The sequence below is a fragment of the Heteronotia binoei genome, chromosome 1 (assembly GCF_032191835.1).
Source record: "Heteronotia binoei isolate CCM8104 ecotype False Entrance Well chromosome 1, APGP_CSIRO_Hbin_v1, whole genome shotgun sequence".
Lineage (NCBI taxonomy): Eukaryota > Metazoa > Chordata > Lepidosauria > Squamata > Gekkonidae > Heteronotia > Heteronotia binoei.
In genome coordinates this window covers 232,483,218-232,763,485 of record NC_083223.1, presented here as the reverse complement: position 1 = coordinate 232,763,485, position 280,268 = coordinate 232,483,218, and the positions used below count along the sequence as shown (strand labels likewise).

Sequence of the window (280,268 nt, the reverse complement as noted above, 5' to 3'; positions counted from 1 at the left end):
ACTCTGTCCTGTTGCCACCGGGGGAGGGGTTCCCCGCAAGTAGCGAGGGGCATCAGGGTGAGACTCTGTGTCCATGCAGGAGAAGGTTTCCCTGTGGGACTTGGTGGCATGCTGAGACTCTGTCTGCTCTTTCCAATATGCACATTTTGCCTGGTTTCCTTGATTGCAGACTCCTACACTATGTTTTTCCTGTTTGTTTATGGCTCGTGGGGGGCACATCACTCCCCTCGCCTGCTTACCATTGGCACGAGTCTCTGACAGTGAGTGGGCACAGCCACAGGAATGGCCAATCCTGCAGCTCCACACTTCCCCTTCCCTCCCCCCGCCCCCACCTTAGCAGCAAGCCAGGCTTCTCTCGCGCGTTTGCACACACCCAGTCTCACTCCTGTCCCCTCCCCATGCTGGTGGGACTTCTCTCCTTTGCCTTTGACCGTCTGCCCATGATCGGTTCAGTTCTCTGTTGGAGAGCGGGGTGGGAAAGGTGATCAGCCTCTCTGGGGCTGCCTCTTCCCATCACTGACTGTCATCTGGCATGGTGCCTGCGTCAGCACTGGCCAATCTGGGGGGCCCGGGCTGGCCCTCCCCTCCTGCTGCATCCACCTCACCTGCGTGCCGGGAGTCCACACTCCAGCGGAGTTATCATGGCGATGGCTTGACATGAGATGACCTACACTTCCTCTCTCCCCCCACCCCTACGCCTGAGCGTGCCATAGCCCTTTGGGAGTTGACGAGTGGCGCCTTAGTTACGCCATGGCCAGCCGCCACGGAAGTCAGGATTGGGCTCCCCTACAGTTAAATGGCTTTCAAACTACTTTAGATGTGTAATACATATCTTTATATTCAGGGTCATGCAGGAGACAGAAATTATGGGGATTCTTTTCTTTTTTAATTATGGGGATTCTGAAACCATATGAGTGATTTCCTTGGTTGTTCAAGTGTATGTTCTTTTGTGTTCCATACCCTTTCATTTTTGTTCTCTCCCATGAATTTGCTTTCCATGCTGTACTCAGCAAGTGTTTGCCTGTGGTATTTAAAAAACCCGCCAAACCTATCCAATCAGAGGTGACACCACCAAATATCACACCATTTTCAGCTCTTTAAAAAAAATCTGTCTTGCAGCACGAGATTATAATGGAGGAAGATTCTTGTCTTTATTGGGAGTATTTTCAGAATGCAAAACAAACTTTAGAAAAAAATCAAATCATGATAAAATTCTTGCTTTGATCAGGAGTGCAATTAAAACTTGGGAAAACTTTGAGCATTCTACAGATTGTATTTTCACAGACTCAACAACTTAAGTTATTTTTAAGACACTGGAATTGGTATGCTATACAACTGTTGTTTCCTAGGAAATGGATGGTGGTAATTGTTGCCCTTTTGTGCAATAATGGCAAATCATACCAGGGCACTGGGCCACATGAAAGAACTTAAGGAACAGGGAAGTGTGTGGGCTTCCCAAGTCATGGCTTTCAATGAAAGTGGGTTCCCAGTAATTACACTCAGTAGAAGTGCGAAGCTGTTTAATGCACGTTCATTAAAGATGTGAACCCACGGTTTCTGCCTGGAAACAAAAGAAATACTTATTAACAATTCAGGATTTTGAAGCATTAGACTCTTTTTAGCAGGTGTTTCAACCAGATTGTGCCACACAGATTCCAAATTGCCACTCGATAGAAAACTTAAGCAATTCTCAGCACCAACTGGAGATTCGCTTAATTTTTGTATAGGGCAGCAGTTCCAAAGGTTGAATAATCATGAAAAACAAATTAAATTATCTTCAGGGACAATTTGTTCTTAAACAAAATTTATTCAATTTAGTATTAGAAATGCCTATTCTTATGGCTAAGACTCATCCAGTTATTCCGTGGTTGGTTGGCTGCATGTTACTTGTATTCGGAGATCAGGTGGCAAGCTAATGAGGAGATGGAGCTTAGCTCATCAGATTTCTGCAGACCGATCACTGATGTCTGCCTGTCAAGTTGAAGGAATGCATTCATACAGCTCTTTTACAGCATTTAAGTCCAGATGCAGATGGGCAGCCCACACTGATACATATAGTAGAAAATGACCATTGTTAAGATTTGTTCAGACTACAAGTATATGCCTCTCTACAGAACACTCACAGAATTATCTGTTTACAGCTAAAGCACTGAACTAAGGGCGATGGCATGTAAATGCACTAACACTGCAGTTCTAAGCTCAGTCACACCTTTTAATGGACCTCAGTCAACTTAGAGGTAACTGCTCTGGATTGCACAATAACAGACGACTACATGCAAATCTGAGTGGTTGACTAGTGGAAAATATGGGCTCTCTGCCGTGTTTGCCAAGGAGCTGATGCATTCAGATATTAAATTGGCCCAGAGCATCTCCAGATTTAATCACACACAGCTCACCTGTGATGTGTAAAGTTGTTTTTCTTTCCTGGGGTTAGAAAAATAGTATTTGGGAGGCTTGCCAAAGTTAAGAGCATGTGAAATTGTGTCTTTTCTTCTTTCTTTAAAGGAAAGCCTTCTGAGAAAAAAATGTGCAAGAAATACCTAAGCAGAGACTAGCATAGCTAAACTAGTAGTCTTATCGTGGAACAACATGGACAGCATGACTGTTGGAGTAGAGAGGGCAATGTGTGGGGGAGGGAGAGAGAATGTGTGAGCACTCTGTGTTTGTAAAGCATTATTTCTACATGTGCCATAAAGACAGGAGTAAGCAGAGACTAACAATAGAAACTTTCAACCCTTCCATAAATAGTATGTGTGTATTGGGGGGTGGAGAGGCCAGAATAACCTTTTCCTCCCTCACAAACTTCCAGCAATATCTCTAGCAGCAAAGAACTAACTCTGAGCCTATGAAAGGCGGGTAGGTTGAGTGTGTGATGACAGAGAAATTCAGGATACTTTGATTATCACTCAGGTCCTGCTCTCAGATAAAACATTCTTTATTGGGAACAAAGCAATAAATGCCTCAGATTTCAGGGTGAGAGGAGACAAGTTTCCTGTACAGGGACAAATAGGTAGGACAGAGATGACCATTTGTCTACCTGCCAGGGAGGGGGTAAGATAGATAGATATCCAGAGTTCTGCCATAAATCTTTTGGGATGTGCACTTTGTTTTGATTTGGAGAAATTGTGCAAGGCAATACATATGGAGACCCAAACCCAGTTTTATGACAGGTCAAATGGGAACAGGAAGTATTAAAAGGTCTAGAGTCTAGATGCTTTGAGACGGTAATGAACGGGTTAACAAGAAAACTAAGGACGCATAGAGCCTGCGTCAGGTGACCTGAGGGTGGGGGCCAGAGTGCTCGGAACTCTCAGGCGATTGACAGCTAACAGCTGAGGGCAGTTAGTGTCTGACAGAGTCTGAGGGAGACTGCTGAAGAGGGCAGTTGGTCTGAGAAGGAGCTGAGACAGGAGCTGAGGAGAGTCTTCGAGAGAAGCAAAGCTCACTGTTCACTCTATTCAGACAGCCACGGGGCTGTGTGTGACTAGAGAAGAGTCACAGTAAAAGACCTGAGAAATCACAGACACAGAGACACTTCTCTTAAGAGCTAAAGAGGTGGTTGAGGGAAAGATGTGGATCTAGAAGTCTGAAGGGCTGGGAGAAGAGACACCAGTCGACTTAAGAGACTTGGCACATTATACCCAAGAGGCCAACCTAGAATAGTGTTGGAGAGTGAAATCTGTATGATCTGTGAAACCTGAGAGACATAAGTGAAATTGATATTATAAAGCCTGAACTACGAAGAAACTGTTAACTGCTTGAGATACAATATAACCCATGTATATAATTCCCATTCCCCAGTTGAAGACGGTGTGTGTACGTTAATAAATTTCTGTGGTTTAAAGTTCTCTGGTGCCAGTATATTGGGAAAACTATCAAAGCTGCTGTTTATATCCATCTGAAAGCAAAACAAAACCCTCGAAGAGACTAGTATTGAGAAATCCATATTATACCCACCCCTTGAGTTCCATAGCCATGAGGTAAAATTAAAGAGGAAGAACTGAGGCTGAAGAGGGGCTGGGATAGCCATAAGCCGCATATAGAAGTGATCCAGTGAGACTGCGAGGTGCGCTGTTATAAGTGCACAAGCAAAGGACAGGAGGGAGGGAGTGGAGTGAAGTATGTCTTGACCAGCCTCTGTTTTTACATTTTCTTAGTTCTGTAATTGAGAGTTCCTGTAGTTGAGAGCCAGCAGTGGTGTAAAGAATGGTGGACTCTAATCTGGAGAACCAGGTTTTAGTCCCCATTTCTCCACATGCAGCTAGCTACGTGACCCTAGGTCAGTCACAGTTCTCTCAACTCTCTCAGCCCCACCTACCTAACAGGGTGTTGGTTGTGGGGAGAGGAAGGGAAGGTGATTGTAAGCTGCTCTGAGATTCCTTCAGGTATTGAAGGGTGGAATGTAAAACCAACTCTTCTCTTCCTCCTCCTCCTTCTCCAGTGTAGTGTTTTGGTAAAGTATTTCCAGTGCTTTTGTGCTCTAATGAATTGAAATTCAGTTTTAGTAAATAGACTTTTTACTTTCTAAAGATCCCAGACTGTGTTCAAAAGATCTCACTCAGAGCATATGGTTGCTTGTTCACACACAGACTCGAAACTCCTGACTGGTCTATGGACAGTTAGCTGGCCATGTGTGTGTGTGTGTGAAGCAGCACATATATACACACCTGTAGCCTGTATCTGTGCCTCTAGCCATGGATAGCGAGAGAGAAAGCAGAGCTTGAGTGGTGGCATGACCCTGTACCACAGGAAGGGAAGAGGCAGGTCCCTTCTCTCACAAACACAGCCTTCCCCATCTTCCTTTCGAGTGTTCTCTGGAGAGATGAGGAAGAACAGGGGTGAAGTATCAAGTTATTACAGAGTGGGTAGAGGGGAACTGAATAGCACCTGCTTCTTTTTTAGCTTATGCTTGAAAAAAGGATTCTTGCAGTGGAAACAGCATCTGTCCTTTTACCACCTGTCAGGCAGTGCATTCAGACTCCTTTCCAACAGTCCAATGCTCTGTACAGCTGGTCACTTACGTGCTCTTTTTTTAACACCCCAGCTGTGGAAAGGAAAGGAGATTCTAAATTCACTCCATCTTCCTGCTCCTCCTCTTCATTGGCTGGCTCATCTATTGCCTGGAGCCCAGACTGGTCTCTTCTCATTGGCCTCTCCCTGACTTTTCATGTAACTTTAATTGAGGCATATAGAGGACTGGAGAACAAATGGGCTTATCAAGAGCTTCAAATAATATCTGAAGTATTTTCTGCTTCAAAGTTTATTAAATGATGCCACAGGAGACAGATGTGCAGTAAAGACAACTTCACTTCAACTCTTCCAGCAACTAAATAAAAATGTCTACTGCTGTAGGCTGTAGTTCTTTGGTTGTACTTTTCAGAACTGCTTCCTTCTGTACACACCCTCATGGAAAATGTGGATTCCTGCTGTCAGACTGTCCCTCTGTGGATCTTGCATTTTACTTCAGTATCAGAACTTTGACAACACAGGAAATAGACAGATTTTATATTTTTGCTATACATATTCCATATGGTTTTTATTGTAAGAATAAACTTTTCATTCTGAGAACTCAGCTTCTGGATTCCAAGTTCAAATGCATGCCTAGAGAACAAAAGCTTGTTTCAAAAAGAAAGTCTTGCAACCCTTTTGAAAACTCAACAAAGGGGCTGCCTTCCTTACTTCTATAGGAAACAAATTATAGAAGCTGGAAGCTGCCATCAAGAACATCCTGTTGTACATGTAAACTGATGGTAAAACAGCACTAACAGAAAGAGCTCAATCTTTATCTCCATAGAATTCAATACTTTAAGTACTGGGTGGGGTAACTTACTCATGCAGAGTCCCAGGCTCCTAGTATTGCATCTGATTTGGGATACCTTGCCTGTTTATGCAGGGTTGGCATGCCCTACCCTGGATGGCCCAGCCTCGCCTAACCTGATCTCATCTGATTCCAGAAGCTAAGCCCTGATTCGTACTTGGATGGGAAGACCACCAAGGAAGTTCAGGGTTTCTACACAAAAGTGGGCAACGGCAAACCACTTCTGTTCATCCCTTGCCTTAACCTCATGAGGGGTCACCATGAGTCAGTTACAGCGCTTTCTACAACCACCAGTGTGCCACTGATTTGTGGCCCAGGAAGGTGCTGGTATTCTAATGCTGCGCACTCAGAAGCCTGCAATCTGGTTTAGAAGTGATGCCAGATTGCAGGGCTCTGCCCAGATACATTTTTTACATGAACCCAGAATCATGTTTTAATCAAGCTTCACAGCAAGTTGAGATTTCTACACAGAAGGGAATGACTGAAGGGTTCCCCCTTATCTTTTGTGTAGCCTCAGAATTCAAAAGATTATGCTGACAACAGATGATAGGAAACTCAGCATGATTGTGGGGCTACAGAAGAGTGTAACCTGCTGATAAGGTCTTCACTTTTTTCATGGAAAGAAAAAGTTGCAGCTCACATTCATAGGGTGGGTGGAAAACACCCTAAATGGAGGGAAGGCGTCGCTGGTGTTGGTGTTAGTTGATCTAAAGCAGCAAGCTGCCCAACAGGGAAATGTGTGAACAGTTTGCAGTGCTGATAAATCTCCATTGGTGGAGATTCTCTTCAATGGAAGGACTGCATTTCCTTCACAGCTTTATAACTCCGTTCCCTCAATTTGTTCTCCAGATTGGATGCCAGGAAATGACAGGTGGTAGTGCTATTTTGAATACTATCAATTGGTGTTCCTCCCACTTAACAAGAAGGAAGAAGTTGTTGCAAGCTGTGCAGATGGGATTTTCAGCTCAGGATGTTAAGCTCCCCATTATATGAGTCAAGAACCAACTGTATCTTTTTTTATGCCAATGGCAACCAAGACGAAGTGAAAACTTTACAGATGGATTTAATTCTGACTCATAGCCTGTAAAATATTTATCCCAAATGTATAATCCTAATGGTTTAGTAAAAGCTTGCTAACCAAGAAGGGGGGGGGATGTTTCGGTCATTTCCTTTTTTAGAAAAAAAAATAAATGCCCATGTCAATGATAGGTTGTTGGAACTTTTAAGCATCAGTTTAGTCAGCTCAGAAACTGTTCTCAGACATTTCAGAGCTCCACGTGATTACTAATGGAGTCAGAGGATCCTTCCATAAACCCTTGTTTTCTGTTTATAGTGTCAGAAAATAGGAAGCACATTTCTGAATGCCAAGAAACAAACAAGTGCACGATTCTACTAAGAAGGAGGGCAATAGCCATATGCCTTGGAAAGCATACATCTCTGGCACATAGCTCCATGATGCCCAGCATCAGAGAATAAGTTGATATTGCTAGGGGGGTCCATGCCATATGAACCTGTGTAGGTTAATCTCCGGCAGCTCTCAATGATAAGCTTTAGCCTTAGATGATGAGGTTCCTCATTCAGACTCCAGGATCCCTGCCTATATAGGTATTCACTATATATGTGAAGAACTCTAGAAGAAACTTTCCAGAATGGGTATCTGGGCAACAAACTAGCAGATAATGATTCTGTGGATCTGCAAAGTAATATGTGATAGGCACACATCACAGTGAATAATTCAGCTTTGTGTTTTGAAACAGCAAGTTCACTTTTTCAAATTACGAATAAAGGGAATGAAAATAAGTAGCAAGTATAATCATGCCAGCACAGTTCTCCCCTCCTCAATCTCAGCCCATCTCATCATTCATAAAAGAAAATTATTTATTTTATTTCTAAAAAGTTATAAATAGATTATATCATGATAATGGGCTTCCTTGGGATTCCTACACTCTGATGAAATGTACCTGTGCCCCACTCTTAGCCCATGCCTGGGCTGTGGGAACAGTCAGTATTAGGGGGGAAATAATTAAACTCTTTAAAAAACTATTGGGCATTGCTCTAAATAAGCAAGCAGTTTTCCATTTTTAAAAGTCAGCATGATGGACAGTAAATATACATGCCTTTTTTCTCTACAAAAAAATTTCTTTAAACAGATACTTTTAAAATGCCACAAGGACTGGATGAAGGTGGTGGGAGCCTGGTGTCACTGGGGTCATTTTTTCTGCTTTTAAACAAACTACATAGTAGCAGATAGAACAAAGTTGGAGTCCAGTGGCGCCATTAAATCCTACAAAATTTTATTCATAGCATACCATGAATAAAACGTTGGTCTTAAAGGTGCTACTGTACTCAAACTTTGTTCTGGTGCTTCAGACCAACACGACTACCTCGCCTGAATCTATAGTGGTGGATAGGCATGTGATAATAACAATAATAATAATTTTTTATTTATATCCCGCCCTCCCCGCCAAGGCAGGCTCAGCTTCTGCCCAGCTTCCTAACGGGATATGCCCACTCAAGCAAATGCCTTTGAGCAATGATAGAAATGACAGACATCCTCTTTTCAGAAGGAAGATCTGGTCATCTCAGCAGAAATCACTTCTGCTCCCCAACTCTTAATTAAGCAGGATTTGGGGGCCTTCCTTTAGGTGAGGGGTGACAAACTCATTTCTTATGAGAGTCAGATCTGACATAAATGAGACCTTGTGGGGCCAGGCCATGTGTGTCATAAAACATAATGCCAGGTAGCAGAGATTCAAACATTATAAAGGACACTGAGATGCTTTCTTTGTATCTCTCTCATGAGATTGAGAGAACTGGGTAAAGAAAGCTCTGGCTCTTTCCCTTCTTCCCCAGGGGCTGAGGAGGGGGGAAAGCTTTAGCCAATAGAAGGAAGAGAGACTTGGCTCAATAGCTCTGCTGTGTGATTGAGATAGCAACCCTGGATTGCTCCCCCCCCCCTTCCTTCCCAATGGAGAAGCCTCAGCCAAAGGAGAAAGGAGGCTTTTCTCTGCAGCTCCTGTGCAATTGAGTAAGTCTTGCAAAGCAAGCTGTGATGCAGAAGGAAACAAGAGAAAGGGAGAAGGAAACAGACTTGCTTGGGGGCCTGATTCGGCCTCTGGGCCACATGTTTGACACCCCTGCTTTAGGCAGTTTGCTACCCGCTCCTGACAGGGGAGTAAACTGTGGGTGTGTGGGAGGGGGGTAGAGTCAGGTTCAAGCCCTTCCCTAGATTTGCCAGGGGATCAATGTCACCTCTAGGCTGTCAGGCCCTCCTGGTCTTCCCAGGAAGGGCAACATTCCCACCCCCATGCTGCCAGATAGAATAATGAAGCTGCTTAGGCTCTCAGGTTTAGCCAGCCCTGTTCACCTTTGTAGCAACTTAACAAATTCTTAGGAGGCACAGGGCTGGTTTTAAGTGGATAGCCATGTTGGTCTGAAGCAATGCGACAAAATTAGAGTCCAATAGCACCTTTAAGACCAACAAAGTTTTATTCAGGCTGTGAGCTTTCATGTGCATGCACACTTCGTTGGCTTTTGTAAAGATAAGAGGGAGAGGGTACCATAAATTGATAATACTGTCTGTGAAAAAACAACAGAGAGAGAGAGAATGGAAGGGAGAAGGGAAAGATCAATCCATCTAGCAATCAGGAGGCCTCAGTAGTTGAAAGTAGGAATATCAGCCTCTTGGTGGGGCCTGGGGATCCTCTAGAATTACATCTTATCTCTAGATGACAGAAACCAGTCCCTCTGGAGAAAATGGATGCTTTGGAGGGTGGACACTATGGCATAGTACCCCACTAAGGTCCCTGTCCTCCCCAGGCTCCATCCCCAAATCTCCAGACATTTCTCTACCTAGATCTGGCAACCCTATCCCTCACCCCATGTCAGAATAATGTATTTCCTGTAGCTTGCAACACAAACTCTGATGTAAGTACAGCTAGATTCAAGCCCAGCAGCACCCATTAGAGATCAGCAAGTTTTTTGGGGGTGGGGGGTGGGTGGGTATAAGCTTACAAGAATCAAAGGTCCCTTTTTGATATCTATGGCCCAAACGGTGGAAATTGTTGACTTTGGTATTGTGGGACTTGTAGATTTAGAGAAAAATAAACAGAGATAGGAATATTTCTGTCTTTAGTTATGTGTGCTTAGGTGTGTGTGCAGAGGCCTATGGCTCAAATGCTGAAAGTTAAGGTGATTTTGGTATCCTGGGACTTGCAGTGTTAGAGAAAAAGAAATGGAAGAGATGGGACTATTTCTCTCTTTAGCCATTTTTTGTCTCTGTGTGGAGAGGAGATAAAGCTGGTTCCTCAAATAGGGAAAGTGAAGTGATTCTGCTGTCTTGGACGCTACTTCAGCCAAACAAGTGCTCCCATATTTTCAGGTCAGAGTATCTGAGAAGCAATGATTTACTGGGGATTCTGAGATGCATTTTGAGAGTCGTACTGAGTATCCAGTATGTGACTAGTGTAGTTGTTACAATGTTGGTCTAAGGCTGGGGAAACCAGAGCTCAAATCCTCACTTAGCCATGAATCACACTATGTGACCTTGAGCCAGTCACACACTCAGCCTAAAAAGTGAAGAAAACACAGAGGTGGAAGTACTTCCATGATCCTTTTGTGCACAAATGAAATTGTCTCAGTGAAGGAGGTCATTACATTTTTCCTCTCCTCTTACAAAGTCCACTTTTAGTGAGATCCAGACTATAAGGAGTGAAATTTTCTTAAACCATATGATTAATTGTTGATGGCATATAGTTTTTGGAAATATAATTTTATGTTGAATAATTTAACATAGATTATTAAAATGGGTATTAGTCTTTCAGTAGCAGTAGAAAAGAACAGGAGTCCAGTAGCACCTTATAGACCAGGGCTGTCAATCTCCCAGCTGCCCAGGGCTTCAATCAGGCCTCCCCCCTGGCAATTTCTCCTCATCTCCTGTCCTCAATCTTCGAAGCCCAGAGGCTGCCAATAAGGTTCCCATCTCTTTCTGCCTTGTCTTTGCTGGCTTCTGAGCTTACAAAGCTGCAAGGAAAACATGGAATGGATTTTCCATTAAGGTCTGTGCAACCAGAGACCAGAATGGAAAATCCGTTCTGTGTTTTCCTTGCAACTTTGTGCTGCAGTGTATTTAAATGGAGTGGAGCTAACGCGGTGTTTTGCAGCTTTCCACAGCATTTATGGCCAGTCGAAGCACATTGCAAATAAAGGGTTGATGCTTTGAACCAGCTTGTCTGTACTGAATGAACTGGTGCCTAGTGAGTAATCTAACCTGGGAACCCACTGCCAAAGGGGGATATTACACTGGAGAGCCATTGTCAATCTGAGTAGATGGAGGTAGGGGGAGAAGCTTGCAATGCCCAGCCATTTCATGTTTTCCTACTAGATTCAGAGTATGTTATATTTTTAGTTTATATTTTTCGTTCCTGCTGTGATCCTTGTGCTTTTTCTTCATATTTTATTTTAAAAATTGCATTGCCAAATCCCACTATTTCCCCAACTTTCCATTAAAAAAATATCACAAGTGTTTTAAGTATGTTTGTATTGCATCATGCTAATGGAGGAGCTTACCTGAGGGGGTTCTTTTGTATATGGATTGGCTATTGAAATTCTGTTAGCATGTCACAGCCCAGGAAGCTCCCACTCAGCCCTACCCCACCTGCCTGAGTAGATATAAATTACCTGCCTACCAACTTCTTGTCAAATTGACCCAGAGAGAACTCCAGTTTTCTGGGTTACACTTCTGAGGATGCCAGTCACAGTTGCTAGTGAAACGTCAGGTCTTACAATACCATGACCACAGCCAGGAAAATCTACAACAACCAATGCAATGTGTCTTAACTAAATCAACTTTATTAATACAATACACAGTTCTAGAGTCAATATAGTTTTCAAGATTGGAATACAGACTAAAGACAAAAAAAGAAACAAAGAAAGGTTGCTAACATGCTTGAACATCTGATCTCCCTCTTTGCTAGGAGATTCCAGTGGGTGTATGTGTAAGTGGATATTATGGGTGTGTATGTTGGTATGTGTATGTGTAAGTAGGTGTATGTGTAAGTGGGTGGAGATAACAACTATAATTATTATCATACATGGAACACTGGAATTGCTCTGAAGATGTTGGCATTTTAAACAGATGTTTCTCAAAAGAGACAAATTTGGCAAGTTTAATTATTGAGCATTTTCGCACTAGCGTTTACTCCGGCGTAGCACCCCATTTACCTCCGGATCTTTTCCTGGTTTTCGCACCTGTTGCTCCGGCGCTGCGGTTTGCTCCAGCGCTTCAGGGGTTTCACGCCGGAGTATGTTTTTCAACATGCTTCCGGAGTTTTTGAAAACCTCCGGATCCACACCGGATCCACTCCTCGGAGTTTGCTGTGGGAAATCCATCCACACCGGATCGACTGCTTTGTGGGCGTCACCCTCTCTCTTTCCGTCCTCCCACCCCATCCACCCCCTTGGCCAATCATCAGCCGTTCGCGGCGCTTCCCAAAAGTGCCCGCACGGCCATTTTTTTTTTAAACTTCATATTTCTTGCGTAATAGCGATATTTCGAAATTAACAAATAGAAAAAAAAAAACCCCTCCTGGAATAGCCTCAATTGCCACTTCAATTGGTTTCGTTAGAATTTTTTTTATTATTATTGACTTTAGTTGCGTTATTTCGCTGTTGCGTTATCTCGCAACTACATTATACATTGTTGGGGGGGGGAAATCTAGTGCCGGCGCGGGCCAAAGCGTTCATGTGTGTGTGTTTTAAAAAGGCAATGCCTCCCTCAGCTGTGCCACCAGGATTTCTGGACCTGCACAAAATCGCCATGTATAAAATGGGAAGTTGGAGTCCTGCATTCTTCTCCCTGGCTACATTCCGCTCGGTTAGAAAATAGACGCGAGCTCGCTCTTCACACGCGCCACAGAAGGGGAAGGAGAGAATGGGGCGGGGGGGGAGCTCTGGCGGCAGGAATCAGTCAGGTCCCCGTTGCAAGCGGCAGCCGGGGAGGGGGAAGAGCGCGGAGGAAATCCCAGCTTCGCCACCCGGGAGGGAGCGAGGCTGGGAAAGGAAGAAGCTGCCACACACACACACAAACCCCTCGATTTCTCTCTCTTCGTTATTGCGATATTTCGCAACTTCAGAATTTGGGGGAGGGGGAATCTAGTGCTAGGATTCTCCACTGTGAATGCTTCTGTTAATACATAAAGGGCTGTGGAGGATACTACAGCTGCAGCCAATCCATAAGCAGAAGCAGCACACGTGATGCGGTTTGTCCACGAAAAGAAGGGGAAGGAACAGCTGTGACTGCTCGATGTTACGTTATTACATCCTTACGCAACCAGACTTGCGCTTAAAAAAAAAATGATTGACAGGGCATCGAACTCAAGTCGATGCCAGTGGGAAAACGATTTGAGCCGGGGCTTCATGGAAAGCGACTCCGCAAATGAGTCCATGTGCGAAAACGAGGAAAATGAGCCGGACATAATTGCGCCGTGGAATAAGGGGAGCAAACGCTAAGTGCGAAAACGACCAATGTCTCTTTAGGATTGTCATGCCTTGTATTCTTGAAGACCAGGAGCAAGCCTCAGACATTCACACATGCTTCCCAGTCTTCCTCTTCCCTTTTTGCCACACATAGTATTAGAGCAGTGTATGTGTAAGTGGGTGTATGTAAAGTGGATCTGATCTCCCTCTCTAGTGGGAGATTCCAGTGGGTGTATGTGTAAGCGGATGCTGTCCTTCTGCATAGTCTCTCTCTCACACACAAATCCATACACAGAATGGACAGCTCATTTTCAGGATTCCCCCCAGGTGTGTCAAAATGGCTTTAACGAAACCACGCCTTCAGTTCTGGAGCCCAGAAGCCTGCCAGGCCCAGCTTGGCCAATAGAGAGGTGTTAACATATCACGGAACTGGCAAATATTGTCTTCTGGCTGTTAAATTCAGCTTATCTGGCTGGATAAGACTTTCCCAAGCCATGGATGTCCCCCTAGAGCTGGTCAACCATCAGTACTGTCATGTTGTACCTGCCTCCTCTTCCACCACAATGCACACATCTTTTTGTGTAGTTTTAGTTAAGACTATTCTAGGCTATATTGTGAGGTTAGGACACTCATCAACCACAGATGTCACAAGCACTATTTAACAGGTATCTGCAACTTTCTGTACATACAGCCACTGCAGCAGTGACACTCGCATGAAATTTGTGCATTGATTAACAGGTAGTGCTTGTATAAAAACTTGCTGTTTGATCAGAGAGCATCACAGGATGCGGAGAGGGATTGGAGAAACGTGTACCATGGGGAATCTCAGCTTTCACAATACAGCCTTTACTAATGATTGTTTCTGCAAAACCTGAATGCCACAGCTTTTTTCCGTTATTTAAATTTTACTTAAAATTCTCTCATGCATTTTTCATTCTCAGCAATGGCAGCTTCTGCAATGAGAGTGGGACAGAATCTTTAATGAAATGAACTAAATCAGGAATTGGAATTTATTTTGGGGTGGTAGTTTTAAAACCAGAGCTGCTCTCAGGTGATTTCTGCACAGCAATTTGATTGTAACAATTATATTTAGGAGACAGCTGGAGCTAACAACTATCATTATCATACATGTAACACTGGAATTGCTCTGAAGATTTTGGCATTTTAAACAGATGTTTCTCAAAAGAGACAAATTTGGCAAGTTTTGTTACAATGTCTCTTTAGGACAGTCATGCCTTGCATTCTTTAAGACCAGAAGCAAGCCTCAGGCAATCACACATGCTTCCCAGTCTTCCTCTTCCCTTCTTGCCACGCATAGTATTAGAGCATTGTAATTTTAACAGGAACTTATTTGCATATTAGGCCACACCCTCTGACATCAATGGAAATGACATCACCTGTTCAGGTGGTTACTTTCCACATGTTGACACAGAACAGTACAGTGCCATCAGCTGCATTTCATGGATGTGTGTTCTCACAGAGCCCAATAAGAGACCTTGTTTCCCCCCTCAAAACATGGCTGGAGAGAGAGAGCCACGGGCGGCAGAGTGGGCAGTGGCAGGCCCAGCTTGTCCTGGGAGGGGGCACTTGTGGGCAGCTCCACATCTCTTGCTCTCTTTGCAAGCCTGCTGGAGGCTAGAAGTGGCAGAGGGGATGGAGCACGCAGTCCAGGAGCATGTGGCTGCCTAGTGCCTTCCCTCTGCCAGAGACCTTTTTTAGATCCAGAGCCCTGGCCAAGCCACAGAACTGTGTTGCTGTGTGTTCCTGCTCAAAAAAGCCCTGATTTTAACTATTAGAAAAGAGAACTCACATAACAATGACAATGGCCAACTTCATGGTCTGATTGAAGCTGGAGTTTGGAATGTGAAGGTCATTGAAGCTATTCCTAAGATTGCTCCTTGTGGACCTCTTTTGCCCCTTGTGGATAAGGCCAGGCCTGGGGTTTACTGTGGAGCTGGGTGACTCAAAGAGGGCTGGAAGACATCTTGGAAAGACACTTGTTACTCAAAGGGGTTGTCTCCTAATATTTGGGGGAATATTAGCTCTTAAAGGAGACCCTAAGCTTAGTGAGAGTGAGCAACAGCAAGATCTCTCCACAAAATGTATACCAGGATTGTCCCCTAGAGAATTCTCTGAAATAAAGCCATCAGTTGCTTAACCAAGGGAGGTTGTTTCATTGAGAGAAAATAATAAAACAGTGCACACATACAGAGGATAAACAAACTGGAAACAGACACAAGTTGCAGAAATAGACACAAGTTGCACAAGGTGAGAAGGATTATAGGAAGGGTTTCAGGGGGTGCTGTCCAGGACAGCAGATTCCATGGAGAAAGGCTGTGAAATGAACCAGTATTCCACAGGAGGACCCAGATGAATCTGGGGTGCAATGCCAGTGGACGCTTGAGACAAGACACAGCCACAATGGGAAAGTGCTAGTCCAGATATAGGCAGAACTGCTACCTGGGGGCATGCTGATGCAATTGTCCACTAAAGCCCTGATGGGTTAGCTGGGAGTAAAACAATGTGCTGGGGGAGTGCTGAATGGAGTTGCAGGAAAAGATAAAGATATTGTCATATGTGCATTTGTGTCAATGGAGGTGGGAGCAGGACTGGCTAATGTTTCAGTTGTAATGTGGCTAGGAATGTCAGATCCACTGATGATCCTTGAATGCTGGAAAGAAAAGGCTATCCAGTTGTGTGAATGGCCCATTGATTAGAGGGATTTGATCAGCTCACTACAGAAGCCACTAGGAAATTTATGAAACAGCGGAGATAATGGCAAAGTAATGTTATTCCTCTGTAACCACTGCATCAGATAGCTCACGATTGTTCGGCAGGTGTCATCCTGCACATGGACCAAATCAATAACCATGTGTACTTGTGCATTTTGGCTTATGGAATGGCCAACCTGATGTTTTTAAACGTTTAAATTGCAATTATGTTTTATTGGTTTTTATTGGTTTTAACTTGAGAATATGAATGTTGTCAACCGCCCTGAGTCCGCTTGCGGAGAGGGCGGGATAGAAATTTAAAGTAATAAATAAATAATAAATAAATGTTATGAAGGCTCCCATTCTCCTGGCTTTCCACAAACTACCCAAAATGGAATTATTTAGGAGGGCCCTTTTATTTTATTTTCACAGGTAAACAGAAGAAGAAGAAGAAGATATTGGATTTATATCCTGCCCTATACTCTGAATCTCAGAGCAGTCACAATCTCCTTTACCTCCCCACCCCCCCACAACAGACACCATGTGAGGTAGGTGGGGCTGAGAGAACTCTTACAGCAGCTTCCCTTTCAAGGACAACTCCTACAAAAGCTATGGCTGACCCAAGGCCATTCCAGAAGGTGCAAGTGGAGGAGTGGGGAATCAAACCCAGATAAGAGCCAGATAAGAGTCCCTGCACTTAACAACTACACCAAACTGCCTCTCACCAAACAGGACTGTACTGTAATTAAATGGTTTAGAAACTTTCGAAAACTGCACTGATAAGGGATATGGACTGTAGCCTATACTACTGTATTGTTGCCTATCAATATACGTCTGCTTTGACTATGTAATTTCTACACCATTCAACTTGTCAAGGTTAAATGCTAATGGATTTTAAGTAAATTCTTCCTAGGAGAGCATGAAGTGATAATCACAAAGGAAGCAACTCTTAGCCTGTGTAAAATACATTTCTTTTACTTCTGCAAACTGCAGCCCAACTGTGTGCCCATTTTTTGTACTGGTGTGGCTGGCTGGCTTGTCTGTTTAATCACATGGGACTATCCACCTAACAAAAAGGCTAAGCTGTGATAATTGAGGAAATTGCCAGGTAAGAAAGGGAGAGAGAGCCAGGGGAGACCTACGACCTTTCAAGTGTCTGTTGATTTGTCATGCAGTTGATTTTCTGGGAGGAAGCTCCACTGAATAAACCTGAGCAGGATTCCAAGCAGACTTGCTTAGGCTTGTCTCAGTCAGATAACATAGCTACAAAAAATTAATGCATACATGTACACTGGAGAATAGTCCCTCTTTAGATGTGTGTGGTCCTTTACCACAGCTTAACTGCTAGACTAGAGCTACCCCTGAAAGTGCTGCATCACCTCTAATGCTGACACTTCTACAATAATTCCTTTCTTGCTTTGAATTCTAATTGGGCAATCCAGTAGCACCTCTTACAGGATCAGCATTACAGAGAATATACTGACAGTTCTGAAGCAGCTACTGCTGCCCTTTTGGGCAAAACTAAATCACTAGAACATAATTATGGAAAACAATGCAGTGAGTTAATTGTACCAGTTACTCATTGTGACTCATTGTTCCACGCTTATCTCAGAATATCCAGTGTGTAAAGTATTGCTTTGAATGAAGCACAACTTTCACTGGGCAGTAATAACCTGTAGCCTGAATCCCTTGAACAAAACCAAACTACTGGAATCCAGCCAGCAGAACCACTGTTCAAGCTTCCCTGCTTTTTAGTTCTAAAAAGGAGTAACCTGGTTCAGATCGCATAAAACAGCCCCCTCCCCCATTTTTGTTCTGTACATATAAACTTGGGGAAGAGAGTGAATTTGAAAGTTCATTTTGAGCCATTTACAGCACAATCCAGAGGGGAGGGGGCGGAAAGTCTTTTGGGAGCAGACAAGCTGCTAGGGGGCGCTGGAAGGGTGTGCGCCGACATATGAACGGCGCCGCCACAGTGGAGGGGAGTTAAGTGGGTGGGGAGCCGCCCGAGCACCGTTCCACCTGAGGGCAGCGGCGCCTGAGGGCTGCGCCCAAGCGCGGGCAGAAGTGAGGCGGAGCGCAGTGTTCAGACGGAGGAGGGGGTGGAGTTGGGGGTGCGGCCAGGCTTAGGCAGCTTCCTGAGCAGTTTGGTCCATGACATGCCCCCCCCCCGCCAGAGAGATGCAACGTCACGCTGGCAAAAACAGCAGCGTGTCCCATAGGCACTCGTTGAAACCAAAACCAAAGGTGCCTCCGCCGTTGCGAGAGCTCGCAAACCTCTTAGGGAGCAGCATGATTGCCTTGCCAATCCTCTTGTGCCTCGGCCTGGCAAGCCCCCTCCCCGGTGCCCAATCGCGGCCCCCCCTCCTAGAAATACTTATGCTCTGGCCTCGCACAACTCAGTTGTTAGGGAGAGGAGCACGTGGTGGTAAGTTCTGCCAGCGAGCTCCTGGCCATACAGACTTAGAGTGAGGGACAGGCAGGCATGTTGGTGACGGGTTTTGTGCCATGTGGTTGCTTTGACAGTATCTTTGACTTGCGAGGGGAAGAGAGAGGTCTCTCCCCTGGGGCTAACTGCTCTTGTTTCCAAATCTCCACAGGTTCCGGGCTCCCGGAGGCTCTGCATGCGAGGACTGTCGACCATGGCTAGGTAAGTTCCACGGTCCGTCCCCCCCCCGGCCTCTCCCTCCCCTCACTCTTGACCGCTTGGTGCGCGAGCATCTCTGGCACTTGAATCAGGCAGTGGGCTCCAGTAGAGGACATTTGCTGATCCCGCTCCCCTGTGCTGCTGCCTGCTCCCTTCCCTTGGTCTGCCCTCTGCCACATTCCCAACCCCTGGAAGGGCACGGTGTGTGTGTGTGTGTGGCAGCTGCCCTGATACAGGGAGGTGGGTCAGAGACTGTCCCTTTAAGAGAATGCCCGGCTGAAACGCAGCCCGCTCTTCCAGCTGCCGCCCCTGCAGATGCTCTTGATCTCTTTCTCCGTTTTGCAGGTGGGACTCCAACACAGAGGCTTCCGCGTGTCTCTCCACCGCCCCCCCACTCCCTCAGCTGTTTCTGTCTGCTGCTCGGAATGGAGCCCCGCCCACAGTGAGACTGCCCAGCATGCACCAGGGAGACTGTTGCACTCTGTTCCGGAAAAATAAAGTCTGAGCTGTGCCCTCTGTTGTCTTTCCTGCTTGGCATCTGCTGCACGTTCCCTGGGCAACCCCCCCCCCGCCCCTGTCAGTGGCCTCTCCGAGGAAATGCCTGGGAGGGTGGGCAGACTTGGTTTTGGGGGAGGGAACGGTCTATGAGCCGCCACACTGCCTCCTGCATGGCTGGACAGGGGAGGGGAGTGCCGCCCCTCAGCTTGCCCGGGCTGACAGCCTACCTAACCCCACAAGGCTGTTGTGGGACGTCTCTCCTTTGCCTTTGATGGTCTTCCCATCATTGGCTCCGTTCTGCTGCTGGGCTGCTCACTCACAGACACACATTCCAGCCGTTGTCTATGACAGTGAACTCTTGCACTTGGTACTTCCTGCTTGTCTGCCTGCCATTGGCAGAGTCTCTGACAGCAGCAGGATGTGAGGGGATTGACGGCTTCTCCGTGGTCCTGTGCAGGCCTGTCCCGTCCCCACCCCTGCCTCGCCACCAAGACAGGCTTCTCATATGCACATGCCCAGCCTCACTCCTGTTCCCTCCCCGTGTTGGTGGGACGTCTCTCCTTTGCCTTTGATGGTCTGCCCATCATTGGCTCCATTCTCTGTTTGGGGGATGGCTATCAGCCTCTCTGGGGCCACCTCTCCCCATTCCTGACTGTCATGAGCCACGGCACATGTGCCAGGACTGGCCAATGGGGGTGGGGGGTGGGCTGGCCCTCCCCTCTGGCTGCCTCCGCCTCCCTTGCGTGCCTATGCCGGCGGCATTGCCATGGCGACTGTCTCCCTCATGGCAAGCTACGCCTCTCCCCTCCCCATGCTCCAGCGTGCCGAAGTCCTCAGGAAGTCTAGTAGCGGCGTGGCAGCTATACCACGGCCAGTCGCCACTTATGTCTGGATTGGGTTGCCCAAGACTGATCCATTCAAGGGTATTATCTCACTATCAGTGGTTACCAAATCTATTCCAGTTAGTATAGCATGCTGCAGCTTGGTAACTATTGGCAGCTAGATGTAACAGACATATTACATCCAATGCTCCCTCTAAGCTGTGCAGTCTTGTGAGCAAAAATTCTACTTTATGAGCTACTGGCTGCCATTAAAGTTGTGAGCTACTGCATACATTAGTTTGCTCTGGGGTCATTTTTTCTGAGCTAAGACAAAAACGTATGAACCAGAGGCTAAAAAACTGTGAGCTAGCTCACACTCAGTTTAGAGGAAACAATGATTACATCCATTCTGCAGTCACTCTGTTGGCTACCTATCAGTTACCAAGCTCATCTCAAGATACAGGTTATCACATACAAAGCCCTTCATGGCCTTGGACCATCATATCTGCAGGACTGCCTCTCCACCTATGTCCCACTGTAACAATTTCACTCATTTGAGCAGGGCCTTCTGCAGGTGCAGTGGTAGCACCAGAAGAAAAATTCTGAGGATGAACAGAAGGAGCAAAGTATATTTCTGAGTGAGCAAGCTTAACACAGAGATGATGGGTTGGTTGAAACATTGCTGGCTGAAACTGAATCTTTCTAAGATAGAATTCCTGTGGATGGGGAGGGGGAGACTCAAGTTTGGGGTGCCAAGTGCTAGGACTTGACAACGCACCTTCAAGACTGGCACCAACCATCAGGAGCTTGGGTGTAATCCTGGATGCCTCTTTAACAAGGGAGGCCCAGGTCACAAATGTTGCCAGATTGGTGTTTTCCAACTGCATTAGACAACTGGCCCACTACTTGTCTTGTCCTGACCTAGCCACAGTAATCCATGCAAAGTTAACTTCCAGATTAGACTACGGTAACTTGCTCTACGTGGGCCTACCGTTGAGGCTGACTTGGAAATTCCATCTGGTACAGAATGCAGTGGTGTGGGTCCTTACAGGGACTCCTTGTACAGTACACATCCATCCTGTGCTGCATGAGCTTCACTGGCTCCCAGTGGAGTACTGGATCAGGTTCAAGGTGTTCGCGTTTAAACAATTTATTGGTAGCATATGGTTACAAAACTTAACTTTTTCTTAAAGGTGTTGACCTTTAAGGCCTTTAATGGACCCAAGTATCTTTGGGATCACCTCCCTTGGTATACCCAAGAAGAGCATTGCTCAGTAGATCAGAATCTATTAGTGGTCCCCAGCCTGAGGGATGTCTGGCTGTCCATGACCAGAGCCAGGGCATTCTCTGCTCTGGTTCCAACCTGGTGTTAACATCTGAGCCCTGTGGGACAACAAAGCTAGAATGGTACGCAGAGAAAACTTGTCGCAAAATAGGCCCAAAAGAGACAATAACAGAACTCCACTAGTGGCCACATATAACTCTCAGCTCAAAACAGTTCAATGAATCATCAGTGCACTACAACCTCTACTGGATAATGGCAGTTCTCTTTCACAAGTACTGGGGGGACAAACCATTTTTTGTGCATCCCCCCCACCCCCAGTCTCAAACAGCTCCTCACCCACAATAATACAACATCTGATTTGAACATGGATTCCAGTACCAGAGCTTGCAGATGCCAACTTTGATGCCACATATACCTGGATAATGCAATCACTGGATCTTACAACATCAACTACAGTCCAGAGGTGTCAAACTCATTTGTTACAAGGCCAGATCTGACATAAATGCCAATTTGTTGGGCTGTGCTATGTGTGCCATAAAATGTAATGCCAGGTACTGGAGATACAAACTTTATAAAGGCAGCAACTGGTAAGGTTTGAGTTATGTCCTCACTGCAAGGCCCCATGGGCTGGGGGGATGCAGAGGAAGACCCTCATGGGTGGACTGTCAAGTCAGTGGTTCAGTGCTGGGCAGATGCCCCCACACTGCCTGGAGGGGGGCCAACCCCTTCCCCAGCTTGCTTCTGCCACCAATACTATGAGTCTGGGCCCCAGGGTAAAAATGCAAGGTGGCTGGGTGTTGCAAGCTACCTCCTGCCCCTGAGCCACCATGGAAGGGGCCTGGGAAGACAAGTTGAACTAACCTCTCCCTGCTTGTGGAAGCAGGGTGGTGGTGGCCCAGGAGTGAGGCTACATGCATATGAGGACCCAGGCCACACAAAGCTTGATAAGCTGGAGACACCTGTGCAGCAGTGACCATCTCCAGTCAAGGCTGCCAAGTGATTCAAGGTGAGGCAATGCGGGGGATTCAAGTTGGAGATCATTGGCTATTCTTGTGCAGTGGAAGTTGCCCAGGACAAAGGCTACTGGATCATTTGAGAGGGGAATGGGCACCGTGCATTCAAGGCTTTGTTTGTTTGTAACTCTCCCATGCCATCATACAGTCTTTGTGGACTGCATTTCTATTACAAAGCTTCAGTCCTTAATAATTACCAGTAGCCTTTTCCCAGTTTTTATACTTTCTATGAGTAAATGCATTTTTTCCAGTACAGGGATTGTTTTCAGTTAACTGATGACAAGCAAAGCAAAATGCAGCATTTTCTGTTACACTATATTCCAACCAGGAGTAGAGTTTGTACCATGCTGGACTGAAATGTCTCCATGACTGGCCATGTTTTGTTGTTGGGACTTTTCAGCACTGGATGAATTCCTTCTTTAGACCATGCAATGTCTTTAGGACCAGGTAGTTTCTTTACAAAGGAAGGCACTACATCAGTAACTGAACCAACACCAAAGAGCTCTGAAACACATTCTTCTTTTGAATTATTTAATTCACAGAATTCAGATTTACTACTGCTGGATAATTCCTCCTCCCAGTCAATTTCAGTGTCATATCAACATAGAGTTGGAAGGGACCACCAGGGTCATCTAGTCCAACCCCCTGTACAATGCAGGAAATTCACAACTGCCTCCCCACCACACCCCCAGTTACCCCTTCTTCATGCCCAGAAGATGGCAAAAACCCCCTCCAGGATCCCTGGCCAAACTGGCCTGGAGAAAAATTGTTGCCTGACTCCAAAGCGGTGAACAGCATTCCCTGGACATGGAAGAAAGGACCACAAGAACTAAGTATTGATGCAACCCTTCCTGCCTTTCTTCTCATGATCTGCCTAAGTTCCCAAAATCAGCCTTGCTGTCAGATGGCCATCTAGCCTCCGTTTAAAAATCTCCAAGGAAGGAGAGCCCATCACCTTATGAGGAAGCCTGTTCATTTTCTATTTCTGTGACATCAGGCCTTTTCCTTACTTGATGGTTTTGTCACATAGTATTTTAAAGATCTTTGAAGGTCCAGAAAATGAAGTGGGGTGCTTTTTATTGCAATCCATTGCCTTAATATAAAATAAAAGGAATAAGAGGTATGATTGAAGTGGGATTGACCGATAAGTAAATATTAATAAGCTTTCTCTGTATATATTTCTTCTTTTCCTGCCCTAATGGTCTGAGCAGGTATCCTTGATACTTTTTAAAGAAAGGGGTCAAGAAAATCAGGGAAATCATTATAAATTATAAGCATATCTGCTTATCATTGAGTCAGTAAAGTAAATGCAAAAAAAAAAAAAAGTTACGAGATCTCTTAACAACCACCTCCATTTTCCATTCCTGAGGACTGGAAGGTAGTTAATGCAAACCCCATCATTTAAAAAGGTTCCAGAGGAGGTCTGGGAAATTGCAGGCCAGTCAGTCTAAAGCTGATACTGGGTGGAATCCATTATTAAAGATAGAATTAGTAGGCACATTGATGAACAAAAGCTATTGATGAAGAATCAGCACAAATTCTTAAAGGGTAGATCTTGCCTCACTAACTAGTTAGTGTTCTTTTTTTTGGGGGGGGGGGTGTGAACACACATGGACAAGAGTGAAACAATAGATGTTGTTTACCTAAAGGTAAAGGTAGTCCCCTATGCAAGCACCAGTCATTTCCAACTCTGGGGTGATGTTGTTTTCACAACGGTTTCATGGCAGACTTTTTACGAGGTGTATTGCCATTGCCTTCCCCAGTAATTTACCCTTTCCCCCCAGCAAGCTGGGTACTCATTTTACTGACCTCGGAAGGATAAAAGGCTGAGTCAACCTCGAGCCAGCTACCTGAACCCAGCTTCCGCTGGGATTGAACTCAGGTCGTGAGCAGAGGGTTCCAACTGCAGTACTGCAGCTTTACCACTCTGCGCCACGGGGCTCCTATTGTTTACCTAGACTTCCAGGAAGCTATTGATAAAGTTCCTCAATAAAGGCTCCTAAGTAAATGCAGTGGTCATGGGATAAGATGACAAGTCCTCTTGTGGATTAAAAATTGGTTAATTCACAGGAAACAGAGAGTGAGTATAAATGGGCAGTTTTCACAGCAGAGGGAGGTAAGCAGTGCAGTATCTCGGGCTCATTACTGGGTCTTGTGTTTTTTAACTTGTTCATTAATTATTTGGAGTTGGGAATAAGCAGTGAAGTGGCTAAATTGTTCAGGGTGGTAAGAACCAGGGAAGATTGTGAATCATTGCAGAGGGATCTGTCAAGGCTAGGTGAGTGGGCATTAATGTGGCAAATGAGGTTCAAGTGCAAAGTAATGCCAATATATGGCCAAAAAATCCTAAATTCATATTGATGGGTCCAAACTTGCAGAGCCTGGCCAGAAGAGAGATTTTGGAGTCATGGTAGAAAACTCACTGAAAATGCTGACTCAGTGTGAGATAGCAATAAAAAAAGGCAAGTGCTATGCTGGGATTAGGAAGGGACCTGGAAAAACAAACCAGCCAGTAACAAGATGTAAAGGTCCAGTAGTGGTGATTAGCAGGGGTCATTTCATAGAAAAAGAGGTGCCGGAGTTCATTAGCACAACTTATTTGCATATGCCACACACCCATGACATCACCAGAAGGTGTACTAAATTATGTCAGCTCTGTGTCTACCTTAAAATCCTTCTTGAATTACAGTTGTCATAATAAAACCTGACTCCCATCATACCTTTAAAATTACATTCTTCTACATGGCCACAGTGGCAGGATGAAGATTTCCATCTGTCTGTTTTGGTTATTTTCCCATTTTTTGTGAGGAAAAATATTAGAAAGTTTGTCAAAACTTAAGAGTCCAGCAAAATTCTCACAAGGGGTTTGAACAATGGAGTCCCAACGCAAGTATTGGAGAGAGAGGGGTAAGAAAGAAAGAGCACAATAAAGTTTAGAGGTTCCAGAGCTCTGCTCCTGTGAATTTCTGCCCCGAATGAGGCCTGGCTCTTAGCCACAAGATACAGATGGAAAACTATGTCTGGGGCAGTGATGCTCTGTATTCTTGGTGCATGGCGGGCTACAGTGGGAGGGTTTCTGGAGGTTTGGTCCTGCTGATGGACCTCCTGATGGCACCTGGTTTTTGGGCACTGTGTGACACAGAATGCTGGACTGGATAGCTGCTGACTTGATCCAGCTTGGCTTCTCTTATGTTCTTCTGTTGCCTCCCCATTGTATTTTAATATAATGTCAACATATTCTGGGACATGATATATAATGTGTGGGATATTAAATAGCTAATATAGAATCACAGAGTTGAAAGGGGCCTTACAGGTCATCTAGTCCAACCCCCTGCTCAATGCACGATCAGCCTAGAGCATCCCTGACAAGTGTCTGTCCAGCCACTGCTTAAAGACTGCCAATGAGGGGGAGCTCACCACCTCCGTAGGTAGCTGAACAACTCTTATTGTAAAAAATGTTTTTTCTAATATCTAGCCAGTACATTGCCACTCTTAATTTAAACCCATTCTTGTGAGTCCTATCCTCTACTGCCAACAGGAACAGTTTCCTGCTCTCCTCTAAATGACAGACCTTCAAATGCTTCAAGAGAGTAATCATGTCCCCCCCTCAACCTCCTTTTCTTCAGACTGAACATTCCCAAGTCTCACAGCCTTTCTTTATAGGCTCCCTCATCATCTTCCTCACTCTCTTCTGCACCCACTCCATTTTGTCACATCCTTCTTGAAGTGGGACCTCCAGAAATGTACACAATATTCCAGGTGCAGACTGACCAATGCAGTATACAGAGGTACTATGACATCTTGCAATTTGAATGTTATGCCTCTGTTGATACATCCCAAGATCACATTAGCCTTTTTTGTCACTGCATCACATTGGCTATTCATATTTAACTTACGTCCCCAAGATCTTGTTTATACTGTACAGGCCTCAGATTCAGCAGAAGCTCACAGGAGAACAGCTCCTGAACCTTTCTGAGGGTTCCCGCTCTTCTGCCTCACCTACCTTGTCCATTGAATAGTAGGTCCAGCTGCATAACAATCCCTGGATTAGGAAAGCGGGCAGCCAGTCAGCCATCAGGCGCTTTGTCGTGCCCCCAGAAGCCCTCATTAACCCCTGGAGAAGCCCACACCACCCTTTCTCCACTTCTTATATGATTTTGGGCAGCAGGTGGCTTGCTGGCCTTTTGACTGTGGGGGGGGGGGGAGGCCCAAGAGAGCCCCAGGCGAGCAAGGCCTACTTGGGCTGGCTGGATCTCTAGTCAGACCAAGCAGGCCTTGCTTGCCCAGGGCTCTCCTTTCTTGCATCAGGTTGCTTCTGACTAGGGGGGGGGGCAGCATATGCTAATGAGTTATGCTAATGAGCTCCGCCACCTATTTTTCTACAAAATGACCCCGATTTATACACACTGCTACCCAGAAGTGTATCCCCACATCCAGTATGCATGTTTCTCATTTTTGTTGTCTAGATGTAGAACTCAGCACTTATCCTTGTTAAATTGCATCTGCCCACTTTTCCAGCATGTTCAGATCTTGTTGAATTCTACCTCTATCTTCTGGTGCAGGAGTGGCAAACTGTGGCTTGGGTGCCACATGTGGCTCTTTCATACATATTGTGTGGCTCTTGAAGCCCCCACCACCCCATTGGCCAGCTTGAAGAAGGCATTTCTCTTTTTAAATCACTTTGCCATGCCAAGCCAGCCAAAGGCTTGATGAATGCATTTAAAGTTTTTTCTTTCCACCTCTCCCTCCCTCCTCATTTCCCCCCATCTATTTGCCTGCCTGCCTTCCTGTCCTGCAACTTTCAAACATCTGAAGTTTATCCTATGTGGCTCTTACATTAAGCAAGTTTGGCCACCTCTGTTTCTGGTGTGTTCACTGCTTCCCCCAGCTTGGTGTCATCTGCAAATTTAATGAGTAAGCCCCTCCACACCCTCATCCAGATCACTGATAAAAATATTGAAAAGTACCAGGCTCAGAACTGAGCCCCATTCCCCACTGGATACCTACCTCCATTCAGATGAAATGCCATTAATAACTATTCTTTGAGTGCAGTTCTCCAACCAGCTCCGTATCCACCTAACTAACCTAGAGTCCAGCCCACAGTCCTCTAGTGTACCATCAGAACATCATGGGGAACTCTGTCAAAATCCAGGTAAAAAACATCAACAGCATTACCTCAACCAAGTAAGCTCATCACTTGACCAAAGAAGGAAATGAAGTTGGACTGGCAGGACCTGTTGGGTGACAAATGCATGCTGACTTCCTGGATCACCAAGTTGTAAATGAATTTCTAAAAGTAGGGCTTTTTTGGGTAGAAAAAGCCCAGCAGGAACTCATTTACATATTAGGCCACACCCCATGATGTCACCATTAGTTAACACAGAGCTTTTTTGTAGAGAAAGCCCAGCAGGGACTCATTTACATATTAGGCCATAGCCCCTGACACCAAGCCAGCCATAACTGCGTTCCTGTGCATTCCTGCTGAAAAAAGCCCTGTCCAAACAAATTCTCAAATAGAACTTCCTAACTAAACCACAGAAAAAAAGTAAAGGGGAAGGCAGTTGCAAGGAATTCTTCTTATACTAGCAAAAGACAAAGATTACACAGCAAACTAAAATAGAATCACATATCAGAGCAACAGTTTAGCTGAAACTACACCAATTAGGAGTAGAAGTCACTAAAACTGATTCCGCATTTAGCACTTGCCTCCCTTCTGTGGCTCTTTTCCCTGGATTCTGCACTGGCATCTCTGGAGCAGAGTTACATATTCCCTGCTTGGTCCCTACCCTATGCAAACTTGAGAGCCAAGAATGAGACTGGAACAAAGGCTAATGTGGAATTGGTCTTAGATGAAAATATGAGAAACATGGAGAACAGGAAAATCTCTTGAAGCAGAGATGAGCAGTCTGTCTCAACTAGCAGAGAGAAACAAAATGCCAGCTCTCTGTGAAATCTAAATCTGACTCTAAAGCCAGGCCAGTTTCCCTGCTTTCATCCCATTTTGAGTAACATGGGATCCTTTGAACATTAAAAGAATGGTACTTGACAGAAAAGTGGGAAAACTGTGAAACTGAAAGTTTATTGCTTGAGGAGGAACCCTGAGAGCAGATTTTCATCAGAGATCAAGAGACACAGCTTTGCATTGCAATTCAAACACTATTCCAAAATATTAGTCCAAAAAAGAAATGCATTAAAATACAGAGGATGTATAGCCCTTCTTGACAAGAATGAATTTAGCATATGTAATAGGATAAGAAACCATATCCCTGTTAAGTCTTGGGGGCATGTTTGTTCCAACTGTTGTGGCAAGTGTTGTGGTGCAACCCTACATCAAAGGATGTGGACACAAATCTGACATCAGGAATTACAAGACTGAGAAACTTGTAGGAGAATATTTCAGCCTCCCAGAACATTCAATGGGTGACCTCAAAGTAGCTGTTTTATTGCAAAGGAACTGCAGGAACAGAATGGAAAGGGAAATTACATAAGAACACAAGAGAAGCAATGTTGGATCAGGCTAATGGCCTATCCAGTCCAAGACTCTGTGTCACACAGTGGCGAAAAAACCCAAGTACCATCAAGAGGTCCACCACTGGGGCTAGAAACCCTTCCACTGTGCCCCCCTTCCTTCAAGTAATGTTGAACCTTCCTTCCTGTGTTGACCTTCCTTCAAGTAATGACAAGCATCCAGCAATTGGGGGGGGGGGACTGGAGTGACAAGCTCCTTGTTTGGGGTGGCAGTGGCCCCCTTGCCCCCTCTGTGCATCAATGTTCCTTCTAATCCAGGGGTGGGGAACCTCTGTCCTGAGGGCCATGGCCCTCAAGGTCACTTGGTATGGCCCTCGGGGACTGCTGGGCCGAGCTGAGCCATGTGGCAGCCTCTCTGGGGCCTGGCTAGCCAGCAAGGATCGTGGGGCCCAGCCGCACTGTGCAGCAGCCTCCCCAGGGCCAGGCAAGGATCACAAGGCCCAGATGTACTGTGCAGCAGCCTCCCTGGGGCCTGGCTGGCTGGCCAGAATTGCTGCAGGACCTGGAAAAGTTATTGTCACAGTTCAATTTGCACTTGATTATCCCAGATGGTGTGGCCTAATATGCTAATGAGTGTGTGACCTAATATGCTAATATTAGGGGATGTGGTCTAATATGCTACTGAGTTCTTGCTGGGCTTTTTCTACATCCTATGCATTTGCCTAGGATGGTGGGCCGTGTGTGTGTGTGTGTGTGTGTGTGCACGCGCGCCAGATTAGGCTCTCCCCACATGACTTCAAATAGAAAAACAATTATTTGCATTAATTTTGCTGGCCTGAATCATTCTCCCTCAGTGGAGCACTGTTTTTTAAGTTGATAATTTTTTATGGCCCGCGAATGATGTTATAAACATCCATATGGCCCTTGGCAGAAAAAAGGTTCCCCACCCCTGCTCTAATCTGTGGAGTCTTGTGAGCAAAAAGTCTACTTTGTGAGCTACTGGCATAAAAATTGTGAGCTACTGCATAAATTAGTTTGCTCTAGGGCCATTTTTCCTGAGCTGAGACAAAAATGTGTGAGCTAGAGGCTAAAAAATTGTGAACTAGCTCACACTAACTCAGTTTAGAGGGAACACTGTTGCCCATACATGTACCTTCTCTGTAATGGAGCCCATCCTGTGGAATGGCCTGCCTGAGGACAAAACTATGCAAAACCAAATTATTGAAGAGGGCATTTCTGTAAAAGAAACAGGGCTACATAATAACTGATTGGCCCAGGAAAATGTGTTGTGTATCTACTGATGTACTAATGTCAGGTTTACTATTTTTGTTGTTCAGACAAAAACATGTTTCTAATTACTACAACTCCTAGTCTTAGTATATTGCTTATGAGATGTATCATCCTTCTGATTGCATTGATTTGCTTGTGCAATCTGCTTTGAGTCTCAGTGAGAATAGTGGACTATAACTCATGTTGTGGCAGAATTCAGCTTGATTCAGTAGTGTCCCACAATGCTTTGCAAGTTAGAAGCAGCTATAGTTCTTTCCCTAAGTGCATATGTTGTCTACTAGATGTTACCCTTGTTAACATGTGTAGTATATAGGGTACATCCCTATATTGTGAGAGGGAATTGTTAACCCAATATTCTGGGAAAATACTCTCAGAGAAAAAATAACACCCTTTAATTGCCTTTTTCCTACAAGCACAGATTACATGTTCAGCGATACTGGAACTGGGAGATTCCAGGCTGGGGCTTGGCTCTCTGAATTCCTCAACACACACAAAAAATAAAATAAAAATATCCCAGAATGTTATCACCAGCAGGTTAACACTGTCCCAAGAAGTCAAGAATGAGGCACTGATCTTGATATGCCTACACTCTGTTAGCTGCAGTCTATTGGTTGTAATAGCCCTGCAAAAATAATTGCTAATACTTGCACAAAGAAATAAACTTCCACTTGACTATGATGCTCATGGTAATACTAAGATGTATTAGAACATACAATGAAATAATCAATCTTAATAATAAATTATTAATAAATGTCAGACTTTAATAATTAGTATATAGAAATTACAGAATATTATATACCTTAAATATCTACGTTAAATGTTCTATATTTACTTTGATGTTGTTCATCCTTGTGATGAATAAGCAATAGATCAACATAATACCTGTAACTTCCCTTTGTCCTCTTTTCTGTGCCCCCTATTTTAATTAATATATTTTTAAAAATTATTGTAAAGAAATAAGTTTCTGATCTACTTTCTGACAATAGATCTTTGAACTGAAGATACAAACATAATGTAAACATATGCAACCAAAGAATTATAATAATTAGACCATTCTAACTATCTGGACTTGGATTTCTATTAATCTATAGTGTTTTTAGTTGTCTGAATAGCCCTGATTTCATCAGAGCTTGGAAGCCACAGTCAGTGTTTGGATGGGGACCGCCAAGAAAGACTAAGATTGCAATGCAGAGGAAGGCAGTGATAGGAGTGGGCATGAACTACAGGAATACCAGGGTTGCAATACAGAGGCAGGTAATGGCAAACCATCTCTGAACATCTCTTGCCTTGAAACACCTTTGGACAAAGAAACTGTTTCAGTACTTCAAAATCTGCATCTCCATCTGGATGGCATGTCCCAGGGCAGACATCTGTTCCATGGCCATGTGCCAGAAGACACAGTGGTGGGAGGTGGCAGAGCTGCTCCTGGTGGTGGTAAGGGCAATGTTCTCATGCTCCACCACCAACCTGTATAGCAGTGCCTTCTTGACCTTGGTCCAGTTTGGCTGGCAATGGCTGTTCCTGTCATTAGATGCTGCAGCAGCCTTGCCACCCACATACAGAAAAATGTGGTGGTGGGCTTTCCCACTGTGAGAAGACACTGATCCCTTTGCTGTGCCCTGCCTCCCATGCTCGTGCCGTGGTCATCACGCACCTGGAGGTGGCTGCAGTGGTGGGCAACGAGCTGCTCACAAAGGGGGTAGATTGTGTCCTGAAGGAGAAAAGCATGGAGGTCACCACAGAGGACTGTGGCTCTGGTTGCCTGCCACCTTCCTGAACATCAGGGCGTCATTACTAGACCTTGTGGCCAGGTTCCTGGGCAGCATCCATGATCCCCAGCTTTTTGCTGTATCTGGCCTAAGTTGCCTGTTGGCCGCCTGGCAGGAGGGCAAAAGATGGCTTCTGCATTGGCATGGTTGGATAGGGTTATAGCAGAGGACCCCACCACTACTGTCTCACATGGGGGGGGGGGGTTTCCTAAGTTGAAAACCACCATGCTGCTGCCACATCCCCTGCAACACCCACCTCTACACCTGCTGTGAGGCTTGTGCCATTGCTTCTCCTGTGTGCAGCTGCAGCGCTCCTGCCCTAGTGGGACTCAGCGGTGTAGCACTGCTAGTGCCCAGCACTAACATAAACTGCATTTACGCTGGCATAACTCCGAGTTAACCAGCGTAAGCAAAAGATGTAAGCATTACATTTCAGAGAGTTCTGAGAGAGAGCAGAGAATAACTGATATAAGGGTGAGCAGCTGGAGAAGTTGCTGAGAATTTCTGAGTTTGTGTGACTGCTAAAAATTCTGAGTTTGTGATTGCTGGGGAACTCCTGTTTGTTTGGTTGAGTGGGCTGAAGGTGAAGCTGATTGAAGGTGATTGTTGCTGATTGATTAGGAGTGGCTGTGTTCCCCACCCTCTTTGCATTGTTAAGCTGCGCCTTGCCAGAGGCGCGAGCCGAAGGCCTCTTGGCCTGTGGCTCTTAGCCTGGGGACTGTGTAAGGACCAGGAACCCAGATCCCTAATTTCCTTGTGCTACCAATAAGGTAAGTTGACTCTCCAGAAGGGGAGCCACATAAACAAGCAGGATTTAAAGGGAACTGTATATTTTAAAAAAAAACTATCATGAAGGTAGAATGCCAGCGGGGGGGTGGAGGCTTTCCAGTGTTTTGCACTGAGTGTCACATGTATGACTATCTGCCCGTAGGACAGAAGTCTTGGGTGTGTGCTCGATGCAAGGAGCTCCTGGTCCTCAGGGAACGAGTTCATACCCTTGAGGCCGAGGTGACTGACCTGGAGAAGCAGAGACAGTCAGTTAGGCACTCGGGGAAGACTCTCAGGGGCGTGTTAGATGAGCCCCGCTCTGAACGTGGCAGCCCCGCTGCTGCCAGGGAGCATGAGGGTTGAGAGGGAACAGGGCACCATGCTGAGGATAAGGGGAATGCGCCCTCAGAAGGGACCTCTTCTTCAGTTGGTGAGCGGGAATCCTTTTGTGCCAAGGAACCATCCCTGGGCAGGGAGAGAGGAGGGGTCTTGGTAGTTGGTGATTCGATCCTTAGGCAAGCGGACAGCTGGGTGGCAAAACCGTGTACTGACCGTATGGTGACTTGGCTGCCTGGTGCGAAGGTAGCGGACATTGCACGTGTAGTAGATAGGCTGATAGACAGTGCTGGGGAGGAGCCAGTGGTCGTGGTGCATGTTGGCACCAACAATGTGGGGAAATGCAGTCGTGAGGTCCTGGAGGAAAAATTTAGGCTGCTAGGCGGGAGACTTAAGGCCAGGACCTCCAAGGTAGCCTTCTAAGAAGTGCTACCTGTTCCACGTGCAGGGCAGGAGAGACAGGCACAAATTAGAAGTCTCAATGTGTGGATGAGACAATGGTGTAAGGAGGAAGGGTTTAAGTTTGTTAGGCACTGGGATGCTTTCTGGAACATGTGGGAGCTGTACAAAAGAGACGGTCTCCATTTGTCCTCAGATGGAACCAGGCTGCTGGCGCTTAAAACCAGGCTGCTGGTGGCAGAGCAGTTTTTAAACTAAATCTTGGGGGAAAGCCGACAGGAGATGAAATGTCTCTGGTTCGAGAGGACTCATCTGAAAGAGATGAAGGGTTAGCTGTTACTTTTCTATTGGGTAATGGATCAGAGTTGTCCACTGAGATGGTGACAAACAGTATGGACTGTCTGCCAAAGTCTCAAGGCGGCAGGAGGAAGGTTGCAGGCCTAACTTCCCTAGGAAATTATAGATGTTTGTACGCAAATGCTTGAAGTGTTTGAAGTAAAATTGATGAGTTGGAATGTTTAGTGTTGGGAGAAAACATAGACATTGTGGGAATCTCAGAAACTTGGTGGAATGAGGAGAATCAGTAGGATACGGTGATTCCTGGATATAAGTTATATCGGAAGGATAGGGAGGGAAGGGCTGGAGGTGGTGTGGCTCTGTATCTCAGAGAGGGTATACGGTCCAGTAAGACTGAGGTCAGAGAATTAGATTCCCTTCTAGAAATGCTTTGGGTTGAAAGAGAGGGCCCAAAAGGAAATTTAACTATGGGAGTTTGTTATCACCCACCAAATCAAAAGATAAGAGGACGATTATAATATGATGGAAGGATTAAAGATAGTGGCTAAACGTAAAAAGTGTGTCGTAATAGGTGATTTTAACTACCCGCAGATTGATTGGGTCAATATGTGTTCTGGTAGAGAGAGATTGAGTTTCTTGATGCTCTCAATGACTGTGCTATGGAGCAGATGGTCTCAGAACCTACCAGGGGTGGGGCGATCCTGGATTTGGTCCTAAGTAATGCCCAAGACTTGGTGAGAGATGTAAAAGTGATCGCACCGCTTGGGAGCAGTGACCATAATGTTATTGATTTCACCATTTGTATAAGTAGAGAGTTGCCCCAAAAGACCAGCACAACCATGTTTAACTTTAAAAGGGGTAAATTCTCTGAGATGAGGAGGCAGGTGAAGAGGAAACTGAAAAACAAGGTAAATACAGTCAAAACCCTTGGGGAAGCCTGGAGGCTATTTAAAACTCCTAGAAGCTCAGATAAAATATATACCACAAGTTAGGAAAGGCACAAAGAGGTATAAGAAAAGGCCTGCATGGTTAACAAACAAAGTAATGAAAGCTGTAAAAGGTAAGAAGGACTCCTTTAAGAGGTGGAAAGCTAGTCCAAATAAGATTAATAAAAGGGAACACAGGCTGTGGCAAATCAAATGAAAGACTGTGATCAGGCAGGCAAAAAGGGACTATGAGGAGCATATTGCAAAAAACATAAAGACCAACAATAAAAATTTCTTCAAATATATTAGAAGCAGGAAACTAGCCAGGGAGGCAGTGGGGCTCTTGGATAACCAAGGGGTAAAAGGATTACTGAAGGAGGATAGGGAAATGGCTGAGAAGCTGAATGCATTTTTTCCCTGCATCTTCACTGTGGAAGACGAGAAATGTTTGCCTGCTCCAGAAGCACTAATTTTGGAAGGGGTGTTGAAAGACCTGAGTCAGATTGAGGTGACAAGAGAGGAGGTCCTACAACTAATTGACGAATTAAAAACTAATAAGTCACCAGGTCCGGATGGCATTCATCCAAGAATTCTGAAAGAACTCAAAGTTGAACTTGTGGATCTTCTGACAAAAATATGTAATCTTTCATTGATATCTGCCTCTATTCCTGAGGACTGGAAGGTAGCAAATGTCACCCCCATCTTTAAAAAAGCTTCCAGAAGAGATCCGGGAAATTACAGGCTAGTCAGTCTGACTTCAATACCGGGAAAGTTGGTAGAAACCATTATCAAGGACAGAATGAGTAGGCACATTGATGAACACGGGTTATTGAGGAAGACTCAGCATGGGTTCTGTAAGGGAAGATCTTGCCTCACTAACCTGTTACATTTCTTTGACGGGGTGAACAAAAATGTGGACCAAGGAGATCCAATAGATGTTGTTTACCTTGACTTCCAGAAAGCTTTTGATAAAGTTCCTCATCAAAGGCTCCTTAGAAAGCTTGAGAGTCATGGAGTAAAAGGACAGGTTCTCTTGTGGATCAAAAACTGGCTAATTAATAGGAAGCAGAGAGTGAGTATAAATGGGCAGTCTTTGCAGTGGAGGACGGTAAGCAGTGGGGTGCCGCAGGGCTCAGTACTGGGTCCCATGCTCTTTAACTTGTTCATAAATGATTTGGAGTTAGGAGTGAGCAGTGAAGTGGCCAAGTTTGCAGATGACACTAAATTGTTCAGGGTGGTGAGAACCAGAGAGGATTGTGAGGAACTCCAAAGGGATCTGTTGAGGCTGGGTGAGTGGGCGTCAACGTGGCAGATGTGGTTTAATGTGGCCAAGTGCAAAGTAATGCACATTGGGTCCAAGAATCCCAGCTACAAATACAAGCTGATGGGGTGTGAACTGGCAGAGATTGACCAAGAGAGAGATCTTGGGGTCGTGGTAGATAACTCACTGAAAATGTCAAGACAGTGTGTGATTGCTGGGAATTATTAGGAAGGAAATTGAAAACAAATCAGCAAGTATCATAATGCTCCTGTATACATCAATAGTGTGGTTTCATTTGGAATACTGTGTGCAATTCTGGTCACCGCACCTCAAAAAGGATATTATAGCATTGGAAAAAGGGCAACTAGAATGATTAAAGGGTTGGAACACTTTCCCTATGAAGAAAGGTTAAAACGCTTGGGGCTCTTTAGCTTGGAGAAACATTGACTGCAGGGTGACATGATAGAGGTTTACAAGATAATGCGTGGGATGGAGAAAGCAGAGAAAGAAGTACTTTTCTCCCTTTCTCACAATACAAGAACTCGTGGGCATTCGATGAAATTGCTGAGCAGTCAGGTTAAAACGGATAAAAGGAAGTACTTTTTCACCCAAAGGGTGATTAACATGTGGAATTCACTGCCACAGGAGGTGGTGGCAGCTACAAGCATAGCCAGCTTCAAGAGGGGGTTAGATAAAAATATGGAGCAGAGGTCCATCAGTGGCTATTAGCCACAGTGTGTGTGTGTGTGTGTGTGTGTGTATATATATATATATATATATATATATATATATATAATTTTTTTGGCCACTGTGTGACACCGAGTGTTGGACTGGATGGGCCATTGGCCTCATCCAACATGGCTTCTCTTATGTTCTTATGTAAGGGTCAGTCTGCTTCCTATTCCAATTCACCCTCCTCCCCTTAGAATTGCTCTGTAAAAAAGAGCTAGTCTTTAAGAAGATGATATTGGATTTATATCCCGCCCTCCACTCCGAATTTCAGAGTCTCAGAGTGGCTCACAATCTCTTTTTTCTTCCTCCCCTACAACAGACACCCTGTGAGGTGGGTGGGGCTGGAGAGGGCTCTCACAGCAGCTGCCCTTTCAAGGACAACCTCTGTGAGAGCTATGGCTGACCCAAGGCCATTCCAGCAGGTGCTAGTGGAGTGGGGAATCAAACCCGGTTCTCCCAGATAAGAGTCCGCACACAGCTACTACACTAAACTGGCTCTTTAAGATGTCACCACGCTCCCCCCCCTTTTTTTTTTTGGCTGCAACACACCAACGCCTCTACATTTGTTTTCAGGGCACAGAAATAAATATAATAACCTCGCCTCCTACTATTTTTACCTCAGAAGTACCGGAGGGGAGAAAAAGGCTAGTCAATCAAAAGAAGTTCGGCTACCCTACTGAGGCGCCTAAAGGAGTCGTCTGCGGGGGTCACCGCAAGCTCTTCCTTCTCTCCAGAGCGCCCTGCCCTTTGGGTGTGCGCGCATCTCCCTTTCCACCTCCCGCCAGCCCCCATCTCCTGCCCCCCGTCCCTCCCACTCCCCCACCCGCTCAGCGCCACCTTCCCCTCCGCCTTCTGCTCTCCAAAGCGGAAGTGACCTCCGCGTTGCCCGCCCGTCGGCTTGCCAGCAGTGCCTGGCGGCGGTAGCAGCAGCAGCAGCAGCAGCGGTAGCAACGAGGCCCCCGCTCGTTGGTTCGTTCTCTCAGTTGCTTCGTCACCAGGCGCCGCTGTGTGACAGACGCCCAAGGGAGCTGAGTTCGGCGCCCGGGAAGCAACAGCCAGGTCTAGCGGTGGCCGAGCCGGCCGGAGGAAAAGGGCAAGGGAAGCCTTTGGCAAGGCCGGTCGGTCCGTTGTCGAGCCGGGCGCAAGGAGAGGCGGCCATGGCCGGGGCCCCGGCCGGCGCCGGGCCGCCGCCTGCTCCTCGGCCGCCGCCGCCAGTGCAGAAGGAGCTGGTGTACAACAAGCTGCTGCCCTACGGCGACAAGTTGGAGGCCGAGGCGGACCGTCTTCTCGCCCAAATCAAGATCAATCTTAGTCGAGCTGTTCAGCTTCAGGAACTGTGGCCCGGAGGCCTCTTTTGGACGAGGAAGCTCTTTACGTGAGTGTGGCGGGGGTGGGGGCGAAGGTAGGATGAGGCCCTCGAGGGTATCCCCCTGTTTCCCCCTCTAACCCCCACTTAGCTCCTGGTGGTTGATACTGGAGTATATTTTTTCTCCACCAAACTGCTAGCTAGAGGACAGCGTGGGGGGAGAGTTTATCCCTCTGTAGGCAGTGGAAACGAGAGATCAGTGGCACTTGAAACATTATCAGTTTGTTTCCCTAATAATAAACGGCCAACAATACAAATGAAGGGCTTATATACCCTGATCCTTGACACGTTTACTCGGAAGGAAGCAACGTTTCAGTGAAATATGTTTAGGGTTTCATTTCCATCCATAGTGGTACTTTCAGAGGAGTTGTCTTGCTCTATTGCAGCAAAAATGAGCAGGAGGCTGCAAGCACCGTAAAGACTAGTATGGTTTTTTATTACAGTGTGAGCTTCTTTTGTTCAAGGATTAAAACTAGCTCAAGGTGCCACAGAGTTCCTGCTTAGGCTTGTACTGTGATGTTTTGTAAACTAGCATTGTACTGCTTAGTTTTAAAACTAACTTAAGATGCCACAGGATTTCTGCTCAGGCTTGCACTGTTGTATTTCAGAAACCTGCATTGTACATTCCCTAGTTTAAAGGATTCCTGCTTAGGCTTGTGCTATGGCACTTCGAAAACTAGCATTGTATACGGCCTAGTTTTTAATAGTGTCTTATAAATAGCTTCTGCTTTAGTTTTAACATGCCAGTTTTATACATTTTTATTTGGAAATAAAACCTGTTGCTGTAAAGTAGTATGGGTATCAAAGAGAAAGACAATAGGTATTGGGGGGTATGTATTGTTCCAGTGTAATGAGATGCTGTGTGCCTCCATGTTCTGTCAGGTAATAGCAACATTTTGTGAGTACATATGTGCGTGTGTTTGGATTTTAACCTACTGTAGGCCTGAAGGCTAAGGGCAAGTGGCAACACTTAGAACATTAAGAAACATTCAAAACACTTAAAGAAGACTAATGCCATTAGCAAAATTCTTGGGAGCCTCCAGATAAAACATCTTTAATTGAAGAAGGGAGTTGTGTGGGTGGTGAAACATAGAAAAAACAGTAACCCATCACTGACAGAGAGGTCGAGTTTCCAGAAGTTCTGCTCCTCCAGGCATCCTTTGATTGCTCAAGATAATCTATAGCCCGGAGCAACTCTTGGGTGATTTAAGAGAGATAAATAAAAACTGTGCTACAAACTCCTGCCCAAATGAGCTTTTCAAAAATTTAGCATGTGAGGCAAAGTGGCAGCTTGCCTTTGTTCAGGCAGTGGCTGGTGGTACCCAGATTCCAGAAGTGCCATGGACTAAATTAGACAGATTATTTTGTTGCACTCTTTTTACATGTAGCATTTTAGGTTCATGCCATATGTCCGCTGTTGTCTGCCCCATCTGCATTACTCCAGCTTCTCTAAGCTTTGCCACTATTTATACAAGTGACACCAGTGCCAAGGAACTGGCTTGGGCTTTGTGTAATTGTAAGGTTGTGGATCTGTTTTTGAAGGGGTTTTTTCCTGGACCACGTGCCTCAGGGATCCTTCTCTTAAGGACAAGCTATCGCCTCCTTAGTTTGTGCAATCACCAGCATGAGCTAGAGTTTGAGAAGTTTCATCTTTCAAGGTGCTGATACTTATTTGGCCTTTGAAAAGAACAGGTTTTTGTTTGCTTTAGTGATGATACTCATTCCCTGAGCTTCCTAGTTATGCAGCTAGTAAATCATGCTCAGCTCATTGCTCCTAAAAATAGTTTAGTATTTGTGTTGCTGAGGTTGGTATACAGGTTTTGTTCAGGGACTCTAGAAGTTTTGTGCATCTGCCCAGATCTTTTGACATCAAATTGTGAAATGGCAGTATTTCTAGTCCAAATAAGACAGAGCACACATGGCAAAAATGAATTTAGGGAGTTCAGGCTCCCCCCTTACATCCACCCTTCAAGCCTTGTGCTGGCTGCTAAGTCAGCAAATTTTTATACATTCACAAAAGTTACAAGTGTGTTCTGAAAAACCTGCAAGGGCAAAGGCACATGCTTCTAGTTCAAGGATGTGTTTTGTCTTTTGGGGGGCGCTGATAAAACATTTTTTAGGCCAGTTTGCCTTCTTTCCTGAGCAATACTCAAAGAAGAGCTGTATTAGTTTGTAATGAAAGGAAACCAGCTGCTAAATGTAAGAGTCACATAGAATAAATATTAGATGCTTAAGAGCCATAAGACATGAATGTCAGTTGTTTGAGAGCTACCAAGGAGGGAGGGAGAAAGGCAAATAGATGGAGGGAGGGAGAGGTGGAAAGAAAGCAATTTTAAATGTATTCTCCAAGCCAGCTGACAGAGTGGTGGAGACTTTGAGAGCTACAGAATATGTGTGAAAGAGTCACATGTGGCTCCCGAGCCGCAGTTTGGCTACCCCTGATATAGGGCCTAACTGGCTAATTGTGGCTGACGTAAGCTCTAATGGGTGGCTGTTGTCTTTATTAGAGACATGAGACTCTTACCTACAAGAGGTAATAGGAGCACTGTGGTGCAGAGTGATAAAGCTGCAGTGCTGCAGTCTGAGCTCTCTGCCCACAACCTGAGTTCGATCCTTGTGGAAGTTGGGTTCAGGTAGCCGGCTCAAGGTTCATTCAGCCTTCCATCCTTTTGAGGTCGGTAAAATGAGTACCCAGTTTGCTGGGAGGAAAGTGTAGAAGACTGGGAAAGGCAATGGCAAACCACCCCATTAAAAAGTCTGCCATGAAAATGTCGTGATGCGACGTCACCCCAGAGTTGGAAACAACTGGTGCTTGCACAGGGGTTACCTTTTTTTTTTTTTTTACAAGAGGTAATGTCATAGGGAGCCTGTTAATTTTCAGGGTGATAATGTTTATTTAGTAAGTACCTGAACAGCTGCTAAGAACTGGATGGTCAATAAAAAGTGTACTTTCACCTTGATCTTACAGTCTCATGAAGGTATTTGAGCATTTTATTTTTAAAAAATACTTCATTACTTTTTGGTATTTGATTACTTTATCTAAACTCTGGCTAATAGAGCCTTAAAAGAAATGGATCAAGAGAATCAATGTCATTAACATTTCATATAGATAAAACAAGAAAACTGAGATAAATGATTAATGGAACAGAGTAAAATAGATTGCCTGGTCTGAATTTTGTCTCATTATGCTATGGTGGCATTTTTCAGAAAGAAAAGGACAAGATTACAAAAGGTTGATTTAAGAAGAAGATATTGGATTTATATCCCGCCCTCCACTCCGAAGAGTCTCAGAGCGGCTCACAATCTCCTTTACCTTCCTCCCCCACAACAGACACCCTGTGAGGTGGGTGGGGCTGGAGAGGGCTCTCACAGCAGCTGCCCTTTCAAGGACAACCTCTGCCAGAGCTATGGCTGACCCAAGGCCATGCCAGCAGGTGCAAGTGGAGGAGTGGGGAATCAAACCCGGTTCTCCCAGATAAGAGTCCGCACACTTAACCACTACACCAAACTGGCTCTCCTGTTGGTGCCTCTGTCTTACAAACAAAGTTGGTACCTTTTATAGAATCTTAAAATCCCTTGCCACTACCTAGTCCTGATGCAACAATTTGGTTTGTATCTGAGTACATGGTTTGTGACTTTTTGGGGGTTTAAATATATTTTCCTGTCATTTATTCTGTTTTTTCTGTTAGTTCAGAATGGCTTAGCGGGAGCTCTGAGTGGTTTCTTAGCCACACCCACTTTGTTTTAAAAGGGAGATACAGTAGTTGATGCTCCCAGACCATTCCTTTCCTAACATAGTAATTTGTTGTTGTTGTTGTTCAATCGCACAGTTGAGTCTGACTCTTTGCGACCCCGTGGACAAAGTCACGCCAGCATCCTCCGAAGTCTGCTCAAATTCGTGTTTGTTACATCAGTCCAGTACACTGTCCAGCCATCTCATCTTTTGCCACCCTCTTCTTCTTTTGCCTTCTGTCTTTCCTAGCATCAGGATCTTCTCCAGGGAGTGCTTCCTTCTCATTTGGTGGCCAAAGTATTTGAGCTTCAGCTTCAGCATCTGACCTTCCAAGGAACAGCCAAGGTGTGATGGGGCCAGATGCCATGATCTTAGTTTTTTGATGTTGAGTTTCAAGCCTATTTTTGTGCTCTCCTCTTTCACCCTCAACAAGAGGTTCTTTAGGTCCTCCTCACTTTCTGCCATTAGAGTGGTATCATCTGCATATCTGAGGTTGTTGATGTTTTTCCCAGCAATCTTAATTCCGGCTTCTGCTTTATCCAGGCCAGCATTTTGTATGATGTACTCTGCATATAAATTAAGTAAGCAGGGTGACAATATACATCCTTGTCGAACTCCTTTTCCTGTTCTAAACCAATCTGTTGTTCCATATGCCATTCTGACAATCGCATGACCTTGCCGGCATGTGAAATGAGTGCAATGGTGTGATAGTTTGGACATTCCTTGGCATTACCCTTCTTTGGGATTGGAATATAAACTGATCTTTTCCAGTCCTGTGGCCACTGTTGTGTTTTCCAAATTTGTTGACGTAATGTGTGCATCACTTTAACAGCATCATCTTTTAGGACTTTGAATAGCTCAATTGGGATACTGTCATCTCTGCTCGCTTTGTTGATAGTAATGCTTTCTAAAGCCCTTTTGACTTCACACTCCAGGATTTCTGGCTCAAGGTCATTGATTTCACTGTCATGGTTATCCAGGACATTGAGATCCTTCTTGTATAATTCTTCTGTGTATTCTTGCTACCTCTTCCTTCTCTCTTCTGCTTTTGTTAGGTCCCTACCATTTTTGTCCTTTATCATGGCCATCTTTACACAAGACATTCCCTTGATTTCTCCAATTTTGTTGAAGAGATCTCTTGTCCTTCCCATTCTATTATTTTTCTCTATTGCTTTGCATTGTTCCTTCAGGAAGGCCTCCTTATCTCTCCTTGCTGTTCTCTTGACAAAATTCTATTAGCCTCATTTTATTCTCCAAGGCCAAACTTGTCAGTTGTTCCGGTTACCTTTTGACTTCCCACTTTGACATTCCAGTCCCGTATGATGAGGAGGACATCTTTTTTTGGTGTTAATTCTAGAAGGTGTTGTGGATCTTCATAGAACTGGTCCACTTCAGCCTCTTCTGCATTAGTGGTTGGGGCATAGCTGAGAAGGACAGTTCATGGTTCAAGGATAAGCAACCACATGTTTCTACTTTTATGAATGGACCAAATAATAAATCCATGCTAGCAATGAAAATAAAGCGATGGTGATTAATCTTATTTGTGCTGCTGCTAAAGCTGTAGCTCAGCAGCACAGAACTAGTTTTATTTATATTGTAAGCCATCTTGAGTGTTGCTAGGCTGAAAGGCAGCTAATTAATTCCACAAAGAAGAAATTTCAACTTAATGAAGGCTTGCAGAAACCTTTTAGCTTTAATATATGGTTAGCAAAATGACTGTGAAGTGGAGACTTTGGGGTACACAGTGCATTTCTCTGTGCTCTAAGCACAGAGGAACATTGGATCTTTCATAGGATTCCTGTCAGTGTTTCAGCTTTGGAGGGAAGATTTTTCCATTACTACACATGTCTTGAACAGCAGCATTTCACTTTTCTTGTAGCGCTGAATAGGAATTATTCAATTTTTAAAAAGTCCATCAGGGAAAGAGGAACTCAAGGAGTGGATTCAGGGACATGTTTTTTCTGGTTACTGAGAATCAAGCCTGATCCTGTTGTATGGCTGCATCCTGCTGTCTCTTTCTTGGGCCCTAGTCTGATGGGAAGTTAGAAGCAGGCTTAAATATATATAACTATTATCCACAACTATTAACCTATGTAATTCAAAATAAACACGGCATAACCTTGAAATCTAATATTTATATTTCCTTTTTGTAAATCTGCTGTTGGTAAGTGTCATCAGGGTGTGTGACTTTGTTTACCAAGAAAGATTCTTAGATAGAGTTACAGTGGTAGATATAAAATCACTCACGTGGTTGCCTTATGAAACATTTTGAACTTGACTAGACATAGAGTGACACTGTTTTTCCTCTAGCCATCTGCTGCTAGCTCACACTGTTTACTGGGAGGCCTGTTTTCATTCTAACAGCAGTTACATGGTGATGCTATCAAAACATGCTGAGGCAATGCCCAAGAAAAAGGCCTGGCCTCTGAAAAGTCTTGTAACTTTGGAAGATGGTAGTACCTGCTGGTGTTAGTCCTTTCAAGTGTGTATTGTGATGGCAAGTTATTTCTCATTCTGTGATTAGAAAATTTGCACATAATTGGTTAAGTAATGGGATGATCAGGTGGTGTGGTTTATCATCTTATGCTGGTTGGATCAAGCTAGTTGTCTGGGACACAGGATTCTGGCCTGTGTATATTAGTGGCTGAATCCAGATGATTCATGAGTCAGTATAAATGGGCAGTCTTCGCAGTGGAGGACGGTAAGCAGTGGGGTGCCGCAGGGCTCGGTACTGGGTCCCATGCTCTTTAACTTGTTCATAAATGATTTAGAGTTGGGAGTGAGCAGTGAAGTGGCCAAGTTTGCGGATGACACTAAATTGTTCAGGGTGGTGAGAACCAGAGAGGATTGTGAGGAACTCCAAAGGGATCTGTTGAGGCTGGGTGAGTGGGCGTCAACGTGGCAGATGCGGTTCAATGTGGCCAAGTGCAAAGTAATGCACATTGGGTCCAAGAATCCCAGGTACAAATACAAGCTGATGGGGTGTGAATTGGCAGAGACTGACCAAGAGAGAGATCTTGGGGTCGTGGTAGATAACTCACTGAAAATGTCAAGACAGTGTGCATCTGCAATAAAAAAGGCCAACGCCATGCTGGGAATTATTAGGAAGGGAATTGAAAACAAATCAGCCAGTATCATAATGCCCCTGTATAAATCGATGGTGCGGTCTCATTTGGAGTACTGTGTGCAGTTCTGGTCGCCGCACCTCAAAAAGGATATTATAGCATTGGAGAAAGTCCAGAGAAGGGCAACTAGAATGATTAAAGGGCTGGAGCACTTTCCCTATGAAGAAAGGTTGAAACGCTTGGGGCTCTTTAGCTTGGAGAAACGTTGACTGCGGGGTGACATGATAGAGGTTTACAAGATAATGCATGGGATGGAGAAAGTAGAGAAAGAGGTACTTTTCTTCCTTTCTCACAATACAAGAACTCGTGGGCATTCGTTGAAATTGCTGAGCAGAAAGGTTAAAATGGATAAAAGGAAGTACTTCTTCACCCAAAGGGGGATTAACATGTGGAATTCACTGCCACAGGAGGTGGTGGCGGCCACAAGTATAGCCATCTTCAAGAGGGGTTTAGATAAACATATGGAGCACAGGTCCATCAGTGGCTATTAGCCACAGTGTATGTGTGTATATAAAAATTTTTTTGCCACTGTGTGACACAGAGTGTTGGACTTGATGGGCCGTTGGCCTGATCCAACATGGCTTCTCTTATGTTCTTATGAGGTTCATGCTTCCATTTTCCATTCTGAGATTCTTGTATTTCACACTTTTTGTATGGTGGAAGTTCTGAATAGTGTAGTGATCTGTTCAAAATTCTCTGGCAATATTTCTAGCTAATTTTACTACAACATGAACATGCATAACTTTGAAGAAGAAAAAGAACAGGTTTTTATATCCCACTTTTCTCTACCTTGTAGTGGCCCCGTGGCGCAGAGTGGTAAAGCAGCAGTACTGTGGTCTGAACTCTGCTCACGATCTGAGTTCGATTGTGGCGGAAGCTGGATTCAGGTAGCCGGCCCAAGGTTGACTCAGCTTTCCATCCTTCCGAAGTTGGTAAAATGAGTACCCAGCTTGCTGGGGGGAAAGTGTAAAAGACTGAGGAAGGCAATGGCGAACCACCCCGTAAAAAATGTCTGCTGTGAAAACGTTGTGAAAGCAACGTCACCCCAGAGTCGGAAATGACTGGTGCTTGTACAGGGGACCTTTCCTTCCTTTTCCCTTTCTCTGCCTTAAGGAATCTGACAGCAGCTTACAATCTCCTTCCTTCCTCTCCCTGCAACAGGTACCTTGGAAGGTAGGCAGGGCTAAGAGTTATGAGGGAACTGTGACTGGCTCAAGGTCTCCCATCAGGCTTCATCAGGAGAATTGGGGAATCAAATCTGGTTCTCCAGATCAGAGTCCGCTGCTCCTAAGCACTACACAATATTGGCTGTATTTTTTTTAAAATTTCTATTATGCTGAGTGCCTCAAAAAACCATTGGAATGGCTTAGAAAACAGAACATAATAAAAATTGTAATTTGAAAATTAATACATTAATTCCCTTTAAGGTATCCTAACAGTGCAAAGCCATCAGTCCTCAATAAACTGATGAAACAAATCTGAACAGCAGATAATTTCTTTGTGCTTGTTAGAATAAGATGGTTCTCACACTTCTTTTGAAGATCATAACTGAATGGGCCTGAGGATTCTTTCTGTGGAGAGAGCTCCACAGCATGGGTGTGACTGCTTAAAAGGCCATTTTTAAGTGCCAGCCAGCCTAATGATGCTCAAAACAGGCTCTTACCCAGTGACATGGGATGGAGGTGACTTATACAGCATTTCCTGAGAGAGTCTTCATCCAAACTCTGCTAAGTCTTTAGAAGTCTGAACTAGCACTATAAATTGTGCTGAGAAACTAATTTGAAGCCAGTGTGGTTCATTCAGCACTGTGCATCCTGCCAGTCTTGAAGCTAAACAGGGTTGGCTATGGTTAGTACTTGGATGGGAGACCATCAAGGAAAACTGGGATTGCCATGCTGAGGAAGGCAGAGGCACACCACCTTTCAAGAACCTGAAGGCAACACACACAGTTTTCCCCAGTATAATATTCTCTTGCCTTGAAAACATTTTGGTTCTGGAGTCACCAAGAGTCAGTTGTGACTTGATAGCACACTGTTATTGTTATTTACCTAAACCTATAAACCTGTGCTCTTTGGGTACAGCAGCAAATTGGCATAGCTGTGCTTGTGCAGCCATGAAATGGAAACATTACGAAAAGGCACTTGGTAACAGTGCTTTTCTCACTTGCAAGTGTTGCAGTAATGGGTTAATTTGAAATGTAATGACATTCCCACCTCCCAATAACCATTGCAGATAATGAAATGTAAGACAATCACTTCTGGTGATATCTCTAAAACAATTTCTGCATGGTAAAATATTTTAATGGCTTCAACTGCTTATTGTTTGCAAAAGTAAATGAGTAGGGAAGAAACATGCAGTTGTTCCATGGTCACAGTGATGGGCATTCTAGTTGGTATTCAGTACCTGCTTAGCAGACGGTAAACATAAAAAAGACTCCACTCCAAGGTGCTGACAGCACAGAAATTGCACCTGAGTCCATAGCAACCTTATTGCAATCCATGAATTGATACACCAGGCTAATGATGCCCCTGTGACAGTCAGTGATGGGAACAGCCAATTGGCAACAGCTCACTTTAGCCTGCTATCATCAACATGTGGATCATGACAAGGGAGCAAGCATGACAACCTCCATTGCAAAGAGGGCTGAAGTATGAAATTGTAGAAGCCCTGACATGAACGAACTCTAGAGATATTTTCAGGTATCGATTCAGTTTCTTCCCTGTAGCCATGCTCAGAGACTATAGCAGAATGTTGTGGCTAGACTGCTGGTGGGGCCATTTACTGGGATCATGTGACTTCAATCCTACAGCAATAACTCTGGCTTCTGATCTGCTCCCAAGCCCAATTCAGGTGTTGTTTTTTTACCTTTAAAGCCCTACACGGGTCCTGTTGGGATGGGGGTTTCTGAAGGACCATCTTTTCCTGTATGTTCCTGCTTGTCAACTAAGTTCACAGGGCAAGGCTCTCTTGATTGTTCCATTGATCATAGGAGCTCATCTGGTGGTTATAAGAGATAGGGGCTTTCTCGTGGCAGCCCCATGATTATGGAACAACGTTCCCAGGGAAATACACCTGGCCACAGCACTCTTGATCTTTAGGAGGCAACTGAATACAGTTTTATTCATGATGGCATTTGATTAGTTCTTCTCTCTCTCGGCTTGGCTTCGCGAACGAAGATTTAAGAAGGGTGCAATAGTCCACGTTTACTGCAGGCTCGCTGGTGGCTGACAAGACCAATGTGGGACAGGCAGGTCCGGCCACAGCGGCTGCAGGGAAAAGTCTGATTTAGGGTTGGTCCTGTAGCAGTGCGATTCTTCCTCAATCTCCTTTTGTCCTCAAGACCAGCTATGCGTGCGTTCTCAAAGGAAGAGACAGCCTGGTGGATGGTGTGCCTCCATGCTTTGCGATCTGAGGCTAGGTCAGACCACTGGTGATGGTTGATGTGACAGGTGCTAAGGGATTTCTTCAAGGAGTCCTTGTACCTCTTCTTCGGTGCCCCTCTATTTCGATGACCGGTGGAGAGTTCGCCATACAGGGCAATCTTGGGAAGGCGGTGGTTTTCCATCCTAGAAATATGCCCTGCCCAGCGCAGCTGCGTCTTCAGCAGCAGTGCCTCAATGCTGGTAACCTCCGCCCGCTTGAGGACTTCAGTGTTGGTCACAAAGTCACTCCAGTGGATGTTGAGGATGGTGCGAAGGCAGCGCTGATGAAAGCACTCCTACTGGCAGTTTTACATTGTTGATTTTAATTAGTGATTTTTTTGTATTTAATATTTTATTCATATTTTAAGCTGCTTTGAGTTCTGTAATGAACTCATAAATGCTTTAAATAAAATAGAGAGAAATAAAATGTTGGGATGTATCTGTTGGGGGACATAGTGTATTCATTGAGCCTCTACTTGCTCATTTCTTGTACATTAAGGGACTTGTTTCTGTACATTCTGCTGGCCCTGCTCCATGGAGTAATATGCACTGCATCTGTTTGGCCAGCAGCAGTGATGTTTGGAGTGGGTAGTCGCTTTAAACTCCTTGTTTATGTTCCTTATGCCCCTGAGTTGTAGGAGATGGGGTTGCACCAGCATGACCTGATGCTGACAGCACAGTGCAGATCTACCTCTTTCTGCACTGTGCATTCTTACTTTTAGCAGCTGTTGCAGAGGAAAGGCAGGTAGGAATATAATACACAGAGTAGGCATAGCATGTCAAAGAGACACTTTTGTGTTAGTTTCAGTTTCAGGCGCAGAATCTTTCTCGTGTATCTGTGTGGGGTGCATAGTCCTCATGTTAACCAGTTGAATGACTAGTGGCTCCCCTTTGGTGTTTGACCTTAGATGTAATATTGGGCAGAGCGGTGTTGGAAATAAGCTGAGTGGGGTAGGCTGATGCTTGAATATCAGGACTTGGGAAAGCCCTGAAAAAAGGTGCCAGTACTTAGTACTGGCGAGTATTGTCATGAAAAAAGGCTTTGTCTGTAGGGCTACATGCAGTATGTTTCACTAGAATACAAGTTTTTAAAATGGTAATCAGTTAATATAGAGTCAAGAGCCCCGTGGCACATAGTGTTAAAGCTTCAGTACTGCAGTCCTAAGCTCTGCTCACGACCTGAGTTTGATTGCCAGTGGAAGCTGGGTTTTCAGGTAGCCGGCTTGAGGTTGACTCAGCCTTCCATCCTTCCGAGGTCGGTAAAATGAGTACCCAGCTTGCTGGGGGGAAAGTGTATGACTGGGGAATGCTATGGCAAACCACCTCGTAAAAAGTCTGCCATGAAAACGTTGTGAAAGCAACATCACCCCAGAGTCGGAAACGACTGGTGCTTGCGCAGGGGGCCGTTACTTTCCTCATTTTTCTAATATATAGTAGAAGTAAAGGACAAGTTATCATAATGCAATAGGATAAAATGTGGTTTGTGCTGAAGAACCCAGCGGTGCAGAAGGTAGGATTTGTGCCCACTTGTGGTGTGCTGCAAGGGGATTCTGCCTCAAGCATGCAGTTTAACAATGACATCTCCTCCTATACTATTATTTCTTAAGAGTCAGTTACCCTGTTACAAGTCTTTGTGTAATGCAGTTATCTTCAGGAAGACAGCTATCATGTTATAGCAGAACAAGTGGTATTTAAAAGAGAAACCCAGTTTTAATTATCAGAGCTTTCCCCACCACTATACAGGTGACATCTAGCAATTTAAGGGTGGTAGTTTGAGAATGGTATATTTTATAATTTTAAAAAAGAGAAAACTCTGGCTATGATAAGGAACTGAAATATACCTTGGAGTTTATGAATGTCAAAATAATATTTGGAAACCACTCAGACCTGGCTCCTCCAGTTCAGGCTTTGGTGTGTCATGCTGAAGAGAAGCAAATAACTTTGCCTCCAGGGACCGGCAACTGACAGCATATTTGCACACTGACGCTCCTGTTTCAGAGTGCAAGGGTGCACAACTTGTTCAGCATAGAGGATCTTCAGGGGGAAGAATTAGGTGGAGGTGCAGTTAATCAACAGCTTGCAAATAATAACGTTTTATGAACATGGTGGATACCAAACAACAATAAGCTGAGCCAAAGTGTTTTCATGAAGGAGTTGCTTGTTAAGAATTAGGAATAATGAAGGCTGCAAACACAGAGGAAAGGTCTTTAAAACGATAATCTGCTCCTTTAGTGGTTTTGAAAATCATGCTTTTAACCTTTTAGTGTCTGTGGGGTGTCATAGTTGATCCCACAGGTATGTGAAATGTTCTTTCTTAGCTCCAGATTCCATGCACTACCCTAATATTGGGGTTTGTTGTGTGGAATTTTAACCTTCTGTATTGTGTGTGTTTAATTTTAAACCTTTCTTGAGTGAAACTATATATATGAAATCTTAGACCTTAATTTCTATGGTACAATGTTTTGTATGTGTATGATTGTCAATATGCCAATAAAAGTCCATGAATGAATGAATGAGTAAAACAATATAGATTTTGGAAGCAGAAAACTCTCTATTCCAACTGCATCAGTACCATTTGAAAGAATATTTAGCATTGATAATGGTGTGGACAAATTATGTGCATCTCACACTCTCCCTGAACTAGAAAAGCTGATGTGTTTAAAATCGTGGCTGATGAATGCCTGCTGGTTGATAGAATTGCTGAGTCAGCTTCTGTTGTCTCTCAAATCACTATTGTATTTTGCAAACCTAAGAGGTTCAGAGTATTGGCTGCTTCACAAGTTTTCTTTTCTTTTTTTTAAAGAAAAGAAAATGGTCTCCTTTGTAGAAATTGTTAGTAGAGATGGGAGAGGGGGAAACATTGTGGCCTGTCATTCCACTATTCCCCTCTCCATTTGCTAGAACAGAGTAATTTGAAGTGTGCTTGGTGTTGGAAGAATGAGACAGTTCAAGGATTCTGTTTATGTTCTGCCCACCTTGCAGCCTAACATTCTCCCTAATTAAATCATTAGATGATTTCAGAAGTGATGGTGAGATCCCCAGGAATCTTAATTCTGGGGGGGCTTCAACATTCATGCCGGATTCCCTTTGAATGGTGTACTTTGGGAATTTGTGACTACCTTGATAATGTACTTTGATTTCCTATTCATAAAGAAATAAATGCTGTCTGTTCATTTTTCTCTACTGGTCAAGTTTAGTATGGTGTGTGAATAAAGTCTCTTCAGTTTGTTTGTCGTGGCCTGGCCATTTACCTCCTAGTACATTGAGACTTCAGAGATGATAAATTTTTGTAAGTGTCAGAACTTGAAGAACTTCAAAGGAGGCCCAGTACTTCGTTACAAAGTATAGGTGTTTATTGAGAACTAAGTTCATGAAGGCACAGAATAACTCTGATAACGGGGTTAGTAATGGTTACAACTTTATGCGGTTGTTACAGAAACAATAAAGCCAGTTCTCACACTCCCAGAGACACTTGTCTGTTCCCAGAGTCTGTTATCGGGAAAGGGAGGAAGGAGTCCTGCTGTGATGCCCTGAGCGGCTGTCTTCAAAGGACACCTGCAAATGACTCCCAGAGGCTATCTGTCATTCCTTCAATGGTTACAGTTTTTTTGAAATGCAAAGCGCTTTGATTAGTGGCCTAGCTATGAGTACATAGGGTTAGTATCAGCTTACAAGATGGAGTCAGTTAGGCTAACATTGTCCAGCTTAGCAAGCATGAAAAGCACAAGTTCTGACAGTAAGGGTGGAGTGGGCAGCAACTAAGATGGTTTCTTTATGGAGACAAACAGATTCAGATGGGTTCTTGAAAGCTTGCTGTATGACTGATTGATATTTCTGGTACTCTTATCAATGCTCTGGTCATTATGTGGAATCTGGGGTGATGAGGATGGTAGACATTAATTGCTGCCTTTCTCATAGAACCCATATTATTCCTGGGTTTATTAAACAGTCAGAGTCAATGATGTAGATCAACAGATGAACAAACTAGAGCACAAATGGAGGAATATTCACTTTAAATTATAATCAAACCTAGTCTAGAGAGTTTGGGAGGGGTTTTTTTGCCTGATCTGTGGTGGTGCTGTGAACATGTTTCACATCCATCATTGCATTTGGATAGAGTTGTGCAGTGGAGCTGTTCGAGGTGGTGAATGGATTATTTAATTTAACCCCTATGTTAACTCAGGGCATTCTACAGCCTATTGTAATCTTTTTGCAAAGCAGTTTACAAATCACATTGCTCATATCTTCAGTGACTTGAATTCTAGAATTATAATATATCAGTCCCAGAACATTTTCAGAGCACAGTCCTATTATGGTTGTTGGGATGAAGTTTAGTAGTTGCAGCCTAAGAATGTGACGAGATGCTTGTGGGAGGGATGTCTTAGTGCTTCTGTGTTGTCGCCTTTTGTGGTTCTTAGTTGCCTGCTGGAAGAAACTGCCTGGATGGGTGCTGGGGGCAGTAAATGCTTCATTGAAGGAGTAGACAATTCAATCATCATGAGAGTATTCCTTAAGAAGCCCTCTGTGGACAAAGAAATAAGCCTTCTGTTGATCTTCAAAGCTTTGAATCATTCTTGGCCAGTTGAAATTACACCCCCCCACACACACACGCTTTGCAAGTTGTTCAGCTTCAGGCTTTCTGGATGAAAACTGGCCTTCAGAGTGGTTTGATCTTTTACAGTGGGGCTTGCAGTGGTCAGCTGTTGTATGATACCCATGTGAGGATGGCAGGGCTGCTTAACTCTTAAACCCCCGTTAATTGTACATCTGCACCAGAAACCTGTGTTTGTGGGCTGCCATTCAATGTTTGTACATGCTGAGAATGAACTGATGAGAGCTTGAAGGAATATTGTATTGATTTCTTTGGAGACTTCACCAATGCAGGAACAATGCAAGGTTAACTGATACTTTCAGCGGCATACTTTAGCCTACACCTTTAGCATTGGGTGGGAGTGTGGTTTCTGTGGGTGATAGTAGGTGATGGTCAGAGGTCATTTTGTAGAAAAATAGGTGGTGGAGCTCATCCAGGGATTGTTATGCAGCTGCACATACTATTCAATGGTCAAGGAGGTGGAACTCTCAGAAGGAGGAGAAGGAACTCTCAGAAAGGTTCAGGAGCTGTGCTCCTGTGAGCTTCCACTGAATCTGAGGCCTGGTTATGGTTTTTCGTCTTCTCTTGTATAAATCTTGGCAATTCATTAAGCATTCTAGAAAATATTTTTCTCATAAAAGGTGAATGCAGTTCCTCTTCCTTTTCTGCTGCCTTTGCAACATCCACCTTCCACTCTTCTTATTGCATGCTTTCCTCTTTTATTGAATTGCATTAACTTATGAAATAGGATAACCAGCGCTGGTTGTGCCACTTCAGCTATCTGCGTAGATTCAGAAGCATTACTACTTGGATCTTGGTTACTACATTTTATCCATCCAAATATGCAAGCGTTCAACTTTTTTTCGCTACAGCATCAACATAGAATAGCAAAATAAACTCTAAACTTATCATACATGTCTACTTTGTTAGCCACCTTTGAGTCATAAAAGATAATGTGGGATTTTACATATTTTAAATAAATAAAATGCACATTCAACTTTGAATGCTTTGCAACGGTGGCTGCATACTTTGTCTTGCTGCTGCCATACAGCTATTCTGATTTAAATAAAGGTTTGTGGTGAAGGAGAAGAAACAGTTTGCTTCTCTTAAAAGGGGTAGTCTCTACCCTGCTTTTTCTGTTTGCAGCATTAGCAGGTTTCTGCCAAGGGTACTTCTTCCTGGCTGTAGAAATTACTCTGAAAAATGCCTGTGGAATGTTTCTGACTGTGCCAGTGCCACATACTTTCCATGAAGGGTTCACTGGGGGGGGCTTCTGTGCGTGTCTGACAGAGGTGCCTGCAAAGAAGTCTGACAGAATGCAGTAGCTTTTTCTTGTGTGATATTTTTTTTAGAAGGGGCAAGCCTCTGTGTTGGCATATTTAGCATAAAACCAGATACTAGTCTGCAGCAGAAAATGCAGGCAGCAATGGACTTGATCAGGCATTATTCCCTAGGGAAAAAAGAATGTGGGTTTCCCACTCATACCTGCTTACTACACAATAAAACTAGCAGGGGAGCTGAACTTATATTACTTAGAATTTTGTGTTCAAAGTGCTTTGCTTGTGCTATCTTAATAATCCTTGTGGCAGCACTGTAATGCAGGTCAGTATCATTGGCATATTATCCAGTCATCCATAGCACTCTCAGCAGAGGGCCTTCCTGCTTCAACCTCCCTGTGTGGCCACTGAATCCCATGAAATTCTGTTCCTGCAGTTCAGCGAAGCCCTCAGGAACAGCATAGGTGCTAAGAGAGAGGGTCTGCATTGGGAAGAGGTAATTGGCAGATGTTTTTCATATCTGGAAATGCTGTTTCACTGGAAGAACTGTGTGGTTGGATACACATCTTTAACGCTGTCTTGTTTCAGTTTGGTGGCCATGTTGGTCTTTAGTAGAAGAACATGATTTGTATCCAGTGGCACCTTGAAAGTCCAACAGGGTTTCCAGGGTATAAGCTTTTGAGAGTGAGTGCTTCCTTTTGTATCTGACAAAGGGATCTTGTATCCTGGAAATCCTGTTCATCTTTAAGGTATTACTGGACTTAAAACTTGTCTGGGCCAAAGAGAGAGTGCTGTGACTAAAGCCATTTTAAGAGGTTTATTACAGAGGTGATCTGAGATTTGAACCTGAGACCCCCCAGTTCACAGTTCATGTTCTTCACTTACGAATAGCACTAGTATGCTGATCTGAATGCAGGATTTCTCTTGATTGGAATCCCCCTTTCAATCCAGGGATGGATCTTGGGGTCTGCGAAGTCTTGTTCTCAAACACATTAGATAAAGCTCAGTTCCCTTGATACAATGGTCCTAGGTAGAATGCCCAAATGTCAAGACTTTGAATGATTTTTCTTTCCAGTAAGTGATGTATAACAAGAAGCTGTATTCTTTATCAAGGCAATGCTAAACAGGAAACCTTGTCTCAGATGTTAATTCAGGAATGTGGGATGTCCTAACACTGATCCATATATTTGAATTCTTCTTTCAGGAAACTTGTCTTTATTCTTGTTTCTTATTAAATCATTTATATATATATATTATAAAATCATTATATATATATATATATATTTATATATAAATATAATATATATATATATATATATATATATATATATAAAATCTTATTAAATCATTATATATATATATATATATATATATATATATATATATATATATATATATATATATATATATCTCGGCTTGGCTTCGCGAACGAAGATTTAAGAAGGGTGCTTTGGTTGGCTTTTTTCTTCCTGCATTGGTTTCCACTGAAATATCAGCCTACCTTGGTTCTCTGTATGAACACGTTCAATATATTGATATTCTTGCTTTTATTTTCTTTTAGGTATTTGCGGCTCTATGGGAGAAAGTTTAGCAAGGAAGATCATGTTCTTTTTGTCAAGCTTTTGTACGAGCTAGTAACAATTCCAAAGCTGGAGATAAGCATGATGCAAGGATTTGCACGCCTTTTAACCAATCTGCTAAAGTAAGATACCATTTACATTGTTCTTATTTAATAGAAGTAGTTTCTGTTAGAGCAAAGAGATACTTAGTGGTCTACAATTTTGGTTGCCAGCCAGAACTTGTGCTGACTACCTCTACTGCTCTGTCCCTATCTTCTCTCTGATGTTATTTCTCAAAATCCAGTCAATTCTTCTGTATTGTTTGCCAGCCTTTCACAAACATTCAGCATGACTGAGCTAGGAATGAGTTCAAGAAGCTTGCCCTGTGTCTGGGTTGCCTATCAGGAGTATCTGTTTACCACCCTAGGAAAGACATTTTACTTGGATTTCCTTGTATGAGCTGTGCTTTAATTTAAGATGAATTCCTCCTCTTGTATTGTTGACTATTTGGGCTTTGACTGTGGTGTGTGTATGGGGAGGGGTTCCCTTTTTTTTTCTTTCCCCTGTGTCCTGTGGTGGTATTGGATATCAGAGTCTTTACGGGTTCTGGGGTAACATTATGTTGGGTTTTAGAGCCCCTTGAAGCAGTTAAGCAGTACAATTACAGGGATGAGCCTCTTCACCCTTCCTCTGAGCCTGGATAAATGTGGAGCTTGTACCTGAATTTGTGCCTCAGAAGTCTAATTCAATATCAGAGGCAAGCCCCCATCCTTTGTTCTTTTTGTGCTTGCTATATGTAAACTTGCCAGGTTAAGTGGTATGCTCATCACTGGTGAACAATGTGCTTGCCAATTCTAAAAATAAATTGGCTTGAAAACTGAATGTAAGAAGGCAGCTTGCTGAGTGAGGGTCTATGCAAGGGGCCATCACACATCTAACATTGGCAGTCTTTCAGCCACTGTGAAGAGAATGATAGTGGACTCTATGATTGTATTTTCCTTCCCCTCTACTGTCTGAGTTCTCCCTGCTTTTTCTGAAATCATGACATGGTTAAATTCATATCAGCATAGCTACAGCTTAGCTATGTGCCCACTTGACCAGGATTTTGCTAATTGGCTTCGTATGCAGTTTCAAATCCTACAGTTTCAAAGGGGTGGGGATTGTGTTTAATGCTAGCCTCAATTGTTGGTGTGATAGAATTACATCTGCATCTATCCATCAATTTTTAAACATTGCTTCAACCCTTCAAAGCAAAAACTTGAATGCTTTACATTTCCTAAGAGAAAAAAGCATGAGAAGTTTTCTTGGCATGTTTTAGGCTGTTAGGCCATGTGAAAGAAGCGATGACTAAGCAGGAGATGCAGTCACTTTTTATTTTCTGGGTATGTGTGTAAAGAAATGCATTTTTTTCCTTTGGAGGTTAAAATTAGCAAAACCTTCGCTTTGTGTTTTTAAAAGCCCCTCTCCCTTTTCTCTCTGGACAGAGAACAGGCAGGGAGGAGGAAGTCAGTCAGTGACTTTCTAGGTTCACCTCAGCTACTTCTTAAGAAATGCTAATAGATCTAGCTAGAGAATAGGAAGGTTCTGCCCTCCCTTCTCCCCTTTCAAGCAGGAAACAAAGATTTGGAGGTGTTAAATACTAGAGAGACTTCAGGAAGAAACTCCAGGAAGAATCTCCAGGAAAAGCTTCTCTGACCTGGTTAGTGGTTGGGGAAAGGAGAGGTGATAAAACCCAGGGGAGCAAGGAGTGGACTCTTGAGTGCTGAGTCTATCAGAGCAGGCAAATTTTTGGCTGAGTTTTCGAGGAGGCAGCCATTAACAATGTGCTGGCCTGAAGAGCTGGAGGATGCTGCAAGGTAAAGGATCATCTGTAGTGATCTATAACATCATAAGCTAAAGAGCCTACCCTATATTTTAACATCTGATCAGGCATGTATAGAGAGAGGGATAGAGGAATTGCATTTTACCCTTTTCTTCTTAATCCCTTGCTCAATTTGGTGCTGTGCTAGAAGTATACTTGCGAATATTTTCTCTTTAATAAATACTTTATAACTTTTGATGCTGATCAGGGGTGGAATTCTAGCAGGAGTTTCTTTGCATATTAGGCCACACCCCTTGATGTAGCCAATCTTCCTGAAGCTTACAAAAAAGAGTCTTGTAAGCTCTTGAAGGATTGGCTACATCAGGGGTGTGTGGTCTAATATGCAAAGGATCTTTTGCTAGGATTGCACCCCTGATGCTGGTAGTGGTTCTTTGTAGTATATAGAGCCCCACTGTTCTGGATACAGTGAAGGCAGGCAGTTGGTAAGTGGCTATACCTTCAGTGGTACACAAGGCAATAAATGGTCCCTGTGGTCCAGGTGCTGGACAATGGGAGACACGGAGGCAAGGCCTCAAACTTGGAAGGAAGCTTGGAGTCATGACCATCCCAGCAGGCAATTCCTTAAGAAGGTCAGGTTGTGGCAGTGGTTACCTGAGAGAGAAAGAAAAGCCTCTCCAGGTGTTGGGAAAATCTGGAGGGCAGGGTGGAACAGGGCCTGCAGAGTGGGCCCCTTCCACAGGTGAATGGCACTTGCAAGTATGAGTAATAGTTAATGTTTAACTCTTCTTTTTAATTTAGGAAGAAAGAACTCCTTTCAAGGGATGATTTAGAGTTACCTTGGAGACCTCTTTATGAAATGCTGGAGAGGATATTGTGCTCAAAGACTGAACACCTTGGGTTGAATTGGTTTCCAAAGTAAGTTTTTGAGTTCTTTAAAGGATCCCTTTTGGTCTTTGGGATACTGACAGAGAAGATGCAGACCTTTAAAAATAAAGTAGGCAAAATTAAGTCAAAACTGCTGATAGAATCAACCTATCACTAGTCACCTTTCAGATAGTTAATCTGTAAATCTTGGAAAACTTAAATCGGTTGGCCCAACAAATGTTACTCTGTCTGCTCAGACTTTCAAATTGCTGGTATTTTTCAGATCTAATTAGAATGTGCAGCTTGTCAAATAATATTTTTCTCTAGTTATAACCAAGTTATAACAAGATTATGATTATCTTGCTTGTCCTTTTACAGTGAATGTTTCCCTTTTTTATTACTCATCTGGTTTTCTGATTCACATTCACATAAATGACATGATTACAGTTCATTAGATGATTAATGTATCTGGTCTAAGCTCTTTAAAAATACTACTCGGTGCTTGCAAGCTGTGAATGAAAACTGGTCATTTGCAAGAAGCTAACTGCTCAGTTCGAACCATTTCTAGTTGCAAGTGCTATTGTAGAGAGGAACCACAGCTGAATGGCAGAGCATGTGCTTTGCATGTGTAGTGTTCCAGGTCCAATCCACAGCATCTCTAATAAAAGGGAAAGACCTCTGCATCAGGCCTTGAACTGTTGCCAGTCAGAATAGACAGTACTGGGCTAGCTGGGACATATTCTGATTTGTTTTAAAGTTGTTTATATCAGTTCTCAGAGAGAAAATTGATTTTTTTTGCATTTGTCTCTTGCTGTTCTTCCATCATGAAACTTGTACAGGTTTACAAATGGGATTCCCAAGAAATCTTCCTGCAACTCTCTGACCAGAGCTGTTTAGCTTTGGCAAGCTTACTGTATTCTATCCTGGGACACTTGTTCCTCCTCAAATTATAGGAATGGGATCATACATCAGTAGTAGAGTGTAACCTGTGCATTATACCCCACTGAGGTCCCTCCTTTGCAAGCTCCACCCACCCCAATCTCTAGTATTTCCTAATCTGGAGCTGGCAATCTTGCTCCCTGAGTTTTCTCAAGATGGGGACACCAGTAGATGAATCATGAATTTTTCACTGTAGTCAGTTGTCCTATTGAGGCATGCCTCAGTCTACTCATTTAGGCCATAATCCATTGAGCCCATAATCATGGGTGTACTACGGGGGACTCCTAGCCTTTAAACAAAAGACTCCCATTTAATATTGCAGCACCTGAAACAGGGAAGGGTTTTTTCTCAATACACACATGTTCAAAGCCTTTCTAAGTGTGTGGAGTTCCACAGGTTGGTGGATTGTGGCTTAAGTATGCTATGTTTCATTAAAATGTCTAGGACAGGTTATTTAGTTGAAACTAAAATTTGAAAGAGGCCTGAGGGAGAGGAATGTGTCCCAAAGCAACACTTGTGGCTGTTAAGACTCGCTAGATTAGGAAATGGTGCAGTGCGACTTTTCTCATATGGTATTTTGGCAACATTATTTAAATGATTTAAACAAATCTATGGGTTTGAAAAGGTTGATTTAAAAGGAGGGAAAAATGACATCATTTTACCTTTATATTCTCTGATTCTGTTTACAATTCTATCATTTTTAATTTTTTTTTGTTTTTAAATCTTTCTTGTCCATGTTCAGTTCATGTCGACCAGGCTTGTCTTCATCTAAAACATTTGTGCTTAATGTTTTACATAGGTGGTAAGGACTTCTTTTTGTTTAGCTCTGGCCAATGTGTTATCTTTTTGCATGTTCTGTTCAACTGTAACACTTACCACATACGTGTAACTTCTCTGCATACAAGACTGAAAAAGACCAGTGTTAACATTACACCACTGTTTATGGGAATGTCGCACTGTATTTAAACCCCTCTAAGTGTGAAAAAATACATTGTGTGTGGAGTGGCTGAACATGGCTATCTGCCGATTTCTGTTAACCATATTATCAAAAATAGTTAAACAGAATATACTGTTTTAATTATTGGGCATAATTTGCACAAAGCTCTAAAATGCATGGATTTAACTTTCTACAGATTTTAGTACACTGGCTATAGAAACTGGGTAACCTTTGTTTGAGGAAATTCAGAATATAAATAATTTTCCATGGTTGAAAAATTTTGTCGTTTGTAAAGTCTTTGCCTAAGTATCCAGAAAATGCCAAGTTAAACTTGTTTCCTAGGATTCCCCACTTTGGAGAAGATTTTAGAAACTTAATTATTGTACAAAAAGGAGAGCCAGTTTGGTGTAGTGGTTAAGTGTGCGGACTCTTATCTGGGAGAACCGGGTTTGATTCCCCACTCCTCCACTTGCACCTGCTGGAATGGCCTTGGGTCAGCCATAGCTCTGGCAGAGGTTGTCCTTGAAAGGGCAGCTGCTGTGAGAGCCCTCTCCAGCCCCACCCACCTCACAGGGTGTCTGTTGTGGGGGAGGAAGATAAAGGAGATTGTGAGCCGCTCTGAGACTCTTCGGAGTGGAGGGCGGGATATAAATCCAATATCTTCTTCTTCTACAAAAAGCAAACTCTTTGTTGCTGTTTCTTAGCGGCAAATGAAATCTCAACAAGCATGACATATTTAGAATTTGTGCTTCCAAAAGCTGAGACATTTTCAGTAACAAAACGTCTGACAAACTCTGGACAATATTTTAAAATAAGATGTATTTTTGAAAATTGTAAGAGCAGCACAACTGGATCAGACCATGGTCTGTCTAGTCCAACATCCTGTTCCCAGCAGTGGCCAGCTTGATGTTCCCAGAAACGCCACATGCACAGCATGAAGACAGGAGCCTTTGGATTCAGCCATTCATTTTCATTGGCTTCTGACCAGTTCTTCATTTGTGAACAAATTCTACAGAGTTGATTTTTCACTGTATGAAGACTTTTTTCTTCTTTCTGGAAATAGTTTCAGCACATTTTTCGTGGACCAAAAACTAGTATAATACAGAGATACTTTTCTCTGCATTTTCTGCGTAACATATAATTTTATAAACTTCTGCAACTTGTTCCCCTTCTGCCTTTTAGATCACAACTAGATAAGATGGCATTAAATTATTATTAGATCTCCTGCAATTCTTTAATAGGTTAATAGTCAAAGGGGAGAGGAGTGGGCAAAGCAGTGAACATGGAACTGTGGGAGGGTTTGTTTTAACCCTTCCATCTTTTTTTCTGAATGTCTGTAATTCAGAAATTACCTGTGCTGTAGCAAAATTCTTGCCTGTTATTTCTCAACACAATTTTGGCTATGTTTGATTTTATGTCTAACCTAAGTTTATTTCTGATTTATGTCACGCATTTAAATCCTTCTGTGTATATCATGCCATTAAAGGTCTGAAATTGAATTGAAATTGAATTTGAACCCTTTCATCTGCTCTTTGTCCCACATGGGAAATCATATGGGCACCTGTGTATCTTTCTCTTCAGGGCAACAATTTCTGGTGGACGCATGGGATTTAAGTCAGGAAAAAAAAAACATGTGAAAACTCACAATACAAGAACTCGTGGGCATTCAATGAAATTGCTGAGCAGACAGGTTAAAACGGATAAAAGGAAGTACTTCTTCACCCAAAGGGTGATTAACATGTGGAATTCACTGCCACAGGAGGTGGTGGCGGCCACAAGCATAGCCACCTTCAAGAGGGGTTTAGATAAAAATATGGAGCAGAGGTCCATCAGTGGCTATCAGCCACAGTGTGTGTGTGTGTATATATATATATATAAAAAATTTTTTGCCACTGTGTGACACAGAGTGATGGACTGGATGGGCCATTGGCCTGATCTAACATGGCTTCTCTTATGTTCTCATGTGACTTTTCCAAAAACCAGAAGAGATGGAATTAAAGATGTCCCACTATCTTGACTAGTTGTGTCTTTAATTGGCTTTTTATGGACCACATCACACCAAGCCCTTCTATCTTCCACCATCCCCCTAAGTTCGCTCAAATTCATGTTCGTTGTATCGATAATACTGTCTAACCATCTCATCCTTTGCAGTCCCCTTCTTCTTTTACCTTCAATCTTTCCCAGCATCAGGGGCTTCTCCAGTAAGTGCTTCCTTCTCATTTGGTGGCTAAAGTATTTGAGCGTCAGTTTTAGTATCTGACCTTCCAGGGAACAGTCAGGGTTGATTTTTTTTAGGATTAACTGATTTGATCTCCTTGCAGTCCAAGAGACTCTCAAGAGTCTTCTCCAGCACCACAGTTTGAAAGCATCTGTTCTTTATTGCTCGGCCTTCCTTATGGTCCAGCTCTCACAGCCATACATTACAACTGGGAATACCATTGCTTTGACTATAAGGATTTTAGTCGGCAGTGTGATTTCTCTACTTTTTATTATTCCGCCTAGATTTGCCATAGCTTTCCTCCCAAGGAGCAGGCGTCTTTTAATTTCATGGCTGCAGTCACTGTCTACAGTGATCTTGGATCCCAGAATGTAGTCTGTCACTGCCTCTATGTCTTCCCCTTCTATTTGCCTAGGAGTGATGGGGCCAGATGTCATGATCTTAGTTTTTTTGATACTGAGTTTCAAACCAACTTTTTTGCTTTCCTCTTTCACTCTCAGCAAGATGATTTTTAAGTCCATATGCTTTAAACTTTCTTGCAAGAGAAGTTCTTCAACTACTTGATAATTTTGGTTGCACTTTTCTTCATCTATTTCAGCTTTACAATACCATTTTTGAAGTGGAGTGACTGTGCACACTATTCCAGATTCATCTGTACAGTGGATTTATGTAGGCACTAGGTGTTTCAGGCATCTTCCACAGTGCAGACAGATGCAAAGATTTGCTCAGCATATCTGTACTTTTCCTCTACTAGTTTTAGTTTGGTAATCCTTTCATATTTTTGTCTAATGATCTAGCTGTGTTCCCTGCACTTGTTTGTCTTAATGTTTTTAGATTAGTGCTTATCAGTTGTGTTTTGGGATTGCCTTATTGTCCATTGCTGTATTATTTTCCCCTGTAATTTGCACTCCCTTTTCTTATGTTGCAACATCATAGAACTGACACTGATCCACATGCCAGGATTTTGTGCCAAGGAAAAAGAGAGGGTGACTAGTGTGCTATCAATAGAAGATGAGATTGAAAATTTGAGGGATATGAACTCTTAGCGCTTAGAGCACTGTTCTGTGAAGAAGGTTTTCTTCATTGTTGGATTCTCTCCATGTCCCACTGGTCACAAAGTTGCTTTAATATTTTCTCCTGAATGATGGAGTTCCCAGTAGGGTTGCTGGCTATGGGTTGGGAAATTCCTGGAGATTTGGTAGTGGAGTTTGAGCACGGAGGGAGCTCCATGGGATGTGATGGATGTGATGCCTGGGAGTCTCTCTGAAGCTTCTATTTCCTCTAGGGAAATGTTCTCTGTTGTCAGGAGATCCATTGTAATTCTGGGAGAACTCCAGCCCTCCCCCTCCCCCAGAGGTTGGCAGGCCTTGCTCCCAGAATGGTAGATCGGTTGCTAGTCTGATATAGCATCACTTCATTCTTTGCTCATGAGCAGTGTGTATTAGTATAATTAGATGGCAACTAAAGGTATTCCATTCATGTGATGAATGTCTGGTAGTGTTACTAACTTAGCAGAGCTCTGTTGGTTTTTTAAAAACCATGCTGAACACATTTTTGAAATGAGGACAGTTAACTTGGATTAGTTTACCATACTTTGTCTTGAAACTGACCTGCTGTTCAGTATGATTTTATTGCTAAAAATTGGATGTGTAGTCTCTCAACACACTACAGTTTCTGTTTTGCAGCATTACTGGGACTTCAAATGCTACTGTTTGGTTTGTATTAGCCTAAAATAGTGTCAGTTGAGTGTGGACTTCAGAAAACTCCTACAAGTCTTAATTACATGCTTTGAATACTTTATGAAGTATGTGGGATTTTTGTATTGGAATAATGCTGGCAATCAAGCATTATTTTGTTAACTTAAATGTGGATTATACACTTTTTGTCTATCTGGAAGATCTATCTGCCTACTCTCCCAAGAACCTGCTCAAGGTGACTTACAAAGTAAAAGATTAAAAAACACAAAATGGCATGAAATTGTTAAAAATTAACAACCTAACCAGAGTGTAAAACCAGCATAAAACATTTAGCAGCATCAAACAGTCTCATAAAACTTTTCTTAGTATATAATCAAACTGTAATAGTTTTAAAAGGTCAAACCCTTGATTTAAAGGTCAAAGCCTTAGGTATAAAGAGATGTTTTGGATGTGTGGCTGAAAAGGAATATGGTAGGCATCAGGCAAACCTCAAGGAGTAGGGCATTCCACAGGTGATGTGCAAGTTACAGGAAATTCTACAGGTGGAGTGCCACCACAGAGAAAAGCCATGTGTCTGGTTGCTTTCTGCCTCACCTTTGGCCTTGAGAAAAGGATCTTGGCTTGTTATCTGATTAGTGTCCCTTGCCTGCAAAATTCATGCCACTATATATAAGCCTGGACTTTCATAGTAGCTGCTTCTGACATCTGTCAGCATGGGACTGAAGAACAGGGATCCTGTCTCCTCGCCCTTTCATCATTAAATATACTAGTGGGGAGAACTTGGGCCTTATGAACACGTATGTCATTCTGTTGCAGCAAAGCCAGCAAACCTATCAAAGCATTCTACGTGTTGTTCAGTTGCCTTCGGTCCTATATTGACAATTGTCACAAGTAACTACTAGGAGAAGTCCAGGTTTTTTCCTTGCCTTGTACATCCTAGATTGTTGTGTTTATATCTTTGTTGATAACACAGAATGAAACATGGGTAGATGATGCAAGATCTTACAGGTCTGTAGTTATTTAAAATGCTGCTAGTTTCTGCATGCTCTGAAGCCTCGTGTTCACAGTAAAAACTAAAATAACATGGACTTAACATGATGAATTTTTGATCATTGGTTAAAGTCATTGTGAGGTTTCTAATTTTTTTGGCAGTCTTTCCTTGAAGAATAATAGCTAAGTTTGAAGACTTGCAATATTACAAACAGCTGAGTTGTATTTTAACAAATCTTACTGCATCCACTATGTATTTCTCTTACCTTGGTATAGCATTTTTGCCTGAAAGCCATTTTTATCCCCTCCCCCTCCAGTATGTGTATATCTCAAGCAGAAGGAGTTTCTGTTGCTTCCTTTCTTTTTAGGTTGGAAAATAATAGTGGCAAAATCTTTATTATCTTCCCATTTTGGCATTTTCCCATTTTTCCCTCCCTTTGGCTTTGGGATATTATGACTCAATATTGAGATGTAGACGGATTGTAACTTGGACATAGAATTTCATAAAGTTTTGCTGCTTTGTTTGTGAATAAGAATTGTTTAATAATGCTTAGTAATCATGTAGTGTATTGGAAGTGTCCAAAAAACTTCCCACCAGGCAGAGTTTTGCAGATGGCAGTGTGGTGTGATGGCAAGCCACTCTGGCATCATTTGGAAAGAAATCCCAGCTGTGTGGCAGTATGAATGGATTACTTCTCCCAGCACTGGCCCTAGCCATAAGAGTCAGTGGTTCTGGTATAGAAAATGGCCAGTCCATCCCCTCTGTTTGCAGAGTACTATTTTAAAAACAATGTGGGAACTGTTCTGCTGCAAATACGACATTTTAGTTGTGTTTCAGTAACCCATAAGATAAGCAAGTATAGTTTAGGGTTGCACTGAGACTGGAAGATAGCTTGGGCCACCTGGGTGAATTTGTGTCTGGAATAACATTCAAATTGGGAACATCACAACTCATACTTAGCGGCTAATGCTGCACTAGCTCTAAAAGGCCACCTGAAAACGAAAGGGGAAAAGATATCTCTACAGAGTCTTAAGTTGTAAGTGAGCACAGAACATCTAACTTTGTAAAATCTTGTAATACTCACATGGCAGGAAAGTTAAACTGGCATCTTTAATGTAGACTTTCATGAAAAGTGCCTTAGGTCTTCCCGTAAACTGAGAGAATTTTACTTTTTGAATAACAATTATTCAGAGACTTCAATGGAATGTGTGTGTTCCTTGTAACAGACCAGAGATACAAGTGAATTAAGAGTACTTGAAGAGGTGGCATAGAGAAAAGACTATTTTCTTTGTTTTCTATGAAATATTTCATAATGAAAACAATTCATAATGTTTGTATTAACAGGAAAAAGATCTGAAAATAAATTTGCATATGAGATGCATTTAATTGATCTGAGAGCTTTTGTGTGATTTCCCCCCCCCCCCCCCTCTTAGTATTTTTTTCTTTTAAAAATCTGGTTAGGATAAAAATGGGCTTGGTTGCATAGTGGAGAACAGAACGAAAGAAGGGGGAGTTGTACTACTGCTTACTTCTGTTTGTGGCCCAGTGAGTGCTTGTGAAGGAGTAAAGGGCAACATACGGAATTAAGCAAGTTTTAATCCTTATATTGAGGATTGAATAACAAAGGAAAATTAACTGTTGCATGTACACGGATGCTGTCTAATTGCATCAGTATCACTTAGCTTTTGCACAAATATGCAGTTGTCTTAATATATGACACTGAAAGTAAGGTGATGTAATTTTATCTCTAACTCCTCTCCCTCTCTTTTCCCCCTTTCAGCTCTGTAGAAAGTGTTTTAAAAACCCTTGTGAAAAACTGTCGCCCGTAAGTACTTCTTACTATTTCCAAATTGCCGGCTCCTGTGACTCCCTTTTGTAAATGGGGAAGCCATATTGCAGTAGAGGGAAGCTTGTCCTCCCCTCCCCCCTTAAGATCTTGGTCTACAGTTTGATAGTGCAGCACTACATTTGTGTATGGGGCTTTCCATTTGCCCAGTTGTGGAAAGGAAAAGAGTCTTGTGTGCTCACAAAGCTCAGTCCTCTGTAACTAGTGACTAGAGTCCTGTGTGCTTAAGCAGCTTCTAGCTGTGTATAAAAACTCTCAAACTGCAGGAAATAGTATAACATGTAATGTCTTATTAATGAAGGCTATACATGTAAGTGGTTTGTGGTTAGCAAATGGATTGGCTATACTGAACATACTTTTACAAAGTCTGCTGTTCCTTGACATCTGTCTCCATCTCTTTCATCAGTGGTGGTTGGACTTTGTTGCCTCCCAGTCCTTTCAGGCTCCATCGTTCTATAATTCTGTGTAGCCTATAATTCTGTAGAGTCCACAGCATAAGATGACTACTGCTTTGTCTTAATAGACTCTAATATAAAGCTTCACAAACAAGCAAGAAAGTGGGTATGATTGCAGAACTTGCTCTTTTCATGCATCTCAACTCTATTATTTCATATATTTTTGAGATTACACCTTTTGTACTAGTCACACTGAGAGGAGTCCCATTTATGTATGTCTTTTATGAGAGACTTTTATGTAAATGGGACTCCTCTCACTGTAATACAACTAAAAGAAAAATTGTAAGGGGGGTTAACAAATTGGTTTGTGCTATAGCAATTATTTTAATTGTAAACTGTAGGGTATCACCAGAAAGTTGTTGAGATTTGAACAAATACTGATGCAACATGTGACTAGTGCAAAAGGAGTAATCTCTTAAATATATGCTTACCTAATTAAGATAGACTCAAGTACATTAAATGGTTTGAAATTAATATGGGAAAAGGATAGTGGAACAAAGATGGAAGATGGAACAAAATATTTGGAATAAGATATGATTTATTCAAACAGGGAAGACTGTCAATAACTCTGAGAGAACTCCTTGAAATGTTTACATAGATGGTATCTTACTTCAGCACACCTTGCAAGGATAGGGAATACAAATAAAAAATGTTGGCGAAATTGTAATCAGCAAAGTGATTATACCCATATGTAGTGGTCATGCCCAGTAGTGCTACGGTTTTGGAAGAAATTTTTTGTAGAAATGGTGAAGATTACACATCAAACCATTTGTCCTACACTAGCTTTGGGTTTATCATCAGTAAGGGAGAAACAAAGTGTGACATCTAAAGGATTAATTGTATTTATGTTAATGGTGGCTGGTAAGATAATAGCTAAAAGTTGGAAATCTGTAGGAGTATTAACAGTACAGTTTTGGCATACTGAGTTATGGCAGTGACTGAAAAATTAATGGACCAACTCAGAACAATTAAAAACAAAGCCAAAACTTTAGATTGCTTGAAACATGGCATGATTTTATTTTATACATAACTCCGAATAATACTCAAAGCACTTTTAAGTCCTTCTTCAGATTATGGGGAAAAAATTAAGTAAGGCTCTCTCTACATTTTAACTATATTTGTTTAAAGGTTAAAAAAGGTTGAGCTCTCTATCAATGCTTCAATTCGTTTAACTAGGTTTTTTTTGTGTTACATGTTCATTGTAGTTTTTTTATTTTGGGGGGAGGGGTGTGTTTCCTTTTTATTTTGTACTTATGTCTGTATATTGCCTTTATGTCTGCTTTAAAACCAATAACATTTAATTTCTACCCCCCCCCCCCCCCAATTCTTTCATTTAGTTAAGTTCTGTCCTAGTTAAATCAGTGGGTCTGCATTATATTAACTGTAGATGACATTTCTTCTCAGATAATGTTGATTGAACTGGGCAAGATTTTGAGCCATAAAACCCTAGAGGCCAGGCCAGCTTTGTAGATGGGTTGCAAGACTGCCCTCGGTGGACTCTGGAAAAAGCAAAGCGAAAGGCAATAAGCATGTTTTCCTTTTGCAGCTGGCAGGCTTTTTGCTCTGTCCCCTCTAGTTAGGAACTACCATGTAAAAGATGTTTGAGCATTGAGTAAACCTGGCTTATTTAGTAAAGCGGATGATATTAATTGTAAATTGTCACCCGATCCCCAGCAGCTTAGAGTCTTCTCATGTTCTATTATTACTTTTTCCGATCTCATAAGATTATCAGCATTGCTTTCAGACCAACATTTTATTATTAAAACATTTATACGCTGCTTTTCCTTATGCTTCAAAGCAGCTTACAGTAATAGTTAAAGATAAATTCAGTTAAAATCAAAATAAAATGGCAAGCCCCAAATCTCTGTCCTCTTCCCCCATTAAAAATTCCTGGCGTTAAAACAGTATTCAGTGTTCAACAGTAACTGACCATATACTTTCTTAAGGCCACAGCTAGGACATGCCAGGCTTCCTCTGTACAGGAAGGTAGCATTTATTTGTTGGTTTAGTAGCAGTTATTAACTATAACTTGCACAATTCTGTCTGTTTTTAAAAAAAGACATCTAAGTGAATCACCACACCTTATGGTATTATGTTAATTCTGACTTTTTGAAGTGTTTGTGTATATTGGTTAGCAGGTCTATCTTTTGTTTAGGTATTTTCCAGAAAACGCGACAGCGGAGATGCTAAATGAATGGCGGCCATTAATGTGTCCCTTTGATGTTACCATGCAGAAGGCCATCACTAATTTTGAATTGTTTCTTCCTACTACTCTGCCTCCAGAACTTCACCACAAAGGCTTTAAGTAAGTTGCTGCTGCAATTTAAAATTTCTTTATGGAATGATCTTTTGTATTAAAGGCTATTACTTATTTATTGGTGACTAGTATAATTCATATATTAAGTTATGCCTGATTTGTAAAAGTTTGTCTTTGATTTAGGTTGATATTTCTCCAAATTGGCTATCATAAAATTAATAGGATAACTTAACATCTAAAGCAGTAATTCTTTGTGCGGGAAGCAAGTGAACCTCCAGGATTGAACACAGAGTACCTGACTCAGATTCTTTCTATGGTGTTGATACCAGCAATTCTGATGCTGAAACTTTATTAGAGCTGGTGCCTCAAATTCATATAGGCATGGCACTGATGCAGAATCATTTGATACACAAACTGAGCATTTCATTGAATAGTTATCTGATTCAGGTTTTGTTACCCAACACCAGAGAGAGAGATGAGTCTGGACATTCCTTTAGTATCAAGATCTGCAGGAGGGCCATTGCTCTAAGAGTATCACCATTCTCATTGTACCCAAGGAGGCTGACTTGTAGAATGCTCATTTTGTTTTCCTTCCAGATTAAGGGACACAACTGAAGGTGCCTTATTTAGAATTTTAGAGCTAGCAGCTGTTTGCTTAATAAGGTTCTCATTAATGTTGCTTGCATATATGAATGGGCTAAATGTGTTACTATTTGTGTTTTACCTTTGGCTCCATTGCTGTGTGTCTCTGGACAGCACTGTAATATTAATTACAGGCATTTAAAAATACATCAAATAATATGTTGGTATCTGTATCTTTTTCATTTTTAATGAAAAAGATTGCTAGAGTTACATGCTAATTTTGCACTCTATTGCCAGTCTATCTAAATTAGAAATAGAAATGTGCATGTTTTAGAAGAAGAAGAAAATATTGAATTTATACCCCACTCTTCACTCTGAATCTCAGAGTGATTTACAATCTCCTTTACCTTCCTCCCCCACAACCCTGTGAGGTAGGTGGTGCTGAGAGGGCTCCACAGAAGCTACCCTTTCAAGGACAGCTCTTCAAGGGCTATGGCTGACCCTTTCAAGGACAGCTCTTCAAGGGCTATGGCTGTCCCAAGGCCATTCCAGCAGCTGCAAGTGGAGGAGTGGGGAATCAAACCCAGTTCTCCCAGATAAGAGTCCTCACACTTAACCACTGCACCAAACTGGCTGGTTGTTTTCCTCCTTACAGATTTCACAATATGCTTAATACATGTTTGGATCCACATTGGGGAGAAAAGTGGGACAAAAATAACTAAAGACACAAAGAACTGTATAGAGAAGAGTACATGTGTGGGATATGGTAATTACCTCTTTCCACCAAGAATGAAAATTTGTGTAAAACATGGGGTGGAGTTTGTTTTTGGGCAAGAATCAAAATCTTTACTAGTAAAGTCACTTTTTCAAAAGGGAAATGAGAGAAAGAAAACAAATGTTTTGGATAGGAATGGGTTTTGAGGCAGGCACTGAACACAATTAAAGTTGACTGAGTTAGCTATACAGCTAGCCTTTGGTACTTGTTGTCCTCATTAACTGAGACAGCTGCATAGTTATCTCAAAGCTTTTCCAGGTTGTCCTTGAATGTTCTCGTTAAATTGTTTCATATGGTGGTGCTGTTTCTTTTTGGACTTATCACTTCAAGGTCATATTAAGCTACACTTACTCAAGTGCCTGTTCACGGAACACCTCTCTGAATTGTGTCCCACCCTGGAATTCTTCACATAAATTTATAAATGCTTGCTTTCATCTTTATGGTGTTAAATGTTGATAAGGCACATCCCAGTATAAAAGACTCCCTGCTTTGTGCTTCTTGAGATTCAGTGGGAGACACCTAAATTTGTTTTATTGATATCAGTATATATGCTTCATTATTTAATGTTTTTTGCTGGTGCTTGTGTCCTTGGTCTTTTGATCTGAGTTGGATCTAACGCTTTTCTGTGGGTGAGAAAAGAGGGAAGGGAGTACTTGTGTCCACAAAAAAAGGCTATCCAAGGGATAAAAGGACTTACATGGACAAAAGCCATATGTGATGGAGACTGTAGTAAGAGGGGAACTAGAGGAGAATGAATGAAAAAAGTTGGCAGAATCCAAACTTCTATATTTATATCCAGGGCTTTTTTTGTAGAAAAAGCCCAGCAGGATCTCATTTGCATATTAGACCACACACCCTGGCCAAAGCTCCCTCTAAACTGTGGAATTTTGTTCTGGTCAATGACTGTAATAATAAACTGAACTGAACTGTGGAATCTTGTAAGCAATAATTCTACTTTATGAGCTATTGGCATTTAAAATTGTGAGCTACTATATAAACGAGTTTGCTCTGAGGCCATTTTTCCTGCGCTAAGATAAAAATGTGTGAGCCAGAGGCTAAAAAACTGTGAGCTAGTTTAGAGGGAACACTGCTCTGACATTACCATTGTTTCACACAGGACTTTTGGGGGGGGAAAGCCCAGCAGAAACTCATTTGCATATTAGGCCACACCTCCTGACACCAAGTCAGCCGAAACTGCGTACCTGTGTGTTCCTGCTCAAAAAAAAGCCCCGTTAATATCTATAATGAACTTTCATTATTGTTGTGAAATGTCTTAAGATTCCAAACAGGCTCCTTTGTACTCAGCAGGATTTAGTTCTAGAGATTTTATGGAGAAAACTTTTGTCATACCAGCCTCTCACCATTCTCTTTTATAATAAAACTGATCTAACTTACAGGGTTGTTATAAGGTTTGGTGAAGTAATAAGAAGAAGTGAGATCTGATATAATGTGGCAATAAATGGTTAGGCTTAAAAGTTCTACTTGATTTGTCTTTTACTTTGAGGAACTTTATGTAAGTCAGACAGTGTTCAGAGTCACTGGAATACTATATAATTCTGTATATGAATTGCTGGAGTCATGATTGGTGTAGTTAGCAATGACAAATGTGGTGGCCTAATTTGTCTTGCAGACTCTGGCTTGATGAGTTTTTGGGCCTTTGGGTTTCTGTTCAGAATCTTCCACAATGGGAAGGGGTAAGTTTCTCCATTTCTTTTTTCTGGTCTACATAAAGTGTCTGGCTTTGTAATCCCAACTAGAAGTTGTAGTTCTAGGAAATAAATTAAGGACCATCAAACCACCTGAGTGAACAAGTGATATTTTGTTTGTTGGGCATTTTTAAATTGCCTTCTCATGCAGCATTCTGTTTTTTTGAATGCTAGCATTTCCAAATTGAGAGACAATATTTAGGTTGTTACAACTGCTTTATTTTCTGATTCTTCAAATCAAGCCAGTGTATCAGGATACTGCTGGTATTTTTAACTTGCAGGCAATCATATAGATACGAGAGAAGGTTCTATTTTTGTGTTAACTATAATTGTTGAAACAGTGAGAGAAAAAATGCAAGTAGCTTCATTGGTCCATAATGAAATTCAACAACTAAAGCAATGTAAATAGCTTTATTAAGACTCATCTCTGTGGGGTCTTTTTTGTGGGTGGGGTTGATGGGCTTAATTTTTAAAAAACCCATTACGTGGCTTTTGATTTTGGATATTTAGTCAGATCTTTCCAACAGAGCATTAAGGTGGTTCCTCAGACTCTCTCTATTATACTCTGATCTGACAAAGACAATTTCTCCATTTTTTTGCCATGGCTCAGAGATAGGGAACATTCTATTATCTGGTATATTCCCTTCTCTTCCCTTCCTCCCTCTACCAATCGTCTGCCCCTTACCTTTTGAAGTTTTGTCTGTGTTCTATTATTATGTCTGTAGCAAGGTTACAAGTGTTTAACTATCAATCAGATTTTCAAACCAGCTTCATGTTTGGTTTAAAGCTAATTATGTTTGCCAACAGCACTGTATACCGCACTAAAGAGGGAAATGAGAAGGGAATTCTTGCAGGGGGGTCCATAGAATGCTGTGGATCTTCTTAACTGTGACTAAAAGATCTGGAAGTTTTACATGCATTGTAGTCCCAGTCTACTAAGTGTTTTTATGGGTTTGGAAAATCTAATGTGTACTCAGAATGTGTACTTTCAAGGATTTCCTGTTCATCTCATAGGAGGAAGCAGGTGAGTTTAGGAGTTCTACTAATAGATTTGCTCTGTCCACTGATACAAATGGGGTAACCACGTTTTTCTCTGCAGCTATGCAAGTTAAGAACCTCTGGGGTTTGAAATTTGTATTTTTATTAATGCACTGATTTACTTGGTTGTTGTTTCTCAACGTACCTGAGTGTTTTCCACGACTATGTATACTAAGAAGTTTCTTATGTTTTGCCTTTGTACTAACAAAAGTAAGCATCAGGACCAGAATTCTCACTGAGAATGTGTGCTGGATCATGAAATGTGTTCTTTTGCTCTCTTTTTAGCATCTAGTCAACATTTTTGCACGCTTGGCCACTGATAATATAGGCTACATTGACTGGGACCCCTATGTTCCAAAGGTAATGTCTAATAATTGTAGAAGTGATAAAAATATAAAAACAAGATAATTACAATAAAAAGCTTTGTAATCCCTCATTAATGGGAATTGGAATTGCTACCTAATCAAATGTGCTGGATACTGAAGCTTGTTGCTATGCCCTGTATCCAGAGGAGTCCACAGACACCATTGAAAATGCTATGGCCATGGCTTCTATGCTTTGTGGTACCCTTCTCCTGTCAAGCCATCCTGTGCAGCAGACAGACAAGCAGACCAGCTGTCTTGAAGCCCCCTGGCGGAGCAAGCTCCTGACAGGTTGAGACAGGCTTCGGGGAGGGGGGGGGAAGGCATCTGAATATGACATAAACTAGCAGCCCTGGCTGTCAGAAGCCCAGCAACAGCTGTAGGTATTGAGCTGACTGGGAGGGGTTACATGCATACCCCAAAGATGCAAGGGTATGGTGGCTGAGAGGGAGGAGTTTGCCTTGGGTAATGCTGGTTAGCTGAGTGTTCTGTATAATCAGGTGCTGAATAACGAAGCTTTTACCTTACCTTTCTGAGTGACCTGTTTAGTGTTTTCTGGTGCTGGCTGCAGCCGGAGATGCACATCCGTTCTTAATTGCCATATTCTGTTCTGGAGTAACTCTCATGGCTATTACTCAATGAAAAAACCTATTCTAGATTTTTTTTTAAAAAAAAAGAAATCTTGTTACCCAGACTGATTATGCCTTTGTATGAAGAAATCTCTCTTGCCGGTGTGGATGTGCTGCTTATCTATTTTTGTACATTGCTCTGCATTTTTGAATGAGAGGGTGGGGGGAAAACATCCCCAAAACACTATTTCCTTATTAAACAGTTCCATCTGTATTTAAAGTATTCTTAATAAGGAAATAATCTACTTCCCTGACAATGTGAATTTTTTATGTGTCCCTCTACTGTTTCCTCTAAAATATGATAACCAGAATTGCACAAATGGTGGCATCTTCTTAAATTCTAAACCTGTATTGTCATGCTTTCTATGAGTGTACTTGTTGTCAGCTGTGGTCAGTAAAGCTTGGGGAAGCTACAAATGTGGCTACCGTATTTCTTTTTTTAAAAATCTGGAAAGTAATGCTAGTCTTCCAGAACTTCCCTGCCTCTGCTCTTCCCCCTTCCACTGTGGGTGTTTACATCTCACTGAGTACTTTTTAATGACCAGCAGTATGTTGTGTTCTTACACTCTGTCCCTAGTAATTTCTGAAAAAAATTAAACTTCAGGCATTTCAAATCTTATCTCATAGTTTTAAAGCTATTCTCTTGTATTGCCAAGCTTTTCAGGGCACCCCAGTAATGCTTGGAGCAGGAACATGGGCTTGTCGGGAACAGAGTTTTTGTTCAGCAGTGCTTGATTTGCTTGAAAGGATAATTCCTGCTGGTGATACACTTTTTATTTAGCAGTTGGCATAGGTTCTTTCCAAGGCTAGTGGGCGAGATACATATCTAGAAAGGATAAGTTTCACTGTGGCTAACATGTATAAATCAAACAGTTAGAGATTCAAGGTAATTATTGTTTGAAGTTTGTTACTGAAATCCTGACAACATCCCTGTTATTCCAACAAAATTGTTGCTGGCAAGGTGCCTTTGAGGATCATGCTGTTAAGCTGTCACACTTTGATATTTTGGATACATTGTAAATGGAATACAGTTCATACTTTGATTATTTAATAATGGATCCTTTTTTCCTACAGATATTTACTAGAATACTGCGCAGTTTGAATCTTCCAGTGGGAAGCAACCAGGTGCTGGTTCCAAGATTCTTAACAAATGCTTATGATATAGGGCATGCAGTCATGTGGATCACAGCTATGATGGTATGATCCTTTTTGTTTTCAGTGTACACTCATCCTGATATCCAAACTATAGTATTCATTGTACATTGCCTTTAAGCCTGTACATGACTGTAGCCGTGTGTGTAAATATGAGTTACAATAAATAAATGCTTCAGTTTGTCTAGATAATATTTTGACTTGTCTGTGGAATAAATAAAGGAATATGCAGGGATGGCCAGTTTGCACTCTCAGATGGCACAACTTTATTCCCCAGGCTGCAAAAATGTTCTTGCTGTGTAACTAATTCAGGGCAATCAGTCTCTATAATAAAGTCAGCATCATCTAGTAGTAAGAACTTCACCTTTTAGAAGATAAATTAAATTGGCTTGCTGTGTTTTAAGAGCAACAGCCACTTGTTTGTAAATGTAAATAAACAGAAATTGTAATCACAGTCTTTGTTAAATAGATGCCTAGAGTGTCCCACCTTACATTTCTGGAGATGGAACTAATGTAGTTCACGTAATTATGAACTCTTTGGGATTGCAGTTTTGGTAGTGGAAAGAGGCAGCCGCTGTCCCGTGTTATTCTGAGACCATCTGCACATAGATTATATTAAGTTTGGGCAAGTACTTCTGTTTAAAAAAAGCTTCTGTGTATTTGGCTTCTTGCCCCTCTAATGTTTTAATTGTTACTGAAAACAGAATAGTACAGACTCTAAGCCTTTATTAAGACTTTGACTTAGAGCCAATTAAGACTGAGCTTGTTAAAGTTATACTGTGGCCTTGTTAGGGTTTCTTGGAGGTCAGTCAAATAACACAACTTTATTTTTTTTCTGGACAGGGTGGACCGAGTAAGCTTGTACAGAAACACTTGTCTGGGTTATTCAAAAGCATTGCCTCTTTTTACCATCCTTCAAATAATGGTCGCTGGTTGGTAAGGATATATGTTTCCCTGAGATTAGACATGCTTATATTGGAGTAGAATCTTGATGTTTTTTATTCTCTTCAGCTGTTACTTTTTTGTAAAATGATATTCACACTAAATATTTTATTTAAATAGAGTGAATTACAGCACATTCCTTTACATGTTCTGTAAACACAAGAAGCTGGAAAGCTATTGATCGATTAAAAATGTGTTCTTATTATCCATTGTTAAAAGTGAATCCAAGATCCTGGGAATTCAGTAGCATAGTCTGAAGTCATTGCTAGAAAATTAAGACAAAGATAAATGGGCTGCTGGCTTTAGAAAATTGCTTTCCTGTGTAATTTGAATTTGGAAGGGGTGCGGCAGGTGGGATTGAGGAATAAATGGCTTTTTGTAGTTATTTTTTAGGGAAAGGAATGCACACTGGAGAATCTGCTGCACCACCCATCCTGCCCTTCATCGCCTAGGCCTCTTGAGCTTCAGGAACCCAGGCTGGGGCAGACACTGAGCTTCAGTGACCCTGTTTTGTAGTATATCAGTTTTGTAAATGCTTAGACTGCTCAGATGCTGAAAATCTTATTCAGAGGAGCATCCACGTGACTTGGAACACCCAAGAAAACTATATATTCACACTTTTTAGCAACTCTTGTAACGGCAATTGTTTCTCAGTTGTTATGGCTATAACTACGGCCAGCTAGGCCACATGTTAAGTTCTGTTTGTTAACAGTCTCCCCTAGGGACGATCAGGTGAATTGCATGGAAGAGCTGTTAAATGTCCAAACAGGCTGTGGGACCTTTGCTGTGAAATATATTCTTTAAAGGCAGAAGGGTGTGGGCTGCTTTGCTAAATGACATAGATTGATATACTGAGAGCCTGGCCTGAAGCATGTTCAGAAGCAAGGCCCAGTTTGTTCAATGGGAATTACTTCCAGAGTAAATATGTGTTGGATTGTAGCCTGAGTGCAGAGGAGATCTTGATGCTGTTTTTGCTGCTCATTAATGGAATTGATTCTATTACCCTTTTCTGTATGATGGCAGAACAAGCTCATGAAGCTCCTTCAGCGGCTACCAAGTAGTGTTGTCAGAAGATTGCATCGTGAACGGTTCAAAAAGATGACTTGGCTTACTCCTGTGCCTGATAGCCATAAACTTACTGACCAGGATATCACAGACTTTGTAGACTGTATTATTCAGCCTGTCCTCCTGGCTATGTTTAGCAAAACTGGAAGCTTAGAGGCAGCCCAAGCTCTGCAGAACCTTGCACTAATGCGTCCTGAGTTGGTAATCCCACCAGTACTTGAAAAGTAAGTACTAATGGATGGGGATGGGTACAGACTGGCTCATCATGAGTTAAAGTTTGTCATGAATTTTGGCTTGTCCATGGAAGGGTGACCAGCATGAACATTTCATTAACTTTGATGCTGTTCGTGGTAGTTTGTGAATGATTACATTTTCCAGGCAGACTGTCTTCGCTCAATCAAACTGTTTATAAAACTCCAAGGCAGCAGGGGAGTAGGAATTCTTCAGCCTTGGAAGCACCACTAGGAGCTCTCCAAAGCTTAACAGGCACTGCTGGCTGCCAGTAACAGAGTTCTCATTCTGTTCTATAGGATCAGAAAACTATGTATATGCTCTCAGCTTTGCAGTCTGTTTTCTCTAGGCTGTTTGCAGTTACAGAGAGAGGTGGGGAACCTGAGAAGCTTTGCTGGTGGGTTCCTCAGCTGAGGACCCACATTTTGATTGTGATTCCTCTGCTGTAATGGGATTTGAAGGTGTTAGGTGGATTTAGGTCTCTGAGCCACCCATCTCTGTGCTCATGCCAAGTGGAGGGGCTTAGCAGCTGAACACCCATGTTTTATGCCCCCTCCTGATTGCTGTGAGGGTGAATGTGGGTGCAAAGGGTGCTCATTGTGGGGGAGAAGTCCCTCTGTGCAACTTGAACTTTTAGTGGTTGTAAAATGTATGAATATGATTTTATTGTATATTTTGTTTTTAATCTTATATGTTTTTTACTGTTAGCTGCCCTGAGCCTGCTAGGGGAGGGCAAGATATAAGCATGATAAAAATAAATGAATAAGTGAGGATGCAAAAGGTGCTCATTGTGGGGGGAAGAAGTTCTCCATCCCTTGTACCACAGGCCCCCATTCTCAGGCACCAAACCCATCCTGCCAGCCCACAGGAGCCTACCCTTAGCAGGGAATTACTAGAGGTCTTGGAGCCTCCTCCTTTTGATCTATTCCTGGGGCTCTCCACAGAGGACAGAGTTGTTAGCACTGCCCAGAAACCAGCAGTTGATAACACTCCTTGCAGAAGTCTCTGATAGCAGTGTTTGGAGGGAGGGGAAACACCCACACAACTCTCTGTTGCTGCTTCTGCCTCCAGTTCACTCCTCTGTGGCCCTTCCCAGCCCAGTGCCAGAAAGCAGCTGTCCCTTCCTCCACCTTCCCCAGTGTTGGGGTGTCAGACCACAGTTTGGTAACATTTCTGCACCTCCTCTGAATCCTGTGTGGCAGAGTAGCAGGTGTGCCATGCTTATGTCTGGAGGGTCACAAACCCCAAACCTGTCGTTCTACATCTTCCACAGACACCTACAAAGGGTACCTCCCAGTATGTTGCCTCATTATGGTGGCCGGTGGGAGGATGAAGAGGCCCATTCCCCCTCAGCAGGGAGAAATGGAGGGGGAGCAGGAGGCCCTTCAAAGAAAGACTCCCTGTACTCAAGGTGCTGTGGGTGTTGGAGCATCAAGGCAAGCCACCTCATAAATGGCGAAGAAAAATTTCAGAATTTGTGTGGGCTGGGAAGAAACCAAGGATCAAAACGAAAATTTTGACAGATGCAAAAGAGAGGTGGATTTCAACTACCGAATTTAAAATTATATCAGGAAGCAGTTTGTTTAGTGTGGATAAAAGAATGGATAACGCTGTTAAACAAAAAACTCTTAGGTCACGGAAGGTCACGGAAATAAATTTGGCTGTCATGCGTATTTGTATTATGGAAAAAAGAAGATGGAAGGTTTTTTCTCTCACCATTATATAAGAAATAATTTGCTAAATACATGGATGAAATTGTTGATGCGCCTGTGCTTAGTGAGGGTGGTTTTAGTGACGCAAAGAATGAAGGCTTGCACACAGTAGTGTTAAAACCACTATATGCAATTTATTTACACCTCCACTCTCCAATCCAACAGAATGCTCCGCTGCTCTCCACCATACATATCCCACACACAGTAAAGTGTCTTTGTACATTTATACATCAGGTCCAGCCAGGTAACCAATCAGCTTCCTGCTGAGTCATGCTGACATTGCTTAGGCTGATGCAATCTGGCAACCAGCCACCATCTGTCACTTAGATGATCTACCTGGCAGTTCAGTTTCACTTTCCCAGCATGTGCTAGAAACTGTTTATCATTGCATAAACTCCATATGAAATATGGAGATGAGAGAAGACCGTTCTGGATAGTGCCAGCTGAAGTAATAAAAATAACGGCTGAGATAGGTGAAGAAAAGTGGTTGTCATATAATCAATTATTAAAAATACAAAGTGGCAAAATAGAATTGAAAACTGCTGAAGAGTTGAATAATAAATATGATTGGTTCCAAATGCAACAAATAAAGAGCTTGGTGGATAATGATATCAAAACTGAAGGAATAAGAAAAGAACAAACAGAAATGGAAAAAGTTCTGCTTGGAGATAATGAAAAATTAATTTCAAAAATATATACATTACTTTTAAAATGGTGTACGGAGGATGAAGTTGTGAAATCTCAAATGATTAAATGGGCAATTAATGTAAATAAAGAAAAACAGATGGAAACTTGGGAATACTTGTGGAAGAGTTCTATGAAGCTTTCGACGTGTCATAGTATTAGAGAGAACTGTTTTAAAATGATGTATAGATGGTCTATGACTCCTAAAAATTGGCAAAGATGAACAATAAGATGCCAGATAGATGTTGGAAATGTAAAAAACATGAAGGTTCTTTCTACCATATTTGGTGGACTTGTGAAAGGGCAAAAAAGTATTGGCAGATGATTCAGCAAGAAATTTCTAAGATCTTGGGATATGAATTCAAGAAAGTTGCAGAGACTTTTCTGTTGGGATTACAAATGGAAAAATTTCCAAAAGAAGATAGAACTGTAATTTGGTACTTGCTTTCAGTTGCTAGGACATTATATGTGCAGTTGTGGAAGCAAGAAAAAATACCAGAGAAATGGGACTGGATTATAAGAGTTATGACATGGAGTGAAATGGACAAATTAACAAGAATATTAAGAGACTATGATTTGCAAGTTTTTAAGATGAAGTGGAAAAAGTTTAGAAGATATGTAGAAAAAGAGTGGAAAATAAAAGGACATTGGACAATTTTTGATAGTGATTAAATTTTTTAAAAAAGAAGAAGAATATAAATTTTTGGTTTAACACTTAAGGGTGCTTTTAAATATTTGCATTTTAAGTAAATAACGCCGGCGGGGGTCAAGTAACGGGGGGAGGGGTGGGTAAAAAGTAATATATGGGGTAGATAAAAGAAGTTATTAAAGATGTAAGAAATACATTTATTACCATGTGTTACCAATAAAATTGTTTTAAGGAAGGCAAGCCACCCCCCAATAGGTCATTTCCATGAGGATGTCAGCAGTGCCTTCCAGAAGGCTATGTGGATGGCCCAGGAAGTAATCACTCGCCTTATCGAGTGATTGCTGTGGATTTATTTATTTGTTAGGTTAGATTTTTAAACTGCCCTTTCCTGCAGGACAGGTCTTAGAGCGGTATATAGCAATTAAAATATACATATGTTTTAGAAATAAAAACAGTAGCATCCAATAAAATACAGCCCTTTTCCCTTGTGGCCAACCCTTGTCCCTCATGGAGGATGTAGCCTTTGGCTGGCTGCTGTAAGACTTGGCCTCCTAGTACTCTGTCCCTTTGTAGAGGACCATAAGCCCTGTCTGCCCTGCACTGCTCTGCAATGGCAGTAGTCAGGGGTGAGCTCTCCAGCATGTAAGGCAGAACTGTGTACTTCACAGCAGCCAGCAGCATGGCTACCTCTCCCTCACTGCCCACTGATGGCAAACAAAGGACCTGTCTGTCTGGACTGTCGGGGCAGGGCCCAGACTCCAGGAGGGGATAGTCCTGCCACCAGGCTTCAGAGTGGTTCTGTTTCATGTGCAGGAGGTGGATGCAGACCATACAACACAAAACATTGCTGCCATGATACAGAGTAGCCTGAGAGATTGGGTGGGTGGCAGCCACATTGTCCATAGTTATATAGTCATGGATGCCAGTGCCAACATGTTGACAGCAGTGAAGGCTGCATCTCTTAAAGGCATTGTCTGCCTAGTGCATATGCTTCACCTAATGGTGAAGGATGCCCTTGACTGGGTAGCGTTGTCAGTGGCCACATGGGATGCTGCCACCTTTGAGATGCGGGCCATCTCACTGATGAGGTGCCTGGCCACCCACTTCTTGCACAGCATCAACTCTGTGTGTCTGCTACTTGAGAGGCGGGGGGGGGTGGGGAGCCTGAACACCAGCTCATCCAGAACTTACCCACCTACAGAAACTCCACCTATGCCACGATTGCATGTTTGGTGAAGCAGAACAGCTTCCATCTGGACTCAACCAGAGTGGACAAGTTGGCTTTCCTCAAGGTTAGCCTTCCCCTGCTGGGCTACCCCTCTCTGGACCTCTCAGGGGCTCCTGTTGTTCCCCTGTGTGTCCCCCCATTCCTTCTCCTCTCTGGGTGACTTGACCTGTGGGTGGTACCCTTGGCGCTTTGGTGGAAGGATGTCTGCCTCTGCTGGGTGGGGGTGGGCTTTCTCACCCAACACCTACCTTGTGGTAGGTAGAACTAATAATACAAAACCTACCTCATGGTCACTTTAAATGGAAGAATCTAATTTCCACTTGTCTGGTAGGGCCAGTTGTTGTGGAGTTCTTTTGGGGAGCCCCTGTTGGAAGTCTTTTGTCATGTCTGGATTTCTGTTGTCATGTCTGGATTTCTGTTGTTGCATTACTAATAGTTTTAAATGGAAAACTCGGATTTCTACAGGAAGCCCCTGTTGAAATCCTATTCTACAGAACCTATCTTTAGAGACTGGGGGTGGGGCTGCAAGTGTGGGGGGATGCTTGCCTTGCTTCCAGTGTCTGGTGCAGGGGGGGGGGTGTTCCTGCTCAGGTGAAGTTTCCCTGTGAGTTTCGTGCTACTGAGCCATTCCATAGACTCCTGTAACTGCCACTGTTTTTTCCAGTGAGAGCACAGGGGAGACCTTTTTTGGGGTGTGTTAACTAGGACCTCAGAAATGTAATCCACCACCAAATTGGAGAGATTGTAGAGGAGCAGATGGCAGGGTGGGGTTTTCTGTGCATTTGTGTGTGTAGTTTTCAGGGGGTCCATTCTACATTTTTGAACCTGTGTCTGACATTTCCCTCCAAAGCACTTTCCTGGCTTCACCTTCACTGGTTCTGCTGGGCTTGCAGAAATGCCCCTCTTCAGTTTTAATGAGAGGTTCTTTGGTTTGACATTAGTCCTTTGGAAACAGTGGAGGATGGGGCAGGCACCTTTTTTAGGGGGGCTGTAATTTGGACCCCATAAATCCAATCCTCGGGCAAGTAGAAGAGAGTCAGCTGGAGATATCTGCTGTGAGTTTGGTATCTAGCTTGCACAGGATCCGTTCTATATACTCCTGAATCTGTCCCGGTCATTTCCCTAGGAAACACTTTCTTGGGGGCACCTTCTTTGGGGGGCCGTAACTCAGATTCTGTAAATTCAGTTGTCACCAAACTTGGGCAGGTAGAGGAGAGTCAGTCGGAGATCCCTTGTGAGTTTTGATGTTTCTAGCACACTAGTCTACCATGTCATAAACTTCATGAACTAAACCAACTCATCTAGCATGAACAGATTTCGTGATGGTACATGGTTCGTGAACCGGGCATACGACAGACCATGAACCAAACTGTGTTTTCCCAGTTCGTGGCCTTCCTTAGAGCCTGGTAAATGTCAATGTTAACATTTGCCTTTTGGATGGTGAAAAAGGGCCCTGAACTGTTCTTTCTGCAGCTGAATAATTCATCTTAAGTGAAATCAGATTTTCTTTGGATGAATGGTGTAGGTTGCCCATCATTTTTTCGGCCACTGCAGCTTACCCCCACGGTTTTGCTGTGTTTAGATTTTTAAGGGTTTTTTTTCCAGATCTGTAAGCTGCCATTCTGTCACAGATCATCATCACAAGGAAGTTTATAGCATTTGAATAATAAGAGTGTAAAAGCATTTATGCCAAAGCAAGTATCAAAAATCAGAATACATTTTCTCCCACTAGGACCTGTATTAAAACAGCTAAACCTAGGACCAAATTTTATTTCTTTTTAAGTAAAATTTGGTCCTAGGATTAGCTGCAAATTTCCCAAACTACTGGGCTTTTTCCTTCGTTGTTTTTAATACAGGTCCTCGTGGGGGGGAAGGCATTCTGATTTTGGTGTGTTCATATTTAACATTTCATAGTGCTCAATTGAATAAGTTTGTTTGGAAGTCATTTTCCACCCTGTAACTTTAGATTTCATTCTGTCAAACCTAAAATATACTAATCTAGACTGAGCTTCTGCAGGTAAAGTGCTGTAACATTAATACATTGCTCCGGAAAATGGAGTACAAAGAGGCCACACTGCTTCACTGTTGCTCCGCAGTCATTCTGACCTTGAGTTCTGTCTGCTTCCCTCTTACCTGCTTCCCCACTTCTACTTGTCATCAGGTGTGTGTCAAACTTTCACGTGTTGCTTGAATGGACTTGAACTGTTTTGCAGCCCCTCACAGTGTCTGTTAGTTGGGACAATGCCTCTTTCCCTTGGCACAGCCTTGCTAACTGTTGCACTGGGGAGGCAGTGCTACATCAGGGGAAGACATGTCTTGTGTGCAGTCTGGCCCCTCCTGTTCTTCCCTTTCACTCAATGTGGAGCACAGTGCAATGGACAGAGAATGATCTAGTGGAGTCTAGGCCTCCACCTTCTGCTCAGCCCTACTTGACTTAAGGTGTTCAGTTCTGGAACAGGTTACAACAACAGATCTCCACAGCTGCAGGCCAGGCAAGGTGGGTGGGGAGCTATGCAGGTCACTTTTTCCATATGGACACCATTTGGGCCACAGTGCTCCTTTTTTCTGTGGTTTTGTGCTCACACAGAAATCAGTGGGGTTAGGAAATGCAGCTTATTTGAATGTCTGTAACAGCAAACATATTATAAAAGCTAAAATTCCTTTCTTAAAACTTTCCCCTCCAACCCCCCCTCTCCATAGAACATACCCAGCACTGGAGACATTAACAGAACCTCATCAACTCACAGCCACCTTAAGCTGTGTAATTGGAGTAGCTCGTAGCCTGGTCTCTGGGAGCGAGTCATTTCCTGAAAGCCCAACGCACATGTTACCTCTGTTGATGAGAGCGTTGCCTGGTGTGGATCCAAATGACTTTAGCAAATGCATGGTGAGTATTTTGTTGATGTGTGTTCCAATCTGATGTGGAACATGGTTCTGATTTTCACCAACAGGAGTGTCTGTGTGCCCTCTTGGTTTTCATTGTCTTCCCCGTAGTTCTTTCCTTGGATGTTGCATTCTGGCTCCCCATCTCTTGTCTGCCACTGTTGCTTTCATTAAGATCTTATTCTGGTAGCTTCTGAGTATGGAAGAGGTCATACGCATGCATATATTTCAATGGCTGGTATTGTAGCATAAGCATAATTTAAAATCAGCTTTGAGACTGAAGTTAAACTGTAATGCAATTCACATCATTCAGTAGCTTTTACTAGAGCTGAATTGTTATAAAATTTACTTTTTCAGACTCCTATAACTTTATATGAGACAATGTAATGGTTACATACAAATTCTTATAGCTTATATGTTCCTTCCCATTCTCCTGTACAAGCTGAATAATTAAAATTTCCCTTTTACAGAAAGCCATAGCTGCCTGCTACTTCCAAGCCACAAACTGTATTTTGTTCTTTACCCTCAACCAGGGCTAAATTGTGATTTATAAACTTGGTTTGGAGGATGGAGAATGTTCAAGAATACGTGGCTTGGAAATAATGGCAGACTGTGGATTTTACAAAGAGGAAGTGTTTTAATTATTGAGCTTCATATGAGTGCACAATTCTAAGGATTGTTCCAGTCACATCCATTCTGCTTTCTCAGAACTTCTACTGCAGTGTTTTTGTAACTCATACCTATGCTGTGCCTCCTCACACCCTTTTTGATCTTTGGAACATAATGTAGTGTTTGTAGTATTTGTGTTATTCTCAGTAACGGCTTAACCCATCAGACATCTTGTTTTAAGATTCGTGGTCAAATAAAACAAATATTGAAGATCTAATTCTTAACCTCCTCCTCCATGTGGATCAGCAAACCCAGAAAATGGGCCCAAGTACAGGTGGGGGGAGGTATTTCTGTTCAGACTTAGGGGAACCCTCCAAGTTTGCAAAAAAAACAAAACAAACAAAGACAAGAAAAAGTTAAAATGTAATATATTTAGGAAAGCACCAGCATTTCACAATGCTGCCTTGTGAGATATCAGTCACTATTTTGAAAAGGGGAGGAGCAGCAGCTTGTACGGCCAGGTGAAGTAAAGAAAATAAACTGTGCAAGCCAATGTTAAAATTGTTGAAATATATACATTTATTATAGAAATTCATATAATATACAATAGAATTCACACCATATAATCAGCAAGATTTATACACAATTCATAAGCATCCAGCACTCAACATAAATCATTGTTATCAAAGATTTCAGGTTTTCACGGCTGGTAACATCATTAGGGTTTGTAGAATCTTTCGGGCTCAAGTGCCGTGTTCTATTGGAGAAAGTTTTTCTTCCAGAGGGGAGTGGAGCATGAGTTGTCATTGTGTCCGTTGTCTCCTCCATGTGAACTGGGCAAGCAGTGACAACAGCAGCTCTGCAAGTAGGTGGGTAGAGGAGGAGGGAGCAGGAACCTCTGCCCTGTGAGCTAGGCAGGCAGAGGTGGTAGCAGTGCAGGCAGGCTGGAGACTGGCCAGTCAAGCAATTGGGGGTGGGAGGGATAGCCACCTCATGGGTCTCCTAGTTGCATTTTACTAATCTGGCGATCAAATAAACTCCATCCAAAGTCATCATAAAAGTAAAAGTCTTGGGAGCTGATTTGAGCTTTGATACCTGCTACAAAACCCCCGCAAAACTGTACTTCCCTTTGAGAGAACAGAAGTAGAACAGCAATGAAGACATCATGGAGAAAATGAATAAGAAAACCAGAAAGTACAGTTTTGTCAGTTTAGCTTGTATGATCCTTTGTTTCCCATATAACTGGGGTAAAAGAACCCAACCCTTAAGCATAATACACTATAATTTATAGGGAACAAATGATAGAAGAGAGATCAAGACTTACAGTGCAAATGACCTCATTAAGATTGAAGAATATGTGGAGTATGGCGTGTTAATAGTTCGTAGACAACATTATACCATTTCCCCCCCACTTCTTTGGGTCCATTTGATTCCATTATAATGGCAAGTTAATTTTTCAGCATTCAGTACGTCCAATAACACTGTGAAACTTTTTTGTCTTTCCCATTAGATCACATTCCAGTTTATTGCAACGTTTTCTACTCTTGTGCCTTTAGTAGATTGTTCATTTGTACTACAAGAGAGAGAAGACCTCACAGAGGTAAGATGTTAAATAGTTGTGTAACTCTAGCTTATTTATGGGAAGGGAATTTAAAGGTGGAGCTTTCTCATACAGAAAGTAATTACATAGTAAATTGTGTTTCACAAGGTGCTCAAATTTTAAAAAGGGGATGATGGATCAGGTTTCACAGTAGAGAGGATCATAGTTCAGTGACAGAATACGTGGTTCTGCATGCAGAAGCTTCCAGCTTCCACCTTAGGCAGTAGGGCTGGGTAAGACCAGAGTCCTCAGAGGGCCACAGCCTGTTCAAGTAGATTGTAGTAGGTGGGCAGATTGATTCACAATTTATTTTGCAAAGGTGCAAATTCTGGCAGGAGAAGTGTGAGTAACTGAGAAAACATGTTTTCAAAGGTTTTATAATGATTCTCATAACAAATATAAAATTGCAGATGTGAATTTTCTAGCTGCAGTTTTGGAGGCATATCATATGTCTGAGGTGGTAAAAAAAAGAAAAGCATTAAATATTTCCTCCCTGTGTTTTGAAATTATAGGTGGAGAGAGAACTGTGTTCTGCTACTGCTGAATTTGAAGATTTTGTACTGCAATTTATGGACAGGCAAGTTGTGTTGGGAAATTGAGTGGAGGTGATAACTTTACTGTACTGGCTTTCCTATATATTTCGTCTTATTCTCCCATACTGCAGATCTGTCAAAACTTTTCTCCCCATAGTATCCATGCTCTAAATTCTGTTGATCACAGGCTGTGCTTTCTCTGGCCACATGCAAAGTCTGTGGATATTTGTTTCATTGGTGTTCATGTGTGTCGTAGCCAGTGTTCCCTCTAAGCTGAGTTAGTGTGAGCTAGCTCAGTTTTTTAGTCTCTGACTCACACATTTTTGCCTTAGTTCAGGAAAGATGGCCCCAGAGCAAACTAGTTTATGCAGTAGCCAAATCACTTGCTCACAACTTTAATGCCAATAGCTCATTAAATAGAATTTTTGCTCACAAACTCCACAGCTTAGAGGGAAGATTGGTCATAGCTTTTTTGGTGAGGTTAAGTGCACATGCTTCATAAAGCAGCTTGGTTTTGAGCTGGCATTATATAAGTGTGCTAGATAAGAGTTGCAGAAATGAGGATCAGCAAGGGTCTGTGGGTGCACTTTCTAAAGAAGAGTGCAGCAGACAGGTTTCTTAGGATGACAGAGTTGCTGGAGCCAAGAAGCTGAGCAGGGGTCATATGCAGATAGTGCACCCCAGTCCTTGCCACTTCTCTTTATCTCTCTTCGAAAAAAGCGGATGAGCATCTCATGCCTTCCCTCTTTTTTGCTTTACCCATTCAGTAGGCTGCAGATTCTTTGGAGAAGGAAGCCAAAAAGCAGAATGTTTCAAGCTTCTGTAAGGCTGCTGGTTCCAAGTAGGCTTTTTCCAAGTAGCTCCAGTAAGCTTGATTTCTTGTACTTCCTTGATGTTTTTCAAATCTCTCCTAAAACCAGACAGCATTAGCCTGCAAATAAATCCACTAAAATCAGTAGGCAGGCTTCGCTAGCTTGCCTACACACACCTACAAACATACATACCTGTGTTAGTAATTTGTCTCTCTGAGAGACTTTTATCCTGCTTTTCCTTCAAGGCAATATGTGTGGGTATCTCTTTCTTGTCATCCTTGCAAGAGCCTGTAAGATGGGTTAGACAAAGAGAGCGTTGATTGGTGCATAGTTACCTGGTTTATTTCACAACTGAGTAGGGATTGAATCTTGGTCTCTCCAGTCCAGTGCATGACAATATCACTTTGGTGACTTGGAAAAAAAGAAATAGCTCCCCCCTTGCCCAATTTATCAGGGTGCTGTTCTCTACTTGCTGCACTTGAGTGGCTATTCAAAAGCCTGCCAAATGCATCCTTTGTCGCAGTTCTTATCAAAGTATAGACAAATTAGCAGGAAATTTGTAATTTTTTTTTTTACTGATGGTTTTCTTGATTTTTGTTGTGTAGATGTTTTGGACTTATAGAAAGCAGCACACTGGAACAAACAAGAGAAGAGACTGAAACAGAAAAGATGACTCATTTGGAGAGTTTGGTGGAATTAGGCCTATCTTCTACTTTCAGCACAATTCTCACACAGTGTTCAAAGGAGATATTTAAGGTATGTATAACCAAGGGTGAAAGAGAGTTTTACTTATGGTAATTTTTATAAGATACTAGCTGGTATAATTGTAAAGCATTTATAGACAGACACATGTTTGCACACCTTTTTCTGAAAGGTGAACAGTGACTAGGGGTATGCACAAAAAAATTGGGTTTCTGGGGGGTTGAGGTATATTGAACCCCCCAAAATGGTATTTACTGATATTCCTAAATCCCAATATTGGTCAATAGTCTCCATAGGTTATAATGGAGAATCAGTCTGGGGGTATCTGGACTCTAAGGGGGCTGTTTTTGAGGCAGAGGCACCACTTGCAGGATAGGGCAGGATATAAATTAAAAAATTTAATTAAATTAAAATTGAGGCATAGCTGCTGGTGCCTCTCCTCAAACCCCTCCCCCCAAATTTCAAAATTCCAATCCTGTAGGCCCCAGAAGAAGGTGCTGCCATTAAATGCCCTTTAAATGCCTTTTGCAAGCTTTGCTGTGAGTGAACTTTAAAGCAGCAAGCCTTCTGGGTGAAATAGCTGCATTGGAGTTCACTTGTGGTGTGGCTTGCAAAAGGCATGGAGGGAAAAATGCTTTTCCCCTCTCCATGCCTTGCAAAAGTCCAATCCTGGGCTGGCTCTTTTTTGCAGGTTGAAACCAAACTGCAAAGAAGAGCCAGCCCCAGCTGAGGCAATGTGGAGTTGTGAGCTCCACGTCACCCTAGCTGATCCTCTCGCAGCTTGGAGCTTTGAGAGAGGATCAGCTGAAGTGGCATGGAGCTGGCTTCCAATGCCCTGGCCAATTCTGGGGTGGCTGCTGGCTGTTCTTGCATCTCCATTTAATCTGAAATGCAGTAGGAACTAGCTAGCTCCTTGGCTGAGATGCTTCTCCTGCCTGGCAGTTTAAATGGTGGATGAAAGGAACTCATTGTGCATTTTCTCCTTAGACCTCACTGGCCTTTCAAGGTAGTTCCTTGTGCTTTCTTCCTCTGGAGAGCAAGTATGATGTAAGGGTTAGAACGCTGGACTAGGTCTATGGGAGACCCAGCTTCAGACCCTTACTCTACCATGATGCTCACTTGGTTACCTTGGTCAGTAACTCTTTCTCAACCTAACCTACCTGGCAGAGCACTGTTAGGATAAAATGGGGACAAACTGTGTATACCTTCTTCATTCCTTGGAGGAGAGCTAGGAGTGATAAACATTTTAAAAGCATTGGTGCCCTGCTTTAACCTCTATGGTAAGATGTCTGCTTGGCTTCTATGGTGTCCCCAGGTCTCTGCTTGATTTGTTCAGCTTGTTTGTTTCTAGTATGGGTGGCCAATTTATAGCATGAGTGCCAATAATGGCATGGAGCAACAGGAGATTTTAGCATGCCTAGGTGAGAGCTGGTCCTTTGGACTCAGCTAGTTGGCACACTTTAGCCACCAGTGTGGTAAATAATTGCTAAGTGCTGGTGGGTGAAGCCTTGTTTCTTTTTTACTTTCTGGTGTATCTATGCACTGCATCATGGCCAAGACTGACCTTGAATTAGATTCTCCTTGGATTAGCTGTGGTTTTTGACTACATAAGATTAGATCAGAGAGTATATTTTTTCCTATAGAGCAAACTTGGTTAATCAGTTTACTGCTTCCCCCCCCCTCTTGTTTTGCTCTTAGGCTGCCTTGGAGAAGGTTTTTAATTTTGCCATTTCAAATATATTTGAGACAAGAGTGGCTGGTCGGATGGTAGCTGACATGTGCCGAGCGGCTGTGAAAGTGAGACAGCTTTTTTCCTCTCCCCCTGTCCCTTTCTGGTTGAGATGCACACCAATGAGTGACTGTCATTGTGCCATTTTGCTGGCCCTGGATCTCCTTGCCAATTGCTCTGCCCTCTTATAAGCCTTTGGATAGCAGGTTTCTTTATCCTAATCCCAAATACTTCATCCCCTCCTGAATTCAAGCCACTGAGCACATTCCTAATCATTGCTGTAAAATGCTCATTAAAAATATCCCACAGCAAAAAAAACCCCAAAAAACCCCCTCCCTGCTTGCAGAAATATCTTAATGTAGAATTTGATTCTCTGTGACATTTTCAGTGCTGTCCTGAGGAGGCTTTGAAGCTCTTTGTTCCCCATTGCTGCAACGTTATAGCACATCTTACTCTCAGTAAGTTTCACTGATCTCACTTTGTGTTGTAACAAGGTCATTTTTGATCGAGTGTGAGTTGCCTATTTAAAACAAAGAAGATTTTTAAAAATCAAATTGCTCCCAGAAGATATGGTGTATTTTGTGTTTACAATTTCCTATAGATTCCTGCATTGCTATTAATTCCAAGAAGGTCTGTTTAATTACAGACAGAAAGTATGTGCATGCCTTGGAAACTAGCAGGTTGTTGGAGATGGCTGCTCAGTTCTGTCTTGCTGAGTTTAGCAGGCATAAAGAATTGTTTGGCTCACAGTGGTTGCTGGAAAATGTTTTTATAGGTTATTAATTGGTCTTGCCTTGAGCATCTTAACTTTGCTTTGTTTTAATAGCTGCTTCAAAGATGTGTAACATCACACATGTTTAATAACCCTGTGCTTGTGGTGCAGGCACTTAGCTGCCAGTTCTAGGCTTCTTGCTACATGAAACCATATAAGATGCAGTGGCAAACATGCTACAAATTTCTTAAAGCAATTTTACCCATTATGCAGAGGCAGACCCAGCTTTCCCATTGAATATAGGTTTAATAGGCATCTGCAGTCAGTTACAACTCCCTGTAGGCTGCATATATTTTGCTGCATTCCCGCACAACATTTTTAGGGGTGCACTGAAAGGATTTTGGGTTTGCTTTTGGAAATGTGATGTGTTGATTGGGTGCTTTACTCCCTCTACCCTTTTTTTCACCCATTTTGACTGTCTTGGCATGAGTTAGAAAAAAGTTGACTCTATGGGCCAGCATGAGCAAAAGAGAGGTGTGTGTAGCTGTTCTGTGGTGTCATATAAAATCAAATCTTTAATACAGAAAAAAGTTGCTAATCTGGAGTTGTTGCCTGAAGCAGATATGACTGTTATAGGAGACATCCTGTAGCATGTAAGTTCTCCATGTGCCACTGTGCCTTTTGTATTTTTATATGACTCTTTAGGCCACTGACAAGGTGAGGGAAATAGAAGTGTACGTCTAGGTATTCAGGGGTATTTTATCAAGTTTTTCAGGGATTGCTTTAATCGCTTGAATCTGTCAGACTTTGGTATTTCAGTGTAATAACAATTGGACTGAATTTTTTTAAATCTAGATGATGATGTCTTACATGATGAAGAGTTAGATAAGGAGCTCCTGTGGAACCTCCAGCTTTTGTCAGAGGTATTATGAGAAATACTAGTATTGGTGGGAAAATGAAATGCCACTATGGTTTTTATATTGAAACATCCATGTGACATAGAAGTGAGCAGATTCATTAACTGTAACTGAAAATATCCTGCCTAGGCAGGATGCAAGGGACTGCTGCAGAAAGATCCAGTACAGTGTCCCCAATCCTGCTAGGGACAGCAGATGTTAGTCCTTACTTAGTTACAGAAGGGCTGAAGGAATTGCTTCCTTTGAGTCCCTGTGATTATGATGTCTTGTTAGGTGGGGTATTAGCATCTGTAATATTGCTCCCAGCTCTTCTTGTGGCTGGCCCTACTCAGCATGCTAATGTTGGATTTCTGTGCAGAAATCATGCCACTGTGAGGAACTCCAGTTCAATACTTCCTGCTGTATTCCAAGCCTGTCTTCCATCTAATAAGCATCCTGGATTTTAAAGATCTTTCACTTTGCCACCCTGTTCCTTCAGCTAATTGTGGCACAATATTTTTGAGAAGCTTCTCACAATGTTACAATAACAGTTCGGGCATCTGGTTCCACATATTGGACCTTTGGCAGTTGGCGTTCTGGGCTAAGGGTCTAGTAGGGAGTCAAGAGGCTGCAATGGAAGGGGGAGGGTGATTCTTAGTACTGTCAGTTCTTACAGATATTACTTACAAAGGCCCAGTTGCATGGGGAATGAATGCCTTTTAATTGACCAGTGCAATGAAATGAGAAACCATGTGCATATATTTGCAAAGATTTATGTCCCCAAATATTCCTAAGGAGGGACCCAAGACTGGGGTTCTTGGAGTAAAAGACAGAAAGTCCCGTCTCTTCTAAAACCTCTAATTCCTGCAATGTAGTGGTTTGTTAGTGTCATAGAGTCATTGTCATATATTTACATTTCTGATTTGCATTCTTCAACTAGATCACTCGTGTAGATGGGAAGAAGTTGCTGCCGTACAGTGAGCAGCTTGTGAAGGTTCTTCAGCAAACCCTCCACTTAACCTGTAAGCAGGGTTACATTCTGTCTTGTAACCTACTGCATCATCTTCTTCATTCTACTACACGTATCTACCCCACAGAATACAGCAGTGTGCCAGGTGGTTTTGACAAGCCTCTTTCTGAATACTTTCCTATCAAGGCAAGGATTTCAATTTATTTAGGATTAGACAATTGAACTTTTATTAAAAAAATAAGTACTAAATGATTATTCTTTTATTTTACTCGAAGGTGTGTCTCCATTCCAGTGGCTATGGAAAGTGTAATTGAAAGATGTTATGAATGTGGATGTTTGCATTGTCTATTTTTCCCAGTAGTTTTTTATATACTTTTCATACTGTTTCTAGCCTGCTCTGTCTTGGTGCAATATATGAAAAATCAAGAGTAAAAGAGAAAGCTTTATTATTAAATAAATTAGTGAGGTTCTTGATAGACAATTGAACTAATTGTCTAGAAATGCTTTGGGTCGAAATAGAGGGCCCAAAAGGAAATTTAACTATGGGAGTTTGTTATCGCCCACCAAATCAAAAGATAGAGGACGATTATAATATGATGGAAGGATTAAAGATAGCGGCTAAATGTAAAAACTGTGTCGTGATAGGTGATTTTAATTACCCGCAGATTGATTGGGTCAATATGTGTTCAGGTCGAGAGAAAGAGATTGAGTTTCTTGATGCTCTCAATGACTGTGCTATGGAGCAGATGGTCACAGAACCTACCAGGGGTGGGGCGATCCTGGATTTGGTCCTAAGTCATGCCCAATACTTGGTGAGAGATGTAAAAGTGATCGCACCGCTTGGGAGCAGTGACCATAACGTTATTGATTTCACCATTTGTACAAATAGGGAGTTGCCCCAAAAGACCAGCACAACCACGTTTAACTTTAAAAGGGGTAAATTCTCTGAGATGAGGCATGTGAAGAGGAAACTGAAAGATAAATACAGTCAAAACCCTTGGAGAAGCTTGGAGGCTATTTAAAACTACAATCCTAGAAGCTCAGATAAAATATATACCACAAATTAGGAAAGGCACAAACAAAGTAATGGAAGCTGTAAAAGGTAAGAAGGACTCCTTTAAGCAGTGGAAAGCTAGTCCAAGCGAGATTTATAAAAGGGAACACAGGCTGTGGCAAATCAAATGAAAGACTGTGATCAGGCAGGCAAAAAGGGACTATGAGGAGCATATTGCAAAAAACATAAAGACCAACAATAAAAATTTCTTCAACTATTTTAGAAGCAGGAAACCAGCCAGGGAGGCAGTGGGGCCCTTGGATGACCAAGGAGTAAAAGGATTACTGAAGGAGGATAGGGAAATGACTGAGAAGCTGAATGCATTTTTTGCCTCAGTCTTCACTGTGGAAGATGAAAAGTGTTTGCCCGCTCCAGAACCACTAATTTTGGAAGGGGTATTGAAAGACCTGAGTCAAATTGAGGTGACAAGAGAGGAGGTCCTTCAACTGATTGATGAATTAAAAACTAATAAGTCACCAGGTCCGGATGGCATACATCCAAGAGTTCTGAAAGAACTCAGAGTTGAACTTGTGGATCTCCTGACAAAAATATGTAATCTTTCATTGAAATCTGCCTCCGTTCCTGAGGACTGGAAGGTAGCAAACGTCACCACCATCTGTAAAAAGGGTTCCAGAGGAGATCTGGGAAATTACAGGCCAGTCAGTCTGACTTCAATACCGGGAAAGTTGGTAGAAACCATTATCAAGGACAGAATGAGTAGGCACATTGATGAACACAAGTTATTGAGGAAGACTCAGCATGAGTTCTGTAAGGGAAGATCTTGCCTCACTAAGCTGTTACAGTGAAGGAGTGGGGAATCAAAGCCAGTTCTCGCAGATAAGAGTCTGCACACAACCACTACACCAAATTGACTCTCAGGGTTTCCCCCCCTTTTAAAGAGTTTTTCTTCCAGGATCAAGGACACTGTTCAAATAACTATAGAAATTTCCAGTTCACTTGCTGATTTCCTCTCACCTGACAGAAATCAGCCTGTGGTCCAATCTTGGAGTAACATCCAACAGGTTCTGTGTTTGTGACATGACATGCATAAAACCTGTGATGTTCAGCTGCAGTGGTTGCAGTGAATTTTCAGGCACAATCTGGGGTGCTAGTATTTGACCTATAAAACCTTTAATGTCCTGATGATAGCAACTGACTTGTCATATGGGCTTGCAACCTCACATCTTGAGATCTTCTGGAGATGCCCTGCTTCAAGTGCCAAATTCTGTGAGACTGAGCTGGGCCATATTTTCTCTATATTTGCCTCTGTGTTTTGAAACTTTCCCAAAAGAAGCGTGACAGAACACTACACTAGATACCTTAGGAAGGTAGTGATTTTGTATACTTGTGACTCTGTGCCCCCTCCCTAGGGTTGCCAAATCCAACCCCAGAAATATCTGGGGACTTTGGGGGTGGAGCCAGGAGACTTTGGGGGTGGAGCCAGGAGACACTGGGGTGGAGCTAGGGGGGAGGGGGAAAATGGCGCTGGGGAGTGTGGTGAGCCGCCCCGCAGCTGCCGCCTCTTCTCCGCTCGCCGTGGCTGCTCCTCCGAGGTGGGCTCAGGCTGAGCCCATCTCGGAGGAGCAGCCACGGCGAGCGGAGAAGAAGCGGCAGCGGCACGGCGGCCTCGCCCGCTCCGCCTCTGGGATGGAAACGGAGGGGGGTGTGGAGGCGGGCCGGGGGCGTGGCGAGCCGCAAGTCCGGGTCCTAGAAGGGCCCGGATTCGCGGCTCGCCATGCTCCTGGCCTGCCTCGCCCTCCCCTTCTCTGGTTTTGCCTGCTCCTCCGAGATGGGCTCAGCCTGGGCCCATCTCGGAGGAGCAGCTGCGGTGGGCGGGGAGGGGGCGGCAGCGGCGCAGCGCCCAGGATCAGGCGGCTCGCCATGCTCCCCGCCTCCGTTTCCCCCCCTCCCCCCGCTTCTGTTTTTTGGGGGAGTGGGGGAAGAGGGTGGAAATCCTGGGGTCCCCCGCCAGGGCGGGAGGGTTGGGAAGCCTACCCCTCCCCTTATGATATATTTTGGATTTTACATTTATCTCATTCATTTTATTATCTTAGCCACTTTGGTTGGATTTAAAGAAAGGTGAGAATTTCAAAATAATATTGGAGCTCTGCCTAAAAAGAATCTAATAATAAACAAGCCCTTGAATCAACTACAACTCTTCTCACCAGTGAACTGTAAATATTTCCAGTTTAATTTCCAATCTTTTCTGGAGGGTTTATCTTCCCAATGATCAAAAGCAGACTGTTGTCAATTTGAGTGAATTTTCTTGTGAGGAACCTGCCTTACTAACAATGTATGATGCAAACCTCTGTTATCTACTATAAGCACTAATATCCTTGTAGTTGAGAATTTGAGTTAAATAAGGAACACCCAGGTATTTTCACTAAATGCAAAATACACTTTCTTGTTCTGTGCTTGCAGGACTGGGGTAAACCCGGTGACTTAAGAAGTCTCAACATCCAGTGGCATGTTCCTTCAGCTGAAGAGACAGCGTTTTCTTTCTACCTGTTGGATTCTTTTCTCCAGCCAGAGCTTGACAAGCTAGCACATTATGCAGATGCAGATCTTGAAATGTCCAGGTCAGTGGTTGCGTAGTCAGTAATGATGCTTTACTCTGAGTTGATTGGCAAAGATTCTTCACATCAAACTGGCTGGCAGCTTGCAGGTGTGTGTGTAGAGTTTTTAGAAAGTAAAACAGAACTTTTTTATAGTGAGCCAGGTGTTTCATGTACAGCTCTTTACAGCAGCCCTGTAAAGTAGTCCCGTGTTACTGATAGGGTGAACATATTTGCATGTTTTCCAATAGCAAAACCCACAAAATGTGCAGGGGAGGGAGGTCCCATCTGTCTATCAATTTCTCTCATCCTCCATTCTTCCTTTTCCTCTGCCAGTCTCTCAATAACCTCTTTCTTCCCCAGTCTTCCTCCTGCACAGAGCCCAAATCAGCTAGGGTTTGTTTTTTTTTTGGGGGGGGGGGTAGAGTTGAGCCATAAAGTGCATCCTTTTTGCTTCCTGCTTAAAGCTTCCTGCCACTGCTGATGGCCTGACAGAGGGGAAAACCTGCCTTAACCCCTCCCCCACAGAGGGGCAGCAGTAAAAGGCTTTTAGCAGGAAGTGCAGAGGACATGCTTTCTGCTTCCGCGCCCCCTCCCTTTCCCCTTTTGATATCAGGCTGATTGAGAGTTGCTGTCTGCAAGTGATGCAGTTGCACCCCTCCCCCGCTGCCTCATCTTTCTCTAGCCTGGTTTCTGTCCTACTGCCTTTGCTTTTTCCCCTTTAGTTCTTTTAAAAATACTAATACAGGCTGTGATTGAGCAAGATCTCAGTCAGCATTTCTTAATCGGAATTGTGAGGATTGTGCAAAGTAGACTTTGCTTTTCCTTTTTTTTGATGGGGGGCAGGGTGCTTAAAAACAACTTTTTTAAAATTAAGATTTTTATGTAACCTAGGGTTCTCATGTATCTGCAGAAAAATTCCCTATTTGTTCATGGCCCTAGAATGTGAATTTTTAAAATATGCTTTCTAGGGCAGTTGTTCAGAATTAAGCATGTGATGAATGCGTACAGCTGGAGTGGAGGGTATATCTACTTGGCAGGGCTTTTTTGTATAAAAAGCCCAGCACAAACATATTTGCATATTAGGCCACACCCCCTGACACCATGCCTGCAGGAACTGGGTTCCTGTGAGTTCCTGCTCAAAAAAAGCCCTGCTATTTGGGATGACCCAAATATGACCCAGGAGTTCCATGACTGAATTTCCTGTGTTTTTTAAAACACAGTTGAGGGTGGAAGGTTTGTGTGATATAAAGAAGGGCTGCTGTGTTGATGAAGGAAGGTTTAACTCTCTCACTCTCTTCCCTACTTTGCCAAAGCTGCTAACTGCTCTGGGAGCAGATACTTGGGAGCAAGGGAGGAATTTGCTTTATATTTTGAAAGCAGAACTGTGGAGGAGAAAAGCACAAGCTTATGTCTTCCTTGATTTTTTCTCCCAGATAATTGCTTAGTAAACTAGGGATATGATTGTACAATGCAGTAGTGTCAGCAAAGAAACATGGCTCTTTATTTACCCACGTGTATTTTAAAGGCTGAAATAGATTTAATGTTTGTTTTCAGAGATGACGTGCAGCAGTCTCTCACTATAGTGCACAATTGCCTGATTGGGTCGGGGAACATTCTGCCACCTCTGAAAGGAGAGAGAGTACCTCACCTGTACGTAAGCATTATCCTGTATAGATAGAAAATATAGTGTCTGGGAGGAATCTTTGCAGGCAGTACTGTGTAGCTTGTGTTGAGTGCTGTCAGCTTGGAAATACAAGTAGTCAAATCATCCCAAAGTCAAATATACGCCTGCTTATCCTTGTACTCTGATGCTCTGCTTTACCAAAGTGTTGTGCTACACACTGCCTCCTGTTGTCAGGTACAAGTCCTTAACAAGGATTTGTTTCAATCTTGCGGTTCAGTAACAGTTTATTGACTTTCCTAATAATATTGTCATTGCTGATGACTGTCTAATTGTCCCAGCTATATTCATATATCCACTATTCATTCCATTGTTTTGTGCAATCATATATGCATTTATGTATATCTATTCATGACTGCACTAATCCCTGTATTACAATGTCAGTATTTACTAACCTTTAAATATATTCATTATATTTGTTTCTATGGATTTGTGTAGACTAGGAGTAGTAACATGTAAGGCCATAAATGAGTGCAATTTATTTTGGAAAGCAAGGGCTTCTTGTCTCCCTGGCCAACTGAAAATGTCTGCAAAGCTGGAATGCAGCCTTGGAGAAGAGTAACACCATGGTCTGGGAGCTAATTCAAATATTTTTGAATGAGAGTTAGGTTGGAGAAAATATGAGCTATTAGCCTGTAACCTATATCTGGACTGGATTTTTCTCTTATTGTCAGTCCGGCAAGACAAGAGTCTTGTTGTCCCTGTGAAGCCAGAACCAAGTTTCTGCTAGGAATGTATGATTGTATATAACTTTCAATCTGTAAAGAAGGATGGTGAGAAAGAAGAAGGAGATTCGGGAGATTTCCCTGGAGATACTGAGCACATGACAGGTTCATAACATTGAGTTTGTTAGGTTCATAACATTGTGGACAGCTGTGCCAGTAGCAGCCGTTAAACTCAAAAGCTGTTTTCTTTCCGTTCACCACTGCAAACCCATCTAGGAAATACTTCCCAACCTTACATTGCCTCCCCCTTAACTTGTGTTGGATTTGGATCTTTTCAGAGTGCTCCAAGTAGCAGAGCCACTGAATCGAATAAGTTGAAAACCTCTTTGTTTCCCTGTGATAGTGGTCTGGAGGCGGAGTAGCCACTGAGAGCGGTGTCAGAAAATTAAACTTGTACATGGCTAAACAGACCCCTGCCAATGTGAGATATTGTAGGGGGTCTATACTGAGACTGTCCTGGGTTGTCATAGTCATAATTTCGGTTCGGTACAACGTACAAGCCTGTTCCAGAATGTTCACATCTTGCTGGCAATAAAAAACTAATTCTTTTTGGAGATCAAAAGTTTTAGATTTGTTCTCCTCGTGCCATTTTAAGAAATCCTCCCTTTCTTTGGCCATCATCTGGTCTACCCTGTAGTATTTGGGCTCTGGTAAATGTCCCACATAAGACTGATTTTCCTCCGTGTTGAAAAAATGAGGAAAATAACCCTTACTCTGGCAAAATCCTAGAGCTTTTGGCAGCTTTAGAGAGGGCCGTGGGAAGATGGTTCAGTGAATCGATGAATTTTATGTCGAGACTTTTCATGCACATTAGCTTTCCCCCTAAGGCTACCAGTTCGGGATCCAACCTCTCCTTAATCAGCTGCTTAACAATAAAGTAAGAATCGTAAGCCTTGGAGTTATGGGCAATGATGGTAGTATGATTAAACTGCTTTTGTGCGGTAATTGTGTTAACAAACTGACACACACACGTTTAACCCCTGAATTCCCAAGATTTACCACTGGCTTGCCATTTTTTATCTTCCCCTAAGGCTTTAGCAAAAACATAATTGGGCTGATGCACCCCATCTACATTGTCTTGTGTGCATTCAAAATCATAAAATATGTATTTTGATGAAACGTGAGGCTGTTTCAGAGGTTCTAAATAACACAGCTTGTGGAAATCTTCACTATCCTCCAGCTTCCCACCACACTGTCTACAGGCCCTCCCACCACACTCTTCAAACAGGTCTTCGTAAGACCTGCATTTTGTACACCATGCCCTGGAGGGACATGCTGTTTCATCTTGGGGTGCCAGCTCACCATGCCTCTTAAAACAAAAGTCGCTGCTACAATACAAGCAGCAGTTGGGACATTTCTTAGGCCTCCCTAGGATTGTTTTATATTCTGCAGTGGAACACATTCTACAAAATTGAGAACAATTACGGTAATGATTGTATAGAGTGTGACAATTCCTGCAATAATTCCTAGCCCCTAAAAATCTCCCAATGTGAAGAACACTATAAAAATTTTCATGATGTAAAAGCATAAAATGGGTCTCAGGATATTTCAGGGGCTGTGTTTTAAATATACTCCATCCCTTATCAGAACACAACACAACATGGATGTTCACTTTTAAATGTTCCTCAACTGTTATGTCACTGAGACCCACATTTTTCTGATCAGACCACCCTAATTCTCTGTGTAATTTTCTAGCTGCCTCTAACAGGATTGCGTCAGAAGGATCCCCCGCTCTTTTCATTACATCCATGAGCCTCGCAGTGAAGCAGAGATGGTTGTTGTAATCGGAAAAATCTACCAAAAACGACTCTTTTTTTCCAATTATTGAACTGTAAGGGATAGACTTGATTTTACGCCGAGCACCGTCCCTCGGGGGTTTTGAAACGGTCACAATTAAATGCAGTGTGTCGGTGCTGAGTATTTCTCTATTACTTTGTAGTATATTTACCACAAACTCCAGAAACTCATCCGTGTTGAGCTGGTCCTTCTTTTTCTTAAAGGAAAATAATGGGTTTTGTAGACCTTCTCCCTGTAGCTGCATTCAAACAAAATCTCCTATGCCCCCGCTAATCTCATCCAGAACATCCTGAATCTCCCTCGTTAGCACCTCCAAGGCATGAACAAAGGAACGCACATGCTCTAAATTGACACAGCGAAATTCCTTGCTGGTTACCAAAGATCTAAATCTTTCATAGGGCCTCTGCCACCCCCTCATACATTCCACATAGACTTCAGGAGGTGGTGGGGAGGCTGCACCATGTGGATCCCCCAACACCGCCTCTCTCTCCTCCACACCATTGGGGCTAGCAGAGACTTCGGGAGGTGATGGAGAGGTTGCACTTCTCTCTGCGGCTCCCTCTCCAACCCCATTGGGGCTAGCAGAGCTTGCTTCCTCATCTTCCTCTCCCCCCACCTCATCAGCTTGAACAGACAACAGATCTGGAGAGCCCATTGCCCCTTCAGAGACATTGTTGGGCAGAGGTCCCCCCCCCCCAATCCTGTATAGGGCGATCAGCACAACATGGGTACTTTGCATAATTTTTAATCAGTTCATTCTCATAGTTGTCAGACAGCTTGGAGATCTTGTTGGAGACAACATCATGAGCCTCCCTGGCTTTCTTGATAAGATTATCTTTCTCTTTCAATTGTTGTGTGAGTTTGAAAAGAGATTTAGTGAATTCCATCTGCTTTTTAGGTTGATCGCCGTCGCTTATCATGCCGCCTTCGTTGGTTCTTGCAGTGTCTGTTTTTCTCTTATTAGGCTTAGGAACCCCCTTCTGGCCATTGGTAGACACAGAGCATTTCTTTTGAGGAATACCATCACCCTGCATCGGCATTGCAGCTTGTGATGTTCCTGGTACAGCGTTTGGAAAAAAGCATACATAGATGGAGATCAGAAAACGTGTGGTGGTCATATAAAACAGTTCAGTTGTATTGGGCAAAAGTACATTAAACTTGTACAGAAAGTTTTAAAAGATGATTATACAGTTTAAGCCTAAATTATTTTTGTTAAATATGATGCTACAAATAACCAACGAGAATTGTGACCAGTTGATAATACATATGATAACTGCTGCTAGAATAATTTTGCCAAACAGTGGAAAAAGAAGGATGTACCAACTATAGAAGAAAATACCAGAAACAGCTGAAATAGACATAATGACACACATTCTAAATGATGAACCTGAGCAGGAAGTGATGGAGAGTCGGACTCCTTTCTATGAATGGATAATGAAGAAATGAAAATAGGACTTTTTCATAGCGTGTTAAGGTGTGGCAAAACATTATTCTTATACCTAGTTTAGAAGTTTACCACCTAAGGATTGAAAGAGAACAGAGACATTTATTGTATCAAGAAGTTTATCTTCTCAACCCTCAGTCCCTTCCCTTTTCCCCTTTTTCTCAATTTTACACTGTATATAGTCAAAACTACAATAAAACTTTTTTGAAAAAAGAGATCAAAAACACTTCTCTACAAGAGGCCGTCTGATGTGTCTTAAAACATAAGAGGCCATCAGGTCTATATAAAAGGCCATCAGGTCTATATAAAAGAAAGGCCATCAGGTCTATATAAAAGAAAAAACTTAAAATCTGTTGATAAAACCTATCTATAAGAGTCATGCACGTATTACAATGTTGTAAAAACTAATCAGCTTTAAGTGCTAAAATCTTTTATACACAGTCCTTAACTGAAACATTCAAATTCTAGTAATGTCCTCCCCCCAAAAAAAGTCTATACAGCTCTCATTAGTTTCCTCATCAAAGGCTCCTTAGTAAGCTCAAAGGTTAGTAAGTAAAAGGACAGGGAGTGAGTATAAATGGGCAGTCTTCGCAGCGGAGGATGTGCTGCAGGGTTCAGTACTAGGTCCCATGCTCTTTAACTTGTTCATAAATGATTTGGAGTTGAGAGTAAGCAGTGAAGTGGCCAAGTTTGCGGATGACACTAAATTGTTCAGGGTGGTGAGAACCAGAGAGGATTGTGAGGAACTCCAAAGGGACCTGTTGAGGCTGGGTGAGTGGGCGTCAACGTGGCAGATGCAGTTCAGTGTGGCCAAGTGCAAAGTAATGCACATTGGGGCCAAGAATCCCAGCTACAAATACAAGTTGATGGGGTGTGAACTGGCAGAGACTGACCAAGAGAGAGATCTTGGGGTCATGGTAGATAACTCACTGAAAATGTCAAGACATTGTGTGATTGCAATAAAAAAGGCCACAGTGTGCGTGTGTGTATATATACATAAATTTTTTGGCCACTGTATGACACAGAGTGTTTTACAGAGTCCCAGAGATTTGTATCAACATGCAACCTGATGTTAAAGGGACATATTGCTGGTATTATGTTAGCTGTGTGAGCTCTGTTCAGTTTAATTCCATCGTTTTATCCATTGGGTATGTCTCCTCTCCAAAACATGTCTGTTAAAATAGTTGCTTGGCCGATTCCTCTTTTTTCCCATAGGAAATATCTGGCATTCACTGGTGGGGTGGATCAGGAGGTCAGTTGCCCCCATAGGAATCATCTGGTATTCATTTGTGGGTGTGGGGTGTGTAAAACATTACATTTGTTACATTTACATTTGTCTGCTGGTGTAGTTAACCCTGTTTTTAATAAGACCATGCCTACACAGCTGCCCTGTGACCTTTTAGGACAATTTGCAGGTCAAAATGATGTTTGTTTCACAGCAATAATATAAACTTGAAAAGCTCTACCATGTTTGTTTGTTTTAAAAGCTGTGTTCCAAAGCCCTTGGAAGAAATCACTTTCTATGAGAACTCTTTTTGCAAGGAGGTGAGGTGGTTTAGGCTTTTGGCAGCAAAAAGAAATGAAAAATTTTAAAAATGTTCTTTGCAATGAAATATGAGGGGAAACTAGTTATTTAAAAAACATGAAACCAACAGACACATCTCTGCACATCTGAAATGCTGTTAGGTGATTCATTTTGTGCCTCAGTGGAAGAACTAGTCCTTTTTCTCAGTAGGGTGGGCAAAATAGTGGACCTTCATCTGTGAAGAACAAAAAAAAAATTGAAAGTTAGAATCTCCCGTCTGGAGACTGGCAACCACCCTGAGTGCAGGCAGAGAACAAGAGGCTGTTTTCTTAATCATCTGAGAACAGGGCTCTGAAGATGCTAGAAAAACAGGATTTAACATGGGAAAAGGGTGAATAAGAAATTGTAGGTGCTTGCAATTAATAATTAATGGGGCAGAGATAATAGAATGGGGGGGCAATACTAGTCTTGCACAAAGATGAACATCACTTTCCCCTGTAAAACAGTTTTTTCCCCAAAGCACCAGGCCTTGGATTCAGCGGGAGTTCACAGGAGCGCAGCTCCTGAACCTTTCTGAAAGTTCCATCTACCCCTTCCCATCTTGACCACTGAATAGTAGGTGCAGCTGCATAACAATACTTTAAAGCCCTTTATGGCCTGGGACCTGCCTACCTTCGGGACCGTCTCTCCCCACATGTTCCCCAGAGAGTGCTGAGATCGGGGTCTCAGAACCTCCTTATAATCCCTGGGCCAAAGGAGGCCCGTCTGAAAGCGACCAGAGACGGGGCCTTTTCGGTCGCAGCTCCCTGTTGGTGGAATCAGCTCCTGGAAGAGGTGAGGGCCCTGCGGAACCTTGAACAGTTCCGCAGGGCCTGCAAAACAGCCCTCTTCCGGTTGGCATATAATTAATTGTTATCCGAATGCCTGAATATTCAAATCTCGAACAACAGATTATTGAATACTGGAATGTTGAAGAATTGATTTAAGGAAAGGTAGCATAGTACATATTGAAGTAAGTTTTATGTGTTTTTATGTATTTATTGTATAATTATGAATGTATTTTAAACTGACTTTGTTAGCTTTTATGTTGTAAGCCGCCCCGAGCCCACCTCGGTGGGGTAGGGCGGGATATAAATCGAATAAAATAAAATAAAATAAATAAATACTGGATGAGCTCCACTACCTATTTTTCTACAAAATGACCCTGCAAAGCACCACTTTTGCAGATGCACAGATGCCCAGCATTAGAGATGCCAACCTTCAGGTGGGGGATCTCCTAGAATTACATCATGTCTGGTTTTGAAAAACTCTCCCATTGCAAACACAAACCAGTGCAAAAATAGCAACCATTTTACACACACAACAGTCTCTCTCAACAAATAACTATGGGGATGGCAAACCAAGGATCTAGGATTCAGGCAAAACTCTATGGTTTTACTGAGCCCCAGAGAGTTGTGTCAACATGCAACCTGATGTTAAAGGGACATATTACTGGTATAAGATTAGCAGTGTGAACTCTGTTCAGTTTAAATCCATCATTTTATCCATTGGGTATGTCTCCTCTCCAAACTATGTCTGCTTAGAATTGTTGCTTCTCCACAATTCTCTAAATAACATCTGTTGCAAAGCAAGCCTTCCTGAAACAATATGAAGCAGGGCTACCCCAAAAGCATTGGCTGTCCCCTCTTTTATTTCCCCATAGGAAACATCTGACATTCATTGGTGGGGTGGATCAGGAGGTCAGTTGCCCCCATCAGGGCAGTTGCCTCAGTTCCCATAGGAAACATCTGGTATTCATTTTGTGTGTGTGTGGGCTGTCACTTTGGTATGCAGCATGATGATTATAAGGTACCCCTTGATGCTGCTGCTGTTTTTAGTCTTCAGGCATTTTAACAGTGACTAATGCATATATGAAAAATTGATAGTAATGTCACATTCATGGCATCATGTTTTTTTGTTTAAGCAGCTTGTATACATTGTGTGTTCTTCAGGGTTCCAAGTCTGGTGTCTTTAGAAGAGCTCAAACTTTATACCGGTATTGACTATGGTGAGTTAGCCCCATTTGTTAGATAACTGAAGAATTGTTTAAACTTTGCTGCTCCATTAGCACAGAATGTTGTTAGTCTCTTGACAAGATGCTAGCTAACACTTAGCTACTTCAGTGTGCCCCTCCAATCCTTTAAGGGCCAGAGATTGGCTTTTCAAAAAATGAAAGTTGCCATTCTTAGGATCCTGAATTTTGTGCGATTTCAGTGTTTATCTTGGGCAGTTATGGAGAATACACAGCCCTGGTAATTATTGGCTTTATATTCTTGCAAAGCTCCTGCTTTGTGTAGCCCAAGCTTAACCTGGTCTCATCAGATTTTGAAAGCTAAGCAGAGTTGGCCCTGGCTAGTATTTGGATGGGATTCCTCTAAGGTTGTGAAGTAAAGCCAGGCAATGGCAAACCATCTCTGAATGTCTCTTGGCCTGAAAACCTGAAGTCGACTGCAATGATGGCACTTTCCACTACCACCATTCTTGCAAAGAAATTCATTTCTAATAATGTGCCTGGTATTTTCAGGCTTACAATGAGTTTTCGTTTTAATACTACAGTAGATAAAGTACAGGGTTAATGTAGTTCCCAAGACTCTTCTGCACAGTTTATGGATGTTCTGAAATCCTTGAAAATCCCAATTGCCTTTTTACATTTTTAGTATTTTAGTGGCCAATATAAGTTTGATGATGACAGCAAAGCATTCCATTGTGGTATCATACCCTCCTATTAAATTAGTGATTTAAAACATTCTGCAGGTTTAGTTCTGCATAAAATAAAAATGTATTAATATTGCGTGAGCATAGGTCAGTTCTTATTTTTTATGAACCAGTAGAAAATACCCACATGCCCCATCAAGTGTGAAGAGCACAGATGTTGTTTTAGGAGTGTCCCTCTGTTTGCAACTTTCTCACTCAAACAAAATCCCTAGCCTAAACTTGATCTTTTCTCCATCATTGCTTTGTAGTTTTCCTTTAAAGAGTTTCCTTTAAAGAGTTTTCCTTTAAAGAGTTGCATACCTAATTCTGAATGTGATGAACATCCTTTACAGTTGATGGGCAGTATGTGTGTATTGTATTCTGGTGTGTGTTACTAAGAGTACAAACTTATTAACCCTTAATTGCTCATAAACAGATACTTCTGGGGACTTCCTGATTCACTCCAGTGTTGTTGTCAGCTTGGTGTACACAACACAGAATGCATGGGCAAAATTACAGCTGGCACTGAAATGAACAAGGAAGTCCCTGTTTTCATGTGAATTGTGTGTGCATGCTGGAGATGGTGTCTGTGTGCATATGTACAGTACAAATCTTTTCATGTCTTCCTTGTAGTACCTTTGACTTGCTAGGAACAATTTCTTTTATTTTTTATGTTTTTTCTTTAGTATGCCCAGGCCTGTGTTTTGTACCTTTGTTTAATGTGAAGTAAGCTTTACAGATAATGAATGGTCTTCCCTTGTCTAGATTTGTCAAGAGAGAATTACAGGGAAACAATTGCCAGGGTTACAAGGAAGCTTCTACGTAAGTGAGCTTTTGTATTTAATGTGTTTATAATCTGTATTTCCTATTTTAGTTTAAGGTGGTTTACCTAAACATGTCATTGAATGAATCATAAAACCATATTAAAAATCACTGCACATAAAACTAGTCTAACAGAATTTGCATTCTGTCCTGTAAAGCATAGCACCAAAATGAATACTAGTCCAATAAACTGGAGATCAATAACTGCCAAAGGCCTTCTGGAACAAAAACATTTTATGGGCCATCAGGGAAGAAACTTCTTGTATATCCTTTGGAGCCCAGCACATTGCTCCAAAATAGATTACTAATGATGGAAGACATAAACAGTGTCCTTGTTGAAGGAACAGCCAAGATCTAAGCTGGTACAAGGGTTAACAGCAGGAGAGGCAGTCCTTCGGATATGGGAGCTAAAGGTCATGAAGAACAACCAGTTCTTTGAATGGAAACCAGGAATACAGTAGCCTGTTTCTTTCTGTTCTCATTTTGATGGCATCACCATAGGTTTAAAATTAAATTTCACTGAGGGTAGTTAAAGAATTTAAAAAGTCATTTTAGTATGTATTTACAGAATGTTGAGTGGTTTCAGTTTAAATCAAAGGGTCCTGATTGTTGCAGTCTATGAACTATTTGAACTTTTTACTTATGGGATTTTCCTTATTCTTATTATAGAGTATGTACTTGACCACTCTGAGGATGATACCAAGTCATTGTTTCTCATCATAAAGGTACAATTGCAGAGTCTGATAGATTTTGATGTGTGTGTTTTTTAGCCAGCTAAATGGATTTGTTCCATATAACCTAAACTCTTCTCTTTCAGATAATTGGTGACCTTTTACATTTCCAGGGTTCTCATAAGCATGAGTTTGATTCTCGATGGAAAAGCTTTAACTTAGTGAAGAAATCTATGGAGAACAGGGTAGGTGTTTTATATAAACTACTTATCTAACCATAAATCTGTGTTTTTGAAATTCCAGAAAGAGTATCTGTGAAGCCTGAGGCCTTAATTGTTCATTCACAATTAATGCAATGGTAGAGAGGCTAGAGAAGTCTGCTTAATCACTGAAATTAGGAACTAACATAGCACTTAAATACATCAGTGCTACTGGGAGTGCCTTTTATCTCTTTGGCTGAGCAAATGATTTGCCTGTAAAATAGATCCTAGTTCTTGTGAAACTGGCAGATTTATTCACAAAGCACTACAAACAGAATACACTTTAAGGATGAAACTGGAAAACAGATAAACTGGTAGCCTAAGAAGCACATACTTTTTTGTCCAGCATACAATGAATAAATTTGGAGGCTACTGTTAAAATGGAAGCACTATAAAGCACAGAACTATAAAAAATTGTCTTGGACTAAAGATGCATAATGTAGATTTTCCCTGTTTCCAAGCAAAAGGTATATATGGGAAAGTTGAAAAATCTGAGGGGAAGTGGGAGACCAGGCATCCATACATAAGGGTGTCTTTTTCTTTTTCTTTTGCAGCTTCAAGGAAAGAAACAGCATATCAGGGCACTGCTAATTGACAGAGTCATGTTGCAGCATGAGGTAATGTTCATCTCTTTACGGTCAGTGTTTACTTATTGGCTGTCTTGAAGTTTGTCCATCTGTATTCCTTGTGCAAAAATCTTCCCCTCTTCTAATTTGGAACTTTCTGTTTAGCTGAGAACACTCACTGTTGAAGGTTGTGAATATAAAAATGTACACCAGGACTTGATCAGAGACCTTCTACGTTTGTCCACAAGTTCATACAGCCAGGTAAGTGTATGTAAGTGTGACAGTTTTGTCTTTGGCAGTTTTTTCTTTGATAGTTTTCCCCAGGTAGTGTTTATGCACTAATTTTCAAGTTGGTGTTTTGCAATGAATGCAGTATTGTCCAGCTTATAGAAATGGTGTGCTGGCTTTGTTGTTTGTTATGATACTCTGCAGGGTTAAATTGTTCAGAGGGCCCCTAACATCTTACATTGTGCTTATAGATTGTTTGGCCAGGATTAAAATTTACTATGGCACAAATTAAAGGATGGATCCAAAGATCCTGCTTTGTGTGCAGATGGCACCTTAATTGTGTGTTTGTATATTGTTCCTCCTCTCCATCTGCAAACTTTTTATCTCTTTCATCATCTATGCCCAGGAGATACTCATACACAGGAGTGGATTGGGAAGTGAAAATGTCCTGGAAAGAGGTTCACCCTCAATAAGGGAAAAAGGAAGAGGGCCCAGCCCTGCCCACCTCACCAGTGGGGGGAGGGGAAGAAGGAGCAAGCTTGCCGCAACTTCTGTCCATCTCCTACCCACTTCACACCCATATACCTGGTGCAGGGCTGCTGACTTCTGGTGGCAGAAGTTCTCAACCTCCCACCTTTGTGAAGGCTACCAGTTTGCATGAGTGAAGGCTCTCTTGCCCTGGTAGGGGGGCAGCCACTGACTGGCCCACTGAAACTTTCTGTGGTGGTCTTAATGTTCCTGTGCTTAAATATGCTAGACATAAGCCTGAATAACTGGCTGGTGCAGGGAAGTCGATGCTAACAGAAACAGAGTATGAACCAGTAGTCACAATTTAATCACTTTTGTTAATCCAAGCTTTATTTCCACTTTATGTACGTTCCTGCATTCGGCCTCCATATGAAGGTTCATGGTGCTTCTTTCCTTAGGTCAGAAACAAAGCTCAACATGCATTCTTTGCGGCCCTGGGGACTTACAACTTCTGTTGTAGGGACATTATTCCTCTGGTGTTGGAGTTTTTACGGCCAGAGGCACACGATGTCACCCACCAGCAGTTTAAAGTAAGGCTTCTGTTACTTCTTTCTGTGCTATTTTGAAAATGGCTGCGCTTCTGATAGGAGCAGTTTGCTGTGAATTGTGGTAAATATGAAAAGAACCCCTGACTTTGTCTTGCAGTCAGGTGTGTTGTATAATATTGTTTGTTAACTGATGTTAGAAGTTTGTCATTTATGTGAGCAAATGTGACTTACATCTGGGTTTCTAAAATGAATATATTGTAGGGCAAAGTTGTACATATTAACTTTCAACAATAATTTACTGAAGTTTTCTGAAGCTGTTTGTCTTCAGTTACCTGTTTACAATTTACTCCTACAATCTGCTCTTCACAGGGTGCCTTGTATTGCCTCCTTGGAAATCACAATGGAGTGTGCTTAGCCAATCTGCATGACTGGGACTGCATTGTGCAAACCTGGCCTGCAATAGTCTCCTCTGGACTTAGCAAAGCAATGTCTCTGGAAAAACCCTCTATAGTCAGGCTATTTGATGACCTTGCAGAGAAGATCCATTGGCAGTATGAAACAATAGGACTGGATTTTGAAGTAAGCAAGAGTACAAATATATAAGCCTAAGCAGTCTTTAGAAATGGCTGCATCAAGATATTGTCAAAAGTACTGAGTGGCTAAGATTTTGGAGGGGGATGTTGGAGGCTGTAGGGGAAGAGTTGCTAGTCTACATGCATCAGATGCATTTGCCTCATGGAACCGCCCTGAACTGGGGAACAGATATTTCCAAAAAATGTACATGGTCAGTTGTATTTGAGGGACGCATATGTCTAATTTGCAGTGTTAGGAAGTTACAGTTGATCCCTAGGTAACTGTGAGTCATGTTTGTACTGTATGCTTTATACTCATTCTAGGTGATTGCTATAGAAGGTGTGTAGTATATTTACTGTTTTGTTCAAGGCCTCATAAAATACTGTACAGTGGGGTATTCATTCTGTGGGTTGTGGAGAGCCACATTCACAATTTCTGTCAACCAGAAGAGTCACATCTACTTTCATCCCTAGCATGAGGCCTTTGCCTCAGGGTGGTTCACAGGATGGGAGGGGGTTAGTAGCAATGTTCCCTCTAAGCTGCAGAGTCTTCTGAGCAAAAATTCTACTTTGTGAGCTACTGGCATTAAAGTTGTGAGCTACTGCATAAATTATTGTGCTCTGGGGTCATCCTTCCTGAGCTAAGACAAAAATGTGTGAACCAGAGGCTAAAAATCTGTGAGCTAGCTCACGCTAACTCAGCTTAGAGGGAATGTATTTATTTATTACTTTCAATTTCTATCCCGCCCTCTCTGCAAGCGGACCCATGGCGGCTAACAATCAGTTCAGATATATAATTCCAATTTAAAACCAATAAAATACAATTACATTTAAAACATTTTATGGTGCTCTACAACTTTTTTGTACTAACATTGACTAGTAGTGTTTTCTGGTTCCTTGGTGGCTTCTTGAACATCTAATGAATATCCTTTGTTTTGTCAAAGGATTCATTTGTGACTCTATCCTTCTCCAGGTTTCAGAGAAATGTGTTGAGGTGGCTGTTCAAATGCAGAAATTGATATATCCACACAACAGCTGGACTCCTCTTAGTCCAGAAGAGATTCAGTTGGGAAAGCAGCGACAGAAAGAAAGGAATTCAGAGGCCTCACAGTAAGTGGGAAAGGCTCTATGATTAGAGATTTCATTGCAGCTTGAAACCTTTTTTCTTTTTTTTTAGCCTAATGGTTGCTGTCTTTGTTCCATGAGAAATTTTTACTATGGTTGTCTGTAGAGTGAGAACACACAAGTGCTGAAGAATGAGGTGTCCAGTTTAAAATTTTCATCCAGACCAGTTTGAGCCTTTTGCTTATAGTAATTGCTACACAGAGAATCAGGCTGTGTTCACAAGATGCTTGTGCTATCAAGAAGCTGATTGTGTTGTTAATAATCTAGATATTCCTTGTTTCATTTTCAGAAATTATGAAAACTTGGTTAACAAACTATTAGATGCTGTGGATCAAAGAAATCTGTAAGTATGTCAGTGTGAAGATACCTTTTTTAAAAAAGTACTGAACATGTTTAAGTTACTGAGAGTTTTAAAACAGTCCTGTGGGATTACAATATTTATTGTGCTTCTCACAGCCTCATTCTAAATTCTTGCCAGATTTATGAGTTTGGCTTTCAAGGTTTAGTTCACATCAGAAGATACATTTGGATCAGAACTGGAAGGTAGCAAATGTCACCCCCATCTTTAAAAAGGGTTCCAAAGGAGATCGGGGAAATTACAGGCCAGTCAATCTGACTTCAATACCGGGATGATTGGTAGAAAGCATTATCAAGGACAGAATGAGTAGGCACATTGATGAACACGGGTTATTGAGGAATACTCAGCATGAGTTCGGTAAGGGAAGATCTTGCCTCACTAACCTGTTACAGTTCTTTGAGGGGGTGAACAAACATGTGGACAAAGGGGACCCAATAGATGTTTACCTTGACTTCTGGAAAGTCAAGCCACTAGTGGGAAGGGCGGGATACAAATCTTAAATAAATAAATAAAAGCTTTTGATAAATTTCCTCATCAAAGGCTCCTTAGTAAGCTCGAGAGTCATGGAGTAAAAGGACAGGTCCTCTTGTGGATCAAAAACTGGCTAATTAATGGGAAGCAGAGAGTGAGTATAAATGGGCAGTCTTCGCAGTGGAGGATGGTAAGCAGTGGGGTGCCGCAGGGCTCAGTACTAGGTCCCATGCTCTTTAACTTGTTAATTAATGATCTGGAGTTGGGAGTAAGCAGTGAAGTGGCCAAGTTTGCAGATGACACTAAATTGTTCAGGGTGGTGAAAACCAGAGGGAATTGTGAGGCACTCCAAAGGGATCTGTTGAGGCTGGGTGAGTGGGCATCAACATGGCAGATGAGGTTCAGTGTGGCCAAGTGCAAAGTAATGCACATTGGGGTCAAGAATCCCGACTACAAATACAAGTTGATGGGGTGTGAACTGGCAGAGACTGACCAAGAGAGAGATCTTGGGGTCATGGTATATAACTCACTGAAAATGTCAAGACCGTGTGCGATTGCAATAAAAAAGGCCAACGCCTTTATTAGGAAGGGAAATATTGGGAATTATTAGGAAGGGAATTGAAAACAAATCAGCCAGTATCATAATGCCCCTGTATAAATCGATGGTGCGGCCTCATTTGGAATACTGTGTACAATTCTGGTCACCGTACCTCAAAAAGGATATTATAGCACTGGAAAAAGTGCAGATAAGGGCAACTAGAATGATTAAAGGTTTGGAACACTTTCTCTATGAAGAAAGGTTAAAACGCTTGGGGCTCCTTAGCTTGGAGAAACATCGACTGCGGGGTGACATGATAGAAGTTTACAAGATTATGCATGGGATGGAGAAAGCAGAGAAAGAAGTACTTTTCTCCCTTTCTCACAATACAAGAACTCGTGGTCATTCGATGAAATTGTTGAGCAGACAGGTTAAAATGGATAAAAGGAAGTACTTCTTCACCCAAAGGGTGATTAACATATGGAATTCACTGCCACAGGAGGTGGTGGCGGCGGCTACAAGAATAGCCAGCTTTAAGAGGGGATTGGATAAAAATATGGAGCAGAGGTCCATCAGTGGCTATTAGCCACTGTGTATATATATGTGTGTGTGTGTGTCTGTGTATGTGTATATATATATATATACACACACACACACATATATTGGCCACTGTGTGACACAGAGTGTTTGACTGGATGGGCCATTGGCCTGATCAAACATGGCTTCTCTTATGTTCTAGAAGAACATCTGGATCAAAGCAAAAGTAGGAGAGCTCCAACGCTTCCTTGCTGGCCTGATTAGATAGGGCAATTTTTAACTACAGTAAATGCACAATGATTTGCCCAAAATACTACTTCTGAGTAGCTTGTGCACAAGGTGGTTGGTATTAAGTCAACAGCTGGTTGGGAATGGTCTGGGGATCATAGATCTGGGTACCATGTGCTCTACGTATTTTTCTTTCAAAAATATCATGAACTGAAAATAAAAGGCATTTTCTATCTTCAGGCAGTAGATCACAATTCTTACCTGTAGTTATTTATGAAGATAAATAACTTATGCCCCTCTTTTCCTATTAATGAGGGGCAGGGAAAATGTAGGGTGCGACGCAATGAATTTTTTGAAGGTGTTATCATTGGAAGATCTACATTTCAGTATAGATGCTGTTACTATTCTGGTCATGGTGGTATGCTGCTTCCAGTGCTAGGTTCTTGAAATATAAGAGTGCTCCCGCACGTCACTCTTGTGTCTTGTTGAGACTGATAGAGTTATATGTGCTGAGAAAAACAATGCAAACTGGTGTGGTAGTTTAGCATATTTGAATGTATTGGAACCCCCTGAATTAAAAATTGTGTTAATTTCCAAAGCATAGGAAGAGCCACGATGGATTAGGCAAGTGTTCCATCTTGTCAAGCATTTTGTTTCACACAGTGGTCAAGCAGTTGCTCTGGAAGGCCAACAAACAGGGCACAGAGGCCAAGGCCTTCCCCTGAAGTTGCTTCTTACCACTAACTTTCGGAGATTTACTGCCTCTGGTTATTAATGTAATATTGAAACTTAATCCTGGCAAGACAGAGATTCTCTGGGTTAGTTAGAAAGGCAGGCCTTGGACTTCAGATCTCCCCTGTCATGGATGGGCCTGTGATCCCTTTGAAAAGCCAGGTTGCAGATTGGGAGTAACGCTTGACACAGTGGTCACCTTAGAAGACCAGGTGGCTGTTGTGGCTTGAAGTGTGTTTGCTCAACTTTGCCTGGGGTGTCACCTGCATCTATTCCTGGATCAGTCATATCTATCTACAGTGACCCATGCCTTTGTTACATCTAGATTGGACTGTTGCAATGCACTGTACTTGGGGCTGCTCTTGAAGAGTGTTCAGAAGCTGCAGTTAGTACAGAATGCTTTGACTAGACTGCTGGTCAAGTTGAACCACTGAGAACATGTTACCCCAACACTGCAGCAATTGCATTGGTTCCTGATCCACTCCCAAGCACAATTCAAGGTGTTGTCCTTTAAAGCCCTGTGTGGCTTGGGACTTAGAGTATCTGAAGGACCATCTTCCTGCATAGTTTCCTGTTCAGGAATTAAGATGACGGGGAGATGCCCTCCTGTCTCACTAATTAAAGACCCTTAGGTAGGTCCCCAAGAGAGGGTCTTTTCCCTGACAGCCCAACAATTATGGAACAACCTTCCTAGGGAGTTGTGCCTCATCCCCTCATTTTCAATCTTCAGGAGGCAGTTCTTTATTTAGTACCTCATTTTGATTGATTTAGCTTTTCGTATTGGTAGTCTGAACTTTATAATAGTTGTTTTTAATGTGTTTTTAATAATGTTCTATTTATATTGTAAGCTGCCTTGAGTTCAATAAGGGAGAAAGGTGGCTAATAAATGTTTTAAATAAATAAATATGGGAAAAGATGTATGTATAATCAAAAGAAATATTGAGGCCACAGCAGTTATGACAAAGTCACTGAATACTTACTGTAGCTTTGGTTATAACTATTATTACTACAGTAATTGTTGTGTATCAGCTATTTTTCATTACTGTTGCTGAGTGTTGTAGTAGAGCTTGATCCTCTCTTGCTGTTAATGTTATTTGTCTTTGTTCTCCTTCTGGTGATTTAAAAAAAACCAAAATTGTTCCTTGTCATAAACATTAAAGTTTGTGTTTCCCTTCACTGCAAGTAACTGCCTTGATGTTACAGCTATGTAAGCAGAACCTTGTTTTCTAGTTGAGATCTGAATCCATGAAAGTGTGGTAGCAGCATGGAGTGTTGTGGTGTCCAGAAGAACTTGCTTAGCAATGAAATGTGTTGGGTATCATTTTGCATTCTGTCCAGTAGAGTGGTTGACTTTTGCCATTCTCTCCATCTTGCTATTTTAGCCCTTGGAAGTTTGAACACATTGGTGTTGGTTTTCTGTCCCTGCTGTTGAGAGATGACAGAGTGCTGCCCGTCAGAGCCATAAAATTCTTTGTGGAATGTCTCAATCATGATGCGCTAGTGGTCCGCAAGGTACGCATAGCAGCTGGATCAAAATACTTTCTATAGTAAATGCAATACCATAGTAAATACAGTGCTGGGCCACTGCTGTTAACTAAGGGTGGATTCACATGATTCTGTGTTCTCTGCATAGTAAACTGACTTTTCCCCCTCCCCATTGATCTTACGAATGTGGCCAGTACACTCTGTGCATTCTTAAAGGTGCAACTTGACTCCTATTTCATTCTTGCTACACTCATTCAGAAGTGTGCAGGGGGGGGGAGGTAAACCATAAAAAATGAGACTTGGCGGACAAGTGATGTCTTGCATAAGTTGAGCTGCCCAACCCTTATAGGAAGCCTAGCTCATCATGCAAATAGCACAGTTTACTTTTTGGGTAGCAAATGAAGGGCAAAATGATTTACCAAGGCTTAATCATTTTTATTGAGGTGTTGGAAGCATCTTCAGAATCACATGGAGAAAGTAAATTGAGATAATAGCAGGCCAGGTTCAGGACTTCAAAGAGATTCTTGTTTAGATGCTGTTTTGAGTTTTCAGTGACATACAGCGACTGTGTAAAACCTCCAGGGTCTTGCCTGTAGGAAGGCATAAAAATAGCATGTTGCAGACTGAGCTGGAAGGAAATTGCTTCTCCCTTCCTTGTTACTAACAGTGGTTCCACTCTATGACCAGTTCAGCAATCCTTTGTGGGTGGGGGAGATGTTCCCCATCCAATGTTCAGTGTTTAGATTCTTTTCTTTACACACTTGTAAAGGCTAATACTGAAACACTTGCCTTTACTAAATTTGTTAAGTGTGCAAGTTAACCCTCACTCTCCTTTTTAGATGGCGATCTCTGCTGTGGCTGGTATCCTCAAGCAGTTGAAGAGGCCTCATAAAAAGGAGTCAATATGCCCTTTCCAAATCAGTAAGTGTGCTTCCCCATCAGATATGAAGTCATCATTCTCCTTCCCCTCCTTTCAATTGCTTTCTGCAAGTATAAATGTGAAACACACTCTAGTAGCATTTTAGTAATGCTTACATTATATTGATTTCAGTAGTGATGGAATAAGGCTTGCCTATAATTCAGCTACAGTAATTTTACTGCCATATTAAAGGAAATACTAAAAGATCACTTAGAGGAAATGTATATTGAGTTAAATTGTACTGATAGGTGAAAACAGCATTTTTACCCAGTCTTAAACTATCTGTCTGTGAAAACACTTCTTCATGTTCTCACCTTGTGATTGGACCATTGGGTACATGGTGTTGGAAAGTGCCATCAAATCATAGTAAATTTAAGATGACCCCATAAGATATTGAAGGCAAAAGAAGAACAGACAGGTTAAAACGGATAAAAGGAGCAGACAGGTTAAAACGGATAAAAGGAAGTACTTCTTCACCCAAAGGGTGATTAACATGTGGAATTCACTGCCACAGGAGGTGGTGGCGGCCACAAGTATAGCCGCCTTCAAGAGGGGTTTAGATAAAAATATGGAGCAGAGGTCCATCAATGGCTGTTAGCCACAGTGTATGTGTGTATATAAAATTTTTGGCCACTGTGTGACACAGAGTGTTGGACTGGATGGGCCGTTGGCCTGATCCAACATGGCTTCTCTTATGTTCTTATGTTCTAACAGAGGTGATTTGCTGTTTCCTGACTCTGTGTCACAACCCTGGACTTCCTTGGAGATCTCTCATCCAATTATTATTCAGAGCCAACCCTGTTTAGCTTCCAAGATCTGATGAGATTGGGCTAGCTAGCCAGGACCATTCAAGTCAGGGCATGGTGCATGGTGGTAGATAGACAATTCTTCCTTTTGCACACAGGTGGCGTTTCTCAGCCTTCTGATATCCAGGCTGGTGATAGGCCTGACAACCGGTGGTTGCATTATGAAAGTGCCAGTTTACCAAGGACAAAACAAGCCTGGGAGTCCTGTTGTTTTGTGGAGAAAACGCATTGGGGATATTACACCTGGCCTAAGTAAGTGTTGGCTTAGCCTCTCCCTCCAATCTGGGACTGCAGCTGCTTCAGAGTCTCCTTATTAAACAAAGCCTTTTCAGCTTGCTAGTTGTCTTTTCCCTCTGACATTATGTCTTGCTTATATGTGACTTAATTGGACAATTCATGGTTGCAGCCATGCTGAATAAATTCAATATATATCACAAAAAACCAATTGCTTTTGGGGTTTGCTTTTGGGGGGAAATTGTACTGAGTCAGACATTTTTATAATGTTATTCCAATTTATATACCACCCCTCCCCCACAAAGTGGGGCTCAGAGCATAATGTATATACTATATAGCATATAGATATTGAGATGGGCTTGGATCCAGTGGAGGATTTCTGTAGACGTGTGTGTGTGTGTTATTTTGCTGTTCCCCCCCCCACACACACACTTTCTCACTGTAGACCTCTGCCTCTTCCCTCACCCATATATAAATATATAAAGTACTAAAAATGGAAAGTGGGATTCCTTACATTTTGATTTGGTCACATTTTGGCTTGGGTGTTTGTGCTTTTTTGTGTGGTACTAGCTGCTTTTCTGATACATGAAAATTTGCCTTCTTTTGTCATTGCTTTTGAGAGTTGCTTCCTGTAGTGGTAATATAACTACATTTTCTCTTTGTTCTATTCAAGAATAATATTGTATGTTGGTTCATAATATGTCACCCCACTATTTCTAGAAACATGGAGATCTATGCGTCTGCAGATCAACAGCCAAAGCTTGGAAGGAACAGAAATGAACTTTCAGAGGTAAGGCTGATACCTTAAATCTTAAAAGAGGAAACTGAAAGGAAAGGCAAATACAGTCAAAACCCTTGGGGAAGCTTGGAGGCTATTTAAAACTACAATCCTAGAAGCTCAGATAAAATATATATCACAAGTTAGGAAAGGCACAAACAGGTATAAGAAAAAGCCTGCATGGTTAACAAACAAAGTAATGGAAGCTGTAAAAGGTAAGAAGGACTCCTTTAAGCGGTGGAAAGCTTGTCCAAGTGAGATTAATAAAAGGGAAAACAGGCTGTGGCAAATCAAATGAAAGACTGTGATCAGGCAGGCAAAAAGGGACTATGAGGAGCATATTGCAAAAAACATAAAAACCAACAATAAAATTTTCTTCAAATATATTAGAAGCAGGAAACCAGCCAGGGAGGCAGTGGGGCCCTTGGGGTAAAAGGATTACTGAAGGAGGATAGGGAAATGGCTGAGAATCTGAATGCATTTTTTGCCTCCGTCTTCACGGTGGAAGACGAGAAGTGTTTGCCCGCTGCAGAACCATTAATTTTGGAAGGGGTGTTGAACGACCTGAGTCAGATTGAGGTGACAAGAGAGGAGGTTCTACAACTGATTGACGAATTAAAAACTAATAAGTCATCAGGTCCAGATGGCATACATCCAAGAGTTCTGAAAGAACTCAAAGTTGAACTTGTGGATCTTCTGACAAAAATATGTAATCTTTAATTGAAATCTGCCTCTGTTCCTGAGGACTGGAAGGTAGCAAATGTCACCCTCCTCTTTAAAAAGGGTTCCAGAGGAGATCCAGGAAATTACAGGCCAGTCAGTCTGACTTCAATACCGGGAAAGTTGGTAGAAACCATTATCAAGGACAGAATGAGTAGGCACATTGATGAACACGGGTTATAGAGGAAGACTCAGCATGGGTTCTGTAAGGGAAGATCTTGCCTCACTAACCTGTTACAGTTCTTTGAGGGGGTGAACAAACATGTGGACAAAGGAGACCCAATAGATGTTGTTTACCTTGACTTCCAGAAAGCTTTTGATAAAGTTCCTCATCAAAGGCTCCCTAGAAAGCTGGAGAGTCATGGAGTAAAAGGACAGGTCCTCTTGTGGATCAAAAACTGGCTAATTAATAGGAAGCAGAGAGTGAGTATAAATGGGCAGTCTTCGCAGTGGAGGATGGTAAGCAGTGGGGTGCTGCAGGGCTCAGTACTGGGTCTCATGCTCTTTAATTTGTTCTTAAATGATTTGGAGTTGGGAGTGAGCAGTGAAGTGGCCAAGTTTGCAGATGACACTAAATTGTTCAGGGTGTTGAGAACCAGAGAGGATTGTGAGGCACTCCAAAGGGATCTGTTTAGGCTGGGTGAGTGGGCGTCAACGTGGCAGATGTGGTTTAATGTGGCCAAGTGCAAAGTAATGCACATTGGGGCCAAGAATCCCAGCTACAAATACAAGTTGATGGGGTGTGAACTGGCCGAGACTGACCAAGAGAGGGATCTTGGGGTCGTGGTAGATAACTCACTGAAAATGTCAAGACAGTGTGCGCTTGCAATAAAAAAGGCCAACGCCATGCTGGGAATTATTAGGAAGGGAATTGAAAACAAATCAGCCAGTATCATAATGCCCCAGTATAAATCGATGGTGCAGTCTCATTTGGAATACTGTGTGCAATTCTGGTCACCGCACCTCAAATAGGATATTATAGCATTGGAAAAAGTCCAGAAAAGGGCAACTAGAATGATTAAAGGGTTGGAACACTTTCCCTATGAAGAAAGATTAAAACGCTTGGGGCTCTTTAGTTTGGAGAAACGTTGACTGCCGGGTCACATGATAGAGGTTTACAAGATAATGCATGATAGAGAAAGTAGAGAAAGAAGTACTTTTCTCCCTTTCTCACAATACAAGAACTCGTGGGCATTCGATGAAATTGCTGAGCAGTCAGGTTAAAATGGATAAAAGGAAGTACTTCTTCATCTAAAGGGTGATTAACATGTGGAATTCACTGCCACAGGAGCTGATGGCGGCTACAAGCATAGACAGCTTCATGAGGGGGTTAGATAAAAATATGGAGCAGAGGTCCTTCAGTGGCTATTAGCCACATTGTGTGTGTGTGTGTGTGTGTATATATATATGTATATATATGTGTGTGTGTGTGTGTGTGTATGATTTTTTTTGCCACTGTGTGACACAGAGTGTTGGACTGGATGGGCCATTGGACTGATCCAACATGGCTTCTCTTATGTTCTTATGCTCAAAGCCTGTCAGGCTGATACAAGATCAGGTGTATCTATTTCCCTTGTGATTGGGGGTGACTTTGAACAATCAAATATCCATAGCGCAATGATCCTGGACTTCATGCAGATCTTCTTTAAAACAGTAATACCAATGCTAATTTGCCTATGTACTGAAGAATTTGTTGTTGAAGATTGACAGTGGCTTTTCTGATCAGTTTCAATTTTCAGCAAGGAGATTAAATTGTAACATTTTGAATGTTTGACTTCATGGGGACATGGACTGAAAGCAGAGGATATGCCTGATCTGTGTGTGTGAATGAGCCACCACAGATCTTACAACACAAGATGGGAATGTCTTATTTCTTCACATCCCTTCCAATGTAGCATTTTAGTGAAGTTAATTCACATATTCTGCTGCCCATGATCAAGTATTCAGTTCTGTTTTAGAGAAATCAATGTACAGTAAGAAGAATCTACGAAACAACCTGTGACTGCTTAACAGAGCAGAGTTGAACCTGTGAGACTTCCTTATCCTCTGTCAAAGCATCAGAACATCCAGCCCAGTCCAACTGCTCAGATTGACAGTGACCCCCTTGAGGAGGTCCTAACTGGCATTATTTTAAGTGGAAATGCCAGAGAGAGCGAATTTGTAACCTTTATACATGCAAAGCATATGCTGTATTCCTGAGCTGTGGTCCCTCCTGAGAGTTGCTTTTCTGGTCATTCTCTTATTTGAACACAAGAAATCACCCTGATTTCAGATAGCATGTGCTGACCTGCATTGCCAACTCAAACCATGAGTGAAAACAGAATTTGGCATATTCTTGGCAAGGACAGCGTGCTCTTAAATCCTCTCATGGTAGTTTCTTTCTATACCAATTTATTATTTTGGCTATCATACATCTCTTAGTAAATACGTTAGTTATCTCACATCTCTTGTATTGACCAGTTATAGAAAAACAGGGGTGATTTGGCTGTTAATAAGTACATTGTTATGAGCACAGTAATTGAAGAAGAAGAAGAAGAAGAAGATATTGGATTTATATCCCGCCCTCCACTCCGAAGAGTCTCAGAGCGGCTCACAATCTCCTTTACCTTCCTCCCCCACAACAGACACCCTGTGAGGTGGGTGGGGCTGGAGAGGACTCTCACAACAGCTGCCCTTTCAAGGACAACCTCTGCCAGAGCTATGGCTGACCCAAGGCCATTCCAGCAGGTGCAAGTGGAGGAGTGGGGAATCAAACCCGGTTCTCCCAGATAAGAGTCCACACACTTAACCACTACACCACACCTTTGGCTGTGGTTTGATTCTATGAAAAAAACCCAACTAAGCTGAGCATCAGTTCAGAGTACAGCAGCCTTGAATAGAGTAGCACTGGTGAACTATGGCTCCACAGTGCTTTTCACATTGAGTGCTACTCTATAGGTTCCTTTCTATCCCACTCCTTACTTTTCTATTATTGAATCAGCACTTTGGTTGCATTACACTTTTTTTTTTTTTGCAGGCAGAACAAGTAATCTATGATCACTTTTCTGATGCAAAGTTTGTTGAGCAGTTAATCAAGTTTCTTTCTTTAGAAGACAGAAAAGGAAAAGATAAATTTAACCCACGCCGATTTTGCCTCTTCAAGGTAACTAGACCTTTTTTTATACTTTTTTTTTCCTGGGAGAAACCAGTAATCGGTCACTGAAAAAAGAGCAACATTGAATGATTAAATATTTATAATGGTGATACTACATGTTTATTTCATAGTATTGCCTTCCTATATGATGGCTAATGGGGAATGTGCTTATAAAAATATACTGAGAAGAATATTAAGCATGCATGTCAGAGGGCACAGATCCAAAAAATGCTTTTGCATGTGTATGTAGGCATGTGTACTTGCAGTGGCATATTCTGTTATTCCTGAACAGGAAGATACCCCTTCTTTCCCCCACTTTCTGTATAGCACAGTTGAAGGGTTTGAAAAGTTGTGTGAAATTTAATAAGTGTGCTGTCATTTTGGTATGGTTGTATGAGAGGTGATACAGGAATTACAACAAAAAGTCCCACTGTACACCCAGATCTCTAGCACACTTTTTAAAGACAAATATTTAGTTGTTTATTGGCTATATCTCTTGACTTTTACAATTTATAATCAAAATATGTAAGCTTCTGAAGTGATTTCTAGTCTTGATACTGAACAGGTCTAGATTTGCTTGGCTTCAGTTAGGTTGCTGCATACTTGTTTTCAAACCTGGGGAAATATGTTTATAATCGGCAACTTTTTAAAACAACAAAAACAGAACCATATTAGTTCCCTCAAGTCATCAAATCTTAACACGCACATTCTTTGTGGGACTTTTTATAAGGTATTTTAAAGGTTGTTCTAAATGACAAAAATGTTCTGGTTACTATCTGTAAGAATCAACTGAACTGAACAGTTTTAGTTCTCTTTCAAATGTATGAATTATTTGATGTCCTTTGTAAGGGCTAATTCAAGCTTAGCACCAAACGTTGAGTCTTTTCTTTACAGGGCCTATTTAGAAACTTTGATGATGCCTTCCTGCCAGTACTGAAACCTCACTTAGAACGACTAGCAGTAGATTCCCATGAGAGTCCTCAGCGATGTGTAGCCGAAATTATAGCTGGTTTAATAAGAGGATCTAAACACTGGACATTTGAAAAGGTACTGTGTCTTTGTTTCTAAATAGGGACATTTCAGTTGCCTTATTGCAAAACAAACAATCCCTTTAGTTCCTTAATACTGCTATATGAAACGCTAACATAAATTCAGCTTAAAACTCAACATTTCTGTTTTTAAAAATAGATTTTTCTTCTTTTTTAAAGTCTACATCACCTTGATAATAAGTCTACATCACCTTGATAAGATGATAATAATTGATCTCTGAGGTTTTCTGAACAAATAGATCCCGACTTGGATCCTAAGCCTTACTTCTGCTGATGCTGCATTTGGTCCTTTGCTGCAAAACGTGTCCCTTTGATGCTAGGTGTGTATTGGTTCATTGGAAGACACTGGCTTTTCATAAGTAGAAGCACCCAGTGCTGGGTGAATGCGCTTGGCTGTGGCAGAGCCCATGAAATGGAAAAAGGCACTGTGTCAGCAGAAGCAAGGAAGATCCAAGCCTGTGTTGCTAAGGCATTTTTTCTTCTAGTATCAGATTTATGAGTAGAACTCAAGAAACTAATGTCTCTGTTGTAAATCACTTTCCAAACCTTATAATACAGGTCACTCACCTTGAAACCGTAAAAGCTGAGAAGTAGTCTTGATTTTGGTTCTCCCCAAACTGAAGCTGAAAATGTGGAGAACTTTCCAATGGGTCATGTTGCAGAGTTTCAGAGCTATGTTGGTGGGGGTTAGAAATGATCCTCCATCTTCAATTTGAAGCTGTGTTCTGCTGAATCAGACCATTCGTCTGTCAAAGTCAGTATTGTCTACTTTGACTGGCAGTGACTCTTCAGGGTCTTTAACATCATCTACTGCATGGACCTTTTAATTGGAGGTGCTGGGAGCTGCATCTTGGACTTTCTGCATGCAAAAGAAGTACTCGATCACTTAGATACATGTTGCCTGTTATATATGTATTATATAATAGCACCTTCCTTGCTTGTTTTTTTGTACAGGTAGAGAACCTCTGGAAACTTCTGTGTCCCCTTCTTAGAACAGCTTTATCCAACATTACAGTGGAGACCTATAATGACTGGGGGACATGTATAGCAACCTCATGTGTAAGTTTTGGACATTTGGACATAAGGGGAGGGTGTATTTGAAAACCACGCAGTGTTGTTACACTCCCCTCCCCTGGTTTTTTTTCTTCTCTCCTTAGATGAGGGTGGGTTTCAAGACCACCCCAGTTGTCCTGAGGTGAGGATGGAAAATACCCATTCTCCCATGCTTCCTCTCTAGCCTTTGGAAATCTTGCTTGCTTTGCCATAGTACTAGTTGCCCATCTGCCCTGGCTGCTTCTCTGTTTTGTTCTTCCCTCCTTACCTTTGCTGTTATTTATCTTCCATCTGCCTGGCCATAAAGTTCTCTCTCTCTGGTGCAGGATAGGGCTTGGCCTTTCCTGGTGTTCATTCTCCAGTGGGGCAGACAGATGATCTTGTTATACAGTCCAGTTGGATGCTGCTTTCCAATGACAGGGGCTCTGGCTAGAGTTGGCCCAAGGATTTGGGTGCCCTAGGCAACTATGAAGCCCCCTCATTTAACAGAAAAATGAGATTTCTAGAAAGAACTTCTGCTTTTGTTAGCTGGTCATTTGAAATGAACAATCAAAAAATTAAAAATGGTATTTTATTGATTTTTTAAAAAAACACTTTTTATTAATTCTGACAATTTTTGAGTTGTAACCCCTTTGTATTAGGCTATCAATTTGTGTGAGCATGTTGAACTTTGCTTTAAATGCGTCGCTTCCATAAATTGGGTAATAAGTTGTTAGAGACAAAGATTTTATTCTGGCCTATAACTGGCCCGAGACCTTGGCCAGAGAAGGGGTTTTCTACAATGATCTCACTATTGCCACCTTGAGAGGTGCTGCAATAGTCCCCTTTACTAAAATAATCCTGGCTAGAGAAGTCCTAATAGCAAGACTTAAGGAGCCAGTCTGTTTTGCCATGGGCCAAACAAGCTTATTTGTTAACACTGGCATTTGCTGCATGTTTGTGAATATTTATTGCTGGGGTTTTAAAAATATTAATTTGGGATTCAGAGTGGAAGAACACAAAATAGCTTGAAAACTTTGTATCAGGAAAATCAGCACAAAGAAATATATGCATGGAGCAGTCAACCCTGGACTTTAAACACAATACAGTTTGCCATCAATTCCTCAACAAGGCATCTTAAGGAGAAAGTTTTATCAGAAACTAGCCTCCTTTGTCAAAATTACACCAAGCTTGGGTATTCCTTCCAGTTCTCAGGTCTTTCCATTCTATCAACTGTTCACATGAGATACAGATGGAGAATTATGTAACTAGTCAGAAGTTCCCTATTTCTTGCACATCTATCATCTGCCTACCCAAAAACTATCTGAGCTTAGTCCTGACCTGAATAGCCCAGGCAAGCCCAGTCTTTTCAGATCTTGGAAGCTAAGCAGGGCTGACCCTGGCAAGTATTTGGATGGGAGACCTGCAGAGAATACCAGGGCTGGGAGAGGCAAGCTATCAGGTCACTTTTCTGAACATTCTCCATGCCCCAGTAGGAGTTGCCAGAGGTTGCATGACTTCCAGGCATGGGCCATGCACACACACAAAATGCAAAAAAAACCAAAACAAAAACTCCCTCCCAAACTACCTTAGCTTTCTTTTGCACTCAACAGAATAGAAGTTTGTATAGCAAACCTTCTATATTAGACAACTCAGATGCTGGAATCATAAATACAACGTCTTGGGAGTAAATTGCATTAAATAAAATGGGGCTTACCTCTGAGTAGACCTGATTATGCTTGCTTCTGAAGTCACTCTTCCACTCAAACCATTTCAAACTGGAAAAGGGCAAGAGGTTGGCTTTTTAAAAGCAAGAAAAAAGGAGACAGCAAAAGGACTGGGTAAATGCTTAGGAATAGCTTTGCTTTTAAAAATAAATAAATATATAAAGGCCATGATTGAAGTGTGAGGAAGGAGCATACGTCTGTGCTAGATCAGGATTTTGAGGCAAAGGGAGGAAAGTGAAGCCCTCAAAGAGGCAGCTGTGTCCACACACTCCATTCCTGCCGTGGCTTGCTGTTTGCTGACATCAGGGAAAGGGACAGTCCCAAAACAAGTCCCACCTATCTCCTCTTCTCACCCCTTGCAATTTCAGAAGGCAGCCAACCTGAAAGGCAGGTGTGGGATCACTTCCACTGCTGAGACTCAGTGCATGTCTTCCATCCCAGCACTCTACCTCCTGATGATCCCTGAATGATGCCGCCTCACTGACTGCTAGGCCCCAGCATTAGCTTCTGATCCCCATTCTTTGGTCTTCTTGTTTCCCCTCCTAGTTGCCCAGCCACATCACAGGGAAATTGTCCCTGCTCAGGCTGCTTTCACTGTGGCTGATAGCAATGCCTAGGGCTGCCATGTGCTGCAGCACCACCAATCCCAGGCCTGGCAACAGGGGAAGTCAGTAGCCACTACCTGGCTACTCTGCTTGGCACCACTCAGGACTACCACTTGTCATACCCTGTGGAAAGGCACTGGATGTGGGATGGCAGTCGGAGTGCATCTATGGCAGCACCAACAGCAGTGGCCCCCAGCAGGCCACTGCTTGTTCTCAGTGGGTTGGGGGTGCTGGATGGGCTACTCCTTGTCATTGCTAACCCTGTTGATGCCACAAGAGGGCTGTCTTGGCTGTCTCGATTTCTTACACAGACTGGCACCCTGGCTAATCAATTGGGGCTATGCCTAATGAAGGGCCTGCTCTGACTTCTCCCATGACCATGAAGTAACCATATAGACTTAACTAGAAACAAATAATAGATGAGGCTGCTGATCATCACATTTATATGAAAAATAACTTTTTTTTATGATGACTAAGGCTTTAATCACATTCTTTTAACTGGGAGTGAGTCTCATGGGACTTACTTCTGAGTAAGCTTATATAGGTAGCAACAGAGGAATTCTGACAGATACTGTAGGAGTTTTAGTGGGATCTAAAAAAATCTGTTTAGGATGTAAACCTATAGTAATGAATTTATTATTAGTTTTGATTAATTAAACTATTTATATTCCACTTTTCCTTGTGGCAACAAGGCAGCAACCACCTACAAGAATGATTTACATAAGCTACCATTTTTGTACTGCATATTTTTTTACTATTGCTGTTGCAGCATCTGCCTGTAATTTATTTTTTTCTTTTTGCTAGGAAATGCTCTTCAGTAAAATTCATCACACAGTAGAAGTACTAGCTATTTAATTGGGTTTTTTTCAGAAGCACTCTATTATGAATTCTGTTGGCATAAATGACTTTTGCTCTCTTTTTCTTTGTTTTTAATACAGGAGAGCAGAGATCCCCGGAAGTTGCACTGGTTGTTTGAACTGTTGTTGGAGTCTCCACTTAGCGGTGAAGGGGGGTCATTTGTTGATGCATGGTAAGAAACTTTAGTGTTTACCTATTTGTGGGGAAGGTCTGAGTGACAAGTGGGACTCATGTTTTCCTAGAACAGGCTGTTCCTCTCTAGTCCTTGCTAGCACTGATGTAATATCAGAGTGTGTTGTGATTCTCCAGTTTCCCCTCATGGAAACACTCTCTCTCTCTCTCTCTCTCTCTCTCTCTGAGTCTTTCTTTCTCTCTCAACTGCATGAGCCAAGCACAAATTTTTTTTGTAAGCAGAAAATGGTCTTACGGGACTTCCTTTATGTACAAGTGCAACATTAAGGGATTTGGTTCTGTTGTATCTAGAAGCTTTGGAAGGAAGGTATAGTCATAACTGTAAACACTATACATTGTTTCTCACCCCTTTTCTCTATAGTCGACTGTACGTCCTGCAAGGTGGCCTCGCACAGCAAGAGTGGCGGGTGCCAGAGCTGCTGCACAGATTGCTGAAGTACCTAGAACCTAAACTCACCCAGGTTTACAAAAATGTCAGAGAGAGGATAGGAAGGTCAGTGTCAGCTGCTATAATTCTTATTTAAACTGTTATTATTTATAATAGATGTATTCCACCTTTTCTTTGAGGTACTTGAAGTTTAATATGTGGGTCTGTCCCATTTTGTCCTTGCAGTGAGTTAGGTTGGGTGTTGAGGAAGTGATCTTTTGTTGTTGAATATGGCCAAGACTAACACTTTGATCCTGTATGCTGCTTACTCCATTGTAAACCCAAATGAGAAACTATATGATATGCTTCTTAGGGTGAGAGTTGTACCTTGAAAAAACATTAACGGAATTCACATAATCTGATGGCAAACCTGAATAAGAAAGATTATTCCTCTGAATTAATTATGTTGCTTCATTTAATTAAAATACAAACAGTAGTATTCAGCTTTGTACTTACTTCTACCTCTAGTGATTAAGCTTTGATTGTTTGGAAAACCCATTTGCCTTTTGTGCATGTTGTTAAGGGGCAGTTTCTTCACTGTTACAACTTCACCAGGAAGTTGTTGCAAAATATGGTGAATAGAGCAAGCTATTGGAACAGGACTTTCAGATACCTCCCCAATTCTGATCCTGGGGGCAAAGGGACCCTCATGAAGTGCTATTCCACTAGTGAAAGAGCATTTTTGGATCCGACCACAGCCTTTCAACTTTCTTTGGAGCAGTGCTTATTTTCTCATGTTTTGCAAAAACTCTTTGCTTCAGTAATCTGATTAAAACAAGGAGGGGGAGGCTCATAAGAACTTGATGGAACATCCCAATTTCACCCTCCTTTACTATTTCCTCTTTCCTTTCCCTGAAAACTCCAGTAGCTTCTCCCCTTTTCCAGCTTCTATCTTTCTTTCCCACCCATCACCAAACCTACCTTTTTCCTGTCCCATTGTATTTAGTTTTCCCTCATTTCTTACCCCTGGCAGCCTCTCCTGTGGAAAAGTCTGGCCCAGTAGCATGGGGATGATTGCCAGGCTGTGCTCACTTGCACAGTGGTGAACTTTCAATGACTTGCAAGTGGTTTCTCCTGTATCCCCTTCCCTACACTATTTCCTCTTTCCCTACTCCTGGCAACCCTGACATCTTCATCTTTCCTGCTTCCTTCTATCCTTCCCATCCCACACAAGCCTACCTTCTATCTGCCCCCCTTCAGCTATATTATTTATTTACTACTTTGCCTTTCTCTCCAATGGGGACCCAAAGCAGCTTCCATTATTTTCCTATCCTCCGCTGTATCTTCACAGCAACCCTGTGCGGTAGTTTAGGTGAAGTGTGTGTGATGGGCCCAAAGTCACCCAGCAGGATTCCATGGCAGAATGTGGATTTGAGCCTAGGTTTCCCAGCTCCTAGTGTGATACTTTTACCACTGCACCACTGGCTTTCATGAGGTGGATGCTGCAGGGAGCTACTAAGTTTTCACCCCTGGGACTATGTGAGTCATGTAAGTAGTGTGGTAGCAAGTCCCCAATTAATTACTACCAGGCCTGGCTTAATGAGTCCTCTCTCAAGGGCAAAGGAGGAGGGAACCAGGGTACATTGTGAGGCCAGATTAGTCCTGGAAAAGGTCCTGTCTCCCTCCCCCTGCTTTTTGCTGACAGAAACCAAAGATTAAAGACTGGTAGCATTGTTATAGTTGCCTAGCATCCCCCACAAAGGCTGCTGAGGGCATTCATTCCATATATATATATATATATTTCTGCAAACCTGGGACTTTTCTCAGGCTTATAGAAAACCCTGTCTTGTTGTATAAGCTGGGGCACTGAAAATTCAGTGCACTGAAAATTCAATATATTCATGATTATACTTCCCACATGTTTCTGGTACACAGTCTCTGATGTAAATTAGCATAAAAAAGGCTTAGCAAGAACTTGTACTGGTTTTAGATACTGTTGAGTTTTTATGATTATTTATGTCAGTTCAGCTTGCTTCTGGGTTCGAAAAAGCAAATGATAAAATAGTTGTTAACCTCTGAATATGTTCTTTATGTCAGCCATTCTCTGGAATGGGTGTCCCCTTTGTTCAAGCATAGATTGAGAGCTGGTATAAAGCGCAGCTTAACCTGATCTCATCAGAGCCTGGAAGCTAAGCTGGTTAGTCGGCCATGGTTAGGACTTAGATGGGAGACAGCTAAGAAAGCCTGGGGTAGCTATGTTGAGAAAGGCAATGGCAGACCACCTCTGCTCATCTCTTACCTTGAAAACACCATGGTCTCGAGGTCACCATGTGTCTGTTGGGATTTGACAGCACACAGTTATTAGGAAGGGAATGACTGGGAGTGAAGGAGGAAGTTTCCTAACTTTCATGAAGAGCTGAACATATGAAACTTGTTTATGCTGAATCAGACTGGTCCACCTAGCACAGTACTGTCAACCCATACTGGCAGCTGTTTATTTCTCAGCACTGCTACCTAAGAATCTTTAAATTGGTGTTGTATGAATGGATGTTCCTATGCTTACCTTTTTAAAAAGAAAAAGTGAATTTCCCCCATCAGAGCCAAAGACATGATGCCAGTTTTAGCCTCAGGGTTGATCTACATGGAAGAGTAATGTAGTATGACTTGCTTAGACCATACTGCTTCATAAAGGTGGAACAGAGATATGGCTGAATATTCCTGGTTGTCAGAGCGAACTTTAAGTAGGAAGTTTTATTCAGAATGTAAGCTTTCGTGTGCATGCGCCCTTTGGAAGTCAGACAATGAAATGGGAGTACAGTGAGCAGTGCTTCATATAGCTGGTAGGCAGTGATAAAGCATGCAGAATAATAGTTTTGCATGCTTTACCACTGCCCACCAGCTATATGCACCTCTACTCACTGTACTCTCATTTTATCATCTGACTTCCAAGAGGTGCATGCACACGAAAGCTTACATTCTGAATAAAACTCTCTTGGTCTTAAAGGTGCTACTGGACTCCAACTTCGTTCTGTTGCTTCAGACCAACACAGCTTGCCACCTGGATTTAAGTAGGAAATAAGCTTATCAAACCATGCTAGTATTTCTTCTCCTGAAGTGCTAGATCTTGCATGGAGCATTTTAGAAAGAAATGTTCAAATACACATGTAAGCATCCTGAAGTATGTGATTCTTCTAAACGTGTATGTCAGCTCTAGATGTGCTTGGACTCTGCGGGCAAGGGGGGATCTTATTGTGACAGTTGATGAACTCTTCCTTTAAGCTGCATGTCAGATTTAAATGTGTTCCTTCTCTGTGTTTTATGTAGTGTTTTGACATATATCTTCATGATAGATGTCTCTTTACCAAATACTGCTCCAACAAAGTCCCCCCATGTCCATGAGTTCACTTCCCGAATACTTGAAAAACTCAACCCCCTTATGGAAGTGGATGAAGAAATTCAGAATCATGTTATGGAAGAGAACGGGGTTGGAGATGAAGATGAACGGACTCAGGGCATTAAACTCTTGAAAACCAGTAAGTTACTGTAGTCAGCTTGCAAAAACCAAGGTGAATGTTCAGCTGTGTTACGTTTGGAATTTATGTTAGCTTTTAAGGGAGTTTGTTAGTCTAAAAAAGTTATTCCAGATAGTAAATATGAATTTTATAACTTCTCCCATTGTGCTCTTTTTTTGACCTTGTATGAAGCTGTTATGTTTCTTTATTTTACCCTCAACAGTTCTCAAGTGGCTGATGGCAAGCGCAGGAAGGGCCTTCTCCACAGCTGTTACTGAACAGCTCCAACTCTTGCCATTGTTCTTCAAGGTATGCAGTTCATTGCAGTTTGTTATATTTATGCAGCAGAGGTGGCTTCTGAAAGCGTTAAGCCAAAAATGCTTGGGAAATGTTCCCCCTTCCCACTTATATGTGACCTTAAGCCATTTATGAAATCATCCTCCTCACCAAGAAGTGCATTTATTTGAAGGACAAACCCACATTGACTGCCACTCCACTTATGTGGCTCTGCCTTGTTCTCAGGGTTCATGATGAGGGCAAATGTTTGCTGGCAAAAGTGGGGGAAGCAATATTTCAAAACTGACTTGATCTCATGTCCTGAACTACTTTCAGAATCAGGTCCCCTACACATTTGCACCACACAGTGCCTTTTACAGTGTAAATGGGCAGAGCAATAACTGGTATGGAAGAGACCATACAGCCTTCCTTCCTTCACCCAGTTGTTGCCATGCAGCTTTGAAGTAGGAATGAATCAAAACGGGTGGGGCATGTTTCTGTTCCATGGATCTCCTCCCTCCCCCTCCCCCCCCCAAGTGATTTGGGGAGATCAAAAAACCATTTTCCACATATCTTCTTCCTTCATACCCATTCAGAGAGAAAGACGTATGTTTAGCTGCATGATGCACACCATCACATTTCTTACAAGATTCCTGATTGGCTGGGTTCTCATAGGTGGGAAGAGCCACGGGTAAGTGGTAATGGCCGCAAAGGAGCAGTAGTGAGGAAAAACACATGCTACAAACAACAGATGGAGAGGAAACCAGGAGATAAAGCAAAGGGTGCTTGTTTTTCTGCTTTCAGGGTTTTTTTAAAGTCTAGGAAGTACCTTTTCATCTGTTGAGGTGCGAAAAGGTCACTGGAAACAGCAGTGTGTTATCTATTGTAGCACTTTTATTTTTTAGTATGCTATAAAATAGGAGTTACAGGTTTTGGGGGTTTTAGCAGATTCTGTATAAGTGGTTTCCTCTTTCTCTTAGCCCTCATCTCCCCTTTATTATACAAAACTTTAATGAAGGCTGTATTTTTATAGTGTCCAATGCAAGCATCTACCCAGAGTCCTTGCATAAGCAGCCAACTAACATACATGAAGCTGCCATATACGGGATCAGACCATTGGGATCTCAAGAATCAATATTGTCTATGCTGACTGGCAGTGGCTCTTTAGATCTTGGGTGGAGGTCTTTCACATCAGCTACTACCTACCGTAATCTTTTTAACTGGAGATGCCAGGGAGTGAGCCTGGTCTGGTACTTTATGCATGCAAAGCAGATGTTCTACAACTGAGCCATGGCCCCTCCCTGTAGTGTACACACATATTTGAGTGAGTTACTTTTGTGTCTTGAATAATTGCTTCTATAGAAGCATCTTTTGGCTGTAATACAGCACCAGTCACTTAAGTTTCATTAGAGAGGCGTCACTGTTCCCTTCCTTGTCTTCCCTCACTACTAGAGAAGCTGATGTGTGTTGGTCTCTAATGTGCCATTTAACATGTTATTTTTTCAAAATTAAAACAGTTCTGTCTGTTGTCTTTAACAACCCATGTTTGCTAACCTTTCCTGTTATTACTTATACAGATTGCTCCAGTAGAAAATGATAATAGTTATGATGAACTGAAGAGAGATTCCAAGATGTGCTTATCATTAATGTCTCAGGGATTGCTGTATCCTCAACAAGTGCCTTTGGTACTACAGGTGCTAAAACAAGTGCGTGGTGATTTTCTAACTGTGTAAATAAAAGGGTTTTAATTGTTGCCTGGATTTCAGGGTGAAGGAGCAGTTGAAATAAACCCATGCAAACACTGCATACATGGTTGGCTTGGAAATTTCATTTACTGTATAAGTTTGTGAAAAACATTATGTGTTATAATATCGTTCCAGCATATAGCTGGTTGGATTTTCCAGGAGGCTAATTACACTGGACAGGTGCAGTGGCCCGTCTTGTGTGTTTTCGGTCACCCTAGTAGGTTGTAATAATGAATGGAAAGATCAACGGTAGTCTCTGATATTTTCCTTACTTACATAAAGTAGTTACTGTTGTCCTGCGATTCTTAGCAACAGCTTTATCCAAGCATTAACCAAAGAGAGGTTCCACTTTGTTCTTTGAATGTGTGAAGTGGGGTGGTACACAGTGCATGCTGACACTTTCCTTACCTGAACTCCCTGTTCATTACATAAAGTATGTTTCTTTGTACCTGGCAAGAAGTATGCTTCAGTCTTTTGACTCCAAACACTACAGATTTGTTCACTCTGTTGTTAGGAACCCATTGTATTCCGTAGTTTCTCTCATGCATACATGGTATGCACATTAGTGGGGATTTGACTACCCACGTTTCAGAGGTCTTCCAACACTATTGCTTTCCTGTTCCCCATAGAATATACATGAAATTCTTTGCTGTGTGCATGTAAAATGTTTCTATTGTGAACACTAGAGCAGTGGAAGCTAAATCTGCTTCCTGACCCAGGAACTCCAGCATCTTTAGCCCTCTTTCAGCTTTGGGTCTGTAGATCACCATCTTTATATTGATAAAGAATATAAAAAGAAAGATAAAACACCTGAAGGAGGTGAGAACAGTTGATAAAGGTGCTGCAGGCAAAATGGTGCATATCTTAAAATTTGGCCAGATGGCAGCATGCCATTTTCCTTCTTTACTGACTTAGTCTTAAGCCTGAAAATATAAAGTTACTGATTCTTTTTTGTCACAGATACAAACTAGTTTACTCAGTTCACCCTCTTTTAACTATAATCTGTTTTTTCCCTTAATTGTCAAAACTACAATTTATCAATTCATTTTTTACTGTTTCATGCAAAAAGTCTATAAGGGGTTTCTAGTTAGCAGTAAATGTAGATGTCTTTTTCTCTAATCAAAGAAGTAAGTTTAACTACTTCTGCAAATTCCGTCATCTTCAAAAGCCATTCCCCTGTTATTGGTAATATTGAAGTTTTCCATTTCTGTGCATTCAGTAATCTTGCCATGTGTTTTTTTCCTTCGTTTCTATCCATCATTCCCAACAAAAAAGTGTTTAGTTTCAATTGTATATTAATCTTCAAAATCTTCTGGATAAGCAAATGTATTTGTATCCAAAACTTTTTGGCTTTGTTACACGTGCACCTCAAATGATAAAATGTCCCTTATTGCTTTCTGCTCACGGAGAGGGCGGGATACAAATCCAGTAAAAAGCGGGGGCTCAGACGACTAGAGAGGCAATGGCGGCGTACTCGAGACGAAGTGACCCGAGCATCTTATAGAGAGAGTTTGAAGGCCTATGAGATGGCAATCAAATCCGCAAAGAGGGCATTCTTTGCGGCTAAGATTGCATCCACAACTTCGCGCCCGGCACAATTATTTGACGTAATTAGAGGACTTACTACGCTGCCGCAAGGCAGGTTAAATTCTACTGAATTGGAAATAGGCTGTGAGGCTTTTGCGAAATTTTTTGCGGATAAAGTCGCATCACTCCGCCCCGACTCCCCTGTCAGTTTGGAGACAGTTAGCGAACCTGAGGCCCCGAGCCTGTCCTCGGATTATATACTGGATGGCTTTGACCCCCTCAGTCTGGAGGAAGTTGACAGGATTCTTGTATCTGCTCGCCCAACAACTTGTAAATTAGACCCATGCCCTTCCTGGCTTATTAAATCTTGCAAGGGGGACCTTAGATATCCCGTGCGGGATATCATAAATAGATCCCTAACGGAAGGGCACTTTCCAACGCCACTTAAAGAGGCTGTGGTCCGACCCCTCTTAAAAAAGCCATCTCTAGATCCGGCCCAATTGACACACTATCGGCCGGTTTCAAATTTGCCCTTTCTGGGTAAACTTATTGAGAGGGCAGTGGCGAAGCAGTTACAGACCTTCCTGGATGACACTTCCGTCCTCGACCCATTTCAGTCCGGCTTTTGCCCGGGACACGGGACGGAGACAGTGTTGGTTGCCTTAGTGGATGACCTTCAACGGCATCTGGATCGGGGTGGCTCGGCGGTGCTGATGTTGTTAGACCTGTCGGCGGCGTTCGACACGGTCGACCATCGGCTACTGACGTGCCGCCTCGCCGACGCAGGGATTCAGGGGTTGGCCTTACAGTGGCTTTCCTCTTTCCTGGAAGGTCGGGGACAAAGGGTCGCAATTGGGGGGGAGCTGTCTCGGAGGCGCCCACTTGATTGTGGTGTGCCCCAAGGGGCGGTTCTCTCCCCGATGTTATTTAACATCTACATGCGGCCCCTTGCCCAGATTGCCCGAAGGTATGGGTTGGGGTGTCACCAGTATGCTGATGACACCCAGCTCTATCTGCTGATGGATGGCCAGCCTGTCTGCGCCCCGGAAAACCTTGACCAGGCACTACGGGCCGTGGCTGAGTGGCTCAGACTGAGTGGGCTGAAGTTAAATCCTACGAAGACAGAGGTCCTTTGCTTGGGCCGCCGCGGCCCGGGGAAGGGGATCCCCCTGCCGGCTTCTGATGGTGCGCCGCTTATGGCGGCGGACAGGGTCAGGAGCTTGGGGGTGCTATTGGAGCCTTCTTTAAAGATGGAGGCTCAGATAGCAGCCGCTGCCAAGTCCGCATTTTTTCATCTTAGACGGGCAAGGCAGCTGGCCCCCTTTCTGGAGCGCGACGACCTAGCAACAGTGATCCATGCTACGGTCACCTCAAGGTTGGACTACTGCAACGCCCTCTACATGGGGCTGCCCTTGTCTCGGACCCGGAAACTGCAGCTGGTGCAGAATGCCGCGGCCCGGCTGTTATTGGGTCTCCCAAAGTGGGAACACATTCAGCCGGGTCTTCGGACTCTGCACTGGCTTCCAGTGATATACCGAGTCCGGTACAAGGTGCTGGTTATTACCTTTAAAGCCCTATATGGCCTGGGACCTGCCTACCTGAAGGACCGTCTCTCCCCACATGTTCCCCAGAGAGCACTGAGGTCAGGAACACAAAATCTCCTCACTATCCCCGGGCCAAAAGAAGCCCGCCTGAAAGCCACCAGGGAAAGGGCTTTCTCTGTTATGGCCCCTGTATGGTGGAATCAGCTGCCGGAAGAGGTGAGGGCCCTGCGGGACTTAGCGCAGTTCCGCAGGGCCTGTAAGACGACCCTCTTCCGGCTAGCCTATACCTAGCCTACATTTAGCTAGGATAACAACCTGAGGAAACTGGCCAGCCATCTGTTCATAGGAAACTGCATTACTCTGTTTTAATGTTTTAACTGTTTAAATTATTTAATTGTTTTACATTTGAAATTGTTTATTTTTAAGTTTGATTAATTGTTGGAAGCCGCCCTGAGCCATCCGTGGGAAGGGCGGGATATAAATCCCAAATAAATAAATAAATAAATAAATAAAGTAAATGAAATGAAAATGAAATGTCCACATCTCCATCATTTATTTGAAATATTTTTCTACATTTTCACTAATTTTTCTGGAGATATATACCAGTTTTTATAAAAATTCTCTTTCAAACTAGAACATAGTGTAAATTTAAGGATCTTCAACTATATATTTTCCCATTGTTCCATTTGTATATTACATCCAAAATTTTAAGCCCATTTTATCGCGGATTCTTTCATCTGTTCTTCCTCTGTCTCAAATTTCAGCAAGAGTTTATACATTTTAGCAATTTACTAAATGGTGTTAAGCTGTTGTGGGAGCAGATGAAGGGATTAGCTGGAGGAAGGGAACCTTATGGTGGCAGATCTTGGTCAAAATCATTTAAAGCACAGCCATCTTCCAAAATGGGGAGATCATTTTCCTCCTTCAAAATTAATGCTTTTTCCATTGCAGTTGGTAATTTAAATTAAGATGCATTCAGATGCCATGCCCGACTTTAAGCAGAGGCTTATTTGGCATCAGCACAATCTGCAGTTTAAGAACATGAGAAGCCATATTGGATCAGGCCAGTGGCCCATCCAGTCCAACACTCTGTGTCACACAGTGGCCAAAAAACCCCGTTTGTTTGATGTGCTTGTGCTCTTTAGAACACATCCTACTTTAGTCAAAGTTCAGCTCACTGGGGTGGCTAATTATGATTTGTTATAGCATCTGAGTGCAACAAGTACAATATGTGTGTTTTAATATTCTGATTAGTGCTGTTTTGTGTTGGATATTTTTGCAGACATCAAGGAGTAGTTCCTGGCATGCTAAGTACACAGTGCTAACCTACCTCCAGACCATGGTATTTTATAATCTTTTTATCTTCTTAAACAATGAAGAAGCAGTAAATGATGTCCGATGGCTTGTTATAAAGCTACTAGAAGATGAACAACTTGAGGTAAGCAAGTATCTGTGCCTGTATTTCTTGACACATGGAGAAGATCCATGCTTGTAGATTAAAAGTGGAACATCATAGGTTTCTGCAGAATTAAACATTTTAAGTCCCTTTGAACTTCAGCAGGAGGGTTAAGCATATGGTTAAACTTTCCCTATTGAACTCAAACAATGTGAATTAAAAGTGCTTGACATAGACTGGCTCTTTTTGTCTCTTAACATTTTCTGCACTGCCATTATGTTGGATATGTATATATTAAGAAACATAAATCTCTGACCTTCACTATCAGGTTACATGAAATACATATTGCAGGTAAAGCGCTATGTGTGATCAAAATATTGGTCAATAAAAGCATATTAATTGAGTGATATGTTAGCAAGAAGAAGAATTGCAGATTTATACCCCACCCTTCTCTCTGAATCAGAGATTCAGAGCGGCTTACACTCTCCTATATCTTCTCCCCCCACAACAGACACCCTATGAGGTGGGTGAGGCTGAGAGGACTCTCACAGCAGCTGCCCTTTCAAAGACAACTTCTGCAAAAGCTATGGCTAACCCAAGGCCATTCCAGCAGGTGCAAGTGGAGAAGTGGGGAATCAAACCTGGTTCTCCCAGATAAGAGTCCGCACACTTAACCACTACACCAAACTGGCTCTCTCAAGGCCACCTCACTGTTGGTGTTTAAAAGATTTTTTGAAACTTTCTTTCCCCTTCAAAGCTGAAAATCCTACTTTGTTCAACAGTCAGCTATCAGGAGAGTTTAAAACCATTTTAATGGTAGGTTAAGTAACTGCAGCATTGCAATCTTAAAACTTCTGCCTTAAAACTTTGAGCCTTCCTTTCATGTTACAGTATTAGGTACCCAGGAACACTGGGTAGCATCCTTTTTTAACTCGTGTTGCTAAAGTGTTTATGCAGTAACCTTAAAAAGCAAACGAACAACAGCCTGTTTTCTATTCCTCTTTAACACTAGTGCAGATTTGCAGGACTAATTTGTAGAACAGAATTGCAAATGTACAAGTGAATAGTGGCTCCCTGCAGGATGGCAGCTCATATTGACCAAGTGCTTGCTCTGTATGTAAGCTCATGACCATGTTGTCATGGTAACTCTGCCTTGGCAGTGACTGTAATCTTGGTTTTTCCTTTGTTGGTGAGTATAATGATCGCTTTAGTGCTGCCTTCCATTTGTTTTCTCTGGACATAGAGCTATCATTAGGTAGAACGTGCCCAGTGTGGGGGGAAGCAGAGAGTGAGAAAACCCAGGACAGTATAGCAGATGCTCTTTACCTTACAGCATAGGTAGAAGTATCTCTAAAATTCTTGGAGCAGGTCCTGTGATCTCTTTGCCATTGCCCATGATGTATAAAGGATGTTGTTGCTTGGTGGTCCTTGCTGTAAAGTGCTGCTATTTAATCTAGTTTTTAATTGAGCACTGTTGAAATGGATCTTAGTACACTGTGAATGGAATGTAAATGAAAGCCATTCCCCAGGGAGCTCACTCACTCCCCCCGCCAAGATGTCTCCCCGTCCCAAAATTCACTAGTGCTTCACCTTCCTTTTAGCAGTTTAGTTTTAGATCTCTTGCTGCACAATCTGTACAGCTATTTAATGGAGGTTTATCACATATGTGAGTAATATACTATAGAAAGGAAAGAGAAGGCTGGTCTTCAGAGCCTGTTAACTTCCTTTGTTAGTTCTTAAAAAATTCTTACTGCTTTCTGTTCAGCTTGATGGAACCTCAGGATGTTATGTTCTGTTCAAAGATATAATTTGCCCTAATGTAGTGGGTTGGATGCAGAGCTTTGCTTGGTGCTTGTATTCCAGAGAGAGGCAGATATTCTGTTTTATGGTTATGTGCAACTGTACAGGCTGCTTGGCAAATATGCCCACGGCTGGCAACTTATGAATAGCCTGGCTGCGTGTTGGATTCTTAATTAACCGAAAGTTCTCTGTTGGGGTTTTCCTTTATCCTAGAGATGGGTAGAGGCCATCTGAGGAGACAATGGCAGACTTTTTGGTATTAGCCTTTCACTGGTACATTCAGGCAGTTTGTGGTTTTCACTGTATGCAGCTGTTAGCTGGTCCTATCAGTTCCTAGGGCAGAGAAGGAAACTAAAAAAAAAAAAAGGTAAAGATAGTCCCCTGTGCAAGCAGCAGTTGTTCCCTACTCTGGGGTGATGTCACATCACAACGTTTTCACAGCAGACTTTTTACAAGGTGGTTTGCCATTGCCTTCCCCAGTCATCCAGACTTTCCCCCCAGCAAGCTGGATACTCATTTTACCGACCTTGGAAGGATGGAAGGCTGAGTCAACCTGGAGCCGACTACCTGAACCCAGCTTTTGCCGGGATAGAACTCAGGTCATGAGCAGAGAGCTCAGACTGCAGTGCTGCAGCTTTCCCACTCTGTGCCACAGGGCTCTCTAAGGAAACTGCCCGCAGCTAACTAAGGCAGTGTTGAGGCTGCTGTTGAGAAGATAGGGATACTTAAGCTAAAAAGCCAGTCTTTCTGCAAAGGCACTTAAGGGCTTTTTGTAATGGATGCTTCTGTTGTACAGGTCAGATTTTGATGTGCCTTACTGATGTTAGCTTTTAGCATTGACACCTTTTTGTCACAGTTGCCTCCAGTAGTCAGTCAACATATCTCTGATATTTAGGTTGACATTTGGTAATTCAGGAAACTCAGATGGGTGTTTACCCCTCTGCCAGGCAAGTACATAAGTTCTTTAAGTTTGTTTGATATTGCATTGACATTTAATTAGTTTATATCTAGATTAGAAGGACAAGATTCACTACTGTTTACTTTCTTTTTGAGTGCAGAGCAGGCATAACCATTGGATAGCACAAAAAACAACAACGGAATGTTGCAAAGCAAGATCTTAGGAAATGTTTAACTCCAAAGAGCACCAGTGTTAATCTGGTTTGATGCATTCTGGAATCTTACCACTGGCTTTTTAGCACTGTCCTGGGGAGTCGGAAGTGAGACACTGATGTTGATAATACCTGGACTCCTTTGGGCTCACATTCTATTTATGTTACCACTAGCCCTGCAGAAATCATTGTTCATATTTAGACAAAGGCTTTTGGTGTCTTCCTTCAACAACAGATCTTTTAATTTAAGGAACAAATATTATTACCATAGTCAAAATTAAATAAGTTGATCATTCAAACTACATATATTTACTTTGATGTCTGTGTTTTCCCATCATTGCTTTACCTGCATTCTTCTTTCTAATTTGTCATAATACAATTATTAGCTACATTTAATTTTAAACTGAGCAAGTAATCATTCTTCCTGTTTGAAAAATCCCAGTGTCTGTGTGTCAAGCTTCTCTTTTGTCTGCGGTTGCAATCTGCTTTGTGATATGGTGAAGCACTTGATGCATGAGTGGAACCTGTTGTTGTTGTTCAATCGCACAATCAAGTCACTCCAGGCCCTCCTGTCCTTCACCATCCTCTGAAGTCTGCTCAAATTCTTGGTTGCTGGTTCACCGCCTAGCCGACCACTGGTTGCTGGTTCACCGCCTAGCCGATGCGGGGATCCAGGGGTTGGCCTTGCAATGGCTTTCCTCTTTCCTCTGTGGTTGGGGACAAAGGGTGGTGATCAGGGGGCAATCGTCCCAGAGACATCCGCTTAATTGTGGGGTGCCTCAGGGGGCGGTGCTCTCCCCGATGCTGTTTAATATCTATATGTGCCCCCTTGCCCAGATTGTCCGGAGATTTGGACTGGGTTGGCATCAGTACGCTGATGGCACCCAGCTCTATCTGCTGATGGATGCCCCCAGAAAATCTGGCCCTGGCGCTACAAGCCGTGGCAGAGTGGCTCAGGTTGAGTCGTCTGAAGCTGAACCCGATGAAGATAGAAGTCCTTTGTCTGAGCCGCAGTAGCCTGGGAAGGGAAATCCCTCTACCAGCCTTTGATGGGGCACCACTGATATCGGCGCCCAAAGTCAAGAGCTTGGGGGTGCTACTGGAGCCCACATTGGCTATGGAGGCCCAGATAGCAGCCACTGCGAGATCCGCCTTTTTCCACCTTAGGCGGGCACGACAGTTGGTCCCTTTCCTAGAGCACAGCGACTTAGCAACAGTGATTCATGCAATGGTCACCTCGAGACTAGACTACTGTAATGCCCTCTACATGGGGCTGCCCATGTCCCAAATCTGGAAGCTACAGCTGGTGCAGAATGCAGCAGCCAGACTGCTATTGGGTCTCCCTATTGGGGACCATATACAGCCGGGGCTGCGGAGACTGCACTGGCTACCAATAGTATTCCAGATTTGCTACAAGGTGCTGGTCATTACCTTTAAAGCCCTATATGGCCGAGGACCTGCCTACCTTAGGGACTGTCTCTCCCCACATATTCCCCAGAGGGTACTTAGATCTGGATCACGCAATCTATTAGCAATCCCCGGGCAGAGGGAGGCGAGATTGAAGGCTACTAGAGAAAGAGCCTTCTCTATTGTGGCCCCCCACTGGTGCAACCAACTCCCAGATGATGTTAGAGCCTTGCGGGACCTTGCCCAGTTCCGCAAGGCCTGCAAAACAACATTATTTCGAATGGCCTTCAACCAAAGTACATAGATGCCAAACACCACTGAATGAATGGTATGAATTTTAGCACCAAAATTGTTGTTTTCAAATTATATTAATAATTTCAAACTGTAAACTGTTTTAACTTCTTAATTGATTTATTATTGTAATTGTTTTTATTGTTTTATTGTTGATATCACAATGTTGTTAGCCGCCCTGAGCCTGCTAAATACAAACAAACAAATAAATAAATGTTAACTACATCAGTAACACTGTCTAGCCATCTCATCTTTTGCCGTCCCCTTCTTTTGCCTTCTGTCTTTCCCAGCATCAGGATCTTTTCTTAGTGAAGGGCAAATTAAGCCCTTAAAGCCATTTATACTGTTTGATATTATTTATATTTGCTAGCAAATCTGTATGATTTCTTTTGATACGGTCAACACATGTAGGCTTTGATCCCTTCCTCTATTCAAAGATTTGTTAGTTTCAGTTACAAATGTTTCATAAATAACAGACATTTATGTAATTGAGAGAGCAGGAGAAGAACTGGATGCACAGTCTGTTAAGCTACTTATTTTGATCAATATCCATGATACTTGGAACTACATTTTGGGTATTACTAAATTGCCTTGAGCTTAGCAGCTACAGTGGCCTGTGAAGGACTATGTTCCGATAGCTTTGTAAGGTACAAGTTTTTAGTAGGTTGTTTGTTATCACAGCTCATCAAACTTAGGTTCATGTAATGATACAGATCATAATGTTCAAAGATCTTTATCAGTGTTGCCCGATTGTGTATTTTTGCTTCACACCAAGCAGTGATAGAACCTGAAAGGGTTGTCTGAGCTGTGTTATGACAGCATGAGTTCTGGACAGTAGGGGTAGAAATGTTGTTTTATGTGCTGGGAATGCTGGCTGCAGTAATTTATATTCTTGTTCAATACTAGGTGAGAGAGATGGCTGCCACAACATTGAGTGGCCTGCTACAGTGCCATTTTCTGGTGATGGATGACCCCATGCAGACTCACTTTGAGCAACTCTGCAAGAGGAGGCTTCCAAAGAAGAGAAAGCGGGACCTTAGCACTGTAGTGGATACTATTCCTTCCGCAGGTAAGGTGGGCCTCCTTCAGGAAAGTATATATGTAGCAGAACATCTCAGATATACTAGAACCATCTTTGCTTTAACTTTGACAGTAAGGCACATGTCCAGAGCCCTTCCTCATTTCTAACAAAGGCCCAGACTAGAGCAGTGGAAGTTGGCCAAAAATAATTTAATTGGGGAAATTTAGCTTAGCAGGAGGCAGGTGAATGGGATCTCCACCAGTGTATCCCAGGAGATTCCCTTGGAGAACTCTCAAAACATACCAGGCTGAAGTTCAACTGGAAAGCTGTTTTATTGAAAAGTAATAAAAGGTAAAAACACCCATAGAGAGCATGCAGGGGACATACACATTATCTAAGAGGAAAATAAAAGGGAGAAGTGGGAAAAGATATTTGGGGACAGTGATAGTTAGCGATCTTGGAGAAAGAGGCCCACAGAAGGCAGTGAGGGAAATGGCCAGCGTTTCGTAGAGGAGATGGCCCTCACACAAGTAGGGGTGCAATGTCTAGTGCTGAGAACACACACATACTAGTATGGGCAGAGTGTATACATTTATAGGAAAAATTCTCCCGGGGGGCTGTCTGTCATGTTTGCCCCCAAAACAGTATTTTTATTGTTTCCCCAAGGTAAACATTGAGAAACTCTTGATGGGTTTGCCTGAGCTGGGCTAATGGCACTTAATGTTTCTTGATAATCCTTAGTACAGGATGGGAGAGGCTATCAGGTTGTTCAAATAGCTCATTAATTAGGGTGAACGGGCAAGGGGAAGGTATGACTGGGTGTGGAGGAAGTTAATTCAAGGTGAGGTACTGTTTTCTTGAGAAACCCATTTAAATTATGCATTTCTTTAGGGTGGAGAGGAGGGTCATTAGTCAACCACCTGACTTCACCTTCCAGGATATTTTCCCAGGCTTGTCTCTTGCTGGCATCCATTTTTGTACCAGCTCTATTTTGGTTTCATTGTTAGGCCAAGCAGTGTCTCACAGTTATGATTTTTGGAGGTGGTATTAAAGAGGGGCATTTTGTCTCTAGCTGTCAAACTGCCCATCTATGGGAGGGGTCTGACTGCTAACAAGAGGGGGTGTTGTATTTGGATCTGATAATTCGCTGTAGATAGATAGATAGATAGATAGATGAATTTATTGTCATTGTTCTCAACAAAAAGAGAGCAACGAAATGAGGTGCTCTTCCACAAACATACCAACACATCAAACACACATATTCATAAACCATTTAAATACATCTGAAACCATTAAACCATTTAAACCATTAAAACCATTTAAATACATCTAAAACGGATAAACATTCATAAAACCATTAAAACCATTTAAACCATTAAATAAACATTCATAAAACCATTAAACATTCATAAAACCATTAAAACCATTTAAACCATTAAATACATCTAAAACAGATAATCCTTCATAACCCTGCATTTAACCTAACCACAGCACTTGGATAGAAACTGTCCTTAAATCTGTTTGTCCTAGCCTTCAACACTCTATATCGTCTACCTGACGGTAAGATCTCAAAAAGCAAATGGCCCAGATGTGTATGGTCCCTTAGGATCATTTGTATCTTCCTTTTACATGCCATATTATACAGATCCACCAATGAGGGGAGAGAACATCCACAAATCTTTTGTGCTCTTCTCGTCACTCTTTGGAGCACCCTTCTCTCTGCTTCCGTGCAGCTCCCAAACCATGCGCAGAGGCAATAAGATAAAATGCTCTCAATGGAACTACGATAAAAGGCAACCAGCAGACTCCCTGACAGTTGTAGTGATCTTAAGAGTCTTAAGTAGTATAGTCGTTGCTGGGCCTTTTTCTCTAGAGCTAAAGTATTTGCCCCCCATGTTAGATCCTGTTTCATGGTAATTCCCAGAAACTTCCATTCTGTCACCTGTTCTACCATAACACCATCAATAAACAACGGCTGGGTGTCCAAACTACTCTTCCTGTAATCCACTATAATTTCCTTCGTCTTATTTATATTTAAAATAAGATTATTTACTTTACACCAAAGGGACAGCTGTTGAACTTCCCTCCTGTACGCAGACTCATCATCCTCAGAGATGAGCCCTACCAACGTTGTATCATCTGCATACTTAATGATTTTGTTACTCAGACTGCTGGAAACACAATCAGACGTGTAAATAGTGAAAAGAAGTGGACTCAAGACACATCCCTGAGGGGTGCCAGTATTTAAGATCTTCACGGAGGAAATATATCCATCCATTTTAACCCTTTGTGAACGACCTGACAAAAAATTCAAAATCCACTCACATATAGAGTCCGACAGCTTCAAATCTTTAAGCTTAGACAACAATCTATGGGGTGATATTGTATTAAAAGCAGAACTAAAATCTGCAAACAACATTCTAACATACGTCCCCTTTTTATCCAAATGCGATAAAGCAGTATAAAGAACAGTATTAACAGCATCCTCAGTAGATCTATTTTTCCTGTAAGCAAACTGATATTCATCAAAAATAACAGGAAGGCAGGAAATAATATATTTTCGAACTAATTGTTCAAAACACTTCATTATCACAGAAGTCAAGGCCACTGGCCTATAGTCATTTAAAACCTTTGCTGGCGTCCTCTTTGGTATTGGGACAATAAGGGAAGCCTTCAAACAAGTGGGAACAATGGATTGTGACAAAGAACGATTGAAAATCTCAGTCCACACCCCGGCTAACTGCCCTGCACATTCCTTTACCACACAACCAGGGATATTATCGGGACCTGCAGCCTTTCTAGAATTTACTGCCTTCATTATACACCTAACATCGTGCTCCCTCACAACGAAAGGAGCACCTTGCTCGGTCCCCAATGATGATGTTACTAGTAATTCTGCTTCCTTTTGATCCACTTCAAACCGGGCATAAAAAGTATTTAACTCCTCTGCCAGCTCCTGCTTTCCATTCGTACTAGCCTTTAGCGCCTTGAAATTAGTTAACTGCTGAATCCCCTGCCAGGCTTGTCTCAAATTATTCTGAGAAAGCCATTCTTCTATCCTGCCCTTATATGCAGCTTTGGCCTGTTTAATACCCCGCTTCAAATTTGCTCTGGCCACACTGTAAAGTGAGGCATCCCCAGACTTAAAAGCCTTATATCTCCTATGCAAGAGAAACCTAACAGTGCCAGTCATCCATGGCTTTTGATTTGGATAGGTTCGAATACACTTGTTTGTTGTAACAGTATCAATACAGTGGGCCATATACCCCAAAACTGTATCTGTATAACACTCTAGGTCTGGATGTTCAAAGATGTCCCAATTTGTTCGTTCAAAGCAGTCTTGAAGCTGCCTAGTCGCCCCCACAGGCCAGCATCTCACTGTCCTAGTTACAATCACCCCCCTCTTCCGCTTAGAAATATACACAGGAACCAAGACCAAGGATAAATGATCAATGATTATACTTGGAGTCAGTAGCCAGTTCATATGCAAAGACCTTGGTGTGATATTGAAGCTTCTGGTGCTATGTTTTTAAACTATGTGGAGATGGTGTGGCTTAGTAATAAGGTTCATCATACTTTGACCGCAGAAGGTCATAGGCACCTCCAGCTAAAAGGATCCTGGATAGGAGATGTTGAGAAAGGACTTTCTTTGAGGCTGTATAGAGCTGTTGTATATCAGAATAAAAAATATTGAGCTAGGGGGACCAGCAGTATGATAGCTTTATATATGTTCATGTTCTGAGCAGAATTTACTGTGATGAGCAAGGAGGGTTTTATAGCTGGATTGATCCCAGACAAGAGAGAACTTTCAGCTGGCAACAGACCTGCAAACCTGTCCTGACTGCCAGATAGGAGGCAAGTCCCAGCCACCCCAAGGTCACACAGCAAGGGTTGTCAGGTCGCAGTCCAACATCAAGATCTAAGGTCAGGGTCAAAGCACATGTTCCAAAGGCAAGATCCAAAAGCAGTCCAAGGGTCAAGGAACAAGGTTCTGTGCATCAGTCTCAAGCAGGTCAGGGCCTTCAGCAAGTGTGGACACATTGATCCCACGCGGACTTTGTCTTCACTGCAGGCTTGTACAGGGTGTTTCCCTGCAGGTGAGGCTGGTCCCACATCACACTTCTCTCCACAAGCTAAGGTGTACCCTTTACTCTTGAGGAGTAGTGGGGGGGGGGATCCTGTATGACATTGGTTTCCCCTGGCATTTCCTCAGCAGAGCTGAGGCCTCAGGCTGCCAAGTGGGCACTCCTGCATCCGGTCCAAGCCTTGGTGGAAGCCGCTTGCCATCTTTGCTCCTAGGGTCCTTCAGGAGACCATCTTGGATCTGAGTGTGGGCAGATCCATGCTGGAACCAGTCACTTGAGGGCTCTGCTGGCTCAGAGGGTGCAGTGCTGCTGAGGGTCCCTTTGGGGAAGCCATGAGACACTAGACTCACAGGGAGGGCTGCCAAGGCTGGCCTCGAAGACAGACTGGCCTCCTGTGATGATGACTCATCTTTCGACACTAAACCATGCTAGTGTATAACAAAACCCTGGCAACACAATTGCTGTAGCTGGGGGTGCCATTCTGCATTGTCTCCAGGGACCCAAGTTTCATTACTAAATCTTTAAATTGCTTGTTTAAGTTGTGCTCTACTTGTGATTGATTCAAGTGCTTGGGAAAATTAAGTAGGAATTTTAAAGGACAACTTATACTGAAAAGAGTTTCCTTGCATGTGTGGTAGCTGTGGGAAGATACCCACATACTCATTTCAATTATTCCTTGACTCATTTCACTACATCAGTGCACCCCAAAGGTCATGAATAGTGGGGCAAGAAAACATGATAGTAGAGTTTATCTCCAGTCATTGGAGTGGGCACAGGAGGGGGTGTTTCCACTGCTCGAGGGTCTGGGCATTGTGAATACCTGTAGACTCAGCTTTTAGATAACTAACATGACACCCACCACCTAACACCCAGTTGTTGATTAATAGCCAAACTTTATCTTAGGAGCAGCTTGCCAAACATTCATGTAGTCTTGGTTAGCAAGTTGTGTGCATTCTTACAAGTTGTGCCAGCAGACCTGAGCTCATTTTTATAGCACAGTCAGTCATATTCATCACCAGTATCGTGGTGTTGCTTTCTGCCTCATATTTGTCCCCAGACTTGGAAGTGCAAGGACATTGTAGGCATTTTAGATTCCCTTCTTTCCTTTCTGGTAAGAGTTGGAAGGTATGTCCTAAGCCATGCTTTGTGACACTTCATCTTAAATATACTTTCTGCACTCTGAAGGTAGCTAGTGAAGGCCTACTCAATTTCAAACAAAGTAGGTGGCTACAAGGGGATAACCACTTTCTTTGGCAGCATTTCACTTTTGCTGAAGAATCCTTATCCAGGGAAGCTCATTACCAGCTTTCTAAAAAGAATAAATTAATTGGCCACAGACTGCAGGGACCTTCCTGTGACTTCTATGATCATTTTAATGCAATTCAAAATTAATTTGTAATTGTATTTTGGAAGGGGGATTCTTGATGCTGTTATAGCTTCTTTAACACAAAAACTACATTAAAAACAGATTCTTGATGAGGTTTAAAGCAGTCTTTTATAGCAGTAGCTGTAGCATTGCGTAGGCTTTTAAAAAGATGGTTGATATATTCATGCAGAGTTGAAGGGCTATCTGCTGTTTCAAGACAATATTGTCAGGAATTAGAAAGCAACATTCTTCAACACAGAACACAATGCTTTGTGTGGTTTTTTGCAGACTTAGTTAAGCGCCATGCTGGTGTTCTTGGACTTAGTGCATGCATTCTCTCCAGTCCTTACGATGTACCCACGTGGATGCCTCAACTTTTGATGGATCTTAGTGCACACCTGAATGATCCTCAGCCTATTGAAGTAAGCATCAGCTCTTGGTTGTTTTATTCCATTCTAGTATGTCATTTAAAGTACAGTCCATAATGGTCAAAATGTAGTTCTCCTTCAGTGGGGGAAGTCATCCAGATTGGGTTAGGTCATACCTCCTCCATCTCCAGGCAGGGCTATGCAGATTTTTGCAGGTCTCTACTGGATTGGCTAAAGGCTAATCCTCCAGTCTGCATAGCCTGAAAAACAGCCGAGAGTGGGAGGACTGTACAAGAAATTTCATCTGTTTTTGTGGCTTTTGTGGGGAACAGAAAGCAGAGGTTTATAGGGACTTGAAATCTCTTTAAACCCCTGCTTTCTGCCATGGACCTCCATGAACTGCCTTCAGAGTTTATTGAAGATTGTGACAGTAGACTTCTCCTGAACTTAAGAACCATAAACAGGACAAAATTTACGATGAATTTTGTTTAGTGGTTTGGTTTGGACCCATCCCTATACATCAGTCATCCAGGCAGTTCTGCTTTTCTTTCCAAGGCCAGCACTTCCAGTACAAGACCCTCCCACTTAGTCTTTTGTCTTCACCCAGGGTGTTTACCAAGATCTTGGTTGCCCTAGTAGGAAGTTACATGTATATCAACAATATATCAGGGCTGATGTCATGGGTCAGCCAGAACTCAGAGAAAGTGAGAACTCCTCTGAGGAGGAGGGGCCCCGCATAGCCAGCCCAAGGCCGACAGAAGTCAACCAGCAGGAAACTGAGGAGCAAACATGTCAGGAGTTCCATTCAGAAGTTGGTTTAGACTCACACTGAACCCCTAGCTGTACTTCAGCAAGTGAGAGTTAGCTGCTTCCAGCTCTCCAGGATCACCTGTACCTCTGGAATGACACAGGAAAAAGCTGAGAATGGAGTTACAAGCTAGACGGCAAAGTGCATGCCTCCTGGCTTGTTGCCAGCTGTCTGCTGAGAGCAAAGATGAGTCTTTGTAGGACTATTCCTGAGAAGCTGACTGCTTTTGTGATGCTTGGGTATAAAGCCTCTTGATGACCTTGCTGAGAGGCATTGCTGGACATGGATGGTGACTTCTGGAAACCTGATCTCAGACTGACGACTCTGCACCTTGGAAACCTGATCTCTACTGAAGGACTCTGTGCTGCTGAAATGGAATGACTCTGCACTTTGGAAACCTCCTTTAACCCTGCTCTCTCTGAACAGCAGGAAGATGCTGTAATCTGATATTGGAAGCCGGCAAGCCAGCACAGCCAGATATTAACGGTTAACAGGGACACCAAATACACAATGGAAGTGCTTCAGGCCCATGGGTTTCTGGTCAATTTACAGAAAAGTCACCTCACCCATTCCAGAAGTCTTATTCATTTGGGAGCAAGGATAGCAACTAGTCAAGGGAAGGTGTTCTACCCAAAGAGAAACAGAAAAAAGATTATAAAGGTAACTAATTTGTAACCAGAGGTTGGCAGATCTCATGCATTTATTGTAGCTTCTTGGACTCATGATACCCACAATAGATCTAGTTACTTGGTCCCAATCCCATACCAGACCTTTACAGTGAACACTGCTCCCTTATCAGAGGGAGATAAGGATGAAAAAATATAAAGTAAAAACAGATGTCTCATTAAAGAAGTCCCTAAGTTGGTGGACATCCCTGTTGAATTTAGTCAAGGAAGTAAGTTTTCTTCGGTTGTCTCACATTGTGATAACAGATGCCAGCACAAGAGGTTTGGGGGGGGGGGGCAATGTTGGGCAAGTCTCTCTGGGCGGGTGGAGCCCAGCAGAGGTGGCTCACAGTATTAATTGGCTGGAACTGCTTGTGGTCAGGGTAGCTATAATGTTCTTCCAAGATCATCTTCTAAAAGGCACATGTCAATTGCCTAGGGGTCACAAGGTTGAAATCTTTGTTCAGCGAGACCAGGCTTCTTTTTCAATGAGCAGAGAAACACCTAGTGGAACACTTGAGAGGTATAGTCAGTTGAGAGGCAGACTGGATGAGCAGAAAGAATCTTGATTCGGGGGAGTGGAGCTGAAATCCAAACCTTTTCCAGCAGGTAATGAAATTATTTGGGGCCCCACTCTTGAATTTGTTTGCATTTCCTCACAGCAACCAAGTTCCCAGGTTTCTGACAAGGTTTCACAAAGCCAAGGGAGAGGGCGAGGATGTTTTAGTTCACCCATGGCCCAAGGGTCTTCTGTATGCATTTCCAGTCCACCGACTTTCCTGATCAGCAAGGTCATCAGCAGAATAAGGAAAGAGAGCAGAAATGATTTTCATTACTCCCTTTTGGCCAAGATGACCCTAGATTCAGAGCTTGTGAAGTTCTTAGTGTCTCCACTGTGGATTCTCCTGGCCATTCAGGACCTGTTGTTGCAGGGTCCAATTTATCAGCCTGACCCAATTTGGCTTCAGCTGACAGCCTGGAGATTGAGTGGGCAGATCTAGAAAAAGTTGGATTTGTCACGGAGATTGTAAACATCATGAGAACTGTGTATTTTCCATAAAGATTTTGTTGTATTGAGATCAGATCCTTCATACCAAAGGTTAATTCTATTTACCATGTCAATCAGCAGCGTATATTATCTTCTTTCTGTCCAAAGTAAAAAAATCCCAAGGAGAAGATGTGGCAGAAACTGGGTGTGTTCAGGACTCTGCATACCTATGTGGACAAAATGGCAAATTTCAGACTCACAGATGCTCTCTTTGTATCACACAGCAATCCACCCCTGGGGAAAACTATCAAAATCTTCAGTTGCCTTCTGGGTTAAAATGTGTATTTGGAAGGTGTACAAGACTCAGGGCCTAGTGATGCCCAAGAATATTACAGCTCATTCCAGAAGAGCAGCAGCAGCTTTGGCAATATTCTCTGAGGGCCCTGGTGGAGGAAATTTGTAGATCTGCCACACAGTCTAGCTTTTCAACCTTTGTGAAGCATTACATGAGAGACCAGACTCTGTGGAAGCTTCCTTTGGCAGGAGGGTCTTGCAGAGGTTCTGGAATAATGAAAGTAATTCCACCCAGGATATCTAGATAGCTTGGGCACATGACCAGTCTGGATGACTTCACCACACTGAAGAGAAGAAACTTTCTGGTAGGTTCCAGTGTTTCGTTCTCCTATCACTGTTTGTTGAATGGCTTTATTTGGTGTTCCCTCACTTAATGTAGTTACATCTGCAGTTGTATTTATTTGAAGGGACAGGACACCACACCACATGGTTCAGACATGATTTGTCATATGAATGAGTATGAGGATCCTTTGGCTTATACATGCCTCCCCATTTTCTCCTCCTTTCACATGCGTATTGATAAGCATGTTTGCTCTTCCAGACTAACATTTTGGTTTGTTCTCTGCCTTCCAAACCAGGATTCTAGACTACAGAACCAGTGGTTCGGTAGGAATGTGGAAGTCTTTTTTAAATATTAAGGCATGCATACAAGGGGAATGCAGGATGTGAGTTTGAGAGCTCCTCAGGCTTGTTCACATTACATAAGATTGAATCATGGTTTAGTATCAGTTCCAAATCAGTAGCTGAAGTGCTGCATTTGCTCCTGTGTAGATCAAGGATGGTTCAAATCCTTCCTCCCCAGTGCTTTAACTGTTCTTTTTATCTTTTGTTCTTATTTTAAGCTCTGGTTTTAACTTGCCTTAATGATGTATTTGTGTGTTGTTTTTAATGGTTTTGGTTTTTTTAAAATGGCTTGTATTGTTCAGTTGATTAACTAACATAACAGAGCAGAAAGTCAGGGTACAAATCTTGTTAGTAAATAAATAATAAAGAGGAAATAAAAGCTTCCTTTGTGGGATGTTGAAAAAGCTGCTGGGTGACTATGCACATACAAAGGTGCTCACTTAGCAGCAAGGCAGAATTTTCCACTGTGCTTTTCTAGGTGGCAGATAAAGACCCGTTCATACATTCTGCAAAATTCAGTTGTAATGCTTTGGCTAGTCTGTACTAAGGATGGGGACAAGCCAGGAAAATCAAGGCTTGTTTCAATTTGTAGGGCTGCACAACCCATGAATCTTCCTGTTTACTGAACTGGTAAATTGTTATGTCATAGAATGGGCCCCCCTTTGGGCTAGAGATGCCAAACTCTCAGCAAATCTCCAGCTGCCTCTCCTCTACCTGTCCACCAAATTTGGTGAGGATTGGATTTTGGGGGGCTGTAACTTAGCAGGTACTTCCAGGAAAGCAGGTACTCCCAGGTACTCTGGGGAAATCAAGTTCAGGACTGTGTTGAATTCCCCCCCCCCCCCCAAACCTAGAGGCATCAAACTCACAGTGGACTTCTCCAGGATGCCCCTCTACCTGCCGTCCAGGATGGTAGTTTGGTGAGGATTGGCTGCAGGGGGTGGGGGTGGAGTAGCAGCCCCCCAAATTAGGTTCCCCCAGGAAAGTGCTCTCTCTAGAAATCACAGTGGCAGTTCCAGGAGTTTACAGAAAGGAATCCCTGCAAGCCAAAGGCATCAGATTTGCAGTAGACCTCCCTGGGAATTCCCTGTACATGCCCTCATAGAACAGAATGGCAGCTTTCTTATTGAGGGCCAGTGCTGCCTGTCGAGCTTTCCAGGACTACAGAAGTCCATTCCTTCTTTTGCTTTAATATCATAATTGATCTGTGCCAGTGTGTCTGCTGCGGACACCACTGACACGCGTCACCATGAACTGGCCAAACCTCCAAAAGCCACATGTGGGGGCATGGCAGGTTTGGCTGATGGACCTTAGCTTACAAACCAGGCAATTTTCATCACAAATTTAAGTTTGTGAGCTGGTTCATACCCATCCCTAGTCTGTACAACTTGAACTTGCAAAGAAATTACTTTCTGTGTGACTCCACACCTTAGAGGGAACATTGAGTGGAAGCAGTATTTAAGCCAAAATATTTAGAAGTAATTTATTGGGTATTGGAAAATGATACGTATTTTTAAGCCCTGGACGTTTTTGAATGAATATTCTCATTTGATGGATTTGCATTTTCAACATGCAGTCTCAAAGTGTTTAGAAATGTGTGTTTTGGGTTGGTTTTTTTTTTTTTTTTGATAATGAAACCTCATCTGATTCCCTGAGAGTGGGGATTGACACAGAATAAGCATTATAGTCATGTCCTATAGAAATCATTGCCTGCACTCTTACCCCAGTGCAGGATGATTGTTTTTAAACACGCTTTCTAGATTTGTGTGCTTGCCTCATAGATGACAGTAAAGAAAACACTGTCCAACTTCCGGAGGACACACCATGACAACTGGCAGGAGCACAAACAACAGTTCACTGATGACCAACTGCTTGTCCTTACTGACCTCTTAGTATCACCTTGCTATTATGCATAAGAAGGTGAGGTGTTGCGCAGACTGGAACCTTGGACTGATAAAAATACCCAGCTGGGTATAGCAGAAAGCTGATCTTCGAATTATAAGGATAGATGGTTTCCTTCCCTCCTACAGAAACCTCTTTACAAGACTCAGTTTAAAAAAAAACACTAAGCACCTAGAAATGTTTAAGTTGATAGGACAAAGCATAAAATGCAGTTGACATACTTATTAATGTTCATATAAAAGGAAACCAGATATAGATCTCCTTAATACTAGCTTTCATCCTAAAACTGAGCTGCTTCTATTATGGATTTGTTTAACCTAAGAGAGGGCACACCCAAGCTCAAACAGAATTCATTAGGGGTTCTTGGCATGTTTATTTCTTCTAAGAATAATACTGGTCATTATCTTTGATCTATAGACAGGCAGCAACCTGACAGTGAGGAGCAGGTTCATTGTGATAGCTAAGGGATCAAACTAGGACAGGAGTGACCCAGGTTCAAGTACCCACTCTGCAGTGCATCAACTGGGTGGCCTTGAGCCAGTTAGTATCTGCCTAACCCACCTTACAAGGTTGTTGTGAGGACAAATAGTGACATTTCAGGATGGAGTAAACATTAAGCTCATATGTTTCACTCTTAATGACTGACTAAATTAAGTCAGCCTGTCTCTGACCAGAATCCTGGAGGTGGAAGAGCAAACTGCTTGTCACTAGCTTGTTCCTACAAGCAGCACAAGCTGGAAAGTGCTAAAAGCACTTGCTGCCATCTTTCCTGTCATTCAAAGCATGGAATTCTGTGTCATTTGGAGGAGCTTCTTGTGAAGAGGGTTAAAGGACTCGCTGGTTGGGTTATGTCCTTTTTGTCAGAGGCTCTGGTACATCTTCCATAGCAGTTGGTTGGGAGGGAGATGAGCAAGCCAGTTCCTAGTAATAATCTTTGTGTTTGCTGAACATATACATCAGAGATTTGATCTTTAATCTGTGGTTTTTTCTTCCCTTTCAGGTTCTTAGAAAAGGAAGGCCTACTCCCATTTCTGAAAAAAAAATAAAGGAAACTCAAAAATAATTTATTGTCTGTAGAACCCTTTTAGATCTGGTAAACTGAGGCTTAAGGCTGTTTTGGGTTGTTTTTGAGTCCCTATAGAGAGGAACCTGTTAACCAAGAATTTCTGCTGCACTGGAGAGGGAGGTTGTAGGGAGCTGTGACATCCCAGTGTTTGATCATGACATTTTTTCATATCTTCATGCAAATGCCTTGTGTTAGTAGAAGTCCTATCTTTTATCTCCTTTTTGTATAGTGGCTAATGACCACTTTTTCTCTTCCCCTTTTATGTAGTTTCATGCATTACAAATGGGCTTTTGAATGATACAACCAACTGGTCTGTACATTTAGCATTAAAAAATTGGGTGCTCCAGTTCCTGTGATCTACTTGTGAATGCCAAATGTTGATCAACTGAAGGCAATTTAATTGTAAAAGTAAGCCAGAAATGTTCTCCTCAAAGACACTAGATTTCTGGCCTGCTTCCTCACTCCCATGTAATTCTGGACTATGCATACTTTGATCTGGCCTCCTTTTTTCAAAAGTCTTGTTTTCTGAGCACATCCCGTAATGTTCTGCTATTAAACAGACCTATACAATACAGAAGAGATGTTTTTCTGCAGCCAGGATTTAAATAAAAGCCTTCACCCAGGTACTGAACCTTTTAGTTTTTTGCCTATCTATGCAAGTGTATAACTTGCTATGCTATGTGTAGACCTTTTCAGTTCAACAGAGCCAACAGATAATAGTGTTGCTTGGTTCTCAGCTGTTCTTTTATTTAAAAGACTGAAAAGAATGTACATATGTTAATAATGAGTGGGCAAACACTTTTTAAATAAAATGTCCCTATTTGCTAGTCCTACATCTACCCATTTGCTCCACCTCCCCACTTTGGAACAAATAACTTGCATAAAAATGGAAGTACTGGATGTTTCTCCCTCTCCCACCCTTGACCCCCAATTCCCCTATATAACTCTGGTGGATATCAGCTGGCTATTTAATATGTTCCATATGTGTTACATAGATGTAAAAGACTGTATAAAATGTAGAGGCACTGCACTGGCAAAGCACTGTACAGTTTGCAGAAATTTTGCATAACCCCATTGTGAGATTAACTTGTAAAGAATCACATTTCTAGGTGTTAATATAGTGCTTTCAGCTTTTTGTATCTGATTCAAATGCCAATTTCTTCCATTTTTTTAAAAGATCCCTCTTCCCCTTCTATGAGGTAACTTTTTAGGTTTTGGCTTGACTTAAGTTTTTTTCTTATTAGTGAGTCTGTTGATTTTTTTAAAATGTTATCTTTGTGCATGCCCCTTCCCAGGAATGCAAGCAGTCACCTGCTCTGATGTGTGGTAAATTATAGAGTGCAAGAAAACGTAAAAATCTGAGAACTGTGTGTGTCCTCTTTCTGCACATCTTGTACTTTTTCCTTTATAAACAGGAATATAAAACATTTTTTTAAATCATTTGCCTGCTGGGGAACCGTACCACTATTTTTAAAAGCTCAGCAGTGTGACCAGTACAGTATCTCCTGAGAATCTCAACACGTAGAAACAACTGATGTATAGCGTAGTGCCAAAATGCCTTTTCCTTTTCAGTTGTGTATCTAGTTTAAAACTGAATAAAATACGTTGTTTGTAAAGATCTGTGTGTGGCATATTATTAATTTAAAGCAGCATCTCTCAGAGAAGCACATTTGCTTTAAGAGCATTAGAAAAAAAGGTTTTAGAAGATGGTCAGAAAGTTCAAGTACCACATATGAGAGCCATCTATCTCCTCTTTATATTTTGCTGTTTATATCCTGCTTTTCTCCCCAGAGGGGACCCAAAGTAGCTTACAACATTTGTTTGCCTGTGTGAGGTGGATTAGACTAAGAATGTATGACTGGCCCAGGATCACCCATCAAGCTTCTACGGGAAAGTAGAGATTTGAACTTGCATCTCCCAGATGTTAGTCTTAGCACTTTAGTCGCTACACCATGCTGGCTATTCATGTAGATAGATTTCCTGTAAGGGTTATGTAGACAGGGAAGAGTAGGTATGGCACAGTCCAGCCGTAATGTTGACTGTGGAGCCACTTCATATGTCAGTGCTCATAATGGGTAATCAGTTTAAGCCAGCTATCTTCTGCTTAAGTAATAAATATTAATTTGTTACAACAGCTTTATACCCCACTTCCTGAAATGAGCCCAGGGCAGCATGATTTATTCTAGAAGCTTTCTGTCTGCAGCTTGTGAAGAAAGAGCCACTTCAATGGGCAGTCTTCGCAGTGGAAGACAGTAAGCAGTGGAGTGCCGCAGGGCTCAGTACTGGGTCCCATGCTCTTTAACTTGTTCATTAATGATTTGGAGTTGAGAGTAGGCAGTGAAGTGGCCAAGTTTGCAGATGACACTAAATTGTTCAGGGTGGTAAGAACCAGAGAGGATTGTGAGGCACTCCAAAGGGATCTGTTGAGGCTGGGTGAGTGGGCGCCAACGTGGCAGATGTGGTTCATTGTGGCCAAGTGCAAAATAATGCACATTGGGGCCAAGAATCCCAGCTACAAATACAAGCTGATGGGGTGTGAACTGGCAGAGACTGACCAAGAGAGAGATCTTGGGGTCGTGGTAGATAACTCACTGAAAATGTCAAGACAATGTGCGATTGCAATAAAAAAGGCCAACGCCATGCTGGGAATTATTAGGAAGGGAATTGAAAACAAATCAGCCAGTATCATATCGCCCTGTATAAAATTGATGGTGCGGTCTCATTTGGAATACTGTGTGCAATTCTGGTCACCGCACCTCAAAAAGGATATTATAGCATTGGAAAAAGTGCAGATAAGGGCAACTAGAATGATTAAAGATTTGGAACACTTTCTCTAAAGGTTAAAACGCTTGGGGCTCTTTAGCTTGGAGTAGCTTGTGCACAAGGTGGTTGGTATTAAGTCAACAGCTGGTTGGGAATGGTCTGGGGATCATAGATCTGGGTACCATGTGCTCTACGTATTTTTCTTTCAAAAATATCATGAACTACAGTAATTGTTGTGTATCAGCTATTTTTCATTACTGATGCTGAGTGTTGTAGTAGAGCTTGATCCTCTCTTGCTGTTAATGTTATTTGTCTTTGTTCTCCATTGGCCTGATCCAACATGGCTTCTCTTATGTTCTTATCCAGCCCACTGCTGCCAACCTGGATTTAAACTCCATGAAAGATGCATCCAGGCATCATGGTCCCATCAGACTGAACTTGCATGGTCCAGATCTTCATGTTCTGTTGTCACCTCTTGTAAAAAAACCCCCTTATCTAAGGACAGTTTTGGTAAGGCAACCAAAACAAAATTAAAACCATGGAGTATGTGTCTGCACATTTCAGTCAGGTAGCTGCCACCAGCAGTCAGAAGCCAAAGGGCAAGCTTCTAACTTTTCCAGGATTTAACCAGAATGAATTTCCACAAAATAGCTAACCCGGTCCAGGTACCTGGATTTATTTATTTATATTCCATGTATATCCCACTCTCCAGCAAGCAGGCTCAGGGTGGCAGGTTCCATCATAAAACTGCACAATAAAAACCATTAAATAACTTAAGTGCATCTTGAGTAATCAGAAAATCAGCATTAAAAGTAACTAGTGCCTTGACAGCTATCTACCAATTGGGCTCAAGTGGTCACTTGGACCTGGGATCATTGGAGGGGGAGGCTAGATTTAGATTGAAGCCACCTGGAGAACAAAATGCAAAATATATTTAAAGATTTATTAAAGTTGTGCAAGTATATATCAAAAAGAACTTGGCAGTGAGGAATCAAAAACAACAGACTGAATTAAAAGACTAGCTACACAGTAAAAACATTGGTTCAGAAGTGATCAGATGTTACCGTTCCAGAAGCTTAAAGTTATATTAGCAGTGAAAGTCCCAAGTCAGCATGGACCAACAGAATGGTGCGTAGCAAACAGCAATACATCATCCAGCTTGAAGTTCAATAGCTTGGTTCCAAAAGCATAACAGTAAGACAAAAAAAACAAAGCAGACAACAACAAGTATTCTGATGCACTGTTCTAAAAGAGAAATACATTCTAGTTTTTCTAATGGCAAATTCTAGTTTGCTATTAGAAAAACTAGAATATTTCTCTTTTAGTACAGTGCTCATCAGAATATTGGTTGGTTTATGCTTTGTTTTTTTTGTACTGACATACTCAAATAAGGGACATTGGCTGTTTATCTTATTACATATACTAACCCATCTTCCACTATAATTGAATGTATTCTTTTTTTTCTAATAGCAAACTAGAATGATATTATAACCTCTTGAGAAACTAATGCCTTCTATTTAAACCCAGAACAAAGCCAGAATGATTCCCAGATTTATGGCATTTCACACCTTTGACTGTCTGCTTTTTATCACCCTCCACTGTTGTTTCAGCCAAGTTAACAACACTAACAAACACAGACCCCAATTTGTGATTCTTTTAATCTGCTAAAAATATTTCCATGACTCTACATACCAACTCACTGCCCACTTTCTCTATATTTTGGGCTGCTTGCCATTCCATTTTTGTCTGATGAAGTCTGCTTAGAGCATACGAAAGCTTACATTCTGAATAAAACTTAGTTGGTCTTAAAGGTGAAACTTGTCTACTGCTTTGTTCTATTGCTTCAGATCAACATGGCTGCCCACTTGGATCTATCTACTATTAAGACAAAAAGCTAACTTCTTTATGGCTAAGATCCAACATAGTTTTGTCAACTGATGGCGTGATCTATGCAGGTGACTTAAGTGAGGTCAGGCTAAAGTGAAAATGGAGAGAGAGCTGCAGTCTAGCTTTCTATGTCCACCAGGTGTAAATCACAGACTCTAATTGAATGGAATGCAACTAATTGCTAGCTAGGTGCCCTGGCTCTGAGAACTCAAAGGAAGTTAAGGTAGACACTACTCACAGCTGGGCAGTTATCTAAGAATCACAAGGTCAGGATACTCCATCCTCCCAGCAACAAGAACAGTGCTTCCCCTCCCCTCTTCATTTAGACTTTTACAGCTTAAACTTGGGCCTAACATTTCAAAATGAAGCCTAGCATTTGAAAATGAACCAATGTATATAAAAGAAACAAGAAATTCTATTTCCTTGACACTTCCTGTAGAATCTTCTCAATCCTTTATATAGCATTTATATAATACTCATTGCTGATTCCACTTGCGTTTTTTGCTCTAATTTCTACATTCTTTTAAAAGGTTTTGTCTGAGTTTTATTCATTCTATGTTGCATTATGTACTTAAATGCTAATTATACCTTAAGTGCAATATTGTAAGTGGTGACTGGTAGTGGCACCCTGTACCTTTATATGATGAGCAATGTTCCCTCTAAGCTACAGAGTCTTGTGAGCAAAAATACTACTTTGTGAGCTACTGGCATTAAAGTTGTGAGCTGCTGCATAAACTGATTTGCTCTATGGTCATTTTTCCTCAGCTGAGACAAAAATGTGTGAGCTGGAGGCTAAAAATTGTGAGCTAGCTCACAATAACTCAGAGGGAACACTGATCATGTTGTGGTAAATAAACAAATTTGTATTATGTTTCATGCAAATTATGTCTCTACCTGGGGGCAGCTTGTGGATTTTTGCTAACTCTTCCATTTTTACAGACTAATATGAAATCTGCATAAATTATTTATAGAATGGCCTTCAAAATAGTGAGATTTTGAAGATTACAGCAGATTTGGGGGCACGCTTGTCCTAAAAACTCCTGCATTCCAAATTAAAATTAAACACCTGTATTCCAAATTAATGTCTGAGGGCTAGAAACTGATTTATAATGAAAGCTAAGAGGCCATGCTGCCATGTTCTTGAACCATATGTCTTTATGCCATTCTTGCAGAGTGGTTTTAGAACAGGGATGGCCAAACTGTGGCTCTTTCACACATATTGTGTGGCTCCTGAAGGCCCCACTGCCCTATCAGCTGACAGTGGAGAAGGCATTTCTCTCTTAAAATCATTTCTTCAAGCCACGGCAGCTGGCAGCTTGAATAATACATTTAAAGTTAAAGTTGCTTTCTTTCCACCTCTCCCTCTTCTTCCTTCCTTCCGGCTCTCAAACATGTCTTGCGACTCTGATGTTTATTTTATGTGGCTCTTACATTAAGCAAGTTTGGCCACATAAATGTAGAATGTAATCACTCTTCCATTCTGAGGTGCAATTTATGGTAAGATTCCATGCCACTTCATTATATTTAAATCACATGCATAGTATTGGCAGTCTGAATAGGAGGGGGGTGTCTCTCAGGATTTGGGGAATTATTAACAGAGACAGCTGTGGTGTAGTCATTAAGGGTGGCAGACTCTAATCTAGAGAACCAGATTTGATTCCCCACTCCACATTGCATCCTGCTGAGTGGCCTTGGGTCAGTCACAGCCCTCTCAGGGCTCTCTCAACCCCATCCACCTCACAGAGTCTGTTGTAGGGAGAAGAAAGGGAGGCAATTGTAAGCCATTCTGAGAGACTCCTTCGAGTAGTGAAGTGTGGAGTATAAAACCAACTCTTCTTCTTTAAAACACCTGTACACATATGCACACACTGACACATGAGCTCTCAACACATGAATTTCCAGGAAATAGTTTTAGTCTTACTTTGGCCACCAAATGAGAAGGGAGCACTCACTGGAGAAGATCCTGATGCTGGGAAAAACAGAAGGCAAGAGAAGTTCGTACCGAGTTCGTTACAAGGTGCTGGTTATTACTTTTAAAGCCCTATATGGCCGAGGACCTGTCTACTTGAGGGACCGTCTCTCCCCGCATGAACCCCAGAGAGCACTGAGGTCAGCTGGAAAGAACCAGCTGAATATCCCTGGGCCAAGGGAGGCCAGATTGAAGTCCACCTGTAGTGGCCCCCCTACTGTGGAACCAACTCCCGGAGGAGATACGGGCCCTGCGATGCTTAGATCAATTCCGCAGGGCCTGTAAGACCCACCTCTTTAAAACAGCCTTCACATAAAATCGAGCCAAGAAAGTCCTGAGCCGCTCTGAGATTCTTTGGAGTGGAGGGCGGGATATAAATCCAATATCTTCATCTACCTCATAGGGTGTCTGTTGTGGGGGAGGAAGGGAAAGGAGATTGTGAGCCGCTCTGAGACTCTTCGGAGTGGAGGGCGGGATATAAATCCAATATCTTCATCTACCTCACAGGGTGTCTGTTGTGGGGGAGGAAGGGAAAGGAGATTGTGAGCCGCTCTGAGACTCTTCGGAGTGGAGGGCGGGATATAAATCCAATATCTTCATCTTCTTCATCTTCATCCTGTTGGATATGTTCTATGTTTTATGTTTTAATCACTGAATTTTATGAAAGATCTTGATTATAGCACCATAATCTTAAATCTAATGTAATTTTAATAATTTTATGGATGATTTTATAACTGAAATTGTATATGAATTTATAATTGATTGCACATGGTTTTATTGTATACTGTATTTACATGTGAGCCGCCCTGAGCCTGCTTGCGGGGAGGGCGGGATATAAATAAAAAGTTGTTATTATTATTATTATTATTATTATTATTAAGAAGGGGACGGCAAAAGATGAGATGGCTGGACAGCATTACTGATGTAACAAACACAAATTTGAGCAGACTTCAGAGGATGATGGAAGACAGGAGAGTCTGGCATGACTTTGTCCATGGGGTCGCAAAGAGTCGGACTCAACTGTGCGACTGAACTACAACAAAAATTTCAATATTTGTGGGTTTTGTCTGAGTTTTTAAACTTTCTGGTTGGATCTTTTCAGGTAGCTATGACGGTCTGCAGTAAAAGAGCTAGATTTGAGTCCAACAAGCTTTCAAAAGTCAAAGCTCCCTTTGTCAGATACAAGTAAGAATGGAAATCCCTGAATCCTTATACCCCAGTCAGATGGTGAGAGAGGTGTTGCAGCTTCACATGTCCATGGATCCCTTTAGCATCGCTACCTCAGGAAAGTTAACTTTCTATTACTATTGTTGTTCTCTTTGTTCCCCTGTTCTTGAGCAAAGAGGACTAGCTGTGCATGATGTTTTATCAAATCCCATGACTGGCAGTGAAAAAATACTTGGGGAGGGGGGGCTTTGTAGAACCTTTTGTTCCCTACACTGTGAACAAAGTAGTATGTTGCCAAGATATTTTACCATTTCCTATAGATAGGGGCATTCCAGAAGTTGGCCTTTTCCTCTTAGCAGACAACCAGTGCAGCAACCATTGCAGCAGAACTGGAATTTTAAAAAAAAAAAATCCATGGCCTTCTAGATCAATTGGACATCACATAGCCTTCTACATTATCTCACCCACTTCTTTTACCACCAAGATGGCAGGCCAAGATCAAAACAGAGGGCATAAACTGCATTTTGGCCACAACTGCTTTCATTTTCCAAGTTCCTGCTGCTTGGCCTGGGTACTACTGAGGCAAGATTTTTAAAGTAATGGGCATTGCATCTTGGTTCCATCATCAGTTTATTAATTTAGAATAACCTTCATAAGGATTTGTGCAACTGATGAGCAAGGTGTGGGTTTAAATGTGAAAAGACACTCAGCAGTAATGATGTAGTTTCATTCCTTTTAAAACAAAGATAATTGGGTTGAAAATAATGTTACAAGAATTTTTGCTGCTATTTCTTGTCTAGTACTCAAACTGATTTTTGTTACAAGCAGTTCTTTTGTGATAGGATGTGAGAGAAGAAGGATAAGTTCTAAGCACAAAAAGAGTATTTGGAAAGTATTGTTCCATGTTCCCATGGAGATCTCTCTGCATTCATCCTTTTTTTTTTAACCTGAATACAAGACCTGAGTTCCAGTGACCTTTTTGTTTTGTGTACGTTCCATACAGGAATAGCCAAAGGATGACTACTTGCAGTGGTCCTGTACTTGGAAAATTCATACTGAAATGGCCATTTCCCCATTTAATGAACATATGCTAGTAATGACAATGCAATTTATGTGCCACCCTTATGTGTCCATTGTTTGTGGGAGAAGGGGCAGAGGTTGCTTGGCATTTATGCAAAACATTTTAACTAAGTAAAATTAGCTTTCACGGCTGGGGTTCATAGTAGTAGATTTTCTGGGCTATATGGCCATGGTCTTGGCATAGTACCTGATGTTTCGCCAGCAGCTGTGACTGGCATCCTCAGAAGTATAACACAGAAAGATAAAGTTCTCTCTGTGTCAAAGTGAGAGGAAAGGAAAGAAATGGTAGGAATTTATATGTACTCAGGAAGGTGGGGATAATGAGTCATTATCTTGTAGGAATTTCCCAGGCTATGACATGTTAATGGAGGAGCTTTCCAGAGGAGGTTCTTTTGTATATGGAGCTTTCCTGAGGAGGTTCTTTGTATATGGAATGGCTGCTGGAATTCTAATCTTATCTATAGTGTGTCAAGCCCGACTATTTCAATATAAGATGGTTGAACAAATGTCAAACCCATGCTCTGGTTCTTCTCCATTATTTACAACCCATCCTCCACGTCCGCCCTGCCATCTGGCCAAGAATGTTTATGTTACTGGGAATGGCATGCTGTGTCTGAAGAGCATACTTCCTAAAATTCACAGGCCTGTTATCAGTTCACGAGTTAGTGATAGAATGCTTTTGTAGAGTAAAAGAAAGTTACTGCTGTACCCTTTGAACTTTAGATTTGAATGAAGCGCTTTTTTGTAAAGGTTTATGATACACTATATAGCACAATGTAACCTCTCGTATCTCAGTCTTTCCAAGGACCATGTTCCTTGGGCACCTTTGAATTCCTAAATAAATCAGTCTATTTGAAACAAAACAAAGGACTTCATTATTGGGAATATTGGGGCTGGACATAGTGCTGTTGTAAGCTATAGAGCATTTTGTGTTTTTCAGGACTGGAAACCATGCCATACAGCCCAGAAAATCTACAACTAAAATTAGCTATGTTAGCAAAACAGAGCCTCCTTGGGCTGAAGTAAAATCTCTGAGTATCAGAGAACAAACTACAAAGCAAAGCCAACAGCTTTCTGCTCTGGCTCTCTGCAGCCAGGATTTCTTGGCAGCTGTAATGTACTGAGTGACGAGACATGTTGAAGGCAGCATGCTTTATTAGCGAGTACATCACAAGAGAGAGAACGCGGGCCGGGTCCCCAATTATATACACAACCCAGAACAACCCTCTGCCTGGCCTGGTCCAATCCTGGCCAGTTAAACTTCCCGCCACAGATCTTGATTGGCAGAGCATATTTGCGAGCTACGTCCGGTGACCAGTGGACTCCCACTGGTCACCTCTGTAGCGTTCGCAGTGTTGTAATTTCAGGACTGAAATGCAAGACACAACACTCCCCCCTTAGTTCAAGACACAAAGTCTTTCAAGTAAGCTGGCGCCCTGTGTTCCCTGATCGACCTCCTCAGGGTTATTTGGGGAGCTGGAGCAGCCGCTGTGGCTGGCGGGGCTGCTGGTTCCTCGTGGTGGGGTGACGCTGGAAGAGGGCTGTCTGCCGCTTGTTGCTGTTCCAGAACCTCTGCTCTGGGGGGGTCGCTCCCTCCGCTGTTGTAACGGCCCGCCCCACATCTGTGACCGAGGTTGTGGACGGACAGTTAAAATGGTGGCCCAAACAATTACAAAAGCCAGGCCCAAAACAAGAGCCTGGGGTAGTACTGCTACCAGACTGAGTACTTCCAAGTCCTGAGGCCCCCAGTCCAGCCTCAGTCTCACTGGGACTATACTAGGGAAGTCCAAGCCACTTCCAAGTAGCAAGGAGGTCCCTAGACAAAACAATATCTTTTTGGTAGTCAGGCAATTTCCGAGGCCAATGGGTAAGATTTTGGCAAAAAGTGTTGTAACCCTCCAAACAAAAGACAAAAGTCTCCTTCTTTTTGTTTTAAAACATAGAAAAAAGTTTAATTAGAGAATAAGCAAAATAATTAACATTAGGAGCTGTGAGCCAGAAAATAAAAACGTTGTGAAATATACCTGTCTATAACAATTCAGCAGTTTCCACATTACACAGTCAAGGAAACAAAAGTCCAATAGAGATCCAAAAGTAAAGCCCTCAGCAGGATGCGGGTCCCAAAGATAGTTAACTGGTCCAAATGGCAATAGGAGAGTAGTTCCACACCCTAACTTTGTCTTAAACCTACCCCAAATGTACTAAATCAGAGACACATGACTAGAAGCTGTATGTCTTCAGGACCACTGAAACCACCGCTGTGTGAGGTTATTAGGCATCTGAGTCGATGTTCCCAACTCCCAACAACAAGACAAAGAAAGTTGAAATTTTTTTATTCCTATAGGACCCTCGTGGGGTAATTCTAACAATCCAATGAAAAATCAATTCGTTCTTCTCTTTCCCTCTTGGCTGGCCAATTAAAAGTCAGATATAATATGTCAAATAGACTAATCATGGCCAGCCTGCAGTAATGGTCCCAATGTATCTCTAGGCAAAAGAACACTAATTGGAAGCTAATCAAGGAGACAGCAACAAGGTGACTCCCTTCTATTCCCAGAGCAAAAAATTCACAGGTGCGGGTAATCTCAAAGCCCACACTAAATCAACATGACCTTTTTTGTTCCAATTTCCTTGCAAGGAAAAATTTCTCCCTAGTAAAAGTTTACAAGTGGCTCCAGGCCTACTCAAATCAAAAGCCAAGAGGAACCATTGTTTCCTTTTTTTAAAAAAAATTTGGCTTACAGCATTACAGCTATGGTGCTCTTCTGCCCGCATCATCGGCACAGCCGGAATAGGTTGGGTAGCTCCTGGGGGTGTTGCTGTTAGTTCTCCCCCACTCCCCCTAACGCTGTCAGTTATTCCGGCAAGGTGCGGCAGCACAGCTGGTCAATATGCCTCCTTAGGATCTGCCCCTTCTGATGAGACCTTGTAGGAACGGGACCCAGTGACCCGCAGCATCCGTGCGGCTACCCACTCCGGCCCGCTTGCAAAGTTCTTTGCATATACCGGATCCCCCGGAAAGAATCCCCTAGCGGCTTCCTGAGTCTCGGGAGAACTGCGGAGGTCGGTAGCCCGGTCAGGGTGCAACCTATCTAACCTAGTGATCAGCTTCCTCCCCATTAGCAACTCGGCAGGGCTTAACCCGGTGACAGGGTTGGGGGTGATTCTATTCCCAAATAGGAAGGCTGCCAGGCGGTGGTCCACTCCTCCTGTACAATGCAACCCAGGGCCTCTTTTGCGGTGCGCACCATGTGCTCTCCTTGGCCGTTGGTGGCTGGATGGAAAGGGGCAGACTGAATGTGCTGGATGAGGTACCTATTCAGGAACTCCTGGAATTCCCGGGAGGTGAAAGCGGTACCATTGTCCGTGACAAGGGTCTCGGGAATCCCATGAGTGCAAAAGACCCTTCGCAAGGCTCTGACTGCTGCCGCGGTGGAGGTTGAAGCTACGGGAATCACCTCCAACCACTTGGTGTACACGTCGACTAGGATAAAGAATATTTGGCCCTAGTATGGCCCCGCAAAGTCTAGGTATAGCCGGGGCCATGGCCTCCTATTGGACTCCCAGCGGTGGACAGGGGCACTGGGTGGATCTGGCCAGGACTCTCGGCAGGGTTGACACCTCCTAACCCACCCCTCTATCTCCTCGTCCATCCCCGGCCACCATACATAGCTACGTGCCAGGGCCTTCATACGCACTATCCCTGGGTGTGTTTCGTGTAAGGCTTCCAGCACTTGCTTCCGCAGTGTGTGTGTGTGGGGGAACCACCACCCTGCTACCCCAGAGAATGCACCCCTTGTGTATGGACAGTTCTTCTCTGCAAGATGTGAATGCCCTGAATTCCGCGTCCAGTTTGCCTGTGGGCCACCCCCTTCCCACCCAGTCTAAAACGCATGCAAGGATGCGGTCTCTGCCCGTGGCCCGAGTAACCTCAGCGGTGTAGAGGGGCCTCTCGAGTAGAGTCTCTATAAGCATCACAGGGTGGGCAGGAGCGGGATCTGGGTCCATAGAGGACAGCGGCTGAGGGCATCAGTGTGTCCCATAGCTTTGCCAGGGCGGTGGACCAGGGCATATGTGTACGAGTTGAGGAACTGGTTCCACCGCAGGATGCACTGTGACAGAATCTGTGGTGTCTGGCGGTCCGGGGCAAGGAGGCCCAGAAGCCGCTTGTGGTCCGTGGCAATCGTGAAATGCCTATTGTACAGGTAGTTGTTGAATTTATGCACACCCACCATGATTGCCAAGGCCTCCTTGTCTATCTGAGCATAGTTATACTCTGCGGGGGTCAGGGTCCGTGAATAATAGGCCACAGGAACCTCCCTCCAGTCCAGGAGTTGGTGCCCCAGAACGGCACCCACCCTGTATGAGGAAGCATCGCAAGCCAGAATCACTGGTAGGGATTCGTCAAAATGGTGGAGCACAGCATTGGAACTAGGAGGTCCTTGACTGCCTGAAAAGCAGTAGCCTGCTTCTTTTCCCAGACCCATGGGGCGTGTTTATCGAGGAGCCTATGTAGGTGTTCTGTGACAGCCGCTTTGTGGGGCAAAAAAGAATGGTAAAAATTTAATAACCCCAAGACACTTTGTAACTCTGCCTTGCACATGGGGGCCGGGGCGTGGACTATTGCCCTGGTCTTGTCGGCCGTCGGGTGGATTCCTGCGGCGTCCACAGCAAACCCCAAGAACTCCACCCTTGGCACCCTGAGGGAACACTTTTCCCGCTTCACTTTAAGTCCCGCCATCTGGAAGTACCGCTTGCAGACGGCTGCTGAACTCATCAGCGTCCGGGGCGGCGATCAAAACATCATCGAAAAACATTTGCACTCTGGGGATCCCTTTGAGAAGAGAATCCATTTTGCTCTGAAAGATTCCCGGAGCCACACTAACCCCAAATTGCAACCACCACACCCGAAAAGCTCCCCTGTGAGTCACAATGGTCTGAGCCTCTGCTGTCCACCAGGAGTTGCTGGTACGCTTGGGCCAGGCCCAGTTTCCCAAAAGCCTTAGAGCCTGCTAGGGCTGCCAGGATGTGGCTGACCACCGGAACGGGGTATGGATTGTCCTGGAGTGCTTTCTTTATTGTACACTTATAGTCAGCACATATGCGCACATCTCCATTCGGCTTTACCGGAGTGACTATGGGTGTTTCCCATGCAGCGTAGGATACCGGTTCTAGTACTCCCTGGGCCATGAGGCGGGGTCCAGCTCCGCTTCTATTTTGGGTTTAAGAGTGAACAGAACTCGTCTGGCCTTCAGCCTTATTGGTCTCACATGGGGATCGAGAGGTAAGGTGATGGGAGGCCTCTTGTAGCACCCCAGGGACCCATCAAAAACTTCCGGGAATTCCCAGCACACGTGCTCAAAATTTTGCATTTGCATCTGCTGCACCCCCACTATTTGAATACCCAGCGGTTGAAACCAGGCCAGCCCCAGCAATGTGGTGAGCTGGCGCTTGACCACGAGTATGTCCAGCGTGCCCTTAAAGTTCTTACCCTTACGGTGACCCAACCCAAAATCTGTACGGGGTTTTTCTGGAAGTCCCACAGTATGAAATCAGCCGGTCGCAACCTGGGCCAGCCATGGGGGCGAAGTTTTCTTAGAGACTCCTCCGAAATTATGGAGATGGAGGAGCCCAAGTCCAGCTCCATTAGGCATGGAGCGCCCTCGTTGAGGACCGACACCCTGACCTTATCGGGGGTGGTGAGGGGCAAGTTCATTACCTGCAGGCTTGTCGATGTGGTCGAGTAGGCATCGGTCAAGTCATGGTGGGTGGTCTGGCGTCTGCGGTTGGCCTTGGCCCGGCAAACCCGCGCTATGTGGCCCACTCTTCCGTAGTTCCTGCAGTCCACGTTACGATAAGGGCAGTCTTGTTGCTCAAGTGGATCTCCACAGCTGGCGCACTTGGTGTTGGCTGGTCTCTCTGTCGCACATGGTCGAGTGGGCGTTCTTGGCCCCATTCCTGGTTGGCGGTGGAGCTGGTGTGCCTCCTCCTCCTGTGGGTTGCCCGGTGCCATCTCCTCCTGGTGGACGGCTTCAGCTCGCGGGTTTTGGTAAGCTTTGGTTGCTCTCTCAAACACGGTGGCTTCATTGAAGACGAGTTGGAGGGTGAGCAACTCCTTTGCGAAGAGCTTTTGCTGCAGTCTTTCATCTCGAGGGCCCAGACGAATCGATCTCTCAGGGCTTCCTCCAGCTTGTTGAAGCTGCAGTTCCCCGCAATTTGGTGGAGAGCAGCCAGGTAAATGGCGGCCGTCTCTCCCACCCCTTGATCCTTCTTGTGGAAGAGAAATCGGCGGGCGATGATAGATGGCTGGGGCAAGAAATGCTCGGTCAGGAGTCTGACCACCTCTTCGTACGTTTTCTTGGTGATCTTCGCGGGGGCCGAGAGACCCTTGGCTATCTCGAAAGTGGCCTCCTTGCAGATGCTCAGGAGCACGTCTCTCTTATGGCTGTCATCTGTAATCATGTTCGCTCATATGTAGCAATCGACCTGCTCCGTGTAGGTCTCCCACCTCTCGGGGTTGGCAGGGTCGAACTCAGCCAGGTGGCCCATCATCCCACTCAGGTTAGCCATGCGCTTCAGTCTCTCTAGACTGTGTGCCTTCCTCATCTCTGGCCAGGTCAGCATGCATCTTCAGGTCTTTTTCCAGCTGCTTTGAGCGAAGAAAGTGAGTCCTTTCAATCCAGCTACATTTTTCTGTGAGAGCAGAAAGTCTTCCTAGTACAGAGCCTCTCCAATACTGCCATCCCTTACCCCATTTCAGCTCCAAGCATATATGCATATGCCATGCCCTTATTCAGTGGTGGATTCAAGTGTTGCTATCCCTGCTGTGCCCATGTCCCTCATTACTGCCGCCGTTACTCCACCCAGGAGCTAGAGGAGAGAACCTTCCTTCCCCCTTCACAGCCCCCTGCTCTCTTTAAAGACCAAGCTGTAGTTTTCACCTGCCTGCTCTTTAGAGTTACCTGAACACTTCTCAGAGTTTGGGCACCAGGTTGGTTGACCTAGTGAATGGTAACCAAAAATGGTGGCCAGATTTTCATGAGGGAACATCACAAAAAATAAAGGACAGCTGCAAAGGTTTTTAAAAGCCCTGGTAAGCAGGATTCCTGGCTCCAAGTTAGTGATAGCAGGAAGGGGTGGGAAGCTGCTTTACCCCAAGGTGACTGCTTTTGGTTGACAGTTATAGAACTGGCCCTGTTCATATTATTAATCTAGAGAAGGATTAATGTGGATTGTTAGATTATGGCCATGCAGCATCAATATCTGAGTGGATTCAAAAGTTCATTTTTAACCTGGCAGCATCTGCAGCCTGTTCAAATGATCTTTTTTCAGATACTGCCAATGTATGCCTACAATACAACTTGCACTCGTCTGATTGAATTGTGGTTTGAAAAGAAAAGCAAATTTGGCCAAGCAGCACAAGCCTCTCCAAATGCAGAGTAAGTCTCTCCCAAGCAGGTGCTTAAGAAACTGACTACCCAATCCTAAACAATACTACACCCAAGTCCACTGAAATCCATGAGTTTAGAGGGGTGTAACAGTGTTTAGGATTGTGGTACAAATCAGTCAGTTTTAACTTCATGTGTGGGATTTTATAGGTTTGTTTTTCTAACATGGGTTTCTTTTTTGTGGACAATTTGGGGAAAGTGCTTGTTATTCCTTATCCTCACCCTTTGTCTGACCAATGCATTTCTCCTGCTTGCATCACAAATCCTAGTGTGTTTACTTGATTTGCTCTGACATTGTGTGCAATTTAAGGGATTGGATGTGTGACTGACACTGTATGCAACTGTTGCTATGACGCTTACAGGAATGCAAACAACGCTTACAGGAATGCAAAAAAAATCAAGCCCACAGCCAGCCAGTAACTGAAAGCAGAGGGAACCCCCAAATAGAAAGTCATTGCTTTATAACCAGATGATTTGATTCTAGAGCAGAGTTTCCATCCTCCTTGACAGCTTGTCCCTCCTCATGCCTCCAGGGAATGTACATCTGATTAAAACTTTCTCAGCCCAGTGAACAGACTAGAAAGATCTGTAAACACACTCACATACATTGCCCTTTGATCCAACTGGTGAGTCATCTCAGGCTGGAATATCTGCTCCATTTGTTGATTTGCACCAAGACTTGTCTCTAAATCCAGGTGATATGCTTCTGTCATTACCCATCCTCCTTTTATGCTTTATTTCAGGGGTGGCCAACGGTAGCTCTCCAGATGTTTGCCTACAACTCCCATCAGCCCCAGCCAGCATGGCCAATGGTTGGGGCTGATGGGAGTTGTAGGCAAAAAACATCTGGAGAGCTACCATTGGCCACTCCTGCTTTATTTCATTGCCTGAGCCCATCTGACTCTTTAGCTGCATCTTCCAGTCCCCCTTGACCTTGTCTGCTATTTTCTTTCCTTCATGTTGTACAAGCATTTAATGCATAGGTAACCAGTCTGCAGCTCAGGTAGGATTTTCAGGTTGCAATCCAGAGAGCTGTCCTGTATCTTTTAAAGCCTCAGATGCAACAGTAGACAAGGCAGCCCTGGCTTCTCCCAACCATTCCTCCTCTGGTCTTTCTTTCCCCCTTCCCTGCTCCTCTGTGGCTACTTCTTGAGTACTGCTTGTCACAGAAGATGGGAAAGTAAAAAACAGTTCTGTTGCCCCACCCCATGCATTGGGGATTTCAATGCATGGAGTTGTATACATGTTGCTGGAGAATGCACAGGATTGATGGCATGGCATATTGTCCAAACTCCACTCTTGAAGCTGCCTAATCCTGAATCAGACCATCACAGTCAGTACTGTCTACTCAGACTTGTAGTAGGTCTCTAAGGTTTGGCAGAGGTCTTCATATCACCTACTGCCAGGTTTTTTAACCAGAGATGCTGGGGATTGAATTTGGGGCCTTCTGCTCTGCCACCGCCTTTCCCCAAGAACCCTGCTGGATCAGATCCAAGATATGTTTAGTCTGGCAGTCAGTTTGCACCGTTTACTTTTTAAATCTTGCTTTCTCTCATTGGAGAAGGTTTTCAACTGAGCTAGATTCAGGCCCACTGTGTTATTCCCTTGCCTTCTGATGGCCTTGTCTGTGGCAATGGGTAGGTGATTTATGTCCTCAGCTGGAGTTGGCTTGTGGAAGGCATGATAATGCTTCTTTATCTTCCTCTGATGGTCTTGGCGATGGATGGCATTTGGAAGTAGGAAGGAGGGGGCCTCTCACAGAGGAAAATGGGGACATGTTCATGTCCTTGCACAAGATCTGCCTCCACCTGACATTGCTGAAGCCTCTTTTCCACATTCTTAAGCAGCTTGCTGTACACTGGGTTCTAAGCAGATGTGCTAGTAACCTGTCCGTAATATTTTTTGTTTTTGTATTTTTTAACATTTTTTTCTCCTAAGTTTTGGTCCTTTTACAGTTTTTAGAATTTTAATATTTTATTTATTGCTGAAACTCACAGTGGACCTGATAGTAGTTATTACAGAGTAGCTGCAACTTACAAGACAAGCCCTGCTGGATCACACCAAAGATGGGCTTAATGCAGCATCCTAGAATCATAGTTGGAAGGGACCTCCAGGGTCATCTAGTCCAACCCCCTGCACAATGCAGGAAACCCACAAATACCTACCCCAAATTCACAGGATCTTCATCACTGTAAGATGGCCATCTAGCCTCCTGTTTCCTCCAAAGGCCTGCAGGCAAGTCACAAAGGTCAAAACCTCTCCTTGTTGCTGTCTTTTGGAAACTAGTACTGAAAGGTCTGTGAAAGTGTAGGCAGTCCAGCCTTGACCTATGAATTTGTCCAATCCCTTTAAGAAGTTGTCTAAGCCAGTGGCTGTCACTTACTGCATCCCGTGGCACTGAGTCTCAAAGATTAATTGCATTATCCTGTAAGTTAATTATGTGTTATGTGAAGTTCTTCCTTTTGTCTGCCATATAATCATAGAGTTGGAACTGACCCCCACTGAGTCTAGTGCCCATTGCCTTCTTTGGATTCCCTAATCTTCAGTATTATGAGAGAAAGTGTTAAAACATAATCCTTATATAATCTCTCAAACATATTTAACAACATTTACTATTTGGATAGGCCCAGTTGGAGCCCAGATTTCCGCTGTGGCATATAATGCCTTTTATTAGCTGGAGCCAATATGACAGCTGTGGCTGTTCCTTGAAAAATATGATCTGACCACAGTGAGCCATGTTCTTATATCCAGGTTAGATTACGGTACTTTCATGTGCTTTATATGGCTGCCTTTGAAAATGGCAACTGGTCCAAAATGCTGCAGTCATGCTATTGTCAGGTGCGATACAGGAACTTGTATCACTGCAGTTGCTGAAAGATCTGCATCACCTGCCCATTCGATTCAGGCACAATTCAAAGTGCTGGTTCTTACCTTTAAAACCCTAAATGACTTGAGGCCAGGGTACCTGAAGGGCCACCTTTTCCCATATTTACCAGCCTCACAAGCCCTGACTTCTGTGCCCTCATTCAGAGGTAAAGTGGGTGACAATCAAAGGCCTTTTCAGTAGTGGCACCTCACTCACAGATTTCCCTTCCCCTTGAGGCTTACCAGGTGCCTATGTTGGTTTCTTTGAGCTGTCAAATCAAATTGGCCTATTAACTCAGACTTTAATTAAAGGGTTAGGGGTTTTTTATTTGTAAAAACACTATTTTAGTTGAGAAAGTTATTTTAAGCTGCCAGAGGGGCTGCATATTTTATTTAAATGATGGATTTTAAGTAATACTTAAAGTTTTGCTGTTTTTATTATTTTATAAGATACCTTGGGTAGGTTCCTGGAGAGGTGGCATAATTTAAAAACACAGCTAAGAGGGGAAAGGATGCACAGAAGGAGAATCAGGAGCCCGCAACATTCGTGATATTAGCAGGACTGGAACAAAATAGAGGAGACCTACATTCCGAAGGCCAATCCCGCGCGAACCTTCCTGCGCAGTGTAGATGGCTGGCGGCTGCAGGTTAGGCCACGTTTCTGCGCAAGGTAAGGCAAAACCTGCTCGCCTTGCCGCGTTTTCAGCGGCGTTGGGTTCGTTCTGCTACTGAAGCCACGGGCAGCGCGTGCAAGGGTAGTAGGTGTGGGCCGGCCCCCGGGTGGTGCCGTTTCGCGCGCGTTTGCGTCCCCGAGAATGCCGCGGGTTTTGCCATTGCGTTTGCATGCTGCGGCTGGGAGAACGTCCTTCGGGAGCGCGGTGGTTGGCTGTGAGGCAAGGCAGCCTGTGCTACGTGGGGCAGCGTGAGGAGGGCTTGTGCTTGCGTGTCCTGCAAAGGAACGAGGCAGCCTGCAAGGCGAAGCGGGCAGCAGCGCCGCCTCACGACCGCGAGCCCTCCAGCGGGGGGCTGCGGCTGCCGCTTCGTCTCGCCCCTTCCCCTCCCAAGCGCAGGTGGAAAGCAGCCACACCGAGCTGGGCCGAGCTGCTCCCGCGCGTCGGCAATGACTTCAGCCTCAGCTGGCGGCCGCAGCTGGAGCCCTCCGCAGCCCAGCCAGGGGATGCTCGCTGCCCACCACTGCGAGCCACAAGCCTCCACCGGCCGGCCAAACGCTCTTGCTGCGCTGGCCAGCGCCTGGTAAGGAAGCAAGGAAGGAGGGGGAGGGGGCGCTGCCTCCGGAATGGCTGGGAAATGCTCCCTCAGCCCCGACCGCGCGGCGTGTGCTGCGCCTTGGGCCTGCCTGCCAGCAAGGAGCCTGCCTTTCCTCTGGCGCGGGGCCAACGCGCACCTGCGCCCTGGCCAGATCAAGCTCTCCTCGCTCTCTCCCCACCCGCCCCTGCTGGGCAGCTAGGCCCTACCGCCGGGGTTTTTTATCCCTTCAGGGTTCCGTATGCAGGATGCGCGAGGAGTGTGAGGAAGAGCCACCCCCTCCCTTGCTAGACCAAAATGATGCTTGTCGCTGCGGGGGGGGGGGAATGGGCCCCCTTCCTCTCTTGCCATAGAGTCCGACACTGTGTGGTGGGGTAGCTGGCCAGTTAATTGGGAATTCCCTCCGCCCTTTTTGCTGGTTTTCTCCACTATATTCATTCGCTTGGATGCATTTTCAGAAAACATTGCTTCACTCCTTCTATGTTAATGAATAGAAACAGCTTCAGACCAGAAGGCAGCTGGAGATGCTGGGAACTGTATTTGGGGCAAGAGGATTCATGCAAAGCAAGATCTCTGAGCTGCAGCTGCTTTCTTCTACTTGTCTTCTGGAAAGAATGAGGAGCAAAAGTATTTGGTGCAGTGCCAGTAGTTAAGGCTAAATATGTGGCCGTGTTGATCTTAACCACATATTGTTTCGGATTAAAAAAAAAAAGAGATAAACACACAACTGTTGAAAAATGCATCCACGTGAAAAGCTACTCCATATTTTGTTTCAGCAAAACCCAATTTTTCTGTTGATTTTTAATAATAACATCTCAGAGTTAATCTGTTTTCAATAAGGTTACTGCCTTTTCAACCCGAAAAAGCACCTGCACTTTTAAGAGGTGCAGTAGAGTTGGCAGACATGTTTTTCGTTTGTAGTATTACATAGCTATTAGAGGAGGCACAAGGACAAGCTTTCATATAGATTATGTTGTTTGTTGACTTTGTTTTTGGGCTGGGGGGCTTGTCATTGTACTAACAGGCTCCATCCACCATGGATCCCGCTTGTCCCAGACTTCTAATGTGAGGTGTTCAGTTCCAACCACCGGCTGGGAGAGCTGAGTATTATTTCCTCAAGGATGAACCTGACAGGTCGGGCTGAGGCAAAGTGGACAGACCAGCCCAACTCCTCATCACAGCTGCCACCACGCTCCTGGAGCAGCAACGACACCTTTTCTTTCCAAGGAGATATCCAGGAGATTATTCATACAGCCACTCTGGTCACATGTACCTTCCTCCTGGCTGTCATCTTCTGCTTGGGTTCCTATGGCAATCTCATTGTCTTCTTGTCATTCTTTGACCCGGCCTTCCGGAAGTTCAGGACCAACTTTGATTTCATGATCCTCAATCTGTCCTTCTGTGACCTCTTCATCTGTGGAGTGACTGCCCCCATGTTCACGTTTGCCCTCTTCTTGGACTCTGCAGCTGGCATCCCTGATGCATTCTGCTTCACCTTTCACCTCACCAGCTCCGGTTTCATCATCATGTCTCTCAAGACTGTGGCTGTCATCGCCCTTCACCGACTACGCATGGTCTTAGGGAAGCAACCCAACCGGACCGCTTCTTTCCCTTGCACCCTCTTGCTTACCTTGATCTTATGGGCCACTAGCTTCACTCTTGCCACACTAGCAACCATGAGGACCCATAAATCCCGCCTGTGCCTTCCCATCTCTAGCCTAGTCAGTGGAGAGGGAAAGATCATCCCTTACTTGTATGTGATTGATTTCATTTGCTGTGTGACAGTGGTTTCAGTCTCCTACATCATGATTGCCCAAGCCTTGAGGAAAAATGCTCAAGTTAGGAAATGTCCTCCTGTCATCACGGTGGATGCCTCCAGGCCTCAGCCTTTCATTGGGCCACTTGTAACAGGGTATGCTGATGGGGTACAGTGCACTATGCCAGCCCTGTATAGAAACCAGAACTACAATAAGCTGCACCATGTCCAGAACCATGCATACATGAAGAACCTCAGCCAGCTGTCTGCACCGGCAGCCAGCAGATTCCAGCTGGTGTCTACGGTTAACTTGTCCACAGCCAAGGACTCCAAAGCTGTAGTGACATGCATAGTGATCGTCCTTTCAGTCTTAGTTTGCTGCCTCCCTTTGGGTATCTCCTTGGTACAGGATGTCTTGTCCAGGAACAGTGGCTTTATCCTTTACCAGTTTGAATTGTGTGGATTTACCCTCATTTTTTTCAAATCTGGATTAAACCCTTTTATATATTCACGTAACAGTGCTGGGTTGAGGAGGAGGGTGCTTTGGTGCCTCCAGTTCTTAGCCCTGATATTTTTTTGCTGCAAGCAGAAAACTAGGCTCCGAGCTGTGGGCAAAGGGAGCCTAGAGGTAAACAGAAACAAGTCATCCCATCATGAGACCAACTCGGCTTACATGCTGTCTCCAAAGCCCCAGAAAAAGTTTGTGGACCAGGCTTGTGGCCCTAGTCATTCCAAGGAAAGCGTGCTGAGTCCTAAGGCTTCCAGGGGCCACCAGCATTATGGAGGCCAGAGTAGTTCCACTCCCATGAACACTCGCATTGAACCTTATTATAGCATCTATAACAGCTGCCCTTCTCAAGAAGTGAGCACTCCAAATAGCCTGCAGCCAGCCAACTCTCCATTTGGCTTTGCCAAGTCTTACGTTGCCATGCACTACCACACCACTAATGATCTGGTGCGGGATTTTGACAGCACTTCTGCTAAGCAGATTCCAATCCCTTCTGTGTAGCTAATGGGCTGACCAGTGTTTTACCTGTGCCACAAGTCATGTCCAAAATATGATTTAGTGCCACTCTATTGTACATTGCAATACATCCCCATCATGCTTTTTTTTGGGGGGGGGGAGGGTTGTCTCTAGTCTACTGAGCAGGCAGCAGCTGACATGAGGGAGGCAGGCTGGAATGTAGATCTAACAGCATATACCATATCCAGGCTTCCAAGCTTTCCTGATCCTGCCAGGCATGTCACTTGTGGTACCCTTGCCACACATTGGCCACCTGTGGTCTACCACTTCATTTGGTGTCTTTTTAATGGTTTCCTGTTACTAACCTACAAGTTTATTATATTACCAAAGTATTATTTTTGAACTCCAGCATACAATATTAAATCTGCTTTTTTTTGCCAATTGCATTTTTTTTTGCCAGTGTTGCCAACTACAAAACACCAGTTTATCCATAAGTACTCAGTGGTTTTAGAACTGAACTGGGTATTAGCTCACTGTTTCTGTAGTATCTTTTTTGAAAATGCACAGTTTGGTATTAACAAAACAGGCTGCCTTTTTAAATTGTATATATTATCAGTTCAATGCATATCTTTTCTTATGGGCTAGAGAGGGTGTGGACTCGTGTTGACAGTAAAGCATATGTGATGGTAAAGAAACAAGCTAGAAGCACTGCCAGGACCACAGTTTGTTTAAAAAGTTGTTTTGCTACGTTTTGAAAGAATTCCAAATGCAGCCTGGCTAGGGAGCAGTTTTAAAACAAGAAGCTGTATTATTGTTGTAGGATAAATGTATGATGATTTCAAAGGACTGTAGATATTATAGGACTGTGGATACTAAAGAACTGGAAGTAATATCATCCAGTCCTTTGGATCTTCTGTATCAGCTTTGTAAATAAGTCCTTCAAAGTTAATAACTCCTCCTAGTCCATTAGAAACCTGCTTAAATATGTTTTTTTTTAAATATATATATATTAACAACCTGAAAGACGTTACTGTTTGGGGGCTGTCTTTCACTCCGCACAGGCCACCAAGCAGGTGGTTAATTAGAAGCCTCTTTTTTATTTTTTCAAACACCTTGCAACACATTTGTTCTCATCATCCAGTGCTCAGTGTAGTAACTAGCAAATAAGGAAGTTGCGTCAAATCTGATGACCTTTATGGTAAGGAAAAGCTTAAGGGGGAGGGGGGAATCCTGGCAAGCATAAGCAAAATTTTGCATCATGGAGTAAAGGTGAAATCTGTTACCCTCCAGGCATATAATTTGGAATCTGACTGAGGAAGTTTTATTAACCATCCTTAGCAAATAGGGGACTTGAGGTTTAAAGTGTTTCACATACATTGGATTGAATCCTGCTGAAAACTTCCTTGACTATTTCCATGCTTCTGCAGCCCCAAATGCTGCCCCTTGGGAATGGAAGGACTCACAAGTACAGCATGAGAAGGGAGTTGGAGGTCATCGAAAACCCCTCTTTCCTTCAAAGACAGTAATCTACAGATTCCAATTCCTATCTTCTTGAAATCCTTACAGCAACCCTGTAAGGTAAGCCAGTATTATCTCTGCATATTTCAGACAAGAGATCAGGGGCTGGGAAAAATGGTTTGCCTACAGGGCTGCAAACTTCCAGGTATGGGAGATCTCCTGGAATTACAACTGATTTCTGAGACTACAGAGCTCAGTTCCTGTGAAGAAAATGGATGATGAACTTTGACATTATATCCCACAGGAGTCTCTCCTTTCTCCAACCCCCACTCTTGTCAGTAGAGATGCCATTCTCCTGGTTAGGGTGGGGATCCCTTAACCCAAATTGCCACTGCCTGCTGCTGTTCCAAGCAATTGGGTGGTGGTGGGATGTAATGAAAAAAACCTGGCAGCGAGGGAAACCTGTAAGTGACACCACTGCAATACTGTTTCCTACCGTGTCCTTGCTCCCAACCCTCCTACTCCCCAGACTCTACCCCCTAAAATCTCCAGGAATTTCCCCAACTTGGAATTGGCAACCTTACTTATCTAAGGCCATTTTGTGAATTCCTTTCAGAAGTAAGATTTGAAACAGTGGCTTTCTGAATTGTGTCTTAGTGTGTTTGGCACTTAAGCCTTAAGGTCTAAGATATCCTTATTATTAAGTTCCTTCTTGGTCCCAAATATGGTAATTTGGTTGCATTAGAGATTGTGGTGGGTCTACAAATACATGCTAATATGGAGAGACCATTGTATGTCATTGTGAAATGCCAAAACCTTAAATACTTTGGTATCCTTATGTATATGAATTGAGTTATTTAATGTGTTTTAATAAATTTAAAAAATAAGTTACCTCAGTCATCTAGTTTTATTACTGAAGGTTGAGATTCCATTTATTTATTTAGATTATGTTGCCTTCATGTAAATGAACAGTTCAGTAGAAATATAATTTTCATTATATCTTTAAAAATAAAAAGTGTCAGGTTTTTCCTTTTTAAAGTTAACACCAACTATTTAGGGATGAGCCACAGAGTATCCCTGAAAGACCTGTCTTGATCTACACAGAAGCTCTGAGGGGTCACTAGTATGCATTCAGTTATTTTAGTCTCTGCAGATGATCAGACCCTGATCTGGATAGCCCAATCGCATTAGATCTTGGAATTCTAAGCAGGACCAGCCATGGTTAGTATTTGGAAGGGAGACCACCAGGAATTCCAGGGTCATGATGCAGAGGCAGGCAATGGCAATCCACCTCTGAACATCTCTTGTCTTACTAGGTTGTCACGTCAGCTGTGACAGAAAAGATCAGAGCCTCAGTGTAGGTTAATTCTTCCCCCATCTTTTGACAGACAGATGCTGTTGCTGATGTATCTGTGAGAGGTGGTCAGAATATTTAGAAAAAGAAGTATGTAATTTTTTGTGTGTGGTGAGAATGATAATGAGGTAGGGAGAACAGTTGTTTAACAGGAGCTTTATACAAGTGGCCTTGGCTGTAGCCCCATACCGATTTGATGTAGGACTAATTTCTACAAAGATGGCAAACCTGGGTGGATTGTACTATATATTCTGCAGCTGAGAGCTGTCATGACTGAATGCCCCTTCATTCCCCTCAACCCCTTCCAAATTCCTTTCACGTAGATAGCTAGGGAGAATGGTTGTCACCTAGCTTTTTCATAAACATGTTAATTTTCTGTGTGTAGAATTTTTGGGTTTATGTTTTGTTTTGTTTTTTGCACGAGGTACCTTCAGTCATATGAATTTACCCCCTTCCCCAGCAGTCTTGACTGATTTGTCAGCCTCCATTCATTTCTTCTTTCCTTTCCAATGGGATAAATCAAGTTAGTACCATTTCCACACTGAAACCTGGTAAGAGGCCTGTTACATGTATATGTTAATCCAGTACATGGTACTGAGGTGTGGTTGAGCTTCCCTAGATGTGTTAGTTTCTATATATCCAGGAAATATTTTACATAGGAAAGTATTCAAGTGTTCAACCCCCTAACCCACTATTTGAATTGGTCAAGCACAGCAACAAATATATCATGCAGGGACTCTGCTTGTCTGTTTTACTCTAGGTACAGTGAGTGAGGAAGTTTGTGCGTGCTCACACACACACACACACACATTTGAATCCAATCACATCCCAAAGGAGGTCTTTTGCTTTCTTAAGAGGGAGCAGATATTTATGCTGCTTTTTCCAACTGTAGACCTCCACTGGACTGTTCTTGAGGGTCCAGGAACAAAACTGCAGTGAGTGTGGTTGCCAGGTCCTACTCAAGAAGTATCTGGGGACTTTGGGGGTGGAGCCAGCAGCAAGGTTGTGACAAGCACGATTGAACTCTGCAGTGAGTTCTGACCATATTTAAAGGAACATCACACCTTTTAAATGCCTTCCCTCCATTGGAAATAATGGAGGATGGGGACAACTTCTTTTGGGCCTCATAGAATTGCACCCCCTGGTCAAATCTTTTTGAAACTTGGATATTTTGTTTGAAGAGAGTTGCAATGCTGAAAATTTGGTGCCTCTACCTAAAAAAACAGGCCCCCAGATATCCATGGATCAATTCTCCATTATACTCTATAGGGATTGGTTTCCATAGGGGTACCCGGTGGACATTCCCCTCTGCTTTCTGATAACCCTGAAGCGGGGGTGAAGGCCTCCAAACCAGGGAATCCCCAGCCTCCAACCCTAGAAATGAAAGAAGAGATGGTAGAAATTGCCGCCCTCTCTCTCTTAAGAAATCTTAGTTGTTTTTTGAACTGAGTGGCTGGATACAGGGAATATTTTCCAGTATTTTTGCAAACTGAAGCTTAAAAAACCCTCTTATTTTTCTTCTAAAACCATGACAATTGAAATTCAAAGAATCCAATGTTTTCATCAGGATCCATTTTCCATTCTTGTATGATATTAGCTAGAGAGGCACCCCATATGGTTGCATGTTTGTATATATTTTTGTAATAGCTTTCTAACAATTACTGATCATCTTTACTGTGTGACCACTGCTATTATAAAATACTTTCTGAAAAAAATACAAAGAGCTAATTTTGAATTATTACAACCTGGCTGAAGAGATGCAGAAAATGAGTTTATAAATTATTCTCCTGGATTTAAAATATGTTTTTACCAATGCCTTTTAATTTTTTTTAATTCCCAAAATAATATGCAAGGAACAGCACTGCTGGTCTAGAAGTTCCTTTGGTGTCCCCCCCCCAATGCTTTTGGAATTACAGAGAGATGTAAAAATACTTCTGAAACTTTCCCCCTTAACTTGTGACATATTCTACTTAATATATGGCCCTATAGTTAAGGAACCAATAGTTCTGTGGTATTTCAAACACTTGCTCTCCCATTATATATTAAAAATTGATTGCTTCAGTGAAATATTTTGGATTCAGTAAAGCTTTATTTAATGTGAATGAGGAGGGGGAACGAATTGCAAAGTTCAAGATACTTATGAGGTCTTAAATGATCCCCAGATGGTGGAAACTCTAATTTTTCAGCACCCTGATATCATGTTAGCATTGTGGTTAAAATTACTTGGTTTTTTAAATGTTTACCTTCAGGTTATTTTGTGTGGGACAAAACATGCAAGTAATGGCAGTCTGTTGGAGTTAACATTTGACAGGGATCAGTACTAAGGCTGTCAGCCTCCAGGTGGGACCTGGGGATCCTCTGGAATTACATCTTATCTCCAGACTACAGAGATCAGTTCCCCTGGAGAAAATGGATGCTTTGGATGGTGGATTCTGTAACACTCTGCTAAGGCCCCTGTCCTCCCCAGGCTCTGCTCCTAAATCTCCAGGAGTTCTCCAACCTGGATCTCACAACTATGCCCCCTCATCCCCCAGTGGCCAGGGGACTTGGCAACCTTAATAATTACAGATCCCTGGATGCTCTCCTTGTGACAAAATCAGTGTCACATATAATTAGTCAAAGTAGAGCCCCGTGGTGCAGAGTGGTAAAGCTGCAGTACTGCAGTCTGAACTCTCTGCTCACAACTAGGGGTGTGCAAAATTTTTTTTTTGGGAAAAAATCGGATTCAGAAATGTACGGGGCCAAAAAATTCGGAATACCGTATCTTTCCGAATACCGGTACTCGGAATAGCCGCATATACAGTAGATGCTCGGCTATTTCCAAATATACGGCCCCATTATACCCTATGACCATTGAAATCAATGGCAAAATAGGGTATATTGGAAGACGCCTGGAGGGGAGGGGGTTTGAGGAAGAGCCCCTAAATTTGCAGGGGTCTCTCTCCTACAAACCCCCCAAGTCCCAAAAAGATTGGGCCAGGGGGTCCCATTCCAGGGGCACCCAAAGAGGGTGCCCCTATCCCATCATTATACACTATGGGCCATTGAAATCAATGGCAACATAAGACATAATTAGAGGCTACTGGGGGGGCAAGGGGTTTGAGGGAGAGCCCCCAAAACTGCAGAGAACCTGCAGGGGACTCTCCCCTACAAAACCCCCAAGTCCCAAAAAGATTGGGCCAGGGGGTCTAATTCTTGGGGCACCCAAAGCCAAACCTAACTTCACACCAGAGAATCTCTATAGGACCCAAATGCACTACATCCATCTATCTACTCTATGAACCCTGCTGGCCTAGAACCAATATAAACCCAGTTGCCAACATCACTGCCACACAAAACACAATCTGCTCAAACACAATGGCTGCAGCAAACCCAGATGCCAGCTCTCCAGCCCTGCCCCAAACAACACAGGGAGAGCTGGCCAAGCACAACAAGCATGCTGGTTCTGGGTCTCTCACCCAGGTGCCAGCTTCCCTGCCACAGAACACGCAATCTACCAGTACCAGCTCTTCGGCCCTGCCCCAAACAACATGGGGAGAGCTGGCCATCCACAACAAGCATGCTGGTTTTGGATCTCTCACCCAGATGCCAGCTTCCCTGCCACAGAACACGCAATCTACAGATGCCAGCTCTCCAGCCCTGCCCCAAACAACATGGGGAGAGCTGGCCAAGCACAATAAGCATGCTGGTTCTGGATCTCTCACCCAGATGCCAGCTTCCCTGCCACAGAACACGCAATCTACCAGTACCAGCTCTTCGGCCCTGCCCCAAACAACATGGGGAGAGCTGGCCATCCACAACAAGCATGCTGGTTTTGGATCTCTCACCCAGATGCCAGCTTCCCTGCCACAGAACACGCAATCTACAGATGCCAGCTCTCCAGCCCTGCCCCAAACAACATGGGGAGAGCTGGCCAAGCACAATAAGCATGCTGGTTCTGGATCTCTCACCCAGATGCCAGCTTCCCTGCCACAGAACATGCAATCTACCAGCACCAGCTCTTCGGCCCTGCCCCAAACAACATGGGGAGAGCTGGCCAAGCATAATAAGCATGCTGGTTCTGGATCTCTCACCCAGATGCCAGCTTCCCTGCCACAGAACACGCAGTCTACAGATGCCAGCTCTCCAGCCCTACCCCAAACAACATGGGGAGAGCAGCCAAGCACAACAAGCATGTTGGTTCTGGGTCTCTCACCCAGATGCCAGCTTCCCTGCCACAGAACATGCAATTTACAGATGCCAGCTCTCTAGCCCTGCCCCAAACAACACAACTCTCAAACAAGAGAAGCGGTGGACAGATCCAAACAACAACAACAGATCCAAACAGATCACTGAGAAAAGGCCAAGAAACTCAACTGTTTAAAAAGTGATTTTTTTCAACTATAAAAAACCTCAGGCCAAATCAGTCAACAACCCCCCCCCCCAAACCCCCCCCCCCCAAACCAAACAGAATTAGGGAAAGGGACAACAGGACATGATGCAAAACCAACAACAACAGATCACTGAGAAAAGGCTAACAAACTCAACTGTTAAAAAGTGACCTTTTAAACAATGAATTCGGAAGTATACGACGCCCTATACTTCCGAATCAGGGGTGATTCGGAGGTTTCTTTGATTCGGCCGAACTGAATGCACACCCCTACTCACAACCTGAGTTCGATCCTAGTGGAAGTTGGGTTCAGATAGCTGGCTCAAGGTTGATTCAGACTGATTTCCCACTCACCTTATGCTGCTCTCACCTTCCGATTTCACACAGCAAACAAACTGTTAAAAATCAGTTTCTGCTTGCTGCATGAAAATGCTGACGTTTACCGCAGCCCCAGGGCAGATAGTGTGAAATTGGAAGGAAGCTGCACTGAGAAGACGAACGTGAGAGTGGCATAAGGTGAGTGGGAAATCGGTCTCAGTCTTCCATCCTTCTGAGGTCGGTAAAATGAGTACCCAGCTTGCTGGGGGGAAAGTGTAGATGACTGGGGAAGGCAATGGCAAATCACCTCGTAAAAAAGTCTGCCATGAAAACGTGATGCGACATCATCCCAGAGTCGGAAATGACTGGTGCTTGCACAGGGAACTACCTTTACCTTTTTATAATTAGTCAATGCTTTTTACAACCACAGGAAATGATATCTGGCCTTCATATAAGGATTTTTTTTTTAAAAAAAATAAGGTCGCCCTAATAGTCTAAAATAGTGTAATCTGGTTAGACATTTATACTATCAGTGAGGACTAGACCTTGACCACTATACTACACTATACAGTAAACAGCAAAAACAAACAAAACAAAACCATTCTCTCCAACCTCAGCCTAATTAAATACCGGGAAAAGAACAGCAGGATTTTATTTTTTAACATTCATCAGTATTGCATTCTAGCTTCAAGATATAAATTTCCATGGCCCTTTTCCTTCATCCTGATCCATCTGTTTGATTTAGAGCAAGGGTCCCCAACATTTGTAAATCTAACATGGGGTAGTGGATGCAACCAGAAAATGGCTGTCACAGGAGCCAACTACAAAATGTCAGAGAGTGAGATTATGCAAAACTGACTGTAGTTTTTCAGCATTGCAGGCATGGTGCTTTTTAAAATGAATGTTTTGAAACCTTTTTTTCTTGAATACACATGTGTACACATTGAGCTAGCTAAGAAACATACATCTGGCAGTATCTGCCAGATTTCCACTGGCCAGTCAGAAGCTCTTAGTTTCGCCAGGCCCCCTTGCACTGCTGGTGGGGGGATTTTTTTGCGGGGGGGGGGGGACATTCTGAGATGTCCACAATGTTGCCTTCAAACCAGAGCGTTGCTCTGTGATGCCCCCGATGTGATTATGTCACTTCTGTATGACATTATTGCATCAGCAGCATCACTGTTCGGAGTGAGCAGAAGTCCCGGTGGACAGAAACCCTGAAAACTAGGGGGAAACCACCCATACCTGGGGACTGGCAACCCTGGAAGCTCTGTTGGCTCCACACACTTTCTAAAAATACTTGGCGGACACCAAGAAGGGTCTTGGTGGATGCTTGATTTAGAGTTAGGGACACTTTGAACTACAATCTCTCACAGCATGGAAGAATGTCTGGGTTTGTAAAAATCAAGTGAATTATTATTAAATATCAAAATTTCAGATTTTCACGGCTGGTAACATCATTAGGGTTTGTAGAATCTTTTGGGCTCAAGTGCCGTGTTCTACTGGAGAAAGTTTTCCTTCCAGACGTTTCGTTCTCAGCTGCGGAGAACATCCTCAGTGGCGTTGCAGCAGGAGCAGGTCAGAGCGCCTGCTCCGGCTGCAACGCCACTGAGGATGTTCTTCGCAGCTGAGAACGAAACGTCTGGAAGGAAAACTTTCTCCAGTAGAACACGGCACTTGAGCCCGAAAGATTCTACAAACCCTATTATTATTAAATAACTAACAATACTCAAAATGCTTAGAGGGATCAGACCACATAATCGCATTGTCTAGCAGGGATGAGCAAGATGCACCTGGAAAACTCATATGGCAAGGATTAATGGATAGTGCCAGTAGTTGTTATTTGTCCCTGGCTGTTGGCAATCAGCGTACTGCCTCTGAATACAGAAGTTCCATGTTTAGATATTCTGTGTAATTATAATTAAAAGATATATTTTCTATTAATCTTCTCATTTGATGGTTTTCAACTTTTGTTTTAGGATGGTTTGAGGGTTCTTCAGAGGAAAATGGTAGTAGCCATTGTAATGTATAAACTTGTCTACTGATGCCATTGTTTCTTATGCAATGCACAGGAGGAGGATAATGCTGAGTATATTTTAAAGTGCACCAGGGGTTTTTTTTCTGGAAAAAGGAAACTGGAACTCTCAAGAGGGAAATGAAGCAGAAACAAATGAGTGCCCTTCAGGAATATTTTTTGAGAATTTTGTTTCTACAAAGAGGTTCCAGAACTCTGTTCCACTGCATTCCCCCAGAAAAAAAGCCCTGGAGTGCACTCTCATAGGGCAGCAATGGAGACATGTAGAAACCTGGTCTACAGAATCTTCAAGAATGCACAGGAACCTCTTCTTTCCAGACATGCATTAGTACTTTAGCAGACAAAGTCAATTTGTAGAGGGTTTCCTGAAGCAGATTGGTAAACTGTAGTACTGCAATCCAAACTCTGCTCACGACTTGAGTTCGATCCCAGCGGAAGTTGGGTTTAGGTGGCCAGCTCAAGGTTGACTCAGCCTTCCATCTTGCCAAGATCAGTAAAATGAGTACCCAGCTTGCTGGGGGTAAAGTGTAGATGACTGGGGAAGGCAATGGCAAACTGCCCCGTAAAAAGTCTGCCATGAAAATGTGAAAGCAATGTCACCCCAGAGTTGGAAATGACTGGTGCTTGCACAGGGGACCACTTTTACCTTTTTTCTGAAGTGAACATGTTTGAAAACCAATGTTATAATTTATTAAAGTAATGATAAATTCACTTTATTTAAAATCATATTTTTGTAGTTATTTAGGACTGTTATTCGACACAAAAATTGTAAACAGTAATATTAAGAACCCTCACAGTACTAATTTATAATAGTAACAGAATTGTTAAAAAAACAAAACAGAAATGCACATACTTCAGAACAAAATTGCAAGCCATAGCCTCATATCTATTTAATTCATTTGACTATTATAGTATCTGCACATTTACTTTACTTTATTTGATTTATAACCCGCCCTCCCCGCCAAAGCAGGCTCAGGGGCAGCTCACACTATAAAACCACAACAAACAATTAAAATCCGTACATATTATAAAATTACACATTCAATAATTAAAACAGTCAGAATAATTTGGTGCTTGTCTCTTTGATGTTATATAATTTCAATGGCAACAATATTTCTGCAATTTTCCTACGATACAAGGCTCATTTGTCTTAAGCATTTCACTCATTCAGCAAGGAAACACAGGTATATTTCATAGGACTTTTTTCAGTGTTCCTGAAAATTTCCCAGTCTCTTTCATTTAGAAAATTTGAGAAAAGTCCTCTGACTTTATCACAGTATGCATTTTGAGAGAGAGAGAAAATTTGTCTGAAGAAACATTTCATTGGTCCTTTTTAAAACTAGTGTACTCCTAAATTTCCCAATTGTTCTACTGGAAAAACTGAAAAGATACTGAGAAAAAAAAGTCCCCCTTCTCCATTTTTTCCTTAGGCCTTCGCATCGCCAGTCCTTAGTGTTCTGAGAATGAGACAGAATATTTTATCTCTGTTCTCTCTTAGTTAACTTTCCATACTTCTTATAGTACCACAAGAATTGCCTGCTAGTTTGAGTCCAAGGCTCATCTAGTCCAACACTCTTTTCATGCCAGTGCTGCTGAGGATTTCTAAGTAGCACATGACAGAAATAGCCCTGACTTGTTTGTCCTGATAGATGCAGAATCCTATTAAATAGCAGCCATCATATCTAGGTTTTTTTTTTTTTTTAAAGAAGGAAACTCATAATTTAAAATATTTAAATTAACGTAACAACAAATATCTAGCAGCACTGATATGGAATGCTAGTCAACTGATCACATGTTATTTGTCCTTTGGATATTCTATACAGTCAAGAATGCTTTTGCCCAAGTAGCAGCTTCCCTGTTCTTGAATGGCAGTACTGGAGAGCCAGTTTGGTGTAGTGGTTAAGTGTGCGGTCTCTTATCTGGGAGAACCAGGTTTGATTCCCCACTCCTCCACTTGCACCTGCTGGCATGGCCTTGGGTCAGCCATAGCTCTGGCAGGGGTTGTCCTTGAAAGGGCAGCTGCTGTGAGAGCCCTCTCCAGCCCCACCCACCTCACAGGGTGTCTGTTGTGGGGGGGGGGAAGGTAAAGGAGATTGTGAGCCTCTCTGAGACTCTTCGGAGTGGAGGGCGGGATATAAATCCAATATCTTCTTCTTCTACAATGTCATCTGATAGCAGTGGGTGGAGTGAAGGTCCCTTACTCATAGTCACTTATTTCTTAGGTAAGGGAGAGTATACCTTGCCTAGCAACTTTCTTCATTGGGTCTTCTCTTTGCCCCTTAATAGGGTTGCCAATCCCCAGGTGGGGGCAGGGGATCCCCCGGTTTGGAGGCCCTCCCCCCGCTTCAGGGTCGTCCGAAAGCGGGGGGGAGGGGAGGGAAATGTCTGCTGGGAACTCTATTATTCCCTATGGAGATTTATTCCCATAGAAAATCATGGAGAATTGATCCACGGGTATCTGGGGCTCTGGGGGGGGGGCTGTTTTTTGGGGTAGATGCACCAAATTTTCAGTTTAGCATCTAGTGCCTCTCCCCAAAATACCCACCAAGTTTCAAAAAGATTGGACCAGGGGCCCCAATTCTATGATCCCCAAAAGAAGGTCTCTATCTTTCATTATTTCCGATGGAAGGAAGGAATTGAAAAGGTGTGCTGTCCCTTTAAATGTGATGGCCAGAACTCCCTTTGGAGTTCAATTATGCTTGTCACAGCCTTGATCTTGGCTCCACCCCCAAAGTCTCCTGGCTCCATCCCCAAAGTCCCCAGATATTTTTTGAATTGGACTTGGCAACCCTACCCCTTAACCATAACCCATGTGGCCTAGTTTCTCAGACCATGTAGCTATAGGCTATATAGCAACTGAAAAACGGATTAGGAAGCAGCAAGAAAAAAGCACATACCTTAACAGTCATCATAGAATCATTTCATACCTTATGCCAGGGGTGGCCAATGGTAGCTCTCCAGATGTTTTTTGCCTACAATTCCCATCAGCACCAGCCATTGGCCATGCTGGCTGGGGCTGATGGGAGTTGTAGGCAAAAAACATCTGGAGAGCTACCGTTGGCCACCCCTGCCTTATGCAAACCTAGGTTTACCACTGAAAGTATGCTTGGTAAGGATCCTCAGCCACTTCACCCCACCCAAATGTATGTGCATGATGGAGATATTTGCATGAAATCTATCTTCCCTTGTCTGTCCTTTCCATTTCCAGTGCACAAAGTAAAACAACTTAAGGGGATAATGGGGAGCAGGGTGGGGAAGCCAAGACTGTAGCCAGGATTTTTTGCTTCATGGGGCACGTAGTCTCTCTGTCCCTGCAACCATGACTTTCCTGCAACACCTCCTCTCCCCCCAACATCTAAGATAAAGGTATTTGCAGTCTCCCCCCCCCCACACCCCTCCCTTGTAGACCAAAGCATTGCTGCCTGGCCCTCCATGAGTCCCACAAGTGCCATGCTTGCTGCACTGGCTGGCCCTTGCAGCATTCACTTCTCAACCTGCTGCTCTCACCTACCCCAGGCTCTGCCTTCATCCTCACCACACCCTGCTGTACTACTTCCTTGCTGGCTCTCCCCTGGGCGGTCACTGCACTGCGAGGAGTGGGGACCCTGGGGGTCCCCTCTGTAGCTATGGGCCTAGGGAAAGCTAATGTTTGAACTAGCTCTGTACACTGGCACAAGACAAAAGGAATACCACTGAAAGGGATAACATGCCATATGATGCGGTGCTTTGTGATGCTATATTGTATGCAGGGAGACTGGCCTTTTAGAAGACAGCATATTGTAACTCTGTTCCTTTGCTATTGTTTCAATAAATAAATGCTTCAACCATTTATTATTATTATTTATTCCCTGGGCTGGTAAAAAAAGTCAGAGACTCTCAGCAAGCAGCACATTATAAAAGCTCTTTTTCCACTTCCATAGCGTTTGAGTTCCATTTCTGTCTCCATTTGCCAGCTGCAGTCCATTTTCTGATGTAAAACCATTGGCTCATTGACAGTTTTCATTATAGCAGTCAACTGGTGCCAGAAGAGCTTTTGTTTGTGTTCCTCTGGGCTCCATTTTAAGTAGGTTTTCCTTTTCAGCAGCTTCCTAAGCTTGCAGAATTTTTGTGGAATACTGTTGGGCAGGAGATCTTCCAGCACAACCATTATGAGAGAGTCTTGATTTTCATTAAGGACCTGATGTTCAGCAAAGTACAGCTCATACTGGCACCAGCAACTGTTGACAAAACTAGGTGATAGCACAAAAAGAACCTTGTGGCTGTTCTCAATGCAATAGAAAATGTTCCCGAGAACTGGGTGCCCTGGCTTGAAGTCTCTCTCATGGTAACATACCTTAAATCCACAGGTCTCCAGTTTTTCCAGCAGGGTTGCTTTAGTCCATGCTGCATCGTCTTCACTATATGAAATGAAGGCATCATATAGTTTGTGTTGTGGGCTCTTCTCATATTGTTTTCTCTTAGCCATGCACCAGTACCAACCCATCTTTATATACCAGGGTCCGTCAAAGTGCCAGCAAAGCGTCATGATGGTGGATATAACAAAGATGGCCACGCAAGCTGTAATTCCCATTTGAAGGCCAAGAGAACAATTCAGTAGTGTTAGGTTACTGTGTTCAACCAAAAGACCCCGCTTACTAGGTGGGTAGCTGCACAACATGTCTTCTCGTCCATTTACCTTCACACGTGTACTAGACAGATATGTGTTCACAATCCAGTATAAGTCACAGTTGCAAAAGAAATGTTTTCCTTGGACAGTCAACACTTGCAGTTTTTGCAGATTGTTAAATGTCTCTTTCATGATTATGGTAATAGCGTTGTTGCTTATGTCTAATTCAAGCAATGACTGAGGAAGAGACCCTGGCTGTAGAAAAGAAATTTTGTTTCCAGACAAATTAAAATATTTCAGTGCTGGCAGAAATTCTCCCATGTGATGTGAAAGCTCTGTAATTATATTATGGCTCACATCTAAGTTGGTGAGCAAAGGGAAAGAAGTATTCAGATTCAGCTGCATTATTAGATTTCCAGAAACATTCAAGGATTCTATTTTTTGCTGTGCTTCCTGGAGTGGGAACGTACGTAGTTTATTTTTACTAACATCAAGTTCTTTCAGTGAGAGTGGAAGATGCTCAGCTGGAAGACGACCTATCATTTTATTGTTTTGAATGTTTAATACTGTTAAATTGGAGAAATGGCTCATATCAATTAAACTTTCAATGTTACTGTTGTTTAAATCCAGGTGCTGCAAAGAAGTTGGCAACTGAGGGAATAAATTCAGGGGGTTATTACTGAGGTCTAGAAAAACAAGTTTTGCCATTGTGTTTTCAAACCATTCTGGAAGCTCTACAATAGAACAATTTGACATTTGTAAATGCTTTACCTGGTGGGGGAGGCTTTGAATAGGAGTCTGTGGAAAATCAATTTGTGAAACAACATTTACATGGACCATTATAGGATTAATTCTTAAAGCCTGATGAAAAAAGTCAGAAGCAGGACCATATGGCTGAGGTCTGTATATAAAATGGTTTCCCTGAATATACATCTCTTCTAGGTGAAAAAGTTCTCCACCAAGCTCCTTTGGTATTTTATTAATACTTGTGAAAGATAAATCGATACTTTTGAGAGTTGAAGGGAGACACAGATTGTCCAGAGTTCTGAGTGGGTTGTGGCTAAGGTTTAAAAACAAAAGATTGGTGGACTTCAAATTACACATCTTGGTTCTGTGAGTACCATTGTTAGTTATTTTGTTGTAACTCATGTCAGTAGAGTGCACATTCTTCATTTTCAGGAGGAGTGAAATCAGGACACTGAGATCCATGTTTAGATCATTGTGACTAGCATTAAGTCCTCTGATTTTGTCCATTGTAGCTCTGCAATGCCAAGAATCTATTTTCTCCTTCAGTTTGCTGTCAGACAGTTTTCTGTTTGATAGATCAAGCACTCCACTCACCAGGACCCCACAACCATTATCACCCTTTAATGCAGAAGGTGGAAATGAAGTTTCCTGCATATCTTGTCTTTTGTGATCCAGAACACTCTGCTTCAACATTGAATTAATATTTAGAAGCCGCTTGTCTTCTTGCTGCTTCTCTGATGGCATGGGAGGCCTTGTGGTGTCCCACAGTGATTGAAATAGTTGATTCTCTAGAAACTGAACAAACTTTTGTGACAATTTCTGATGAGAGTTTTGATCAGACATTTTCTGTGGTAGGTTGTTAAAGGAAACAGCTGTTGGCTCAACTTGAAAGTTCTGATTATGTGATGAATTTACACCTTCGGGAACACTATTAACAAGCCTCTTCCTTCTGGTTAGGTATTTAATAACATGAAAGATGTTGAGGACTTTTCTTGGAGTTTGTGACTCAGATACTGATGAGCACTTAGAGGTTGTGGTAGACACACAGATCTCATTGCCTGGATGTTTAAATTCACCTTCTCCATTACAGAAGAGAATAATAAAGTAGAAATATAAACCTCTGGTGAAGATTCCCATTCTGAAAAATGGAAACAAATAAATACTATGGGTTAGATCTTTAAAATTTAGTCTTGCTCAATTCCCTTTCTTTCCACACCTCCTGTCTTTCATGGCTTTTATTTATTAAGATCCCATGATCTTCAGCATAGCCTTTTGGGTGGTCAAAGAGGATCTTTTACTCCCATGTTTACTGGTAGACAAGCTGCTTGGATCTAACTGTACCTTTCTGCTTAGTATAGTTTTGAAGAGCAAAAGACATTTTCCACAATTTTTTGATGCTGGAGTAATGTCAGAAATCTCCAGTAGTTGCATCAATATTAGATTGTTTCCCAGTGTTTCTATGTAATCAGAGAGACCTTTACTTCCATTTAACTATTGCTTTACTCTTATTTCTCTACCACTTTTCCATTTTAACACTTTTAAAAGTAAATTTGAATAGCAAAACATGCTTTGTATAGAATACATCCAGCTTACTTATAGGAGGAACTTACCCTGTTCTGCAGAAAATTCACTCTTTCCCCCATAAAGACTAGATTCTGCCACAAAAATGACTGTGGGAACATGCTGATTTCAAAGCATTGTTAGTGTCTGAATGCTAATAGTTGTAGTCTATCATCCAAACATTACAAGGATGGGTGGAATAATTGCCTTCTTCTAAGTGAGGAATCTTTGTTAGAGAAAGAAGGAAGACTTTTTTGAGTGGGATCTACTTAGAAGCTGTTGCAATTCTGGCAGTTGCTGGTGGAAAGTGCTGTCAGGCTGCAGTGAACTTGTGGCAACCCCATAGGGTTTTCATGGCAAGAAACGAAGAGGTGCCTGCCTCTGTGTGGCAACCCTGGACTTCCTTGGTAGTCTGTCATCCTACTAACAAGGCCAGACCCTGCTTAGCTTCTGAGATCTGATGAGATTGGGTTAGCTTGAACCATTTGGGTCAGGGTCCAGCAGCTGTTGTATGCCAACAATACATGTCTCTTGTCAGGATAACATTGGTATCACTCATTTTGCCCTTTCTAATGAGGTTACCAACCCGTGATCCTATCAGTCACACAACTGTTCTAAGATTTGGGGGTGCTATGACAGATATACATGGGTTCATATAAAGAACATATGAAGCTGCTTTATACTGAATCAGGCTCTCGGTCCATCAAAGTCAGTATTGTCTACTCAGACCAGTAGCGGCTCCCCAGGGTCTCAAGCTGAGATTTTTCACGTCTACTTGCCTTGGCCCCTTTTTAGTTGGCGATGCTGGGGATTGAACCTGGGACCTTCTACTTACCAAGCAGATGCTCTACCACTGAGCCACTGTCCCTTTGCTACTAAATTGATAACATGAGGTTCTGCAAAAGCATCTTTTTGCACAGTAAAACAAATTTGTGAACTACAACTGTATGTAAAAGCAGAAAGGGGGCAAGACAAAATGTACAATGAAGTGACAGGAGAGGAACATAAACTAAGGTGTTAGATCATTGCATATCACAGAACATGATGATGGTTCTGTAGAAAATCATTTAGTTGCAAGCAGACCATGAAAACTGGTTTGTACCAAGTAAAACTTCTCATGTTGAGCTACCATGCTCAAAATCCCTTTTATAAATAATTTCTGTTCAGTAGCATTGTTATGAAATATATTAAGAAAAAAAAGGAAAAAACAAAGAATCCTCAACCAGTAAAGTTCCCCCTTAAGCAAAAGTAAGACCTATGCTGTAAACTTCCTGGTTTTATGTCAGTGTAAATGTAGCAGAACAGAGCCCCGTGGTGCAGAATGGTAAGCTGCAGTACTGCAGTCCAAGCTCTGCTCGTGGCCTGAGTTTGATTGCGGCAGAAGCTGGGTTCAGGTGGCTGGCTCAAGGTTGACTCAACCGTCCATCCTTCTGAGGTTAGGTCAGTAATAACTCTGTGCTTACACAGCAGACTACCTTTACCTTTTAAGAGAGCCAGTTTGATGTAGTGGTTAAATGCCTAGACTGGGTTTGATTCCCCACTCCTCCACATGCACCTGCTGAAGTGATCTTGGGTCAGTCATAACTGTCTCAGAGCTGTTCTGCTCAAGAGCAGTTCTTGGAGAGCCCTCTCAGCCCCACCTACCTCACAGGAGGGGGGGTTGTAAGATGCTCTGAGATGCCTTTGGGAAATGAAGGGTGGGGTATAAATCCAATCTCTTAAATGTTGCAGACTCCCTTCTCCCCGAAACCTGAGAAATGTACTCTGGTGATATATGAGACTTACCAGAGATCGTCAACCATCCCACAGAACTACAATTATTAGGGTTCCTTTGGAGGGAATATGGCTGTTCAGCTCATTCAGATTTGTAATGCAGATATTAGCAGAGTGAGCAAACACAGAAAAATGCAGACTTAAAACTGCTGTGAAAAACATGGTAGCATGAAATACTCTCTTCCATCAATTGCCTACCCACCCACCAATGAGGTACAATTAATTACCACTCAGCCTAACCCTCTCCCTTTGTGGCGTACTTGCCTTTTGACTTGCTCAGTTATGAAAATGTATTTAATACCTGGAATATGCTGCTGTTCTTGTTGCTTCTGTTATAACCCCAGCTGGATAGAAATGTCTTGTTTGAATACTGCTTTCCTTTCCACTGCATTGCTTCCTACCTCCTGGCTTGGGTTCTGGGAATTTCCAACTGGTTCACAGATAATGATGTCAGGAGAGGGGGAAATCTGATTCTACAGAACAGGCAGAAGTGAGCCCTTTGAAACTCCTTATGGGTGGAGATATTAAATAACACAATTGACAGTCATAGTAAGTTTTTTCCCCTTGCTTTCCTTTAGCAGGACTAGATGTCACCATGCATTTGCTTAGGTAATGGAAATTTCAGCTATGGACTTGGATGAGAAAGCTTTCACTTCTGTCTGCTGTTACTTCCCCTACACATGTCCACTGATCTGCCCAGCCCCTGCACTGGCATTGCATGAGAACCCCATTTTTCTTCATGATGTTAGGCATACCAATGCAAGAGCCTTAGAGAGACCCATCAGTGTGCTGCACAGAAACCCCCAACAGACTGCTCCATCTTCTTTTTGCATCATAGTGCCCAAAGTGGTTCTCTGTCAGCCTTTGTCATGCACCCATAGCTCTTATTTTGGGACTGTGGGAAAACATCTAAAAATGACACTTAACACATAGAAAGGAATGGGTGCCTGCAACATTTTAAGTTTCTTAATTTAATTCTGCATTAAAAAAGAGGGTTATGTATTCCGCTCACAGCATTTAGCCATCTACAATGAAGGATTGTGAGATGCTGCAGGTGTATTATGGTTGGTTTACAAAGAGGTTTCATGCATGGAAACTAAAGCTACAATCAGACATTGTAGACCATTTTGCTTGTTCATCATGGGCACAAACTTGACTTTGTTGTCATGCTTGTGTGCTTGCTCACTTCTTCCTCCCATTGCATGCTGAATGCTACTGCTGGCTTCAAAACGCAGGTCCCCAAGCAAACAAGTGTTTGTTTTCTCCCCATAAACTTGGATAAAACCGTGGACAGCTTTGCCTGGTAGAGAACATATGTGACAGCACTGCCATTCTTTTTGTCATCATCATCTGAAATTCTGAGACCATACAAATCCAAACGTTTGAGCAGCTATTTTTGCTGTATCATCTCAGAAAAAGTAAGTCACTGTGACTGAGGTGGTTTCATGCAGTGTAGCTACCTCACCCATGAGGAAGCTGCGAGCAGTTTCATGTGTTCTGTTGAGCAATCACGTGTAGGGGGCAGGAAGTCTATAGGTCTTTTAAAAGCAGGAGCATTGTTGATGCTCCAACAATAACATGATTTCTGCCCTAAGAAAGAATCACTTAAGCAAAGGTAAATACTACAAATGTTGCATTCACTTATGAACTGCAAGATGTCTGGGTGTGATATAGAAAAATGACATAAGAAAGTCAGATGACAAGAAGGTAGGCTGGGGACATACAACTACAGTTTGTGAAGAAATGTTAGGTATTCCCAAGTCACAAGCCTGACACTTCTCATGCCACATGACTGGACATGTCTGGCAGCATCTAAGATTGACTTAAACATCTATACTAGAGCTGAGTACTTCTTGCCTCGAGTACGTCAACTGCAAGAATTGTTCTCAGAACCAGGAAAGAGTGGTGGTGGTGAAGCGGTAGGAGAAGTGTCTTATTTAATGCATTTATACTCCAGTTTCTCTAGCACTAGAGATCCATAGTGGTTTACAACATGGTTTTGCACTCTTCTATTTTATCCTCACAAGCCTGTGGGGTAGGTTAGACTAAATATGTGTGTGACTGGCCCAAGGTCACCCAGAAAGCTTTTATGGCAAAGTGAAGATTTGAACCTGGATTTCCCAGATCCTAATCCAACACTAACCAATACACCACATGGGCTATCTATTCCTCTCTGTTAAGAAACTGATCATCCAAAAGGAGAATGTATCACAAGCACAAAGCAGCATGGGCCAAATATGTTAACAGGAACACCACTTTAACAGCAACAAGCACCAATTTAAGATAACCAACACCGAAAGAATGCACAAGGAAAAAAATGGCCAGGCAGGCACAGCAGCCTGGAGAAACAACCCCAATATTATTGCTTGTTTGTGTCTCCAAGGTCTAACGGCAGAAGATGTTCCAAGCTTCATTCTCATCTGTGTTCAAAGAAAATTGTCAAATCTTTTACATGGACTGTCATTGCAATCAAGGTGACACTGCAGAACCATACATAAAGGACTTCATCCCCACAATAACACATGACCAGTAAAAACGTTCAATATAAGATTTTACTTTTTAAAAGTTTATCAATAGCCTCTTATATACATATAATATTCACAAAGTGGTCATGATAATTCTTTGTTTTTTTATGGGTCTGCTGGTGCGGTCTTTCTGGCTCAGCTCTTCTATCTGCTGTTGGCTCATATGGAGAATCCTCAGTGTACTTCTCCTCTTGCAGCTTTCAAGGCTCTGAACTTCTGCATTTTCTGTGCTGCATTAACTGGGCACTGAAAGCAGTCCATATTCATCCGCAGTATCCAAAATTTTACAGATAACTGGTGACTCTACCTGAAAAAGTCACAAAAATACTAGGTGAAGCACCTGAATTAGGTGATGTCTATCAGCTGAGGGTTCCAAGATTCCTGGATATCCATCTCATTTTAATCCTGTGAACCATCATTGATGTACACTGTGGCTTTCTTACATCTATGTTAATTTTAATTACTTAGATCCTAAACATGTTTTCCATTGGTGGAAAGATGTGGGGGAAATTTTGTGATGATCTCCCTCCGTACTACAGACCTTTCCTATGTTTTCCCCCAAGAGCCTACTTGACCCCTGGGGCAAATTTTTAGATGGTATAGCAGGATACAGTGAAAGTGGGGAAGCAGGAAAGCTGGCTTCTGCGAGCATTGCTCTGTTCATGTCTGGCATGACCAAGAATCCATTTCACAGGTTAGGAAAGGCACTGCCAAGTCTAAAAGAAGACCTGAGTGGTAAACAATACAAGTCAAGGAAGCTATAAAAAGTAAAAATGTTTTTTTTAAAAAATAGAAGGTCTGCTCCAATGAATTGATCAGGTTCTGGCAAAAAAAAGTGTAAGTAAATAATCTGACATGCAAAAAGAGATTTTGAGGAGTGGGTTGCTAAAAGCATCAAGACAAACATTTTAAAAAATATATATCCTGAACAGAAAACCAGCGGGGCCTTTGGAGAACAAAGGAATAAAAGGATTGCTAAAGGAGGTGGAGAGATGAAAGAGACGCTCAATGCCCTTTTTGCTTCTGTGTTCACTCTGGAAAGCATGGGGCACGTACCCATGCCAGAGGCACTCTTTGCAAGAAGGGAGTCTGAAGAACTGAGCCAAACTGAGGGACCAGAGATGAAATTCTACACCTACTGGGGAAATTAAAAATTAGTAAGTCTCCAGGGCCTGATGGCACACATCCAGGAGTTCTTAAAGATGTGAGACTGTTAATCTACTAACCCGTATATGTAACCTATCACTAAATTCAGCTGCTGCACCAGAAGACTAGAGAGTAGTAAATGTGACACCAATGCTTAAAAAGGGGTCCAGAGAGGAAATTATAGGCCAGTCAGCCTAACTTCTGTCCCAGGCAAATTAGTAGAAACTGTAATCAAAGACAGAATTGTTAGGTACCTAGAGGGACAAAGCCTGGTGAGGAAAAATCAGCATTGCTTCTGCAAAGGGAATCTTGCCTCACCAACCTTGGACCATGTGGTGGTCTTTGAGAAACTGAACAAGCATATAGACAATGGTGACCCAGCAGACATTATATGCCTAGACTTTCAAAAGGCTTTTGACAAGGTACCTCACCAAAGACTCCTGAGTAAACATGGGATAAAATGGGTTCTCTTACGGATTAACAACTGGATAAGTGACATGAAGCAAAGAGTAAGAATCAATTGATAGTTCTCATGATGGAGGGAAGTAAGCAGTGGGGTCTCGCAAGGATTGGTATTGGGGCCAATACTATTTAATTTATTCATCAGAGATCTGGAACCAGGGGTGTGTAGTGTAGTGACTAAGTTTGAAGATGACACAAAATTATTCAAGAAGTTGAAAACCAAGGCTGACTGTCATGAGCTCCAAGAGGACCTGCACAAACTAGGAGACTGGGTGACAATTTGGTGAATGCACACAGAGACAAAAAATTCCAGCTTCAAGTATAGGCTAATGGAAGTCTGAACTTGCTGAGACTGAGAGGGAAAACGATCTTGGGGTTGTAGTGGATAGCATAATGAAAGTGTCAGCCCAATGTGCTGCAGCACTGAAAAAGGCAAACTGTGTTAGGGACTGTTACGAAAGGAACTGAATAAAACAGCTGATCTTGTAATGTCCCTGTATAGATCTATTTGGAAAACTGCATACAGTTCTGGTCACCTTATCTCCAAAAGGACATTGCAGAGCTGGAAAAAAATACAGGGTTTGACACCTTTCCTATGAGGAAAGGCTGAAGAGTCTGGGACTTTTCTTTTTAGAAAAGAGACACCTAATGGGGACATGATAGAGGTTTATAAAATTATGCATTGGTTAGAGAGAGCTGATAAAGAGAACTTTTTCTCCCTCTCTCTAAAGACTATAATTTGAGAGCAACCAATGAAGCTGATGGGCAGCAGGTTTCAGGACGGACATAAGGAAATACTGCTTTGGACAGAGAGTGATTAAAATGTGGAATTTGCTGCCAGATGATGTAGTGATGGCCACACAAAAGCTTACATTCTCAATAAAACTTTGTTGTCTTAAAGGTGCCACTGGACTCCAACTTTGGCCAGAGGAATAAACAGCTTTACATTCCATGTTAATTCTAATGCTAGAACTAAATTCAAACATGACCCTGACACAAATTTGAATACAAATATGGCATCCAACCTCTTAACATGCTTAGTATCTCTCAAGGTAAATGAAACTGCATGTGAAATAGCAGTCTCTTACCTGGCCTATTCCAATTTTTGAAATGCAAAATGGTTTAGTACTTCACCCAGCATTTGAACACTTTCCATGAAGAAGGGTGCCTAAAAGGTTTTTAATGAGCTCTTACAATCAATTTTGTGCTATTATTCATCATTAACTTTAAACCAAGGCTCTTGGAAAATATGCCATGGTTCTGTAGTTTACTCATTCTTCCCTCAAAGTGTACTCCAGAAAAATGCATTGAGAATGGGCAAAAAGCCACTGGGAAGAACAAAATTTATCCTGGATGGGAACAATATGTTGTCAGTCACAAAGTGATGGAAAATGAAAAACTTTGTGCATGAACACTCAAGTTTTCTGTAGGCAAAATGCATCTTCATGACAAAATCTTTCTCAAAAACCAACTAAGTTCAGAGCAAGTATACAGGAACAGCTGTACATACCCCAAGGATGTATAGACAGATCTGAGGCTCCAGCATATACACAGTTACTGCATGAGGCGAATCTGATTCTTTACACCTTAAGACAGAAATGATCATTAGCAGGCCCTCTGAAACCTATAGGATTCTGATTATTTTGCAGGCTTACAATAAATGTTTGTGTCTGTGGAGGAGTCTTAGGGCTGCTACAAGGTTTCCGAGGATACTGGCATATAGCATTGTATATCTAACTGCAAACCAGACCACAAAGTTTGGATTTTTTTTCTTAAACAGTGCTGGGGACAGACAGGGGAGATTTCTCTAAAAAGCTGAATAAAGGCCCAGGTTTTCAGGAAAAATCTTAAAAAAAAAAATTGGGGGATTGAAATTCCTCAAAATAGAAACGTTTACAGCTTTAAGAAAATAATGTCTACTGAGACAATGTTCTGAGATCGCTGGACCATTTTGTGGGATTCTAGGCAACATCAACAATATTGTGCAGCCTTTCAAACAAATTGGGGAGGGAGGGGAGGAGGCTGAAACAACTCATTAAAAGGTTCTTACTCCCATCCGTATCATGTCCCTGGATGGACTCATTGCAGACAGGCCTAGCAGCGGCCACTGAAAACTCACTACCCACACAACTCAGCTGGGCTGAGTGGCAGTGGCTTGGCTAGGCTCTTTTCAGGAGGGAAAATTGAAGACGGGAACAGACAAAGGCAGGTTGGCTGGTAGTTAGGAAGGAGAAAAGGAAGCAGGAAAAGACCAGAGACTATGGGGGCTGCTGGGAAGGGAAAAAATAAAAAAATGGGGGTGGGCATACAGAAGAAGATGAGGTGCCCCCTGCAAGTCCTTGCAGGCCCCCTACTTTTAACACTCTATTTTATAGTATTGCACTGATATAGTTACTGCTATGTCCCAAGTTAAGCATGGAAATGTTGATGCAGAAGCTATCAGGTTGGGCTGCAAGTCATAAATCAATCAGAGCAATTATATATACCCATATTGTTACAATCACAAACAAAGAGAAAATAGAGGCAGGTATTTTAAAAAAATGAGTTGTAATTATGGGTCATAATCCCGGGGGGGGGGGGGGGCGGGGAAGAGGGGTTAATGTATCTTGCACTTTTAGGGTGCTTTTGATTTTTAACACTCTGGACATTGCATGACAAAACTACTTTTGAGAACTGGAGAAAAAGAATGCTATTCAGAGGAGAACAGCCTCTACAAAGCACACATGAGCCACTGGCGCTCTTCAGCTTGTGCCCAGGGTTAGTAATGTAAGAATGTTATCTCTTCAAGAAATATGTCCTTTTAAGATGTCACAGCTTACTACAAACACTGTCATGAGGGTCAAATTCCAATATGCAATTCAGTCTTGAACTGAATAACTTGTTAAGCATGCCACTCACTTCAACTTCACAGTCACCTGTCGGGGCTTGCCAGTTAAGTCACACAGATCTCCATTTCCATAGTAATGAGACACTGTTCTGCCAGGAAAAAGTGAAGAGTTTTAATGCAACATTCAATTTCAACTTGCCCATTAAGTAACAGTCAGCTAGTCACCCCCTAGCTTCCACACATCTACCACAGAGCACCAAAACTGAGTACTAGCTCTGTGTAGAGCATGGTAAAATTTCTGTAATATTATAGGAGACTTGTAGGCCTTGCCCAACTTTACTATGATGAGACACCCAAGTTTCAAGAGACCTCCAAAGTGCACAAGCACTTCTTATCACAGAGCTGGTGTAGTTTAGTGGCTAAGGTGATGTGCTAGGAAATGGGAAACCTAGGTTCAAATCCTTATCTCCCATGGAAGCTGGCTGGGTGACCTAGAGCTAGTCACTCATTCTCATTTTAACCCACAGGACTGTTGAGAGGACAAAATGGAGGAGAGAACAATGTATACTGCCCTAAGCTCCTTGGAGAATGGGTGAAATAAAAATGGACTAGATAGATGACCTGTACTTCTTTCTCTGCATCACCTGGGGTGGACACCATGATTTTCCAAGTGGCAAAATACATGTATGCTTGTGTAGAACTGGTTATCTGTGTTGCCCTGCCATGCTGTGTGGAGAATTTTACTACACTTAGGTACTTGGGTAGGCAGCATCAGAGCCGGCTTGCCCACTAGGCAAACTAAGCAGTTGCCTAGGGTGCCAGGAGGGTGGGGGCACCAAATTGGGCTCCCCACCCCCCCTCCCAGTGTCACAGGCAAGCAATGAGTTTGCCTGCCTCCCACGCCTGCTGGCCACAACTGCTGCCCAACCCAGTGTCACAGGCAAGCACTGAGTTTGCCTGCCTCCCCCGCCTGCTGGCCACGACCGTTTCCCTTCCCTTTGCCTTATCCTCGCAGTTCTGCACCCCGCTCCCCCTTCCTCTGGACCCTTCCCCACCCCATGTCAATTTCAATGCCAGAATTGGCTTTAGCACCGCGTTCTGGCTATCTAAAGCCCCCTCCTTCCTGGTCGATCACTCAATTGTGGGTAAAACCGTGTCATGGAGACGGGACGCACTTACAGTCTGTCAGGACCAGTGTTCTGAAAGGGTGACCCTGCTGCTGCTGCCTCCTCTCCCATCCAGGAAGTGGGGAGGGGATGAGTCAGCAGCAGCGGGGTTGCCCTTTCAGGATGCTGGTCCTGACACTGTAAACGCATCCCAGCCTTGCGGCACAGTTTTACCCGCAATTGAGTGATTGCCCGGGAAGGTGGGGGGGGGGGGGGTTAGATAGCCAAAACGTGGCACTAGAGCCAGTTCTGGCACTGAAATTGACATGGGATGGGGAAGGGAGGGAGGAGGCATGGCGGGGAGTAGGGGGAGGCGTGGAGCCATGGGGGGGGAGGCACGGGGGCGCTTGGGGAGCGCCAGGCAGTGAGTCTGCCTAGGGCGCCATGGGGCATCGGGTTGCCCCTGGGCAGCATAGGGGTCTTTTTCCACACTACTATCTCGGCCATTCTGTATCATGTGCTTTGAAGAGGCATCATCTGGTATAACAGTTTATTATTTCACTGAACATCCCTGACCTCATCCCCCATCAGCCAAAAGATCCAAGTAACTTTCAAATTTCTGAGTTCAGTGAGAAAAGAGAAAAAGATCACGTAAATGAACATCTGCTGCACTGAGGAATAAAATTATTCCCACCACTTGGCAGCACAGCAGAGACAACCAGTCTTCCTGGTGGCTACACACACATCATATGAAGTTGCCATCTAGTTAACAGCCCTCAGTGAAGCGGCTTGAATGTGTACATAGATGGTTTACACAGGAAGCACTCTCTCCTTCTTTAGATAACCCTGTAGGTACAAGATTCACCACCCTGTCCTGGATTTGTCATGCAATCTTCTAGTAATCCCTTCAGCTTGAGTTATTAGATAATTTGGTTTTACCACATTACAGTGCCAAAGCTGCTGAACACTAGCCCAAATCACAGTGCTCAGAGATGGTGATGGATCTATCAGTTAATCAGTGGAAGGCACAGACTATCTTTCCTGTACCCCCTACCCCCAAGTCACCTCTCACTCCTGGACAGTTGATTCCTAGACTGGCAGGACACATGTGGATGCCCACTTGGATCAGCAGGGCTGCAGTATGAAAGGGGGAAAATCTGCTCTTCCTGTCTCTTCAATCAGTGGAGTTGTACTGATGGAAGGAGAAAGAGAAGGTGATTTCACTCCCTTTCCCTCCTCAACATAGGTCATTGACTCATGTGGCTATTAGTGTATGGTCCCATGCTCCCCAGGAGTCAGTTTTCCTGGAACTGGAAAGACTGCTGGGGGTAGGGGAATACGTGGGAAAGTTCTGGGATCCTTGCATCCATAGATTACTCAGTCTAACTCCTGGTGCCCATGAAATCACCAGCACAAAAGCTGACTTTAAGCTACCTTAATGCACAGGCTTGAAAGCAGCTGCTCATTTGTGGCAAAATAAAATCTCATTCCTAGTGATAAGCGAGGAAAGCTTTTGTAAAGTGGAGGGCAGCTGGCTCTTTGTTTCCTCTCAAGCCATTCAAGTTTAACAACCAATTAACTTCTGAAGACTTATATGCAAATTTGCTTAACAAGCAGCTGAAATGGAGGAAGACCACCTCTGCTGTGTTGGTTTTAAGGCAGGTGTTAGAATAAAGTGACAATCTTTTTTTGGGGGGGGGCGTTTCTACATGAAAACTAATGCAGACATACTTCACTGTTTTCTGGCTGTCATCTCTGAGCTGATATGCTCTGGCCTCGTTGTTCTGTGCCCAATGAGTATGTTCTGCCTTATTCCAGGTCCCCACAACTACCGTTGTTTTGCCTTTTTCCTTATCCTTAAAAAAACCAAAGATACACAAAAGTAAGTTAGTAACAGGGTTGTGGAAAGATATGCCAGATCTCAGAAGCTAAGCAAGGTCAGTACTTGGATGGAGGACCACTAAAGGATACTCTGCAGAGGAAGAAAATGGCAAGGCACCACTGTTTCTCACTTGCCTTGAAACTCCATACTGGGGTCTCCGTAAGTCAGCTTCCAGTTGACAACACGTAGATATGTAAATTAACAACAACTCATCCAGTAACAAGCACAGTCACATTGAAGCCAAGAAGAAACATATTCTTATGAAAAGGCCGCAGTATCAAAAGACCATCTACTACCACATCCTGAAAAGGGCTAGAAATTACCAATTTTTCAGGCAAAATAGCATGATTTTATAAAGGTGTAGTGCTTTCACAAACCACATGACTCAAAATATGGTCATGTGACTTACCCACTGCCCAAACTGATTGCAGAGTGTGAAGTCAAATCAGTCAAACTGCACAGCGCAGGGGAACAGTTCTCATATACAAATCCCATTCCAATGAATGTGAGCTGTATAACAGCACACGTACTGTCCACCCGAAGTAAAACTGTCCCAGCATGCACAATATTCTGGGGGAAGTTAGGCAAGCACTGCTTAAGCTGTTCCAGGGCAAATACAGGCAAAATTGCTGTATCTGAGTAACAAGCAAACACCAACTAGTTTTGGCATTCCAGATTGATGCCATCCGGGTTTCTAAGTTCATAAAATTTTCCAGGAAGTACTTTCTGTATCTTGAGTCTTGCACAGTCTAGCCCAATTTTGTCAGATCCTGGAAACTACGCAGGGAGACCGCCAAGGAAGTCCAAGGTTGCTACCTGGAAATAGGCAATGGTGAACCACCTCTGAAAGTCACTTGCCTTGAAATCCTACAGGGGTCATAAGTTGGCTGTGACTTGATGGCACATTCTACCTCCACCTCAAGTCTCTGCTACAAAGGCAACACTATAAATAAAATACACAAAACTCCTAAATTGTTAGAACTTTTCATCCCCTCTGCAGTGCCAGAATTTTGGAAAATTTTACCCAATATCATTTCACCAAAGGGAGCCAACACTAGAGGCACAAGGAGACACCATCTTTCCCAATTAATTTTACTCCCTTTCACGTTCACTGTCTGCTTTCAAGAGTTTGCCTGAACAGCCAAGAAACATGTGGCCATCTAGTGGCAGAACTTTTCAAATGTCATTTCTACATACCTCGTGATATTGATGCACATATTTGCCATAGCAGAATTCATATTTCCACCAGCCAACCCCCTACAAAAGGCATAAGAAAAAAGTGATGCAACATCCAGCATCTTCTTTAGAAGAGTTAGTTAGCATGCACTTATCACTATAACTTGTGCATTTTAAACAGATGTAATTATTGCATGGTGGAGGAATATACAATACCCAGTGTATCCACCTGTTTTTATCAAAAACTTCCTGAGCATCACCCAGCAAGTCTCATAGGCTGCTGTTGAACAGCTGACCAGCACATAGAGGCTCCTTAAAGGGTCCAGAACCCCACACAGGTGTGTCAGATTGTATTTTAAAGTGCCTGTTACCCACAGTGGCTGCCCAAATGGCTGATGTTGTGGCTTCCCTTCTTCTCAGATGCCCCATACAACTCCCCAAGCTGCTTTTAAACTCACAGTTCAAGAGCACATTCAATATCAGGCAGGGAAACCATTTTAAACAAGCTGTCTTGGTACATCTGCCCTATTTTCCTAAACTATTTTTTTGAATTTAGGACCACTTTCGGGGTTCAGTGTGGCAGGCAGGATTTTATGAAAGGGAATTCAGGAAAAGCTTGGTGCATACTCTCAATGGGTACTACCATTCACTGAATCCCATTCATGTTATTCCCTGGGAAACATTAAAAATGACATTCAGAAGAGGACAAAACATAAGGTCTGCAGGTCAAATATGTATGCACACTATTTGTCATCCTGTGTTATTTATTGGGGGGGCGGGTTTGGGGTTTTTTTAGAGACCTCATCAAATATGATCTCAGACATAGAAAATAATTTTAAAATCCGTATCAAATTGCTCCAAAAATGGTACTGTTGCACCATGGAATTTTTAGCTTGTTCAGATGATCCCAGCTTTGTGGGAAAACTGGATTTCATTCAGTACCAGGTGCAACTGCAGAAGGCACATAGGTGCAAAACAGAACCCAGTGTATAAAGCTCACCCCATGGAAGCAGTAAGACCCACTAAGAAATTCCTTTATGAGCTGCTCATCTGTCAGTTTGGAAATGTGTGTTGTGCCAACTGTCAATAGCTGGTTGCTTCCAACAGCAACTGGTTTGTGGATAGATGAAAATTTCTCTTCTTTTGCTGAACTAGCTTCTTCCTGAAATAAAAAAAAGATTCAGATGGCACAGAACACTTGCCATGTGCAGTATACTTTAGAATTGAGCTGGACAAGTTTTGAGGGGAGGCACAGCGGTGAGGGCCCCAGTCGTTCAACCCCTGGACAAATAAGGATTACAATGCCTCGCGGAAGAAGTTTCGACATCAAAAGTGATCTGGTGGCTTTATTCCCAACAAGGAAGTTTCACAGATGGCCCCCGGAATGTACATATGTAAGAGCCATCAAGCTGCAACTGACTTATGGCGACCCCAGCAAAAGGCTCTCAGGACAAGTGAGAAACAGAAGGGGCTTGTCATTGTCTTCCTCCTCAGAGCCTTCCTTGGTGGCCTCCCATTCAAGTACTTAACCCTGCTTAGCTTTTGAGACCTGATGAGACCAGGCTATACACCAGGCAAGTCTCAAATAGGACTTCTAGAGCACACATACATTGGAGAAAGAAATCAAGCCAAGTTTTCAAAAATGGCTGTATTTATAGCTTGTAAACAGCTATGGCTTTGCTATGTGCAAAAAAAGTATCATATACATATTCCAATAAATATATAAACAGCTCTGGTCTCCAAACCCGGCCTCTAACTGCCCCAAGAAATCCAGATTGATTATTCTGAAGAACCCCAGGTTTGGCTTGGTACAGGCCCTGTTTTGAGGAATTTTGCTTATGTGGAAGCACCAAGGGGATGTGGTCTCGGGACCTCAGAGATGCAACAAGGGCCAATGAAAACTCTTAATCAACAACTGGGCTGATGAGAAGACAGAGAATACATATCTTTGCCATATAACTGATGACAGAAGCATACTGAATGAAGTACATATACTACAGCTGAAAAATACAGTAGTAGTGCAAAGTTAATTTTTATGATGAACTGAATGGTGTGGCACATTCCTATACTGGGTGATGAGAATGGGATTGTCAATTGAGACATTTCGTTTAATGAAAAAATTTTTTGGGGGGAAGACACTGGCCATACTGGACCAGCCCTCCTCTCTAAAACTGGATAAATAAATTTAGATCATGGATATGAAGGGAAATATATTACTTCTCCTAAGAATGGGAAGGTCTGCCTCTGATCAATGAAAAATAGGCAAAAATGGCAAAGCAGGGCATTGTTTTGAAGAAACCTTTTCCCTATTTCAGGACTTTTCTAGAAACATGTTAAACATCATACAAAGGCATGCTTCTGATTATCATTTAATTTTACAGCTAAGCGTTTATTCACAGCAGAAGCCAGCAAAAACAATACAGATAAAACCAATGTTGGTTACAGTAACCCATATAAATTGTGCAGAGAGAACAGAGGTAAAATTTGCTGCAATCAATTATAAAACATACATAGTTTATAATGGAATTAAACATTTTAAAAACTACCAACTAAGAGAGAGAGAAGGAAAATGCCTAGCTATTTCCTTTCAGAGCTATAAGTGACTTTCTAGTTCTAGTGGCAAGCCAGCCAAATTTAGCTAATTTGAATATAACCACAGGGTTCCTATCATTCAAAAGATCCTTCAGTTGTTGCATTTTTTTATTAAGTGTGGTTGGCAAGATTGCAGGAAAAGGAAGGATTTCACGGTGAATACTGTACACCTTGCAGTCATACAGGACATGCAGTAAAGATTTTATCCCTTCATTACAGCAGGGGCATTTACGATCTTCAAAAGGTATTTTGTTATATCTGCCCTCCAAGACTGCTGAAGGGAGGGTGTCCCACCTCATAAGGGTAAAAATTCTCCTGTACTCATAATTTTCCAGCTGGTATAAATATGGCATGGATGCTATTCTATTAACTGGTTCTACAAGGGCATGCCATTTTGAGGTACTATTAAGATCATTCTGTCTGGCTATATCTGATATTCTCTGTTTCACCAGCTCTCTGGCTTTATCCTATGTAAGAGAGCTAAGATATTGTTTTGTAAGGCCAAAATAGGGAAGTTTTTCATCTATGACCCATGGTGGAATTGAGATATCTTGGAAGATTAAGCTTGTCGGCCTCTTATGGAAAATGATTAATTTCAGCCAATACTGTATGGTCATGATCCAAAGCCTCACCTCCACTGAGATCATACCAGTTTCTATCCGAATCAAGGCGTTTGGAATGCCCTGAAGTATCTGAAGAATTGAACGCAAAAATTTAGAATGAATAATTTCTAACCTTTTGTGCTTTGCGGTGATATTAATTGGTGATATTAATATGTAAGTTGGTTAAGTACTTTGGCTTTAAACAACCTGAGGGCTGCTATTACACATCTGCCACCCTTGTGCCAAAATGTTTTTTTGATTGCTCCCATGCTCCTTTTAGCCTTTAAAATAGTCACATTCATATTACATGATCTTGCACCATTTGCCTGGAAGTATACCCCCAGATAGCTAAAACTTGAAACTTGCTTTATAATAGCTAAGCGTTATGCACCTAAGTTCAGACAATGCAAGTTTTTTGATGTAGGTAGAAAAAAAGAAAGTTTACATAAAGGATGCTATAAAATCTACCTTGTAATGTACTCTGCATCTAAAAGTTAATAGAAGCAGCAACTTGCTTGAGTTAAAGGTGCAAGTTTTTCCTTGATCAGTGGTGGTATATAAAATAAATAATTTCACTAACTGGATGTGACATCTATGCTTGTCCTTTAACCAGACAAGATGTTGTGGAGGAAATTAAGACCCAGGTTCTCAAAGCACAGTGGATGCAGATTATCAGACACAATCTACACTCCACATTTGTGGCGTCATCATTGAGCTTCAGTATTCCTACCTCCTTGGCCCTTTTCAAAGGCATCTTTAGCATTTCTTGCTGCTTCTCTAGCTGCTCCAAGTTATGAGGCTTCAGCGGGGATCCTGGCAGTGACTGACAAAATATGTCATTCACAGGGGAAGATCTGAACCTGTCCAGAGAACAGCAATGAAAGTGCAAGAGAAGCACTGTGTTAATACTATGTCAATACTTTGTGCACAAACACTTTGGGCACATCTTCCCAGTAACCTTTATAACAAACAGCCCTCTGAAGGGCTGCAGATCAGATGGGGGCTGAGATTGATTTCACCTAAGCACCCCCCATTCTTTCAGTGAATGCACGACCGGGGCGGTTTTGAGGGAAGGACTTGGCACTTGTATCAGATTTTAACAGCTTTTACATCCACGTGACAGCTAACCAAAGGAACTATGCTCCCAATACTACAGGCTTGTGGGAGTCAAGAAATACCAGGGTAACCAACCCTACTTAGAACCACCTGTACTAACATTATTAAGAAGAGTCCCATTCTCAGTAATAAACGCTAAACTTTGAGGCAATCTCCACTAATATTCATGCCGGTGGTGTGTGTTGGTCTGCTTTGCATCCCATGTTCTGTTACTGTACTCCACTTCCTAGCTTCCTTGTGTTCATAGATTTTTTTCACACAAAATTAAAGATGTACAAATAGCTTTTCAGGGAAGCTGCTGTGATCTTCCGTGAGACTCTCCTCTGTTGTTACATGGATCACAAGAACAGACAGTATCAGCAAGCCCTAAAACTGTCTGAGCCAGCTTCTAAGCAGGCTATGAAATCAAGAGCAAGAAGATTAAAAGAGGAGAGCAGATTTTGGAAATTCTTTTTCATTAATCACCTGTACTGAAACTTGTTGTAAGATGCAGGTTAAATTGACCTTTAGTGCTGAAATCCTAAACAAAAATACTTTGAAGCAAGTCCCAGTGAAATCAATAGAGCTAATAATATCCAAGTCAACTGCTGCAAACCTAGTGCATACTTCAGAGGGCTTGACTATGTGTGAGGCTGCAATCAGCCAGACATGCAGAGGAATATGTGTTTGGACTCCCATTACCTGAGGAAAGGCAAAGCCTTTTCTTTTTCCACTGCTGACCAAAGGAAACCTCCAGTTATTCTGCATAAACCTCAACTTCTGAATCATGGGCGGGGGTGGGCAATTTATAGAAAATTTTAAAAAAAACAAATTAAAGGTTTGTTTATATAGTATCAAGATTTAAGCACATTGAACTTTTCTTCATTATGTCCAGGGAATCTGACCCAAGCGTCTACAGATGTGTTAAGATGATTCACAGAGATGATTCCATCACTGCAATGAAAGGGAAAGTACTTATATGTGTACACCTGAACTTCTGGACGGGCAGGTGGGTTTTCAGAAACAGGGTGAAAGATGAAGTGCAAGATATGCATCTGTTAATAAAACCTGTCTCAAAATGCCCCATATCACCAACTTTGACCCTAAAGAAACAAAAAACAAACAACCCCTTTCCCAGGCCCCAGAACTTAATATATGACCTTCAAAATGGCAGGTACATTAGCACCTGCACAATTCAGAAAGGTGACCAGCCTCCTCTCCTCACAATATGTGCAAAAGAATGAGGTATTAAAAAGGAAGGAATACCACCATACACCTGTACAAATTCTGATGCTGTACCATAAAACAAAACAGCAGGCATGCTATTTAATTACCAGTTTAAGAGAAACGGATTGTAAACATAATGGCTAATATACGCATCTCACAATGATAAAGAAGCACTGTCAAAACAAAATTGGGAAAGACAAGCCAAATGATATGTACAGTTACCCTACATTTTTTCTTTCAGGACCATGACTTATGAACACAGCTATTTTTAAGCATCTGTTTGTTTCACCTGAACCTTGAATATCATTTACTGTAGGTAATATGTATGTACACTTTTACATTTTGATGGTAATCCATTACTACTTTGGATATATTCCAGAATACTGTCATGCTTCCAATGGGATTATTTTGGTTTCAGCTAGTTTTGTGAGGCTGTTGCTTGTTGTCTTTCAGCACTTTAAAGGCAGAAATATGCCTTATGCCAAGCTCTCCTAACGTAACAAAGATTTGGAACAGTGTCAGGAAGATACACCAAAGGAGTACAGAATGATGCAGGGAAGTAATTGAGCAGAAGAGCTCAATATGGGGATACTGTTATTGGTAGCACCCCACATAATGTCCTGGACCACCACTGGACAGATTAAACCGCTGTTTGAGTTTCACAGGGAGCAGCTCTTAAGAAGGAATCCTTGAGAAAATATTATAGGCAAATAGCTACAAGGTCCTGTAAAACAAGCCCTCTGAACTGCAGAATCTAATTAGGTTCTTAACATGCCTTTCTGCTAGTATGCTCACGCCAGTTAACAAAACAAATCTGGACAAATGAATCACATCAAATCAACACAAGAGAAAATTCAGAACTGTTTCTCCTCTCTGCTGGTGGAAACTAATTCTGCAACCACAGGATTTTAACTGAAGTTTTAACTGAAATTCTTACCTATATTTAGGATGGCTGCACAACAGGGGAGTTAAAATGACTGCTTCATATTCACATGTAGTAACCTCTGCTACTGACAGGATCTCATGCTTTGATTCAGGATGGCACACATACATCACTGTACTTGATCTGGGCCGGTTCTGTCTCAAGCTACATGGTGTGCCATTTCCCATTTCAACAGGATAATATGGAGTCATTTGTCCTTCTATATTTTTTGTAGGAATCTAGATTTGAAAGCAAAGAAAAAAAGCAAGCATTAGTTTGGGAAGTATCACATATGTACTTGTGAGTGAGCTCCAAAGCTTGTTCCCCCAAACTTCTTTGCACATGAAGTTGAATGGGAGGCATCTAGTGGAAGAACTAATAGGTCTGAATAAATAAATGGGTCTGCCGAGTGTAAGTGCTCTTGCCACAGTATTTTACATACAAGACAAGTAGGCAAATATACATACATTTGTAACATTACCCAAAGAAGGAAAAGGGAACTGTAATAATCTGCAAAATTGGATGCCATGGATATTTCCTCTAATGGTGGCCCTTTCCCTCAGTGCAAGAGGCTTGCACCAAGGGAGGGCTTAAAGTTCAAGAGAAAAATGGCACAGATAGCAGAAAGAATCCATGAAATTCACCACAGAGCTGAACTCTTGAGCAGAACTGCTTGTGAGGAGACATATAGGAGAGAACTCAATGACTTCCCACTTGCCTCTTTTGCACTGTCTTTTTCATTGTCATTATCCTCTTGTTCTGGAAAACATTAAGAAAAGCAAAGGCATCAGATTCACCCACTAATATAAAGATATGTCATATATAACAGCAAAGAAAGGAACAAGATTCTCCCTCAATACACTACTCACTTTTTATGTTGTCTAAGTTAAAATCAGTCTCAGATTTGATAGCAACGTTTTGAGATAAGCTACACATTCAGCAAATACAGGTTCCCAATGCCATGTATATTGAATGACATTAATGTGTGTGTGGGACAAGAGATGTGGCAGTGGGGTGACACTTAAAGATACTTAAACCACTGCTGGGCTGTCTTTGCTATCACCATGTATCACAATGAATCTCTAGTCCTATCCACATAACTCCGAAAGTATTTACATATGGTTTTACCACCCACTTTACCTGCCAGATGCCTAACCTGCCTTTAAATCTTCCTTCCAACAGGCATGGTATTTAAGTAGGGCTTATGCATGTACTCCCTATTTGTGTGATCTTTAACCCTTGAATTGGAGAGTAGCTCAGCTGGATTACACCAAAGGTCCATCTAGTCCAGCATACAGATTCCCACAGTGGTTAAGCAAGTATCTTTGGGAAATGTATAAGTGAGGGAGTGAGGCAATTAGCCCTTCAGCAGCACATTGTGTGAAGGTTCTTCATAGTCATCATGGCTAATAGTCACCAATAATAGCTATCTTCTATGACCATATCTCTTCTTTTAAAACTAGTGTCCATTATCACATCTTGCAGCAGCATATTTTATAACTTTGTTAGGAAATAAGCATTACAAAGATATCTATGCAGATACTATGTGAACCATGCCCAAGAAGTAGATGTGGAAAAGACTTGGAGGTCGCACAGTAGACAGGGTAGGTACAATCCTACTCCCCACCATGGTACACAGGTCATGCACACTTGGAAGGCTTGTATGAAGAGGCTCCCAAACAATGTGCAGGGAAGTGGCTCACAAAGATATGACTGATTCCCTTTTGTTCACTGTATTTTGCTTACGTGCACCTCAGCAATCCTCCAGGCCAAGTGTCCTTAAGTAATTAACTTCCCGTAAGTGAGGGAGTGAAGCAATACAGTACAGAGACAGTACAAGTGCCTGAAGACAGTAATGGACTGGATGAGAGTCAAAACCAAAAATCGTATCCTGATAATACTGAGAGGCTGTTGGTTGCCGATTGTGCCACCCAGAAAATGAGGAGTCAAGCATGGGTTCTCCCTAGCACCTTGAAGTCATTATTAGATGCTGACCTGCAGCTGAAGGCTAAGATTCCCTCTGTGGCTTACAGCACACATGGCAAACTGAGACTCTTCCTTGAGTAATACAGTTTGGTCACAGTTATCCATCCTCTGACCACGACCAGGTTAGATCACTGGAACACACTCTATGCAAGGCTATTTTAAAAGACAGTTCAGAAGCTACTCATGCTACAAAATGCAGGCATGAGACTGTTGCCTGGTACAGGTTATAGGAATCATCTCTCTAGTTTTGATTCAGGCTCCTGATTCGCTTCTGGGCATAATCCAAGGTGTTACTATGACTCCCTTCTCCCATAGTAGCCTGTCCATTAATTGAACTCACCATTACAAGCCCAACTGTGTGCTTTCCTTCCAAGATTAAGGAGCACAGAACAGTTTCTGAAGTGGACACTCAAGTTTAGAATGCCCCCCTTGTGGAAGCTTTTGGCATCAGGTAAAATTTTTGCTTTATTTTCATCATAGGCTATAGGATTTGCTGTCTGTAAGCTGCCTCAGGAATTACTGACTGACAGAGTACTATTTAAAAAACAACACACAAAGATTGGAAGGGAAAAGGTGCTCTACATCATTCTAAATTCTCTTCTACTGGAAATTATCAAAGGCAATTTATAAACTAGAATCAGAGGGTTGAATAATTAACACAGGTCTACATTCCTGCAGTTTGAAACTATACTCTTTCTTTCAGTAAATGGCTGTGGTTTCTCCTCTTTCTGCGCATCTCCACTTAATTTTTTGGATTTATATCCCACCCTATTCCACAAGTGGGCTCAGGGCAGTTTACAGCAGCAAATTTCAAAACATGTTACAGATTAAAAATTAATGTCATAAAAACAGATAATATAAAATTGAAGGCAATACAGTCTTAGACACAGGGGGCTGAACCATACTTAGAAATAAAAATGACAAACCTGGATCTAGCAGTGGGCTCTTCCGCAGCATGTTTCCAAGGTAGTATTCTTGAATGTTTGTTTTCTACAAACAAAAAAAAAAGGTGTTTTTATTTTAGTGCCCTAATCTTTACTTTGTTGATATTTCACCAGAAACTAAACCTGAAGAAAGTTCAGCAGTGAAATTTTATTTTAAGTTTAATTTTGACCCTGAGAATGAAAGTTTTAATGAGATGTACCTTCCCAGTTTCTTTCTCTTCATGATACTGACGAATGTGTTTACCATGGCAGATTTCGTAAGTCCAATAGGATTCAATCTAAAAATGCATTATAATCAATTGATATATATAATTGTAAGAAAGATCTATTTTTAAACAGCAAAGCATCAATCAAGGTAAAACCACGGAAGTCTTTTAGAACTCAGACAGCAAAAAGATTGTCAAAACATTTAGTATTCCAGCAATGTTATCACCCTCCACTACAATTCTTGGGGCACATGAAGAGCTGCAACCCCCTGCCTGATACCCTACATACATATTACAGCAGGTCCAACTGTGTACCTCTGCATCCTAATATTTGGACCCTTTGTACTATCAGTGACAGCCTCTCTTTTTCTACTTGTGGGCAGGGGACAAATGTAAGGAAGAGTGAATCCAAGTCACTAGGTGGCTACTGAATAGTCAGGGACTTTAACCATTTGCAACGCTAATGAACATCTCAAAAGGTGTGAAAACCTGAAACTTTTTTTGAATGTATGGCTTGTCTACTGCCCCAAACACTCAGGTTATGTGAAAAACAGCAGCATCTTCCCATGGTGCAAAGACAACTCCTCTGACACAAGATGTTCATGCATCAGAGAATAGCCCCTCCCCAGGAGATAATTCCATTGTTAGAGGGAAAGAACTGCCAGAACCAACACTATATATTCTATAGTAGGCCATCCAAAAGGAAGAGAAATAAGTGTGATGATAACAGTGATGTTCAGCTTCAGAGAGAAACTTCTCCAGTATCTCTAAAGCTCACCCAGGGAAGGCCAGAACTGCTTGAGATGGGAAAAAGAACTCAGCACATTGTAACTGTTTAAAACCCGCTCAACACCTCTCAGCCCGTGGCCAATCTATTTAGCACATGATGCAGTTGTTCCCTTTCAACTAACAAAACAAGCCAAGGTCCATTTCCCCCCTGTAATTAATCAGACACATTATCATTTAGCATTACAAATTATTTGAGAATAATCATTTTGTTTTAAGGCCGTAGTCCAGCAGGCAAAATGAAAAACTAAATGCAATAAAGGTTTGCAAAAAGCTTTTTGTTCTTGGTTACTAACATAGGCATAAGGAGCTGGGCACTTTTATATCAAACCTAAGTGGACGTACTCGGTAAGAACAGCTACTTTGTTTAAAAAGAGGTTCCAACAATTCTGCAGGGTTTGGCCCTTTGTAATCCTTTTCTTCCTCCTAGGACAAGAAGAATTAAGAATGTATGTCAGCACAGCCATAAAGTGACACAAAACACTTATGAAACACTATTGAAGAGTCATATTTGAAACATTTGTTCAATTTAACATGCCACTAAAAGCTGGCAAAGAAAAACGTCTTACTGGAAAACAAATTAAAAGCTGGAACACTACAGATTTCCTGATTTTTTAAAAAATGGCTCGGTCAGTACTTGTTCTCATCCTCTACATGGTGAAATTTGCCACTAATTTTCTTAATGGTTACGGGGTGAGAGTAGTGTGAATGTGGCAAGGATCCAGGAAATCAATAATGGGATACAAAGTACTGTGACTTAAGCAGAATTTTCAGATAGGATTTTTGCCATTTTCCTCTTCTTTGTACAGTCCCTTAAAAAGCTGTCCCTGAAGTTTGGGAGGAAACTGTAGACAGTGTGAGATGCAGGAAGGGAGCAGGAGCTTGCCCAAGAGTAGAGATGATGGTGTCTTGCTGATTCCTTCCATCGCAGCACCCTGTGCTTCTAGTGTCCTGGCCCCACTGATGGACCTCCTGATGGCACCTGGGGGTTTTTGGCCACTGTATGACACAGAGTGTTGGACTGGATGGGCCATTGGCTTGCTCCAATATGGCTTCTCTTACGTTCTTATCTTCATACTGTAAATGGCAGCCTTCAGAAGAGGCTTTTTGAAGGGAGATGCAGAAAGAAGAGGCCACCAGTATTTTAAGCATATAAAAGAGTTGATGCAAAAATACAGGCTTTAAAAAAAGAATCCAAACTTGCCTCATCTCCACTGGCTATTGCTGGAAGAACACATTTGTATTTTTCTTTGTCTGCAGTTGTCATCATGACGTAATGATCTTCTCTATACAGAACCCCAGCAGCAGGCTAAAATACGAATAAGGAAAGCAGATGGTAGGAATGCATTAGATGGCAACAAATGTCTTTAAAAAGTGGCACATTAATGCTAGACAAGGTAAAATAGATCTGCAAACTGGCTGCTAACAGGAGAAATATCACAGTATTAAGGCCAATCTCTGACCCAGCACAACTGGTTAACACAAGTGGTTTCCTCCTTGGTGTGAGCATTATGACACTGCAAATGGGAGTTACAGATTATTCTTCCTGCTGATGATTAGAAAAACCTGCATCTTTTATTTTTTCTACTGAAGGAAGAGCAGCAATCTTCAGGAACCCAACATTCTGACCTTAAAATAGCTCACAAAACTGACCTTAAATAATTCAATTGCTTAGAGCGTTTTTTTGGCCAAGTGTACTTGGGCCTGGGTGCACTATGCTTTATTATTTATCAGATTCATATTCCGCCTCTCTTCCATCAAGGAATTCAAGAAAGAACCACACATGGTTCCTTGGTAAACCAATGGTCCGACTCAGTACAAGGCAACTTCATGTGTGCACTAATTAAACTTCAGTCAGATGCCTACAACCAATCCCTGGCTGCTCTAAGTTATGATGGAATCTGGCACAACAGGTTATTCTTTTACTTAACTAAGCAAAATCAGCAGCCACCAGATCTTAAATTTCCAAGTCTTTTAAGAAGATTGAGCTAGCTGAAAATCTCACAAAACATGGAGCAAACAGACCAGTATTTTCCCCTCAAAAGGAGAGTGCACACAGATGTGCACGTAAGGTGGTTGTGTATGCAGAAAGCTTTTGCAGGTAGATAAAAACTGTGAATGCTCAAGACATACTTATGACCATCAAAGGAATTGTGGGATTTTATCAGCCTGCCCAAATACTACCTGACAAACGTCTTTCAAATGGACACAGGGTCAATTTGATATTCTGTAGACTGGCATGAACCCTGACCTGAATAGCCCAGGCCAGCTCAATCTCATCAGATCCTGGAAGCTGAGCAAGGTTGGCTCTGGTCAGTATTTCAATGGGAGACCATTAAGAAAGTTCAGGATTAATTATGCAGAAGCAGGCAATGGCTAAATGTCTCTTGCCTTCAGAACCCTACAGCTGAGACTTGACAGCACCTTCCACCACCACCAAGCTGGCATGATGATTTTAAGGTGGACATGGTTTACACTATACTAATTTTCTTCTCCATAGAGTTTGTACACCTCTGCCAGAAAGATTACTGTCTCTGGCTTAGTAGTAGAGTTATACAACCGCCTAGGTTCAGTAACTGCTAAACATAAAATACAATCTGCTCAATCACTTGTATCAACCAGACTGATAAATGTTTTTGAGAGTTTGTAAATTTGGGGCTTACCTGACAGATTGATTGGGCAACAAACTTTCCAATACTCATTAGAAAGAAAAAAGTAGGGACTATAAAGATCATGAAGCACATCTTATGGTTGCAGGAAGCAGTCCACACATTATGGCTGGGAGTTCTACTATTTAGGTGGAATCCTGCCGCAACATTTTCTACATTCCTACATTAAGTGGAACACATACTAACTGCACAAAGAAATACATTTTATACATTTAACTTTTACTTCCTTTTGTGTACACAACAAGAGTTTGCATTCATTATTATACACAGTTGCAAGAATTCCCTGTCAACTTAACTTGAGGGACCCCAAGGTTCCCGGACTCTGAGAAATCACCTTCAGCTTCCATTTACCAAGTTAGCAACACAGGTCCCTTTAAGGCAACATCTGCTGGTCAGCAGTGAATGGTCCACTATCTGACACTCAGCTGGGGTGGAGAAATGATGGGATGAGGCACACCTGAGATGTATCGGCAGCCTCCCCCAAAGGAATTGCTCTGATCTCGTGGGAGTTATAAGGGGTTGGAGCTGCCAAAGAGACTGACCTCAGGATCATGGCAGGTCCTTCACAAGGCAAATGGAAGTTTATCAGAGAAGACATGCTAGCTTTTGCTTCTCAGGTTAAAAGAAGCAGGGTAAGGAGAGAAGCAGATCAGAAGGATACCTCCTTCTTGCAGTCTAAGGGAGGATAAGCAACGCTCCATGTTGACAAGGCTCCATGAACAGTATAGCTGTTCTATACTACCACAGACAGATCTGAGCAGAGGAAAGCTCTATATGCTATACTGAACTTCTTAAAGAATGGGATAAAAAAATAAATACTAACAATGAATGCAAACTTCTCCTGCACAATGAAAATTACAGAATTTCAAATCAAAAGCCATCATTTCACTTCTGGAACAAATATGAAAAGAACAATATCCGGGGTGGGGAACCTTTTTCTGCCGGCTATTTGGATATTTATAACATCATTTGCTGGCCATACAAAATTATCAACTTAAAAAACAGTGCTCTGCTGAGGAAGAATGATTCAGGTCAGCAAAATTAATGCAAATAATTGTTTTTCTATTTGAAATCATGTGGGAAGAGCCTAATTTGGCACACACACACCCCCCGCCTGCCTGCTGCCTAGGCAAATGCCTGGGTCCAGGGCTTTTTTTGTAGAAAAAGCCCAGCAGGAACTCTTTAGCATATCAGACCACACCATCTGGGATAATCAAGTGCAAACTGAACTGACGGTAACTGGCTTCCACCCTCCCTTCATGCAGAAACTGCAGCTGCTCCCAGCAGACCGTTAAAGGCACCCACATACCCCAGTAGCAGTCCTTCATAATGTCCACTACTCAGGCTCCACAGAGAGCCTTAGCTGGGCCCCGGGGAGGCCACTGCATAGCGTGGCTGGGCCCCAGGGAGGCTACCACATGGCTCAGCTCGATCCAGCAATCCCTGAGGGCCAGATCAAGTGATCTCGAGGGCTGTAAATGGCTCTTGGGCTGGACGCTCCCCACCCGTTCTATATAAAAACAGAACAGAAATGGAGAATTAGTAACAGTAGATTCGAGACACCCAGAGATGTGGCCTCAAGTAGCAGTAGAAAGGTTTACAAGAACAGTTAAGCAAGAGGTAGAACAAGTTTTAAGTAGCCTAAATTCAGAAACAAATTGTTGTAGCATTAATGCAGCATAAGTAGAGCTATGATTATTGGGACTGTCTCAGATACAAAGAAACAGATCAGTCAGTAAATCAGTGGGGCTCTTTGGGTCAATCTGGCTCTGAGTGGAACTGGCTACAGTACCATGCATGGTAAATATGAACAAACCAACAAAAGCTTTATTCAGAAGAAGACTATCCACTGCTCCAAATGTTTGCACTTTACAGAAGATTTGCAGTGCAATCCTGTGTAGGTTTAGTCATGTGATTTCAGCGGGGCTTACTCCCAAGTAAGTGGACAAAGACAAGTGTGAGGTGCAATCTTCTGCACATTTACCTGGGAGTAAAATTCATTGAACTCAGTAGGATTATGCTGGCAGGAAGGATGGCTGTTGCTGCTTCTAAACTCTAAATTTAGGTCCTTCTGCCACTACATGTCTTCAGCATATGCCACACAGCACAATCCCAAGCACAGACCCGATACAGAAAGACTTAAAATAGCTGCTGCACAGCCCTCTTGCGCTAAAATGCGCTCTTGTCAATGGTTTTATAAGAACACTCACAACAGTGGAGTATCATCTGGCTCCAGGGGATTTTACTCATTCACATCTTCACAAGTGGTTTTATGTAAGACTGATTGTAACATCACCTTAATTTGGATCAGGACTTCGATGGTTCTCAACATTTATATATTAATTATAACCCTCTAAATAAGTACCAAAGGTACAGGGTTTTTCCTGTTTCATCTCACAATTTCCAGAGAAAGGTGACTAAACAGTTTCTGAACAACTTAACATCCTATATACAAACCAACTCTTACTTCTCGGTAACCAAAGTAAAACCTGTTCTACCTCTTGCTTAATAGCAGCTCAACCTGCTATTGTTGCCTCTAGTCCTCCAGGTTTCTTTCCCTTTCATCCATTTCTGTCCTTGTCACAGCATAAACAACAGCTGATGGCTCCTTCTCATGGAAAGCTTCATGTATCTTCGGCTGTAGCAGAAAATGTGTAAGTTACGGCTCCACTGCTCTCCCTGGCATGACTTCATGGCCCACATAATTGAAGGATCTTCTCTCCCAGAATGAACATGTGTGGCACTGGCAATTCTGATCTTTTTAACCACGTCTTCTCTACATACCTTCATGCAGGCATATAAGAGCAGCCACTGCCTGATTTCAGGCTTTCTCAGCAGTGTGCCCCCACATTATCTAATAGCCTCCCTGAACATGTCAAGAAGGCACCTAAAACAAGTGAAATATCTTACAAGTGTCATATCTACTGGCTGCCTTTAGAAGTTCTGCTAAGATATTTCACTTGATCTTAGCAGAGCTTCTAAAGGAAGCCAGTAGATATGATAGGATTTCGTTTTAATCTAGCTTCCTGATTTATTTTGCTGAATTTATGGTTTCCTTTACTGAATGCTTTACTTTTTTATTGTGATATGCTTTTAGTCTCTTTTTAGGGGGTGGAGGAAAAATGTGGATGATAAATGTTTTTATGTAGAATTCCTGCCCATCATCCAAGATATTAAAGGCACAACAACAGCCCATACAGGGAAAAAAGGATGTCACTACATAAGGTAAAGCCACCAAAATCTGAGGCTATAAGATGTATAGAACATATTGTAACCCAAATATAGCTTTTAAAGTTTATCACTTCAGAAAGTACAAACTTTATTTGAAATGGCCTTTTTTATTTGTGCCTTCATACATGATTATTCTTAGAGATGTATTTGGAAGTCTCAGTTCTAAACATAGCACTATCTCCCTTCTCATTACAATAATTCAAAAAAGCAAACCACTATACCCAGTTTAAGACTTACGGTTTCAAAATACAAAAAAATGATGCTCATTCTCTTCAATAACAATCTGTTTTCACTGTTGAGCCCAAACAGTTTGTGCATTTTACCACTGACCTAAGTGTCACACATTCTATACAATCCATTTCCCACAGAAGATGGAGTCCATCAACTATGTCTGTTCCTACCCTAAGATGTTTCCCCCCACATCCCGGCACTGCCTTGCAAAATGCCACTCAAAACACACTCTTAGAAACTTAAATATATATTTTTAAAAAAACTAGGCTGCCCATTGTCCACGTGTTTTTACACAGCTTCACACACATGGAAGATCTGTGAAGAATGCAATCCCTGCACTGAAAAACGAGAGGTCCATCTATTCCCACCAAGAGCTGCCATAAGCAGGCTGAACAGCTAGACTTGTATCCCTCTTGCTTCTCCGAAGCATCTGGCCTTCACAGCTATGCTGTCTCAGCACACGGAGGTCCCACAAGAAGCTTCCTTGTACAGTCAGATCAGGGCCTATCAAAGTCAGTATTGCTTACTGACTAGCAATAGCTGTACCCGGGTTTACAAACCTTTCGCATCATCTTCTACGCCTATTAATCTTTTAACTCTAAATGTCAGAAGATGAACCTGAGATCTTCCGCACACAAACCAAACGCTCTGCTACGGACACTGCGCGGGGAGCAGCAGCTACCCAAAGATCTCCTGGCCGAACCCTTCAGCCTCTCTCCTCCACCCACCAGGCTGAATTCGTTGCCCGGCCAGTTCACTCGGAAAAGGACGTCGTCGCTGAACTGGGGAAGCGACCTGCCTCCACCAGCGGCTGTTCCGGTCGCCTCCAGAAGCCCCCATAGCAACAACAACCGCCACGCCGCCGCTTCCCGCTGGAGCTGCTGCTGCTGCCGCCGCGTCATGTTGTCAAGCCCAGCCGGGGCGGCGGCGGCGGGCGCTCCTACCGCTTCCAGTAACCTCACGTCCAAAAGCCGGCCACGTCTACTTCCGAAGGGACAGCTGACATCATTTCCTGCGCATTCTAAAACACAATCCCCCACAGAAATAAACTCAAGGCCGCGCACTGCCGCTGCTTCCGCCAGAAAGAAGAGCCGCTCTGCTCTTCATTCTCTATGTCTCTGCGCTGAGTTCCCGCTCAAATGGGCCTCAGTGACCTTTTGATGAAGAAACAAACTGTATCAACATCCGGGGTATGTGCCTGTTGCTTAGAAAGACAGAACGAGGTAAGGCCTAGCGGTCTTTGAGCGCTGAAGGGGCAGAAGCTAGTCTGATTGTTAGCGCTCTTTTCCCCTGTGCCCGATTAGGGTAATTCTATCAAGATTCGCTTATCTATAAATTACTGTGGATCCTGCCATCGTCCAAAAGGTTTTGGGTTGAATGCACCGTGTGATTGCGCATGCTCAGACTTAGTTTGGGTATGCGCACGCAGTAGATATTTTGATGGCGTAGAAAATGTAGTTTTGAGGTAGTGGAGGAGCGTAACTGTGCTGTTCTGCTTCTTTTTGGGGGTGGGGAAGGAATCGAATGTCATGAGTCAATGTGAGCTGCTGCTTGTTTGTATGAGAATGTCAAGAAACGCCGTTCTTTAAAGCAAAGCAGGCGAAAGTTAAGCATGTAATAATTGTTCCTAATAAAACAGTTAACTGGTTGGGGACTCCCATATCTTGGCTTTGTCCGTTTTTGAGCCATGCCCCTCTCCACTGATTTCATAATGCTTCACCATGCATAGGAAGCTTAACAGTAAATACGGGAAATGTTTGTGTCATTGGTTTTTTTTTTTTTAAAAATATAGAAGTGGCATGGTTAGGGTTGCCAAGTCCAATTCAAGAAATATCTGGGGACTTTGGGGGTGGAGCCAGGAGACATTGGGGGCGGAGCCAGGAACAAGGGTGTGACAAGCATAATTGAACTCCAAGGGAGTTCTGGCCATCACATTTAAAGGGACAGCACACCTTTTTAAATGTCTTCCTCCCATAGGAAATAATGAAGGATAGGGGCACCTTCTTTTGGGGCTCATAGAATTGGACCCCCTGGTCCAATCATTTTGAAACTTGGGGGGTACTTTGGGGAGAGGCAGTAGACACTATACTGAAAATTTGGTGCCTCTACCTCAAAAATCAGCTCCCCCAGGGAGAGGGGGGAAGAGAGGTCTAATTACTGAGCCATAATCCTGGCCCCATATTTCCATTCAGTTTGGGTACTGATCACTGTTCCTTCTAAGCTGCAGTCTTGTGAGCAAAAAAACTACGTTGTGAGCTACTGGCATTAAAATTGTGAGCTACCGGTATTAAAGTTGTGAGCTACTGCATAAATTATTGTGCTCTAGGGTCATCCTTCCTGAGCTAAGACAAAAAATGTGTGAGCTGGAGGCTAAAAATCTGTGGGCTAGCTCACACTACCGCAGCTTAGAGGGCACACTGGTACTGATGCCAGTCTCCACCTTTCGTCTCCACACACAAAGCCTGGACGAGCCCGAAGAGGCCGCCGGGAAAATGATCCCTTCCTTTGGCTCCAGCCTTAAGATAAACAAACAGCACCTTCGAGGAGGGAAGAGAAGAGTCCCCACAAGAGACCCGGAGAGGAGGCGGCGGAGGAGAAGGAGAAGGGAAGGGTCAGGGCTGGTCGTACCTGCGGCGAAATGGAGGGGGCTGGATTTCCTGCCAGCCGTGTCTCTGCCGTTCACGTTCTCCAGCCGCACCAGGCGCTTCATGCGCTCCACGTCGCCGGCCCTCCCTTTTTCGCTCCCCCCTTCCTTCCTTCCTTCTTCACAGCCCCCCCCCCCCCCTTTCCTCACAACCCAGGATGGGACATAGGAATTGAAAAAGAGGCGTCTGCGGGGAGGGCGAGAAGACGAAACAGGAAGGGGAGAGGAGAAGCTGCTGGGATCGGGGCTGGGTGGAAAGGGCCGCCATTCCCCCCCGCTTTCTAGATTTTTGGTGAGCGGCGGGAGGAGGCTCCAAATCTGGGGTCCCCCACCCAGGCGGGGGATTTGGGAAGCCTAGGCATGGTCCATGTTCATTGTTCTTATGAAAAACATTCGTAGACTACAAAATACGAGAGCCAGCTTGGTGTTGTGGTTAAGTGCACGGACTCTTATCTGAGAGAACCAGGTTTGATTCCACGCTGCACTTTCAGCTGCTGGAATGGCCTTGGGTCAGTCACAAGTTCTTGCAGAGCTGTTCCTCTCAAAAGCAGTTTCTGTAAGAGCTCTCTCAGCTCCACCTACCTCACAGTGTGTCTGTTGTGGGCAGTGGAAGGGAAAAGAGATTGTAGCCACTCAGGCTGCTTTGTGTAGTGAAGGGCGGGACATAAATCCAATTTCTTCTTTATCTGAAACATTTTAATTTTTTTCTCTCTCAATTGAACTGTTTACATAGAGGAATGTGTGTCACGTGTTATCCTGATGACTTGGTTGGATGACAACAGCTCAGTATATGCCAGTAGTTTAAAAGTCAAATTATTAAAAAGAAATAATAGTAATTTTGGCATTTGAGCAACTTTTTAGAATGTGCAAAGTGTTTTCTATATAGTAAATACCTACAGCCCTATATGATAAGTGGTATGCTGAAACTTCAATCTCAGATCAGAATAACTGTGGCCTGCTGCTCTACAAATGGACAGATCTTGAAACATTTTGAAAAAAATTCAGACAGAATTTAGTTCAGCAGAATTTACTCCCTTGTAAGCATGCTTAGTTTTATTCATATTACTTTGTCTCCCTTCTCTCATTACCGATACATATTTTCCATGGCAGAACCATGCACATACAGAGAGCTGATAAGTTCCTCCTATCCTTTTTCTGAGTGCTTGTTGATGGGAGAATTCTGTATTCTCCCAACATTCCTGTACAAGTGAAGAGGGAAGAAGCAGCTCAAAGGCACAGCTATCCATACCTTAACAGAATGCCAAGATTTTTGGAGCAAAGTCTGTTTACAGATGTCTGCCTGCTGTAGTGGAGTTATCACTTCCTAGGCAAAAAATGCCTTGTCTTAGCTTACCTCCCCCAAAGCTAAGAAATTGTTGTAGTTGCTGGCTAAAAAGAGGATGGGTTGATGTGCGCATGGTTGGTAGCAGTGACTTCTTTTCCTCTTCCTTGGCAGGGTACAGCAAACAAGTTAGCCAGTACCTGTGAGCTGCCTCTCTCATCTCAAATTGTGGTGGTCTGTTGGTGAGACCACACAGGGTACCACAACAAGCAGAAGCAGATTCTAAGAGGTTGCCTGTGACATAACGGTAGCATGTATAAACTTAAAATTTTAGGGGAGGGACGGTGGCTCAGTGGTAGAGCATCTGCTTGGGAAGCAGAAGGTCCCAGGTTCAGTCCCTGGCATCTCCAAAAAAGGGTCCAAGCAAATAGGTGTGAAAAATCTCAGCTTGAGACCCTGGAGAGCCGCTGCCAGTCTGAGTAGACAATACTGACTTTGATGGACCAAGGGTCTGATTCAGTATAAGGCAGCTTCATATGTCCATATATCCAAAATGTGTGTGTGTGTGTCATATCAGGTAGAGCTATTGTTTTGTGACTTAGTTAAAAAGCAGGATTATTCTGGAGCTGTTAGGCCTCCCACCCTTCTGAGACATCATCATGTTAAATGGCTATTGATCTACCTGTTAGTTTTATGAGGAAATAATGCTGTTGGTAATTCAGTTGTCTCTGACTTATACCAGTGAAGATTTCAATGGACCTTATTAGTGAGAGCCTATTGGGGAATCCAGTGTCCCTCTAATTATCTGTCACTGTGTTCCACTATTTGAATTTTGAAATGTGCATAAAGAAAGGATTTTGTATCTTCATAATGTTGGATTTCATGTAATTGTCATATTGAAATAATGCCAGGAAGGAACTGCTGAGATACGAATTATCCTAAACATTTTAAAGATGTAGGCACCATCTCTTTGGAACTATGCAGCTTGAGGGCTTCTTCCAATTTAATGTTTAATGCATAAATCCCTGGAAATACCCTTGGGCTGTATTCCCTGCCCCAGTTGTGTTTTGAGCTTTTTTGCAGAATGCGCAGAAGAGTAGCTGGAGATCTTTTTCCTCTTCACACTTGTTCAGTAGTAAACAGTGTCCCCAGAGTACAGCCAGTTACTATTGTTGCTTTCTGTGAACAATAAGCATCCAGGGTAAAAATACAACGCCAGAAATCTATGCATTTTACCAGTGGAATAGTTTTTCTATTGGAAACATACAAGGATTAAAAACTACCCCAGGAGTTCTTTAAGAAAACTAATACAGGAAACCATTTTACTTTAAGTGCTCTAGATCACGAGAATCTGAAGGCTGTTCCTGACAGTTTGGGTATTTACTTTGCAACAGAGAGAACCTTTGAGGTAGGAAAATACTCCCAAGGTACAAAAAAAAATAGAAATTATTAATTTACATTTGCAAGTGTACCTTTGAAATTTGTTAAATGCTCGTTAACTGCCTGATATTTTAGGTGCAGTGATCGTACTTGTTGGGGGCAGAGCACTGACATGGACGATGTCGGATTAATAATGGTCACGCTCCCCCCTTCCCTCCAGTCTACAATTGGGAATCTACAAATCCTTGCTTACAGAGCATGAGAAAAGCTGCTCAGTAAGTGAGGGCCTTCACCAATAAATCATAACTCATTTTGTCTGCATTGAATTTTGTAGCCTTCCCTCTAAAGCAGAATCCCAAACCAGGGCAGGTCAGGTGAAGCGTAGTTGGTGAAGCGTAGTTTGCCATGACGGTGAAATGCAAGGGGACAAATGAGCCTCATGATCTCCTAAGTTTAATCACTTAGAACAAGCTAATGTATCTGAATTGTGACACAAACAAGCTGGCAATCATTTGGTGCTGCAGTTGTCATTTATTTATGGAGAATATTTTTGTGCTGCCTCTCCAGAGAACCTGCTGGAGGCATCATGATATGTATGTGTGAATCAGCCCCAAATAAGCTCACTAAAGTTGGTGCCTTTCTGTTAACAAAGGCTAGTTCTCAGTGTAGCAGAATTTGGTATTGATGGAGGATTCTGTTTCATATTTTCCTTTTTATTCCAGCCTTTATGGTTTAATGTCCAAGGCAGTATGAAAATGCATGGGTGTGACTTCATGGTTGCTGTTAAAATGTACTTTTTGGGATATGAATTTATGTCTAAAAAGTCAGAGTTAAACATCTTTTCCAGTGAATAAAAAGGGGTGCCTTTTATTGCACTGACTTTATATGCATATAACAATGTATTACAACAGTTTTTATTGCAATGGTATATAGAAACTGCAGAATTTGGACTGCACCTACACAGAAAGAAATTCCTAGCTTTTCATAAGGACTGTCTTCAAGCAATTGCAGATGTAATTGGGGAGTGCTGTTTTCTCACCATTTTGGCGATGACTTTTCTGTAGAAAAGTAGAGACTGGATACTCATCTGACCATTTATTACTAAGGCTTATTTTAAAATAGATAAGTTGGCCCCCATGGATTTGTTCCCCTTATTGCAGCACCATCAATTGGTGAAAGAGGTTCAGAAAGGCATCTATAGTATAGCAGATCTGAGGTTAAATCCCTTTTGGGGTTAAAGCATACTTTCAGAACAGCATTCTTACTTTTTAGTTGCTAGTAAGAATCAATAACTTAGTTTAATATTGACAAGCAATGTATATAAAGTAGTAGTAAAGTCCATTGCTAAGCTTCCTTTGGATCCAGCACCACCATCTTACTAGTAGGGAGGAGGGACTTCTCTCTTTGAACACAGAGTGCTTACATGTGCTATCTTTACCCTTTTTGGCCTCTTATATATTTTTATATGTGGAGAGAGTGGTTTTTGGACTTCATGGCTAGAAGCCATGCTTTTGGGGGGATGCTGAATGGGATTTTTGAATGTTTGCCCCCCTTTGTCTTGAGTAGCAACAGTCTTATTGCTCTTGCATCTTCCTTAGTTTATGAGAAAGGTAGAACTGGCTGTGCAACACAAAAAAATCCCTTACATATTAATGTATTGTTGAACTGCCTTCTGGCCAATGAAAGCAAATTAGGGTAAAATTCTAGATTTAGAGAAATCCGCAGCAAAAATCTCTTATTATTTTAACAGAGCAGGACTTTAGCTTTTTTTGGGTAGAGATTAATCTATAAGTTCTTATATAAATTATTTTAATATATAATCAATATTACTGTTTGGAGTAATTCTCCATTGCAAACCTTGCCTCATTCGTAACTGCATTTTCCAAGAAACTCAAAACATGTTTATCATTTCAAAGTACCTTTTGTGAAATCTTCACATTTTAAATAATGTCTAGCATATGATCCTCCCCCAGAACACTTTTCTCGGTTTACTGAATACAGGTATCCTCTTTCCCAAAAAGGAGAGAGAGAGAAATTTTTACAAGTAAATGATAGAGAGACAAAGTTGGCTTATGAACACAAATGTAAATAATGATTGTGCCATTACTGATGTTAAATCATAGACTTCATTTTGAACAGTGGACATATACAGAGAGATTTTTGATAGAATATGAAAGCACTTGACATTTGGAAAAAAACCCTTTTTATATATTAAAATATAAAAATATGCTTTGGTGAAGGCTTAAAGAAAATAAACCAAGAAGTAAGGAAATTCACAATTGGGACGGAAACTCCTTATGCTAGTCTATTGCAAGAATGAGGCCCTAGTCTATCTTCAGAGAAGTTAGCACAGAGTCTATCAATTTTGTTGGAAATTGTGTGAACAAAGGAAGGTAAATGGAACAGAACTTTCAGAAGTGCATGCATCATTACTGAAGTTAAGTCTTGTGTGTAACCTGTACCTCCATTCTAATACAGTGGTCTGGATCTACAGAGCTACTTTAGGTTCATCTTGTGGGAGTTATGACTTTAAGTTCAGACTTCCTCATAACATATTATAAAATGCTTTGGCAACTTCCATCAGTTTCAAAAGTGTTTTGCTATGCAACCTGGGTGCAGATGGGGTTCTCCTCAAAAATAAAACGAAAAACAGAATTCCAGGGCACACTTGGGTACACAGAACTAACACATGAAGCTGCTTTACACTGAATTAGACCATGGGACTGCCAAGGTCAGCCTCGTCTACTCTGACCTGCAGTGCCTCTCCAGCTTCTCAGTCTGAGGTCTTTCACATCACCTGCCACCTGGCCCCTTCTGAATGCCAAGCAAATGCTGTATCACTAAGTCATGCTCCCCCAAACTAAATAGGTCTTTTAAAGGGTAGTGCCATTGAAAGAGGGATGGATTTTATTTTAGATGAGCCATTCAAGCATCAGTCTTTAACAAGTTGACTCTAGTGTTCTGATGCATTTCTCATGCTGTTGAACTCTTAACCACTGTTAAGTGATCAGGAGTTGGCTGCAAGCTGATACAGCTGTTTCACATTCTGGCACGAATTCCTTCTTAGCTGTTCATTTTTGACCAGACTACCATACCTGCATGAATGCTATTCCCACATACAAGTACAATCCTGTAGAATAATTTTAGTCAAAACCTTTTGAAATTAATGGCTGTAGACTGGAGTAACTTTGCAGAGGACTGCACTGTTAATCACCATAGCTAAGCACTGATACATTTGTAATATAAAGTTAAAGCCAATAAAGGGTGGTAGGAGGAATTCATGCCAAGGAAGGACCATGAGTGCCTTCATCTTGCTTCCAATTTCTTAAGCATGGATAAAAGATCAGCAGTATGACTTGTGTGCTGAGCACTGGGAGTTACTCCAGTACATGGAGTAATTTGGCACTTACCTCAGAGTTACCTTGGCTATAGAGGATTTTGAAGACTGGTTTAATTCCCAGAGCTCAAGTCACTGAAATTGCTCCAGTGTAGATTTCAAGACTGGTTGTCTTTTGTCAACATGTTTAAATATTTCCAAAGATGCTATGCTTAATGATTAATGATTAAGGATGGAAATTACTGAACATTGCTGTTATTGTAGATTCAAGCTAACCCCCCATTTACTTTCACTTTTAAACAAAAAATCTTGCTATTTAAATAAATAAGGCACCAATAAGGATAAGTTACTCAGTTTCCAAAAATCTTGACACTACGAGCAAAATGAAAGCACAATTTTTTTCACATGTAACTATTTGCTCATTTTTATCAAATGGCAAATAGTTTAAATAGAAATGATAGAACCATTGAGTCCATGGAGTTGAGTTTGGTAATTAATATCCTATAGTATAATGTCCACTTACTAAAATACTCCTAATGTAACTGTATGAAGGATCTTGGTCCTTGCATAGGAATAACTGCCACAATGCTCTAACCTGGAAGCTGCTATAGACTGGCTCTATTGAGATAACTCTTGAGTAAGTATAAATTGAGGCTTGTGGCCCAAGTCAATGCATGTTTACTCAGAATCAAGTCTTGTTTTGCACCGTCCTGAGTTAGTATGCACAGAACAGCATAGTGTTATAATCCACAAGGCATTACAGACTGGTCCCATTAGGTCTGCTCCTAAGTGTACTTTGAGGATTGTGTTGTGCTAATGCAGTCCATCTGAGTGCAGGATTTAATCCCAAGCTACATTTTTTTTTTTAAAAAAAGGAAATAAAACTCTAAATAACTTAAAATCAGTAACGTTTTCCCTCACACTTAAAGAGCTAAAGGATTTCCTCATTTTTGAGAAATGGAGAGAAAAGTGTTTTTAAAATTTATCAAAGTTCAAAACTCTTCCCAGTAAACTCCTGAAAACATAGCTTTAAACTGACCAACAACAAAAGTACCCTGAATGAAACATTGAAATGGATATCCTAAAGTCCATGTGGAACATCCCCAAGTCCTATTTCTGCTGTCAGTGAAAGTGTTTCTCTGAGATGAAGAGTGTATTTGAAACCACAAAGTGATGTTTATATGCAGTTAAGACCTTGGGTCTGTTCCTGTTCCAAAAGTTTCTTTACTAGTTTCTCTAAAGTAAAAAGATGTTCATCTACATCTTCTGGCACAAGATCCCTGAGGGAGTTGCAAAGTTCAAACAAGTATTCAGTGTTTCTTCCACTGGGCCCAACAGCATTAAAAATCTGTTCAGCAATCTCTTCTAGAGGCGCTGGCCCGAGGTAGTTAGGGTTTTCACAGGTTCCAATATATAGCAGCACATCGAAGGGTTCCACGGAGGGATCTTTTGGATAGAAAATGACAGTTGTAGTCCTGTAGCCACCTTTCTCTCGGAAGTCAAGATACGCTTTTACTTCACCTTCTTGTCCCAATGGCAGTTTGTATGCCACACCCCATACACAGCCCTGTCAAAGAATACAACCAGAAAAGTTAAACATATCCATGTTTTTAAAATAGAAAAATGGTACTGAAAACCTTTGAAGGCATATTTGCAGGTGAAAATTCGTAGAGATGCAAGGGGGAGCCCTGAATCTCCCCCACCTCGATCCTTCAATTTTGACTGTTTTCCTCCCTGCCAGACTTATTTCTGATCTTGGAACCCACCTGGAATAAAAATAGGAGGTGGGGGGAAGAGATACCAGGGAGGGAAGGATTGCGAGGAAAAAATAATACCTGTTTTATGCCTCTGATAATACCTGTTTATGATGCTGTTTTAATTTTTAGATGTGGTTTTTAGTTTTTTATATGTTGTTTTTATTGTTGTAAGCCATCCTGAGCCTGCTTGCAGGATAGGAGGGAGTATGAATTGAAAAATTAAATGAAAAATTAGTGGGCAAGGAAGGATTACAGATTCTCCCCTCAGAATCCTATGCTTTGCTTCAACAACTCTTTCTTTGTCTGTTGAGGAAGCATTCTCGTGCTGTGAAGTGGGAGGGACAGTGGCTCAGTGGTAGAGCATCTGCTTGGTAAGCAGAAAGTCCCAGGTTCAATCCCTGGCATCTCCAACTAAAAGGGTCCAGGCAAATTTTTTTATTTTATTTATTTATTTAGGATTTATATCCCGCCCTTCCCACAAGTGGCTCAGGGCGGCTTCCAAAAATTGGTCAAACATAAAAATTAAACAATTTTAAATATATAAATAATTAAACATTTAAACAGTTAAAACCTTAAAAACCAGTAGGCATTCCAATACATATAAAACAGACGTCTAGCAAGCTACCTTGAGTTCTCATCTTAGCTAGGTGTAAGCTAGCCGGAAGAGGGTCGTCTTACAGGCCCTGCGGAACTGACCAAGGTCCCGCAGGGCCCTCACCTCCTCCGGCAGCTGATTCCACCATGTAGGGGCCATAATGGAGAAAGCCCTTTCTCTGGTGGATTTCAAGTGGGCTTCTTTCGGCCCAGGGATAGTGAGGAGATTTTGTGTTCCCGACCTCAGTACTCTCTGGGGAACATGTGGGGAGAGACGGTCCTTCAGGTAGGCAGGTCCCAGGCCATATAGGGCTTTAAAGGTAATAACCAGCACCTTGTACCGGACTCGGTATATCACTGGAAGCCAGTGCAGGGTCCGAAGACCCGGCCGAATGTATCCCCACTTTGGGAGACCCAGTAACAGCCGGGCCGCGGCATTCTGCACCAGCTGCAATTTCCGAGTTCGGGACAGGGGCAGCCCCATGTAGAGGGCATTGCAGTAGTCCAACCTTGAGGTGACCGTAGCATGGATCACTGTTGCTAGGTCGTCGCGCTCCAGGAAGGGGGCCAGCTGCCTTGCCTGCCTGAGATGAAAAAATGCGGACTTGGCAGCGGCTGCCATTTGAGCCTCCATCTTCAGGGAAGGCTCCAATAGCACCCCCAAGCTCCTGACCCTGTCCGCTGCTGTCAGCGGTGCACCGTCAAAAACTGGTAGGGGGATTCCCCCTCCCGGGCCGCGGCGACCCAAGCAAAGGACCTCTGTCTTCGCAGGATTTAGCTTCAGCCCACTCAGTCTGAGCCACTCAGCCACGGCCTGTAGTGCCTGATCAAGATTTTCCGGGGCGCAGACTGGCTGGCCGTCCATCAGTAGATAGAGCTGGGTGTCATCAGCGTACTGGTGACATCCTAGCCCATACCTTCGGGCAATCTGGGCAAGAGGCCGTATGTAGATGTTGAATAACATCGGGGAGAGAACCGCCCCTTGGGGCACACCACAATTGAGTGTGCATCTCCGGGATAGCTCCCCCCCAATTGCGACCCTTTGTCCCCGACCTTCCAGGAAAGAGGAAAGCCACTGTAAGGCCAACCCCTGAATCCCCGTGTCGGCGAGGCGGCACGTCAGTAGCCGATGGTCGACTAAGTGTGAAAAACCTTAGCTTGAGACCCTGGAGAGCTGCTGCCAGTCTGAGTAGACAATACTGACTTTGATGGACCGAGGGTCTGATTCAGTATAAGGCAGCTTCATATGTTCATATGAGTGAATTTGTGCGGCACTAGGTGCTTTTGGCTCGTTGAAAGTCACTAGTCTTGAATGAGTACAAGTGTCTAGTGCCAGGCAAGCATGTCTCACAGCAGAGAATAGTGTTGTACCTGTGGCAACATGGTGTAAATTCAAGCCAAAGCTTCTCTCTGGGGAACACTGTTCTACCACATAAGTGTAACCAGGAATATAGGGAATTCTTTATCTTATGAAGACTAGTGTGATGTTGTGATTAGAATATTGGATTAGGACTGGAGAGATCTGGCTTCAAATCTCTTCTTACCAGTGTAGCTCTTGGAGTGATAGTGGGCTAGTAACTCTTAGCTTAGCCTTCCTTCCAGTGTTGTTGTGGGGATAAAATGAGATTTTACTCTGCACTTAATTGGGAGGTAGAATGCAATAAAAGTGGAATTAAATAGAGAACTGTCTGCCTCATGGTGTGTGGTTATGGCCTAAAATATGCTTACATTTAAAAGTTAGCTTATAATGCTGTGTTTCTCTTATACATAGCTATCAAATATTTATTAAACAACTTTTAAGAAAATCTGCGTTTCCTGTTTGGCAGATTGTTTAACACCCTGATTAAGCTTAGCATATCTGCATTTAATTTTGCACAAGTACTGTTGTTACATGCGAGAGAATGAGGTAGCAGAGCCCTGAGATGGTAGAATACTTCCCGTGGGAGGTGGTAGATTCCAGCTCTGAGTGTTTTACTGCATTAAAAATCTCCATTCATGTAGCCAAACAGTACAACAGGTAGAAGGGTTCTACCCTTTCTTTGTGCTTGCTGTGCTAGTGTTCCATTTACAGTGTGGTTCCATTTGCATTGTGGTTTTTATATAGGAAAACATTTCAAAACTTGGTGCACCACCTGCATGGTGTGGACCAAGCTTACGTGGCATGGTAATTGCAAGATTTTTTTTTAAATGCCAATTAATAGTTGCTTCCTCTACACTGTGCTTATATTATATTAATAGGTGAAGATAATTATGGAATATAGATTATTTTCCTTGATATAGGTTTTGGTTTTTACAACTACAGTAGGGGAAAAAAACAAGGCTAACTATTCTGTGCTTATAGAAGCATCTGTTGGTTGGCATAATGGGGTCTAACTGCACAGCAATGTGAAAAACACTTACCAGAAAGGTACAGAAAAGTCACAATGACAGACACTGTGCAGCATTTTGCTTGCTTGTTTTGTCAACTACAAAGCTGGCTAAAGTCTGTGGCTGCTATTAAATTCATCTCTGTTTGCTGTTAGCATGTTTTTTTTTGGGGGGGGGGGGAACTATTGTTTCAAGTGGTTTGCCTTGACCAAATAAATCCTGAAAACACAGGGAACTTTATGTGCCACGTTGCTCTTAAGGATTACAAATAAAGCCAACGAAACTGGAACAGGGCCAGAGACGAGCAAGATCAGTGTTATGCAACACCTTCCATATTAACCGAGGTTCTGAATTGGCTAAGAGGATATGACTGAATTACATGCTGAAGAGTAGTGATACACTATTTAGCATTCATAACATTTTTGAATGTTTGGAGTACTTCATATAACATGATGCTGGATCATCCCACTGTATTATCCCCGTATGGCAGATGCCAGGGAAGGGAGGTTTTGCTAAAGACCACCCTGAGTACTCGTCTGACTAGAGAACAGAATTGCAAACTTGCTGATTTGCACTTTTATGTATGTGGTTGCCTGGTTTGTATGTATGTATATGGACATATTTACAAGAAAAACGAGCATTGGTGCAGGCTAGCAGCTAAAGGCCAGAATTGATATGATGGGACAGCCATGTGTACTTTATTCATGTGTCTGCCCAGTTCATCATATAAAATGAGGTGGGTTCTGGAGTTTTTTACATTCACAGATTCTCCACTGAAAATGCCCTTTCCACCCATCACTCTTGATATCTTGCCAAACATGTTGAAGAATCCAGGTTTACCACAATAATATGCCCCTTTGATGTATGAAAGGGAATAATGTGATTTATTTATCCACTTGGGTGGGGGATCCTTGCGGGCAAAATGCCATGCAGGGAGTGTCTACAGCCTTGAGGAATTGTATAAAATTGTATTATCAAATATATTCCCACTGGTCCAAGACAATGTACATACAAAAGACAATTACTGTACCTCAGGGTCTTCAATAAGTGTCACGACTCTTCCAGGCTAAAATAAAATTAAAAAATAATAATACTATTTTTAAAAAATGTCTTTTGTGTCAAGTCAGTGGCAAAACCAGAAACAACTCATACAAATAAACTCAATCCATGGGGAGTATGGGACCTCAGCCTACAACATATTAGCATCAGTATGAGGGAAATGTTATGTTTGATCAAGATTCAGAGATAGCAGCAGCAGTATAAAATTCATCACACAATCAGCTTAAAAAACAAGATGTGTGACAGACTTGGTGATTGCATGACCTCACTGTATGCTTATTACCTTGTTCTATAATGGGCTATGTAACCGCAGTCAGAAAATTGCTGCTTAAAGTTGGTATAGCCATAATGCCACCCAAATGCTGATTGTAATGTAGCAACTATGAGAGAATTGTGGAACGGCACACTTTCATCTCCCTTATGCCCCACCTGGACATTCTAAGTACAGCTGACAGCAGTTTTGTTAACTGTGGTTTAGGAGTGCCCTTATCCTGACTAACATTAATAATCAGGCCTAACTATGAATCATGCTAGTGAAAACGAACCTGAGTATAAAGGGAAATGGCAAATGCCCAGTGGCAATTCAAAACCATCAATGTTGTTTCTTCTTTTGGTCCTTCCTTTAGGGGCTGTGACTCAGTGAAAGAACTTCTGCTTTACATGCAAAAGGTCTCAGCCAGGTTCAATCCCTGGTGGCTCAAATTAAAAAGATAGGGTAGATTTGAGACCCTGGAGAGCTGCTGCCCATCAGAGTAGATAATACTGACTTAGATAAACCAATGCGCCAACACGAAGGCAGCTGTACCTGCTTGTACATTCCACATTTCTGCCCTCCAGTCTTTTTAATATACTCTTTCCATTCTCTCCATTCAATGCAAGTACATGTTAAATAGTGACAAAATGGAATGAATGGGATATATACACACTTTATAGCAAAGGTTACAGTTGATACAGCTCAGTGAGTTTGTAGATCAGGCAGGTAATGATCTTCAGAGTTCACAAAAAATGTTCTGCTTATTTCCAGAAGCCCATGTCAGGTTTGTAAGGAGTGGTATACAGAGAGATATGAAGGCCCGGAAATAAAAATTTGAAAAAGCAGAGTTTTTTTCTATTGGCATTAAATTTTTTCTAACAGAAAATTTGGGAAATCTTATGGATCACTTGAAAAAAGTGCCTGTGACATATTTTCTCTTTTTGGACAAGTGAAATGCCTCTTAAGGTTTTTCTCACTCAAAATATATAGTATAAAAAGCTTGAGGACTATTTTTCCCCCAGTTGTCTCAGCAATTTGGCAGAGCACTGAAAAATATACATATGAAATTTTGGAATGAGTGAACTGCTTAAGATGAATAAAACTTAGTTGGTCTTAAAGGTACAACTTGTCTACTGCTTTGTTCTATTGCTTCAGACCAAAACGGCTGCCCACCTGGATCTATGCTCAAGATGAGGGTTTTCTTGCTCAATATAAAAAATTTTGAGGTGTCTCTCTCCCCACCCCTTGGAAAAATTGGAACACTTTGGAGAACACTGAAAAAAATCCTATAAAATATTTTTCCTTAAGAAAATATTTTACTCAGAATATACTGTCTAGAAAGGCAATCAAGACAACACTCAGAAAAACTCAGAATATGTATTATGGAATTTTAAAAATGTAAATCAGTCTGCAGTGTTAATGATGTATACATATGCAACACATTTTCAAGATTTTTTGTGTAAATATAAATTTGGCAAAATTAATATGCTATGTGTTTAGTGACAATATATTAGAGTTCAGTGTTTTCAATGTTAGCAGTTTAATAACTAAATATACTGATAGTTTTACCTATTATGATTTCCCCCCTTACCTCTCAGATGACAGAAATAAAAGATACACGTGCAGGGGTAGCATAGAATGCAGCTCTCTCTCAAATAGACTTCGGGGTGGATCTGGGAGAGGCTGGAGTTTGGGGAGGGGAGGGACCTCACTATGGTACAATGTCATAGAGTCCACCCTTCAAAGCAGCCATTTTCTTCAGGGGAGCTCATCTCTGCCAGTAGGAGATCAGTTGTAAAAGTGGAAGATCTCCAGGTCCCACCTGGAGATTGGCAACTCTACTAAGTATTAGGTATATTTGCAATTTTTAAAAACAAAAAAGTAGGGCACATGTACCAAATAGTACAGTTTTATGCATTAAATTATAAACAATACATTTTAAGTTGTTAAATCAGTATAATAAAAGTTTAGTTTTGATGGAAATGTTAAGCATTACGTATAGTTTCCTCTGCAATGCCCATTTTCCCAAGACACAAACAAACAAAAGGTGGTGGGGTTTTTTTGGTCATCTTGTTGTTTCAAAATTTCTGGAAATTTAACTGCTGTACCTATATAGAATATTCTATATTTCTATCCTGCTTGACAATTTGTGCTTTTAAAAATTACTTTAAAGTTGATGTAATTCTGTTTTCATCAGGAATATTTATTTATGTTAGATTTTTATGCCGCCCACTCCGGAAACGGACTCTGGGAGGCTAACAGTCATGATAAAAACAATTTAAATTACAATTCTAAAAGAATAGAATATTAGGACCATTTTTTTTGGAAGAGTACTAACAAACTATAGCTTATTGAACATGGCTTTGGATTGGTTAGATTTCTGTTCTGAAATCAAATTTTGATTGGAGTCCCTCACATATGATCTGATGGCCATCTAAAGCTTCTTTTAGACCAGCATTGCCTTCTTATGTTTCTGTTACTGGTAACAATCAATAACCTAATTTAACATTGAAGAACAATGTATATAAAATAATGGTAGTCTACCACCTCCCTCCCTTAAGATTCAGTATTTAATGATTAGGGACATCCATAATCAAACATAGTGCAGAAATACCTCTGTATGGCATCATTACCCTTTCTGGCCTTTTACTCTATTTATCATTTATATATATTTATATAGGGGGAACCCACAAGGACTTGGGTGAATGTATTATTTTATCCTGTATCCTCCTTCCCACAGTATTTCCTCCTCCTGGAAGCTGCCATATCCTTTCACCTGTCTCTGCTTTCTTCTCTCGTGCCCCACTAGCCTTCAGATTTATTATTTAATCCATTTATATTCTGCCTTTCTTCCCAGCTGGGACCCAAAGCAGCTGACATGAATCTTCTTGTCTGTTCATGTTCCTAGTCTCCATATTTCAGTATCCTCAGGGCCATGTTGAGAATCAGATATATTAATGATGATAAAAATTGCATTGTTTTCTACTTTCATCATTCAATTTTCTGTATCTCTTTACATATCATGATACATTGATCTAGTTCATCACTTTTTAATAAAGAGAGTGCATACTGTGTAAAACTATTTGAAGTTTTGTGGATTTTGTGAATAGATATATTTCCTCCATGCAGTTAAACATTTTATATTAATGTCTAAAGTGATGATTTTTCCATGTTTACGAATGGGATGAATGGAATTGGTGTTTCTGAATGAAGATAATGCCAATTTTATTTTTAATATGGAAAGTACATTGATTTTTCATAAAAATCCAGTGTTCCAAGCAGTGTGCAAAAAATATAACTTGACAAGTCCAAAAGGAACACAGATTTCATGCAATATTTCTTCTGTACAACAGACACTTGTGATTAGTGACCAACATTGCTTGCTTTTGTATAGTACTTGTGAGAAAAAGTGAAAACTGTGGTGAGTTCAGAATCTAGGTTGCCAAGAGGATCAACTTTATTTTCTCATTAAAAAAATGAGTTTCTAGTTCTTATGGTTGTAAAGGTACAACTAAAATGGCTAAATTATGTTTACTGAGCTTCAGAGGTGACTTAGTCAAGCATGAGTGAGGTTTTCACAGTGCTGGGCAGAATCTTGTTTAGAAAGTCTATAGGCTTTGTTAAAATATATATTTTGATGCCAGCCATGTACTAGCTGTTGCATCATTTTTAAACTGCTCTACAAGCTTTGGTCGCTATTGTTACAATGCATTTTTAAAGACTGCATAAAATTCCCACTAATGCAAGACTCATTTGTTGCTGAGTTCAGTAACAGGTGCTAGGTTCTTAAAGACCTAGATATTTACTTGTGTATGTGCCTTTCCATTCCCTGAGTTCATTTAAAGAGGCTCTTTTTTCATTCTTTTACTCTGATGAGAGCGAGGCTGCAGAAGAGGGTACTCTCTGTTATGATAGCTTACAGAAAGCCCTCCCCTAAAGATTTAACTGTTTCCTTACTTTATGGCTACTGTCAGTAACCAAAATTTATTTTCCGGAGGCTTCAGTTCCTGCTAATAGGTTGACTGGGGGCCTGGGATGGTGTAGGAAGTGGGGCATATCTAATGGATTTTAGTGCCAGTTCAGATGGTTGGCTCAGTGACAGGCTTCTAAATTTGGAGAGATGGGAACCCATTTCTTTGGAATACATGTATCCCAGTCAATATTATTGACATCTTGTTTCAGTGGGACTGTTGTACAATTTGCCTTCCATCTCTTTTGGAGAGGAAAAATGGTGGAAATAAGCCAAATTGCACATTCACTCACCTCATGTAGGACGTTATTTCACAGGGGGATACATTTGTACAAGTGTACATTTGAGATCTAGCAACTTCCCCCATTATGCAATGGGGCATCTAGTCCAGCATCCCGTCTCACACAGTGGCCAACCAGTTCCTCTCGACAGCCAACAACAGGACATAGAGGCTGAGGCCTTCCCCTAATGTTGCCTGCTGGCTCTGGGATACAGATGTTTAGTGCCTCTGAATGTGAAGGTTCCCTTCAGTCTCCATGGCTAGTAGCCACTGATAGACCTATCCTCCATGAATCTATCTAATACCCCTTTAAAGCTGTTTTTTCTGTGGCTCTCACTACATCCTGTGACAACAAATCCCATATTTTAATCACTTTCTGTATAAAGTAGTATTTCCTTGTGTCCGTCCTGAATCTACTGCCCATCAGCTTCACTGGATGCCCTTGAGTTCTAGTACTTTGGGAGAGGGAGAAAAATTTCTCTTAAGTCAATTTTCTCCACCCCATGCATAATTTTATAAACCTCTATCATGTCCTCCCTTTCTCATCTCTTTTCTAAACTGAAGAGTCCCAGATTCTTCAGCCTTTTCTCACATGCAAGGTGCTCCAACCCCCTAATCACCTTGGTTGCTCTCCTCTGTACTTTTTCTAGCTCTGCAATGTTCTTTTGGTGATATGGTGACCAAAACTACACAGTTTTCTTCATATTACATTGTCATGAGCGACGTATGATTTGATATGAATCATGGAACAAATCTGTTTTAAAGACTGCAAAGGATACAGCAGATATATGTTTGGTAAACCATTCATACTCTGAATTACAGGCTGTAATAAACAGCAGGGTTATTGCATGCTTTCATTCACAGAAGAATGCCAATTATTTCTAAGTTTTGCTTCATGTATGTTGGCAGTCAACTAAGGGCTTTTGATGACTGACTGATTTGCCGCACATGCAGCTGTAAATAACCTGTCCCCGCTCCCTCAGTGCCATTCTCCCAGATTGCTGGATGTTTCTGAACTCCATTGTGTTCTTCACTCAACAAATGCTATTTAGAATTATATAAGCTCTCTACCCCTTGCATAGCATGAGGCACACAAGGTTGCAAAGCACTGTGAGGTCTGTTATTTTAATGCAGGTAGTTTTGAAAAATATGCATCTTATGAAATTAGGCTGAGGTAATGCTTGTGTTTTTAATGCAATCTATAGGGTTGTGAGAAAAGGTGCATAAAACAGGCACCCAAACTTCTCATTGAACTGGGGCTTGTTCTTTTCTTTTGTTATGGACAAGCTCTTAAAGCTTAGGCTGGAATAAACCTTGTTAAGAATTTAAGGTTTAACATTGGTCTTTAAGAGGGGTGCCTTAATCCCCCCCTCCCCCACAAATGGTGACCAGGAAGAAGGAAGACTTTAATAAACCTTGGGGCAATAGTAGAGACAAGTTATTTCTCTCCTTACAGGATCATCCAATAACAGTGCTTAGGAATAGGTTCAGCACACAATGATAGAATTCATTAGCAGCAGGATCATATTCACACTAAGTGAAGAATGTGATTGGTGTAGCATACATTTTGGAAACAGTGTTTGTGATTATTTGGTCAGTAGCTGACAAACAATTTAACTCGCCTGTTTGGACAAGGAGCTCTTAGAGGTTATACACAAACCAAACCAAATCTCTCAAGCTTAGTCACAGGAAGCATTCCACTTAGTTGCCACAGTTTTCTTGTCTCAGTTTCAGTTAGGGTGACTCAAATTGTTAACTCATAATGATTTGAGACACCTTAACGAAAACTGAGACAACAATATTGATGCAGACAGAAAGATGGGAAGGGAGAGAACAGGATGTGCTTTATGGGTCCTGAAGAGAGCGAGACAGGGAGAGCTTCTGAGGCAACAACTATAGGTTGTTCTGTTTTCCAACAAAATTCTTCAGTCTAGGCAAATAATACTCGCTTATGTCATTTGTGCTGATATACTTTGTGGGGGGTAGCAGCCAGGAAGGAGCTTGCATCTTAATATGGAGCAAGGACTCAGTACTAAGTATATAAAGTATTCCAGATTATACTCCTTACGTGTCTAAACGGCTTCAGAATGCTAGTAGAGTGTAGAGGGGATTTCATGATAGATTGCTCCTTCAGGTCAAATTCTGCTCTGCACCTAGAAAGCTGTGGTTTTAGAGAGAAGGCTAGGCTGGACAGTACCCTGACTGGCCAGAATTCTACTGTTAAGGCTGTTTTTTATTATTTGAAGAAATAAATGTGTGACTTTCCACACAAGGTTCTTCTGATTGTGTTGATCTGCCTTCAGAATCCACATATAAACACAAGGAATGGTATTTCTAGCAATACCATTCAAGTATACTTGGCAGGAAAGATCCCCATTGTAAGTTTGGGACTTATGTAAATATGCTTAGGTACTGGGCTGTGAATCTCTCAAGTGCCTTACATCAAAAACTGAACTGGCCAAATTTACAGGCAAACTAAAGAGGAGACTTAATATATCCCTCCCCCAATATATTCAAGATAGAAGAAGAGGAGATTGGATTTACACCCCATCCTTCACTTGGAGTCTCAGAGTCTCCTTTCCCCTCCCCACAATGGACACTCTGTGAGGAGGTACGTGGGGCTGAGAAGGCTCTGAGAGAACAGCTTTGCTGAAAACTTGTGGCTGACCGAGCAGCTGCATGTGGAGGAGTGAGGAATCAAGCCCAGCTATCACAGATTAGCATCTGTGCACTTAACCACTACACCAAACTGGCTCTAGAAATAGTTAGAAAACTTTTATAAAGAGGCTGCATTAGACAGCTTGCTCAACAGATGCTGAACTGGTACATCTAATACCTGTTTTATATAAAGGATAATTCTCTACGCTTCTTGAAGCCCTACTGAGTCTAGGAAAAATTTCAGGCTTGAACGTCATTATCTTCTTGTAATTCAGGTGAAAAAAATATTTAAGAGAGTTTGCTTAATTGTAGAGGGCATGAAGGGTTTTTAAATTTTTTTTTAAAGCTTATCTTGTTGAAGTTATTTCCATTGGTAGCCTCTGTGCCTGTCTTTACTGACCACAACAGGGTGTCTGGGTTTACATAAGACTTTAAGAGAAGGCATACAAGGAGGGGGGCTAGTTTTGAAGCTTTTGCCAGTGTCCTAAAATGCCCTTTTCCAACTGAGACACTGTACAGCTGTTCCTGAATCCCAGGCAGGATCGATTTCACGGGCTCCACATCAGATGGGAAAATATTGCCGGCATCTTGTATCACTTGTTCCCTTGATACTTGCATTCGTGATTATTGTAGGGTGTAGAGGGATTTAAAGCTTTTTATTTTTCTCTGTGCGTAAGAGAAATAGCAAAATATGAAGGCATGGGAGCGCCCGGTTACCAAGAGGGGCTTGTGTGCGTGAAAGAATCTAACTGCGTTACTAGAGCAATCGCGGAGACTCGTGTAGGAAAGTCCGCCTGGCTTCTGGGGTCTTTCCTTACATGAATGGAACCGCCCGTTCGTTCTGTTTCCCTGACCCATGCGGGATGGCTGCCTTCTTGGCTGTGAAGCGTCCAGCAGCTGTATAAAAGAGAGGTATGGGTGCGGGGGCCATTCCCGTTGGTCAGACAGCTCACTCTTCCCCCACCCTTATTTTTTGTCCTATAATTGAATACCATCCCTAATCTGGTGGTGGATCTGGCTCCTTCACACCAAAGCGAAGCACGCCTGTACACGGTCCGCAAAGTACCCCCGCCCTGCCGCTCACCTTGCCTGGCACTCCGCGATGGTCCGTGCTGCCTTGCCAGAACCTCCTGCTGTAGCCGGTGATGTACCCGACCATCTTGTCCTCATAAGGGAAATCCACCTTCCAGATGAGGGAGCCGTAGCCAAACACCCACATGTTCTTCGCCCCGCCGCTCTCTGCGGCGCTCTCCCTGGAGTGGGGAGCCTGGGGGTGGCCCCGGGGGCTGCTGTTGCTCTGCATGCTCCCGGGCTTGGTTCAGCAAGGCACGCTGGGGCTTGTAGTGCGTGACCTGCCAAAGGGAGTTTCGCCTCGGCCCGGTATCCTGCTTGCGCGTGGACACTGCTCGGTGGATGGAGGTGACTCACGGGTCACAGGCTACGCCGGGTTTCCACCTCATAGTCGCGCTAAACTACAACTCCCAGTGTCCCTTTCGGTCTCTGGCCCTGCGTAGGGCGGGAGCATTATGCCGGTTGAAGATTCTGCGGAAGGCGTAGCAAAAAAACGGTTTGGAGGGTTGTTGGAGCTTTCCCTGTGATGGGCTACTGAGAAGGCAACGAGAGAAGCACCTTATTGTCTTCTTTTTCGTTGCAGAAGCTGTTATGCGAATGAGAAACTGTGTCCACAGGGAGCAGCAGAAGTGGAAATGTGCACAAATGGACTTTAAAGAGACTTTTCCTTGACGTGATCGACGGTGATATTCACGAATAAGTGAGTACAGCGTCAGGAACAATTGATGCTTTGTTTTCCAAAAGAAATTATGTTTTAAAAAATGGGTATTGGAAAGCGTATAGTATAGCAGTATAGTGTAGCCTTCGGTTTTGTAAAAGGAGGTTTCTTAAGAGAAATATATATGCGTTAGCTAAATTGTGGTTTTAAAAATGAAGTTTACATATCTCTTGGTTTCCTTAACTATAAAATATTCTGGATCACAATTGCTGCAATTTCTTCTTGTGTTCCATTTTTCAAAATATTTAAATTATCATTATATTGATAAGCTGTGGGGGAGAAAGGACTGCTGTGACACCATAAGGTTCCCCCCCCCCCTTTTATGTAATGTGAGTGTTCTTGGCAGGGGCAGTTGTGAGTGCAGAAACTATACCTAGTACCACCAACTATTTATTTAGCTGCTCCATCTGATGGTTTTCTTTGTTTAGAGAGCAGTGTTGGTACTTCTCTATCTAGTTTGCATTTAGTGTGTAGTTAAACCCTTTAAAATGCTGTTTAAATGAGAATATAATAAAATGTGTATTTAAAGGCAAACATGTTGTGTTTAGCTCCTCTGCAAGCTAGTTTGGCTGTGAATCTCCTCTGAGTGTGTGCTGTTATGGGAAATTAGAATTTGTTGCTGGGTAACAGGCTATGTAAAGATAACAGGCTCTGTTTGTCTCTTTCTTTGAAAACTCCGTGGGGTTGGCTGTATCTTGATGGCACTTTACACACAAGTACAAAAGACTGTCAGTTCCCAGGACTGTTGTGATGCATTAAAATGTCTTTGTACACAGGAGTTTCTTTTCAAGCCTGAGTGCCTCCAGGACGTTTGCTGTCCTATAGCTGATGCTTGAATTTTGTACACTTGAGCTGTTCTCAGATTTGGTCTGGTCTCTCATTTATCAGGTGCTCCTGAGTCCCTTGAAACATTTAGGCTCAATTCTGCTTTTAAGCCACAGTGCAAAACAAGGGTTTCGTAACTCAGGACAAGACACACATCCTTTTCTTGCTTATGCGTTGTTAGTGTGGATCCAAAGTAGCTTACACTATTCTCTTCATCATTTTATCCGCTCAACAACAACTGTGTGAGGTAGGTTTGGCTGAGAGTGTTTCACTGGCCCAAGGTCACCCAGCAAGAGATAATCAGGCTAAAGATGTTTGCATTCCCTTAATTTTTTTTGCACTGCAACTCCCACTATCATTTTTAGGTTGGTGGCCCAAAATAAACCTAGCTTTATTTTTTGATGATTTTTTGTTCATGTGTGGACATGTAGTACTTTTATCTCACTTTTCTCCACTCTGTGTGGAATCAGAGTGGCATACGATATAAGAAAAATTACAACAGTCCACTAACTAGAACCTGTCATCTACAGGCAGGGGATGAACAGGCAGTTAAAAGTTCTTCCTTTAGTAGAAAAGCTCTCTTCCTCAAGTGGTTCCAGGAGGCAGCTTCCTAGAACTTGGGAGGAGGAGCAGAGTAAGTGGCAGCAACTCTGCTAACAATGGAAACACTGATGTTTAGGATGCTGCCTCATGGATCTTCGCTCCTCTGACTTGCTGGCTTTTTTAAAATTCAGGACTACACTCATCATGCAATGTGACCTATTGGGTTTAACCTTGATAGCAGTTGGACTTTAACTCAGCTTGTCTAATAAAGGGTCATGATTTTAGTTTGTGATTACAATGATTTAAGTGTAAGAGCATAGGGTAAATGAAGCATGAGAGAAAAAGCAGGTGGAGTTGTGGCTGACAACAACCATTTGAGATATAATATCTCCCCCTCCTTTAAATGCCTTCCATTGTGCCTGGTCCCAAATCCAGCTGAAAGCCATCTCTTTCTCTTGGCTGCCACATGTCATCACTGCCAGTCTGGAGTATTATCTAGTTTTTCAGGCATCAAATCAATTTGAAGATGTCGCAGGTGTCCATAAAATGCAAATACATCCTTGTATTTATCCTTGTTATTATACATCCATAAGAGGACATGCTTCAAATTAATCTTTAGGAGTCTCCTATCAAATGAGCAAATTTATGTTTTACGGTACCATTGCTATCTTCCTGATCTACTGCAACTTACATGAGTGCGTATGTCCTTGCTGTTTCCCTCCCTAGGTCTCTTGGAATGGATTTCACAGAAGCCTATTCTGACAGATGTTCAGCTGTTGGGCTTGCAGCTAGAGAAGGGAATGTCAAACATTTGAAGAAGCTAATCAAACAAGGATTCAGCGTTGATGTTCCAGATAACAGGGGTTGGATGGCAATTCATGAAGCAGCCTTTTATAACAGGACTGACTGTCTGAAGTTCTTACTTCATGCTGGTAAGGAAAAATTGTGTCTTGTCTGAAAATATTATTGTAAGGCAGAGGAGGCCAGTTTTTATACTCATGAGGGCCTCTTAGCACTCTAGTTCTTGGGTTTCCTTTTTAAAAATCCCTTTTAAAAAATTTGGAACTGCTTGCCTTGCCAGTTAATGCTTTACTAGTAAGTTGAGCTTATGCACAGATGGTATATGGTCATTTAGATTCCCTTAGGAAGGAGAATGTCCATGAACTGCTGCATTTGCAGAATATGTATGGAATACCAGTTGGTGTAGCATAACACCTAAGAGGGTGAGCTACAAATCAGGAAATTCCCAAGTCAAACTTTACCATGATCTTACTAGGTAGTGTGAATCAAGACTCTTTCTCCCAACATCTTATCTTAACTAGGCTGATGATAACAGCAGTCTTCTGTGTCACAAGGATTACATCAAGATAATATATGTGAAACTCTTTGGTGGTCTCAGGTGTATAGCCATGTTGGTCTGAAGCAGCAGAACAAAGTTTGAATCCAGTGGCACTTTCAAGACCAACAAAATTTTATTCAAAGTATAAGCTTTTGTATACTTCTTTGTTAGTTTTAAAGGTGTAAGTGGACTCAAACAGTTCTCTTTGATGGTCTGCTCAACTTTGATTAATGTTTAAAAGGGTCACTGGGGCCCTTGCTTAAGAGCTTTGGATGCTACGGGCCATGGGACTATGAGGTTCTCTGCACTGATTGATGCAGTACCCCATAGTAAAGGAACTGTGGCCATAGGATAATGGACGGAGGCAGGGGGGATGAAGTGGGTGCCATACCATAGAACTGTTTGCCTTTCACTCTTCCAAACTTCATTTGGGGATGGAAGGGCGTGGGAAGCCATCCGTGGGAAGGGCGGGATATAAATCCCAAATAAATAAATAAATAAATAAAAAATCCTCTTTTCCCTCCCAGCTGGAGCCTACTGTTCTGGTTGTTTGTTGTCTTTGTGGGACTCCAGGAATAAACTTTACCATAGTCAGAAAGGAGTGCTAGGTGGAGGACAGGGCAGCAAAGGTCCCTCATGGGAAGCACTTTCCACCGATGGATTACTGGACTCAGCCCTAAGTCTTCAGTGTCTTTGGATCTCCATTTCCTGTCTTAAGTGCATTAAGCACTGAAACATCTTTTCTCGCTCCCTTCCTCCCCTTTTCTTTTGTTTCAAATGTCCAGCTTGCCTGATGGAGATCTAGAGAACTCATATTTGGTGATGGCTTCATCCTGCAGTTGCTAGAGAAAATGCAAAGCAATCCGTGAGCTGCCCTCCAGCCAAAAAATGATGTACAGTTTTTTTGTGTGCAATTTAAAACCAACCCAACCTGAACTACATTCTGTGCAAATGCCTTTCTCTCACTGCTTCCCTTTCAAAACCAGTAGGTTAAAATCTTGAATATTTAGCAAGGGTAATCTTCATTTTATTATCCCCAGCACCCTCAGATGACTACATCAGAGCAAAGACATTTGAAGGCACTTGCCCATTGCACCTTGCTGCAAGTCAGGGAAGCTTGGAATGTGTTACTATTCTTATGAAATCTGGAGCTAATCCAAATGAAGTTGCTAACGATGCAACCACACCGTTGTTTCTAGGTGAGTTTCACTTACTCTGAAGGTTAATAATTATCAAGTATGTTAGATAAATTTTTCAAATTTAGATGGTCCAGTTTGGTATAGTGGTTAAGTGCATGGACTCTAATCTGGGAGAACTGGGTTTGATTCCGCACTCCTCCACATGCAGCTGCTGGGTGACCTTGGGCAAGCCACAATTCTGGCAGAGTTGTTCTCTCAAGAGCAGTTCTCAAGAGCCCTCTCGGTCCCACCTACCTTACAGGGTGTCTGTTGCGAGGACAGGAAGGAAAAGGAGACTGTAAGCTGTTCTGAGACGCCGAGTGAAGGGCGGGGTGTAAATTGAATCTCCTCCTGCTTTACATAATTCATCATCAACTACACTGCATTAGTTGTATGCCCTATCATAAAACAATTGCCATTGTAATACATCCAGTATAAACAATCCATTGAAGCAATACAGTGGCAAAGAATTCAAAAGGTGTTAAACCAACAGGAAATGCTGTATTTTTTGGTATGGAGATATAACTGCACCCCTTCCTTTAACCAAATTGTACAGAGTCTTCAGTTGCTAAAGCAAGTGAAATTGTTTTATTGATTTTACAGATCTTGCCTTCTAAACAGGGATGAGCAGGGCAGAAGCTTGAAAGTCAAGAGGTTTCTAACGTGTCCAAAAAGCTGATTTTAAAAGGGCCAATCAGATATCATGGGAGATACACTGTTACTCTTTTGCCACAAAAAGCACAATTCAGAACTCTTTTTAGAAAGACAATATCCCTCAAAAACCTTAAAGGAGGGCATACCTGGAAAAGCTAGGCAGACAGTGCTAATCTAAGAAGGTTATTCTTAGAAAGTATAACTACCTTAAGATAAAATATAGCTACCTTTCAGGAATACAGATAATTTTAATTGCTGACACCACAAAAAATATAGGAAAATTAGCAATGGATCAATCAGTTTGAACAGCAAATTGTTGAGCCTAGTTTTAATCTGTCCCGTATTTTTATCCAACCCTTTGGCCACAGACGGTAGAAGGTAATGTCAGGAAAGCTTTTGACAAGGTTCCTCATGATGTTCTGAAGGGTAAAATGGAGGACTGCAAAGTGAACTCTAGGATAATTAGGTGGATAGGGAACTAGTTGGAGAACTGCACCCAAAGAGTAGTTGTCAATGGTGTCCAGTGGAGTCCCACAGGGCTTGTTTGTGAGCCCGGTACTTTTCAGTATTTTTATAAATGTTCTGAATGAAGGCGTGGAGGGACTATTCATTAAATTTGTTGATGACACCAGATTGGGAGGAGTAGTGAACACACCAGAAGACACATAGAATCCAACAAGATCTGCACTCACTGGAAAGTGTGTGGATGTGAATAAGATGCAATTCAACAAGGATAAGTGCAGAGTTCTGCATCTGGCTAACAAAACTGAGAAGCATGCATACTGGATTGGAGGCATACTTCTGAGTAGTAGTGTGTGTGAGCAAGATCTTGGGGCATGTGTGGGTTGTAACTAAACAGCAGTCAGTATGATGCAGTGGCAAAGAAAGGCTAATGCGGTGTCAGGGTGTATCAACCGAGGCATAATTTCCGAATCACAAGACATAGTTTTTTCAGAGTAGTTCAGCAGTGGAATTGGCTGCCCAAGGAGATGGTGAGCTCCCCTCTCTGGCAGTCCTCAAGCAGTGGCTGGACGAACATCTATTAGGGATGCTCTGTGCTGATACTGCATTGAGCAAGGGGTTGGACTAGATGGCTTGCATGGCCTCTTCCAACTCAAATAATTTTATGAATTTAGAATTTTGATTGGATTTACTATAGTATAAATTAGAGAATTCATTCTGACTTCTGTGGTGGGTAGAAAACTGTAAATTGAAAATGTTGGTGATTAAGCTTACATGTGACACACTTGATGACAATAATGGCTTTCACCTCTGTTTCAAGCTGTTGAAAATGGACACATTGATGTGATAAGGCTTCTACTTCAACATGAAGCAAATGTTAATGGGCCGCACTGTTGGTCTGAATGGAACTCTTTGCACCAGGCTTGTTTTCAGGTAATTTATAAATCTAGTTTCATCCATATAAATAATCTTTTGTTCTCTCCTTTTTTTAAAAAATGGCAACTTTGTATAGTCTCTGCTTGCTATTCCTTTTTCTGATTTATGACAGGCTAGTGCAGAGAAGTCCATCTAAATGCAAATGATCATTCTGAATATGGCGGAAGCTGCAGTGCAGTTTGAACAGTGAGAATTTTAAATATTAAAAATAGTTTCTTAAAATGTGGGCAGCATATCAGATGTAACAGTATATCAGCCGTTAATTTACTTGAAAATAATTTGTTCATTTTTGTGCTCCTGCACAGGATCTTCCGGAGCAATTGCCTGACAAGCTTCCGATTCATTAGCTGGCATGTTTGCCTTTTAGAGTTTTAGGCTGCATCCAGATGCTCTAATAAACCATGGCTTAAGTAACAAACTCTGGTTAGTCTACAAATCCAGTGCTATTCTGGCAGAAACAAGGGATAATGCTACTCAGCTAACTACAGATGGATTCAGATGTCAAAGCAAACTATAGTTCATCCACTCTGTGACTAGCAAACCAGCCTCAAACCTTTACTTTGAATTTGTGTTGGACTCTCTGTCCATCATTTGATAACAGCGTGCCAATTCCCTTGTTCTTCCGTAGGGTACTGTATGTCCTACTACTGCAGTACTTCTTGTAAGTCACAGTCTTCTGAAATCTTGGTTAGGATTAACTAGTGGAAGACGAGCTTCTGTTATAAAGCAGTAAATACTTATTTTAATTTCTTAACCTTTTAAATAAGCTCATTGTGCTCAATGATCACAGCTGTATTTTAAAAATATTGTTAGCTCTGTGGCTTTCCATTTAAATAATGGAAACAATGCAAGGTTTCCATTGGAATGTCCTGTTTTGAACAAAACTTGCAGTAAACGTTTACACCAAGAAAAATGCATATGTGAGAAGTAAGTCTCCTTTAAATTAATGGAACATGTTTTAAACAAGATTTTTTTGTATCAGTGGAGTCTCCTACTGTATTCAGTTCTGTAGTGTTAAGATTTTTACCCATTCAATCTCTTTTATCTCAAAGGTGGTGAGAACAATTAAATGTATTTTAAAAGGCTTATTTTACGTGGAAATGCTATACATGCTCGTGTAACTGTAACTTTTTCTGACAGTCTCCAAAGTGGCAAATGGAGTAAATGGGATCAAAAAGTACAGCTGAATCCAAATCAAATTATCAAGCAGTAAACCAAAACAAGTCAGTATTTATCCCTGATCTGCTTGATTATATGAGAGTTCATACTGCATTTAGAAAATATCCCAGCTCAGAGCTGATTCAAACTTAGAGAATGTACAGTATATAGGTGGAGTCTTTCTAGAATCGGTGAGAATTATTAGAATTCTTTCCCATGTAGAAAACTTGCAAACTAATACTTTAGGAATGGTGTTCTTGCCTTTCTGCTGGTTTTCCATGTGCCAGGATACTCTTTATTTTGGCGGGGGGCAGCATGCTTCAGCATGCAGTCCTCCTCCTACGCTCTTGAGTGAGGATTTTATGTCTTCTCTTTGAATCCTTAAATCAGATAATCAGAACAAGGATGGGGAATGTTGGGTTCCATTGGGTGTCCTCCATTTTCTGTTGAATGAGAATCAGACCCTGGGGTGGATTCAGCATGTTTTCCTGCTGGTGAAAAAGGAAAGGGGGCATCCCCTTTGACAATTAAGAAAGGGTCTGCTAAGAATCATAGGACCAGAATAGACGAAAGTCGTGGGATGAGAGATGCAGGTTATTTAGCATGTGAGTTGCTGTTACGCATAGAAATAATTTCTGATGCCTTAAAGTATGGCAAGTTAAACTTAGGTAGCCTGAGTGTCTTGTGGTTTCTTAAGAGAAGTTATTTCATTGTTGTGATGGCATAAAAGTAACGTGGTACAAAGGCCATGCAGTGGCTTCTCCACATGACGGTTTTATGCAAGTTTTTGCTGGAATTATCCACAGAGCAGAGCCACAGCATAGGTTCTCCCATATTGCTTGGGTCTTCCTATGATAGCCTGGTGATATAGGAAGGAGCTGTGGCATATGGCTTCTGTGCCACCATTGTAATAACTTGTTTACAAGGGTAAGCAGATCTCTCTAGCCCATATGGCCCGAGGGCCAGATCAAGTCCTTGGAGGACTCCTATCAGGCCCTTAAACAGCTCACTGTGATCTGCTTCCTTCTCTCTCTCTTGCTACCTTCTGTATTACTGCTTGCTTTGCCAGGCTTGCTCAAGGCTCTATTTTCTCTATTGGCTGCCCAATGCATGAAGCAATTTACGTACAAAAGCTCCCAATGCTGAGCCGTTTCATGTTTTCCTCTGGGTCTTAGGCTCAAAGCTTTGACCATGAGATTTCTGTAATGAATGTCAATAAATCAAAAGTAGGTTTGCAACTTACAGACACACACCTAAACAGCATACTCAAGATTGCTACAGCACAGACATTGTCTCCAGATTTTGATGCAATAATTCAGATTAGAGGTATCAGTTATCAAAAACTGTTAAATAAACAAAATATTGTAAGAGTGCCAATCTTTTAAGCCTATTTTATTTTTATGTTTTTTAAAAAAAATCTTTAATTGCGTTTATCTGTGTCCTTTATAAAGTTCATATTTCCACTACCTGGCATTACACTTTATTACATTCCATTTTATGACACACATGGCCTGGCCCAGCAAGGTCTCATTTATATCAGACCTGACCCTCATAACAAATGAGTTTGACACTCCTGGCCTAGCCATCAAAGAGTAGCCTTCTGTCATCTTCTAACTGGTTTTGATTTGTCTCATCCCTGTAGCACTTTCACTTACAGAAGAAACCTTTCCATACCAAGTCCTCTGATCTTAAAACTTAGCTAGTTGCTATTTGGTAGCCAGCTGACGCTTCCTAGCTAAGATAATTAAGCCTTACTCTCAAGACTAAGTTTTCATACAGTTTACTTTTACTTATTTTTGCGAATTGGAACAGACGTTTGGAAACCTGAGAAGGGCTGATGGAAGCCACAAATAATAGCTTTCTCTGAATGCTGTATTGAATTAAAATTATTGTGGAGGTTTCAGTGATAAATATGTAAGTGGATGCCAATTCTGTTGCTCTGACAATAATCTCCTTTTTTTTTCCTCTTTAGAATTATCCTGCAATACTAAAATTACTCCTTGAGAAAGGAGCTGACACAGAATCAGAAGATGACTTTGGGATCACACCTTTATTCATTGCTGCACAATATGGGAATCTGGAATGCTTAAGAATACTTATATCTCATGGTAACTATTGGTTAAGGGGTGGAAGATGGGGGTGGATGTTGGCAGGCAGAGCATTTTCCTTGAATGCAGACCATATCAGCTGCTGCTGAAGGCAAGGTAACAGACTAGGCTGGTATAGGGAACTTGATCATTGAACCAATTGGCCATTTCCCATGAAATTATACATTCAGTACCTAGCTTTTCTTAGCCTTTGATCACTTTTATCATCTCAGTCTGCTTACTGCTATGATGTTACAGTACATGGAGAATTCTTGCCTAGCGTGGAACCAATGGCCCTATTTGGGTTTCCACCCATGTTATTACCAAGTAACTTCTTTTCTGCCTTTGCAAGCAATTAAATTCCTTAGACATTTAAAAGGAGATACAAAAGAGGTTTTGGGGGGCATAAATAGCCTACTTCAGATTAGAATCAATTTGAGTGGTAGCCATCAAAGCTTGGAGATTTTGTCATCTATTAAACTGAGAAGAAAGACAGGCAGCAGGTGAGGAGAGACTCACAGACGATTTAATGTGATGTAGTTGACCTACTGTCCCACAGTGGACTCTCTGCCTCTGGTCCATGCTGTAGCTTTATATTTGTAAATAAACAAATGTCATAAAAACACTGCAGTGCCATCTCATCCAGACTGCACTTCCCTGGAACTTACAGCTGCCTTTGGAAGTGTGTGTGTGTGTGTGTGTGTGTGTGGAAGGGGGAGGAAGCAGGAGCACAGGATTGTATCCATTAACATTTATGTAGCTGCCCTCAAACTGTTATCTACATGTAAACTGAAAATACCTTGGAAATAAAAATCCTACTCATGATCATGCTGATTTTGGTATCCTCCCCTTTAGCAAAATACACAGATCAGTATGAGTAAGCATATTGTCCTGAAACTTACTGGCTACTTCAAGAGGAAAGATTAACCTTGGACCACACATCACACCCACAGTTCTAAAGCTGTGCATTTCCACCTCAGTATGAAAAAAGCACAGCAAGTTGCTAAATTCATGCCCCTCTCCAGGAGGTTCCTTTTTTTGTTGTTGTTGACATCCTTCTGCAAAATAAGTTGCATGTGCCACAGTCTCTGTGTTAAGTAAAAAAAAGTGTAATAAAGTTTAATAAAATAAAGTGTAATAAATCATATTTATAAAAAGACTAGAGGGAAATGATGGCTCTCTCTTAAAGTACAGATTAAAACAATTTGGGACAGTTTAATTTAAAAAAAATGTCTTAAAAGGGTCATGGTCATGAGTGTATCTAAAATGATTCACAGATGAAGTTTTTCTAAGTTTCTAATATTTCAATTTTATGGGGTCTTTTCCCCACATACGGCTTCTGTGCCTGTGGACGGTCAACTCCTGGAACATTCTGAGATCCTCGCTAAAGAATGGCATTCTTGCCCATCCACTTGTCTAGAGATGTGAAGACCAAGGGGAAGAAGAAAAAAGATTAGAAGAGCAAAACCCTGCTTTCTTCCCAGGGACTGCATCTCAGTTTTTCTAATGGAAAAATTGGGAAGTTTTAAAGAATCGGTGAAAACGCCTATAATTTCTAATGATTAAAATGCTTCCTTAAGCTTTACTCAGCTTTTGCTATTGGAAAAATTGGGACATTTCAGGACCCACCGGAAAAAAATTAAGCGCTATACACACACACACGGCTTTTTTTGAACAGGAATGCACAGGGACAGTTTTGGCTGGCTCGGCACCAGGGGGTGTGGCCTAATATGTAAATGAGCTTATACTGGGCTTTTTCTACAAAAAAGCTCTATGCCAAACAATGGTGATGTCAGGGGGTATGGCCTAATATGAAAATGAGTTCCTGCTGGGTTTTTTCTACAAAAAAGGCCCTGTGTGTGTGTATATTCAAAAGAATATGTGTGTGTGTGTGTGTGTGTGTGTATTCTTTTGAATTAGTGAAATGTTCTGAGGTTGCATAGGGTGTAGCAGTTGGCTGCTTTTTCTCAGTTTAATACTTGATTAAATTTGCAGTATTGCTTCTGGAAGATGAATTTTATACTTCCCTGTATGCTAGTTAATATAATCTTATATTGTAGCTAAGTTATACTTTAGTCATTTTGTTACATTCATGCAACAAAATAGGTTTAGGATCTTCATGGTCTCTGTGCAGGCTACACATTGGGTACCACCAGGCAGGTGGTAAGGAAGGAACTGAGGGGGGGGGGCTGAATTTCCCTCAGCTCCAGGCATGTGCAGTGCCTGCTTCAGAGTTGAGGGAAAGCCCACCAAAAGTCTAAGCTCTAGAACATTCCAAGTGAGGGCTACAGTGCAGGCACAGTACCCAATGTGTGACTGCACAGATGACCACTCAGAGATCACGTTACAGGTAAGCAACCTGTTTTTTCCTCAGAATTTCTGTTCATTTAAAAAAACCACACTTTTTTTCTCCATGGCTTCAGAGTTTCCAGATATTTTTATCTCTGCTCTTGGTAGATCTGTGATCAACTCTGTTTGCTGTTTGATGTAGCTATGACTGAGGCTGTGATTGAGAGACTCCCCAGACTGGCAAGTAAAAATGGGCCAACAGCAAAGTTCTGCTAACTTTTTACAACAGAAAGAGAGTCTACCTTTGGCACTTCTAACTTGAAAAAAATGGATGTTTGCTTGATAACTAACCATCCCATCTCTCTTTGTTCAGTTAAAAATCATTACATGGATTGATGGTAGATGCTAAACAGAAGAAAGGGAGTACTTTCTGCAATGCTGTAATTAACATTTGAAGATAATTACTGAAAGGCATATTGGAAGCATATGGTTTTGTTTTCAAAAAAATCAGATGAGTATAGATTTGATCTACTTATGGCTGATGGGGAAATTACGAATCCTAGCTAGATTCAAAGAAGGGGTCCAAATAACTAACAGCTGGAGTAAAAACTCTTTTCTCTGTTGATTGACCATGATCAAGGAAAGGATCTGTTCCTAAGATAATCCAAAATGCTGACACTGTTACATTGTTCATCATTGGTTCTACAGCAGGACTTACATCACAAGAAGGCAGTAATATATAACCAATCAATGCATGTCTACTCAACACAGCACTATTTATTTATTTATTTAATGGACTTATATCCCGCCCTTCTCACCGAAGTGTCTCAGGGCGGCTTACAACATAATGATTCATATAATTCAATTTAAAACGTTTACAAGTACAATTAAAACCATAATTAATAAGACAAGATAAAATAAAATAAAACCAGCGGTCTATAAGAGCATTTTTGTTCCATCCAGAGATGTTCTCATTATCAGTTAGGTGTTATAGGCCTGCCGGAAGAGGGCTGTCTTACAGGCCCTGCGGAACTGCCCTAGGTCCCGCAGGGCCCGCACCTCCTCCGGCAGCTGGTTCCACCAATAAGGTGCCGCTGTTGAGAAGGCCCGATCCCTGGTGGATTTTAGACGGGCCTCCTTTGGCCCGGGGACTACCAGCAGATTTTGTGAACCAGAGCGTAGTACTCTCTGGGGAACGTGTGGGGAGAGACGGTCCCTAAGGTAGGCAGGTCCTAGGCCATATAGGGCTTTAAAGGTAATGACCAACACCTTGTACTGGACTCGGAGTATTACTGGCAGCCAGTGCAGATCCCGGAGCCCCGGCCGAATGTGCTCCCATCTTGGGAGCCCTAGTAGCAGCCGGGCAGCAGCGTTCTGCACTAACTGCAGTTTCCGGGTCCGGCACAAGGGTAGCCCCATGTAGAGGGCATTACAGTAGTCCAACCTCGAGGTGGCCGTAGCATGGGTCACTGTTGCTAGGTCGTCACGCTCCAGGAAGGGGGCCAACTGCCTCGCCCGCCTAAGGTGAAAAAAAGCGGACTTGGCAGTGGCTGCTATCTGAGCCTCCATCGTCAGAGAAGGCTCCAATAGCACCCCCAGGCTCTTGACCCTGCCCGACGCTGTCAGCGGCGCGCCGTCAAAAACTGGCAGGGGGATTTCCCTTCCCGGGCCGCAGCGACCCAAGCAAAGGACCTCTGTCTTCGCTGGATTCAGCTTCAGCCCGCTCAGCCTAAGCCACCTAGCCACTGCCTGTAACGCCCGGTCCAGATTTTCTGGGACGCAGGCGGGCCGGCCGTCCATAAGCAGATAGAGCTGGGTGTCATCAGCATATTGATGACAACCCAGCCCATACCTTCGGGCAATCTGGGCAAGGGGGCGCATATAGATGTTGAATAACATCGGGGAAAGTACCGCCCCTTGAGGCACCCCGCAGTCAAGCGTGTGTCTCTGGGACAGTTCCTCCCCAATCGCCACCCTTTGTCCCCGACCGTCAAGGAAAGAGGAAAGCCATTGCAAGGCCAGCCCCTGAATCCCAGCGTCGGCAAGGCGACACGCCAGAAGCCGATGGTCGACCGTATCAAATGCTGCCGATAGGTCCAACAACATCAGCACCGCCGAGCCGCCTTGATCCAGATGCTAAACCAATAGAAAATTCTAAACCAATAGAAAAGCAATATTTCCTTATTAACATACTTTAAGGCAGGGATGTCAAACATGCAGCCTGGGGACCAAATCAGACCTCTGGAGGGCTCCTATCAGGCCCCCAAGCAACTGGTTTTCACCTGCTTCCTTCTCCCTCTCTCTTGCTTCTTCTGCATAACAGCTTGCTTTGCTAGGCTCGCTCAATTGCACAAGAGCGACAGAAAAAAACTTTACTTTCTCCACTGGCTGAGTCTCCTCCCTGGGGGAGGAAGGGGGGAGGAATAGCTTGCTTTGCCAGGCTCTCTCAATCACACAGCAGAACTACTGAGCCAAGCCTCTCTTTCTTCTGTTGGCTGAGGCTCCCTCCCTCCAGGTCCCCTGCGGAGGGAAAGAACAGAACTTCTTTTGTCCAGTTTCCTGAGTCCTGTGGGAAAAATACAAAGAAAGCACCTTTAAGACCAATGAGTGCTAATGTTTAAAGCATGTTTATAAAGTTTATATCTCTGCTACCTAATCTTAAATAGGTACCCACATGGCCCTGCTTGACAAGGTCTCATTTATGTCAGATCTGGTCCTCATGAGTTTGACACCCCTGCTTTAAGGAATGCTACTACCTTATCTATGGCATGGTAGAAGCTCAACACTAACTGCTGACTACTATAGTTCAGGCTGCAGCCTGTAAATTCTTTCCCAGAGGCAGTTGAAGACAACAGTCAGTATGACCTTATTAGTTCAGATTGCTTACATCTGGAAGAGAAGGGACTACCACTCTCACCTTGGTCCTTTCAGTTAGTGTGCACCAAAGTCCTTGAGCCATGATTTTCACCTGTGAGGAAAATGTGTGAACTGATCTGCAGTAGGTTTTTTTCTTTCCCTTTGTAAATCAAGTGTCTAGCAACTCAGAGTTACATCATCTCTTAAGTTTCTGATTTGCCCAACTAGGCCTGGGGTCCATCAGAAGCCTACTCTTTAAATCTAATGAGCTTTTGCCCTTTGGGGGCTCAGTGACTATTTGGCACGAAGGATGTCAGTGGCTGCTCAGCTTTGTGTGGCACCAAGGGCTTTTTTGTAGTAGGAACGCCTTTGCATATTAGGCCACACCCCCCTGATGTAGCCAGTCCTCCAAGAGCTTACAGGGTTCATAGTACAGGGCCTTTATTGTAAACTCCAGGAGGATTGGCTACATTGGGGTGTGACCTAATATGCAAAGGAGTTCCTGCTACAAAAAAAAAAAAAGCCCTAGACTGGCACCCATCTTGAACTGCTGCTCCTGTGGGCCATGGCCCTTCCTTGTCTCTGAAGTCCAGAGTCTTTTTGTTGCTGAACCTGACAGTTTTTGGATTTACATCTGGTAACTTGGAACTTTGCTGAGCTGAATAAGCATATAGTTTGTTATTTTATTCCTTCATAGTCTTGTCTCTTTCTAAATATTTTTTTACCTTCATAAAAATAATTATATTTTTATTTTGTTGTGGACTTTTGCCTTCATTAGCCTCAAAGCCTAGTCTGGACCTTGGACCCTTAACCACCTCCTGGATGTTTTAGTTTGGGAAACTCAGACTGCAGTCCTACCTGCAGGGCTGACTTTTCTTGTTAATTCCCTGAGAGGCCAGGAGACATGTCCTTTCACTCCTGTGCTATTGAGAGTAGTCAGAAAGGACTGGTGGCAATTAACTTAGGCTAGAGTGAGAATTAGTCTCTCTCTGGTATTTTGTAACTTTGTTTGCCTTTGCCTTCCTAACCAAGGAGTTCTCAGCCTGGGCTTGGGGTGAGCACCTTGACACTTTGTTAAAGGTTAGTCTAGGTTAGTTTGTCCTACGAGGCAAGGAATGCAGAATTTTGGATACGTAGAAGATAGCGCTGTCTCATTACTAGGTCAAATGTTCCCCTCAGTTCTTTACTTGACCTTCACAGACATGGATACACTATGTCTCATTCACAATTCACCCTTTTCCTAAATGTAATTTCAATGTTTTGAGGCAACATACTTCTGATTCTTAGGGCAGAAGTAGATAAGATGCTGGGAGTTCCACAGATGAGTGCTTGTATGTATCCCTCAATACAGCAAATATTAAATCGTGGACAGTGTTGGGAATGGGAAGCTTAAATCCCTCTGTGCTTCTGTCTACCAGAATTGAGGCCTTGTGCACATAATCTGTAGGGAACTCTGTTTACAGAACTTCCAGCATCACAATGGGGTCATCCTGTCATCAAATGTAAGCATTATATGGGGAATATTTCTTACTGTCATGGGAATATTTCTTACTGTTTTTGGCTCAAAAAAAGGTCTCTGGCAGAGGGAAGGCACCAGGCAGCCAAGCCTCCCAGACTGCGCACTCTGTATTTGCTGCCTCCAGCCTCCAACAGGCTTGCAAAGATAGTGAGAGACATGGAGCTGCCCATGAGCGCTCCCTCCCAGGAGAAGATGGGCCTGCTGCTGCCTGCTCTGCTACACATGGATCTCTGTGGCTGTGCTCGCGGGGTGAGGTGGGAGTGAAAAAAGGTTTCTCGTTGGTTAGTGTGAGAACACACATCCATGAAATGCAGCTGATGGCACTGTACTGTTCTGTATCAATATGCAGCAAGTAAGCTACTGAACGGGTGACAGCACTTCCAGTTACATCAGCAGCGTTTGGCCTAATATGCAAATGAGTTCCTGCTATGCGTTTTCTACAAAAAAAGCCCTGGTCATCATTGTAAACTTCAAATGACTTCTGTCTAAACCACAATTCAATAACTTATTAAAGTGATGTGTATTGCTAATCAGTGGAAGCTGTCTTCTTTATAATTTTTAAAATTCTCTTATTAGGAGCAAATGTTGACTGTCGAGCCAAAGATCGGGCCACACCATTATTTATAGCTGCACAAGAGGGCCATGGCACATGTGTGGAATTGTTGCTATCAAAGGGAGCAGATCCGAACTCCTATTGTAATGAAGATGAATGGCAGTTACCTATCCATGCTGCAGCACAAATGGGGCACCGCAGGTAGGCTTTAAGACACTGCTGATAGCTATTTGTGAACTGGCATGAGTGGGTAATATTGAAGTGAAAGAGACTGAGGAAAGGAGGGTCATGGCTTTTCAACCAGTGAGCATAAAGTTCTTGGAGGGGCTGGACAGCTAAAACCTTTGCATCTCCTCTGCAGTTGATCAGGGCCTGCAGCTGCAATTTTGACCCAAATCTGTCAAGTCTCATTTGAAATTAATACCAAACTCTCAGCTCCACTTGACTTGGGTGTTAAAATGGAAAAATATGGAGGTGCACTTAGAAGACTTAACAGCTCCTAACCCCTTTGCTTTGTTAAGCCCTGGAAACCCTAGAAGCAAGCTTATCTGTCCAGGACAGTATTCTTAGCCTTAAAGATGGGCTCGTCGTCTGTTTCTTGTGTTTGACATCACTGTTGCATATAAAGGAAGGAATGTGTGCTTGGGCTGGATGATGGCTGGCTGAACATCCCATTCTCAGTCCATATAGTCAGCCAGAGGTGCAAACAAACAGCCAAGTGTATCAACTTCAACAAGTGTAACACTTTTTAAGAAACCACCAGAATGTGTTTAGTATATTGTACTCTGAAGTGATGTGAAAACATCTTCTCTCCTGGCAATCTTGAACCATTAGGATCACAGAAACATTATAGAGAGATGGTTCCATACTTCAAACACACCCATGCCTGTCCAGAGCACTCTTGTCTATCCAGTTTATCAGCAAAAGGGTTTCTTCTTATAAACAAGTAATATCCCTCCCTTTTCCAACAAGAGGCAGCTCTGGTTTCACAGCAGGTTTTTTCAGACAGATTCTTTTGGATAGAGGTTATCACTCACACATAGGTGACTGAACCTCAAAATGAGTTGCCTTTTTGGCGTAGGGCTTTTTATGTATTCATTTCTGAATGTTGGATGCTATGTCAGTGCAGTCCACTTTTCCGTTTTCCTTGTTGGGCAAACTAAAGAGCACTTTTTGGTGCCATTATTATAACACCCCTCCAACAGATCTTCATGTTGTGTTAAGAGATTGCTTTTAGAAGATCCTCCTTGTTCTTGGGATGATTTAGGATGGTCCTTTAGTTCAAATAAATTTGAAATTCCATCTCTTGCACAATCAGCTTTTCACACAGCCTTCTGCCTGGAGCTAGTCTGTAAGTTTTGTTTTATTTTTCTTTAAAATATGGACATATGAAGCTACCATTTAGTTTGAATTTGATTGGTGGGATCTGTCTTGGGTATTTCCAGTGCAGATGGCAGAAACTGAACCTGGAACCTTTTGCATGCAAATCATATAGTCTACTGCTGAGTTGTGCTTCCTTTAATTTTGTTCAAATGGGAGGATGCAGCAGGTCAACACAGTTTATGAAGCAATAGAAAATTCTTCTATTCAAACATCTAGTAAATATAAATCTTGCTAAAATGCGAATAGTGTAGCTAAAACATAAAAGGATAAAATAGAGAACAGAGAATGCACCTGAAGGATCAAAATACTTGAAAACCATGACTGCTAGTTAATTTATTGTAATATACGATTAAGAGGCAGTGAAATTTTGAGTGACTGCTATGAGCTATGTTTAATCTATAAAGTGCTATAGGAAAGATCGTGTATGTACATAAGTTACTAATTGTTCTGCATATCTGCAGTATTCTGCGCTTCCTCATACCAGTTACGGATCGGCTTTGTGGCACTGCTGAAGGCAAACTGAGCCCCATCTACTCAGCTATATATGGTGGACATGAAGATTGCTTGGAATTCTTGCTTGAGGAAGGTTACAGCCCAGATGCCCAAGCATGTCCAGTCTTTGGCTGCAGATCACCCATGTCTCTGGCTTTTACGAAGGGGTATGTATGTTGTTTGTGTCTGTTATGGAGCTAAAATGCTGTTGCGGACTGGGCCTGCATCAGCTGACGGGCCCCAGCTCTGCCTACCCCTCCTTGAATTCTGACCTTAAGGAGCCATTCCGCTCCACTGCCTCAGAATACTGCTACCACCATTGTATTGGGATCTGGTTAGGTGGGAAAGCCTCCTCATCTCCTTCCGGTGTCACTAGGAAGCCACCTCAGGGATTCCCAGGGATCTTTGAGGTTCCCCAGAGAGCTGGAAATTGTTCATTTTACTTCTTTTCTCCATCCTAGTGTTTCCAAGTGGTTGGGGGAATTATGTGGAACAGAGGGACTTCACTCCTTCAGCAGTTAAAAGATTTATTTAAAACTCACAACTATTTACAGGCATATCAGAAGTGAACAGAAGAAATAAAATAACATATAATAATAAATAATAATAATAATAATAACTTTATATTTCTATCCCGCCCTCCCCGCCAAGGCAGGCTCAGGGCGGCTCACAGCATAAAATACATTATACATCGAGTTATACTTATAAAATCATGGTTAAAACAAATTACAGATTATATTAAAATTAACATTAACAATATGGTGCTATAAACATTAGATCTTCAATAGAATTCAGTAACTAAAAGCATTTTCAACGGCACTTCCTAGCTTGTCGTTAGTTGAAGGCTATTTTGAAGAGGTGGGTCTTACAGGCCCTACGGAATTGATCTAAGCATCGTAGGGCCCGTACCTCCTCTGGGAGTTGATTCCACAGCAGTGGAGCTGCAATAGAGAAGGCCCGATCCCGGATGGCCTTCAATCTGGCCTCCCTTGGCCCAGGGATATTCAGCTGTTTTTTTCCAGCTGACCTCAGCGCTCTCTGGGGCTCATATGGGGAGAGATGGTCCCTCAGGTAGGCAGGTCCTCGACCATATAGGGCTTTAAAGGTGATAACCAGCACTTTGTAACGAACTCAGTATACCACTGGCAGCCAGTGCAGTCCGCGTAGCCCCGGCTGTATGTGCTCCCACCTTGGGAGCCCCAACAACAGCCTAGCCGCCGCGTTCTGCACCAGCTGCAGCCGCCGAGTTCGGCACAAGGGCAGCCCCATGTAGAGGGCGTTGCAGTAATCCAGTCTCGAGGTGACCGTAGCATGGATCACCATTGCTAGGTCACGGCGCTCCAGGAAGGGGGCCAACTGCTTCGCCCGTCGGAGATGAAAGAACGCGGACTTGGCAGCGGCCGCTATCTGTGCCTCCATTGATAATGAAGGCTCCAGAAGAACCCCCAAGCTCTTGACCTTATGGGCTGCTTTCAGCAGCACACCGTCAAAGGCCGGCAAGGGGATTTCCCTTCCCAGGGCACGGCGACCCAAGCAAAGGACCTCTGTCTTCGTTGGATTCAACTTTAGCCCGCTCAGTCTGAGCCAACCTGCCACGGCTTGCAATGCTAGGTCCAGGTTTTCTGGGACGGAGTCAGGTCGGCCGTCCATTAGCAGATAGAGCTGGGTGTCATCTGCGTATTGATGGCACCCAAGCCCAAACCTCCGAGCAATCTGGGCAAGGGGGCGCATGTAGATGTTAAACAACATCGGGGAGAGAACTGCCCCTTGTGGCACCCCACACACTAGTGGGTGCCTCCGGGACCGCTCTCCCCCAACATAGACAGAAAGACTCCATCTCTCTCTCTCTCTTATAAACCCATACCTTATCTAGATGGTACACAGGGCAGGCACCTTACTTAGTTACTCTTGGGTAAGCTGGTCAAACATATTTCTCAAAATGGCCACTAACTCTGGCCCAGGGCAGGGCTCTGTCTGTTGCAAGTTACAACCGACAACTGACTGGCTTCCCGCCCAAAACTCAATAATATAAACAGCAATTCCCACCAAGGTACTGGCTTTCTCTCCTGCAGTATTCTGGGGCAGACTCTAACCTTGAGGGATTTCCTATCCTTTGGGGAGTTGTCTGCAGATTACTGGTTATAGACAGGAGGGGAGGGGGAAATGAGGATATTAGGTCAAGGCTTGCCTGAAGTTTGATAGACTCTTCACATCCAACTCATAGACAGTTAAACCCACACACTAAATGGCACTTCTCCACAAGTGAAAGAGTAGACAAGAGCACTGGATAATATTACGCTACCAGTGATTTTACAAGCAGGGGTGGACTTGGGCATGGGGCAAACGGGCAGCTGCCCTGGGCCCTGCACTGGGTGAGGCCTTATTGGGAGGCCTCTGACTGCTGAGCTAACCTCTGGGAGCCTCTCCAGCTTATTGCCACCACCTGGGCTGCCTGACATGCAGTGAGGAGCTGGTATGAGCTGGGAAATGAGGGGTGGGGGAGGAGATCTGTTTCCACTTCCCTATAGCTAGCTGTAATATGAGAGGGCCCCACTGCTGCCAAGCTCATTGCACTGTTAGAACATGTACACCCTTCCTCCCTGCCATGCGTCTCGTTTCTGTGTGGTGTGTGATGGGAGAGACTTTGGCCAATAGAATATCCTGGCTAAAGAGGACTGCAAGAAATTGGGCAGGCACCACAGGCACTCCTTCACTCAAGACGTTCTCCAACCCATTCCTCAAAATGTGTAAGGGCAGGTGAACATGTACAAACTGTGCATTTTCCACGCACATCTCCTGTAGCTTGACTGCCAGGTGATGGCAGTGACCTGAGGAGTGGGGGATTCCTTTGAGGCTGTGTCCCCGACTAGTGATTCTTAGGTCCCATTCTCAAGTTTTGCCTGGAGTCTGGGAATCACTTAGACTGCCCCTGCCTTCAGGAAATCTTTTCTGCTCTGAGTAACTACTATTAACCTACTGTACCTCCTGATTCTGGGCTGTGCAGCAGTTCAGCTGGGATGCTGACCACATAGTTGGAATGAGAATGCTGGAATGCTGACCACACATGGAATGAGAATGCATGCTAGAACACATCCAGTCTTCCCTAAACTTTAGAGGGGAAGATTGCAGTGCTGTGTGGCCTATCAGCACTTTCCCACATTTGCTAGCAAATGGCTGAGTTGAAGGAAGCAAAAAAGTCAGTCTCTGAGTGAGTACAGGGGTGCCAAACATGTGGCCTGGGGGCTGAATCAGGCCTCCAGAGGGCTCCTATCAGGCCCCCAAGCAACTGGCTGTCATCTGCTTCTTTCTCCTATTAGGCCTTCAAGCAACTGGCTGTCATCTTCTTCCTTCTCCCTCAGCTTTGCCAGGCTCTCTCAATAGCACAGCAGAGCTACTGAGCCAAGCCTCTCTTCCTTCTTTTAGCTGAAGCTCCTCCCCCTCCAAGTCCCCTGGGGAAGGAAGGAAGGAGGCAGCTTCCTTTGCCCAGTTCCCTGGATTGCACAGGAGAGATATAAAAAAGCACCTTTAAGATCAATGAGTGCTAATGTTTTAAGCGCGTTTTAAGGTTTTTAAAAAATATATATATTTGTGTTCGTGTCCTTTATAAAGTTTATATCCCTGCTACCTGGCATTACATTTTATGACATGCATGGCCCGGCCCAACAAGGTCTCATTTATGTCAGATCTGGCCCTCATAACAAATGAGTTTGACACCTTTGTTCTAGTACTTCAGTGAGGGTTTCCTGGGTCATGCAAAAAGGGTCTGGAATAGGATGGCACCTGAACCACTGATTGGAGGAGGGAGCGTATACTTTGTTTACTGGTGATCATAATAGTAGATTTTTTAAAAACATAGGTTTGCTTTTCTCTCTTAAAGTCACTAAGAAAACAGTAACCTTTTAAAAAATGTAGCTCAGTTCTGGGTGATATCCAGGCACTAAAGAAACTTGGCAGACTGTCCCTTGGGAAGCTCTTTCCTTTGAAGCAGATGCTTGTAGAACATACATTCAGTCTGATTTCCTTGCTTTAAAAGGGCCTTATTGGCAATCTCTGTCTCCTGGGAGCTTGACATGATTTTGTGATTGAGCTGAGTGCGTAATTAGCATAATTCATTTCCCACAATCTTTTGTCTGAAACTGCTTATTCCTTCCACATCTTCACCTCTTGCTTCCTTGTTTTTTAAAATAAGAGTTTGCAGGAAACTGAGGGCTGCAATACCTAAAATAGCTTTTGTATTTTGCTGATGTGGATTAGGTAATTGATTTGACTAGGCGATGGGTACCTATTTTCTAGGGTCAGTTTTGTGCTGAAGAGCAGCTCTGTGTGGTCCAGATGTCATAGGGTACTGTACTGAGCACAAAAATTACTTTTGTGATATTTACATTCACATTCTTATTTGCTGTTTTTACATTACAGTAAAATAGTACATAAAGATGTTTAAAAAAATTGGGTAGGAGAGTGCCTGGGAACTACAGATAAATGTGTAGTAAATATTGTTCTAAGCATGTTGCAATGGCTGATGATTGTGGTGGAGTTTTTTTCTGGGTTATTTTTCTCTGCTAGCAATATTCTAATGGCTTGAGGAGAGGGCTTCAGTATTTTTTTACTTGTACCTGTGAAATTGTTTAGCTGATGGCCAGAATGCCTTCTGCCATCCCTTTCCTTTAGAAATTAGGTACCAGAGTATGCAGGGCAGAGGGGGGTCTCCAACCTTTTTGAACCAGTGGGAACCTTTGGGATTCTGACGCAGTGTGGTGGGCGCAGCTACAAAGTGACTGCTGCAGGAGATGGATTGAGTCACAAAATGGCTGCCACAGGTTACCTTTAGCCCCACAGTGTAGTTCCTTGTGCTGGGGTGGCAGCTGCTGCCAAAGCAATGTTTTAAAAATCTGCACAGCCAGTCAGAAGCTTTGCAGGGCAGAAGCCTACCTGGCCCTGTCCACTTTCTGAAAACACATAGTGGGCACCAAGAAAAGGTGGCAGTTAGGGTTGCCAAGTCTCCTGCGTCTTCCGGCGGGGGACTTTTTCGCGTGCGCTTTGCACATACGATGCAATTGTACACGACGACTTATTGTACGTGTTGTAGAGTTTTCCCTCCCAAATTGTTAGTGTCCAGGGAAACCATAAAGGTTTTCCAGAAACGTCTAGAGCAGTCATGCTCGACATCACTGGCGCGATGATGGCATCTGCAGGTGACGTCATCGCGCCAGCGACATCGGGGGAAGTTCCCCCTGCCGGCCCAATGTGGGCTGGTGGATTGGGAACCTCCAGGGAGGGAGAACCCCCACCTAGCCTGGGGGCTTGTCAGCCCTAGTGGCAGCAGGTGCCATGTTGGGAATCCCTGGTTTATAGACTCCCTGTTCCTTAATGGCTTTTGAAACTTAGTAATGTTTTTAAAATGACTGTTTGCCCTTGAGCACATGGCGGCATATACGCATTTCTTGGCGAAGTAGTTGGTGCCGAAGAGTTCCCTGCATGGAAGAACATTTTCACAGATGCTGTATTAAATTAACCAATCTTCTGTCTGTCCATTATTGCAGGTTGAGATTTATCCTGATGCTTCTGAAATATGGGATCACTCTTCATGAAACTGATCTAGGCCTTTGTCTGTTCCATGAAAAGTTCTCTTTATTTCAGTATTTCTTGAAGAAGGGCTGCAAACTTCCTTGTGACCAATATATGGAAGAATTTCATGTTGTTAATGTACAAGGCCAGTACAAAGAGTGGCTGCCATCTCTCCTGCTTGCTGGATTTAATCCTCTTAGTCTACTCTGCAAGTCATGGTAAGGAAGATATGCATGTAAGTGTAACACATGCCTTTCTGTGCTGTATTTAAATCCCGCTCTTCTCCCTCTGAAGTGGAGGATATCTTGATGGTGATTCGCACTGTCCTGTCAGGAAGGCAAGAACAAGTTTTTTCTAACTTCCTGTCTCCAAAGTGGGAGTCATGAGTCACCCTCTCTAGTTTTCTTTCTTGCATCATCAGGGAGAGCAGCTTCAGAATAGGCTTTGCCTTTTATCTGTCAGAGACATGTAACGGAGACTTAGAGATCAAGCTTCAGTTTTGGAAGATCAAGGCTCACAGTCCAAGGATAGAAGCATCAGTGTACAGGTGATAATGTACAGAAACCTGGGGCCTCTTGCCTTCCTCCTGAGTTCTTTTCTGTAATTAGACAAACTTTGAAGGAGAAAATTCACAATTACTGCCAAGGGGACTGAATGGCTGGAGGAGGTAAAAAAACCAGGGCGATCTCAGTCCTGTTCCCCCCTCCCCACCTAGAGACAATAGACCAGGAAGAAAAGTGCACACTAGCCCACCAAAGCAGCTTAGAAAGATATTGGTTATAGAAAAAGGAGATGTAATACACTGGATTGGGATACAGATTCCTCCTCTGGTATTGACTCTGATGATAGAGAGGAGGGAGAGTTTTTGTCAGGTGAACAGGAGGACAACATTGAAATGCCTGAGCAACCCAATAGGCTTTTTTTAAGATGGAGGACTAACAGTACCTTCTGTCCAAAATCCTCACTGCCCTAGAGTTGCAGGAGTTCCCCATGGGAGAGGAAAAAGATATCCCAGATTTGGAGCAAAATACTAGACCTAAAAGAAATAAGAAGTTTTCCCTCAGATTAGACACCAGTGAGCATGCCTTACCCTTTCCAGAGTTCTTTGAAAAACAATTAAAATCAGAATGGGCCAACCGCCTAGCACAGACAATACCCAGGGTTTATTAAAAAGTTATATGCATTACCATCTTTTACTACTGAGTTTTTTCAGGTTCCATTGGTGGATGCACCCATTACAGTGTTGCAGACCTCCAGCCTGCTATCAGAGCGTAGTCAGGGTTCCATCTGCAATAGTCTAGATTTAAAAACTGGACGTCCCACTGTGCAAGGCTCACAAAGCAATGGCCGTGGTGATTAAAGCAGCCTCAACTGCATCCATTTCCAGAGCAGCCACTGTATGGACTTGGAAATCACTCCAGCCTACTTCCTGATTCCAGCAAACATCCCAGAGAAGGGGCTAACAGAATTCTGAAGGCAGCCTCCTCCACAGCAGACACAACACTAGATTTGCTTATTTTTTCATCTAGAGCCATGTTTTTTGCTGCAGCAGCAAGAAAAATGCTATAGTTCAGGGCATGGCAGGCTGACCTTCCCAAACAACCATCAACTCCCCAGGTGGAGGCAACGAGTGCCTTCACATCTCCATGGCCAAAGACCTTGCTATTTGCCTTCCTATCAGTTCTGGTTGTCTCCAAAGTCATCAGAAAGCTCAAAAAACAATTGGCAGAAGTCATCTTAGTGGCTCCCTTCTGGCCTCGCAAGCCGTGGTTCTCAGCCCTGTGTGAAATGTCAGTGGAGCCTCCCTGGAGGTTACCAGTATCACCAGACATGTAACTCCAGGGACCCATTTGGCACCTGGAACCGGGGCGACTTTGACTGCCTGGAAATTGAGAGACAAATGTAAACATCTAGAATACAATAAAGAGGTCACAAATTCTCATGGCATGTAGGAGATCTTCAACAAATAGGATCTACAACACATTGTGGAAGGTGTATGTCTGCTGGTGTAAATCGCTCTGTGATTTTAATCAAGGTGTATCTGTGTTAGAAAGCAAGTGTAACCTGTGAACAAAGTGAACTAAAACCTGAAAAACACTGTGGGCAGCGGTCTGAAATATGTTGGGGTAAAAAGCCAAAGAATGGTGAAATGCTAACTGTGCCATTTTAGAAACTAGTCAGCAGGGCAGCTGCTGTGAGAGCCCTCTCAGCCCCACCCACTTCACAGGGTGTTTGTTGTGGGGGGAGAAGATATAGGAGATTGTAAGCCACTCTGAGTCTCTGACTCCAGCTAGACTCTGACTCCAGTGCTAGACATCCAGCATGATTCTATGAATTTAGACAGATTGTGAGAGGGAGGGCAGGAAATGATGAACTAGTGCTTGGCTCTCATGGTCATTTGTTATATGCTGTCCCCCAATAAAAGCATGGATCTTATAAACACTGGTGATACAATTACACAGAAATCTTGGTGTGTTTTGTCACTACTAGGATTTGCTCTGCAAACAATGATGCCCTGAATTTTCTGTTAGAATTCACTGATTGGAAGAGACTTCCTTGGGATTTGGAGCAGATCCTTTCTGAGCACAAAAGAACTTCTGATTGGATACCCTGTAGACACTTTGGTAAGCAAACAACTAGCTAATTCAAAGGAAGGCAGACTTTGTTTCTGGGATTAACTTATTTTTTCCCCCCTGGGTTCAAGTTTTGAAAGTATCAATTCTTTCACCTCTTTATCATCCAAGCTGCCTTATACTGAATCAGACCCTTGGTCCATCGAAGTCAGTATTGTCTACTCAGACTGGCAGCGGCTCTCCAAGGTCTCAAGCTGAGGTTTTTTACACCTATTTGCCTGGACCCTTTTATGGAGATGCCAGGGATTGAACCTGGGACCTTCTGCTTACCAAGCAGATGCTCTACCACTGAGCCACCATCCCTCCCCAACTAACCATTGTTAGTCTTTATATATGTTCCTCATTGTCCCCTCTTGCTTGTGTGATCACCAACTTGCATTTTATTTGCCACAACCTGTGCTCCCTTTTATTTACCTCACTCAAACTATCCTTCCATCACTTAAACAAATCCTTCTTACCTTTTGCTGTTTCCGTTGCTTTGTTCATTAACCATAAAGGCCTTTTAAAATACTTATTTGTACCTTTCCTAACCAGCAGTATATGTTTTATCTGAGCAGTGGTCATGGTTAGTAGGGGAGTGCACCAAAAAACCCAGTATTTTGGGGGTTTGTGTATACTGAACCTGAAAAATATTGTTATATCCCAATATTTGGGAAATATTCAGAATTGCCAATTTTTTTTTGTCACACAGACCTGTCTGAAAGGCCTCCCCTGTCCAGCAGTTTAAACCTCTAGACAGGAGATGCTGGCCCTGGGATCGCATGTGATGGGGAGCTTTCTCCCAGTTGCATGCATACCTGGCTTGGAGCCTTCTCTTGTTTGGAGATTTAAACTGCTGGGTGGCCTCAGGATCTGCCTGAAATGGGAAGGCCTCTTGCTGCCCCACAGAGATCTGGCTGGGAGGCTTCTCCTGCTCAGCAGTGTGACCTTCCAAGCCCCACACAGCAGCATGTCTCAGCAAGTAAGCTTAGAAGGCATTTAAAGAGACCGTGGTCTCTTTAATGCTTTCTCCATGCTGTGCCCAAATAAAAGCCAAATAATACCGGCTTTTATTCAGGCTTAGCTGTATTGGTAGCTGAAAGTAAAGGTAGTCCCCTGTGCAAGTGCCAGTCATTTCTGACTCTGGGGTGATGTCGCATCACGTTTTCACGGCAGACTTTTTTAATGGGATGGTTTGCCATTGTCTTCCCCAGTCATCTACACTTCCCCTCCCCAGCAAGCTGGGTACTCATTTTACCAATCTTGGAAGGATGGAAGGTTGAGTCAACCTTGAGCCGGCTACCTGAATCTAGCTTCTACCAGGATCAAACTCAGGTTGTGAGCAGAGAGCTTGGACTGCGTACTTCAGCTTTACCACTCTGCACCACGGGACTCTTACATCAGAAGCTGAAAAAGAAACTCTAATTTCCTTCCAGTTTACCCCCCCTCCCCCCAAAAATACTGGTTAGCAGGGCTTTTTTTGTAGCAGGAACTCCTTTGCATATTAGGCTATGCCCCCCCTGATCAATCCTCCAGGAGCTTACAGGGTTCTTAGTACAGGGCCTACTGTAAGCTCCAAGAGGATTGGCTACATCAGGGGGCGTGGCCTAAAATGCAAAGGAGTTCCTGCTACAAAAAAAGCCCTACTGGTTAGTCTTTATTCATTTCAGTGAAGCTTTTGTTGAAGAAGCAGTTCTCTGTTGATTGTAGGCTGTATTGCCCATAATATTGGTGAACAAACTCTCTGCATAAAACTTGTCTTGGCTTGGTATGCAGCTTAATGCTGACTAAGACTGTCCCAGAACTTCTTTAGTTTATTTACCCCCCCCCCCCCCAAAAAAAAAAAATCCTGCCTTTCTTTCCTCATCAGAGCCACCAAGTTGGCTAACAGATTTAAAATAGGTCTTAAACCTTTAAAATCAATCAAACAAAATGAAGCTAAAATGCACACACAAAATCATAAACAATTAGAACAGGGCAGGCAGGTGGGATCACTGAGGGAATGCCAGATTAAACAAAAAAGTCTTCACCTGCTGTTGGTAGATGGAAACAGAGAGGGATAGGCTAGTCTCTCTGGGGAAAGAAGTCCAGAGTTTTGATGCCATGACTGAGAAGGCCATCTTCCAGGTTACCTCCTACCTGATCTCAGAATACAGGGGCACAAAAAGCAGGGCTTTAAAGATTAGTATAGTTGACTTTTAAGGAAGTAGACAGTCCACAAGGTATACTGGTCCCAAGCTATATAGCATTTTAAAGGTCAACATCTGTACCTTGAATTGTGCCCAGAAACAAATTGAGAGTCAATCTAGATAGGGCAAGACTGGAGTGATATGTTGCCTATGACACACATCTTGGCTGCAGCATTCTGCATCAGTTGGAGTTTCTCAACAGTTTAGAAGGACAGCCCCACAAATAATACATCTACAAAGTAATTAATTTAGATTAACAGCAAGCATTGGAGTAGCCAGTTCTGCTCAAGAGTGGCAGTGTACCTCTGAATCCCAGCTGCTGAGGGCAGGCAACAAGTGGGAGAGTACTGTTGCCTTCTTCGTTTCTTTGCAGGCCTTCTGAAGGTGTCAGGTTCGGTACTGAGGGCAACAGGATGCTGGACCAGATAGACCTGTGGTCTGATCTAAGGGAATGTTCTTCAAGCTTGGATGCAAACTTGGAGCATTAGGGTGGGTGGGTTCCAGTAACCTCTACTCACTCCCATTCAAGTCATTCTCTTAGTTTACATCTTTTTTTTTTGGAGGGGGATGCTCGGTGGTCACTATTCTGGATGAGAAAGAAACCTCAGTATTATGTTCCTCATATTTTCATTTATTCCTTTATTGTGACAGAGTTTATTCCTCCCTTGTCTCACCTTTGCCGCCTGGAGATCCGATCACTTTTAACAAACGATCGTTTACGATCAGACCACTTTATCCGCCAGCTGCCATTGCCCGCTGTTCTGCAGAACTACTTACTGTTCTTGGACATTTTAACAACGTATAATGTTGCGCGATCCTCACTGACCCTGGGAGAAGTGCATGAAGGAGATGCTCTGCCACCTTGAAGCATTTCAGGAACTACAGAGAGAAGAAGAACATAGAATTGATGGAGAGGTGGATCAGCAAAGTACCAAAGACTTTTGCTTGTTATCAGGACCAACAATGCGTGGAAGTGGCTTCCATGGTTAGGGTTTAGGGTTGCACTGTAACATACTTCAAATGATTACAACCTTTAAAATGTAATTTTTCTTCACAGCAGGTCAGTATTCCAGAAAATGAAAATAGGAATAAATACTATCAATGCTAATTCCAAAATAAATACCAGCTTTTTTTTTTTACAACTTTGTCAACTTTGCCTTTCTTCACAATAAAAAATATAACTGACCCAGGTGTTAATTTTGATATTACTGCGGTGACCTTAATTATTCAGTCCAATCAAATAGATATCTTGAGTTAGCGTATTGGGCATCAAGGCCTGGAAAAATTGGGATTGGGATTGCTGTGGGTAGCCTGTAATCACTGTGGAGAAGAATCGAGTATCTCTGAGCCTCCCTCATGAGAGGACGCTTCTAGAGCCAATGAACACATGGGTAGTGTAGACTTGCCTGCTGTCTGATCCTGTCAGATTCCAAGTTGGTGTTCACCAGTGAGAAAAGGCAGCCTCCCAAATGCTGCCCTCCCTAGAAGAAGAGTTGGTTTTTATACCTTGCTTTTCACTACCTGAAGGATTCTCAGAGCAGCTTACAATCACCTCTTCCCACAACAGACAACTTGTGAGGTAGGTGTGGCTGAGAGAACTTTGGCTGACCCAAGACCACCCAGCTGGCTTCATGTGGAGGAGTGGGGAGCAGATCCAGTTCTCCAGAGTAGGGTCTGCTGCTCTTAATCACTACATCACACTAGGCATTGGCCCCAGTCCCCAGGAATTTCTCAAACTGGAGTTGGCTACACTATTATGGATTGAAGCAATGGCTGCAGTGAAACATGCTTTCTTTAATTGTTTCCTTCAGCTGTTCCAGTTGTGGAAGTACCCCAGGTCAGAGTGACTTACCATACTCAATTATTGTTCTGATTGTACCATGATGATCTTCCAGTGATCAATTTTTGTTTTAATTAGGAGGTTCTTTGTTTTCTGTGTGGATGGGAATATATGAAGTTGCAGCACTGTGTTTATATTAGCTAAATATGTGGTGGACAAGGATGCACCCACTTCAAACTTGGCCATGCAGCTATACAAAGGTCACA

The 280,268-nt window shown here is 42.6% G+C and overlaps 6 protein-coding genes across 12 annotated transcripts; 3 read left to right on the top strand and 3 right to left on the bottom strand.

The window, feature by feature from the left end:
• The first annotated feature begins 37,488 nt into the window (after window positions 1-37,488).
• Window positions 37,489-158,833, top strand: PSME4 (proteasome activator subunit 4). Its single transcript, XM_060249138.1, has 47 exons — window positions 37,489-37,890; window positions 55,591-55,731; window positions 58,209-58,325; window positions 66,837-66,881; window positions 69,513-69,662; window positions 72,602-72,665; window positions 74,001-74,075; window positions 75,781-75,903; window positions 76,702-76,794; window positions 77,824-78,089; window positions 85,070-85,256; window positions 87,372-87,461; window positions 87,974-88,038; window positions 89,412-89,562; window positions 91,207-91,305; window positions 91,626-91,695; window positions 92,805-92,872; window positions 93,786-94,001; window positions 97,291-97,448; window positions 98,982-99,077; window positions 106,591-106,646; window positions 108,098-108,154; window positions 108,824-108,879; window positions 108,972-109,070; window positions 109,640-109,702; window positions 109,817-109,912; window positions 110,806-110,937; window positions 111,265-111,474; window positions 112,441-112,577; window positions 112,882-112,935; window positions 116,839-116,968; window positions 117,781-117,862; window positions 118,765-118,918; window positions 119,621-119,690; window positions 123,415-123,540; window positions 124,426-124,578; window positions 125,535-125,639; window positions 128,883-128,974; window positions 129,356-129,487; window positions 132,686-132,894; window positions 133,097-133,182; window positions 134,727-134,855; window positions 139,248-139,403; window positions 144,875-145,037; window positions 150,729-150,862; window positions 156,029-156,167; window positions 157,150-158,833. The coding sequence occupies exons 1-46, from the start codon at window positions 37,673-37,675 to the stop codon at window positions 156,161-156,163; spliced, it is 5,508 nt and encodes a 1,835-aa protein (XP_060105121.1). The 5' UTR covers window positions 37,489-37,672; the 3' UTR covers window positions 156,164-156,167; window positions 157,150-158,833.
• Window positions 158,834-177,487: 18,654 nt separating this feature from the next.
• Window positions 177,488-182,722, top strand: GPR75 (G protein-coupled receptor 75). The gene is made up of 2 exons (XM_060249129.1): window positions 177,488-177,648; window positions 178,685-182,722. Exon 2 carries the CDS (start codon window positions 178,782-178,784, stop codon window positions 180,423-180,425), a length of 1,644 nt encoding a protein of 547 aa, XP_060105112.1. The 5' UTR covers window positions 177,488-177,648; window positions 178,685-178,781; the 3' UTR covers window positions 180,426-182,722.
• An 11,030-nt stretch (window positions 182,723-193,752) lies between these two features.
• LOC132577982 (toll-like receptor 2) lies at window positions 193,753-196,401 on the bottom strand. Its single transcript, XM_060247813.1, has one exon. The coding sequence runs from the start codon at window positions 196,399-196,401 to the stop codon at window positions 193,753-193,755; it is 2,649 nt and encodes an 882-aa protein (XP_060103796.1).
• A 4,730-nt stretch (window positions 196,402-201,131) lies between these two features.
• On the bottom strand, window positions 201,132-227,127 carry ERLEC1 (endoplasmic reticulum lectin 1). Its single transcript, XM_060249121.1, has 14 exons — window positions 226,941-227,127; window positions 221,286-221,390; window positions 220,427-220,507; window positions 219,290-219,367; window positions 219,072-219,135; window positions 216,878-216,918; window positions 216,175-216,398; window positions 213,646-213,775; window positions 210,722-210,883; window positions 209,743-209,802; window positions 208,395-208,519; window positions 205,629-205,706; window positions 204,241-204,316; window positions 201,132-201,429 (listed from the first exon to the last, which is right to left on the bottom strand). Exons 1-14 carry the CDS (start codon window positions 227,112-227,114, stop codon window positions 201,358-201,360), a joined length of 1,470 nt encoding a protein of 489 aa, XP_060105104.1. The 5' UTR covers window positions 227,115-227,127; the 3' UTR covers window positions 201,132-201,357.
• A 92-nt stretch (window positions 227,128-227,219) lies between these two features.
• Window positions 227,220-279,407, top strand: ASB3 (ankyrin repeat and SOCS box containing 3). Of its 6 annotated transcripts, none has more exons than XM_060249085.1 (11): window positions 227,220-227,435; window positions 249,448-249,564; window positions 251,677-251,882; window positions 253,330-253,488; window positions 255,404-255,516; window positions 258,650-258,785; window positions 266,005-266,182; window positions 267,826-268,023; window positions 273,397-273,639; window positions 275,912-276,045; window positions 278,874-279,407. In XM_060249085.1, exons 3-11 carry the CDS (start codon window positions 251,687-251,689, stop codon window positions 279,086-279,088), a joined length of 1,572 nt encoding a protein of 523 aa, XP_060105068.1. In that variant the 5' UTR covers window positions 227,220-227,435; window positions 249,448-249,564; window positions 251,677-251,686; the 3' UTR covers window positions 279,089-279,407. The 6 variants fall into 6 exon arrangements, with proteins under 6 accessions (XP_060105068.1, XP_060105077.1, XP_060105085.1 ...); XM_060249094.1 differs by having other exon boundaries at window positions 227,281-227,402; XM_060249113.1 differs by lacking the exon at window positions 227,220-227,435 and adding an exon at window positions 231,471-231,546.
• On the bottom strand, window positions 235,827-249,243 carry CHAC2 (ChaC glutathione specific gamma-glutamylcyclotransferase 2). 2 transcript variants are annotated; one of them, XM_060259732.1, is made up of 3 exons: window positions 248,878-249,243; window positions 240,604-240,639; window positions 235,827-236,422 (listed from the first exon to the last, which is right to left on the bottom strand). In XM_060259732.1, the coding sequence occupies exons 1-3, from the start codon at window positions 249,094-249,096 to the stop codon at window positions 236,033-236,035; spliced, it is 645 nt and encodes a 214-aa protein (XP_060115715.1). In that variant the 5' UTR covers window positions 249,097-249,243; the 3' UTR covers window positions 235,827-236,032. The 2 variants fall into 2 exon arrangements, with proteins under 2 accessions (XP_060115715.1, XP_060115722.1); XM_060259739.1 differs by lacking the exon at window positions 240,604-240,639.
• Window positions 279,408-280,268: the final 861 nt, after the last annotated feature.

Bases quoted from the DNA above. Each gene is read 5' to 3' on its own strand.
- PSME4 (XM_060249138.1), top strand. From the start codon at position 37,673: ATGGCCGGGGCCCCGGCCGGCGCCGGGCCGCCGCCTGCTCCTCGGCCG. The intron at 124,579-125,534 runs GTACTGTGTCTT...TTTTTTGTACAG, and splicing joins AACACTGGACATTTGAAAAG to GTAGAGAACCTCTGGAAACT. The intron at 129,488-132,685 runs GTCAGTGTCAGC...TGTTTTATGTAG, and splicing joins GTCAGAGAGAGGATAGGAAG to TGTTTTGACATATATCTTCA.
- GPR75 (XM_060249129.1), top strand. From the start codon at position 178,782: ATGAACCTGACAGGTCGGGCTGAGGCAAAGTGGACAGACCAGCCCAAC.
- LOC132577982 (XM_060247813.1), bottom strand. From the start codon at position 196,401: ATGGGAATCTTCACCAGAGGTTTATATTTCTACTTTATTATTCTCTTC.
- ERLEC1 (XM_060249121.1), bottom strand. From the start codon at position 227,114: ATGACGCGGCGGCAGCAGCAGCAGCTCCAGCGGGAAGCGGCGGCGTGG. The intron at 216,919-219,071 runs GTTTGTCATTTT...AATGTTTTCCAG, and splicing joins GAGCCCACTGCTAGATCCAG to AACAAGAGGATAATGACAAT. The intron at 213,776-216,174 runs GTAAGAATTTCA...TTCTCTGGACAG, and splicing joins TGCAGCCATCCTAAATATAG to GTTCAGATCTTCCCCTGTGA.
- CHAC2 (XM_060259732.1), bottom strand. From the start codon at position 249,096: ATGCAGAGCAACAGCAGCCCCCGGGGCCACCCCCAGGCTCCCCACTCC. The intron at 240,640-248,877 runs GTGAGCGGCAGG...ATTTTATTTTAG, and splicing joins ATCGCGGAGTGCCAGGCAAG to CCTGGAAGAGTCGTGACACT. The intron at 236,423-240,603 runs GTACAGTAATTG...ATTCTTTGACAG, and splicing joins CACTTATTGAAGACCCTGAG to GGCTGTGTATGGGGTGTGGC.
- ASB3 (XM_060249085.1), top strand. From the start codon at position 251,687: ATGGATTTCACAGAAGCCTATTCTGACAGATGTTCAGCTGTTGGGCTT. The intron at 258,786-266,004 runs GTAACTATTGGT...TTCTCTTATTAG, and splicing joins AAGAATACTTATATCTCATG to GAGCAAATGTTGACTGTCGA. The intron at 273,640-275,911 runs GTAAGGAAGATA...TGTCACTACTAG, and splicing joins AGTCTACTCTGCAAGTCATG to GATTTGCTCTGCAAACAATG.